Source organism: Biomphalaria glabrata, chromosome 9, assembly GCF_947242115.1.
Source record: "Biomphalaria glabrata chromosome 9, xgBioGlab47.1, whole genome shotgun sequence".
Classification (NCBI taxonomy): domain Eukaryota; kingdom Metazoa; phylum Mollusca; class Gastropoda; family Planorbidae; genus Biomphalaria; species Biomphalaria glabrata.
The window spans coordinates 16,267,212-16,550,465 of record NC_074719.1 but is presented as its reverse complement, the minus strand read 5'-3'; the positions used below and the strand labels follow the sequence as shown (position 1 = coordinate 16,550,465).

The 283,254-nt window shown below is 36.6% G+C and overlaps 9 protein-coding genes across 25 annotated transcripts; 4 read left to right on the top strand and 5 right to left on the bottom strand.

Annotated features, from left to right (window-relative positions):
* Window positions 1-9,808: 9,808 nt before the first annotated feature.
* LOC106074607 (uncharacterized) lies at window positions 9,809-22,309 on the bottom strand. Of its 2 annotated transcripts, none has more exons than XM_056042139.1 (6): window positions 22,160-22,309; window positions 21,035-21,429; window positions 12,703-12,868; window positions 11,795-11,871; window positions 10,799-10,948; window positions 9,809-10,145 (listed from the first exon to the last, which is right to left on the bottom strand). In XM_056042139.1, the coding sequence occupies exons 2-6, from the start codon at window positions 21,089-21,091 to the stop codon at window positions 10,020-10,022; spliced, it is 576 nt and encodes a 191-aa protein (XP_055898114.1). In that variant the 5' UTR covers window positions 21,092-21,429; window positions 22,160-22,309; the 3' UTR covers window positions 9,809-10,019. The 2 variants fall into 2 exon arrangements, with proteins under 2 accessions (XP_055898114.1, XP_055898115.1); XM_056042140.1 differs by having other exon boundaries at window positions 22,050-22,196.
* Window positions 22,310-59,323: 37,014 nt separating this feature from the next.
* LOC106070871 (rap guanine nucleotide exchange factor 1-like) lies at window positions 59,324-155,323 on the bottom strand. Of its 11 annotated transcripts, none has more exons than XM_056042178.1 (23): window positions 155,080-155,323; window positions 127,497-127,924; window positions 108,533-108,699; window positions 81,798-81,970; window positions 80,219-80,366; window positions 79,828-79,928; window positions 78,976-79,173; window positions 77,574-78,302; window positions 75,980-76,149; window positions 75,145-75,383; window positions 74,912-75,015; window positions 73,921-74,113; window positions 72,984-73,059; window positions 71,608-71,637; window positions 69,179-69,350; window positions 68,662-68,847; window positions 67,741-67,825; window positions 67,018-67,112; window positions 66,689-66,767; window positions 66,454-66,555; window positions 65,659-65,756; window positions 63,665-63,796; window positions 59,324-63,225 (listed from the first exon to the last, which is right to left on the bottom strand). In XM_056042178.1, the coding sequence occupies exons 2-23, from the start codon at window positions 127,549-127,551 to the stop codon at window positions 63,081-63,083; spliced, it is 3,477 nt and encodes a 1,158-aa protein (XP_055898153.1). In that variant the 5' UTR covers window positions 127,552-127,924; window positions 155,080-155,323; the 3' UTR covers window positions 59,324-63,080. The 11 variants fall into 11 exon arrangements, with proteins under 11 accessions (XP_055898153.1, XP_055898154.1, XP_055898155.1 ...); XM_056042179.1 differs by lacking the exon at window positions 155,080-155,323 and adding an exon at window positions 133,784-133,946; XM_056042180.1 differs by lacking the exon at window positions 155,080-155,323 and adding an exon at window positions 133,095-133,446.
* Window positions 155,324-161,050: 5,727 nt separating this feature from the next.
* Window positions 161,051-174,138, top strand: LOC106063510 (cap-specific mRNA (nucleoside-2'-O-)-methyltransferase 2-like). The gene is made up of 14 exons (XM_056042188.1): window positions 161,051-161,116; window positions 163,145-163,425; window positions 164,560-164,722; window positions 165,177-165,334; window positions 165,937-166,160; window positions 166,724-166,921; window positions 168,499-168,619; window positions 169,038-169,297; window positions 169,822-169,995; window positions 170,282-170,422; window positions 171,170-171,574; window positions 172,127-172,225; window positions 172,467-172,647; window positions 172,813-174,138. The coding sequence occupies exons 2-14, from the start codon at window positions 163,260-163,262 to the stop codon at window positions 172,917-172,919; spliced, it is 2,397 nt and encodes a 798-aa protein (XP_055898163.1). The 5' UTR covers window positions 161,051-161,116; window positions 163,145-163,259; the 3' UTR covers window positions 172,920-174,138.
* A 1,026-nt stretch (window positions 174,139-175,164) lies between these two features.
* Window positions 175,165-187,504, bottom strand: LOC106063506 (tetratricopeptide repeat protein 16-like). 2 transcript variants are annotated; one of them, XM_013221899.2, is made up of 14 exons: window positions 187,053-187,504; window positions 186,188-186,366; window positions 185,076-185,171; window positions 184,543-184,697; window positions 183,633-183,771; window positions 181,922-182,112; window positions 181,546-181,675; window positions 181,238-181,452; window positions 180,167-180,414; window positions 179,332-179,483; window positions 178,879-178,971; window positions 177,790-177,998; window positions 176,327-176,465; window positions 175,165-176,204 (listed from the first exon to the last, which is right to left on the bottom strand). In XM_013221899.2, exons 1-14 carry the CDS (start codon window positions 187,186-187,188, stop codon window positions 176,052-176,054), a joined length of 2,235 nt encoding a protein of 744 aa, XP_013077353.2. In that variant the 5' UTR covers window positions 187,189-187,504; the 3' UTR covers window positions 175,165-176,051. The 2 variants fall into 2 exon arrangements, with proteins under 2 accessions (XP_013077353.2, XP_055898164.1); XM_056042189.1 differs by having other exon boundaries at window positions 187,083-187,504.
* A 2,172-nt stretch (window positions 187,505-189,676) lies between these two features.
* Window positions 189,677-209,719, top strand: LOC106063508 (uncharacterized). Of its 4 annotated transcripts, none has more exons than XM_013221902.2 (3): window positions 189,677-190,026; window positions 191,599-191,652; window positions 198,305-200,877. In XM_013221902.2, exons 1-3 carry the CDS (start codon window positions 189,966-189,968, stop codon window positions 199,255-199,257), a joined length of 1,068 nt encoding a protein of 355 aa, XP_013077356.2. In that variant the 5' UTR covers window positions 189,677-189,965; the 3' UTR covers window positions 199,258-200,877. The 4 variants fall into 4 exon arrangements, with proteins under 4 accessions (XP_013077356.2, XP_055897668.1, XP_055897669.1 ...); XM_056041693.1 differs by having other exon boundaries at window positions 189,684-189,830; window positions 198,305-200,880; XM_056041694.1 differs by lacking the exon at window positions 198,305-200,877 and adding an exon at window positions 208,637-209,719 and having other exon boundaries at window positions 189,687-189,830.
* On the bottom strand, window positions 200,946-205,125 carry LOC106063507 (uncharacterized). Of its 2 annotated transcripts, none has more exons than XM_013221900.2 (2): window positions 204,851-205,125; window positions 200,946-203,091 (listed from the first exon to the last, which is right to left on the bottom strand). In XM_013221900.2, the coding sequence occupies exon 2, from the start codon at window positions 203,064-203,066 to the stop codon at window positions 201,936-201,938; it is 1,131 nt and encodes a 376-aa protein (XP_013077354.2). In that variant the 5' UTR covers window positions 203,067-203,091; window positions 204,851-205,125; the 3' UTR covers window positions 200,946-201,935. The 2 variants fall into 2 exon arrangements, with proteins under 2 accessions (XP_013077354.2, XP_013077355.2); XM_013221901.2 differs by lacking the exon at window positions 204,851-205,125 and adding an exon at window positions 204,714-204,842.
* Window positions 209,720-216,031: 6,312 nt separating the features above from the next.
* Window positions 216,032-220,181, top strand: LOC106063511 (uncharacterized). The gene is made up of 4 exons (XM_013221906.2): window positions 216,032-216,163; window positions 217,063-217,226; window positions 218,146-218,302; window positions 218,975-220,181. Exons 1-4 carry the CDS (start codon window positions 216,079-216,081, stop codon window positions 219,682-219,684), a joined length of 1,116 nt encoding a protein of 371 aa, XP_013077360.2. The 5' UTR covers window positions 216,032-216,078; the 3' UTR covers window positions 219,685-220,181.
* A 21,843-nt stretch (window positions 220,182-242,024) lies between these two features.
* Window positions 242,025-242,812, bottom strand: LOC129928188 (zinc finger CCCH domain-containing protein 13-like; the record flags this gene model as incomplete). Its single annotated transcript, XM_056041255.1, has 2 exons — window positions 242,025-242,078; window positions 242,768-242,812. Coding segments are annotated over 2 exons (99 nt in total), but the record flags the coding sequence as incomplete, so codon positions are not given.
* A 4,132-nt stretch (window positions 242,813-246,944) lies between these two features.
* Window positions 246,945-248,970, top strand: LOC129928419 (prostaglandin G/H synthase 2-like). Its single transcript, XM_056042690.1, has 4 exons — window positions 246,945-247,232; window positions 247,578-247,748; window positions 247,973-248,056; window positions 248,212-248,970. Exons 2-4 carry the CDS (start codon window positions 247,692-247,694, stop codon window positions 248,434-248,436), a joined length of 366 nt encoding a protein of 121 aa, XP_055898665.1. The 5' UTR covers window positions 246,945-247,232; window positions 247,578-247,691; the 3' UTR covers window positions 248,437-248,970.
* The last annotated feature ends 34,284 nt before the right edge of the window (window positions 248,971-283,254 follow it).

The window sequence follows — 283,254 nt, the reverse complement described above, 5'->3', positions numbered from 1 at the left end:
CAATGAATACAATTTTAAGTATATTTTTGTGTTGTGTCACTAGTATCATCAATGATATTCCCAGCATCTTTACAAACCTGAAACAACGTCGCCTGTGCTGGTATGGGCATGTTCTCTTGAGACAATCCTATCCCGAAAGTCATCTTTTATGGTCAACTCGCGAATGGCTCAAGAAAAACTTGTCCCCACCTTCGATATGTGGACCTCAAAGCAGTGGACAGTAATGCTGACTAATGGGAAGACATAGCCCTAGGCCGCACTAAGTGGAGAGATGGTGACCAAGAAAGCTATAGAAAATACCCTGCCGGACGAAGCTAAACAAAGGACGCTTGGGCCACGAGGCCTTCATCAGGGACAAAAAAAACAACAAAACAATTAACACTAAATAGTCTTAAGTGAACTTATCTGTCCTAATGTTTTTCTCTATCGAAGCTCCACAGTGTCTCTAGAGAATAGGGCTCCACAATGTCTCTAGAGAATAGGGCTCCACAGTGTCTCTAGAGAATAGGGCTCCACAGTGTCTCTAGAGAATAGGGCTCCACAATGTATCTAGAGAATAGGGCTCCACAATGTCTCTAGAGAATAGGTCTCCACAGTGTCTCTAGATTATAGGGCTCCACAGTGTCTCTAGAGAATAGGGCTCCACAGTGTCTCTGGATAATAGGGCTCCACAGTGTCTCTGGAGAATAGGGCTCCACAGTGTCTCTGGAGAATAGGGCTCTACAGTGTCTCTGGAGAATAGGGCTCCACAATGTCTCTAGAGAATAGGTCTCCACAGTGTCTCTAGATTATAGGGCTCCACTGTGTCTCTGGAGAATAGAGCTCCACAGTGTCTCTAGAGAATAGGGCTCCACAATGTCTCTAGAGAATAGGGCTCCAAATTGTCTATAGAGAATAGGGCTCCACGGTGTCTCTAGAGAATAGGGCTCCACAGTGTCTCTAGAGAATAGGGCTCCACAGTGTCTCTAGATTATAGGGCTCCACTGTGTCTCTGGAGAATAGGGCTCCACGGTGTCTCTAGAGAATAGGGCTCCACAGTGTCTCTAGAGAATAGGGCTCCACAGTGTCTCTGGATAATAGGGCTCCACGGTGTCTCTAAAGAATAGGGCTCCACAGTGTCTCTAGAGAATAGGGCTCCACAGTGTCTCTGGATAATAGGGCTCCACAGTGTCTCTGGAGAATAGGGCTCCAAAGTGTATCTAGAGAATAGGGCTCCACAATATCTCTAGAGAATAGGGCTCCACAATGTATCTAGAGAATAGGGCTCCACAGTGTCTCTGGAGAATAGGGCTCTACAGTGTCTCTGGATAATAGGGCTCCACAATGTCTCTAGAGAATAGGGCTCCACAATGTCTCTGGAGAATAGGGCTCCACAGTGTCTCTAGATAATAGGTCTCCACAGTGTCTCTAGATTATAGGGCTCCACAGTGTCTCTAGATTATAGGGCTCCACAGTGTCTCTGGAGAATAGGGCTCCACAGTGTCTCTGGAGAATAGGGCTCTACAGTGTCTCTGGAGAATAGGGCTCCACAATGTCTCTAGAGAATAGGTCTCCACAGTGTCTCTAGATTATAGGGCTCCACTGTGTCTCTGGAGAATAGAGCTCCACAGTGTCTCTAGAGAATAGGGCTCCACAATGTCTCTAGAGAATAGGGCTCCAAATTGTCTATAGAGAATAGGGCTCCACGGTGTCTCTAGAGAATAGGGCTCCACAGTGTCTCTAGAGAATAGGGCTCCACAGTGTCTCTAGATTATAGGGCTCCACTGTGTCTCTGGAGAATAGGGCTCCACGGTGTCTCTAGAGAATAGGGCTCCACAGTGTCTCTAGAGAATAGGGCTCCACAGTGTCTCTGGATAATAGGGCTCCACGGTGTCTCTAAAGAATAGGGCTCCACAGTGTCTCTAGAGAATAGGGCTCCACAGTGTCTCTGGATAATAGGGCTCCACAGTGTCTCTGGAGAATAGGGCTCCAAAGTGTATCTAGAGAATAGGGCTCCACAATATCTCTAGAGAATAGGGCTCCACAATGTATCTAGAGAATAGGGCTCCACAGTGTCTCTGGAGAATAGGGCTCTACAGTGTCTCTGGAGAATAGGGCTCCACAATGTCTCTAGAGAATAGGGCTCCACAATGTCTCTGGAGAATAGGGCTCCACAGTGTCTCTAGATAATAGGTCTCCACAGTGTCTCTAGATTATAGGGCTCCACAGTGTCTCTAGATTATAGGGCTCCACAGTGTCTCTGGAGAATAGGGCTCCAAAGTGTATCTAGAGAATAGGGCTCCACAATGTCTCTAGAGAATAGGGCTCCAAAGTGTCTCTGGAGAATAGGGCTCTACAGTGTCTCTGGAGAATAGGGCTCCACAATGTCTCTAGAGAATAGGGCTCCACAATGTCTCTAGAGAATAGGGCTCTACAGTGTCTCTGGAGAATTTGGCTCCACAGTTTCTCTAGAGAATAGGGCTCCACAGTGTTCTATTGGATGAATCCTATTCTTTTTAGGACTGAAGGAGGCTAACAACATTGAAGAACTAGAGTGGACATGCAAATGACATGCAAATAACATGGAACAAAATAATAGAGCATGTTCGATCTGCCAAAAGACTACACAGATCTACATTACAGGCCTACATTACATAGCATTAAAGAAATAGAAACGCATTATTCCAATGAACTCGTCTTATTTAAGTCAGAAGTTTAAGCCTTAAAATTATGCCCAAGCAGTGGCGTCACTAGCGTGGATGTCACACACACACGGCCTTTTGCGGCCTATGTTAGTTTTCTGTCTTAGTATTTTTATTCTGGTATCATTCTTTAGTAAATCATTAAATACAGCGATATGTTTTGAACAAGACTTCATCGGTTGCTGACATAGAGCTATTTTTGTGTTCTAATTGTCTACTTTTAATGACATCTTCTAGTTCAGCAGAAAAATTATCACTGCATTGACTTTGTTTCTTTTCTTCAACATGGAACCTGCCGTCTTAAGATTGTTCTAATGACGTTTTCTTTTTGTTTCTTTTCTTCAACATGGAGCCCGCAGTCTTAAGATTGTTCTAAGGACGTTTTCTTATTGTTTCTTTTCTTCAACATGGAGCCCGCAGTCTTAAGATTGTTCTAATGACGTTTTCTTTTTGTTTCTTTTCTTCAACATGGAGCCCGCAGTCTTAAGATTGTTCTAAGGACGTTTTCTTATTGTTTCTTTTCTTCAACATAGAGCCCGCAGTCTTAAGATTGTTCTAAGGACGTTTTCTTATTGTCTCTTTTCTTCAACATGGAGCCCGCAGTCTTAAGATTGTTCTAAGGACGTTTTCTTATTGTTTCTTTTTTTTTCTATTGAAATATTTTGCTCTTTTATTTTGACCCTCTCAATAACATTTTGCGCCTAACGTTTTTATGGAAGAGAAAATGTTTAAAGGCTTCTGCTTGGCCACAACTTTGTCAAAATTTGAAGGTAATCTTGTTTATCATTGTATTTCTAGTATATCTACTCCAAAAGTAAAGCAAAGAGAAATACAATCACATCTGAGAAGTCAATCGAGTACACGATTACATAATTTACTAAACATTTATATTTATAAACTCATTCTGTGTGCAACCTTTAACCTTTATTCGTTTTACCTCGTAGATGTGTTTTTTTTTTCAACACTGGATTCTATTTGGACATTTCTACCATTTCAATAAGAAACTCAGTGTCGTAATGGTCACAAAATGCCAAATTCTGCTTTGTTAGAAACAATGTGATATCAACCATTGACAACAAACCTGTTCAAGATGATCTATATTTGTTTCTTCTTTACGTCAATAATAGCAATGACTTGACTTCCCAGTCATTTTTTGTTATCATAAGTACGACAGCCAATGTTTTCCATTTTTCTGTTCTTCATATTTTTGGAATACCTAATGTCGGCAAAATTTAGTTATTGGATAAACATTGAAGATTGGTTGGCTTTCTGATACATATATGCATGTTTATCGTATTTTCTCCTGATATATACTGCTTTTTTATAGCTTTGATGAAACGTTTTATGAAAATAAAAAACATTGTTCATTTTCATGCAGCTGTCACATAGCTGAAAATAGAATTTAACGTTTTGCTGGGAAAAAAATATGGCCTAATGTTTTGGACATTGTGGTGGGGTTTAAACCAAAATTATGTGAAGAATACAATATATGTAAGATATATCTTAATATTAATTGTGCATAATCATTTACAGGTATCTCGCCACTGACAATTATTTTTAAAAAATTGTCTGCTATTGAAAAAGGAAATTGTTCCCACTTGGGTGTCACCCTCTTTTGACGCCACTTGGCCCAAACATAAATTTGTCACATAATTCTTCAACGAAAAATTTATAATGAGAGCATATGTCTATGATTGAGAGTCATCCATTAATGACTTCAAAGTAAGAGAGTCGTGAGTCCCGCAGAGTGCTACATAACAAGTTGACAAGTGAACGTCCTGGTGCTACATAACAAGTTCACAAGGGAACGTCCTGCTGCTACATAACAAGTTGACAAGTGAACGTCCTGCTGCTACATAACAAGTTGACAAGGGAACGTCCTAGTGCTACATAACAAGTTGACAAGGGAACGTCCTGGTGCTACATAACAAGTTAACAAGGGAACGTCCTGGTGCTACATAACAAGTTGACAAGTGAACGTCCTGGTGCTACATAACAAGTTGACAAGGGAACGACCTGGTGCGACATAACAAGTTGACAAGGGAACGTCCTGGTGCTACACAACAAGTTGACAAGGGAACAGTCTGGTGCTACATAACAAGTTGACAAGTGAACGTCCTGCTGCTACATAACAAGTTGACAAGGGAACGTCCTAGTGCTACATAACAAGTTGACAAGGGAACGTCCTGGTGCTACATAACAAGTTGACAAGGGAACGTCCTGGTGCTACATAACAAGTTGACAAGGGAACGTCCTGGTGCTACATAACAAGTTGACAAGGGAACGTCCTGGTGCTACATAACTAGTTGACAAGTGAACGTCCTGGTGCTACATAACAAGTTGACAAGGGAACGTCCTGGTGCGACATAACAAGTTGACAAGGGAACGTCCTGGTGCTACACAACAAGTTGACAAGGGAACGTCCTGGTGCTACATAACAAGTTGACAAGTGAACGTCCTGGTGCTACATAACAAGTTGACAAGGGAACGTCCTGCTGCTACATAACAAGTTGACAAGGGAACGTCCTGGTGCTACATAACAAGTTGACAAGTGAACATCCTGGTGCTACATAACAAGTTGACAAGTGAACGTCCTGGTGCTACATAACTAGTTGACAAGGGAACGTCCTGCTGCTACATAACAAGTTGACAAGGGAACGTCCTGCTGCTACATAACAAGTTGACAAGGGAACGTCCTGGTGCTACATAGCAAGTTGACAAGGGAACGTCCTGCTGCTACATAACAAGTTGACAAGGGAACGTCCTGGTGCGACATAACAAGTTGACAAGGGAACGTCCTGGTGCTACACAACAAGTTGACAAGGGAACGTTCTGGTGCTACATAACAAGTTGACAAGGGAACGTTCTGGTGCTACATAACAAGTTGACAAGGAAACGTCCTGGTGCTACATAACAAGTTGACAAGGAAACGTCCTGGTGCTACATAACAAGTTGACAAGGGAACGTCCTGGTGCTACATAACAAGTTGACAAGGGAACGTCCTGGTGCTACATAGCAAGTTGACAAGGGAACGTCCTGGTGCTACATAACAAGTTGACAAGGGAACGTCCTGGTGCTACATAACAAGTTGACAAGGGAACGTCCTGGTGCTACATAACAAGTTGACAAGGGAACGTCCTGGTGCTACATAACAAGTTGACAAGGAAACGTCCTGGTGCTACATAACAAGTTGACAAGGAAACGTCCTGGTGCTACATAACAAGTTGACAAGGAAACGTCCTGGTGCTACATAACAAGTTGACAAGGGAACGTCCTGGTGCTACATAACAAGTTGACAAGGAAACGTCCTGGTGCTACATAACAAGTTGACAAGGAAACGTCCTGGTGCTACATAACAAGTTGTTCTGATGACGTCTTTTGTTTGAACAACGTCTTGCTGGTTGCGTGGGTGATTAGGCTACAAGCGATCTGCCTCAACCAGGGGGCGGACTGGATGTCAAAATTGGCCCGGACATTTCTATACAATCAGGCCCACAAATTCTATATCATATGTAAAAAAAAAGTAGTAAAGTTCCACTTTCAGATGATGTAAAGGTCATCTGTTTCTGTTTCTATATCATATGATGGGCATCCATTTCATCATCAAAATCATTATGTTAAGTTTAATAATGTATCGATATGCATGCATTCAGTGAACTCTATAACTATATAAGAAATATAGGCCTTATGTGGCTTTTTAATAGCTAATTATGTAGGCCATAAAAGGATGAAGCCTACTTGTAGCACTGTCTTTGAATAAAGGCAATTACATTACATTATTTCAGAAAATGTTTAAATTAATATGGTATTACTTTGTAGAGTCTGTGAAAGATTTGTTTTTAAACACGACGCTCAGAGGGCCTTTTAATAAGAGAATATTATAAGATCTTTAACAATTTTATATCGGCCTATGCCATTGTGGCATCGATGCGGACATTTCGGTGGCCCATATCGCCAGTCCGCCCCTGGCCTCAACGTCTCTCATACTTCAGTTTCTACTTATGTGGCCCATATCGCCAGTCCGCCCCTGGCCTCAACGTCTCTCATACTTCAGTTTCTACTTATGTGGCCCATATTGCCAGTCCGCCCCTGGCCTCAACGTCTCTCATACTTCAGTTTCTACTTATGTGGCCCATATTGCCAGTCCGCCCCTGGCCTCAACGTCTCTCATACTTCAGTTTCTACTTATGTGGCCCATATTGCCAGTCCGCCCCTGGCCTCAACGTCTCTCATACTTCAGTTTCTACTTATGTGGCCCATATTGCCAGTCCGCCCCTGGCCTCAACGTCTCTCATACTTCAGTTTCTACTTATGTGGCCCATATTGCCAGTCCGCCCATGGCCTCAACGTCTCTCATACTTCAGTTTCTACTTATGTGGCCCATATTGCCAGTCCGCCCCTGGCCTCAACGTCTCTCATACTTCAGTTTCTACTTATGTGGCCCATATTGCCAGTCCGCCCCTGGCCTCAACGTCTCTCATACTTCAGTTTCTACTTATGTGGCCCATATTGCCAGTCCGCCCCTGGCCTCAACGTCTCTCATACTTCAGTTTCTACTTATGTGGCCCATATCGCCAGTCCGCCCCTGGCCTCAACGTCTCTCATACTTCAGTTTCTACTTATGTGGCCCATATCGCCAGTCCGCCCCTGGCCTCAACGTCTCTCATACTTCAGTTTCTACTTCTAGTTAAACTTTTTGTTTTCACTCGCGACCTTCTCTCTTTTCTAGGGTATGAAATACTGCGTCGCTGTCTCCAGGAGAATTAACATCTGAAGCGCAGAATGATTTTTCTTTTTTTGGTATCAACGTTTAGGATAAAAGAATTTTTAAAAATATGTACGATGGTACAACACAATTTTAAAAATGAGTAAAAATAAAGAATAAAAATTAAGAAAAACAATCAAATTTATTAAAATAAAAAAAAAAAAATGAAAAAAAGAAATATAAAAAAAAAATTTAACGGTAAGCAAAAATGCTAGGAAGCTCTCTCTCCCCCTCCCCTCCCCCCACCCACATGATACAAGAACGCAAACAAATAATCCAGCACGTTTTATAAATGTGCAAATAAACAAAACAAAAAAATGAAGGATCCCTGTTGCCAACTAAATTAGGCTGATACAAATTAGCCAACTTTGTGCTAGAAACGAAAGAGTTTGAAATTAGATTTTTCAATGCTAAGAAGTTCACAATTTAAGCGGATTGTGAGAATTAGCTTTAAAAAAAAACCCTGCAATATGTCAACACTTCTTTTTTACATTTTGAGAATGCTATCCGTTAGAAATGTTTATACATACGTTACACACAGTTAACTGCTTTAAGAAATAAATACAGTAAGAGAAAAAATACATTAAGAGAAAAAAAATACTTTAAACACACACACACACACAGATAAAGCCTATATTAAGCGTAGGCCTACTTGCATCAATTAGTTTGGATCAGCCATGTAATTAAATTTGAAATAGATCTAGACTAACAATAAAAAAGTAGTTATAAAAATAAAATAGAAAAGAAAAGGGGGAATAACCTGATTTTGAATTCATGGCTCAAGCCTTCTAAGGCTTCTCAAGCCAACACGGTAACCACTCTGCTAGTTAAGAGCTTATGAACACGGAAGATTGTATAGTTATCTATTGTTTCTAGAGTCTCGACCTATTTTTCAGGTTTGTGTTCACTAAGAAAAATTCGACGCCATTTAAAGGGGACTAATTCAGCTTATACCACCACTTCAGTCAATTACAATTTGCTTGTTTTTTTAAATTTATTCTTGTATTGTCAGGTAAAGGAAATAGTTGTGCGAAATTTCAGCTTGATCTGATATTGGGTGACGGAGAAATAATGTGTGCAAACTTTTTACCAGACAGACAGACAAAGTGAGTTGATATAAGCTTTATACAAAAGGAAAGCGATAAGAAGAAATGTGAGCAGGGGCGTTTGGGGGCCCTGGGGTCTTAACGCATTTTGCGTAATATTAATTTTTTAATGTAAAAAAAACACTAGTTTGGGGTTCCCTCTCAAGTGGGGGCCTGGGGGGGGATTTTCAAATTCTCCCCCCACCCTAGCTACGCCACTGAATGTGAGGGTGATGTAGCTCTACTGGAACCCCCCCCCCCCCCAAAAAAAAAAAAAAAAAAAACAAGGTTACAAAAGACAGTTTGTGTGGAAACACAAACTCAAAATCGGCCCCCGAAGTGGTCCACCCAATAAGGCTTCAATATTTTCAGAAAGAACATCCGAATGAAATTATATCAAAGACAAATGAGAGATAAGAATGGAGATAGAAGGTTAACAGATCTTGTGTAGTGCCCCAACGGTCCCGCAGATCAAAGGAGAGGTGAAAGTGAATATAAAGTTAGATGTGAACCTGGCCTAACTAGTTCCCCTTTCAGACCTTGTTGTCTATTGGGCAGATGATGTAAAGTTCATCTGTTTTTGTGGCCTACGGTTAACGAGGGTGTCATGTAGCCAGCACAACGACCAACCGCCTTTACTTTTCCTCAACTATTGTCAGGTATCCAACTATTGTCTTTAAAAAACTGATTGCATAACTGATTTTAAAAATTAGATTTTTTTGCTTTCAGAAAAAAAAAGTAGCCGTTGCATCAGAACTTTGAATGGTCTAAAATATTGTGATGTCCGATTTTCAATATCTTTTCTAGTTTACGAGCTCTAAACGGGAAGGACGGACGGACGGACAGACATTTCGCACAAAACTAATAGCGTCTTTTCCCCTTTCGGGGGCCTCTAAAAAAAGCGTAAAAAAAAAAAGTTTAATAAAATTGTGCAATTAATAGATACAAATAATGTCAAGGACGCCATATTGAAAGATAGCTGTTGCCAACTTAATAATAAAAATTACTTTGTGCAAAGCTAACAAATGCACACAAATTATTATCTTCTTTGACATCATCAAACTTGTGTAGTTTGTAAATCGGATACTTCGAAGACTGCTATGGAAATCCAATTTCCCTAGAAATGACCTGCTTGGCACTTGCATGTGGAGAGAGACCAAGACAGAGAGACAGAGACAGAGAGAAAGACAGAGAGAGAGAGACAGAGAGAGAGGTCATATTTCATTGTAAAATAATTAATTATAAATTGTCAGGAATCAATAAATGTAAACATAAAATTGGGGTAATAAATTTATTTTTTTTTGAATAATTATGGCAAATAATACACAAATATTGAACTATTAAACAATCTATATATACAAAATAAACACTAATTCTTAGGTATTCCCATGACAATCAAATAAATAAAAATATAGATAATGAGAAAAAAAAAGCGAAACAATGAAGAAAAATGATGTCTGTCTCTAGTTAGTTCGCCTTTTAGGAAATTCATTGGCACCGACCTATGCGATCAGGATCTACTTTGCATGTAAGATCTGACGGGCATTCACAGTGGTATCTGTTCTCTCCATTAGATGTCGATACGCACTGGGAATCCACACCTGTACAAAATGCCTGAACAAAGAAACGAATTATGTTTTAGCGAATTGTGAAATTAAAAATAAGCTTTCTAAGACTTTTTGTGTGTTTAATGTTGAACTTTGACTTTATTTGTACAAATAAAATACGCAGAAAAGAGATCTATATGTTTGCCTATATTCAATGTTATTGTAATCAAAAACATATGTTAAAACATTAAGATCGACTAAAAAAAGGTGACCTAATGGTTACCTAAACAAGTATTAGTCATTGGTTCATATGCATGACTAAATGCATGACGCGTAGGACGTAATCATCTTCTTTTTTGAAGTAACGTCTGTATTATATAAGATAAGATAAGAAGATAAGTACAAATCCGATGAAGACTGGGATTTTGAACTATTTTAGAACAACTCTTGAGTCCAATCAGCTCTAATTGTTTACAGATGAGCAGTACATCTCAGCTCCCCCCTTTTACATTGCAATTTCTGGAAGGGATAGGCTACCTTTTTGTTGTTGAAGGTGGTTAAATACAGTATAGGTAGGTAGGTAGGTAGGTAGTAGCTCCCAGAAAGACAATATTTGATACAATTCATTGTTTTTCAATATTTCCTAATTACGTTTTACAAGAAGAGGGGTGGGGCGGAATGTATATTTGTTGTTGGTCAGTAACTCCTGGCTACTATTACCTTGTGACTATCACAGATGTACTCAAAATATTGCATGTGGTCATCACCATGGTAACTTCTCTTGTAGAACAATGGCGTGCTGCTGTCTGGACACTTGCAAGCAATGGAGTGAAGCTGTTCTGGGTAAAAAGTGCCCTTCATCACCAAGCCCTGTGTGTGAGGGAAGAAAAGATGCATACGTGAGGCAAGAGATTTCAAATGTTTTCCAGGCTTATCTCATCTTATCTTATCTTATATAATACAGACGTTACTTCAAAAAAGAAGATGATTACGTCCTACGCGTCATGCCTATATAAGAACTATTGTATAATAAAAGCTCTCTCTCTCTCTTGCTCTCTCACTCTCTCGATCTTTCTCTCTCCCCCCCCCCCCCTCTCTCTCTCTTTCTCATTCACATGCCAAGAAGCATACATACAGATAAATCTCTCTTCAAGAAATGTATCTTGCAAAAAGAGCAAGTAAATGTTCTTTGACACCTGACACTCCAACCATTGTAGTTCGTAACGCGGCAGACCACCATTCATTAAAATATTTGTGTAAATTTGGAACTGGCCCGAAAATACGGTTTCCAATCTCTACATTTCAGAATGTAGAAAATTATAGCGCCGGGATCATGCTGGGAGAGCTGCCATCACTTTCCAAGACATTTAGCTGCAAGGATGATGTGCTCGTAATGACCGATTAGGACAATGCCTTGATATAGCACTATAGTAAGATGGAACATTGGGTAGTTGAAAAAAGAGGTGGTTTTATTTAAAAAAACGTACATAGGCCTAAATGGAAAAAAACAGCCATCTTGGAGTAGCAATAAAGTCGAATAAATAGAGAGTCGAATAAATGTCTGCTTGGACAGTTTGGATGATGAAAATTTCCTTTGTAAACATTCTTGTTACGCTAAATATTTTCTAAATCTAGATCTAATCAAAAGTCTTTGATCTTTTTACAAGTAACTTCCTATATAACAAATTAAATAAATGACAACGCATTTAGACTTACGATTGAACCTTGTTGACAAGTTGGCAAGTTGCTGTACAGTCTCTCACAAAACATGAAGTTTGCCGTCATATACGACACTGAAATACACAATAAGAACGCTTATGTTTCTCCTAGATCTTGTTTGAACTAAATATTAACAGGACTGGATTTAAACTTGCAAAGGCCCTAAGCTCTTGGGGCCCTTTAGGTGTCCGGTTTTTTAGTGCGAAATAGAATTTTCCGACAATTAACTTATACACAATAAAGAAATATATAGATGTGAATTAACAAATCTTTTAAAGTTTATAGAAATCATATATTTCTTTAACAATTCAAAAATTTTTACAGTCAACAACTGCTCTACGAACACAACACGATTGAGCGAATTGACCAGCAGATGGAATAAATCTATCATATGTTGATTTTTAATATTGTTTTTTGCGAACCTTTGTATTAACAAGGAAAACATTGAAACATATGCTGATTTACTGCTATACCCAAACATGGAAAGGTCTTCGGAAGTCAACTTTGAGGAAAAATCAGTAGCCGGCGATCATTAGGCAGCTAGCAGCAAGCAGTGCTACACCCTGGCAGAGTCTGGGATGCCGCTGATCCCAAACTGTATCGGCACTTGCCGTTCCTTTGGATACACCATCTACGTGGAGAAGGGGGAACTGCTTCTCAGAAATTCCTCTCATTTCCATCGAATAGTGTTTGTTATTATCCATACGGAGAACCACAAGCCTTTTAAATACTTTACGAAAAGGGAAGGACTTCTTCCAAAGGCAGTGAATGAGAAAATAGCCAAACTACAACCCCTTTGAACCATCAATGGTTACTCACTCCGTCCCGCATCTATTAAACAATCTTTTCATTAAATACTTGGGGATATTAATAAAAACTGCTCGAGGAGGTTGATGCCAACTTACCATCAGAGAACATCCTGACTCGAATCATGTAGTTTGGTCTTCTCCATGCCGTGTGACACTGTCTGCTCTGGCATGAGCAGGAGTCCAGAGGTGCTGACTCTGATGTGCCGTTGTAGTAAACATAGGTGAAGACCGAGCGGCATGGCTCTTTGTTAGTGTGGCATGTCTGGGGACACAAGATACACTGGACATAGAAGTACCATTGACACACGTCAAAGTCACAACAAAGTACACTGGACATGCTAGTACCATTGACACGCGTCAAAGTCAAGATAAAGTACACAGGACATATAAGTACCATTGACACGCGTCAAAGTCAAGATAAAGTACACAGGACATATAAGTACCATTGACACGCGTCAAAGTCAAGATAAAGTACACAGGACATATCAGTACCATCGACACGCGTCAAAGTCACAACAAAGTACACAGGACATATAAGTACCATTGACTCGCGTCAAAGTCAAGATAAAGTACACAGGACATATAAGTACCATTGACACGCGTCAAAGTCAAGATAAAGTACACAGGACATATCAGTACCATCGACACGCGTCAAAGTCAAGATAAAGTACACAGGACATATAAGTACCATTGACTCGCGTCAAAGTCAAGATAAAGTACACAGGACATATAAGTACCATCGACACGCGTCGAAGTCAACACAAATTTAATTTATTGATCTGTTTACCTAACATAGGAATTATTAGACAGGATACAAAGTAGTCTACTTTATACATCTCAGTATCTTTGTCATTTGGACAGAGGGCAAAATGTAGCCAGGCGGGTGGGGATTTACCCCCCCCCCCTTTTTCAGTTAAAGTGATTCACAATTGTTAACAGTGCTTGAAGACTTCTATTTGGCTCTACAAACACAAGTGTTACAAAGGCAACGCTACAAATGCAAACAAATATACAAATAAAACAAACTGGAATATACAAACAGAGCGATTCGCACATTACCACTCTTTCTCTCCAGTTCTCTTATTCTCTCTATCTAAACCTTCTCTTTCTCTCTCTCTCTCTCTCTCTCTCTCTATATATATATATATATATATATATATATATATATATATATATATAACTTGATTCCTCTCCTTCATCCTACTCAATTTCACTTTCTATCATCCACAGTTCTTACTCTCCTTATACAATGTTAACACAGAGTAAAACTAAAATAATATTAATATTAATATTAATAATAATAATAATAATAATAATATCAATAATAGAAAAATAAAGACAATATAGTAACCTTAGCTCGGAGATTAAGCGGTTATGGAAGTTGTCTAAAACAACAATAACAACAATGTTGTTATAGCAACTGAAGGATAATGACAATTGACCTAACAGATACCTCACAGAAGGCCTTTAACATCCCTGAGAAGATTCTCGTTGCAGGTCAGAGGAGGTACTGCTGCAGACCTGCCACATCACCAGAAAATTTCTCAGTAAACACTGATAAAAGGACTACAATGAATTTTGTTTCTCTCTAACGAAGCCCCCCCCCCCCCCCCACTCCTGGCATTGCCAGAGAATGAATGTTAATTCGTTTTTCACATAACAATTGTGAGCAGGTCAGGCAGGCGCGAGTGGGAGGGCCTATTCTCTTCTGCTCAACATTAAAATTTACCTAACAGTAGGCAGATGTTAGCGCTACTGGGTGGGCTCATCTGTGACACCTCAGTCTACGACCAAGGGGCTAGAGTCACCTAAGTAACCAGACATACTAAACTAAACTGTATAGAAACAAGATAACAAACTTTAGTTTAGGATAAATAAACAAAATGAAACTTTATTTACATGGAATCAAATAAAATAATAAAATATAATATATACACTAAACACTACAACTGAACTCAGCTACTAACTTAAACCCTCTGAATCTACGCTACTACAAACACCAACAAACTAACTAAACAGACCAACTATCTAACACAAACTGATCAAACCAACTAATGAACTACAGTATATACTATCCAACTAACTAAATCACTACAATAAACTAGTCTAGAGTCTAGATCTACAATATTCTACTATCACACTCATAACACTAACACTAAAACAAGAATATCTTATCCTTAGGCTCAGTACATTACTATTCACTAAGAACAGAACTGAGAAACAGACTATAAATATAACTAAGCCACTAATAAGGCAACACTACAGAAACAAAATAAAACTAGATTCCCTAGAATTAGAATAGATCTACAACAGTGACAACAGCAATTATAAGCAGCAATATTCAACAGCAGCAGTTAAAAGCAGTAGTTAAAAGCAGTAACACAGCAGTTACACAGCAGTGTAAAACAGCAGTTACACAGCAGTTACACAGCAGTAATAATAGCCTGCAATACATTAATGCAAAAGTATATTAGATCTATATTCTATTAGGACTGATGGACGCCGCCATCTTCCGTACAGCATGTTGCCAACTATTATGACAAATAGTCCAAGTAGAAAATAAAATAACTACTTTACACATAGATCTAGTAAAAAATATAAAATATTTCTACACTTACAGGCCGTCCCAGGTACAGGAATAAAAATATAATTAGATGACAGACCACAAATATCTTCAGCTGTCACACAGACAGATATGGTACTGACCACTGGTCAACTGTACACTGAACTGTTTTAAAACAGCGTGGCATCACTTTTTATACACAAAAAGCGGAAGTAGAAATAAGTTTGGCACTAGCCTATAAAAATAAAATATATAAAGATATAGCTCTGGGAGCGCAAGCTCACACAATATTATTATTTCACCACACAACCGCAACTATTAGATCAACATACCACACAACCGCAACTATTAGATCAATATGCCACACAACCGCAACTATTAGATCAACATACCACACCTAAATTTAAATGATTATATGGTATACTTATTTACACCAGGCCATTTACACAGCAATAGAGAATGTTCAAATCGAAATCCTATAATTAAAGTAACTTTTTACAAGCTTAATAAAAATAGCAAAGTTTTAAAGTAATTCTGCAGTGTATGTGTTCAGCTAATTTTTTAAACGTTGGGCCTGGAATAATGTTCGATAGCTTTTTCTTCCTGTTGTTCTATGGAACTCAAAACGCTAGCAGACCAACAGGAAATGGAAGTCATCGCCTGTTTTAGTTTTTACAAAATGTTCAATCCATGTAATTAGTTCAACTGCGTCGGCCTAATTCTAATGAGAGGTTGTTGTTACTACTTTTAATTTTTAGAAGCATCTATTTAAAGTTAGATTATTTAAAAAGGGTAGGCAATCTTCCCAAGCAAGTTTCTTTTAATAAAAGAGTATAGCCTCCCTTTTTTACATTTTTTTTTTTGCATTGCTGCTAGAATTTGTTGAACAGTTTGATTTAGAATGCTGCCGGCAATCACTATCTAGAAATGTTTACTTTAACGTGTGATAACCATTTACATTGTAAGAACTGGTGTTCTTTAATCAAAATACTATCACATATTTTAGAAATGTTTACTTTAACGTGTGATAACCATTTACATTGTAAGAACTGGTGTTCTTTAATCAAAATACTATCACATATTTTAGAAATGTTTACTTTAACGTGTGATAACCATTTACATTGTAAGAACTGGTGTTCTTTAATCAAAATACTATCACATATTTTAGAGATACTGTTATATTTACCTATGTATATTGTATTTTAAAAACAAAACAACATAATTTTCAGTGTTACTGCCTCCATAGTTAATTGGCCGGTTCCGCCTAGGACAATATAATTAAGTGTTTTTGAATTTTGAGAAATCTGAAATTCGTGTATGTCGTTTGGTGGAGCTCTTTACACGTAAAAAGTAGAAACCAAAGCATGGTGTTTTTGAAATGTTGCTGAAGGTCATCTTTAAAACAAAACAATTAGCCGTATATACTCAAGCATATCTCATATTTCCATTCCCCCATAATCAGCATGAAGTAAAGAGAGGCAGGCAACAGCAGCCTACTGTTTGGTGAAATCATTCAATTTGACTATCTCTTGGTAGACTTAGTGCATGACCTTTCCAAAGTAGATAATTCATAGCATTTAAACCTTTTATTTTGCGATATTTTGTGCATTCTAAAAATTAACCATTGGAAGAAATAAAGATACTTTAAATTAGAGACTATTTTAGATTTAGCCTTGTATTACTAAATTCAAATGTTCATAATTTTAGTATTATCCTCATTTAAAATTAATAGTTTTCTTTACCTTAGTTATCATAAATATTCTGATTCGGGTACCATCTGCGTACAGTAATGTGAATAACTTTATATATTGTCATCAGTGTTAAGGTTTATACCTTTCGATCCATTTTTTTTCCAAGTTTTTATCGAAATCGTTTTTTTTTAAAATCAATATAGCATTCATTGACTGACTCGCTTACTATCAGTGGCTGAGATTAATATAGCATACATTGACTGACTCGCTTACTATCAGTCGCTGAGATTAATATAGCATACAATGACTGACTCAATAGCTGGGATCAATTAGTCAAATAAATACACGAGAATTCAAGCCTTATACAAACTAAAGCAAAACTATAGCAACCTTATTCCATGATCGTAGACATGAGAGGGGGGTATTACCCCCTCCCCAATTAATAGTGACTGGGATCCATTAATTTAGTAAATCTCCCCTGACCGATATTTCAGTTATCAACATATCTTTTTTTTTTTTTTTTTTTGGGGGGGGGGGGAATCGCGGATGCGTGTAGCTGTGAGTAGGGACGCTAAAACTGAATTTCTTTACATAAAACCAAAATGATGGCCACTCCCATTCCTGGTGTGGCACAGAAATATTATCTCCAAATAGCCCTTACCTAAACTTAACTTTCAGTTGTTTTTTTTTTCTTTATTTTGTTGAGTTAAACCTCAATATCTGCATTCATTAATTGGGTACAAAACAGATATATTGGTATGTACCTATACATAGTGTTGTGGGTTGTTTAGTAGACCAGATTACAGATGTCTGAGATGTAGATTTAAGTCTAGATGGAGTTCGTTCAACCAACAACATATAACAACTTGTAGAATATACTTAAGAAAAAGTTATGAATCTTAATACACAACTTTATTTCAATATGAAAGGGGCACTACAAAAGAAGGTCTCGCCACTAACTAAGAGGAGTGAATCGTTAAAATCTATCCCATAATCCCTTATTTAGTTAATTCCCATAATTCTTATGTCCGTCTAAAATAGTCTAATTATAATCTCGTCAAATTCCCAGTAAAGTCTATAACAATAGATGTAGATTCTATTTTTAAAAATACCACAGAATGAGACCCAACTAATAGAATATATATTAACAAAACATGTTTTCTTTATTAGACTTCAAAGAGCTGCTCATAGAACTGATTAAACTACTGTATTTCAATGTAACGACAACTAAGAAACAATGCGAGTCCTTATAACTTACTTCTGGTAAAAAAAAAATGTTTTTAAACCTAACATTTGGAAGCCCACATGAACTAAAACCACGTGTTTCAAATCAAAATGTTTTTCTGGCCTTTAAATGAGCAAACGTGATAGCGTCACTATTTTGTACGCTTTCGTTGTCAAGAGAGACAATTGCGAGATGAGAAATTCGTGTATGTCGTTTGGTGGAGCTCTTTGGACGTGAAAAGTAGAGAACTAAGTCAAGAACATCCCAAACTTGTAAAGATTTCAGATACAGTTTTCCATTTATAAGAAATATTATAAAAGAACATTTCTTTGGCCTCAATATTACCATTGGTCATTTGAACAAATCTTATCACTTTGGACATTTGTCTATATGTATCTGTCAGGTGAGTCCATATATAAGATACCAGAAAGACTAGTTGTCTTTATGTAGCTTTAAAAAAAAAAAGTAAAGTTCTCCTTTCAGACCATGCGGTCTATAGAGCAGGTCATCTGTTTTTTTGGCCAACGGTTAACGAGTAGGGTGTCTTGTGGCCAGCACACCGACCAACCGCCTTTACATTCCCCAACTAAAGTCAGGTACCCATTAGAGTTGGGTGGAATCAGGGGCGCCCTAAAAAATCCCTAAATTCTAAACCCCAGTCTTCAACGAGATTCGAACCCAGGACCTATAGGTGCGGAAGCCAAGCGCTTAACCATTCTGCCATCGCTCCCCTTTTATGTAGCTTGCAATACAAGTATTTCCTTGTCTTGGTATGTTAAAACTTGTATAAACTCTAGGCTGATACAAAGATGGACATTGCTGCTTTTTTTGTGCATTGTTGCACTGCCAACAACTCAAGGGAATTCCCTCGAATCACTGGAGTCCCATCTTCACGAAATATCGAATTCCGTTTTGCTAGACTCTGTGAGATATCTGAGAGACATCTCTCCACGCGATTTCTCTATGTCCCTGTCAATTGTTGAATTTTACAGCTAAGTCCTGCTGCCAATGTCTTTAAATGCTTCAGACTTCTGACTAACACCATCGCACGAAACTACTGAACTTGGACTACATAGGAAAAAACATTAAAGATAATGGCCACTTACATCAAAGTAATGTTCAATTCCAAGGACATAAATATAGATCTAGTGGAAAGAACAAGGAGATAAACATAGATCTAGTGGACTGAACAAGGAGATAAACATAGATCTAGTGGAAAGAACAAGGAGATAAACACAGATCTAGTGGAAAGAACAAGGAGATAAACATAGATCTAGTGGAAAGAACAAGGAGATAAACATAGATCTAGTGGAAAGAACTGTTTCACATTTTGCAGATGATATGATGTAATGTATAACGATTTAAAATTTCTGCCAACGTTTTTCCAACCAATAAAAACAAAAAAGTTACAAATAGTTCAGAAACATGTTGGTGTAATCTAGCTACTGGTGATTTTGTAAGGAAGGGTCACAACATAAACTTGTGTCCACTTTGTCCAAAGCACTGCCCCTAGAATTGCGTCCCCTGGTGCCATTCGTTCCCCCCGGCGACGCCTTCAGTTCCTCTCTATACAATAGAAACTTGGTTTAAAACTCTTCATTCCTGGACATTCAAAAGAATATTCAGTTTGTTCCAAATTACGCGTCTACTATTCTAGACCGTATTAAGAATGAGACGTGACTTCAAAGTTGGTTCGTGGATGACTTTTCTATATCTTAATAGTTAATAAGCAAATAATGTATTTTTTTTTTCAATAACATTTTTTGAACTGCATTTGTTTCATTATTGTAATGCTGAAAGACCAATTTGGGTCTCCTTAGAAAAAGGTCGACCATTTGGCCTCTCCAAGCAGAGGCGGCCTTAAAGGGTGGCAAATGATGAAACCGCCCTAGGCCCCGCTCCTTAGGGGGCCCCGCGATAATGCTAATCTTTTGTCCCCGTCATTGGTGGCCCTGATATGACACTCGACTAGGGACGTGGCCCGATGTGACACTCGACTAGGGACGTGGCCCTGATGTGACACTCGACTAGGGACGTGGCCCTGATGTGACACTCGACTAGGGACGTGGCCCTGATGTGACACTCGACTAGGGACGTGGCCCTGATATGACACTCGACTAGGGACGAATTTTAATGGTTTCAATTAGTTTGGATCAATTAAATAATTAAGTTTGTTTGATCTAGATCAACAATAAATCTGCAATTAATAATATTTTTACCATTTGTTTTTGTTTAGCGCTATTTAATGCTTTTCGCTTTCTCATTACGCTATGATCCTATCACTAGAACCAGTTGGGAAAATGGGAAAAAAGAAAGAAAGGAATATCTGGGTGGATTTTACCATATTTGGTTTTTAAAAGCATAAAAAAAGGGGGGACGGCCTGAATTCGAACTCGTGGCTAACGTAATAAGGTGATCAAATCCATATATCCACATCTCTCATTAAGTAGCATTTTCCCCCTTATTTTGATAGCAAAGAAAATAATTAATCACTAATAATTAATTCACAAATTGGTTAATTATTTTGATTGATTCATGTCTCGTCAGGTTAAATGAATAATTGAATTAAGTTTCAACTTGATCCGAGAATGAGAAATAGGAGAAAAAAACATGTTGAAACTTTTTACAAGACAGACAGAGTTGATATAAGCTTTGTAAAAAGCACTTGCCTGAAACACATTTACCTAAACATGCCTACGACACACAGCCTACAATGAACATGGAACAATAAGAGTCATAAACTAGGATTAGGTTAAATACATCACATAACATCATTCTAAATCAACGAACTCCACAATGTGTGTAGTATTTCTCTCTCTCTCTCTCTCTCTCTCTCTCTCTCTCTCTCTCTCTCTCTCTCAGATACATTAAAACTCCCTACACTGATTCTAATTGGTTGGCTATAGAATCAGAAATGAAATAAAAAAACTAAAACACTTCCAAACTTACCGTTGATTGAACATAGTCGCTTGTTAAAACCACGAGTAGAAATATAGCCAAAATCATTTTTTTGTTCACCAGAAAGTCTTCAGTCACAATTACGTTTCGCTTGACGTCTGCTAGGACTTTGGGTTTGAAGAGTTCAGACTGGCGCTCACTTGTAGAAACAAACCACTTTAGAAATAAACGAAACCACTTCAAGATGGAGAAGATTCGCAGACACTCCTAGAAATGTGTTAATTGCTTGCTCGCGGTTGAATTGTTTTCAAATTCCGGCTTCCTCGGGTGAGTAAGAGAATTGAATAGCTGCTTCAAGTAGGCGAAGTTTATGAATGAACAACTATTAACGTTTTTGATTGGTTAGCTCGTTGAGATTACACGTTTTCCATTGGTCGCTTCTATTTCTGCAGAATAAAAAAAAATATTGAGTCTTAGAAGGGAAGTAAACATTACGTGGTCTCATGACATCAAGTTGAAATCACAGACCTATATACATTATATCATATATATAGGTCTGTGGTTTAAATGATGTCATTTACTATTTGAATCTTAACACTGCATGGTGTTACTGATCTCTTTAAAATAATATGAAATAATGTAGTTGCATCCCTTAAAGATGTCATCAAATATTAACTGACTTCCTATAACATACAAATATGAAACGACATTAAAAAGAGATTTTGGTAATTAAATAAATCATTGTCTAATTGCGTTTCTTTTTTAAACGTAAGCACGTACACACATTATGACACTGTACAAAACGTCTTAGAACGCATCAAACTAACATTTGAAGTCACTCAGAGATAATACAATAAAGGCATGAACTAGTCTCTTTAAATACACAAGAGCCACATTCAAGACAGGCCAACTAACGCAAATATTTAAATATATATATTATAAATTTTGCAAGCAAGGACGAGAAAATTTTTTCATTTTTATTTTTCATAAGTATAAGTCCATCTTTGAAAGATAGCACTGTGTATTTAATTTGACGTGTAAATTATTTGTTAATTTTTAAAGCCACATTTAAGAAATATTCCATGGTTAACTTAAAGAGAAACGTATTCTCTAAGTGAAATTTGTAGCACTTGAAGATCTCCTGCATTATATGGAGAGAATTGCTAGCTAACTCACATTTGTCCAAGATTTCATTCTTGATTGAATTTGTTTGTTTTATAAAAGGTAAGAGCGGAGAGAGACTGCGTGAGACTCGAGACCTCGATCACCTTAAATACTGCTCTCTCCTCCAAGGGCTAGACCAATGGCATGCGAACATGGAGAGAAAGTGGTGCCAGACCTCGCTACAGCTATCAACAAGTACCGGCCCGGCTACCGTAAGTCCGTGCTAGTCCGCTATAAAAAAACTCGTTGACTTTACAAGAATGTTTTATGAATGAACCTGCGACAGATTCCTCCAGCCCCCACAAGTGTGGTACTATTTTTAAATATCAACAGCAAAGACATATCTTTTTACTCAGTAAAAGGTTAAAGGTAGAGTTCCATAAATTTTCTTTTTTTTTTTTGAATAGTTTTGACTCGAATAATAAATGCAGTGGCGTTTTCCAGATACAAACTTCTGACAATGTGGCATTATTTCATTTCCCTCTCACTTTGTATAAAGAAAAGCAACACTAAACTATGACTTCCTATTACAAAATCAAAACATAATAACATTTTCAGAAAGACACATAAATAATGATATGTCTATTCTACAAACTAGGACATATACGTTCAAGTGCTCCTTCTTCCCGAGTGACATCAGAGAACAGAAAGTGTGGCCTGAATAAGAAAGAAAACTCAATGACTGAGCAGAGTTTAAATCTTTAATTAACATGCACAACTAAATGAACACATGGATACGCGTAGGACGTAATTATCTTATCTTTTTAATGAACGTCTGTAACTTATAAGACAAGGATCACGCTATTTTCTGAGTTCTCAGACTTACTTAGATTTAGGTCCTCCCGCGCCGTTCATAAAGATCTGTCATTGGCAATGTATGAAGCCTCCTCCCACCTGGAGTCCACTGTTCTGAGGTCCTCCATAAAGGTATGGTGCCAAGTTATACGAGGACGTCCCTGTTTGCGCTTTCCTCGTATTGGCCTCCATGTCATCGCAACTCTTGGTGTGCGTAGTTCATTTTGTTGTAGACCATGTCCCGTAAACCTCATGCGACGCTCTGTCACTATGTGTTCGACTCTAGCTTCTTAGTGATGATTAAACGAGCCATTTTATAATTCTTTCGTTGAGGTTATTTGGCTAAGTTATAACAATATTTAAAAAAAACTTAAAAAAAAGAAAGCTTTTATTGAGTGGAATTGCATCAGTTATTAAAAAGTCTTTAAAGAAAAAACGTTGCTCGAGTCTGAATTTATCCTGGAGTCTCAAAGTTGGAATGCCGACGTGCTGGACATGTTTGTTTTGAATCGATAGCAGTATTTCTAAGCATTAAAAATGTTTATTAATTTGTTACATTAAAAATATTTGTAGTAGTCTATAAGCTCTTAAGGGATTTAAGCAGAGAAAGTTAAAGAAAAGAAAAAGAAAATAATCTAAAAGGAGCCTTTTGTCACTGGGCTAATTCAGAAGGCAGACAACTCACACAAAGAACGCTTAGCTAAGAAACGTATTTACATTGTGCACACACGAAATATATCATGGAAAGAATACAGTAGACACTACTGGCAGCAAAAGAATTTGAAAGTATTTTGGCGGGAAAGTGTGGCATACTTTTTCGTATATATTTATGTAGTATTCTTTTTTAAACTTTTATTAAAGAAGTCTTCCTAACAAAACTCTCAAACCCCTGGTTCCGCCTCTGTAATAATTGCGTTGAAATGTTACTTGTGTTTCTGTTACATCGAAGTAGACCAAAACATAACATTTGTTACATCCCAGTAGACCAACAAATAACTTTGGAATCTCATCTTAAATGTCAACATAGTTGCCGAAAGGGCGATGTAATTTATAAATAGATCAGTTTTCTTCACTGGCGCTCAAGTGGGTAGCAGGAGAGACACTACAAGGAAGGTTGGACTGATAGCAAAGGTCTTGTCAATTCTTGAATGTTGCGATGGCGATTCATGCAGCAAGATTTTAGGCACCATGAATTGAACATAAACAGACGCAATTTTTTCCACTGATATGGTCATATTATATGTCTATCTATTTCTACCCTTCTTTCTCGCTTCTCCCCCCCCCCCTCTCTCACAAACCCGCTACTTTTATGCACCCTGCCCATCAAAATGCTCACCCACATAGACTCTTGACTTGAATTGGAACGCTCCCCCTACCCAAAAAGCACACATAATTTTGGCCCGTAAAATCTATAGGTATAAAGTATAATAGGTCGTTATACAAATTTCATGGAATGTCTAAAATAATCTAATTCCATGCTGGGATTTATGTAAGTGTTAAGGTAAGGCTGAGTTGAGGGGCGGTGGTTGAGTGGTAAAGCACTTGGGCGTTAAAAGGCGTGTTTGGTCATTGTGCTGGCCACATGACATGACATATATATATATACGACATTCAAATATTTTTAATAATATATATTTATCTAAATATATATGCAAGAGCCCTCTTTTATTGACTCACATTTCATTGATTTTCCCACTTGTTGTAGATTATTTGCTGGATGCTATAAGAAAAAAAGTGCCTAGACTAAAACAAAATAATATACAGCCTATCAAATAGTTCGAATAAGAACTAAAAAGAAAAATAGTATGATTGTGTAAACAGGACTATTTGTTAAGGCGGAGAGTGATAGCGAGAAGTGATACTCGGATTAAAGCGCCGGTCCAATTCAACGTAATAGATACTAGAATTTGCTGGTCAAAGGAATGTCTGGGGGAGTGTTTACTTTTAGACTATTACTGTTAGAAGTAATTCATTCAGTTAGGTGGTAGCACTTATATTTATATTTTGTATGACGTAGCAACGAGCTATTGATCTAAAGTTGACTAAGCTGTCCAAAGGTAGTGACGTTGGCCTCGGTCCAACAGACTTCAGTACAGGTGAAGGGGAAGGAAGTTGATTTGTAGATGTATTAGTTAAGTTTGGTTTGGATCTGCGGGGCTTCAGTCAATGTGGACCACAATTAACATCTCAATCACAACCAAACTATAAAAAAAAACAAAAAAAAAAACAAGGTTACAAAAGACAGTTTGTGTGAAAACACAAACTCAAAATCGGCCCCCGAAGTGGTCCACCCAGGCAGGCTTCAATATTTTCAGAAAGAACATCCAAATGAAATTATATCAAAGACAAATGAGAGATAAGAATGGAGAAAGAAGGTTAACAGATCTTGTATAGTGCCCCAACGGTCCCTCAGATCAAAGGATAGGTGAAAGTGAATGTAAAGTTAGATGTGAACCTGGCCTAACTAGTTCCCCTTTTAGACCTTGTGGTCTATAGGGCAGATGATGTAAAGTTCATTTGTTTTTGTGGCCTACGGTTAACGTGGGTGTCATGTAGCCAGCACAACGACCAACCGCCTTTACTTTTTCCCAACTAATGTCAGGTACCCATTAGAGCTGAGTGGACTCAGAGGCGCCCAAAGTTGAAAATCCCAGTCTTCACCAGGATTCGAACCCGGGACCCCCGGTTCGGAATCCAAGCGCTTTACGGCTCAGCCAACTATAAATAGTACTCGCATAAATAAAGTTCTTTGATGAATAAAAACGAATTTATTTATTCACAAGGGAAACAAATCTACTTATTTATATATGACTAGTATTTGTTCACACCAAATTAGATGATATATATATATGGGATTATTACATAATTATTTTATTAAGAGTGTAAATAAATTAAAAGAATTAAACATTTACATACAACACTAACTTGTACTTCAATAGCAAAACAATTGAGCGACCAAATTCAATGGGAGCGATGGCTTTGGTTTTAGAAAGTTTGGATACATTTGGCTCATAACTTGTCGTTTTTAGTTTCAAACACGACTCTAACTTTTCAATTGTTAGTTGGCTATTCTTGCAAGAGAACGCTTGCTCGCATGAATATGTCGATCCGAATATAGTTAGTACTCCCATTGCCAACCTTTTCACTGTAACAATCTTCCTTGCGTCGAATAGAAGTGCCTCATCTCGCGGCAATTCTTTGAAAGCTGTCCACTTTTGTTGTGTTACGTGCATACATTTCTGGACCTACAACTCTTCCAATTCGCTTTTCTAATCTGTAAATTATCCACTCCAGAAAGCTCCAGTATCAATTCCAAATGGCTCAATATGGATTTCGTTACTATTTGTGTTGAGTATATTTACTATGAATGCTAGAATGGTTTTGATGGTTTTGAAATGCTCAAATCTGTCAGCAAATTCATCTGTAAGTTTTAAAATAATTTTGATGAAGTAATTCCTGTCAACAGTTGCACTGGTTTTATCGCGATATTGCTTTAAAAAGTGAAAAAGAAGTCATTTATCGCTCTAATTAAGTAAAGTTCCCCTTTCAGACCTTGCGACCTTTAGGGCAGATGATGTAGAGGTCATCTCTTTCTGTGGCCCACGGTTAACGAGGGTGTCTGCTTAACGACCAACCACATTTACTTTCCCCAACTAATGTCAGGTAATTATTAAAGTTGTGTGGATTTAGAAGCGCTAAAAAATATCCAGAGATTAAAAATCCCAGTCTTCACCACGATTCTAACTCGGGATCCCGGTTCAGAATCCAAGCTCTTTACTGCTCAGCCACCGCTCTTATCTTCTACCAAAACATCTGCTGGGTTTTCATTTTCTTGTAGTTTTAGATTCATCTTATTTACTTTTCCTGATATATCCATCATAAAGTAACATTTTATCAACCATTTGTCGTTCTCTTATTCAGGGTGATTAATACCATCCTCATTTAGGATTGGATTTATTTCATTCAAGCACAAAGCTAGAAGTTTTAACACCATACCTGTAGAAAGCCATCGCACTTTATAGGGAAGAAGAAGGTCGGAAAACTTAGTCTCCATTTCGTTTACGAATTCTTTAAACTGACGATGGTAGAGTGCTATTGACCAGCACTTCTTGCTGGAGTAGGCAGTGAAACGTAAGAAATACGTGGAGACTCGCAGATTCTCTTTTATTTTTTCCTGTCATACTTCTGGCTCCATCAGTTGAAATTGAAACGAGTTTATTTTAATAGATCTTATTGTCTTCAAGGCATTTTTGCATGGCATTCGCTAAATCTTCTCCCTAGTTTGTCACGAGAGCGCTAGCAATCCTTGAGAAGACATATACCTGATAGAAAGCCAACTTGTGCCGTGTCTTTTATGTCTCAAGACGTATCTATATCATTGATAAGGCAGAAGAAAGTTGAGTTCTTCCACCTGCAAATATGTATCATTTGAAAACTTGAGGAGGGGTGTGCGGTGAAAGAGTACAAGTGGCTGAGAGATTGAACCGGTGTCTAATTTTAGTTAATTGATTAATTTTTTTTTCTATAAAACAAATAATATTTGAGTATGGAACTAAAGAGCCGCAGCTTAGTATCCAAAGAGCTCGCGAGCCGCAGGTTGCCGACCCCTGGCCTAACTGATGTCTTATAATTGATTTAATTGTTTTGAAAAGGCTTATTCTTCTCGATATACCCTATAATAAAAATTTTAGAAAATGAAATTTACAAGATTACTATTCGTTTCTAATTAGGTCTAACTTATAATGCATACTAATTAGCTTTTTCTCTTTAAAAAACTGCTTGCATAACTGATTTTAAAAATTAGATTTTTCGCTTTCAGAAAAAAAAAGTAGCCGTTGCACCAGAACTTTGAATGGTCTAAAATATTGTGATGTCGGAGTTTCAATATCTTTTCTAGTTTATGAGATCTAAACGGGACGGACGGACAGACGGACAGACGGACAGACATTTCGTACTAAACTAATAGCGTCTTTTCCCCTTTCGGGGGCCGCTAAAAAACCCAATAAACAACAACAACAACAAAAATAAATAAATAAAAAAACAAAAAGAAACTATGTAGTTGGCAACTTGGACTATGAAATCCAACTTTAGGTCCGAGAGGGACTATCATTTTATTTCTTTCATTATTTGCATGAAACATTGAAGCTCATACAACTAGGTACAGTACATCCATAGTTAAGCACCTAAATAGAAAAAAAAGATAATTGTGTATATATTTTCAATATAAAATGTAGCCATTATGTAGGCCTACAATCTAACTGCTTATACCAACTATTGAAATATGTGGCTAATGTGATAAATCTAACCTTTTCTTTTACATTATCAACAGCAAGTTTATTATAATAGAATGTTTCCCTTAATAATGAAAATTTTGCTAATTTTAACACAAGTAGACAAAAATTGCTAGTGACTGTAATACTTCGTTATAAAGGTTGATTTGAATAGAATGCGCCAAACGCCTAAAACCATTGTGTTATATTTAAACAAAAAATTGAGACCTAGCTGGACACACTTGTTCTATACAATTTCCTGTTTTTATTTTATTTGATAGTGTTCAACGTGACCACCACCGCATCAAGGACAACATCAAGATGATATAAAAATTCCTCCCAAGCATTTCAGGATGTCCATTGTATTGATTGCAGATGTTATTCAATCTTTGATGTCATTGATATTTATTGGCAACATTAGAACACAAACTTTGTCTTTACTGTACAACTACAAAATATGCCGTCTGCTGAGGAGTCGCCATTTTGAGGGTAAAAAACAAACAAGTGATTTTCCTATAAAGACAATCGAAATTGACACCCAGTTCTCCCAGGATCACTCCTGCATCAAAGGGCCACTACTTTAGTCCATTATAATGCTTTTGAAATGAATGATTTTGGGGCATTCTTTCTAAATCACCCTGTACAATTACAAGGTTATTTATAATTCCTTTCATTAAAAGCTGTGTTCTATTTTAAAACTAGGTTACTATTATATTTTTTCCCTCTGAAATGCTTGGTATTTAACCGAGGCATCATTGACTAACTAGGCGAGTAGATCCAGTTTAACCAAAGTGTGGGAGTCATTTAACTAATTAAGTAAGACAAGTTGGCCCACGCTGGAATCTTACCCCCCCCCCCATCGCTTCTCTTACTCTGGTCGCCCTTTCACTTCTCCCCCCCCCCCCCAACCCATTCATCCCATGTGTACACCAGTTGGGTACGTCGCTGGAACTTCCGGTCGAGAAAGTCACGTGCGCCTGTAGACAAGCGCGTGCTGTATCTTGAAATGAGCAGCAGAGCATGGAGGAGATACTTTGATTGGGAGCTCGTTAACATATGAGACTACTCTTTGAGCAAACGATAATGGCAGAGACACATTTGTAGAAAACTAGTGGGGGTTCGGTGCAATCTCTGATTTAGAAAGGGTGTGGTGGTGAGGGGGGGGGGTAAGGTTACCCCCCTCCCCCCAAAACAAAAATAGTCAAAAAATTGTTGACTGTGAGAGACTAAATAAAATAAATATTAAAATGTTCGCGATATCTGATTATCTGTTTGTTGGATATTTGTTCCAAAAACCATAGGCAACTTTATAATAAAAGTCAAGAATCCCAATCACAGATACGCTGCCAAACAAACGGTTTTAGGACAGAACGAGTCTATAACATTTTGTAGTATAAGTTCGCCAGGCCTAATTACCCAAATACTGATTAAAGCGGACCCTCCTGGTCAGTTGCTTTCACACATTACACGAGCTCACAATTAAATGACTTTGAAAGATGCGGATTAGCATAAACTAGCTATTAACTCTTGTTTTATTAATTTTGCAACATTTCGGAAGACCATAATGAAATGTTGAACGTAAGCACGTATGAACATTTTGTTGTAAGATTCATTTGGATTCGGATTCAGACTTACGGTGACCTTCTGACCACTGTAAAAAAAAACTCAAACGAAAACTATCACAAAGGTCCTTAGGGCTCGCAAAGACCTTCCATCATATAACAGTACCAGGAAAAAGAAGAAGAGGCAGATAGAGAAATAGATGGGAAAAGAACATTAAAGAATGGACGGGCCTGTCATTACAAGAGAATCAAATCAAAAGACAGAGAGGACTGTAGAAAGACGGTCTATAGAATCCTTGTGTCCAACAGTTTAACAGACCAAGGAATAGGTGAAGCTGAATGTAATAGATTATTCAACAGGCAACCCGTTCCATGGTCTAGAAAAGAAAGTGTACTTATTAGACTTTGTTGATTTTTTATTTTAGGCACATCGGCACAATTTAGGCCATGTCGTGCCCGATTAGACTTTGTCCTGGCATACGGAATAAGAACATTATGTGTATGTATGCTGAGTGAAAGTTGTCTTAGCATACGGAATAAGAACAGTATGTGTATATATGCTGAGTGAAAGTTGTCTTAGCATACGGAATAAGAACATTATGTGTATGTATGCTGAGTGAAAGTTGTCTTAGCATACGGAATAAGAACAGTATGTGTATGTATGCTGAGTGAAAGTTGTCTTAGCATACGGAATAAGAACATTATGTGTATGTATGCTGAGTGAAAGTTGTCTTAGCATACGGAATAAGAACATTATGTGTATGTATGCTGAGTGAAAGTTGTCTTAGCATACGGAATAAGAACATTATGTGTATGTATGCTGAGTGGAAGTTGTCTTAGCATACGGAATAAGAACAGTATGTGTATGTATGCTGAGTGAAAGTTGTCTTAGCATACGGAATAAGAACAGTATGTGTATGTATGCTGAGTGAAAGTTGTCTTAGCATACGGAATAAGAACAGTATGTGTATGTATGCTGCGTGAAAGTTGTCTTAGCATACGGAATAAGAACATTATGTGTATGTATGCTGAGTGAAAGTTGTCTTAGCATACGGAATAAGAACATTATGTGTATGTGTGCTGAGTGGAAGTTGTCTTAGCATACGGAATAAGAACAGTATGTGTATATATGCTGAGTGAAAGTTCCTCGTGAACTTTATCTGCTACAAATGTTTATTTTTCATCAGAAGTAGTACAATCTCAAACTCAGGAATAACAGTAAATTCCATGTCCCTGACTCTGTAGTAGCGAAGGCCTGACGACGTGACAACGAGCTATTGGTCTAGGTTATATGTAGATTGTGATGTCGCAGGTCAGTGTTGAGGCCTTCTATTACGAATCGTCTCGCTTGTAGTGGTCAAACTGTGAATAAAGTTAATGTTTGTCAGTGTGGAACTCTGTAGTGTTTTTTTCGGTGTGGAGCTCTCTAGTTGTTTTTTTGTCGGTGTAGAGCTCTCTAGGGTTTTATCGGTGTGGAGCTCTCTAGTGTTTTTGTCGGTGTGGAGCTCTCTAGTGTTTTATCGGTGTGGAGCTCTCTAGTGTTTTTGTCGGTGTGGAGCTCTCTAGTTGTTTTTTTGTCGGTGTAGAGCTCTCTAGGGTTTTATCGGTGTGGAGCTCTCTAGTGTTTTTGTCGGTGTGGAGCTCTCTAGTGTTTTATCGGTGTGGAGCTCTCTAGTGTTTTTGTCGGTGTGGAGCTCTCTAGTGTTTTATCGGTGTGGCGCTTTCTAGTGCTGGACTCTTACGCGTGTTCCGGTGGCGTATTAAAGTGACACAACTAAATTAAAAGCTAATTAACGACATCAGAAGGCCAAAGTTGTTTAAAACCAATCAGAACAACAGAAATATATTCATCAATTTGAGTAGGCGACACGGCCAGATTAACACATGTGCGTGTACAACTAAAATACTGTAATTGTCTTCTTATTTGAAGAAAATAATAATAATACAGCAGGGAGAGTTTCAACGGATCAATTTTGGCAATACTTTGTTATCGGTAAAACCCGAAGACAACTACTAACCAAGGTGATGGTCAACGAAGGAACGGACCCCTAATTAGATTCCGAAAAAAAAAACTAACAACATTTTTTTTCCCTTCAAGTCATTCAACAATTTATTGAAAACAAATAGACCTACAATTACTTCAACAAAGTCAAAGACAATTTGGTGGAAACTAAATTACCGCTTTAATGAATGGAACTTTGCAAGTTAGCTCCCGGATTTAATTACTTTCAATACTACGTCGGGTTAGCTTTGATAGACGGTTATGTCACATCGTCGTTCGAAGCTTATGCTTTATAAATTCGTATTAATTCAATTCGAGACCACCAAAGCAGGTAGCCGAGTGACAGGGCCTTGTTTGGGGTAGAACAGGCGGGGATACTGCCCCGGGGACTCGAAAAAATAGGGGTCTCCACTACAGATTTTTTTTTAAATGTCCAAATTTTGACGTGTCAGCAACGTAACGTAGGTTATAATTCAGGCTTTCATTTATACTTACCTCTAGCATATCAATGCAAATTACGTTTAAGATCCAATGCAATGGTGCAAATGGTTTTCTCTTTAAAAGAGAAAGTGGCAGGAAATAACAAAAATTCTTTTTGGACAGTACTAGATCCAAATGTGCCTGTCACCTTCGCTACAGTGTTACTTGCGATGCAGATACCTGAGATGCTTCGAATTACGCATAACTCTGTTAACTGCACGCGCCCGACTTATTAAGTTACTTCCCTTTCCGAAGTAATTGTCAAGATTCGTGCAGCGATTTACTTTGTTGTGTGTCTAGAAATAACTGTGTTTACCGGATAGAGCAAATATACGGCTCGCGCACCACCTGTGGCGATTTGTGTTCATCAATGCGGCCCAACAAAAGATTATTGTAGCTCGGCCAATAAATAACAAAATAATGTAACAATAGTTTTCAATTGTAATTTAAATTGTGCATCTTTGGAAATAAAATAATTTTTATCTGTGAATATTTGAAAATAAAATAATTTTCATTTGATACAGTTGTACTCATCTGAGGTGGGGACGTGTTGGATGTGACAGGGAGGCTATAACGATCCATTTGCACACCATTAGAATGGTACGGGCATTTCCGATATGACGTCATAGTTCATCCTACAAGACTACACCTGTCACGCTCTTTAGCCATTCTTTATTCTTATTGGGTGGGTTCTCGGATAAAAGTGCATTGTATGAAGGCAGATCAAATGCAGAGAGAGAGAGAGAGAGAGAGAGAGAGATCCAAGCTACACGAAGGTTACAATGACCTTAAAGGTTATGTTACTCTGTCAACATTTCCTAAACTTGTATCCCAAGTTCCTAATAGTCTCCTGTGTAAAAGATAAATTTGTTAAATTGATATATTCATTTTTAATCTAAATCCCACATTATCTGAGTGACTAAACTATAAATTTTCTAATGGTCAAAATCTCAGTCTATCAATTCAACAGTTTCAGCATAAAACCCATTCATAATTCAAAACATGTATTATGTCTGTAAAATAGTTTACATTTCATTATATTAGCATAAGAGCCCATGGCTCTCTACTTAGAGATACGGTAGTTTGTTTTAAAGACCGAAAGGTTTCCTTAAAAAAATCTGGCCACTTGGGGAGAAATTCCTTTAGTTCCCAGGATCAAGTTCCCAGGGTCAACCTGTTCTTTCCTGCTAGTAGGGAACATTTGTCCAGGGGAATAGCGCTTCCTTTCCTCCCACGCAAACACGGAGTAGAATTCATAACACGGAAGTTGCGCATCTTTAGAGTGGAGATGATAACATCTTAGCATCAGGTGACAGCATCCTTAGAGCCACTGGCTTTAGAGAGAGGTGTTGTTTTTTTCACATTGCAGGTTGTGAACAGGTATAACGGAGAGAGAGAGAGAGAGAAAGAGAGAGAGAGAGAGAGAGAGAGAGGAGGGAGAGAGAGAGAGAAGCATTAAAAAGAAAACCATATTTCATATAATCTTTTTTCTAAAAAAACTCTGTTTTTATGGGGTTCGAACTCTTTGACCATCACCTCCTCCCTCAGCCACCTGCGCTCCTTCAGACTAAAAGGAGTGTACGGAAGTGGAGATAATGCTTGAGGAAACATACAATAATTCTTTTTTTTTTATTTCCCTTTAGATTTATCTTTTATTATTGAGTTGTTAGCTAGTGCATACCAGGGGTTCTCAATCTAAGAAATTTAAACTAAAAAGCTTCTTTAACTTTATATTTAAAAAATGTTGACAATGACAAAGAATCGCTGTCCTTTCTCCTATCATTCAGTGAATTACTAATTTCTATTATTCTTGAAATGACAAATTAACACATGCCAGGGTTTTTCTCAATTTTCGTGGCTACATTTTATGTGCAGATACCGGATCGGAACTTATTTTTATCTTTTCAGGGAAACTGTGGTCTTAAAGATTCAAGGAATGAAGTTTTGTATTTGAACCAATTAGGTTCACCTTAGTTTGTTTTTCTGTCCATTTCAAAGGTAACATCCTTGCAACACCTGCACTCAATGTGTCTTTGACTCATCCCTTCGCTCAAACCATCTGGGAAATCAAAGGAAAAACAAAGAAAACCAAACAAAATGTTTAAAGTGTTTAGGGATTGCCCCAAAACACACATCGGGAATGTACACACATGTACCAGCAGCCATCTTTGTGTCATTAGGAACAAAACACAACATGGAATACATAATCTATAACTGAGATACTTATCGGTTTTTATTTCTGAAGTTACTGTAAAGTTGATATCTCCTTAAAGGTTGTTACTGCCTTGAAGATTGGAGGCTCACTAACAAGTTGACGGTTTCCTAGTTCATGGCCTCTAATGAATGGACACATCGAGGGTAAATAATGATTAGAACGGAGGGACACGTTTTGCTAATTAATAAAACAATTTGTCTCTCTCTCAGCGTGACTGCCTTGACCTTGTTCCTGGTCCTACAATGTATTCCAGATGTGTTGATCGAATGAGCCAACAGAAAACCTGCATGTAATGTAAGGTGAAAACTTCAACTAATTTGTTCATTCTGTGCGTTGGGGGAAGGGGCCCTAAAGGTTCGCCTCTGTTGGTGTTGTGTTACTCTCTAGACAAGTTGCTGTTATCCAGAATAATTACTGAACATTTTTATAAAAAGAGTAGTAAAAGTTTACTTCTAATACATAAATTATGATTTGACATTGTTTTAGTGCGTTGTCTCCAACATGATGAGTGTAAATTGCGTTCAAAATCAATTTTAAACGATCGAAAAACAACACAAAATAAAGTGAGTAGGTCAAAGTAAATAGGTCAACGTGAGTAGGTCAAAGTGAGTATCTTCTTCTTATCTTATATAATACAGACGTTTTTTTTTTAAGAAGATGGTTACGTCCTACGCGTCATGCATCTAGTAAATGACTTAAATTCTGCCAAGTCACTGGTTTTTCTGGCTATTTCAGGCAAACCACTTCATGCTCTAATAGCACTAGATCAAAATAGGTCAAGGTGAATAGGTCAATATCAGTAGGTCAAAGTCAGTAAGTCTTATCTTATCTTATCTTATATAATACAGACGTTACTTCAAAAAAGAAGATGATTACGTCCTACGCGTCATGCATTTAGTCATGCATATTAACCAATGACTTAAATTCTGCCAAGTCACTGGTTTTCCTGGCTAGCTCAGGCAACCCATTCCATGCTCTAATAGCACTAGGGAAGAAGGAGTATTTGTACAAATTTGTCCTAGCATATGGGACGAGGAATGTGCCTTTATCTTTGTGTCTTTCAGAGTATTTTATTAAATTTTGTTTTTGTATTTGAAGATTATGGTTCAGTGTTTTATGTATGATTGCTACTTTACTTTTGAGCCTTCTGTCCTGAAGGCTTTCTAAATTTAGTGATTTTACTAAAGGTGTTACTCTAGTCAAATGTGAATATTCGTTTGTTTTGAATCTCACTGCTCTATTTTGTGTCTGTTCCAGTTTCTTAATGTTTTCTTGAGTTGAGGGGTCCCAAACAGAGGATGCATATTCTATTATTGGCCTAACCAAGGTTAAATAACATTTTAGTTTTATGTTCTTATTTGATTTATAGAAATTTCTTTTAATAAATCCTAATGCTTTGTTTTATTTTTTTTGTAGTTTCATCAATATGTGGATTCCATGACAGTTTTTCATTTATTATAACACCTAGGTATTTTGCGTTTTTAGTCTGTGTTACTGGTTTGCCATGAATAAGATAAGTGGAATTAATTTGTTTTAGTTTTTTTGTTACTCTTAACAACTGACATTTTTCTGGGTGGAAAGACATGCTCCAATTTGATTCCCATTTCTGTAATTCATCTAATTCTCTTTGTAAAATATCTGTGTCTTGTGTTGTTTTTATTGTTCTATATATTATGCAATCGTCTGCAAATAATCTGACTTTTGTTCCTGAAGTAATGCAATTTGGTAAATCATTTATGTTAATTAAAAATAGTAGTGGACCCAAGACTGTTCCTTGAGGTACACCTGAGTTTACTGTTATCGGTGTTGATTTAGAGCCATTTATTATTACAGTTTGTTCTCTCCCTATCAGAAAGTCTTTAATCCACTGATGCAGTGGACCATTAATGCCGAAATATTTTAATTTTTTAAGCAAACTATGGTGGTGAACTTTGTCAAAAGCCTTAGAAAAATCTAGTAAGATAGCATCTATTTGTTCACTATTATCTAAACCTTTTGAGAAATCATCAATTAGTCCTATTAGTTGTGTTTCACATGATCTATATTTCCTAAAGCCATGTTGGTATGGTGTGAGGACATTATGTTTGTCTAAGTGGTTTATGATGTTGCTACATATTATGTGTTCTAGGATTTTACATGTGGTGCTGGTAAGTGATACTGGTCTGTAGTTTCCTGGGTCAGATTTTTCTCCTTTTTTAAATAGGGGGGTGACATTAGCTTCTTTCCAGTCCTTTGGTACTCTGCCCTGGTTAAGTGAAGCCTGAAAGAGTATTTTGAATTTATTAGTATAGTATTAGTAGAAGTGTATTAGAAAGGTCAACAAAACAGGCATTTAAGTTTCGGTCAGAAATTAACGTTCAAGAAACTCCAGAATTAATTTTTCATAGTTAAGAGCTCACCTTAATTTATTGTCTGTATTTTAAGATTCAATAGAAGGGATCATATGCAGAAAAAAATTATCTAGCGTTGTATAGATATTATCATTAAATTATGTTGGCTACTAATTTAATACCTGGGCTTGTAAGTAAAGTTTCCCTTTTAGACCTTTGCCAAGTCACTGGTTTTCCTGGCTAGCTCAGGCAACTCATTCCATGCTCTAATAGCACTAGGGAAGAAGGAGTATTTGTACAAATTTGTCCTAGCATATGGGACGAGGAATGTGCCTTTATCTTTGTGTCTTTCAGAGTATTTCATTAAATTTTGTTTTTGTATTTGAAGATTATGGTTCAGTGTTTTATGTATAATTGCTACTTTACTTTTGAGTCTTCTGTCCTGAAGGCTTTCTAAATTTAGTGATTTTACTAAAGGTACTCATTAGAATAGGGTGGACTCAGAGGAACCCTAAAAATCCCGAAAATCAAAACCCCAGCCTTCATCGAGATTCAAACCCAGGACCCCAGGTTCGGAAGTCAAGCGCTTAACCACTCAGCCACCGCGCCCCATTCAACAGAAGACATTGTTTATATTGAAAGACACACTATAGAGAGACTATAAAAGTTTTTTCTAAGTTTAATAGGCTATAACATTTATTTTCCGTAGTTTAAGAGAAACATTTTTTTTTATAGTTTAAAACCCAGCGAACGATACAAGATCAAATCTATTTCAAACTTTCCAGTTGTAGTCAACAGAAATGAACTATGACGCGTCTAGCAAGCCACATTGGACATTTTGTTTGATTTTTTGTAATCTTAACGTCAGCTCACTCCCTCACTCACTCTCTCTCTCTCTCTCTCTCTCTCTCTCTTGCTCACAAAAACTAGATATATATGAAATACTGAAGATGATTTTATAAATATTTTTCGTCATTTCCGGTAGCCAGCATGACGGGAAAAAGTCAAACACCTCAGGAAATAGAGAACGACTCGAAAATGTCTGATGTAGATCTAATCATCTAAAAATAGATTTTTTACCTTTTTGTCTGGAATGTGCACAAGATGCCGAAAAGAAAACGATATGACGTCATGTGTTCGTGAAGACGCAAGGAAAGATCATTGTGACGTCTATTAAAACCTTGTACGCAATGACTTTATTACTATTTCACGACACTCATAATTTTAGTATTTTTACTTATCTTTTAAAATACAGACATTACAGCAAAAATGAAGATGATTACATTCTAATCATGCATGTTAACCAATGATTTAAATTCTGCCAAGTCATCGCTCTAATAGCACTAGGGAAGAAATTTGTCCTAGCAAATGGAACGAGGAATGTGCCTTTATCTTTGTGTCTTTCAGAGTATTTTATTAGATTTTGTTTTTTATATTTGAAGATTATGGTTCAGTGTTTTATGTATTATTGCTACTTTACTTTTAAGTCTTCTATCCCGAAGGTTATTCTAAATTTAGTGATTTTACTAATGGTGTTACTCTAGTCAAATGTTAATATGTTGTATCTGTTCTAGTTTGACCGTGAAATGTTTACAAATATAAACATCTTCCAATGGAACTTTTGGCTATTTGGAGCATTCTCTCAGAGGGTAGTCCACCACTCGACTCAAATGTTTCTTTTAGAGATGGGGATCGAACCCAACTTTCAAAGCTCAGGTTCGGTTCGGTCAGATTTAAGTTCCGGTTCGGTTTGGTTCGATGACGAGTATAGTTCGGGTTCGGTTCGGTTTGGTAAGGACTAAAGTTCGGGTTATGGTTCGGTTCTATGCAATGAAATTAGCTTATAGAAAAATTAGGTACAAGAAAATAATGTTTATTCAGATGGTGGGCCATTTCAATTTCCAATATTCGTGTTGCGGCCAAATAACAAAAAAGATACAAAAAACATTACATAAAAAAAATTATTTTATTAGAAACCCGTGGATATAATTTTTTCCCTTTCAGACCTTACGATCTATAGGGCAGATGATGTAAAGGTCATCTATTTCTGTATCCAAGGTTAACGAGGGTATCATGTAAACATCACAACGACCAGCTGCCTTTACTTTTCCCCAACTAACGTCAGGTACCCATTAGAGCTTGGTGGACTCAGGGCGACTTTAAGATCCTGAAAAAAAAAATCTTAGTCTCCAGCAGGATTTTAACCTGGGACCCCTCGGATCGCAAGCCAATCGCATTACCACTCAGCCACCGCGCCTCCCACGTGAATATAATATTTACACTAATTCACTTATCCAAAACCAACTTCTGAAGATCCCACTGCATTGATGAGACACCCAATTGAAGCACTGAATCTAGATGCTCGTCTGCGAGATAATTACGCCACAAATGGTTTCGCACCTTTCCACCTGCTAAATGAAGAGTTGCAATTTCGTTTAGAAGGCGCGTATGTCAGCCCGATTCAACCTCTTGCCAAAGAGGTTCAGTTTGACCCGACAATTTTTAATTTAACTCTTGCCGCTATGTCATCCATCAGTACTTGTGACTGTATCAGTAGTCACTTCTGGCTGTATCAGTAGTCACTTCTGGCTGTATCAGTAGTCACTTCTGGCTGTATCAGTAGTCACTTTTGGCTGTATGAGTGGTCACTTCTGGCTGTATCAGTAGTCACTTCTGGCGGTATCAGTAGTCACTTCTGGCTGTATCCGTAGTCACTTCTGGCTGTATCAGTAGTCACTTCTGGCTGTATCAGTAGTCACTTTTGGCTGTACCAGTAGTCACTTCTGGCTGTATCAGTAGTCACTTCTGGCTGTATCAGTAGTCACTTCTGGCGGTATCAGTAGTCACTTCTGGCTGTATCAGTAGTCACTTCTGGCTGTATCAGTAGTCACTTCTGTCTGTATCAGTAGTCACTTCTGGCGGTATCAGTAGTCACTTCTGGCGGTATCAGTAGTCACTTCTGGCGGTATCAGTAGTCACTTCTGGCGGTATCAGTAGTCACTTCTGGCGGTATCGGTAGTCACTTCTGGCAATATCGGTAGTCACTTCTGGCGGTATCAGTAGTCACTTTTGGCTGTATCAGTAGTCACTTTTGGCTGTATCAGTAGTCACTTCTGGCGGTATCAGTAGTCACTTCTGGTTGTATCAGTAGTCACTTCTGGCTGTATCAGTAGTCACTTCTGGCTGTATCAGTAGTCACTTCTGGCGGTATCAGTAGTCACTTCTGGCGGTATCAGTAGTCACTTCTGGCGGTATCAGTAGTCACTTCTGGCGGTATCAGTAGTCACTTCTGGCGGTATCAGTAGTAACTTCTGGCTGTATCAGTAGTCACTTTTGGCTGTATCAGTAGTCACTTCTGGCGGTATCAGTAGTCACTTCTGGCGGTATCAGTAGTCACTTCTGGTTGTATCAGAAGTCACTTCTGCTTGTATCAGAAGTCACTTCTGGCTGTATCAGTAGTCACTTCTGGCTGTATCAGTAGTCACTTCTGGCTGTATCAGTAGTCACTTCTGGCTGTATCAGTAGTCACTTCTGGCGGTATCAGTAGTCACTTCTGGCGGTATCAGTAGTCACTTCTGGCGGTATCAGTAGTCACTTCTGGCGGTATCAGTAGTCACTTCTGGCTGTATCAGTAGTCACTTCTGGCGGTATCAGTAGTCACTACTGGCTGTATCAGTAGTCACTTCTGGCGGTATCAGTAGTCACTTCTGGCGGTATTGGTAGTCACTTCTGGCGGTATCGGTAGTCACTTCTGGCGGTATCAGTAGTCACTTTTGGCTGTATCAGTAGTCACTTTTGGCTGTATCAGTAGTCACTTCTGGCGGTATCAGTAGTAACTTCTGGCTGTATCAGTAGTCACTTTTGGTTGTATCAGTAGTCACTTCTGGTGGTATCAGTAGTCACTTCTGGCGGTATCAGTAGTCACTTCTGGCGGTATCAGTAGTCACTTCTGGCGGTATCAGTAGTCACTTCTGGCGGTATCAGTAGTCACTTCTGGCGGTATCAGTAGTCACTTCTGGCGGTATCAGTAGTCCCTTCTGGCTGTATCAGTAGTCACTTCTGGCTGTATCAGTAGTCACTTCTGGCTGTATCAGTAGTCACTTTTGGCTGTATGAGTAGTCACTTCTGGCTGTATCAGTAGTCACTTCTGGCGGTATCAGTAGTCACTTCTGGCGGTATCAGTAGTCACTTCTGGCGGTATCAGTAGTCACTTCTGGCGGTATCAGTAGTCACTTCTGGTTGTATCAGTAGTCACTTCTGGCGGTATCAGTAGTCACTTTTTGCTGTATCAGTAGTCACTTTTGGCTGTATCAGTAGTCACTTCTGGCGGTATCAGTAGTAACTTCTGGCTGTATCAGTAGTCACTTTTGGCTGTATCAGTAGTCACTTCTGGTGGTATCAGTAGTCACTTCTGGCGGTATCAGTAGTCACTTCTGGCTGTATCAGTAGTCACTTCTGGCTGTATCAGTAGTCACTTCTGGCTGTATCAGTAGTCACTTCTGGCGGTATCAGTAGTCACTTCTGGCGGTATCAGTAGTCACTTCTGGCGGTATCAGTAGTCACTTCTGGCGGTATCAGTAGTCACTTCTGGCGGTATCAGTAGTCACTTCTGGCGGTATCAGTAGTCACTTCTGGCGGTATCAGTAGTCACTTCTGGCGGTATCAGTAGTCACTTCTGGCGGTATCAGTAGTAACTTCTGGCTGTATCAGTAGTCACTTTTGGCTGTATCAGTAGTCACTTCTGGCGGTATCAGTAGTCACTTCTGGCGGTATCAGTAGTCACTTCTGGTTGTATCAGAAGTCACTTCTGCTTGTATCAGAAGTCACTTCTGGCTGTATCAGTAGTCACTTCTGGCTGTATCAGTAGTCACTTCTGGCGGTATCAGTAGTCACTTCTGGCGGTATCAGTAGTCACTTCTGGCGGTATCAGTAGTCACTTCTGGCGGTATCAGTAGTCACTTCTGGCTGTATCAGTAGTCACTTCTGGCGGTATCAGTAGTCACTACTGGCTGTATCAGTAGTCACTTCTGGCGGTATCAGTAGTCACTTCTGGCGGTATTGGTAGTCACTTCTGGCGGTATCGGTAGTCACTTCTGGCGGTATCAGTAGTCACTTTTGGCTGTATCAGTAGTCACTTTTGGCTGTATCAGTAGTCACTTCTGGCGGTATCAGTAGTAACTTCTGGTTGTATCAGTAGTCACTTTTGGTTGTATCAGTAGTCACTTCTGGTGGTATCAGTAGTCACTTCTGGCGGTATCAGTAGTCACTTCTGGCGGTATCAGTAGTCACTTCTGGCGGTATCAGTAGTCACTTCTGGCGGTATCAGTAGTCACTTCTGGCGGTATCAGTAGTCACTTCTGGCGGTATCAGTAGTCCCTTCTGGCTGTATCAGTAGTCACTTCTGGCTGTATCAGTAGTCACTTCTGGCTGTATCAGTAGTCACTTTTGGCTGTATGAGTAGTCACTTCTGGCTGTATCGGTAGTCACTTCTGGCGGTATCAGTAGTCACTTCTGGCGGTATCAGTAGTCACTTCTGGCGGTATCAGTAGTCACTTCTGGCGGTATCAGTAGTCACTTCTGGTTGTATCAGTAGTCACTTCTGGCGGTATCAGTAGTCACTTCTGGCGGTATCAGTAGTCACTTTTTGCTGTATCAGTAGTCACTTTTGGCTGTATCAGTAGTTACTTCTGGCGGTATCAGTAGTCACTTCTGGCGGTATCAGTAGTCACTTCTGGCGGTATCAGTAGTCACTTCTGGTTGTATCAGTAGTCACTTCTGGCTGTATCAGTAGTCACTTCTGGCGGTATCAGTAGTCACTTCTGGCTGTATCCGTAGTCACTTCTGGCTGTATCAGTAGTCACTTCTGGCTGTATCAGTAGTCACTTTTGGCTGTACCAGTAGTCACTTCTGGCTGTATCAGTAGTCACTTCTGGCTGTATCAGTAGTCACTTCTGGCGGTATCAGTAGTCACTTCTGGCTGTATCAGTAGTCACTTCTGGTGGTATCAGTAGTCACTACTGGCTGTATCAGTAGTCACTTCTGGCGGTATCAGTAGTCACTTCTGGCGGTATCGGTAGTCACTTCTGGCAATATCGGTAGTCACTTCTGGCGGTATCAGTAGTCACTTTTGGCTGTATCAGTAGTCACTTTTGGCTGTATCAGTAGTCACTTCTGGCGGTATCAGTAGTCACTTCTGGTTGTATCAGTAGTCACTTCTGGCTGTATCAGTAGTCACTTCTGGCTGTATCAGTAGTCACTTCTGGCGGTATCAGTAGTCACTTCTGGCGGTATCAGTAGTCACTTCTGGCGGTATCAGTAGTCACTTCTGGCGGTATCAGTAGTCACTTCTGGCGGTATCAGTAGTAACTTCTGGCTGTATCAGTAGTCACTTTTGGCTGTATCAGTAGTCACTTCTGGCGGTATCAGTAGTCACTTCTGGCGGTATCAGTAGTCACTTCTGGTTGTATCAGAAGTCACTTCTGCTTGTATCAGAAGTCACTTCTGGCTGTATCAGTAGTCACTTCTGGCTGTATCAGTAGTCACTTCTGGCGGTATCAGTAGTCACTTCTGGCGGTATCAGTAGTCACTTCTGGCGGTATCAGTAGTCACTTCTGGCGGTATCAGTAGTCACTTCTGGCTGTATCAGTAGTCACTTCTGGCGGTATCAGTAGTCACTACTGGCTGTATCAGTAGTCACTTCTGGCGGTATCAGTAGTCACTTCTGGCGGTATTGGTAGTCACTTCTGGCGGTATCGGTAGTCACTTCTGGCGGTATCAGTAGTCACTTTTGGCTGTATCAGTAGTCACTTTTGGCTGTATCAGTAGTCACTTCTGGCGGTATCAGTAGTAACTTCTGGCTGTATCAGTAGTCACTTTTGGTTGTATCAGTAGTCACTTCTGGTGGTATCAGTAGTCACTTCTGGCGGTATCAGTAGTCACTTCTGGCGGTATCAGTAGTCACTTCTGGCGGTATCAGTAGTCACTTCTGGTGGTATCAGTAGTCACTTCTGGCGGTATCAGTAGTCACTTCTGGCGGTATCAGTAGTCCCTTCTGGCTGTATCAGTAGTCACTTCTGGCTGTATCAGTAGTCACTTCTGGCTGTATCAGTAGTCACTTTTGGCTGTATGAGTAGTCACTTCTGGCTGTATCAGTAGTCACTTCTGGCGGTATCAGTAGTCACTTCTGGCGGTATCAGTAGTCACTTCTGGCGGTATCAGTAGTCACTTCTGGCGGTATCAGTAGTCACTTCTGGCGGTATCAGTAGTCACTTCTGGCGGTATCAGTAGTCACTTCTGGCGGTATCAGTAGTCACTTCTGGCGGTATCAGTAGTCACTTCTGGCTGTATCAGTAGTCACTTTTGGCTGTATCAGTAGTCACTTTTGGCTGTATCAGTAGTCACTTCTGGTGGTATCAGTAGTCACTTCTGGCGGTATCAGTAGTCACTTCTGGCTGTATCAGTAGTCACTTCTGGCTGTATCAGTAGTCACTTCTGGCTGTATCAGTAGTCACTTCTGGCGGTATCAGTAGTCACTTCTGGCGGTATCAGTAGTCACTTCTGGCGGTATCAGTAGTCACTTCTGGCGGTATCAGTAGTCACTTCTGGCGGTATCAGTAGTCACTTCTGGCGGTATCAGTAGTCACTTCTGGCGGTATCAGTAGTCCCTTCTGGCTGTATCAGTAGTCACTTCTGGCTGTATCAGTAGTCACTTCTGGCTGTATCAGTAGTCACTTTTGGCTGTATGAGTAGTCACTTTTGGCTGTATGAGTAGTCACTTCTGGCGGTATCAGTAGTCACTTCTGGCGGTATCAGTAGTCACTTCTGGCGGTATCAGTAGTCACTTCTGGCGGTATCAGTAGTCACTTCTGGTTGTATCAGTAGTCACTTCTGGCGGTATCAGTAGTCACTTCTGGCGGTATCAGTAGTCACTTTTTGCTGTATCAGTAGTCACTTTTGGCTGTATCAGTAGTTACTTCTGGCGGTATTAGTAGTCACTTCTGGCGGTATCAGTAGTCACTTCTGGCGGTATCAGTAGTCACTTCTGGTTGTATCAGTAGTCACTTCTGGCTGTATCAGTAGTCACTTCTGGTTGTATCAGTAGTCACTTCTGGCTGTATGAGTAGTCACTTCTGGTGGTATCAGTAGTCACTTCTGGCGGTATCAGTAGTCACTTCTGGCAGTATCAGTAGTCTCTTTTGGCGGTATCAGTAGTCACTTTTGGCTGTATCAGTAGTCACTTCTGGCTGTATCAGTAGTCACTTCTGGCGGTATCAGTAGTCACTTTTTGCTGTATCAGTAGTCACTTCTGGCTGTATCAGTAGTCACTTTTGGCTGTATCAGTGGTCACTTCTGGTGGTATCAGTGGTCACTTTTGGCTGTATCAGTAGTCACTTCTGGCGGTATCACTAGTCACTTCTGGCTGTATCAGTAGTCACTTCTGGCGGTATCACTAGTCACTTCTGGCTGTATCAGTAGTCACTTCTGGCGGTATCAGTAGTCACTTTTGGCTGTATCAGTAGTCACTTCTGGCTGTATCAGTAGTCACTTCTGGCTGTATCAGTAGTCACTTTTGGCTGTATCAGTAGTCACTTCTGGCTGTATCAGTAGTCACTTCTGGCTGTATCAGTAGTCACTTCTGACTGTATCAGTAGTCACTTCTGGCTGTATCAGTAGTCACTTTTGGCTGTATGAGTAGTCACTTCTGGCTGTATCAGTAGTCACTTTTGGCTGTATCAGTAGTCACTTTTGGCGGTATCAGTAGTCACTTCTGGCTGTATCAGTAGTCACTTTTGGCTGTATCAGTAGTCACTTTTGGCTGTATCAGTAGTCACTTCTGGTGGTATCAGTAGTCACTTCTGGCGGTATCAGTAGTCATTTCTGGTGGTATCAGTAGTCACTTCTGGCGGTATCAGTAGTCATTTCTGGCTGTATCAGTAGTCACTTCTGGCTGTATAAGTAGTCACTTCTGGCGGTATCAGTAGTCACTTTTGGCTGTATCAGTAGTCACTTCTGACGGTATCACTAGTCACTTCTGGCTGTATCAGTAGTCACTTCTGGCGGTATCAGTAGTCACTTTTGGCTGTATCAGTAGTCACTTTTGGCTGTATCAGTAGTCACTTTTGGCTGTATCAGTAGTCACTACTGGCTGTATCAGTAGTCACTTTTGGCTGTATCAGTAGTCACTTCTGGCTGTATCAGTAGTCACTTCTGGCTGTATCAGTAGTCACTTCTGGCTGTATCAGTAGTCACTTTTGGCTGTATGAGTAGTCACTTCTGGCTGTATCAGTAGTCACTTTTGGCTGTATCAGTAGTCACTTCTGGCGGTATCAGTAGTCACTTTTGGCGGTATCAGTAGTCACTTCTGGCGGTATCATAAGTCACTTTTGGCTGTATCAGTAGTCACTTCTGGCGGTATCAGTAGTCATTTCTGGTGGTATCAGTAGTCACTTCTGGCGGTATCAGTAGTCATTTCTGGCTGTATCAGTAGTCACTTCTGGCTGTATAAGTAGTCACTTCTGGCGGTATCAGTAGTCACTTTTGGCTGTATCAGTAGTCACTTCTGGCGGTATCAGTAGTCACTTCTGGCGTTATCAGTAGTCATTTCTGGCTGTATCAGTAGTCACTTTTGGCTGTATCAGTAGTCACTTTTGGCTGTATCAGTAGTCACTTCTGGTGGTATCAGTCACGGCGTTCCAGTACCACCTCATCGTGGTCGCCGCGTGAACACTCCGCTCTCAGGGAGTGGCCAAGGGTACTGGTTGCTTGCCGCTGATGAATGAGCAGCCGGCAAGTGTAAAAGGAATCCAAAGGGGTTATGTCCAGCCCCCCCCTGTGGGGCCCCGGGGCAACGGTTAGTAAGAGACCACGGGTTCTCCGAAAAGCGGATAGCGCTGGACACCAACTCGAGGGTTGGTCGGGTTCTCCTGGGACTCGGCTGATTCGCGGGTCTCCCATTGGGCAAAGACTGGACTGACTGGCGCGGCCTTCGCGGGCTGCGTCGGGCGGACTGGTCGGCGCCCACGAGCTAGGCTCTATCTAGCCCGTCCCCTGTGAGGTAGTAGAGGAACGCGCTTCCCAATAAGCAGTTTCGATACTGGGGATATCGAACAATCCTTACACAACCACTCCTCCAGTAGGTGAGCTCTTGCCATACGGAGGTGGTGACCAGTGGTGCGGACTTCCCGCACCCAAAGATTTCGGACCCTCTTGCAGGCCCTGCGCACACTACTTCCTAACTGGCAATAACTAAGGCCGCCAACGGTCTTCGACTTCTATACAAACATGAATAATACACGTCAAACCAGAAAACCCGGGTACGAGCAGACCCAAACAGGCTCCGTCGCGCGGGTAGCGGGCGGCAGGCCCGACAACGAAAAATCCTCTACTACTCGCCCCGTGGTTCCGATCCGGCGGAACCTGTCGAACCACGATAAATCAGCGAAGGTTCCCCTTCCCAGGACAAAGCCCTCTTCCCAGGCTACACTGCATTCGTTCTTCCCTCGGAAGAACGGTAGCCAAGGTGTGGCTAGCCAACCACACCAACCTGGTGATCATGTCCCGCACCAGGCCCAACCAACCATTACCACCCAAAAGGCCCAACCAAACACGACCAACGAAGCGAGGACCATCGGTCCTCCAAATCACCAACCATTACAACGGTCTGTCGCTACTAGTCCTAGAACCTTAGGGAGCGATAGACTTAGCCAGATAAAAGTACTTCAGCTCAATATCTGTGGCCTAGTACCTAAGATATTAGAGCTCACGAAACTCCTCCATGAGAGGGCAATAGATATCGCACTATTGCAGGAGACTCTTGTAGGCAAGAAACGAAGTAGCCACATCAGTGGCTATACGGCTTATAAATGTAAGTGCGATGAGTGCCGTGGAATAATCACATATGTAAGAAACGGCATGACAGTTTCTCAAAATCCTGGCCCTCAAAGCGGGCGTACCGACGCCATCTCGCTAGATATTTTCATAGCTGGAAGAAAACTCACGGTAATCAACTGTTATAACCCGCCTAAACATGAACTTGCCATTAACCTCGGCAATAAGAACATCTTAACTAAAACTCTATTAGCTGGGGACTTAAATGCGAAATCTCCTGCATGGGGCTATGACGCAACCGACTCCTCGGGCCAAAAAGTCCATGAAATCCTAAACACTACAAACCTATTCTGCTTGCAGAATAAACATAGCCCGCCAACTCTCCTACACACTGGCAACGGGTCTCTCTCGAGACCTGATTTAACACTAATCTCTGCTGATCTTGAGGGGAAAACCACAATAAAAGTGCTTGAGGACATCGGAAGCGACCATAAACCCATAGAAATTACTATTGCCCTCTCAGAGGCCAGGGGTGTAGCCACTAAACGGCCCAAGAAATGGAGCTACACTAAGGCTGACTGGCCAGCATACGGGGCGGCTGTCGACTCCGCCCTGTCGAGTATCGCGATGGAGGAAGGGACAGTCGACACTAAATACGGCGAAATCACTGCAGCGATTTTGGGTGCGGCTAGGAAGTATATCCCGCGGACCTATCCCGGCATAAGGCATAGACCCGCCTGGTCCCGAGAATTAGATCGAATAGTCAGGGCCAGGAAACGGGCGAGGCGCAGAGCACAAAAAAAGGGGACTCCCGAATGCCGCAGGGAGTTTAACGCATTATGCCGGAAGGCCAGCGAGGTGGCCCAACGTGTACGGGCGGACCACTGGAGGGATGCCTGTGCCGGGCTGGATCTTCGGGATACTTCCAAAGCCTGGCGTCTTCTTCGCAATCTTGAGGCCAAAGATTCGGCGCGTACAGCCACCCCATTATTGTCACCCAGTGGGGATCGAGTGGCAAAAGATCAAAAAATGGCCGACTTGCTTAATAAATATTTCGCTTCCATAAGCAAGTCCGAAAAGAAGTCTGCCACGTCTATAGCCCTCAACAAGGAGCGTAAGAGACTCGAGAGGGAGTCGAATGGGTTGGAAGACCTGGACACGTGCAATGCGCCCTTCTGCCGTGCTGAGCTGGACAGAGCGATAGCTAAGTGTAAAAACAGAAAGGCTCCGGGGCCAGACAAGGTTACTCCTGAGATGGTAAAACACCTCGGGGGTATTGCGAAAGACAAACTCCTTGAGTTTGCGAATCGCACCTGGGTAGAGTCCAGACTACCCAGGGCCTGGCGCTGTGCTACCATTGTTCCAATACTAAAAAAGGGCAAAGACGCGACTAACGTGGAGTCCTACAGACCCATATCCCTGACCTCCACTATCGGCAAGATAGTAGAACGGATGGTCAGCGAGCGACTCGTGTGGAGCTTTGAGAGTGCCGGTATCCTAGCGCCAGAGCAGGCTGGCTTTAGGGCAGGCTTGAGCCCGATCGACCAGGTCACGATTTTCATGCAGGAGGTGGCCGACGGGTTCCAGAGGTCCGAGAGCACATACGCAGTTTTTATTGACCTAAAACAGGCATATGACCGGGTGTGGAAGCAAGGCCTCTATCTTAAACTTAGAGCCATGGGCGTACGCGGGCGGACCTACAACTGGATAAAACAGTTCCTAACGGAGAGGAAAACACGAACACAGTTCCAGTACTCTCTAAGTGGGGAAAACACCCCTGTAAGAGGGTTACCCCAGGGATCCGCCCTCTCATGTATCCTTTTCATGGCCTATCTTAATGATTTGCCCAGCTCACTCCGGTGTCGCAAACTGCTATATGCTGACGATATTGTCCTCTGGTCAACCGGGAAGAAAGCTGACCAACTTCAGGCAGCATTACAAGCCGACCTCCAAACCATCTCCTCGTATTGTTCAAAATGGCAGATTCAGATAAACGTTGCCAAAACGACCTGGAGCCTGTTCAGCCTGGGAATCGACATTCTTGGGGCCCCATTCGAGCTCCAACTCGGTGGGCTGCGACTCCAACGTGAAAACACGCCAAAATATCTAGGAGTCACACTAGATAGGAAGCTCTCAATGCACTTGCACATCCAGGATGTTGAACGAAAGGCCTCGGAGAAGTTGGGGTTACTCAGAAAGCTAGCCAGTACCAAGTGGGGCGCCCGAGCTGACACGCTCCGCACACTGTATACAGGGGCTGTCAGGTCCCAAATTGAGTACAGCCTGCCCGTGCAGGTGTACGCAAGCAAGACAGCCCTCGAATCACTCGACCGTGTACAGGCCCAGGCTCTCCGATTCATTTGCGGCACCTATAGAACGAGCCCAACTTCCGCTGCAGAAATTATGTCCAACGTGGCTCCTCTCAGCCTGAGGAGAGAGCGCGCCGTGCTAACTGCCCTGGAACGCTACAAAAGGGGCGAACCAGGGCTCCCGACCCACACTTTAGTCAGTCATTGGAGAGAAAAACATAGGATTAAACGGACCTCATTTATGCACTGCGCTACAAATTTGAGTGCACAAGCTGGCCTCTCCACTGACCGGGTCCCAATTAGACGGATAAGCACGTGCCCGCCCTGGAGGAGACAGCCCATCCCTCCCATAAATTTTACTATACATGGGTTGGAGGGGGCCACAAAAAGACACACACACCCGGACGTACTTCGAAAAATGGCATTGGACACACTAAAGACCTACCCGGCCGATGCCATATACTGTTACACAGACGGGTCGGTCATGAAGGACCCCGTAAGAGCTGGGTATGGGGCCTATATCTGTTACCCAGACCTGGACCCTGAAAAGCTATCAGGCACATGCGGCCTCGCCGCATGTAGCTTTGATGCTGAATTAACGGCGATTACGAATACTCTAAAACACGTGCTCCAAAAACTGCGCGAAAAGATAACCGTTGCGACTACCGTTGTAATGGTTACCGATTCCCAGTCCTGCCTCCAAGCCATGGCTGGCTTCGGGGGAAAGTCCAAATTGGTGGAAGAGGCATTAGGCGCCGCAAATAACATCCGCCTGCTTATTGGAGCTGTCATCGTTATGCAGTGGGTGCCCTCGCACTGCGGCGTGAGGGGCAATGCCGTGGCTGATGCTCTAGCACGAGAAGGAGCGCTGGCCGTGCCCGCTTTCGAATCGCCAAGTACGTTCCAACAGGCTACGACAGTAATACGAGAGTGGGTACATGAAAAGTGGTTGAAATCCTGGGATGACTCCAACACTGCCAGGGGAGTCTGGCAGCACATGCGCCGCCCAAATCGAGAGGACCCGTGGTGGAGGCTAAAAAGGTCGGAACAAACAACAATAGCGCAGTGGCGTACGGGACACTGCCCCATAGGTGCGTACTTCGCCCGGTTCCGGCCAAACTTTGATGCCCGTTGCCGACACTGTGGGGAATCAGAAGAGACGGTGGCGCACGTCTTGCAAGAGTGTCCGCAGCTCCGCGAGCTGCGGGAGGACGTATCTAGTGGTTTACTAAATTTGTATGGAAGCTACGAGGCACTACGCCAAACAGCAGAGTTCCTTACCAGGGCACTACGGGAGACCTAGGTCTCCCTGCCTTGTCACCAATTGGAGTTCATCTCAGGTGGTATCAGTAGTCACTTCTGGCGGTATCAGTAGTCATTTCTGGTGGTATCAGTAGTCACTTCTGGCGGTATCAGTAGTCATTTCTGGCTGTATCAGTAGTCACTTCTGGCTGTATAAGTAGTCACTTTTGGCGGTATCAGTAGTCACTTTTGGCTGTATCAGTAGTCACTTCTGGCGGTATCAGTAGTCACTTCTGGTGGTATCAGTAGTCATTTCTGGTGGTATCAGTAGTCACTTCTGGCGGTATCAGTAGTCATTTCTGGCTGTATCAGTAGTCACTTCTGGCTGTATAAGTAGTCACTTCTGGCTGTATCAGTAGTCACTTCTGGCGGTATCAGTAGTCACTTCTGGCTGTATCAGTAGTCACTTCTGGCGGTATCAGTAGTCACTTTTGGCTGTATCAGTAGTCACTTCTGGCTGTATCAGTAGTCACTTTTGGCTGTATCAGTGGTCACTTCTGGTGGTGTCAGTGGTCACTTTTGGCTGTATCAATAGTCACTTCTGGCGGTATCACTAGTCACTTCTGGCTGTATCAGTAGTCACTTCTGGCGGTATCAGTAGTCACTTTTGGCTGTATCAGTAGTCACGTCTGGCTGTATCAGTAGTCACTTTTGGCTGTATCAGTAGTCACTACTGGCTGTATCAGTAGTCACTTTTGGCTGTATCAGTAGTCACTTCTGGCTGTATCAGTAGTCACTTCTGGCTGTATCAGTAGTCACTTCTGGCTGTATCAGTAGTCACTTTTGGCTGTATGAGTAGTCACTTCTGGCTGTATCAGTAGTCACTTTTGGCTGTATCAGTAGTCACTTCTGGCGGTATCAGTAGTCACTTTTGGCGGTATCAGTAGTCACTTCTGGCGGTATCAGTAGTCACTTTTGGCTGTATCAGTAGTCACTTCTGGCTGTATCAGTAGTCATTTCTGGTGGTATCAGTAGTCACTTCTGGCGGTATCAGTAGTCATTTCTGGCTGTATCAGTAGTCACTTCTGGCTGTATACGTAGTCACTTCTGGCGGTATCAGTAGTCACTTTTGGCTGTATCAGTAGTCACTTCTGGCGGTATCAGTAGTCACTTCTGGCGGTATCAGTAGTCATTTCTGGTGGTATCAGTAGTCACTTCTGGCGGTATCAGTAGTCATTTCTGGCTGTATCAGTAGTCACTTCTGGCTGTATAAGTAGTCACTTCTGGCTGTATCAGTAGTCACTTCTGGCGGTATCAGTAGTCACTTCTGGCGGTATCAGTAGTCACTTCTGGCTGTATCAGTAGTCACTTCTGGCGGTATCAGTAGTCACTTCTGGCTGTATCAGTAGTCACTTCTGGCTGTATCAGTAGTCACTTCTGGCGGTATCAGTAGTCACTTCTGGCGGTATCAGTAGTCACTTCTGGCGGTATCAGTAGTCACTTCTGGCGGTATCAGTAGTCACTCACACTAATTTATTCCAAAGGAAAGAAGCCTCCTCCTCCATGATGTCTGAAACTTCTTTGAACACAAAATCTTTGCCAGTGGTAGTCCCAATGCATGTTCTTCATAGCAGATCTCTTTTCTGTGATTTGAAAAATTGCTTTTTGTACTGCGAACAAGTAGCAAGAGTTAAACGCTATTGGATATGTCGGCGCTAATGGTAAACATTTTCAGCTCTTCAGCTCTATCTCTTAGATTTTAATTGACATTTTTAATTCGTGGCGGATTTAACGGCATTCTTATTTTCATGACACATTTATTCCAGCACTGATAGTAGTATCCCCTAAAGCCTTCCCCTCATGTCGAAAAAATATAAAGCTTCATTTCACGACTTAAAATGTGAGCAACTCTGTACCTTGCTCTTACCGCCGACTCATGTTCTTGTCCCTTCTTGGTAATAATAAATAATAATAATAACTGTCAAATCATCTCACTGAAACTAAATTTTTATTTTTTCTTACTAAAAATATTGAAAAATCTTTGAGTCAGTTCGGTCTAAGGACAGTTCGTTCGGTTCGGTTCGTACATATCAGTTTTAATGTTCGGTTTTGTTCGGTCGTAAGTTAGGTTCGGGTTAGGTTCGTTTCCCATGTCTAGTTTCTTTGTATTCAGTAAAAAGTGGAATTTCGACCATAAAAAAATTACAAAACATGTTCATTTTGTGCACCTTCTTATGTAAATGCAGTTACTAGTTGTCACAGTTAGTTTTTGTATAAAGTTTAATTGTATATTAAAAGTGTACACAAGTTGAGAATGCCACTTTCTTCTTCGGAATTTGTTCAAAGCGCGCCGCTTTCTTCTAGGTGCGATGACGTCATTTTTTTCTGTTACAATTTTGTGTAGTATTTCTTTTTACTTATCGCTGTGTCATCATTTAGTGTGACGCAAAAGGTCAACTTTTGCTTAGGTTAGATTTCGTCAAGTCGTACTTAAGAGACAAGCTGTACTTTTGGTGGTCCTGAATATTTCCCTGGATAACTTTAACCATATTGCCTTGTATCTATTCAGGGTAGGACTCTTTGGCCCGTTTAGGGTGAGTTTTAATTTATATTGTAATGATATTCTTTATGCGGATTCGTTCGCATTTATAGTTGTGGCTCAGATGTTTTGTTTTTTTTTTGTTTATTTCTATAAGGTTTCAGTGTTTGAGTTACCCATTTCAACATTGGGTTTACTTTGTTGGTATCGGGGTTAGCATTGTCAACATAGTTGCCAGCACTGATGTACAGAATTTCATGACAGTCCTTGATTGCGACTATCAAAACTGATGTTTATTGATACTTTCTACAGTATCCAATATCTTGGTTTGTTATGCGTCTTTAAATGTTATAAATGGTATAATGGTATATGGTATAAATATCCTAATATTAAATTCATATTTTATTTTAAACTCATCATCAGAGACTCTATGTGTATGTTGCGTCTGTTAGGCTGAGCCTAGAGATTAATAGAACTCTTCTCCAAAAAGTAAAAAGCATTCTTCTTCAAATAAACATACAATCATTGTATTTACAAAAATATACCTAACTAACACAAAACTAAAACATAAATCTCTACACAACGATCGAATTTTGAAAAATTACTTTTGTATAGTGCAAACCCAATTCTGCTGGATTCGAGCTCGCGCCCCCTTGACAAACAGTTTGTGTCACTCAGCCACACATTTGTACAGCAGCAACACACATACAAACACAAAATGTGCGAGAGATCATTTTTTTAAAAATCGCTAAGTCATTTATATTTTAATTGCTTTTTAATTATTTTTTTTTATTTTACAATTTTCTCTTTAGAAACATCTGTAACTATCTCGCTAGTGTTATAAAAAATATTTCTTGAAATTTCTGACACAACACGAGCGTCCCGATTTAAAACAAACAAACAACCTTATGAATGCTATGTCTTATACAATGACGTCATCCAAATAAGATTTCATTGACCGCTTCTTTCTACCTCTGTCTGGGTGCAGCTCAACCGTTCATCAGATCTGTTTAATACATCATACATATTCAAATTTAGACAATTTCCTTGTAAATGAAGATTCTCACCCTCGATTGGCAGACAACCTGACCTACATTGACTTTCCACCCCGCATGTATCAGTTTGATTCTTCGGGGAAACGTAGCCTACTATGGAAAGACTTGTGTCAGAATGACATTTGTGAGAAATGAAATTTCTAATTATACAATCAGTCAGAAAAATATATATATAAAAAAAAACAACAGCAAAAGAGCAAACGTGTGTTACGGTGTCAAGAAAAAAAAAGGCTCCCATGGGGAAGAACTCTTGAAGAAATGTACTGTTAGATTAAATCGTGTTTTACCCAAAGGGGAATGAATTACTTATCTCGTCTCATTAGTACTGATCTGAAGGGAGGTCTCATTTGATTTAAAAATTCTCTTCCTACAACATAATTTTGATGTCGCAGCTCGACCTGAGTCAAACATAAATGTTAGAATTTGTCAGGTGGGGGAGATGAAAAGATCTTCTAAGTTCTTGAGCCATAGAATTATGTGCTCAGTTGAGCTAAAAAAAATGCGCAATCATCGTCCCTTTGACCACAAATGTATCAGTGTTCTCAAGTGTTGCAAGTCAGATCAAATGAGCTGTGGTAAGGACCGACATATACAGAACGAAGGTTCTGTTGAAACAGAAGAGTCGGAACTGCAAGTTGTGCTGTCGTGAGCGAATGTTTGGCCTCGCGGTTCGCTCTTGACTCCTTGACCAATACTTACTTCCCTCCATTATAGTTTTTTTTTGGGTAGGGGTCGGCGTTATAAATGAATGATCCCTAAACCAAAAGTGCATCTCATCTGCCCCTTGACCTTTGGTGTAAGGGTGTTGTGACAGCTTGCGTAGCCAAATCCCGCCACTTTTCCCGGTCAGCAGCTGTTCTTAGCAGGATATCAAGAGTTCAGTCCATTCTTTTATGTTGTCCCGCTTTTCTTTGGACGATCCTTTTTACCCTCCACTGGACCTTGAAGAATGACTTTTGCTAGTGAGTCATGTCTTACAATGTGGCCAGTTCAGCGTTTGTCTCTTCACAGTATTGAGGAGCTTCTCCTTTTTGCCAGCCAGAGTGTTGACTTGTACAAGTACTAACTCGTTTGTTTTCTGTCCCTGGTATCTGATACCCAGCAGTTTTCTGTGGGGAGTACTCTCGACTGCTTGAAGTCTTCTTTCAGCCATAACGTTCAGTGTCCAACTTTCCGAGACCAGTAGCGAAGAATAAAGCTTTAATTTTACTTGGAAGCCCATGTTACTCTTCCAGATTTTCCGTAGTTTGCTCATGGCAGCCAATACCAAGCTTAAACGGGGCTTCATCTCTTTTATTGATCCTCTATCTCTTGTTATGTTTGACCCTAGATAGTTAAATGAGTCAACTTCTTCTAATGTTTGGCCATTCAACTGTATGCAACATCTCGTACTATTTCCACCACAAACTTGTATTTTGCTTTTTTCCAGCACTATATTCCATGCCAACTGCTCTAACTGCAACATCTGGTTTTGAAGTGAGATCTTGTACCAGGTCTATATCATCTGTAAACCTTGAGATTGGAAATATGCCGCTTATTTATGGTCTTTATAGTATAAAATTGTTCTAGAGTTTCCATCATAATATGCTCCAAATATATGTTTAAAAAGAGCTGGAGAGAGAATGTATCCTTGCCGCATTCCTATGGATGTCCAAAAACTTTCTACAATTTGGTTGCTCAGAAGTACTGAGTTATTCGCATTTTAATATAAGGCTTTGATAACATCAACAATGTTTTTATCTATGTACAACTCCCTAATCACTTGCCACAAGCCAAGTGCCATCATGCCAAACCAGGTCATAAGCTTTTTTAGAAGTCTATGAAATTGTATGCCAGTTTCTTTTAGTGTTGAAGGCATTTTTTTTATTACGAAGTCTGATGTTCAATATTTATTCAACAGTGCTTCTACCTACTCTGAAGTCTGCTCGTTCTTCGGAAAGGATCTCCTTAGCTTTTCTCTTGAGTCTGTAGAGAATTATTCTTAGCATTATATATAGCAGCTAAACCAGAACTTTCCCTGGAGCTGATATAGTGACCATGACAAGGTCTTGATGACACTGAAATATAAATAGAATGGCAAGGCTACGCACCTAGACATTAACTACAAGTGTATAGCATGTCTGTATTTCCAATGAAGGTACAGAGCTGCAAAGGGACGACGCTATTCTTGGATTGTGACAGCACCCGACGTGCGGCAAGCCATTCATCCATCAAGTCACAGGGGAGATGATCCAGATAAACTCTTATCGTAATTACACAAGATGAATAGCTCTCATTGTCTCGCCTCCGACAGCGTAATTATCTGCAGGCACGTGACAATATATGACGTGAACCCAATGCCGGGGTCATCACTGTCCTGTGTAGGCGTGACAACGTCTATTTTTTTCTCCGTATTAACATTTCCGTTTTAAGTCGTCACGCCCGACACTTCCAGTAATTTGAGTTCCCCTCCCTCCCCCCCCCCCCCCTTTATTTTTGGGAATCTATTCTCACACCCACTCAAAACACGTCTCACACTAGGCAGTGGTGTCCATGATTGGGAAGGCAGAACGGGACCAGTACATGTTTAGCCTCATTTAGGGCCTGTACAAGTTGTAAATGCATTGTCCAAAAAGACTGTTGACACAACTCACATGTCTAGCTAGCCTAATCTAAATATACATGTGAAGCTAGGGGCTGAAACTAATAAATGACACATACACACACATATTTATATATATATACATACAATATGTATGTAGCCTAACCTAGATTTAAACAAAAATAAAAATAGCAAAGCAAAACTTTATGGCAGTGCTGCTTTTTTGCACAGCCATTTTGGTGCGGGCATTTAGGCTATCAATGTTTTAGACAGATTATACATGCTCATTTTTTTTTTATTTCGGTAAAAAGAATGATACCGGTAAATAATTTTTTTTTTTTTACCAAATTTTGGATTTAGGTTTGTAGTGTAGTAAATGTTATGCCACTTATCCTAATATGTGCGGGTTTTAAAATTGTAAGACAAAATAAATAAATTAAATAATGTTACTAAAAAAAAATTCATTTGCTCACAGAGAAAATGTTTTACTTTCATTGATAGTATCTCCAGCTAAATATTGATAGAAAATGGATGAATGTCATCCTGTGCGTTATATACAACTTGCCTCTAATGTATGGGAGGGGGCAATATTGTGGCCTCAGACACATTTATATCCTAGTCTGGAACAATTCTGCAATATGTAGTCATTAAATAGAAAAACCAAAAAACTTTTTTTGGGAAAAAAAAAGAGGCAAAAAAAAAAAAGGGGGGGGGGGGGAGAGATTGAAAAAAAAGGTATACTATAAAAGAATGATAAATAAAAGTATACTATAAAAGAATGATAAATAAAAGTATACTATAAAAGAATGATAAATAAAAGTATACTATAAAAGAATGATAAATAAAAGTATACTATAAAAGAATGATAAATAAAAGTATACTATAAAAGAATGATAAATGAAAGTATACTATAAAAGAATGATAAATGAAAGTATACTATAAAAGAATGATAAATGAAAGCATACTATAAAAGAATGATAAATGAAAGTATACTATAAAAGAATGATAAATAAAAGTATACTATAAAAGAATGATAAATAAAAGTATACTATAAAAGAATGATAAATAAAAGTATACTATAAAAGAATGATAAATAAAAGTATACTATAAAAGAATGATAAATAAAAGTATACTATAAAAGAATGATAAATAAAAGTATACTATAAAAGAATGATAAATAAAAGTATACTATAAAAGAATGATAAATAAAAGTATACTATAAAAGAATGATAAATAAAAGTATACTATAAAAGAATGATAAATAAAAGTATACTATAAAAGAATGATAAATAAAAGTATACTATAAAAGAATGATAAATAAAAGTATACTATAAAAGAATGATAAATAAAAGTATACTATAAAAGAATGATAAATAAAAGTATACTATAAAAGAATGATAAATAAAAGTATACTATAAAAGAATGATAAATAAAAGTATACTATAAAAGAATGATAAATAAAAGTATACTATAAAAGAATGGTAAATAAAAGGTATACTATAAAAGAATGATAAATAAAAGTATACTATAAAAGAATGATAGATGAAAGGTATACTATAAAAGAATGATAAATAAAAGTATACTATAAAAGAATGATAAATAAAAGTATACTACAAAAGAATGATAAATAAAAGTATACTATAAAAGAATGATAAATAAAAGTATACTATAAATAATAAAGTGGAAAAAAACATTTTGTGTTTTGTTGGTTATTGTCAGAATTTCTCAAAACTGAAGATATTTTCATGTTTGTATCAAGTCAATTCCTAGTTCCAATTCATGTTTTTCTTGCTATTTTTACTCCTAGTTTTCTGTAAAAGTCACCCAGTAGTTAGTTAGTTAATTAGTGTTATGTCAAAAATGAAATAAGACATTATTATCTTGTGGGAGCTCATCAATACTAAACACTCAAAAAACACAAAGACTCACACTTTTCAATAATAAATGAAATCCTCAAAACAAAACCATGTACAAAATCATTAGAATTTTTATTGATCAGTTCAACTACAAAATGTAGCAAAAAAAAAAGTGTTGAAAATCAACTGAAAACTGTTAAATAAAAAAAGTAAAAACATTTGCATAATTAAAGTCATTCATATTATGACGTAAGATAATTAACCAAACAACAAGGGGAGACAACAAAATAAACTGAATCCAACAAGACAAGAAATGTCATTAGAATGTACATTTCTGAGGCAAAAACTTAAATTCATGAAATGTGCATCATATTGGCTCAAGTCAAACTTGCACACACCTTTCTCTCTCTCTTTTTTATTTTTTTGCCTAATAATCAGAAAGCATAAAGCTAAAACTAACCACCTGATAGTAATCCCCAATCTAGTAATATTTCTTCCCCTTGTCAGATTGAAACTCCACTCTGAGACAAGCCCTCCCAAATAAAAGATAACTAACTTAGGAGGATGGGTTCGTCATCACTAAAGTTAGAAAGATCCCATGAATCACACCACAAACATTTTCTATTCAGTTCAAGAGGCAATTGTTGGTATTATAGAAGACAAAGGAAAAATGTCCATCTCCTAACAAAACTTAGGGAAATATTGCTGAATTATCTCCCTTGTATTAACCTTACTTCTACTTACACTTATAGCCTAACTGGCTTCACAAATATGCAGTGTATCAATGAGGCCCAATAATTCAAAGCAAACGTTGTACTTGTACTATTATAAAATGGTCAACTGAACTTGAAACCAAATGTTCGCAGCTCTAGAACTCTGTCAAGTTCAAATGATGGCCACTGTCCTATTGAGGAAAAGTCTCTTTTATTTTGTTGAATTGAACTCAAGACAAAACTTGAATGAACTCTAAGCAAGATAAAAAATTTAAACCTGTGTTTGTGTGTGGACTTGAAAATGTACACTATTTACATAGGTCAGTTCTGTACTCTACAGACCTCCTAATGCCAGTAGTTGTCTCAAGGAGACAGTGTCAACTATCATCAGTTCAAGATGACTTGCTTGGTATGGAGAACACATCTAAAAGTATTGAACTGGATTTGGGGGGAAAAGAACAAAACGTTTATGTGCTACTGCCACTATTGCTCTGTAGCCAAAGTTGTTCTGTCTAAAAACTAGCCAACAGAAACACCTACACACATACAACATAGTCTATATAAATGTTTCTGATTGGTTCATATCAAAGATGTCAACAGAATGATGGCTAGTAGTGGCATTTCCAACTAAACATCAAGTAAAATTTTCTCAAAAAAAAAAAAAAAAGAGTACTACATTTTCCTCAGTCATACAGGAAATGAACTGTTTGCTAATGGGTGAGCATTACATAGGAAAGTTAACTCATGTAAAAATTGAAAATATTGACTACAGTTCTGTCCCTTGATGAAAACATCACTTCCTAAGAAGATAGAGAATCAGTAGGTGATTATTTATGTATGTCTTGGGAACAAATACAATCAAGATACAAGAGAGAGAATGATATTGTCTATAGTCACTGAAAAAGTCAACCTGAAGGGGACAATAAAATGACCACATAGAAGTAGACATCTATCTTTGAGTTGAATTTTTAAAAAATGACCAAAAAAAAAAAAGAAAAAAAAAAGAAAAAAACTTAAAAATCACACACACAAAACAAAAAGGTCAATAAAAATATTCATTCATACTGGTATACAAAAAAATAATTCATTCCATTTGTTACTGATTTATTGATGCTGTTATTAAAATACCGGTAGATGCTTTGTCATAATATAACTTATACAGCAGTAAAAACAAGGGACCAATGAGTTTACATGTACAGCAAAGATATATCCCAGGACATATGTTAGTAAGAATATATCCCAGGATAAATGTACAATGATTAATGCTACAAGGTACATTCAATGAATCAAATACAATAAATTATGTACACAAAAGTAACATGTCTTTCAATAGTTAAGTCTCAATAGTCACACTCGAGGCACACACAAACACAATAATAAATATAAATAGTTTATTACACAAATAAATTATTTTATTTTAGTGTCTGTGTTTATTTTACAAAATAACAAAAAGTAAAATTGTAGCCGGACATACACAGGGGGAAAAAAGATTCAGGAAGGAAGAACAAAAATGGAAAAATAAATTAAGACTGGAATAGATCATTCTAGAAATAATTCCAAAAACAATACAATCACCTAGTCTGTGAGTACAGACCTAGGAAACTGTGGAGATTTTGTCTGCAAGGGCACATACAAGGTATGCTGTCTTCAAAACTAAGACGTCTGTTGTTCAACATGACAGTCAATTGGGAAGAATTAAAAAATATGGTCATAAATGATGGGCACACTTTAAGGACAATAAATAAATTAAAACAGGGGGCCAACTGTGACCACAACAACAGGAAACCGAACACCAGTTAGGTAAAACTGATTTGCCAATGCAAGTAATGTCTCACTGCTCACCTGGCACTGAATACTAAAAACTCATAAAAGGCAAGGCTCATCCAATGTTATTCAATGATAATAAACATATGTATTGACAACACACACACACAAAGCATACAAATTCAATTTCCTTCTATGATACAAGAGAATAGCAGGAGTCACTATCACTGTGGTTGGTTCAAAGTCCATTATGAAGAGCTCATTATTTTAACAGAGACTCACATTGAATCTAAATGTAAAAGCAAGTAGCCAAAGTTGGCAATAAAACAAAAACTAAACTACATAAAACAGTTCAGCACTAATTACTAACACTGACAGAAGAAACATTTGTTTCTGTTTAGATAGAAGAAAGAACCAAGTAGATCCAGCATGGGAAAATGATTTGGATGAAAGCATGTAGGAGTGGTAAAAGTTAAAGTTCCTTATATGTTAGCCGTGTTGATGAACTAAACGTACAACAGTTGAAATGTAGTTCTGACTGACAGGAGTCTCTACGTACAACAGTTGAAATGTAGTTGTGACTGACAGGAGTCTCATCTTCTGATTATAACTAGGACACTCTTAATGATTTGCTCACAGTGTGGGCAGATGAATAGCTTCAGAAGAACAAGATGTTAATGTAAGAAATGGGAGATGTTAAGACTGGGATGATGTCACCTCGACTGTATTAGCATGTGGAGCAGCAACACTAAAATCATGAGTGAGAATACTTAGCTCCTGTGCTCCACAGACTTCCATTTTGTAGATGCACTCCACTCTCTAAACACAGATGAAGTCAAGTGTATATACTGTTGTCAAAGAGGGCCTTAAAAAAAACTTGATTTTCAAACAGATCAAACTCCATCTCTAGGTGTGACTTTTTAAGTTGCTAGATCTTAACACTACAAGACATGATAGGGACTAGTCTGAAATGAGGGAGTCCTCAATTCCTTTCAACTTACAGATGAACAAGGATAGTAATTGTACCATTAGCAGTAGCAGCACACATTTTGTGATTATTTACAAATCTTTAAAATCTTGTATGACATAACACATTAATGTTCTCAACAAGTGTCTGTGTCACTTCATTGCTTGAAATTCCCAAGCATAGAAACATCTTCTGCCTTAAAACCACAAGCTAAACATCCTATTACCAATGTCAGCTATTGATCAAACTGTTCCACAGAAACACTGTCTTAAAAACCACAAGGAAAATGACTTTTCTGTTACTGATGTCAGCAATGGATTAAACAGTTCCACCTGTGATGAATGAGTTACTCTGCAAACATTGAAAATTAAACATTGGCCTATTTTCTTCCCATTTTATTCATGTCTGTTTTTTTTTTTTAACTTGTCAACTGACAGAGTTCTGCTTCTTGTGACCAGGGGCCCTTGGTTTGATTTTCTGTGACATGGTCCATAAGATATCTTCATTGAGGAAGTCTTCAAAGTTGTTCAACATGTTCATGATCTTGTCATTGCGTTTAATCTGGTAGTTACTGCAGATAGAACAAACACAGAGATGAATAGATTCTTGAAAATGTTGTAGAGAGATCATCATTGGTGTATGAGGAGAAGAAAGTGGATGAAACCAACACAAGTTTATGTGAGTTTATACACAGATAAAATCTTTATAAGGATCGCAGAACATAAAATAAAATAATTTTAATAAAAAATAATACTAAATATAGAATTGTATGAATGATCTCCCATGATGTTATGAGTATCATAAATATGTAATATAAATTATCTCCCATGTAAAGTTTAATAGGAAAGTGTATCATGAATCAAAAGTAAAAAATTACTTGTCCATCTTCTGGTAGTATACATACAACAAACATTGAGTGAAAGTTAAAGGAACAAGCTTTTTTTGTTCCAATATCTAAAAGACAGTATGCTAATCAAGAAATGAACCCAGCAGCTGAGCAGAAGTATTACCTAGTCCTGAACCTCCTCATGCTGTCCAGTATATTGAACTGTTGCCAGTGTTTGGAAAAGTTGATGCTTCCATCTGGTAACTTGTCAGGGTTGCCAATGTTGACAAAAGTCAAATCTTGAAGTATGAGGCCCCTGAACAGACACATATTGGAACACTTAATATGGAGTGATATTTAACTATTAGAATAGAATAAATAGCAGCTTTAAACAGCCAGTATATTTACATTCACAGATATTCCAGCACATAGCAGGACACTTTGGCATGGTGATCATTTTGGCACATAATGTTTTAGCTACATTCTTTTACTATGCATTTAAAAAGAATGGTGCATATCAATATTTTGTATGTGTGTTTGTGTTCTTACGTATTTTTAAAAAAACAATTCCTCTATTCAGCTTGCGAATTCATCGACTCAAAAACATGGGTTGAAAAACCTGGACAAGGATCTCGAAAATGGCTCTAACAATTTTCCAAGAAATATGACAAATGTTGTACATCTTTGGGAACAGAATTACTAGCTGTCTGGCTACACTGGGAAAACTCTAGTTTCAAAGTATTAAAAAAAATGTAATTTAAATTTGGCTAGACAAAATGTTTTATTTGAACAGACTACGTCTTCATTATTTCTGGATGTATGCCCTATTCATTAAAGAGTATAATAAATTAATAGATGTTCACAGGTACATTTTGCCTACTATCTAGATCTTTAGGCCTATCATTAGAATTTTATATACACTGTCTCTGAGTTGATTTATACATACGTTTAACAAGGATTTGTTATTAAAAGTAAAATATTTGCTCTATAGTGACAGTCAACAGCATCATAAAGGAGGAATAGTCTTTTTTTTTTTTAATTTTTTTTTTTATTTTACTTGCTTAAGTAAAAACTATATCTATATATATTTGTGTGTGTGTGTGTGTGTAATATTGTTATATCACTTACTTTATAGTTCCTGTGTGTGTTTTAATATTGGCCAAAAGACAAAATGAAACAATGAAAACTTGTTGAGTTCACAAAAAAATGAGAGTAGTTCATTTATCCTTTATGGTATCTCCAACTCAAAAAATAAAAGAGAAAATTGATGACCTCACCTATAACCCTGTGTGTGTGTGTGGGTGGGTTGGGGGGGGGGGGTAGAGCTTGTCATTAGAATGGTCTCAGGTAGGAATCTGACTTTTCAAAGTTTGTATGTTTTACATGTTGCAGATGTTCCTTCCGATTTGAAAATAAATATATCCTAGCCCCAACCGCCCACAGGAATGCCATGAATGGCAGCGGGTAGGGTTTGAACCTGGGACCTTCAAGATAACTGTCACAAAGACATATTATACGACCAGGTAGCTATTTATAGTTTCCATATAAATTCTCTGGGATGACAGGTAGCAAAGCAGGATAAAAGGCTGACTAAAAAATACTTATAGAGGGGAAAACTTCTATTTTTACCCCTATTGTAGCTTTAAAAAAAATATTTTTTACAATAAAATTAATGAACATTTCTTAAGTTTTAAACCATTTGATGACAGAAATTTTGTTTTGTATTTTTTTTTTTAGAATTATGTATAATTGTGTTAAACATAGAATTATACCCCACTCTACTTTCATTTCATAATTTGTCTAACAATTTATTTCATTTTGACACTTGAAAATGCTAACTTTCTATGTGAATTTGACTTCAATCATACCTGAACACTAAGTTTAAACTTGAGACTATTAATATTTAGTTTGGGAATTTTTTTCTGAAGGTTTATTAAAAAGAACTCCTTAAGAAACACAAATGCATTATGTGGAAATGCTTTTTTGTTTCTTAAGGAGTGCTTTTTAATAAACCTTCAGAAAAAAAAAATGGTATTGATTTATATATAACTGTGGCTGTTAAAGAGAGTTATATATAAATCAATACCAGTTGTGAACAGAGTAATAGAAACAATGAAACAACTTCTGCTATTAACAATAAACCACCAGAAGAATGTTTGACTAAAAGTGTAGACTTACAGGTATGGTATACAAGGAGGCTCTGTCTCAGCCAAAGCCTGTCTGTAGGCTCTGAAGGAGGAGGAGCTGTCAATCAACTGACAAAATTCTTTTAATGCCTGGATAGTTTTTTTTATAAAGAAAGAAAATACAATTTATAACTTACAGTTAGAATAGATGTTTAACTATTATAATAGTTTAAGCTTATAAAAGAACTGGAATTTTTATTCAATAGTAATTTAGAATCCATTTGTTTATATCAATACCCTTTTTAAAATGTTTCATTCCTTTTTTCTTTCAGAATTGTAATCTTGTGAGCTAATTACAAATATTTCAAAAACAAAATAAACATCTTTTTAGAATGCTATAACTTTTCCAGGTGTTCTCGAGACTTAATTGGGACAAAAATGACACATTTTCCACCTCTAATTTCTTTTTGTAATCATGTTCTTATAATTGGCAAAAACAAACAATAATAAAATAAAACACAAAATGTTTCTTTACATTCTCTTCTCATTGCTTAGTAAATGTTATAGAACTACTACTGTTCATCTCATTTAGCACTTCCTGTTGTGACTATGAAGACAGTTTCTGGACTAACATTCTTCTCTACATAGGCACAGGTAATAGTGTCATTTGACTGGATGTTTAAGCCAACCAGTTTGTTTTTCTCTTTCATTACTTTTCTTGTAAGCAGGGATGATCAAATCCAACAAAAATAGATCCTACCTTTTATATCAGCACTACTACCTTCAATGAAATTCATATGAAAACACAGATAACAATTAGGAATGATAAATATAAAGATTTTCTTACATCAGTATTTTGCTTCTGCCACTCCAATCTGGCAACAGGGGCAGAATCTAAAGCTGATAATACAGCCAGGTAAGAGTTGAAATTGTGAAGTTTACGAAGATGCTAGAGAAAAAAGTTACATCAATATTAGTCAATATTTAGGAATAAAATTTTTATTGGCTTAAGTCTTTTTAGAAAATATAAAAATTGCCATGAAAATCTAAAACAGCCATTTGTACATATTTTATTCACTTACCCTCATAATTTTAATAAATTTCATCAAGTACTTTTCTCTTTCTTTTGGGTCGTCTTGAGACAATATTCTTGTTCGACACCTAGTGTTGAAAAATATGTTACTTAGAATGACCCTGTTCGTTTCTTAAAAAAAAAACGTTCTGTATAATTTAAGTGTACATCCAGTGAATCCAACATTCCCTTTTATTTAGCTTAATTTTAACAGTTATAGACTAACAAAACAGAAAACATCACATAATATTTGAATCAATACAAGTAAGATGTAAAGATCTACAATCAAAGTTTACAGTGAGTATCATTAAGTAGCTACAACCTAAACAAGGGACTCACCAATAGGACATTTTATTAAAATGTTCAGTAAATGTTGTTAAGTGTGGACTAAGCTCTTCTGACTGACATCTGGCCCACATCAAAACTTCTGGAATCTGGAATCAACACAAATGGAATAAATGATAAACATCTTCAAGGGACTGGATTATATGTTTGCCAGCTACCTCTGTATGTTGTGTTATTTATTGAAGTACTTGTATACTTGTATTCTTATTATCTATCAACACTTGGCAAGTCCAAGTTATTTAAAGTTAAATTTTTTCAAACTCAAATCCACAGAAAAAGAATATAAATCAAACTGTTGAAATAAAAATGAAATCACTGTGATAATCAATATAAAATGTAAAAATTTTAGTACAATTAAAAACACTCTAGCTTGAGTGTATCATCTTACCAACAATGGCACAAGATATGTGCTTCTGTCTTTCTATAACTAGTATGTTTGCTAATTCTTCAGAATGTTCAGTTTTTATCTACTTTGTTAACCTGTCTTCTGGAGCAGTTGAGTGTGACAGGATTGACATAGAGTTATTGTTAAAGGATATAGGTTTATATTGACCAATCACGTAAAAATTCAATTTCACCATGAATAACTATTTTTATGATGATGTCAATCCACACACACACACAAAAATGATGTTAACATCATCTTATTTAACTTTTGTTTTGTCCTACAACATCAAATCCAGCAGTTTCTACACGAGGTGACAACAAAAAACTTACTTCAATTTTTTGAAAGAGTTGAGCATCTAAGAGTGTCATCTGTTCAGCGATATCATGAGCCTTAAAACTGAGCAGATCAGCAGTACTGAAACAGTAGAATGATATAGAGTGGATTAGAACCATCTAGTCAAACTACTCAAAGTTATGAAAAAACAATTTTATGCTACTATTCAGACAGAGCTAACCTTTGAATTGATCCTTTAACACTCAGTTAGTTGTTGGTTATAAATACAGAGAATTCCTTTTTTTTTTTTTTTCAATAGAAGGGGAAACTTTACTTTCCATTGTTTCAGGAAATAAAGTACAAAGATAATCCAGTATTTTAAATTCTTCCATAAATTTAACAAGTATAATTAAATCCATGAAATACAATATTCAAATTATATGTAATAAATTCCTTAAGGTAAACTGACAATGAACTTAGAATCTATCCTCATTTCCTTTATAAAAGTCTTCAAAGTTTCTGAGATTTGAAGGCAAGTGCAGTTATGTAACAATTACCTGAGCCATTTTTTTTAGCCTTTCTGACATTATTGGAAAACATGTGTAAATGATGTCATACTAATTGTCAACAAAGTGCCATTAGATAATATAAACCTAGCCATGTTTAAAATGTTAAGATATACAATGGTTCAAATATTTTAACAATGTCAAAAGGCTAATGTAAGTTTGGGGACATAAACACATATGGCTGATAGTGAAGGTTAGTCTGATAGAAGGAAGGAGTAAATATCTAGCTTGGGCCTACATCTTCAGCCACTTCTGATGCATACAGAGGTCTGAGAAGTCAACACTAAACTAGACTCAGTACCAAACGTTTGAACTAGGACCAAGTCCAGACATTTCACTTGGGATCTACAGCCAGACACAGGAATTGTGAGAGAGGTACCCATAGTGACATGTAACCCAGGCATCATTTACCTGGAGGATAGTTCTATGGACTGTTGAACAGGTTGGGCAATATCTGCCGACTCTGCATTCTTCTTCTCACACTTCTCCAAAAGCTTGCGTCTGAGCAGCCTGGCCAAATTGAGGGTACCCTCACAGACCAAGTCATAGACTAGATTCATCAGCCGGTCAACTATCTCAGCATCCAGCTCATTGCCCCTGAAATACAAAACACAAGAATTTGCAGAAAAAGAAATTTTATAATAAAAATCAAAATACATAAAAAATAAATAACTAAAAAAAAATAAATTAAACTGGTGATTTTACTTTTTTTCTTTCCTACTACAAGAACAAAATGATCTTGAACTGAACAATATAGTGTTTTTTAAAAATAAACCAAGACTCAGCTTACGCAATACAAATTGAAAGAAAGGTAATAACAATGTTTGTTAGAAATAAAAATAACATAAAAAAATATCAAATTGAAACTTAACACTGTCAACGAATCCTTCTGCCATTAAGTATTCATTCTAGAAAAAATCTAACTTACCCTAACTCATCAACCACACGTATCAGCAAAGAGAAGGAATTGTGGGCCAACTTTTTCTTACTGTCTGCGGAGTGATGGAACTTGTGGAACCTGTACAGGAGCTTTTCCATTAGTGCTTTAGGGGAGATGAACATTCTATAGGTGGTCAGAAAAGCTTCTTGGTACATGAATTCTAGTGAAGAAAATAAAACAAAAAATGAAGACTATGTTGTATGTTAAGTCTAACAGTAAATCATTGTGGAAATGTGACATTTTTTCAAGTCTTGGAATGATAAATATTTGTCAGTATATATAAAAAAATCACCATTAAATATGACGAGGGATGATTTAAATAAATTTTACAAATAGAATAAATTAACCCCCCCCCCCCCTTCCCCAAAGAAAAAACATAATGAAACAGCCAAATATAAAAGAAACTAGCTCATTCTTTTAAGTTACTAGGATCAAACATCAAAACATCAATGAATAAAAACTGATCAAATACAACATGCATATATTAGTATCATGTGTTTTAGTAGGCTTAACTAAACACAAACATCTTCTATACACAAACAGGCATCTTTGAGCCAGACTTAATTCATTCAACACTTCTAAACTATTAGGCACACTATGTATAATTGCTGGGGAATATTAGAAATGGGCTCTGGGTGTGCTAACGCAGCTCCTGACTTTTGTCAGTTTACATAAAGCAAAAACAGTTAAGCATGATTAGTGGCTCATGGAGCAGTCAGTGCCGAGGTCATTTAATTCTAAATCCTATGGTAACCACATTTTAATGTATGGTTTAAACAACAACAAAAAAATGCAGCAATGTTTTTCTGCCGCAGACAGGAGATCCTCAAGCAGCAGAAAGATTTGTTTGTGCTTAGGTCCTCAACTATTTCATTGTACGGTGAGAAAATAAAGTGCCAGAGCATGAAATTGTGTCAGCTTCAACTCTCCTTGTTTTAAAACTAGATTTATTTCAAGTTCAACTTCCTTTACCTATTCACTTGATTATAAAATTACACCAGAAAAATGACCTTCAAATTTACAGAATATAATTATTTACAAATAATAAATATATAGAGACAAAGAGGAAGTCTGGGTAATTGTTGAGGTTTAGGTTAGGATAACATTAATACTGAATAGAAGGACTGTAGATCAGTTGAAGTGAAGTAATCTAGATGTGCAGCCAGGGAGTTTTGACACTTTTAAAGAAATGGAGGTGACTTCATCAACAATATCGCATTTAAAAGAATTAAAATGAAACAAAACAACAAGATGTCAATTTCACATTTTGAACTATTCTCCTGATTGGTCTACAGCAAAGCCTTATATATCATTTTTATTTTGACAAAGAGACTTGCTGGTTTTAATTAGGAACAAAAATGAAATATTCATAAACAAATTAGATATGGGTAAAAAAAAGTATTCTAATTTATTTGAGTAATCCTTCAACACTGTAAGCTCAAGAGATCTCTTTTGCTTACCTCTTTTTTTTTAATATATATTTAGTCAACTCTAGTTTTAAAAGGTTTCTTTATGTTTTGCCCACATTTGTGCATGTATAATTAGAGGGATATTTTTGGCAAGAAAAAATTGTAACTGTTTCATTGACACACTTGTATGAAGTGAATATAGTACGTCAGGTAAAATGTTTCCAGGTCAAGGAAGACTCACTAAATTAACTAATACATCTAGCGTGATGATGTTTCATACTGTCAGTGATTCAATACAATGGCTCTAAGATACTGATCATGAAACAAATACCCATCAATCAGACACAGGGACCAATCAGAGTGAATGGTGACAATCAAATTACAACTAAAAGTGTTGGTTAATTATTTGGACATTGAAAACATTGGGGGATGATGATGTACTTTCTTAGCAGGGAAAAAAATTCATAATAACCAATAAAAAAAAAAGCAACAAAACAATAAACTGAGCTATGAATATAAATTTAGTTAACCTAAGCTAATTATTATTTTTTGTTTTGTTTTACTATTGTAACTTTCAATATTGATTTTAAACTACGAGACCGGATAAAAAATTATTTCCTAGATCCAACAAACATGTACACAAAATAAAGCTGCTGTATTCAAGAATAAATAGAGTTAAAAAAATGTACATAATATAGGTCTAAGGTAGGCATGTATAATGGAGCCAACAAAATGGTCGACTGTTTGGTTAAAACAGTTCCTACAAAGTGTACAAAAGTTAAGCTTACTGTATGAATGTATGAATTAATATCACATATAACTTAACTTCTCAGTTTAAACATTAGGGGCAGAAAGTACAGCATCATCATACATAGCAACAACAACAAGAAAAGGAACACATTGAATCCAACGACAAAAAAAGGTCATGTGACACAATGATAAAACGAAAACAAAAAAGGTGAGTGGTTGAAGATCAGAAACAAAAAAGGTGGTGCCAGTAAAAATTACCTTTCTGTTCCATGAGGTCACCTTCAGAGCCTTTATTAAGTGCATCAGAAACAAAGGCAAGTGTTAGTCTGACTTCTTAACTCACTACATTGTTTTTTGTATTAGATTTAAGCTTGGTTCTTCCTACATTATACAAAACTTTTCATACAATTTTTGGAGTCTCTTTTTCTTCATTTAGAAATATTTTTGCCATGGTTTTAAACACCGAAATTAATTCAACGTAAAAAAGAAATGAAATTTCAAACTCCAGCGACAAATTTCAGATATCAATGTCCATCTCCAGCTAAGAGACATCTACTTGGTAAGACTGGGAAGCTGTGACTGTATTTATGTTTAACATAACAACTAGTTTTGGTACTTCCCATAATATTGATAGATAGAGATTAGATGAATGCCTGGGTAGTTGCTGGGGTCAGAAGATGCCACACACACACACAGTGTTTCCCCCATCTACATGCCACTGATCCAAAGGAACAGCAATGCAGTTTGGGATCAGCAGCATCCCAGGCTCTGCCAGGATGTAGCACTGTGTGCTGTAAAGCTGCTTACGGTCGCTGTCTCCTGATTTTTGCCCAGGGTTGAAGCGTTTCCCATGCAGCAGAGGTTTGAATTCAAGAGTTTTTTCTCCTTCCCATAATATAAACAACAACAAAGATTGTACAACAAAGTCAGAGAACTTGTTATAGTGATGATGATTGCATTAGGATGACACATTTATAGTACACAGTTCTCATTAGAGACAACAGCAACCTTAAGAAAGAAATATAAACAAAACCTGTCTACCGTCTTACATGAATGATGCTGAGAACATTTAGATGTGGAGATGAATTGAACAATGTCTATCATGTCTAAACAGGAATTAGAAAATGTTAGTGGACTGTGTGATGGCTTCAAGCAGACCAATGCAAAGTGACTGAGATAAACAACTGTAGGTCTTGAGCACTAAAATTCTGGGTGGTGGAGGCTCAACAAGGGCATTAACCAAGCTAACATGGACTGACAGGAGTTATTCTGAACAACAGCCATGCATTCACAAGAGGAAATTACTGTTTCGACTATTATCAATTTTTTTTTAAAAACAGAAATTTAGCATTAAAGATTATTTCTTTTGTAAATATTTGTTGGGCTCATTTAGAATTATAGTTTTCTTTCATTGAAAGACCATTCTGTCTTTAATCAAATTAACACTAATGCCACTGAAATAAGAATAATTGTATTAGCTCGACCAAAGTTAAATGCTTAATGTTGCAAAGGTGTTTTTTTTTTGTATTTTTTTTTTTACAACCAACAATTTTATGTTTCTTTAATTGTACAAGTCATTTCCAAAACCCAGCAGAGAGTAGAACAAATCAGTATACACTTTAAAATGGACTCACCTATTTTTCCAGCTTGTGTTGCATGCACAATAAGTGCATCTATAGCACCACCTCTGACCTCTGGGCCTTCCTCATCCTTAGGAAACAAATACACGTTTTTGGCTAGTATTAGAATAGCATAAAACCATATCACATTAGAGACTTTGGTAGAGAGGTTTATGAAGCAATAGGTTTTTATTTAATCCTCAAATAAACAGTTGCTAGAAATTCTGCTTTAAGACTTGATTTGACTAAAAGTAGAAAACAGCATGGCTGACAATATCTACTGAGCCTCACACACTATCCCATCTTCTTCATTTAACCACACAGTCTTTAGCTTCTCATGTTTCTCATGCTTAAAGTACAGCAACTGAAAGATGGACATCCTTTCTTTTTCATCCACATTTACAAATCTTAGTTACAACATAAATGAAAATAGAAAGGGACTATATTCATCATCTGGTTTACACATTTTTTATTCCCAAAGTTAGGAAAGTTAACAGAATAGACAAAGTTTAATTAGAGGTACACAATTATTGGTCAGCATTTGATGGCATACAATCCAGTCTTTAAGCTTCTTTTTAAAACAAATTGAGAATAGAAACTAGAGATAACACTACAATAAGAATGCTATTTTCAACAACACATGACAGAAAAAATGAAAAGAATGACACAGGGTTGACACACTGTTGCTTTGATAATCAAAGTCAATCCTATGACAAAGTTGGCAATATTTTATAATATATCTATTAGGAATATATTAACAGTAAATTTAGTGAAAGTAATTAACTGCAACTCAATTCATGCACTTTTGGTAAATCTATGATTTCTATTAAAAGATGAGTCTATCAGAATACAGAATATTTTCTAGCCAACATAATAAGAACTTACAAATAAGAAAGTTCAGTTTATATTACTAATAATGTTATCCAATCAAAACCCATTTCAATGTACACACCTTTTCTTTGAAAATAAGCTGGTCCTCGATCTCTACATCATCTAGCAGGTTGAGCTCACAGAAGTCAGAGTCAGAGTCTTTCTGGATCTCTGGCTGGGCCAGTGGAGCCTTCTCTTTCTCTTCACACTTTTGCTGAGGCTGGACCACAGGCTGAGGCAGCGACAGTCTGGGAGGGTTAGAGGCTATACTGGAACTGACAATAAAAGCTTATTAGGATGGCAGTCACATCAAATCACAAGAACATACGCACGTAAAGTAGTAAATCTTCAACCTCAAAATGACTTGTTGATACATTACTTTCTTCTACTATTAAAAACAACACTATCAGCTTACACTATCAGCTTTCACTCTGTTCAGATGAGTGGAAGGGAAAAGTTCTTGTATTTTGAATATGGCTCTAACAATTTTCCTAGAAATTTGACAATTTAAGTATAAAAAAAAATCACCAGCAAATTGTCACACAGTAACCATTATAATTTAAATTTGGCTTATATCTTAACCGAGACCAAAAGCTAAAAAAAATATCTGAATGGAAGGATGTATTGTAACAGGAAGGAGCCCTCCATGGGCTGTAGCGCCACTAGGATGGATGGATGGATTATACCTTTACCATTTTATTGACAAAATTGTTCCAAATAACGTCCAAAGAAAATGGATTTTTTAAACGCCTTATTTTATATCACATGATTTCAGTGGGAATACTTATTGCAATAATGAAGCCTTGCATCAGCTTCATAAAGTAGGAATTGATTTAAAAAATCTAACTATTTTTTTTATATGACACAAATATGATTCACTACAATAATACAGAAAACTATTTGTAGTTGAATAGCTATCAATTAGTTTTGTACCTATGTCCAGTGGACTAGTAGTTTTGCTTTTTAGTCAACACAGACGTAACAAAGGCTCATAGCATTGTACCTTTAATTATATCTATTAACATTTACATATTTGCATGATTTAAATAAAGACCTAAAAATGATATACTTACCAGTCAGAAGCGGGTGATTTTCCAAGGCCCAAAAGGTCACCATAAGAAATGTCTGACTGACTGGAACCCGTAGAAAGATGGCTGCCATGGCTTATATCTGACATCTGATGGAAAATCACAAGGTATCAGCATAAATATACTTTGCATCAATGCATATGTTTCTCTATCCAATTTAGTGACAGACAAAATTATACAATCACATAGGACTATGAGAGGCTCCAAATCTAACTTACCCTTTTTGTTTTAGCAGTTAATATAGGTATGGAAGTTAAAAGTTCAGAGGATCCTCCACTCAAAGAAGAGTCTGTGGATATATCTGACAATACAGATATTGTGTTGGAGCGTGGATAAAAAAGCTCTCTCTGGTGCTGATGCCATTGAGCTTCATAGAACTGTATAGAATGCCGGGATATAGATTCCTCCAGAGTTCTGGGCTGACTCAAGGAACCAAACATTTGGACATAGGCTTGTACTGGACATAGATCAATAAACAACAGGTTATATTTACATTGCAAACATAAATTTACCTTAGTTGAAAATCTATAATAGTAAGATATCTTTCTTTCTATACAAAATGTAATTCTTCTATCTGTAAAAAAAAAGCAAGGTGATTCACTTTAACAACAAATCACTTTGACTACATTTTAACCAGATTACAAACTGATTTGGATGCTCAAAAACATGCAACTGCTCACTTAATGGCTACTAGATAAATGTGTATAGACTTAGATAAATGTGTATAGACTTAGATAAATGTGTATAGACTTAACATTTTGGAAATGAGAATTGGGAAACTAAATAGGTTGTAGAAGAATAATGGTAAAATAGATTTTAAAGTGGGGAAGGGTATTCTTACTTAAGGCAGCAAATGCTAGAAGTCAAATCTTCACAGAGAACAGAGCATGTTGCAAGAACTGATCAAAGTAAGGAATTTAACTTGAGTAGACATGCATGTACTGGTTATAGAATCAAAAGCTTCTTACCATGTTTTTTTGTGTGTAATGAATATAAATTTGTGTGTGTGTACATGTTTGAGCGCACTAATGATAGAATAAATAGCTTTCTTACCATGTTTTTTCTTGGGTGGTAGGGGAGGTGGTTTGGGTAGGGACTCTGTGCTGGAGTGACTGGTAGAAGAGAAAGTCTCTGAGCTGGAATAGGTCTCACGAGAGCTGGCCCTCTCCTCAGTCAGGTAAGACTGCAGTGACTTCTGGCTGTTCACACTGGTAAAAGATTGACTGTGGACATTCAAGAAAGCTTATACCTTACCATAACTATGTTCATGTTTGTGATAGTCTAGGTCAGACATGTGTATATAATATATGCCATATAAGTCAACAAAACTTATATAAAGTTAAATTCAGTTGGACCTAAGAATGAGTTATAATGGATTATTTGTTTTTCACATGAATGTTCAAAAAGAAGACAATAAAACTGAGGCAAAAGAACTGCCTGGTCGAGGATGGCTGCCTGGTCGTGCGGTTTGCATGCTGGACTGTCGTTCGGATTTATCGACAGTCGAGGGTTCAAACCCTGCCCGCTCGCATTCCCCATCGTCCTGCGGGAGGTTTGGACTAGGAAGTAAACTATCTTCAACTCTGAAGGAACATCCGAAATATGTAAAACATTTTACATACGTACAAAAACTTGAATTAGCTAAAAAGACAATATAGAATGAATAAGTATATTAACTACTCAGAGTAAAATAATTTAATCTAATAGTGCATTTATTAAAAGAACAGAACATCTTTTAAACTAGAAGAGCAATGATCTGTTGCCTTATAAAGTCTTGTGCACCTTATGTGTATATACGAGTAACATTGTTCCTGCATGTAAGATGCATGTTTCTTACGTGTCAGTATCATATTCCTATTGCTCTAAATGAAATTGTCATCTATATAAATATCAGGAAAGTACATGAGTACTAGTTCTTATAATCACTAAAATGTTAGTGAGACTTTCGTTATTTAAAAAAAATAAAAATGAAATCATTACTCAGGTAGATCCTATTACTTTCATCATTGGAGTCAAGTTACAACAATGAGTTTCCTTATTAATCTTTTTAATCCTAATATTGCTTCCTGTTATATATTAGCAACATTTGTTTTGTATCTTGCTGATAGAATAGATACAATTTAAAATAGAACAATAGTTGAATTATACAAGAGAAAATTATTCTTTTTTTCATCCAGACAGTATAAAAAAAGCTTCACCAAAATTACTTTAAAATCTGTCATTTTTATTTGCTAGTTCCAAGAGACTAAGACAATAAAAATTACATACATTGTCTAGAGTTTTCAGGGCAATTTTAATTTACAAACCCTTGACTAGAGACATGATGTCCAAAAGGTACAGCTTGTGAACAGTATTGTGTATTATACACTGACTCAAATCAGGTTTTAAACCCATACCAACAAGATTGGGTGATTGGAAACCATTTGTTTGAATGTTTTGAAACATTGCTTAGGTAGATTCCATACTATCGCTTCTATAGGAGCTCATATCATAAAACAATGGTGTTAGTCAATAATGCCTACAAAAAAGATGTTTTCGATTTGCTGGACTAAGACAGTAATATCTAACAGAAAGATGGGAGATACCTTTAGAAATAGTATAACTATAAATACAAGATTATTACTTTTCATGAATGAGAGTTGCATACCTTTGATTGGAGTGACTTGAATGTGTGCTAGATGAGGAAGAGGTAGATATCCTCTCCACTTTCCTCATCACAACAGTTTTTTGCTGGGAGACGGAGGACACAGCTGCCATCCTGCTCTCTATGCTGTCTGGAACATTGTCATACTGAGAGTTAAGTCTGTGCAGGGGCAGGCCTTTCTTGGCCGGCAGTGGTGGAGGGCTGTCCTCGATGCAGTCCGTCATCTGTTTGATCTGAGAGGTCAGTTCGTTAATCTCCTCGAATGCCTTTCCTGGCTGGGCTTTTTTAGACACCATGGTGGTGCTGCTGCTGACTAATTTAGAGTCACTGACTGTCCGTGAAAATGTCTGTGTGGTGACCATGCCTTTCTCACTCTGCTGTTGCCACTGTGAGGAGAGAGATGACGAGGAGGAAGAGGATGTAGAGGAGGCAGATGTCACCAAGTCTCCAGCCGAGAGGTGGTTCATGAGAGGAAATGAGGATGTCTGTAAGGAAACTAGCCCGGCTTGAGGTAGGCCAAAGTTTAAAGGTTTGTTTCCGAAGTTGAAGGAAGACATTCCACCGGCCATTCCCAATGAATGGTCCAAAGATGCACTGCTGATGAGTGTACCATTCCCACTAGATCTAAGGGACTCTAAGACCTCTGTGCTGGAACTGGGAGACCTTTTCTTCTGGGGCAGGGGTGGAGGGATGAGTGGATCTGATCCATTCGTAAACTCTTCTGGTGAAACTCTGAATAATAGAAACATTTTATTGATCAAGGAAAACAAAAACACAGCAAATATTCTCAAGTCTAGTTATGTATCAATTAGAATATATGTAAACAAAGTTTTGAATAATTGAACTATGGCCTACATTCAGTGGCTATTTAGAGTTTGTTAATAGACTCAGAGAGAGGAGTGTTTTATACAAATATCTGGATACAGATTATGTTCATTGAGACTGCTAATTATTACCCATCTCCATGTTTCTGATCAAATAATCTTAGCCAGACTTAAGTATAACAACTATTAGAACTATTTCCTCTGTGTACACTAAACTAAACTAAGACAAACTATATTCAAGATTCAATAAAGTTGATCAGTTTTTTTTTACTGATTATAACTTTAATTTTTTTAATAAATAATTTTACTATCCCTAAAATTTTCTAGTTAACTTTTTTTTGTTTTAACCAGAGCTTAAATAAAGATTCAACAACATCAAAGCTTGAAAATGATCCTGAGACTTGCTCCTTAGCAACCATCCATTTACCTCTCAACCCCTGCCTTAGACAACCAAAAACTGCCTTCAATATTTTGAGATGTCCCAGGATGGATTCCAACAAAGATCTATGTCCAAAACTGGCAAACAATATCAAATGAAACATGAACAACTCAAGAGTAAAAAGACAAGAGTTAACACCTACCTAGTCAGTATAGAACCTGGAGGTAGTGGTGGCTTAGGCGGTGGCATGTCTGCTGAGGTGTTAGAGTCAAAAGAAAAGACAGAGCTGTTGTTGCTGTTGCGAGTCAGATTAGAAATGTTGTCGTAGCTGTTGGCACTGGTCTGAGCCAAAATTTCCTGTTCCCTGGGTGTAAGAGGAACGTCTGGTCGGTAGTTTTGCCTAACAGAAATATTCTTGTTTGGGATTAATGTCATATGAAAAAGTGTAACTGTGTTAATAATTAAAGTAAACTATGAGTTGATAGCTTTGTGCTATGACATAAAAAACTTATCAAGGAAGCAAGATTGTATAACATTTAACAAACTCCATAGATCATTGTAGACATGGACCATTTAGTTTTATTTCTAAGGAGCCAGAAATGGCTGTTGTTGACTTCAATTACCACTGCAATTAGTTTCAAGAACAAATTTGGGGGAATGGAGTTTGGTTTTAAAACTTTGGTATTTTTTGATAAAAGAGATTTACAGCAATTACATATTTGTTGTATTTTTGTTTGTAAATGCCATGAAAATAATTATAAATGAAAATGTGAATTTTGTATGGTTTATCTTTAGTTCTTGTCACCTCCCCATGGGCCTGAAGCAAGGTTAATGCCCAATGGTTTCAAGTGAACATTTGTATAGATGTGTTAGTAAACAGCAAGGAGCAGTCTCTATGCTGCCCTTGTCTTAGCCATTCTCACCATTCTACAGGAAGTTTAGTTTAAGGCTGGAATAATCTTCAATTGTGAAGGAACATCCATAACATGTAAAACAAACAACAAAAACCATAATAAGCATTTAAAAAATGGGGATAAGTTAAACTCGTACTTACCCATCAAGTGTTGGAGAGGGTAGAGGTTGGCAAGTAACTGGGGGCTGCAGGAGACTGGACTTCTTTTGGGACATTTTTTCAAGTCCAAGTTTGGTCAGTTCCTAGGAGGGAAACAGCATAACTTTGATCCATCAATAAATGATTAGAGAGGATCATAAGGTGAAACATATATTTTACACTTCTGGGCTTACCTAGATATACAAACTGTTTTTATATCACAAATTACATGAGAGTGCAGGAACTAACAACTTACACTGAACCCCAACAAGCCATGAATAATGAGGCTACAGCACTCACCTGAATGCCCTCCAACAAGGCATGAATAATGAGGCTACAGCACTCACCTGAATACCCTCCAACAAGGCATGAATAATGAGGCTACAGCACTCACCTGAATGCCCTCCAACAAGGCATCAATGATTCCCTGAGCTTGTTCTTTGTCACAGGACTTGTTGACACCCACTAGGGAGTCATCTGCCCACTGAATGAACTTGGCCAAATTTTGACAGACTTTACTTTGACTGGACACCAGGCTATTACTATATATGAGAAAGATACACGTGACAAGTCTGAGAGTATATTTTATTGATACATATAACTTATTCTAATTTAGTTGTTTTTGTTTTTTAAAGCTAGGGTGAAGTTAAGTACTAATATCCACAAGTTTGAACTATTGAGTTTTTATATTCATATCTAGACCTTGTTTTTATGTGAGTGGGACCAACCTTTTTTTTTGTACAACATTACAAACTTTAAAGAAAAAACAAATGAAATATTTATTAGTATTATACATATTATCATAGTGTTGTCACTGACACTGGCAGAAGAAAAGCAACAGAGAAAAAAATCAAGGCAACCAACAATCTCCGTCTGGAAAAAACTGCTATGTGTGCAGAAGATTTATTGTGCATAAGCTCTTAGATAAAAAAAATGTAGCTAGACAGATAGGTTGGTATACAAGTTATGGCTAACTAAATTGAATAGCAAATTGTTGCAGTCTGGAAAGCCAGGATTTGAATCATGGTTAAAATCTATGCATCCATCATGAAATTCAGTGTTCTATCTGCTCTAATGGGTAATAACAAACATTTGAAGAAAAATTGAAGTGGTTCGTGTAACTGTTGCTAAGTTAGAGTTGTAATAACAATATTCATGTCTTTAACAGCAATTTTAACTGCACAAGGACTAGGAAACTGTCACTGTTAAAACAATCAAATCATTAGACAACATGAAAACTAAATCAATGATTCTTTGGACCACACTAATATACACTGGGACACATTAGGACTTGATCCACTATGTAAAGGGCCATATGTCTTAAACATGTTCTGGATCACACTATGACTTGATCTAGCATGCACTGGGTCACACAATGACTTGACCTAGCATGCGCTGGGTCACACAATGACTTGACCTAGCATGCATTGGACCACACAATGACTTGACCTAGCATGCACTGGGCCACACAATGACTTGACCAAGCATGCACTGGGCCACACAATGACTTGACCTAGCATGCACTGGGTCACACAATGACTTGACCTAGCTTGCACTGGGCCACACAATGACTTGACCTAGCATGCACTGGGCCACACAATGACTTGACCTAGCATGCACTGGGCCACACAATGACTTGATCTAGCATGCACTGGGCCACACAAATGACTTCAATTAAAATGCACTGGGCCATATTATGAATTGATCTAACATGCAATGGAAATCACTAGGCCTTGATCTAACATACACCTGACCACCTAACATACACTTGACCACCTAACATACACATAACATACACATGACCACATAACATACACTTGACCACCTAACATACACATGACCACATAACATACACATGACCACATAACATACACTTGACCACCTAACATACACATGACCACATAACATACACAAGACCACAAAACATACACTTGACCACCTAACATACACATGACCACCTAACATGCACTCACCTTTCCTGTGCCAGAAGTGGGTAGCGCAGCAGTGTAAATATTTGCATGACTGTCTCCAGGATGACCGAGGCACTTCCAGGCAGCACCTCTGTCTTGCCCTTGCTGACCACGGCCTTGATGAAGATGAGGGTCTTGTTGACCTCGGCCATGGCCGACTTCAGCTGCTCCATGTCCTGAAACATCCAAAGGCAATCCCTTGAATTAATCGTACACTAAAATCCTGTTAGTCTAGACTCTAGAGACATAACACTGAGTCCATTGAATCCTCTGTCCAAGTAACAGTATTTATATAAGGCGGGTAGTAAGTACATAGAGTTAATTCAAATCACCTTTACTATCTCCCAGTCTTAAGTTCAATCTAAGTGTGTGAGAAAAAAATCTTAGACAATATGTTAAAAATACAAACAAATGACAGCTAACTCTATCGTGACAGAGATAGTTCACTTTCTTGTAAACTCAAGTGTCACTTCAAGTACTGTTAAGCTCCCCATTTCTACTAAGGTTTGGCCGAGACACAAATAGTGGTGGCTATGTAAAGAGCTAGAATGAGTTTCTCCACTCACGCAGTACTTTTTTTCCCCCGTTTTCGCGCCATTGCACGCTAACGAGCAGGGTGGAGAAAAGGGTAAAGGAAAAGAAGGTTAAAGGTCAGAGTTGATAGTGTAACCAGAACAAGTGCGTGGAAATGTCAAAGAAGTTACACGGTTAAAAATAATGAAATTAATCGGAGGATAATAGATATGGGAGGGGTGACGCCGGCTGAGGACGCAGATTTCTGTACACAATTAGGTTGAACATTTATACAGGGAGGCTCATCTTGACGAGGTGCAAGGGCCCAGGCTATAAGTTACCAGAACAGCTTTAAAATATTTACCTAACATTAAAGAATCTTTTATTTTTATTTCAGTACTTCAGGTTTCAATATTTCAGGTAACTTCGACAATAAGTCTCTACATTGGGCTACCGGCATATGATCTAGTCCTCATCAAATTAGAACTTGAACTAGTTCATAAATATTTGCCTGAAACCTTTTTTTTTTAACTTGAATAGTTTAAACGTGAATTATGATTATTAAGTGGTACCATTTCTATATCAGGCAACAAGTTGACAAACATAAGTGCCAAGTTGTGACTAAAAAGGAGGATGTTTCCTTATGCATAGCAGACGAACTTTCTTCTTCTTTGACCACTACAAATATTTCTGAACTCTCCGAGACCATGATTCTAAAACCACTTCATGTACCATCGTTTGGTAGTGCCGCCGCTGAGTGTTTTGAAAACTATATAGTGCGTAGAGTCACCGACACATTCAATGTCTTTGGAACATTGCCAGCAATAGACAGAAACATAAAAAGGGAAAATAGAAAAAGGAAAGAGAGAAAAAAAACGGTGGTAGAAAAGAAGGATACAAAATAACAGAGAAGAAACGCGAAGAGAGAGAGAGAGAGAGAGAAAGAGAGAGAGGTTATAGAAATCTATATTTCTTCCACCAACAGGTTCCAGTGATTCCAAGTGATGGTTTACACACTACACACACACAACACGTGTTCCCCTCCCTCCCCCAATTACAATGAAGTCTCCTCTGTGTGTGTGTGTGTACAAGAGGATGGAAAGATAAAGGTCATGCTGTTAGCACATCAAGGTAAGACGAGATTGAGGCTAAATCAGTCATTATGCAAAGGCTAGCGCTGTGATATAGAACATCAAATGTATGACAGCTTTATATGGACCACCAAATACAGTGAAGGAAACACACACAAAAAGTTGTAGTAAGCCTAATATTCAGGCTAATTGACTCCCCTGACATTAGTATTGAGCCTAGTTTGTCTGAAAGTCAACAGTATGGTTCTAAAACCTGCATACATAAACACACACGCGCACAGTAGTGCACACAGAAACAAATGTTCGCTTCAGAGTCACTCTTGTACCCGGTCGAAATGCGTGGAATGTGACCCATGCCTTTACAAAATATCATAAAACAGACACAGCCTTGTTACTGGTCAACATGCAGACAGGCCACATCATGGACACAAGGAATACCAATAAATAAATACTACAAAACGAAACTGGTTCTATACAAAGCACTAAAACAAATGATTGAATTAATATTCCTATATGTTAGCCACTGCAGTATTCTAACATCTGGTGCAATGTGGTCATTTAGTGGCAGCAACTGCATATCTTGAACATTTCATGCATTCTTAGAAAAAACAAAGAGGTAAGTATCGATTATCAATACATCGATGCCAAATACTGATCAATACAATGACAAACAAGGAAGGAATGGAAGGCCAAGGTGTTTCCCCATTAAATATAAACTAAACATTAAGAAATAAGGGGGGGGGCAACGAAATACAAATAATATATGTAACATCTCCACCACACAGGAACATATGGTATTAACAGTAGACATTCACAGCACAAAGAAGGGTACTGCAAATACTTATCAGTAAACACATCACAAAGAATGAGAAATTTGATCAAGTATTTTCTATCGGACCATGAGTCCGAAGCTTGGAATCCAGAAGGAAGCTGAGATCTGAGACGCTCTTGATCAAAGCAAGGGATACAACTGGGATTTGTGATAGGATAGTCAATACAAACGTACACTAAGAAAGAGAGAGAGTGGAAGAAAGAGAGAGGGAGAGAGAGGGAGAATGAGAGAGAGGGAAAAAGAGAGGAGAAAGAGAGAGCGAGAGAAAAATAGGAATAATGAGAGAGAAAGAAAGACATGGAGAAAGAGAGATGAGATGGAAGAACTATCATCACACAAAAACGTACACATGGAAAGGGGGAGGGGAGGCATCACACACACACACATTTAGATCTTAGCTCTCTACCTTGTTTTCCTCTGACTTGGCCTCATCACTGACTTCGACGGCCATTGTTTTCTCTTGTTTCTTGGCCAACATTTTAGCATGGCCATCTTTGAAAAACATTGTTTCACCTTGTTACCTCTGTGGCCCCCAATGTACAGAATGCAGGGCACGTTAATCCAACAGGCTAAATCCAATGTATGAAATTCACTTGTCTAAAGAATGCCCTCTATGTACATTCGAAACAGTTTCCTAGCACATAGATTTCCATTATCCTTCCCTAGCGTAAGTCATTCATTATAATTCATGGTGAAGAATGTTTCTCAAAGGACTAAGCGTACAGAAAAGTTAACATACAGAGAACAATGATCAGGAAGTATATAACTAACGCTAGTCCATAAATCTTCACTATGACCATTGTTCGATCAACTGAAACGAAAGAATATAACAGTCTATAATAATGTCCAGGTTCCCACCTCCACATATTTTGAAACCACTGTAGGTCTACCCCTTATTGACTTCAAACTACTACATGTACATCTCTAGACAGGCTTAAGACTTGACTACGTAAAGTGGAGTTTAGATTATACCCAAGAACTCAACAGATGACAGAAAGCCGTACACAAACAAGTCCAAAACTTTATTATCTACACACTTTCAATGTCTGCGAATGAACGCAGCACAGATCATGGAAGTAGACACCATTCAGTTCTAAACATACAAGCCTCCATTTATCTGAACTAAAACAATACACTGCATGAAGAACTAACGTTACTGCATTAAATGACCAAACACGAGTAAGTCCGTATAAAACAATCCATAAATGAAGTGAATAGAAAAGGAAAAAAGCCTATTTCAACTGACTTCTGACCTGTCCAATAACAACACAACACTAATAGTCTGCACGTGTTCATTCCACTAGCCCATTGCTTTCTTCTCCTGAACACACAGATCTACCTGGAGTGGTGATAGTAGAAGGAATAGGGAAAGGTGCCAAGGCGGTACATCTACCTAGTCAGTGCTATTTTTTTCCCCTTTGATACATCAAGATAAAAAAAAAATTCCAGTACAGATTCAACCAGTGCCGTGGCCGGTTGTAGTGGACCCCAAAACCTGGCCTGCTAGAGATACAATCTCATTCCCCATAGCCTTCCGAAGACTGCTCTATCTCAGCAGGAGCATCAACATACAGTCATGTGTAATCATCCTATCCTGGGCATCGGTTCAATGTTAACAATCGGACATTTTTTGACCACCTTTAACAGTGTGAAGGATTGACAAATCCCCAAATGAATCCACGAATGTTAAGTCTTCATGGTGTGAGCATATCAAATAGTTTCGTGAATCATTTGTTCCAAGTAAGGCTTCAATCATGCTCGAGCACATTCTGATAGTTTATTCTCGTGAGATTATCCTCGTAAAGTCAAGCCTCATAAGATCATTCACGTATTGTACATCAGATCATTCTCAGACAAATCTCTCAAAGAACATTTAAAATAAAGCCTGATTAGATCGATGTTCCTGTTCCTATTACTGCGAAGTTATTTTTAAATATACAGCGAACTAAACAGTTTGTTGTTAAATCTATTTTTTGTTTCACTGTACTTTTTAATTATTATTTTAGCTATAAAGCACATAGTAAGACATGATCAAACTATCTGCTCCAGTAGAGTCTGTTATAACGACCTGCATCTATACGGTAAGTCAAAAGCTAAAAACAATTTTCGAGCTTCCTTTTTTTTTTTTTAAAAAAAAAAAAGGAGTTCCTATGGTGATGACGCGATAGTCCTGGCCCAAGGTAAACTCACAACAAAAACATGAAACCAATTCAAGGAATCCACTTTTTTCTGCTTGCCAGAACTGTCTGACCTCCAGGCACACTCCAAACACGCGCTGGCGGTGTTCATGAACCTCCCACTCCACTGTTCCTTGGTTTACTAACGCCATATCATCCCCCCCCTCCCTATCTCCAGGGGTCAGTGATCTTCCCTCGCACTCATTTAAATGGATACTAAACACAGACTTCGAGTGGGGATAGATTCTTGACTGAAATAACGTCTCACCATTTCACAAGTCTCACTAATGTCACATGGTTCCTTATACAATAGCTTTTCTTGTTGGTGAACAGTATCAAGAACTACATCAAGTGTTGATCAGCTATTCATTAGAAGAGGTGTGGAGGAGAGTTCCCGTACACTTTGGGGCCACTGCAGAGTCAATAGTTTCTCGAAGTTCTTCCGTTCAGAGCACTCCATCATTTCAGTATGGAGGAAGTAGTTAAGTATTAGGCTCTAGAATTTAAAACGTATTTAAAAACAAATGGACAACTAACTAGCGGTAATAAAGAAGAAATGATACGAAGCTCAACTGCTACGCATTGAGATGTACAGATTAAAACTCAATTCTTTTTTTTTTATACAAAACTTATATCAATCACTGTGTGAAGTGTATACGTTATTTTTCCTAAACACATTATCAGATCAAGGTGAAACTTCACACAATTTTTCACTGTCATAGACAAGACATGAATCGATAAAAAAAAGTAACCAATGAGACAATTAATTACTGGTAATTCATTACTTGGTTTAATAGCTACATGGGAAACTAATAATTTAGTATTCACAGGATATGGCTAAATTAGTTGGTTTTAAATAATTGTTAACGCATTCTCCGATCAGGTTGATACTTTAAACAATTATTTAGTGTACACAACAAAGCACGAATCAATAAACAAAAATACTCAATTAGTACGGGAAATAACTTGTACATTATTGGTACATAGTTTTAAAGGACGGAGTTCTTCCCCTTTAGACGCTTTTTTTTTAAAGGATTTAAAAAAATATTTTGCTTGTTTTTATTTAGTTGGCAATAGTAAAATTCACTTGATCACCTTTGACAATGTTACGTTTATCGTAAAGCTCTCCAACAGAACGTGATCACGTGATCGCCAATCTTTGTGCTGCCCACTTGGACAGCGTGAGTCATGAGACATTCACAGTGGACACACGCGTGAGTCATACACAGGGACGTACACTCCAAGCTTCACGATCGGAAGAGAAAATCGATGAGCGAAGAGATCAAAGAAAAAAAAAAGATGCGCCCTGGCTCCGAATGCAGAGTTGGCAAAATTCAGATTGTCTGCAATGATCTACATATTTCCAACATATCATCACATGTTGATGTCAAGTATATCAACTAAGATTTAAAAACAAAAAAAAACACTGGGTATAAGTCATGGGAATGGAATAGAAAATGCTTGCTATTATAAAAAGAAGCGAGTTTTCTTTCTAGTTTTTTTTTTTACTACTGGCTCACATTGATTTCAAAGGTGGGCACTGGTCAAAAGACACAAGGCTGAAACTCAAGTTTACAAAAATATCGCTTACTTCAAGCTAAAACTGGACACATTGTAGAATGGTTGGTTAGGTAAGTTGATAGAGCGTCGCGCAAATGTCTGTGTTTAATTCCCATATACTGGGTCAATTAAAAAATAATGTCAAATAAAATGTAAACGTTTCGTTGACTACATTATTTGAAGATCAAGTAGAAATAGATTGGGGAGGGGGGGGGGTTAACTCCTAGTTTCTTATCCTGTCTACTACTTGATCCTCAAGTCCAAGATTAAACAGGCAGCACCCCCCTCCCCCTCTCCAGCAAGAAGAATATCAAGAGTAAAACCGTACATTGAGACATAGACAAAACAAGTTCTCCTCCCACGTGTCTTGTCTCCTTTCAGCCAGCAAACTGGATGCTGTCCATGTAGGTGTCACAACACAACGCCCACGCAGGCACACAAGGTTCAAGACAATGTAGGACCCTCCAGGCACAAGACAAGCAGATGGTGTCGTGTAACAGGCCGTCACTCTCCTCCACACGCAGCACTCCGAGTCTACATGACATACAGACGTCCAGAGTCACTCCAGGGCTATTTTGGTCAAGTGCGTCACGTTGCCAACTCCGAGACTGACCACGGCCTTTCAATCGATATCTCCCCCTTTTTTTCCCCCGCAGAATAGAAATAGCTGGAAGCGATCAATGAGTCGCTAGTCGCCGGATATGCTTAGGACGACTGATTGTAGAGCTTCTAATATACTAGAGCTCACTGCCTTGTACATGGGTACGTACCACAAACATTAGCAAGAGAAGTATAACCACCAACACATTATCTATAACCACCAACACATTATCTATAACCACAAACACATTATTTATAACAACCAACACATTATCTATAACCACAAACACATTATCTATAACCACCAACACATTATCTATAACCACAAACACATTATCTATAATAACCAACACATTATCTATAACCACAAACACATTATCTATAACAACCAACACATTATCTATAACCACAAACACATTATCTATAACCACAAACACATTATCTACAACCACAAACACATTATCTACAACCACAAACACATTATCTATAACCACAAACACATTATCTACAACCACAAACACATTATCTACAACCACAAACACATTATCTATAACCACAAACACATTATCTACAACCACAAACACATTATCTACAACCACAAACACACTATCTACAACCACAAACACATTATCTATAACCAGAAACACATAATCCATGCAGAGAAACATTGAAGATCACCACTGGAACTAAGGGTTGTAAATATTGTCCAGATCCAGCACATAAGAACTAATAATCCCCTCCCGTATTTTAAAATGCCAACAGCCTTATCTAGATATCTAAATATTGATTTTATTTAAACTTGGTGAAAAAAGTTGAATATACTTATACTTTGCTTTTTGCACACATCAAAACTAACGGGAAGAAAACTAAATAGTTTGAGATTTGATTTCATATCATTATACGTCTGCATTATGTGCAATAAAAAGAAAGTCTCACAGGAGTACTTGGCATTCATTTGGTTTGAATCATCCTAAAACTCCATTCAATGACTGTGACGTGATGAGCTCATAACCAGATCGCTTCACTTTTAATAACCGAGTTATGAAACCGGCTGGATGCCACAAAATACATTTAAAAAAAAAGAGGACAGCTCATTGACAAGTGTAGGTCTGGGTTGCTAGAATAGTAATAATAAAAAGTACGGACCTAAGAAAAACAAACTAAAAACTAAGTGATAGCTAGTCGTTGGTAAATATATCTTCGTAACGTCTGATTATAAATCAAACTTTTTCTAACAGTAGACAATGAATGGTAAACGAGACTTTCTTCTTGAGAATGCAAACTCAAAGTAAAAGAACAAATAATAGAAGTCGATTCCCAGCAAACACCTCCAGGTATCCCTCACATGTGGCAACTGAAGAAATGAAGATGATCTCCTCTAATTAATATAGCGTACAATTAGAAACATGAACAATTTAATCTGCGCCCAATATCCGAAGACTTGAGACTGAATGACGTAACACCAATGGTGATCAAATGCTCCTCCCCCCCAACCAGTGAGTCTACAAACACTTCATTGACACTGACTTGCTGAAAGGTGAAGAAGAAAAAAAAAGGTGTGTTGGTGGTGGGGAAAACAGACTTCTCTCCCAGTGAACACCACTGAGCGGAATCACTGACATTTAGAATGGAATCACCACTTGGTATACGGCGACCTTTCGACCCACACACATCTCCCTCCTCCCTTCACAATTACACCAAGTTTGGGGGGTCACGTGACGATTGCACCTATTCATGTATCCCTACGCCCCGATCTGAATCAGAAAATTGTTGAGAGATTCAATAACACCCTAGTGGCACACACAGATCTGACTCAGAGCCCCTAGGGTGAGTAAGTCAAATGGAGCTTTTTTATCAGAGTTTTTGAACCCAAGCACTAAACAATGCTCTTACGCCCCCCCCCACCCAGGTACAATACAGCATAAGAAAAAAAAAATTATAAAGCGCTGTTAACAAACAAAATGTAGGCTCAATGCGCTGTGATACTATTACAAACATAAACACGAGAGCTAAAATGACAAACTAATCTAAAAAAGTTGTAAACAGATAGGTCTTAATGTTCTTCTTGAATGTAGTGTAGCATGATGGTCTGCAAAGAAGTTAAGAGACAGGAAAACATTGACTTTACAATCATACAACAGTAACGTATCAAGGGCTACGATTTGATCTTAAAATTCAGGGATCGCTTTATATATCAGCAACACATGAGCAGAGAAAAAAACAAGTTATCAATTTGAATAAACTTGAATGTATTTATCTTAACTTCAACTCTTGTATAAATCAACAACAAGATATCATGCTCTATTAGTGCCTACAGTATCATTTCTACTTTTCATTTAATACGGCATTCCATAGCTATCTAGTATCGTATCGAAGTTCCATGGAACATCATTTCCTAGTTCTATGTAGTATCGTATCAAAGTTCCATGGAACATCATTTCCTAGTTCTATCTAGTATCGTTTCCTAGTTATATGTAGAATCATTTCCTAGTTATATGTAGTATCATTTCCTAGTTATATGTAGTATCATTTCCTAGTTATATGTAGTATCATTTCATAGTTATATGTAGTATCATTTCCTAGTTATATGTAGTATCATTTCATAGTTATATGTAGTATCATTTCCTAGTTATATGTAGTATCATTTCCTATTTATATGTAGTATCATTTCCTAGTTATATGTAGCATCATTTCTAAGTTTTAGGCAGCATCGTTTCCATTTTTCATATAGGATCGTATCAAAGTTCTATGGTATAGTTCTATAGAGCATCATCTCCATGTTTCATGTAGTATCGTATCAAAGTTCTATGGTATAGTTCTATAGAGCATCATCTCCATGTTTCATGTAGTATCGTATCAAAGTTCTATGGAATAGTTTTATAGAGCACCATCTCCATGTTTCATGTAGTATCGTATCAAAGTTCTATGGAATAGTTCTATAGAGCACCATCTCCATGTTTCATGTAGTATCGTATCAAAGTTCTATGGAATAGTTTTATAGAGCACCATCTCCATGTTTCATGTAGTATCGTATCAAAGTTCTATGGAATAGTTCTATAGAGCACCATCTCCATGTTTCATGTAGTATCGTATCAAAGTTCTATGGAATAGTTCTATAGAGCACCATCTCCATGTTTCATGTAGTATCGTATCAAAGTTCTATGGAATAGTTTTATAGAGCACCATCTCCATGTTTCATGTAGTATCGTATCAAAGTTCTATGGAATAGTTCTATAGAGCACCATCTCCATGTTTCATGTAGTATCGTATCAAGGTTCCATGGAATAGTTCAACGTAGTATTAGTGATATGATGTCCAGACCGAAGTAATTATTCTTAGAATGCTAATTGACCCAGCTCCATCTATCTTTTCCCACTGTTGGCCACGCCCCGAACACATGCGAGTGTTACTGTAGACAATGCCAAATAAGCCAACATAACGAGACAGCAAAGTTACTCAGAGCTGTGGCCATTCACAACCAGAAGATATTTATTCAACCCAATTGGATTTTTGTTTCTATAATAATTGTCAAGTCAATATTTAAAAAAACAACCTAAAAAAACAAAACAACATTGTACGTTGACAACTCAAAACTAAACTCTTGCTGTCAACCCAGTTTCACTCGAATACAGAAAAAAACAACACACACACACACACAACAAAGAAAATAGCTTTCTGCAATGAGAAATGTAAAGACCAACAGAACAAACAAGAAATTGTTCTTCCTTCAACACTCATTCTTTCTTGAAACATTGGACGTAGAAACGAACTAACAAGAAGAAAACCACGGACCCAAGTAGAACCTCCTAGTGTTGATATGGTAACTCACCAATAACTTTATGCTGTTGTTGGGTAGAACAACCTCCTAGATCACAGGATAGTCACCAATACATCGATGAGGACCACTAATCGTTTATCTGGTTTAGGCGGCTGGGTCAACATGACCCAGTCCAAGCATCCAGCAAAATGAACACCCAAGTATCGATCAGAGAGACCAACATTTCTCTAATGTGTGTGTGTGTTACTTCTAGTTGACTTTTATGTAATCAAGTTCCCATGATAAATGAGTTTGTTGAAATCTACAACATCCGTCAAAGACAACAGCAAGGCCTAAAAACACAGTGAGCATCAGGGGAAGTGTAAGTCAACCCCGCCCCCACAACTGAATAGAAAAAATAATGTCCGTGAAAAGTTCCATTCTGTCCACTTTGTTTCTCTCATCCATAGTTTCGTGTTGTGGGACCCCCCCCCCCCCCCCCAACTGATGGCAGCACGCCAGAGATTATCTCCGCACAGAGTTCTAGATAAGGATTAACTCTAAACAGTCCAGAAGTTCAACATACTTTGTCATCTATTGATATGGATGTGACAAACTTTGACCCCTCTGCCTCCTGTCCCCAACCATCAACCCTTGGTGTGAAGTTGACTTGCTAGAAACATTGTCATTTTAAAGAGTAAAATGAGAAACAAACATGTCAATGGGAAGTCAGATTTAAGTCTTTGAAATGTGGAGATGTGTATGTTCATTAGTGTGGTCGTCCATATAGCCCCATTCTATGTACTTGCATTTACCGAACCGTTTGTGATTGGCTCATGCCTGAATGGCCTACTATACACTTTAAAAGATTAAGAAAAGATTTAAAAACATTTTTCCTTCCACTAAATACCCTAGACACAACGCAAACTGAACTATCAGATGTTCTTCTATTCGTATAAAACAATCAGTCATGATAGCATTCTTTCTAGCTGTCAAGTTTTCCCTCATTTTATTGAAAGTCTTGATGTTTTGCCCCTTTAGCCTCTCGCTTTGATAAGATATCTTCATTAAAACCAAATGTTGGCTTCAGGAGATAAGAATGGGCGACTGGTTCACAAGAAGGCCACCGCTCCCTTGGCTCTCACTTGGCTAAGGGATCACTCTCTGCTCTCTCACAGCACAGAAACAAGGGTAACACAATGACCTCTGGTAATAGAAGCATAGTTCAAAGTGAACGCCCACATCCGACCCTTCCTTTCAAAGCAGTTACCAAACAGCAGCTATTATAACGAGCCAGTGCTCACACTCAGACAACCGCACCTTCCATCGGTGACTACAGGACCTTGAACTCTCAGCCACACGTGTAAATTACAAATACCCAGCCACCCCATTGGGGCATGACATACTTCTGTTATGTACTAGAAAACATGTCTACAATACACGTTCATGAACGGCACGTCAACTCCACGTAATGTGTGTCTTAATGTGGATGTGTGTCCTAATGTGGATGTGTGTCCTAATGTGGATGTGTGTCCTAATGTGGATGTGTACTCAGTGCATGTGTATTGATTGTTTGAACACCAGCAGTAGCACTATTGTTACTGTTATTAGAGCCCCAAACTTGACACAATCAAACATTATAGAGTAGACTCTGGCCAAACTCAAGTGCTCGTGAAGATAATCTCTTGAGCGAGATCTCGCCAATAGACGTATTAACTCCCCTACTTTTCATTCGAGCCGAAAGTCTTTATACGGGTTATCTCACAATGGTGGGTTAGGCAGAGATTGGATGCTTTAGACAGCGAAAAAAAGAAAAAGAGAGAGAGAGAGAGAGAGAGTTGTGTGTGAGAAGGAGTCAAGTGTCATCCAGCCTGTCAGGACGTAAGTATCCTCTTATCAGATTGAGACATCAACCCATGAAGAGAACGATGAACGCGGGAGAAACAAAAAAGATACCAGGTCTAAATCTTGAATGAAACTTAGTTTCGTTCACATGTAAATTAGTATTTGCTACAAATAATTCATCGAGTTTTTTGTTTCAAGTTTTTGGTAACACTAAATTATGTGTGCTCAACAGTGAGTCTGCTCCATCGCGCGGACAGCTCAGCTAACATATCATGAGGATAACAGAAAAAAAAACAGTTGGATAAAAATCAAGGCGCATATCAAAACTTAACGCCAGCAGCCATTCAACAGACTATATTCAATTCAATGCTAAATCAATCTTGTACAAAAAGACAACAGTAAATATTTTAAACAGTCTTGTTTGTAAAATGGGTCTTGAAACAGAATTGTGATTCCGTTAAAAACATGGGTGATCGAGGTAATAGATTAGCTGGAACCAGATGGTCGATTCAATGGGAGAGTAAAAAGATTGATGGTCTATACTCAGTCACAGCTGGGTCCAGGAGTCAAGAAAAAGTACATGAAAAAAAAAAAGGGGGGGGGGACCCTTTTACTGGTTGCATGCTCTGAACAACAGCACCACAAATGTATCATAGCAGGAGGGTAGAATAACTTGAATAGTGTGTACGTGTGTGAGAGAGAGAGAGAGTGTGTGTGTTTCAAAATTTATTGTAAAAAAACAAAACAAAACAACATTTATAATGTAAATACCCAGGCTAAACCAAACATAAAATAATAAGAATCATTCTCCACCTATCTTCCATTCTCACTTCTGACACCCAAACTGCTGCCCAACAGGAAAAGTTTCTTGACTACAAAAAATCTTTGTTTTATATCGTGAAACATTTGTTTTGTACATTATCGTTCTATCGTCTAAGCATCTTTGTATCTAAGGTCTTCATCTGTAACGAGTTTCACCTTTAGACGTATTAGTTCTAGAGTCCAATGACGTCTCCATCAAGTAAGTACTAGAGTGCAGTGCAGGAAGATAGATCAGAGAGAAGACGTGTCCAGCTTTACGCTCATAACATACAAAGTTAAACCACTAAGCAAGCATTTTCTGAAATCACATAATGTGCATTGTCCTTAATTTTAGAGTCACACTATCCGTTTCAAACTAAGTAGCCATGACAAACGGCGAAAGATGTTTATAAACAAATGTTATCAGCTTTGAAAGACTAGACAAACTATGATGACTAAATGGAATCATTGCACAAGTTTCTGTAAAACACAGAAGCCTATTGATCTGATCACCTATAATGACAAAGACCTTCACTTCAAAGTTGAATGACACATCCCCTACGAAGTATACAGAGTGTATAACTTAACCAACCTTCACGAACAGCAACTTAGGAATGAATGTTAATGAAACAAATCCTGTAGTACAGAAAGAACAAAACCATTAACGAATGACCACGACCTAGGTCACAGAAAACACAAAATCTCAGCAGACGTCTTTGATCCAACTGGCAGGACGGGGCAGCGAGTGGCCGAGAATTCGTCTCTCTATGACTCACTTACGCACGTCTGGCCCCCTATTATGGGCCAGTCGGCGCGAGAGCTAACAGCACCACACACGCTAAATGGCCCCCCAATAACGCGACGAGAAACTGGAACACAAATTTAGGGAGAGGCCGGGGGGGGGGGTGCTACGAGAGGGGAGTAGTAAAAGGGGGAGGGACAGAAGATACACGAGAGTTAGAAGATATAAGATTACTGTCGTCAGGGAGAAGGAGGAAAACATGCCATGGATCAAACAACAAACTGATGCATAACCAATTGATCGATTGTCTTTTATGTTTGTGTCAGTTTGTGCGGAGCCAGCTTTTAGAACTGTTGACGCAAGGGGAAATAAACAGAGCCAATAGTGCCTTGCTTTTTTTTTTAAAGAGGCAAATGTAGGAGGCCCGCATTGCAAATCACAAGCATGAGTTGAGCTTCTAAGGAAGAATAGAGATACACTGACTAAAACAGTCACTTAACGGTACATGGAGATACATGTACGGAAATACATGGGCAGCACAGAGATAGGGCCAACATGTACGGAAAAACATGGGCAGCACAGAGATAGGGCCAACATGTACAGAAATACATGGGCAGCACAGAGATAGGGCCAACATGTACGGAAATACATGGGCAGCACAGAGATAGGGCCAACATGTATAGAAATACATGGGCAGCACAAAGATAGGGCCAACATGTACAGAAATACATGGGCAGCACAGAGATAGGGCCAACATGTACGGAAATACATGGGCAGCACAGAGATAGGGCCAACATGTACGGAAATACAGGTAGTCACTTACATGGTAGCACAGTGATACATGTACAGAAATAGTCACATGGTATGGTAGCACAGTGATACATGTACAGAAATAGTCACATGGTATGGTAGCACAGTGATACATGTACAGAAATAGTCACATGGTATGGTAGCACAGTGATACATGTACAGAAATAGTCACATGGTATGGTAGCACAGTGATACACGTACAGAAATAGTCACATGGTATGGTAGCACAGTGATACATGTACAGAAATAGTCACATGGTATGGTAGCACAGTGATACATGTACAGAAATAGTCACATGGTATGGTAGCACAGTGATACATGTACAGAAATAGTCACATGGTATGGTAGCACAGTGATACATGTACAGAAATAGTCACATGGTATGGTAGCACAGTGATACATGTACAGAAATAGTCACATGGTATGGTAGCACAGTGATACATGTACAGAAATAGTCACTTACATAGTAACACAGAGATACACTGTTATGGAGTGTGCGTATGTGTGTGATATTTCTGGAAAAGTAAAGTGTATACAAATGAAAGAAAATAGACAGTAAGACACGTGACCATGAGTACCTATAAAAAGAAAGATATAAGAGACAGAGAAGAGAAGAGAAAGAAGATTGTATGTATTGCTCGGATTGACTAAAAGTAGTATGAAGGTGATTCATTGTTGATATCGATCGATTTTCCATGACTCATCATTATTACATCACTTCATTCAACATGATTTCCAGGCGCTCAATCTAAATATTAACACACGCACACACAAATATTGGTCCAACGCCAGTTCGCGAATGAAAGGGGGGGGGGGGCAATCTGCGCTCAGAAGACGGCCCTAACTTTCCAACAACCAACAAAAGTCTTTAGGCGCCTTGTTTTTTTTTTAACTAGTCTCAAATCCCTGTAATGACTTTCCCTGGAGCAACACTCTTGAGTCAAGATTGAGTTTAAAAACATCGAGTATGGGTCAAGATGGATTCCACCAACGACACAACTTAATCTAGTTAAAAAAAGAAAGATTCTCTTCTATAACGTTGCACACAAATACAAAGGTAAAGCTGTCCTACATAGACAAACAAACAATATAGTGATGAACACAAAGGTAAAGCTGTCCTACATAGACAAACAAACAATACAGTGATTAACACAAAGGTAAAGCTGTCTTACATAGACAAACAAACAATACAGTGATGAACACAAAGGTAAAGCTGTCCTACATAGACAAACAAACAATACAGTGATTAACACAAAGGTAAAGCTGTCCTACATAGTCAAACAAACAATACAGTGATGAACACAAACAAAGGTAAAGCTGTCCTACATAGACAAACAAACAATACAGTGATGAACACAAAGGTAAAGCTGTCCTACATAGACAAACAAACAATACAGTGATGAACACAAAGGTAAAGCTGTCCTACATAGTCAAACAAACAATACAGTGATGAACACAAACAAAGGTAAGGCTGTCCTACATAGACAAACAAACAATACAGTGATGAACACAAAGGTAAAGCTGTCCTACATAGACAAACAAACAATACAGTGATGAACACAAAGGTAAAGCTGTCCTACATAGTCAAACAAACAATACAGTGATGAACACAAACAAAGGTAAAGCTGTCCTACATAGACAAACAAACAATACAGTGATGAACACAAAGGTAAAGCTGTCCTACATAGACAAACAAACAATACAGTGATGAACACAAAGGTAAAGCTGTCCTACATAGTCAAACAAACAATACAGTGATGAACACAAACAAAGGTAAGGCTGTCCTACATAGACAAACAAACAATACAGTGATGAACACAAAGGTAAAGCTGTCCTACATAGACAAACAAACAATACAGTGATGAACACAAAGGTAAAGCTGTCCTACATAGTCAAACAAACAATACAGTGATGAACACAAACAAAGGTAAAGCTGTCCTACATAGACAAACAAACAATACAGTGATGAACACAAAGGTAAAGCTGTCCTACATAGACAAACAAACAATACAGTGATGAACACACAAATCCAATAGCCAACAAAGTTTTTCGGAAGATCACAAACAGCAATCGCACCTACAAACAATGAAATCCACTTTCAGTAAAACAAGCTCAAACATTCTTTGGACAAGTAAAGGAAATCCTATGTTTTAACAATGGTGTAGGACTGGAGGTTTCCTAAACTAAACGTAGTGGTTGCGTCTATTTTGAACACGATGCAGATGATGGTGGAACTTTCGGTAGGTCTGTATAGGTTTTAAAATGTAAACAAAACAGACTGACAACATAAAACCAAAAGCTTCTAAAAAATACAGTAAAGTAATTTGACCTCAAAGTTGGAATGGAAATGAACACAAAAAGTGATGCTAACTATTACCTACTGTGGAGGCGCGGTGGCTGAATGGTAAAGCGCTAGGCTTCCGAACCGAGGGGTCCCGGGTTCGAAACGGTGAAGACTGGGATTTTTAATTTCAGAATCTTTAGGGTGCCTCATGAGATCTTCGTAAATCGTGGTCCATAGAAACAGATTACCATTGCATCATCTGCGCCTAAAGATACTTATGATCTAGGGCACGCTACACTATTAAAAAGTTGCATTTCAATGTAATGTTTCCAAGAGAAGAGGTCGCGTACTTTGTATAGAGTTAGATCAAGATGTAGCGTAAATGAGAGAGAAACATTCAGATTCAGTAAGACGGTATAGAAAGACTTGGATACAAACATGCCGTTAAGAAAGATTTAGCAGCACTAGGACTTGATACACTAGGACTTGGATGCACTAGGACGTGAATGCACTAGGACTTGATGCCCTAGGACTTGGATACAAACATGCCGTTAAGAAAGATTTAGCAGCACTAGGACTTGATACACTAGGACTTGGATGCACTAGGACGTGAATACACTAGGACTTGATGCCCTAGGACTTGGATACAAACATGCCGTTAAGAAAGATTTAGCAGCACTTGGACTTGATACACTATGACTTGGATGCACTAGGACGTGAATACACTAGGACTTGATGCACTAAGACTTGGATACAAACATTCCGTTAAGAAAGATTTAGCAGCACTAGGACTTGATACACTAGGACTTGATACACTAGGACTTGATACACTAGGACGTGAATACACTAGGACTTGATACACTAGGACTTGATGCACTAGAACTTGGATGCACAAGGACGTGAATACACTAGGACTTGATACACTAGGACTTGATACACTAGGACGTGAATACACTAGGACTTGATACACTAGGACTTGATACACTAGGACGTGAATACACTAGGACGTGAATACACTAGGACTTGATACACTAGGACGTGAATACACTAGGACTTGATACACTAGGACTTGGATGCACTAGGACTTGATACACTAGGACTTGATACACTAGGACTTGATACACTAGGACTTGATACACTAGGACTTGATACACTAGGACGTGAATACACTAGGACTTGATACACTAGGACTTGATACACTAGGACGTGAATACACTAGGACTTGATACACTAGGACTTGATATACTAGGACTTGGATGCACTAGGACTTGATACACTAGGACCTGATACACTAGGACTTGATACACTAGGACTTGATATAGTAGGACTTGATACACTAGGACTTGATACACTAGGACTTGGATGCACTAGGACGTGAATACACTAGGACTTGATGCACTAGGACTTGGATACAAACATTCCGTTAAGAAAGATTTAGCAGCACTAGGACTTGATACAATAGGACTTGATATACTAGGACTTGATGCACTAGAACTTGGATGCACAAGGACGTGATTACACTAGGACTTGATACACTAGGACTTGATACACTAGGACGTGAATACACTAGGACTTGATACACTAGGACTTGATACACTAGGACGTGAATACACTAGGACTTGATACACTAGGACTTGATACACTAGGACGTGAATACACTAGGACTTGATACACTAGGACTTGATACACTAGGACTTGATACACTAGGACGTGAATACACTAGGAATTGATACACTAGGACTTGATACACTAGGACTTGATACACTAGGACTTGATACACTAGGACGTGAATACACTAGGACTTGATACACTAGGACTTGATACACTAGGACTTGATACACTAGGACTTGAATACACTAGGACTTGATACACTAGGATACACTAGAACAAGGATACACTAGAACTTGGATGCACTAGGACGTGAATGTACTAGGACTTGAATGTACTAGGACTTGGATGTACTAGGACTTGGATACAAACATTCCGTTAAGAAAGATTTAGAAGCACTAGGACTTGGATGCACTAAGTCTTGGATTCAAGAAACACTGGTGCTAAAAACGTCACACAGATGATTAGATCGTCAGGTAGTTTAAATCAGCTGCGCTTAAAATACCCCTTCAAGTTATTTTTAAACCGGCACAGTTTGAAAATACAACACGGACATTGTCAAAATGCCAAATTGGTGCTATTTTTTTCCCCCGACAAGTCGTCTGCTAAGTTTAGGCTACGTTCTGATATCTTGGGAATGTGTGCATCTAGTGAAATGTTTAAGAATACTTGTATAAAAAAAACAACATATGCATGTTTCTTCTTCCTAGCGTCACTTTCAGGCGTGCAAAAAGTGACATGACTAAGTTAACCTTTTTTTTTTAATGATTTCTGACTAGAATTTAAGATTGCCAATCATTTCAAGATATTTCCATGACATGTTGTCTCAATGATACAATGTGTAATGGAAGCTGATTTTGGGGTAATATTGTAGGCTTAGGTTTTGTGCTAATGTTATTAAAATGATAGCATGCTAGAAAAAAGACAAATCAGAAGTACCCAAGCTAACGAATGCCATAGATGACCTCGAGGATAAGACCAGCTCTTTGAATGTCCTATAGACAGACATGTATTCAAAAAGGTAAATCTTTTACGTGGCTGTCAAGGCGCGACAAACATCTTTTTCGGGCTATAAACTTCCCCAGACGCAAGAAATTGAGTCAAGGAGTAAGATCAGAACTCAAATGTTCTTAAAAGTACTCACCCAAGAACAGTATTGAGATTTTTTTTTAAAGCAAGTAGAAAGGTAAGTAAATGAGGTAGTTTCGTATTCCCCCCGAGTCACGTGGTTGTGTGTATACAACGCGCACCGTGCTTAGTTTTAGTTAGTTTGTAGTGGGAATCTGAAGCGTTTTAAGTCAATATTTAGTGGTTTCAATTTACTCATTAGCGCTAAACTATAATTTGTTAATAACAGGAGAATCTAGAGATACATATTTTTAATAGTTTCAACTAAAACAAATAGTTAAACCTTTGATAGAAGGTAGCAAGGTACCGAAGCGTTGGCCTATAATCTGCCATACTGAGATCAAGATTTCTTGATCTACAATGAATGACTACACTTACAGTTCTTAGCATTCGGGTAACCAGTCCTAGAAAAAAAAGTAACACTTTCATTCCCCCCCTCTTTCCTCTCTGCCCAAATGTAAACAAGCTTGAACTTGAGTAGAACACTAAAAGTTGGACAGCAGACCAGTGTGTATTGGTCAGATAGCTCTAGGGCTAGTGTGTAGTCGATATGTCGACTAGTTGTTATAAAAGATAAAAAGACTGCCATGTGTTTTCCTTGTGCGTAATAGGCTTCAGTTGTTTAGCGAACAAATAACACATCTGATAGTCAAGGATAAATCGAGATCTACTCTTACAGTTACACAGGCCAAATGTGTCTTACCCCGCCCTTTCATTGTTAAATTTGGTTTCTATATATAAGTAATAAAATGGATCTAGATCTATTTCGTCGACGCATTTTTGAAACTTTAATGTAACATTTTGTGAATTTCTTAAAAATGATAGAACTTTTAACAACATAATAATACATCATGTATCCAAAACAAAAAATAATTCTAAATGTAATCGATGTGCATAATGTATTTCAAATAAGCGGAATATGAAATACATAACGTTAAAAATAGCTGAAGTTTATGAAAATAACAATGTTTCAACTAATATGCATATTATCCCATATATAGGCCTATAAATAAATAAATATATATATGTGTGTGTGTTTTGTGTAGTTTATACCAAGCTTTTTTTTTAATCTCACAAGAACGTTTGTAAAAACATATTCTTCTGTATGTGAATGTAGATCTATGGTCAGCAAAGTGTTGACGCTTGTCATGACTATAAAGGAAATATCATTGATAATTTAAACCTATCCTTAAACAGTTCTTGGCCCTTTATGACAACATTCGTATAATTATTTGAACATTCAGGGAGTATGTTGATGTACTCTGTATATTTTAAAATGTTTGTAAATGTAAAATTTCGTAAAAATAGAGGAGCAACAGCAATGGAAATATAGGAAGACAAGGCCATTCTTCTCTTTGTTGTCCAACAATCACGTGACTTTGGTTAAAGTAGGTCAGAAATAAGGAATTACCTCATTGCCGACTAGACCTAGTCCGTCATCTACTAGACTGACTAAGTAAAGGTCTAACCTGTTACATAATATGAAACTGGCCATGAAAAAATAGTTGGCGCTCACATTCTTGTTCTGATTTGTTCTTCCAGAAAAAATATATTTTAAAAAATACCAACTAATATTACGGAATTACGAGCGCAACTGAAATTTGATCGAATTATATTATAAATATAAATGGTCACATCCCGTGGTGTCTATAAACTACTTTAGTAACAAAGAAGTCACAGACTGAAGCAGAACATGGTGTCGTTGGTTCAACTCAATACGTTTTATGAGAAGGTAGATGTGGTTCTATTCCACGACTAGCTTCTACAGGCATTGTGGGACAAGGATGAACAAACTGTTTCATTGATTAGTGTCACGATTCAGTGCAGAATGGACTCCGGTGTCTGGTTTACTAATAGAAGGGACCAAAGATCACGGACTACGTGGAAGTCTATGTTACCAAAGTACCAACTTGCCTGGAGAGCACACACACACACACACTGCAGTCCCAACACACGTGTTCAGCAGCACGTCTTGACAGGACAGTAGACTTTCACACCTTCAACTTCCCAAACAAATCTCTCCTGACGATGGGGGGTTGGGGGGGGGGGGGGCAGAACGAGAGGTTGAGGTGGTAAAAAAGTGGTCCAGGCGATGTCTGAGCACACTCAGCTTGTAGTGGTGGCTAGACACGCAACACATGTCGGCTACCTGGCTGCGCTCACCGTGGACATTAGAGAGGCGGGAAGAGACGGGGGAAGTCATAGAGAGTAAAAAAGAAAGGCGCGTGAGATCCCTCCTCCTCACCCCTGCTGCCACATGATCCCCCCCCCCATTACTTATCCACGTGCCAGAGTATCAGGTTTCTATTGGCCAACCCCATCTTCAGTCTTTGTGTTTCTTTCATTCTTGTCCAAATCTACACACACACACACACACACTTTGGCAATCCATAACAAAGAATCTCAAACTAGGTTCAAAACAAACTATAAAAACACCCAACCGAGATTTCTAGTTGTGCAACAAATGTATGTGCTGGGACGAGCGGGTGTCTAATGTGTTGGTGGCGTGAACGCAAATGTCAGCACTGGACACAAAATACATCAGAAATCCCGTTAGCACATAAGTCATGTGAGTTACTGTCAAGCAGTCTTTCCACTACTGCTACTAGCATGCAAAGATGCTCTTAGGGTAGAAAGCTGAGGAGAGGGGAACAAACAACAACTAGCATAACGTCTAGAAGTGAGGAGCTTCAAGCGTTTTGATGCTGTGGATTGGGTTTAAACATTACTTTCAAAGAGACCAATGACTCAACATTTACCTCTAATTTTCAAATACATTCCTTTCATGAAAACATGGGCATATTAAAACATGAAACAATCAACGTACTTCCCAATAGCGAACGGTTCTTCCTTATCTTATCAATTACAGACGTTCCCTTGTTTGAACAGAAGATAATTACGTCCTACGCGTATCCATGTGTTCATCTAGTCATGTATTTCAGAAGTGACTCTGCTAACTAATTGGTTGTCCTGTCTGAATTTAGGAAATTTAGGCACCGGATATTTAGGCACCGCGTATTTACGGATATTTAGGCACCGGATATTTAGGCACCCGGAAATTTAGGCACCCGGATATTTAGGCACCCGGAAATTTAGGCACCCGGATAATTAGGCACCCGGAAATTTAGGCACCGGATAATTAGGCACTTTTTGACAAGGCGGAAAATTAGGCACCGGATAATTAGGCACTCTTTAATTAGCGACCTTAATTTTGAAAGTAGTTTTAAAATGTTAACGTATATGTTATCCTTAGGCTATGGGCTATCGGTGACGTTATCAAAAAAATAGCAACCATAACGATTCTCACTAAAGAAAAGCTGACAAAATGGGGAAAATGATAATCATGAGAATGTGTGGAAACAAATGACTCCTGAGTCATTATATAATATAGACATCACAGCATTCAGGGGAGGGGAGGTAGAGATGATTCTCCGCTCATTGCTTCCGTCAATCACCAACCCCTAAGGTTGACTGGTGAGCTTTTTTAAATTGATGATTATGCAAATTGTGTAAATATTTAGTTACTAATGTAAATACTTAGGATTAAAAAGTATTATAAAATATTTTTATTATGTCGGGGAGTGTTGGTGATAAATATAATCGCAATAGCCCTCTGCTTGTGGAAAAAGGAGGGGTCGTACTCTTAAAATGGGATGGGCGGGGCGGGGGGCGCACACACTCTCACTTAAATGAGAGGATTTCTCGCAGGTAGATGTAAACTTAGTCGTAAAAGTTACGTAGTGAATCTGAAGGCTACACACTGGACTAAAGGGTATGGAAACACAAAGGTGTTCAAATGGAAGTCTGGGGATTATATTTTAGAGGCCTTCCAAAAACTTTGGTAGACACATTTCTGTTAAAACCATCATAATAATAAGAACAGTAATAAAAATAATAATATATATAAGGGAAATGATAATAGTTAAATTTCATTGGCAGTTTTGAAAGGGAAACGAGTGTTGTTGTTTTTTTTGTTTTTTTAATGTGTGTGTGTTTGTTTAATAATGAGTGTATGAAACCTTTTTTGTCGTTTTTTTTTTTCATTCTGAAGAAAAAAATAATTGTATAAGGTAGGCCTACTGAACCCAAAAGGAATCGAGGAATCATACCTTCTCGAAAATTGTAGTAAATATATTTGGTTTATGATAGAGAAGGCGGGGTTAAATTGGAACATCAACAATCTTCCATGAGCAGAATAAATATTAATAAGAGACCAATATTCCAAAAAAAAAAAAGATATTTACATTTTTAACTCATCTGTCTTCTCCATAAACTTTTTTTTTTAATTTTCAAAGCATTATATTTTATCGTAATTTCTAGCCGTTTTGCGATTTCCATTGCTATTTATATAAATATTATATTACATAAATCTACATATTAATTCAATAAAAGTTAATGACCACATTTGAAGGACGTAACACACCTATACACTCCCACAATAGATCTTCCTAAAGGGGTTACCCATTAACAATATAAAAGAAGGAGTGTTGATAATAGATATTAATGCTATTATAAAATATGTATACTACTTTAGTTTATCAACATATTTAATTCCTATAAGTAACGCGCGCAAATCCACCCTGCTCATTTTATTCCCACTATAAGAAGACAATTTTCTCCAGACTTCCATTTTAGCAGTTATGTTCAATGCTGTACCCTGCCCTGTACTCCAGTGTGTAGCCTTGAGACTCATTGCGTCATTTTCACGACCTAGTTCAACATCTACCCGCGACAAATCCTCTCCCTTTAGTGGGAGTGCGTAGAGGGGGAAGGGCTAAGGTCAGGAAGCAATAAGAAGAGAATCAACTCTACCTCCCCTTCCCTGAATCCTGTGAGGTCTATATTTTATAATGACTATTAATCCGGAGTCATTTTTTCCACACATTCTCACGATTGTCATTTTTTCCTCGTTTTGTCAGTTTTTCTTTTATATCATGAAAATTCAGTTAGAATCGTTATAGTTGCTATTTTTTTTGATAACGTCACCAATAGCCCATAGCCTAAGGATAACATATACGTTAACATTTTAAAACTACTTTCAAAATTAAGGTCGCTAATTAAAGAGTGCCTAATTATCCGGTGCCTAATTTTCCGCCTTGTCAAAAAGTGCCTAATTATCCGGTGCCTAAATTTCCGGGTGCCTAATTATCCGGGTGCCTAAATTTCCGGGTGCCTAAATATCCGGGTGCCTAAATTTCCGGGTGCCTAAATATCCGGTGCCTAAATATCCGGTGCCTAATTATCCGGTGCCTAAATTTCCAGATACCGTCCTGTCTGATTCGGGCAACCCGATTTACGCTCTAATGGCATTAGGGTAGAAGGAACACTTTGTACGACTTTGTCCTAGCATATGAAATAAGAAAAGTGTCTTTCAAGACATTTTCTTAGGTTGTGTATTTGTATTAAGAAGTTAGGGTTCAGTGTTTTGCGTATTTGTTGGTACCGAACTTATAAATCTTCTATCTTGAAACGTCCCTAAATTTAGTGAGTTTACTAATGGTGTTAATTCTAGACCAATGTGACTATTCCTTTGTTATAAATCTTCTATCTTGAAGCGTCCCTAAATTTAGTGAGTTTACTAATGGTGTTAACTCTAGACCAATGTGACTATTCCTTTGTTATACATCTCTGATTCGAGAAACAAAATATCAGACTTGGTGTACGTTTGATAAATATATCAACAAGAATGTACTAGAGAGAGTACAATGCCAAACGAAGTGGAAGATAGTCTTTGTGCTTCGCGTGATACCGTCTAGTCTATCTACAGCTGGACACGACCTTGCAAACTTAAAAGTTTGTGTAAGCTCCCAAACCAAATGTTCATGTCATTCTAACGTGTGGAGCACGAAACAATACTGCCACATTTGTGATACAGAATAATTCATTCCATGTCCCCAGCGACCGACAAGTTACACGCAGGCCACAGGATCTGATCTACGCAACGAGCACAATGGCATGACATCCCCTTTTGCACTGGACAGACATCTGATATAACACATAGTTGCCTGATACATTAGCCAGAGACCCAGAGTTAGGGTTTTGCATCGATTCATTGAAAAGACTGACATCCAGCATTGACTCATCCTGCCCCAATCGCACGTGAGTAGAATGGCGTTAATTACAGTATTCAAATACGTGTATAATACATAAATTGATGTGTAGCACTGATCTCCATAGCTGCACTTAAAGAAGATCTATTGAAATAAAACAACAACAACAAAAAAACAACTAATAAAATAGTTCTTAGTACCGGTGTTAGCACTCATTCAAAGTCTACAAATGTGAAAATCTTACACGTAGCTGACCTACGCTAAGAATATATGTTCAAAGAGATGACTAATTATCATGTAGAAAAACAAATGACAAGGGGTTTGGCTCAATAAGTAGAACTTAGAAGTCTATCAAATACATAGCAAGATATTGGAGAAACAGTTCTTAGAACGCTCTTTTTTTTTATGAGATGGACCAAAACTCAAATTATTTCACCTTTATTGCTAATTAAGGAAATACTAAACCAAGGACACACGCGATGAATACAAACTGAAAGAGAAAGTGACCTCCCGTGACTTAATGATTATTTTCTAGTCAGGTCTACGCTGTTATCTTTCACTGCCGTCTTGTAGAGTGAGTTAATTCAGCACATAGTCATCTACTATTTAAAGGAACGTCCTTACACATTTTTTTTAAAACTTCCTGAGCGCTACCGGTAATGGAAATAAAAGTAAAGGAGGTGACAAGGTCAACCACTAGATGTCTTTAATTGTAGTATGAGCATTTTGTGGCTATTGTGAACTACTATTTTTTTTAAATGGAGTTTACTTATGAGAAGAGTTCAGTCTCATTCTTATCCTAGTGGACAAGCTTACACAAATCACATGTTATAAAACCATGCCACTATGCAATGAACTACGTAGGTATTGGTAAGTGGATCAGTTAGCGAGTGATAGGAGAGTGTCTGTGGCCAAAGGAGTACCAAGAAAGATAACTTACGTCTTCTCCACCTTGTGAGTCTGGTATGATTATGTCCCCTTTCTTCCTTCCTTTCCCTTCTGGTATCATCTGCTGTACTCCTGTGGATGGCCGCCGCCGGATTCGATTTCTGAGATCCTCGCGGAACGACTGGGCCTTTTTCAGCATCTTAGATCCAGAGGTTTTTTCTGTGGAGAGTATACAGATATTGAACCGATCAGAAAACATAGGAAAGTTTTCATTCACTTGTATATATAGAAGGCTGAGCTGAGCAGCGCTATTAAGATTTGAGTTTTGAAATTCAATTATTTTGTGGGGTTTTTTTTTCGTTCTTTTGATCAGCTCAACGCAACATTTTGTTTGACTGAAGGATCTTCAAGGGTAGCTTTTTGCTCTTGTGGTTTGGGCAATGCACCGTCGTGACATCGCTATGGGAGATACAACCCAACCCACCGTCCTCCCACCATCACCATACATAATGATAAGGCTATAACGTAACAGGTGTTTGTTTTTTTAAGTTTATAGTAACTTACTCTGTCTGGTAAAAAGTTTGTTTGTACACGTGATTTCTCCGACACCCAATCTCGGATCAAGCTGAAATTTCGCAAAATTATTTTTTTACCTGACAACACAAGAATCAATTTAAAAAAAAAGTAACCAATTAGTTAATTTATTTTGTTAGGTATCTCGAGCAAGGGAAAGGAATTGTACTTGACAGAAGTGGTGGTATAAGCTGAATTATTCCCCTTTATATGTCGCTGCTGCAAATTGAAACAATATATAACTATACAATTTTCTCTAGTCATAAGTACCTCACTTACAGAGTGGTTAGCACGTCGGTCCAAGGAGGCGTGAGCCGCGAGTTCGAATTTAGGTCGTCACCCACCCCCCTTTTTTTTGTAAAAGCTTATAAAAAAGTTACAGTAAAATCCACCCAAATCACCCTTCTTCCCCCCCCCCCCCCATATATATGTATATGATACTGTTAATGTAACAGCATGTATGTGCTAATCAGTTGAGTTAAAAAAAAGTTCCGGCATGTTTGTTTAGTATTTGTAAAAAACGAAATAAATTTAACACAAAAACAACGATCTAAAAAAAAAAACAACAACAACCTATGGCTATAAGTTCTACACTTGAAACTTAGATGATATCATAGTCATGCAAAAAAAAAAAACAAAAAAAAAACTTATTTATTAAACTCGTCAAGGAGCAAAACTTTTCCTGAAACACGACACGCGGAAAAGTGAAGATGGAAGAGATACAAGGAACTAAAAAATATATACTACATTTCAAGGTCAAGCGATACCAACTATTGCACTACAAAACAGACACAAACACTCGTCCAGATGCATGACCAAATGAAAGTAAAAGAGCTATTTTCTTGATAAAAGTAATTAAACTTTTTTTTTTTCTTGTATCTGAATATTAGTTTTTAGTTGGTTGATTTTCAAAGCTTTTAGGGTGAAAAATAAAACTACTAAAATTTTTTATTTTTATTTTTTCTATTCATTAAAACAAGTAATACAGTTGTTCTTTAAAAAGCAACGCCTACTTTATGTTCCAATAATATAATAAGCTAAACATTCAGATTTCATTTGTCACTGGACAAATAAAGAGAGAAAAAAACGGCCAGCGTGGGGATAGAACCCACGACACTCGCGTTGGTAGCGATCCATCTTTCACGCTTATAGCATGATCAGTGCGCTACGGTCCAATCTCTTTGGTGGACCTGTGGGGGGAGGGGTGATTCGAGCTCGAACCCTCTTGCTAGATGGCCAAGTCGTAACCAAGAGCTTTTGGCCTCTCAGCCATCCAATTTGCAAAGTTTTTAAAGTGGTCGCATGAGCTTCGCTGGGCATGACCTTAGAAAATGGGAATAAGGCTCCCCGAAGAGGCCGAAAAATGGAAAACGGCCGAAGCTGTACCGGGGACCCCAAATGAGATGCAGCTGAGATCATCGCAAGCGACAGAATTCGATGGAGACAACTTGCCGCCCAATGCACTGAATGGTCTAATTGAGTGATGTTCCGCCAACTCCTTCCCTAGAAGAGTAAAAGCTCTTGTTTTTGTTTCTTAATATTTTTTTAAGTCAAGTAAACAAGTTCTATACATTAATATAATAGTTACAAATTAATCTAATACATTTCAATAGAGCCCATGCGTTATTATTCTTAAAGCAGGAGAAGTTTGTGAGAATCTTGAGAATTCTGACAGACAGACATGTAGAACAGCAAAAAGACAAAAGAGTTATGTATTTTTTTCAATTAAAGACCGTAACCTGATCATGACAACCTTACATAACTGAATGTTGAAATGACCTAAGATGTACTTTTTGTTTCCATTATGATAATATGTAATGTATATGTGTGTGTAATGTATATTTGTGACCAATCTTGCGCAATCCTATTCTCCGGTGTCTACATGTGGGCGGACAAGACAGGTAGGATGGTAACAATAGACCTAGTGTGGGAATGAACGTCAAATAATAAACTCGTGTCTCAGCATCTATGTCCCTACGCTTTGACAACATGGCAGCAACAAAAGTATCTGTTTGTGTGAGCGCGCGCGTGTGTGTAGCAGGAGAAAGAGACGCTCATCTACTTAGTAACTTGATAGTTTAGCATTTTGTAAAGTCTTCTCAAGGTCGACGTCCTAACCCGAGTCGGAACATGTTGTTTTTTTTAGTACCGGGTATTTTGTTAAGTCTAGAAGACGGCTATATCGGAAGTACTTTTTTTTTTAAATTATATTGAGTCTACATAAGGTCTACCACTTAATTGCTTAATTTAGCTTCTTGTAGCTAAAAAGTGACAATCGTGATTGCTATGTAACATTTATTCACATAAACACCATATTCTTTGACTCCAAAAGGCACGAGCATTTTCCTATTATTTCAACCATTAGTCTCCATTAAAGGGGATCCAGACCCTCCCATCTGCAGGGGGATTCTACAAGCTCAATCATGACCTTTGGATTAATAGTAGCAAGACATTCCGCACGGCCATGTCTCTTTGGCCGGGGTTGTACACACCTAGTGGACATGCATTTGCATGAATGCATGGACGGCTGCCTGGTCTTGTGGTATGCAAGTTGGACTGTCGCCTAAATGGCCCCTGGTTGGCGAATCCTGCCCGCCGCCTAGCGTGAGATTGTAGTGATCTTCAATTCTAAAGGAATATCCGAAACATCTAAAACAATTAAAAACATTCAGGCCTCAGACTCAAACAGAACATAACATTCAAAGATTAAAAAGCAACAAGTTCTAGAGTTAGAAAAGCAGGTCAAATGAGTAAGACCCGATTTCCATATAATTCGCAGAGTATTATGCGCGGTGCACGTTAGCACTGAATCAAAGAGATGTGTAGGTCAAGTGTCCTATTATATGTTGTTTTTTTTTTCGTAAAATGTTCATTCCAGAATTGGCTGTAAAGTCCGGCCAGTGCCACTATTTCATTCATCAGTTCTTAGCTGAAACTCCAGAGTTGGAAACCTACACGTGAACTTTCTGATTCGAGTGACAACAAGCAGCTTAACATAATGCAAACACAAACTAGTGCCATTCCATACCATTCTCCTGTAGATCTACATGTGTGTAAGCGTCACATGCCCAAAGGACATAATAATAAAACTAACCCTATCTAAACGTATCTTTGCTTCATGACGAACATTTCAAATACCACTAGTAAACCTTAGCTCTCTTGACTATCAAGGACACATTCTATCTATTTCAAAAACTTAAAAGTCTCTCTGTGTCGCTAAACTTTGTGTTAACCTACCTACGGGATGATTTAGTCAGAACTTATATATATCCATCAAGTGCTTTCTATCTTCATTTCACAGCCGTTAAGACATTATCTCTCAAACATTAAGACATTATCCAAGAAATAGCACTCGGGCAGGCGAACACACACTATCGCGCACTGTTTTGAGCACACTTAGATGAGTGTGCTGAGAAAGACAGAAAGTAAGAGAAGGAAATGTGTACAGGGAGTGAGTGAGAAAGTGTTTTGGTGGGGATCCAATACTGAAGTATGGGGAGGAAACTCGGGGTACTATAGACATCTCTGCCAATTGTCAGGCCGTCTACTCATATTGATGGGCAGAATGGGGGATACGTGAGAAGAGGGGGGGGGAGAGAAACGTCACCCAGGCCTCGTACTGTTTTCTCTTTTCCTGGATCGGGGGAGGGAGGGTATCTGTCTTTTTCCCCCCCAGACATTTACTGGCAGATGAGATTAGCGAGAAGTAACACCACAAGGTGTTAAGGAAAAAGTTCGAGTAGTCCCCCCCTCACAGCTCTTTTGTTCTACAGCCCACTCTTCCCCCCCCCCACCCCCGCTCTAGAATGATACACACATAACACTAAAAACAACAGATTTTCATGTATGATCTAAAGATTTATTGATCCCATCAATTTGAGAGCGAAATAATTGATTTCGATCACTCTCATTTTGTTTACCTTGATTCGTTCACCCACACCTACACACACCTTCTCTTCATGTGTTCTGTAAGCAGCAGGCTCTGGCACACCTGTCGTCTTAACAAACAGATCCAATGAATGGAATAGAACTGTTCTTGTTGCCTTCCCAATTGGTAGACTTATTTTTACCCAACACTCGCCCTCTACACAATGTTAATGACCTTGGCCAAGCGACTATTCCAAATTGTCCTTAAAATCCATTTTCTGTCATCCACCAAAGCCTAGTATTCCATCATATTATAATCCCAGTCAAACCCATCAAAGTTTGCCTATTTATAACCCCAAATATTATAATCCCAGTCAAACCCATCAAAGTTTGCCTATTTATAACCCCAAATATTATAATCTCAGTCAAACCCATCAAAGTTTGCCTATTTATAACCCCAAATATTATAATCTCAGTCAAACCCATCAACGTTTGCCTATTTATATCCCCCACAGCTTGCCTATTTAATCTATTTTATTCCTATTGACTCAAAGTGCATTTTAAACAAAAGGATTCGATACGCTTTACGTGAATTGACCTAAGCACTTCGCTTCTATCCCAATTACTCTCCACCCCAGTGCTCCTCCAGAGACCAATCGTCATAAAAGGCCTGAGCACTGACTTGCAACGTCGCAATCTGTGGGCCGAAGGCATGTACGACGTGGCAATGAGCTATTGTTCCTACAGCCCACGGGTTATGACGTCGCATGTCAGTGGTTAGGCCATCTATGACGAATGGTCTCGGCTCCTCCTTGCTCAAAAAACACCACCATGCATATGTAATGACTAGTAGTACACAAAGACGCCATATACATAAAAAGGAATTTAAACGTGGACTGCTCTAGTAAGTATCAGAAAACTGTTTCTACCACAATGCAAATATAAGGCATCAGTCTTTAAAATCATATCTCCACCTCTACCACCACAAAACACTTTGCATGCAAATAATGATATTAGGATATTAAGAAACAACATCGGACACTTGGAATGTAAATATTAGGAGACTGTGAACTAGCATCAGACAATTGAAAGTTGGGTGCGAAGAGCATACTGCCGTTACGTGTTGATCTGAAGGTAATACAAGTTACTAGGATTCCTGGAGCAAGGAATGTGACATCACCAAGTTGTCTGACTTGAACCCCCAAACCGTGGAATGTGGGCTACCGGAGAAGTGTAACTGATGCCCTTAAAGAAGTGGATACCGGAAAGGTGACTTCAGTAGCTTGATCACAGCTCGAAAAAAGTAAAACATCCAAGTCACGATCTATGTTTTTCTGAGAGGATTATAACATGTAGTACATTCACAACCAGAAGCAGGATGGGTTTTAATTGGTAGAAACAGAAAGGGGGAAAACTTGAAGTGCAATCAAACTTTTGCTAGAAAATCTATAAATATCTATATGTTACTTTGTAATGTAGGTTTACTTGTCAAGCTGACTGGATTCATTATTGTAATGATTTCCAACTGAAGTACAAAGATTGTTTCAATGCTCTTTACAATCTAAAAAGGTGTCCAATCAGGTGTACTCTTACATCAAGTGCAATAGATTATTCACCATGAAAAAAAAATGATAGCCTGCAAATGAATCTCCGTGTTGATAGGTTACATTTCAGGTAGTACTAGATCTATCGGGGTAACCTTAAAAAAAAACAACAAAAAACATTGCCATGTAAAACCTAAAATATGTGTACCTCTCATCGTGAAATTGCTGATATCAAAAATGTATGTTGACATGAGAACTAGAACAATCTGTGGGCGAAATGTATGCTGACATCATAATTAGAACAATCTGTAGGTGAAATTCAGGTTGACATTTGAACTAGAACAATCTTTAGGCGAAATGTATTAGAACTATCTGTAGGCAAAATATCTGTTGACGTCAGAATAAGAGCAGTCAGCAGATAAAGCGCAGAAGTTTGTTGCTGGAGCATTAAGTAGATTTACTTGAAACGGACATCTGATGAACTAACAGCCAACAGAAGATGAACAGCCAACAGAAGATGAACAGCCAACAGAAGATGAAATATCCAAAATAGGCTCCATATATCAGAAACTAACCTACGAGGTCATTGTTGATGATATTCGGTAAAGGCGGACGAGACTAGCCACCAGTGTTAAATGTCGCCCCAGTCACAATGCACACAAACAGAAAGACTATTGTACACACGACCATCAACTATGTTGTAGTCCCTTGCAAGCATGGTCCGCTACACACAAACAGAAAGACTATTGTACACACGACCATCAACTATGTTGTAGTCCCTTGCAAGCATGGTCCGCTACACACAAACAGAAAGACTATTGTACACACGACCATCAACTATGGCCTATGTTGTAGTCCCTTGCAAGCATGGTCCGCTACACACAAACAGAAAGACTATTGTACACACGACCATCAACTATGGCCTATGTTGTAGTCCCTTGCAAGCATGGTCCGCTACACACAAACAGAAAGACTATTGTACACACGACCATCAACTATGGCCTATGTTGTAGTCCCTTGCAAGCATGGTCCGCTACACACAAACAGAAAGACTATTGTACACACGACCATCAACTATGGCCTATGTTGTAGTCCCTTGCAAGCATGGTCCGCTACACACAAACAGAAAGACTATTGTACACACGACCATCAACTATGGCCTATGTTGTAGTCCCTTGCAAGCATGGTCCGCTACACACAAGGAGAAAGACTATTGTACACACGACCATCAACTATGGCCTATGTTGTAGTCCCTTGCAAGCATGGTCCGCTACACACAAACAGAAAGACTATTGTACACACGACCATCAACTATGGCCTATGTTGTAGTCCCTTGCAAGCATGGTCCGCTACACACAAACAGAAAGACTATTGTACACACGACCATCAACTATGGCCTATGTTGTAGTCCCTTGCAAGCATGGTCCGCTACACACAAACAGAAAGACTATTGTACACACGACCATCAACTATGGCCTATGTTGTAGTCCCTTGCAAGCATGGTCCGCTACACACAAGGAGAAAAACATTTTTTAAAAAAGGGGAATTCCCACAATTTGATGAAACGACCTGTACTGAAGCGTAGAGCGGTATTCTAGTGACTGGTCTACATTCTACTATCTCTTCAACGCTACATGTACACATGGCACAGATATTTGTTTTCATCTAAGCGACAAACACGCAGCTATGTCAAACATGCACGTGTACATTTATCTACACGAAAACTAAACCTTTAACCTTTGGTCCACTACAAGCAAGCATGAATACACATACCGACTTAACTGTGTCAGGAAGGTAGGTGGGGGAGGGAGGGGTTCAAAAGACTTACTCGTTAAAAGGTCGAAACCGTTCAGGCTTTCTGAAGTGTCACTTGCTATCAAAACTCACACAGTTCTGGTGAAACAAAGGAGGTTCGTCAGTCTACAAATGTATATGGTGTTGTTTTAGCCGCTTTGCAGCAGCACCAGAGTTTCCTCTCCGGGGCGCATTCCTGGGCCTTGGATAAAGGGGTCATGGGTGGCCCATGCGTCATGATCCCTCTCTCGACCTTGCTGATGTGATCCAAAGGAACGCATCGCATTACATTTGGCACCAACTCAGTTGCAGAAGCTGCCGGAGGGAATTTCATAGCTGATACTCCCAACGCCTAAGGGGCTTCACTCCTGATTTCTCCTCGAGGTTGTCTCCTGAAGCCTCAGTACCGCAAGGCAGCGGGGGTTTGAAGTCAGAGTACCCCTCTCCTAGATGAACTGCCTTACTAGGCTGACGAGCTCCATCTGCCCGAAGCTCCCGGTTTTGTGGCGCCAGGTATCCGCCTTCACCCCTTCACCTGTTAGTAAGAGCAGTTTCGCCGGGCTTAATATCTAAGCCACACGAGCAGGCCAGGTGCTGGACTTAGTTGTCAGAGGCTATTTGAGACGCATGCCATTAGGAGTGACATCTACAAATGTGTGACTACATGTATTCCACAAGCAGACATGAGGACTGGTGGCGAATAGTAAAGAGATTGTCAAACTAATGGTCAAGAATTGTTCAGGTAGGATTGGCGAAGTTCGGATGCAGGTACTCGAATCTTTCAAAGAATTTTATTAAAATGCGCAGTGTCTGTAAGATGGTTGCTGCTATGTTAGTAGTTGATGCATTATCTAGTGAATGGTTGCTGTAAATGTCTGTATGTTGGCGGTGGTGCTGGCCACACGACACCCTCGTTAACTGTTCGCCCGACAGACATTCAAGTGTAGGATTGAACTGACTAAATACATGGAGACTATTATAGAGATGTGAGCAGACAAGTCAATTCAACGTTTCTATTTTTATCGATATCTATTCAAGTGACCGTGAGGTTCTCACTCACTGACTGCAAGCTGATTAAGACATCCAATAGTTCAACTTAAAACGACAAATTTGAGCTCAACAACCAACTCTGCATACATAGACAATGTATCCGTGATGCCAAGGAGGAACTTCTGCTGTAATCAGCTGATAACGTTGCTACTAGGCTCACAATCTGGACTCCATATTTGTTCGCTATCACATTATAAGCTGTAACGAAATGGACTAGAGTCTGCTTTCAAGAAACAATGAAAGCCGAGACTTAAAGCTAGTCCAACCTACACTTCGCCACAGATTAAAGCTGTAAACAAAACTAATCTACCTGAAATAGGAGCAGCGTTAGGACAAAACTAATCGTTCGTACTTCTATCTTGACTGACAACAGAAACTGTAGAACAACAAGAAAACCCAAGATCAAGTGTTTCCACTTAGTCCACTGGTAACATGCCAGTACTTCCAAGATCAATACACATGAAGTAAGATTTTGACATGTGTATTCTCACCTCCCTCCCCCAGGCATATATATAGGCTAGCATCATTCAATTGTATCCTGTGTGGCCAGAGATGGGGACGAAGAACTGGCCATCTATTAGTGAAAAAGAAAGAAATGACCTATCTGTAGGACTGAAATGTAAACTCGAGCACGAAGGAATAAAATGGACTTTATAGATGTTTTCTGTGATTGCATTCATGACTGATGATGTCACTACCTGACGGATGGTATGCTACAAGACAGAAGTGTTTACAACAGGACTTAAAACTGCTTTAGTCTTCAGACAACTAACAACATAACTACATCGTGTTACGGTAGACATACTGTTGACGCGTTTTCACAAGAATTATTTGCTAATCAACAAACAAATTTTGGACTCTACAGAAAGCTAGGGTATACTGCAAGCTATGTTTTAATAAGTATCAGAGTCTAATCCACATGTGTTGTCCATATCAAGACATAGCTGTTTATATTTATCAACCAGGTCTCATTTGGTCACTATTTGTGTGGACCAACGTACCAGAGCGGCTCTATTACACAAATACATTAGTCGCAGACTTCTTTAGAGCCGTTCCATTCGTTTAAGAGGAAGTAAGAAACAGGGGCTACGGATACACGCAAGTAAATCAGGTTAGTGAAGACATACTCCAAAATACAGGTAAACACAGGTACCGTAAGACTTCTAGGGAAAAAAAACACAACATTACAGGTAAACACAGGTACTGTAAGACTCCAAGGTAAATAAAGTTCACGTGTGTGCACCAGCCGAAGCTGTGCTGTTGACGTCAAATCTGACAATCGCAAGATAACAGTTCGAACAACAATGCTCATACTTCGAGTAGTCCAACCATCACTTTCATAATCAGGTCACGTACTTTACAAGGCTCGGAATGCTTTCGTTTTTCTAAAAGCGGACTATACTTGAGATGGATTATTACGTCTCTATATACTAGACATTTTCTATGGAATTCTTTCACATTTTCAATGGACTCCTTTCACATTTTCTATGAGATCCTTTCCTTGATATCTCACGAAGTCAGAAACTTATAAGAGAAATGTATTACCAAACATTCTAATAAGTAATAGAAACACTGGTAAGCCATGCAATGAAAACTTGCTCCTTATGAACAACTGTAATGGACAAGACGACCCAAGTGTTTGCTGTTTTTTTCATGGATGTGTTGGGTGATTGGGGGGTGGTCTCTGGACATTTTACTACAATGCAGGCTACATTGATGTCAAATTGAAATATATAATTTTCCACTAAATAGAATGACACCAAGTCTGCACGTGCGTGCGTGTGTGATAACGGAAAACAAGTGGCTACCACATACTTTGGCCAGCTTGATGAACCACTGACAGAAGAGGGAGACAAAGAAGTCCGAAGTGGCCCAAGCATCAAAGAGCCGAGCACTGGAGTTAATGCTAAGGTTCAACTCCTCGGACTCGGCTTTCACTTGACCTCTCCCTTCGCTCACTTCAAAGCGAAACAATAACTCCAGATAGGTACATCGTCTCCAAAGTAAGCCTCACTTCTCGGTGCCTCCGACCCCCCCCCCCCCAATTCTTTTTCCCAAATCTCTCCCACATCCGCAAGAAGAATGTGAGCCTGGAACACTGGCAGTATTGGGTTTAAGAACATGAAGGTAAGGTCACCTGCCTGAAGGGGGAAAACCCCACACACAACACAAGGTAGCTGCGAGAAGCCAGGGGAGGCTGCTTCTCTAGACCAAAGTTTCCACTATATAAAAACAAAACAGGATGGTTCTCAAACTAAAATATTTAATTTTTCTGTAATTAAATATATTCAACACACAATAATGTGTATAATAAGTATTTTCTTTGAATACCGGTACAGGTTTGAAAGCTAGGTAGAGATGTTATATATCGTAAGAATGTCTCAACTACATATTAATGTTTATTTCGCAGCAGTATCAATTATGTAACTGTGGTTTTATGGGAAAAGAATAATAGCTGTTATTAGTGTTTTAGTAATGTCAAGGTCGTGTTTGTAATCCTTATTTAACTTTAACTGTGCCTTAATGTTGAATTTTCTTTTATAAAAAAATAAATTCTTTGAAACATCCCACATGCTGCTCCTCTCAATAACTTTTTTGGTTTCATTTCACGTGTGAATACTATCTTACAATTTCATTATGAAACCAGCATAAAACAATGGATCCGAGCACGCTTCTAGAAGCCGAGCATGTCCTGACATCACACTATTCAAATGGGATGTGCGCCATGAACATTGCTTGGCTACCTATTAAGTTGTGTTTGCTGAGAGCCTACAGGGCAGCACGGAAGCCTTCTCCCAAATCCCCTCTCCCCCAAAAGTGATTGTATTGAGGGAGCAGCTCACATTGGCTACATTTCTAGATTTAGTAGCCATGCAAATGACCACCTGATGACATGTAGTTCAAGTCTAGCACTAAGGTATATGTTCTAAATGCTGTCCGATATATTTACCTGTTATAGTCACTATTCGGCAAGTCCCGTTACAGTAGTGGTATCCAAAGCAAGACTCACACACCCGGATAAACCAAGGCAAGGGGAGAAAAGTCATCGACACGGTGGTCAAGGCCGGATAATCTTCCATGCGATGCCGCTCCATGGTTTAGTTCACTTGTATTATCTTCCAGAAGTTTTATAATCCAACATTTAAGATTGAAAGTTGAAACAACCAAACAAACTAGGAACAACTTTGACGGCGTCTTTTCTAGAGCTACACCATCCGAACAAATAGAATGACACAAGTAATAAAACAAAAAGAATGTATTCAAAGATTGAACATCAACACCTAGATTAGCTAGAAACTCTCAAAACACCATTAGAGTTTGAACGTTAAATACAAGAGAAGCAATTTAATCTATTCATTACATGTCCATTCTTTTCAAAATCTCATTAATGGAGATCAAACATTACAAAGGCTTAGTTCACGTCTAGTCGCGCGTAATATAACTCAGTTCATTTGAGAAACGTCATTCCGTTGGAGCGCTGAATTCTACAACAATAACTATGTTCTTCTTGAAACCTTGATATTATAAACCGTAGAAACGATCTATTTGACCATGCCTATACCAAAGACAACATGCTGGTCTAACATAGTGATCGCCACAGTAATGTTTCATCCCAAATAAGACTTCGGCGAGCAAGTCCGATGGCGAGACGTAGATCTATGTCTCTCTCAACACAACTCATCTACTGGCCTCTTACTATTGCTATATCTCGGCAGAGTTTCATGTTTTACAAGTCAAAAAATAGCACAACATAAAACTTGATCCAATGGTTGATGACAACGGCACAACAAGGAATCAATAGCACTGTCGTCATCGTATGGAGTTCATCACAAGTGTCGTTAGAAGTCCGGCAACGTCCGGTGTAGAAACCTTTCATTCTATACAAATGGGGAGCTCACTTAGGTGAGCCTCTCTAATGGCTCTTATTCAATAGGTAGACTATGTCTGTGGTTTATTTGGGGACAATGTCATGTGCACATTACATCCAACTACTAGCTATTGGGTTCACAATAGCAAGAATCTATTTCTAATTTTTAAGAAAACTATATATAAATCGTCTTTCTTTTTTAGAATCCTTATTTTAAAGTGTGAAAAAACATCGTGAATTAAAAAAATATGTCCATATTTATTACTTGTAGAGAACGATGTCCTCATGAACGAAAAACAGAAGGGGAAAAAAGCGAATTTAAGTATCATCTGTTTAAGACACTACTAACAATGCAATACACTCAGACAAATGACAAATGTCATGCCACCAAACTGACGGACATAACAAATCGGACAATTTGAGTTCTCTACGTAAAGAAACAGCACAACAATGACTAGTCAAGAATAAAAGATGCACATGTTAAAGTTCAAAGCATTTAGTTATTCCCTTGAGTTGTGAGAAGTCTGATTGGAAAAAATAACTTTTCACTAGACCTTAAACCAAGTCCAATGCTGCTGTCAACTAGAAACAAATATCCACATCTGACATACATTCTGGCTTGTAAGTCAATTTATCCCTTGGCAGTACAAATAACCAGGGGAGATCATTATCATTTTTTTAAATTTGTCCGTCTCATCTTCAGAAAGAGTCTAGAAAAGGGTGAACGGAAGGGACCGGGGCGGGGAGGGGGAGGGGAATACAACACTGAAAATGCTGTACGGGTGGCTCAGCCTGGTGTCCACGTGAGGGCACCACGTGACCGTCCTGCCTAGTTAATTGAAGGTCGTGTCACACATAGATCAATTTTGTCAAAGCTAGACTAGTGCTCATTTATCAAATGAAGGATCATATGACGCACGTCAAGGAATAGATCTTAGCAGCAAGCCCAAGGCCAGAATATATTAATAGTCTATTTTCTAAATAGGTATGCAAGGAAACGATAGAAATAGAGAATTATTTGGCAAAGGTTTTGTTTTTGAGTTACTAGATTTCTCTGTTGCGTATTTAACGACTAATTTCAAAGCGCGACAGACCAAGTCCGACAGATTCGGTGGCAGAATAACTTGAAAACTTCAATGAAAACAAAAAGAAAAAAAAAGACTATGATGTCTTCTCGTAAATTTTGATCCGACTGGTGACCTATAGTTTAAGATGTTCAAGGTCAAGACTTTTTAGCTTAGGCAAAAGAGGATGCCGCCCAGGGCCTCCAATTGGTGAAAGAATTTAGATAGTAGAGTGCTATGTTCACTAGTCTCTATTTACTAAGTAAATTTCAGTTATTTGTCGATTTAGAAATAGACGGGCAGATTTGTAAAAAAATTGCGTAATTTTATTTTTTTCCACCGTTTCTTTATATATATATATATCATTTAGGGCCACCAACTTTTCTTTGCCTAGGGCCTCCAATAATCTAAGGCCGGCCCTGATACAATCCACACAAAAAAGCAGACGATGCATAATGAGTACACACTTTTGATAGCCAACTACCAAATTGAATACATGTGCCAAAACGTGGGGATAGATGTTTTGACCACATTCAAGTGTATTCGGTACGTTTGAAACTCGCGACGTAACAAACTACCCGAGCTACTCAAGAACACAACACTTCTAATCGACCAGAAGACAGTAACAATTGCACCAATTCACTAGATTTAGAAATCTAGGTTTACAAATGTGGGTTTCAGCATTGATCTTGTTTCCTATAATACAAATGTTAATAAGCATATACTAAAGCCAATTAAAGAAGCCAATATATTAAACTGGCGGCTTGGTAACGTGATCTGGTCAAGACCTTTAGCTTCCTTGATAATGTTCACAGCAGGTCATCACGTGATCAGTCTGTCCTGTTCTTCAACTTGATCTAAGATTAAACATAAAACCACAAGTTCATAAAATCTAACGTCAACACACAACAAGGTTCATTTGTCTTGTACGTATAGAGCCCAAAAGCAGTTCGCACAAAATATTTCTTTTTAAAATCACAATTGTATTTTACAAGTCATATTTTAGTCCATTGCGCTATCATCTCGATGCATTAAACTCTCATTTCACAAGACATGAACTCCTACAGATTGTGCAAAGAGAGAGAAGTACTGCAAAAAAAATAAAATAAATAAAACTGTAAGCTAAGACCCAATAAAAAACAAAAATTCCCGCTACATGGGCGAGACTTGTCGTCCCTCCCACCCCACCCACCTGATGACACCACCGAATGACAAGAAGGTGAAGACAGCGCGTGCTCTCAGTGGCCAACTCCACGTGCATCATTGGGACGTCTTCAACGTGAGTTCAAACGAGTTGCTTGCTCAAGACCAAAGATGAGCACAAGTGAACCACGCATGCGCACACACCGGGATATTGTTTTTCCCGGGCCACGCTAACAAACGAGCTGTCGAATGACAACCACATTATTTATTTTTACCCACGTTTTTCAATGTCAAGCTGTTATGTACAAAAGTTCAGTGTTAAACTTTACACTTTTACGGCCACGGCAAACAAATAACAGTACAATCTTACATCTAAATTATTTTAAAACGACTGATCAGTATATTAAAGTGAACTCGAGTAGTGAAGAAGATTCTAGAGAACGTTTGTGAAAGAGTGGGTGGACAATATCAATTACATGTTAGATAGCTACAGACTATTGACGTTAACAAGGCATTGGTCAGAAATTATCTACAACAAGGCAGCTGTATAATTCACACATTTTTAGAGGCCCACGTGAAGGAAAAAAAAAAAAAAGCAATCCGTTTTTTTTTTTAGTTGTCTGTCACGTTTATTTCTCAGAAACTAGAAAAGTTATTGCATACAGAGTTCACCATTTTGTTTTAGCTAGCTAAGTTTTATGGGCAACGGCTTCTTTTTGCTCTTCAGAAAGCGAACCTTTTAATTTATTTTTTTTATATCAGCTATGCAGACTATTTGTTTTTTCAAACAAAGGCACTAATTTTGTGACAATATTAAAAAGACTAAAAATATTATAACATGTCGTAAAAAAGAATGGTCACACAGAAACAGTATTACGTATTGTTTGTGTTTATTGACCAGGAATTAAAAAAATAGATCTTTACTAGCCTCTTCACAATCTAATCACATGTTTTGGCAGATTACGGCTCCTAAACCAATGCCTGGTTCTCCCTACCATGCCACGGCGAAGCCGGAGGCCGAGTCAAACGAGAGAGCCCTTTGTTTTCTCATAATGTGCAGCCAATGACTGTTGGAATGCCGCCATCACTAATTGCGTGGCAGGTAGGACAAGGGTAAAGGCCCCTTTCGTTCTTCATTACCACGTCATAATGCACTAAGTACTTCGGAAGTCCAGTGGAGGTTATGGTTCCTTTTGCCTGTTTGTCTACCAATTTCCTCTTATTTACGTTTATACGTGAGTGCTACGATGAGAGAGGGAAACGATTAACATATCTGATGCAATCTATTTGTCCATCTTTGTAGGATCTCGAGCACTGGGTGTGAGTTCTCGCAATCAATCATGCTTTCAATGTATATTTTGAGTGGAAGAAGGTAGAAATAAGGTAATTGATACTTTCTAGCTCATAGTTTCTACTATTAATGTCTTTATTTCCCCCTACTTCACTACCAAAAACGGGGAACAAATAGGGGCCGCCTATGAGTTTTTGCGAAAACTCAAACTCTCTTTGAAAACATTTTTTTCTCTCTAACAATAATGGAAACTACTGTAGCGTATGTCTGTGTCAGTGAGACGAGGGCGGGATGCATAATAAGCCAACGTATGGCGATCTCTTGCTACGACGAAAACGTGGGGATAAAAAGGGAGGGGGGAGCCTGGACGTTTAGAAACCGTCGACATTTCCGTTATTGCTTACTCCACCCACACAATGTCCAGGCACGATGCTGTCTCCTAGGAAGAGAAATATGTTGATCAATTTTCATCCGTTACTTTGTTCTCTCTCTCTCTCTCTTTTTTTTAAAAAGCAGCCATTATGAACTAACGTCGTTTGTGTGTGTGTGTGTGTCACTTCTAAGCGTGTGACCTTCACAAAACACAATGCATATTGTGGGGGGGGGGGGGGGAGGAAGTAATAACATTTCCAAAGCTGTTGTCATGTAGATATCAAAGAAATGCATGCACACACAAATAACATTAATAAATATAAAATATTCAAGAATATTCTTGCAATAGGTCAGCTATTTTATTTTTAAGATTATTTTATAGGGCAAATAGAAATCCATGAAAAGATCTCAATGACTGGAATGAAAACAAAAAAGACCAGCCCTATTATTGGCTAACAAACAAACATGCACATTTGTAAATTATAGCTTGTGATGTAATCTATTTATAATATATCCTATTTAAAAAGTAAATCATAACATTCTGTAACGCTTTGTATAAGTGTTACGCCAGATTCTATAAGTAAATTGAATAGGTCTGAGCAGGTAGTGCTATTACAGCATGGAATGGGTTGCCTGAGCTAGCCAGGAAAACCAGTGACTTGGCAGAATTTAGGTCATTGGTTAATATGCAGGACGTAATCATCTTCTTTTTGGAAGTAACGTCTGTATTATATAAGAAGATAGTGATGGGTGAATGACGTGCTGCCAACATTAGGTAGTATCCGCTTGCTTTTCTACGGGAGCTAACTGAGAAAATTATGCGCAGTTCTTTCATTTCAAAGTGATCTATCTTGTCAGTGTTAATATTGCTTTGATATAAACATTTTATTGACGTACTGTAGAAAAAAAAGGTTACAACAGAAACAAAATAAAATTAAGAAATAAATAAGTTTAAAAAAAATACACATGCTGTGAATCTTGCATCAAGAAATGTAGTGTGTAGATGTCATTCCGTTGTGGATAAGATTTCTAAAGTAAACAATAAGTGTACAGTTACAGTGAACGAGTTGTCAGCACTACTCACAAGACCGTGCCAATGTAGGCGCATGTGTTCAACCATATAGACGTTATCAAAGACAATCGAACATGTTAACACTTAACACTTGTCAATAATAATGGTAATTATGATGGTGATTTTTTTTTCAATTGTATATTTGAATTGTTAATTGTCAGAAAAAAAGAGTTGAGATTAGTTATATTTCTAAACAAACATTCTATTGTAATTATATATTATAACCGTTATTATAAAGAAAACATGCCCAAATGATTCAGATCTTCTGTGTCTATTGAGATCATTGTACAGTTACATGGAATGAACTATTTGTAAAGGCACATCATAACAGTATGTCCACTTTGAGTCCTAACAATCTATGTGAAGACAACTCTGATTGAAAGAGAAAGACATGAAAAGACAAATGACATCATCCGATGACGATCCAGTCAAAGACATTTCTGAGCCCGTGAAACGAAGGATTGAATGGGGCACCCAAGCTGAGCGATCCTAGAGCAAAGAGCGGCCACCAAACGTTCAACCAAAGAAATTCATTAGAACCAAGTACATGTGTTTATCCATCAAGCCAGACCTACAAGTGATGTCCATCATGGGAGACCTACATGTGATGTCCATCATGTCAGACCTACATGTGATGTCCATCATGCCACACCTACATGTGATCATGCCAGATCTACTTGTGATGTCCATCTGTGAGATGGTCTTTGACGAAAACACACACGCAATTAATAATATTGATCACATACAAAAACAAAGTATGGATGGGTGAGTGGTAGAGTTGATTGGTGAAGGTGTTACTAGAAAAGCAAAAACAACAAAGCGTACATTGAGTGAAGGGAGGCACAGCTCCATTACTGCCGTATATCTCAATTTTGCAACGTTTATCTTCCTTTTTAATTTTTTTTTATATAAAACAAAATTAATAACCACTAATTGATAAATATTTTTTTAGCTGATTCAAGTGTTGTCCTCGACAATGAAATCCTTGTGCAAACTTCCACTTGCTCAGAGAATGGGGTGTGGGAGAAAAACACGTGCAAAAGAATCCACACAGACTGACAGAGTTAAATAATATTTGCTTTGTAAAAGCTTTATTGTATTGGAACACCCCATCCCAAAAATAAAATAATGCAAATAGAATAACACCAAAAATGTATTAACTATTTTTAAAATTAAAACATCGGTTTTTAAAAAGTGAAAAAAAGAAAAGATAAAGCACATATAGAATAAAATAAAGATAGCAATCAGAAAATTTGCGTAACAGAGTATGCATCCAAGAAGCTTTCCAAAGCACATTTATAGCTGTCTTTGCTTGCTTCGTCTTAAAGTGAAAGTAAAACCTTTCCATGCAATAGATGTAAAAAAAGGTTATGTTTACCTGCAGGATGGTCTTCCAAGATAAGCGTGACACCTGTGGTTTCCGATACCTCCATGTCTGTCAGCTGGGCTCAGTCTAGGCTGACTTTGATGAGCATAGAATCCTACCAATGTTTGACCATCTTCTGAGACATTGAAGCCAGTCTCCTCAAGATTTATATATAATCCAGTGCACCCGAGAAAAAATGGGGTCAACTCTTTCACAAGGGCTGAGTCGTGTATTACTTTTTTTTTTAAACCAGACTGTGTGCTCACCATGCGACCCCGTTAGGTCAGCGTGACAACGGGTCTTTCGTGCTTTCTCCAACAGACGAACAAGCACGTGATATACAGGGGTTTGTGAGCTGCTGGTTTATCCAGAAGTCAACAGCAGTAAGACATGAACGTCCACACATTGATACAATCTCAATATCATCAATTGGGGCCTAACTAGTTATTTAAAAAAAAAAAAGACAGCAAAGTAAGAACACAATTAATTCTATCCAATTAGGCAACTATGGTTCATGGTAAAAATAACACAAATACTTCAAAACAGCACATCTGAGTTTTTCTATAAATACACATGGAAACATTGCGCCGAGGCATTACTCTCTGAATAGGTCAATAATTTACTCCTGCGTAGGCTTAAAATGATACAACAACATGTCCCAGTCTGGGGTTTCCCCTACTAGTTCCGCCAAGCGGATGACAATTATCTCCGAGAAATGAATATCATCTATTTCAGCGGCTCCCAGAAGTTCAGACAGAAAGGCCAGGATTCCTTAACTGGCAATGGAAATCCTACTGAGGAAATAAAGCTATGAGGTGAAGTAGCGTCCACATAAAGAAATAACTGGCAGTAGATTCCCGCGATAGTCTCAGAGAGAAAACTAATAGTACCGAAAGAATCAGAACTGAAATGCTTACCACGAAAACAATTGAAACAAGTGTTCTAGCTAGACCACTTTGCGAAGGATGTCTAATATATTAATAGTGGATGTCTTTTATATGGATAGAACTGTTAATCTAGTCATACAAATAGATTCTAGTCTATGCAAAGACAGATCATAATATATATAAATATATAGGTCTATGCCAACTTAAAATAAGAAGTATTGGTTTAAACCGAGATTTTAATGATGCGAGTAAAACAATAAATGTTATTCAGTGTTTATATGAAGGCAAGAAGGCATAGAACACACGACGACTGGTCTATCGCGAGAACCGCTGGTTTATATGAAGGCAAGAAGGCCTAGAACACACGACGACTGGTCTATCGTGAGAACCGTTGGTCTCTACGGAAACCAAAACTGCTACGCCTATAATTAACTTACTGCTATCCTACTATTACAAGCAGCAGCCTATTCTCTCGACACAGAGCAGAACATATTAGCCAAAGAGAAGTCCTAACCAGCAACTAAATTACCAGCACAACCCCCTAACAACCTGACACCGTGTTACTCACGTTACAGGGCGAGTCAACTCTGGGGGATGTTTACAAATATATTATACCACTGCCGAATGACTCCCCCCCCCCTTTCCCAGAAAGTTTCAAAGGAAAGAGGGACGAAAAAAAAAACTTGTGAGGAGGAGGGGAATTGATGGCGTTAAACTACAAAGTTGAAACCATATAATCAAATTTCAAGAAATACTATGAATAAGTCCAAGACGTCTATAAATAGCATTTTATTTTTAGTAGCTCGTGTTCCGCTATTCAACCATTCCCAACGTTCTTTGAAATGACATCACAACATTGCTCACCAACTGGACCTCTTAGAATCTCTTAGAATGACGAATCTAAAGGAAATGGTTCGCTATGAAAACCAAGCGATTCGCTCGGACAAGGAAATATCTTCTGAAGGCTTCGTGAAAGTCAAATGATAGTTAAGAATTGTGAAAAACTCGCGAATTTAAATAACTTTTTAAACAGAAGTGTTCATAAGTAACTGCGTGGAAAGAAACCGGACAACTAAGAGAGAAAGAGGATGTGGAAGAGACGGAGACAAAAGAGAGAGGAGGCAGTGACAGAAGTTAAAGAGACAAAGACAGAGAGAAAGAGGATGTGGAAGAGACGGAGACAAAAGAGAGAGGAGGCAGTGACAGAAGTTAAAGAGACAAAGACAGAGAGAAAGAGGATGTGGAAGAGACAGAGACAGAAAGAGAGAGGAGGCAGTGACAGAAGTTAAAGAGACAAAGACAGAGAGAAAGAGGATGTGGAAGAGACAGAGACAGAAAGAGAGAGAAGGCAGTGACAGAAGAGACAAAGACAGAGAGAAAGAATACAAAGAGAACCATCAAGGTTAAAACTACTTCTATATATGACCGTATGGACACTATCAACTTTGACGGTAACTACTTGAATACTAAATTGAAACTGTAGTTTGTTGAGTCTAGTGTTATGGATCAAGTACCAAACAGAATGACGGCAACTTAATTGTTTACACGACCAAACAACAACAACTCAACGTAAACAATACACAGGAAGCGGAGAATGTGAAGCAGACAAGAAGTCAACCTTGACCTTCACTAAAGGTTTTAGTTAGAAAGAAGTTAGGGTTTGTAGTAGTTGCAGATCAAAGTTGGATTCTCCACATGTTTGTTAAGCGGATATATACAACATCTCTATTCTGAATTGAAACAATTAAAAAGTATTGCTGCAGACAAAAGAGAAGAACTACATGCCAAATCTAACCAGAAAGATTTAGAAATCCATTTTTTTTTTAAAGACAATTCCTCCTTTAGACATCTTATAGAGCAACATTATTCGGCCGGTGGGCCATTTTAAATTTCAACTATCGTGTCGCGGGCCACAAAAAAGGTAAACCATTTTTATTTTGTATTTTCGTAAATATTCTCATCAATCCTCCACTCTAGATGTAATCTAATAATATCACCTGAAACCATGAATGCCGCCTTAGTTATTTGTGTGTTTGTCTCATAAAGCTGCTTAATGTTATGCTCTTTAAAAAGAGACAATCTTTCTTTATAAGACAAATATGTTGGCTTTTTATCGGTACCGATCCCTTTACCTTAACGTAGGGAAAGTTTTTTTTTTTTCAATTTTTTTTTTATTGTAGAGGGGATTTTTTCCACTTTGTGCCGACGTTTAGGAGCGCGGATAGAGCCACTTCGCAAGCCGGTTGTGGCCGGAGGGCCGTATTTTGGGCAACACTGTTGTAGAGAGATCATTTTGCTCTTAATAACAATTGAACAGAGTGAGTAGAAATAAACAAGTTTTGAAATAAAAAGGAAAACTTCCATTTCTTTTATCCAATGAGCAAACAAACACAAAAATCATGTCAATTGACCTACTAGAGACTGTACACCATTAGCATTAGGTCACAGTAATCGAAAGATAAGTACTGGATAACAGGACAAAGAATGCAGTATTGATCTCACGTGTGATATGATAGTGCAAGGACGAGTTGAGAGATAACCTGTATCAGATGTCACCGACTAGCCCTTGGTTGGACCTCTGACCCTCTCGAAGGAAGAAACGACAACGTCGGAGCACTGCTGCAAGAGAGGAGATCTTAGCACAACGATTGAACAGAAGGAGGTAGCGAGATGAAGTCAGCCTCCTATCAGAATGTGTTGATGCCATTGCACTGTACTATGGACAATGTCGCTTGTACAGATTGTATTTTTATGTAGTTTGTTTTTCATTTGCTTTTGCTAACCTGTAAATGGTGCGGCTGATAGAATGCCACTAGAACAACATAAACGTTATCAGATAGGGGAACTTCCACATCCATATACAATTCAAGTTTAATAGCCAACTGTCACTTAGGTGTAAACATGGTGCAAACTCTAGTTTTCAAAAAATATCTTTTAATGAAGCTAATACAAAAAAAAAAAAAAAAAACAAATATAGGCCTACATATCGTGAACATTCAATAGGGAATAAACAATGGTAAGGTCCTGGGTGATGTTCAAAAGTTATGTTTGTTCAACTCACTGTTTTAGATCTACTGATCTGAACATGTATGTCCATGAGACGATTGTGTGGATTTGTAAACGATTCTACTTCGACTCCAATGTTACATGTTCTCGAGGCAGTCGGTCAGAAGTAGTTGAGCTGTTCCACAACTGTACAAATACTCGACAAAAGGAGAAAGCACGTGCTCGGAGTAAAATTCCATCACAATTAGTCCTACAAGACAAACACAGTAGAATGTCCTACTACCTACCTATACTAGGAAGTTACCTTCGACAAAGTTAAAATATAGGTTAAAACAATAAACACACACACACACACACACACAGAGGCACTACATCTCAGATTAGAGGAACCAATCTTACAGAAGTTGGCGGTAGTGAGTTGTTCAATAATCTTGACTAACATACTCTTTTTGCCAAAACAACACAGAAAGAAAGAGGAGGTGGAATAGACAGAGACAGGCAAAATGGAGGTAGAAGAGATACAGACAAAGAGGAGGTAGAAGAGACAGAGACAAAGAGGAGATGGAAGAGACAGATACAGACAAAGAGGAGGTGGAAGAGATAGAGACAAATAGGAGGTGGAAGAGACAGAGAGGAAATGGAAGAGACAGAAAGAAAGAGGTGGAAGAGACGGAGAAAGAGGATATGGAGGAGACGGAAACAGAAAGAAAGAAGAGGCGGTGACAGAAAGGATATTCAAACAAATTAAGACAAATACAGAGAACAAGAAAACGGATAATTAAGAGAAAGAGGAGGTTAAAGATAGTGAGAAAGAGGAGGCTGAAACAAAGAGGATGAAAAGTCAGCGAGAAAGATTTACAAGCAGTACCTAGCATGCATTTCTAGAAAAGGAGAAAAACACACACACAAACAAATTAATTCCCTCCTCCCACTCTCTTTACGGCCTTCCCCCCTTTCTTCCAGCTATTCTTCTTTCTCATTGGTTCACATAAGCCGAGCAATCTAGGTCGGTGTCTTGATTTGAAATCAACTCTCAATGTGAGCGACTGAAGACACCCGATGCTGCCTGTTGAACCAAGACTGCAGGCTGCCAACATGTCATTCTTTGACTTGCTTGCTGCACGGAACGCTCCAACAGTGTACTTTTGTCTCCAGTCACACTTCCAACTAACTAGCAACTTGACATAACCTAGACACTTTCTGACAATGGCCAGTGTTAGGGATGACACGTTTTAGTCATGTCTAAAGAAGGATGACAACGGCAGTGTGGCAAAAACGTTGTGATGTCGCCACCATTTCCAACTTTATAATTCGGCGATATTCTTACGTGAATGAAGAAAACAATCTCAAGTTGTGTACGTGAATGAAGAAAACAATCTCAAGTTGTGTACGTGAATGAAGAAAACAATCTCAAGTTGTGTACGTGAATGAAGAAAACAATCTCAAGTTTTGTTGTCAAAAGTCTCAAGCTGAAGATGTTGAGTATACTGGCTCTCTATATTATGCTCTCACATAACGTTAAGGTTTGTCCTAACAAAGTCATCCAACAATGTCTCTAAGACACTGAATTCAACGAATTCGTTCAACAAACACAAAATAACGTAAACTGACTTCGTTGACTTTGGTGTTCTTAACCTAACCCCTGACTGTACCCTAGCAAGACATCGGCTGCTACAAGATCAGATTGACAGGCTACTCCATTTTGAATACAACTCACCTTAGGCTCAGAAGCATGTCCCGTCTAGCCAGAGATTCACTTAGAACAGAGTAAGCCTGTTTATCTTATGATCAAAGTGGTTCAACAACTCCCAGAATTGAAAGTACAAGTCAGACCAAAAGTAATCAAGAGATCCACAGTACAAGTGAAACTAAAGTAAACAAGAGATCCGCGTTGTTAAGTTTGTTTTTTACAAAAAAAGGAAACAACTAATTGGCGCGATTACGAAATGCCAAAAGTAGCCAACAAAAGGAATGTTGCATCTCACTCCAACAGAATGTAACTAGAGAAGCTTTAAGATAAGTAGACAACTGAAGGAGACATCGCTTAAACTAAAGACAACGGCACACGGAGACGTCCAGGTTTTCTGAAGAAAAGGACGTAAGATACAAGAGGAGGAGGGGGGGGGAGTACATGGAAAACCTTCTTCAGTGGAGGATGTGGACATTATTACATGGAACCGAGACTAAGCCATTAACTAGTCAGTATTTTCTTTGAAAATATATTAGTCAAGTATTGAGAGAAGAAAAAATAAAGATGAGGAATGGGACGAGGGTATTGACCAATATTGCAAAAAATAAAAAAAAATCTCAAAAAAAAAAAAAGCTGTAATAAATATAAGAAGAAAGAAGTATCCAGTGATACAGAAGGAAGAGAAGAGAACATTACAGTGAGGGCTATAAACAAACCAATATATCTTCATATGTGAAGAAAACATTCCATAATATCCATATCCGTGAAACAGTACATGGAATTAGTACAAATGTTAAATCTCGTAATAAAACAAAATCAAGCGTTTTGTGTTGATGAGATGTTACTTTTTAAAAGTTGAACATCGTAATAGATAAAAAAACAATCAATCCATCAAAATCCATTTTAAAAAATTCAGGAACTGAAATGTTAAGCTTGCCTTACAGGGTCCGTCCCCGTTGGTGTGATTGACGGTTAATGTAAACATACTTTTAACAGGGAAATGTTGGGATGATGTCAAGATGAGTAACATACTCTTGAAGCATCCCGGAAATATAATCACAAAAGTACGTTCACGCTGATTGCTATTGATCTGTATCACGGAACGATAGAATGGCATCGATCCCGCTACATTCCCCACGAGGCTGGTCTAATAGCCATAGCACTGGAACTAGATCTAGATTCTTGTGTGCGTCTACATGTGGAGGAAGGGGTTGCGCAAAGTTATAGCAGGAATTAGCTCTCGGAGACGCCCCACGAGGGTCAGTTCTCCCGCTGTTAAAGGACATAGCTTTACACTAATGTGCTATCCCCGCGGAGCAGACCTTACATTCACCTAGAGGACACAGCTTTACACCAATGTGCTATCCCCGCGGAGCAGATATTACATTCACATAGAGGACATAGCTTTACACCAATGTGCTATCCCCGCGGAGCAGATCTTACATTCACCTACAGGACATAGCTTTACACCAATGTGCTATCTATCCCCGAGGAGCAGATCTTACATTTACCTAGAGGACATAGCTTTACACCAATGTGCTATCCCCGCGGAGATTCACTATGGCTGAGATGACCACTCAAGGAAATACGGAGTAACATTGTAATACATCGTTAAGCTACGTCGCTGAAGCAAGAAACTATTAGTCCAAAGTTAGCTGTAAATAATCAATCCGAGTTAGCACTACGGGCAGAGGCAGAGCCATTGCTGCTGATGTGATTAAAACAACTTTGGTGCCAGACAATAAATATTAAAGGATGTAACACATAATGTATCTTTGATGGAAGCCTTTAGTAGCAAGAGATAAATCGGTTAGTTCAACTGATAAGTTAACAATCAATACTAACCGACACCTGTTATAATAACTTTTCTGTGTGTGTGTGTGGGTGATACCATCCTTACTAGAGCCGGAGCTTTGCTGAGAAGTAAATAATAATAGAGAACAAAACATTGACAGACATATGGTTACAAAGTTTGTAAGATCAGATGAAAAGTAGGAATTGATACACTCTACACCTCCTCACAGCCCAAGTGTGAATTTGAAAGAAAGAGACAGTCGTTTTTTTTTTCGACAGTGAAGAACGATAACTCAAAATCTGCCCGCCCTTGGGTGAGACAATTATCGCCCTTGCCAAATCGATCCGCCACATCGGAAGGCGAGTCCCGTTATCTAATCGCATTACGACTATCGGCGGGACAATGTCTAAAGTGGTCAAGCAGCACGCGATCCCCTCCGCAATATCGGCTTTATTCGACCCAAGTGGAAAGAGAAAAAAAAAAGGGGGGGGGGGGGAGAGGCAGCAGATGGAAGAGCAGAAGTCAGGATAAACGTGAGCCACTGTACGAGTAACTAGGTTACAGTGGGTCCGGACCAGAGATAAGCAATGTACTGAGTTCTTCGTGTAGCTTGACGTTGGTAGGTCAGTACAGCCCACTCACACACAGTGGACTTCATATCCACTCACACACAGTGGACTTCATATCCACTCACACACAGTGGACTTCATATCCACTCACACACAGTGGACTTCATATCCACTCACACACAGTGGACTTCATATCCACTCACACACAGTGGACTTCATATCCACTCACACACAGTGGACTTCATATCCACTCACACACAGTGGACTTCATATCCACTCACACACATTGCTTTGAATTACACATCCCAAATCCATAAATAGCAACCTTTCTTGGAGTCACCGGTGGGAAAATACGGAAGTATTGATAAGCGAATAAATCATACAATAATTTGTGGGCACTTTTCATTACTGTATAATCAAATGTCTAAGTTCTTTCGAGCGGAGCTCAGAGTAATGCGTATTATTTAACTGACAACAGTGATCCATCAATATGGCGCCGATGACAGAGTTTATTGTGTCTATTTATTTACAAATCTCTACCAAATTTCCTCTTTTAAGATTCTTACGTTATTCTTGTTTAAATTCCATTCACTATACAGGTGTCTCTTCTTTGTCTCTCTTACTGCGTTATCAATAGAAACATGAACCAATTAGTTCATCAATTCGCCATAATTAATTGGTTTTATATAGCAATGTACTAAGCCAAGAGGAGATAAGCCTTGTGTTGACAATTAGGTCGTTAGCTAAAACAATTTAACTTTGGACTTTAAAAAAAAAAACAACTTGAAAAGTCGTCGTGGCTAGCACGTCAGTCTCCCATCGTGGAGGCACGAGACCTCCAGTTTCAATTCAGACCAGAGCAACTTTTTTTTTTATTGCTTTGGAAAGGGCAGTACAGAAACTTTCACCCCCCCCCCCCCCCCCAAGTGATTGGGCCATAGCGCAATGAGCATGCTATTGAAACTTGCCTTGAAGAAAATAAATTAATAAAAATATTTCCAATCTTACTCATCTATTATTGTTAATCTAGATCAAGAGATTCTCAAAGTGGTCTATATAGACCCTCACGTGTCTACGACGACTTCCAGGGGATCTACGAAAGTGAAAAAAAATAATTATGACATTAAAATGGGGGTCTACGGTAGTGGATCTCAATTAAGTAGGTCGTGACTTTAATTTAATTTCGACTTTCTATTAATGGAATTATCACAAAGACAAATACAAATGATTTGTGCCTTAGGTAATCCTTTTATTCGAAATACAAAAAAATGGTATTATTAATGTTAATAACCTATTTAAAAGGCACCTACTGGTAACTAATATTAAACGCGGAATGTACAAATAAAGAAACCGGGAAACAGGGCAAGGGGGTCTACAAGACAAAAAAAGTTTAGAACCACTGATCTAGAATGTATTAAGAATTAATTACATGATTGTTTCAAAATAATTGATGCCCCCTCACTCAATATAAGAAATAGCTCTCCTATTACTCTGCCCGCCCCCCCCCCCTCCCCCCCTCAAAAAAAAGATCAAATGTATCAGAAACGGGGGAAACCAAATCCTAAAAAAAAAAATTCTTATAAAAATCCCAGTCTGACAGAGTTACAATAACAACACCAAGCACAGATGTGCGGGCCAACATAAACAAGGAACTAATTTACTTCTAAGTGGGGAGAAACATTAATTGTCTGCACAAAGTCAACTTGGATATATACATTTATTATAAGTCGGCTTTAATGTCACAAGTCTGTGTGTTTGAGTTCCCTGCACGATTTTCTTCCTGCGTGAATTCAAACAAATAAAATGTAATAAAAGAGAACAAAAACAATCAGATTGTATCCGTAAACAAAAAAAAAAAACATTTAAAAAATACTTTTTTAAAAATGCTTATATTAAGTGTAATTGTATCAATTACACTGGATCAATCATGTAATTATACTTGGAAATTACTTAGACAAAATAAATCTGTGCGATTAGAAATATTTTTATCAATTGTTTTTATTAAATTTTAGTTTTCTCATTGCGCTATGATTCTATCACTTGTCTGGAGTAGTCGGGAAAGGGGGAGGGAAGAAGCGGTATCTTGGGGAATGTTTACATGATCGTTTTGTTTTTAAATGCATAAAAAAATGTTTACTAAGGATTCATGAGTCCTCAAGGGGACTAATTCAGCTCAAACCACCACATACGTGAAGTATGATTTCTTTCCCTTGTTCAAGATACAAAGAAAATAATAAATTACAAATAGTTAATTAACTAATTAGTTACTTTTTTTTTCTATTGATTCTCGTGTTGTCAGGTTAAAAAAAAAAAAAATCATAATAATTGTGCAAAATTTCAGCTTAATCCGAGATTGGGTGTGGGAAAAATAATGTGTACAAAACTTCTAGTATTACTAGTCTTTTCATCAATCTACTCTTCAAAGAGCTCAAAGACCAACGCAAACACTCGTAAAATAGGGAAATGAAAAGTATTGGGGCTCTGAAAGACTGAGACAGTTCGAGCATTGAAACGCAAGGAAAGCTGAAATTAAAATCCAACGCTCTAGTTGAAAAAAAAAAGGCTAAGAAAATATTTTTAAAAAATATCTTTCGGAGGAGGTCTGTAGTCAAGACAAGCGGATATCTCAAAAACAACGAATTCTAAATAGGATATCTCAAGTCTGATATAGGATAGGATCAAATATAAAACATTTTTCATGAATAAAGGAAATTACAAATTATACAATAAAAAATCCCAAACACAAGAGGCTGAAAACAAAAAAAGTCTCTCAGAAATAGCTATGTGCTCTAAGTATCGTGGCGAGAAGCTGTTTATTGATACGCTAACCACTCACAAGCCAACAGAGTCCTCCAACATCTCACTTACTTACAATTGTCTACGACACGTGAACCGCGAAATAATACTGGCATGTGTCATTGTGTATACTTTGTCTATGGAAGCCAGACCTAGTTTAGTTGACATAATACAAACTTAATGAATTCATCTACACAGAGGTATATTAATGACATAAAATCGATATATTTCTCTCAGACCTTAATGTAGCATCATCTCAGAGTTAAAAAAAAAGGCTGATCTCTGCCGGAAAGGACCTCATCCCCCCCCCCCCTTTTTTTTTCAGCGCCTCGATAACACTCCCTCCCTTCCCAGGAGACAGCACGGAATAAAAACAAAATGGACACTCATCATAAGTATCTCTGACAGGAGAAGAGCCAAAAGAAATCGCCCTAGTCTACGTGTGATACAGAAAAAACAACAATGAATATGGGCATACTTAAACTGAACAGGTCTCTAAGAAGTAGTCGAAATGAAAATCTAAAACGAATGTACCTAAAACAGACTTTGTCTATGTCAAGTGCACACCTAATGGGGGAGTGGGGGAAGTTCAATATACAATTTGGACTACAGTGAATACAGACTTTGCTTTACGAGGAGCACTAGTGTCATGTTTTGTTAATTTACCCCCTAAAAGTTGTTTATTTCATTTATAAATTATATTTTATTGTACTAGTTTAACACTGTTCTAAATGATTGTGGAAAATCCAAAGTCTAACAAAAAATTCTAACAAAATGCTCTAACTTAAGTCCGACAGAATGAAATATTTACAAAAAAAATAAAAAAAAAATGAATCACACTTGGCTGCGATCGTCTATCTGAGGAACTTAGAAAACAAATCTCATCAAGCATTGCTGAAAATGATGACAACATTAAATCTGGTTTGATTTTCTATTTCTGACGCTTTAATCTCCGTGAAGCCGTGGCAGACAAACCCACTGCTCACCAGCGCTGATAAGTCTAGCCAAACTGTTCGGTTGGCAAATGGACGTCTACACAAGTAAACAATAATCTTAATACTGCAGTACACAGAACGTTTGTAGAACTATTTCTACTAAATGCAAACATGAAAGAAAACTATTATACTGAGTGGTCTCTCCACCAAATAACAGTGACACACAGATACTACAGACTCAAATGTAATAGACTTATAAAGGCCACAGATGCATGTGTAGATTACCTTTCCATTAGCTAATGTTTCCAGGACAAACTAAACTAGGATGTCTCTTTAGAGTTGAGCTAACGATCACGGGTCAAACGTGGCAGAGGTCACCGCTCAATGTCTCCGCTCGATGTCACTGAATGGTCTACATGATTTTGATCATGTCCACATACTTCAGCCTGTGTCAAAAGACGCGTAATATTTCCTTGCACGTGTTCTATAGTAGCCTAAGGGTTTACTTGGGGAAAAGAAATGGTACACTTAACCAGAGCATCCAGATGAAATATTGCGATATAAACAAAGCATGGCTTAGAGAGAATATTCCAAATATGCGACTGTTCCAAATAACCTAATTTGATATTTTCAAATTAAAAGTTCATTCTTGCACAGAGAGATCAACGAGGACATCTGAAAAAAACTCCCAATAAATTAATAATTCAATAAAGCAGTATAAGATATAAAGAGGTTTGACTGTATGTTTTAATTCCGTGATCACGTGCTGTCTCTAGTGAAGGTTACTGAAGGAAGTGTTGCCGAGAGACTTCACATGTGTTACATGACAAGTGAAAGCACAAGTACTAAGAAATGTTATCAAAATAAATAAATCCATTGAAAGCGATAGTGATAGAAACTCTTATGCATCAGCCTGTACACACAAGGGACCGATTTTGGAACCAATTTGTCATGGTAGTTAGTGTCACGGCCATGGACCACGTTCATTATCGGCAGACACAATGTCTGATATCCCCCCCCCCGCTCCCACATCGCTGACTCCCAACATTGAGAGCTAGTGTCACTCACAAAATCGGCCAAGCATGTTAGCCTATGCAGCCCTTTTACTCTCACAGAATTTCTCACCAGTGTGTGAATAGTTAAAGTACGAAGCTCATTATACTCCGCACTCTCTAATTAACAATTGATGAGAACGCTCTTTAGTTATGTATGATACAGATATAACTTTAAAAAACTAATTTTGGTACTGGGAATATTTCAAATGAAAGCGACATCGTGTTAAACAAAGCAACAAAAAAAAAACGAAATCTATTAATTTAAAAAATAATGAGAAAATTAATTTGAAACAAAAAAAAAGATAAAACATTGCTGGAAAGAACTTTAAAAGTGAATCCCCTTGGGCAAAAGATGCTGAGAAGGACACAAGTAACCATGGAAACAGCGTTGGAAAAGACTAGGACTAATACGTATATGCTGGACAGCACATTAACACAAGAGATATTCCTCGTGGTGTTGACTATCAGCACTAGATTTGGTCAAGGTTGTACCAAGTCTCCAGTAAAATTATTTCAATTAAAGCTGCACATCAAAGCAGTACTATACAGGAAAGATCACTAAATAAAGGCATCCTGTTGTGGGCAAACCAAATGTGCTAGATCAAGCTGAATAAATAGACTTGCAGATAAACACACATTCCATTTTATAAGGAACCAAGAAAAATATCAACAAAATAGTCGCAGACGGTACATGAACATAACGCTGAGAATGTCCATTCATTGTGTTTTGTTTATATTTAAATAGGCATCAAAACGGAACACATGTGATAAAACATTAAAAGTTTATCATATAATATTTACCATGGGTGTTAAAATATGTAGGTTCAAGATGGTTGATCCTTGTGATGGATACGTCAGACCATCACAAGCTGTTGACTTTGTATGGCCTCGAAAACTCAAACGTCCTGAATTGAAAGTTACTCACTTCATTGGAATAGATCATTGAGATTTGAACACGAGAAATGTCTACCCAGAAAACACCGGAAATAAGAGACAGTGTTTTAGATTCAATGAATCACTGGACAATTCTAGTAACTACGGCTGCCTTAGCTATTTTCTGATTAGACTGAAGAACATAACAACATGTCGCATAAATCTTCAACTTTGCAAAGTGACGATAAAAGTACTTCATTGTAGAGTATAGATATAAAATGAACAAGCACTACTCAATGCATCATAAAACAAGTGCATCAACATTAATAGTATACATTACTCGGACACCTAAATGAAGCATTTCTCTAGAGCATTACAAACCTGGTCTAATACAGAACACATCTTCACCCTTCAAATGACATCACAGAACATACTTCGAATTTTTCTTTTTCGTTTTTTACATTATGCGATAAAACACAATGACGAGACTCTGTTTCCGGCGATGTATTTACTAAACAGGCATTACGCCTATTTTAAGCTACTGCTCTAGAAATAATAGAAGCTAATGTCAGGTCGGAAAAAGAAACAAACAAATCAATAAATCAGACAGGGTGACTGAAATCAATCAGCGGGAAAAGTTGAGCCTGTGACGTCAGACACTCCAAGCCAAGAGAATGAATCAGCAACGGTGACATTTGGAGGGGTGGGTCCAAGAAATCAATAGCTGGTGGAGCGTATGTTCTAAACGCCTGGTCAGCGGACCATAGCATCAGAGACATTAACGAACAATGTAATATTAAAGAATATACATCTGACCACTGCTCCATCATAGCTGGAAACTTTTAACAATTTTTACTTTTTAAAAATATTAAACATCCCTTGGCATGTAATCTAATATATAAAGTAGAACGTAAGGACTATGTATTTTTAGAACGTAAGGACTACGTATTTTTTATGTCCTTTAAAGAAGTTAAAACCGTTTGAACAATCTTAATGAAACTTGACATAAACATTCCTTCAATAAAAGCGGTGATCTTAAGATATGTAAAGTTGTCCTACAACAAGAGAGTTTACTGAATATAGGTCAACTGGTGATCTTGACATAGATTTCTTTTCTTATAGAACAAAACGATAAACAGCACGAAAATAAAGCCTAAGACAGAGAAGAATGGAGAAAGACGGTCGACGAGTCTTGCATGGTGCCCCAATAGACTTAGGGATAGGTAAAGGTAAAGTAGTAACATATAAAGAAAGTAACAGAGGCTATAGAAGTATATCCTAATCAGGCATATGTAGCAATACAGACATGGATAAACGTGAAAAAAACGAACACATTTGCCCCCAAAATGCAAACAAAGTTCTCTAATAACTTTTTTGACAGACAATGAAATAAAGAAAGAATTCTGAGGATATCAGAAAGGCATGATGTCTTCAAAGCAGACCAAGGACGTCACAGTATGTGCTCTGCCTCAAAATAGTGTTTGGATTATGGATAAATAAGAATAGGAATTAAAGACCATTCCACAATAGTTACACATAAGTAGTGTATGTGTGTGTCTGTAAGTAGATACCCAATGACTACATCACATTCTCACAGAGACTCTAGAGTCTCTCCAGACCAGTGGTATCAATGAAAGCAATGAGACACGAAGGAAGAAGCTTAAAGCTACTGATAACCTTTCTACCAATAAGTAGATAGATAACTATGTAAATGTAGATAATGTATTTCAACACCAGGTTTAATTAATGAACTGATAAAATAAATACATAATATGTGTACCCACCTAAAAAGACAGAGAACCACTATTAAGGTTATAACCACATATATATATATATCAATAATATGTATTTTTATCAATAATATGTTTTTTTTTTGTTTAGATTACCTGACTATTCGAGTCAAATACATATTCAGCTAATTATCACATTTTTTAGGAACAATATCTAGATCTATGTAAGTTGAAGTACTACATAAAACGCATTGATACATTTTCGCACTCATAACTTTTCGATTCATTTTAAATCATACAAAGTTATGTTGAGGAAAGGTAGCAATCGTGACTATGTGTTACAGTAAATCCATTGATAAACCTAAGAAAAACAAAAAGCCTGCATTTTGTTTGTAGTTAACATGCCGATTGCTCGGCCGAGTAAGATCTTAATAAAAAATTAAATAAATAAACCACTTAGATCTATAGCAACATGTAGATACAAACTTTTTTGTTGTACTCAATGTTAGATAAAATAGAGTTTTTAAAGCCATCTTTTAAGAGCACGGAAGGCAGGCTTAAAAACTACAATGCTTTTCAAATTAAAAAACAAAAAGTCAAAATAAAATTTGGGACCTACGCTAGGGCCGAGTAATACTTCTATTACGTTTAAACCTCAGATAGAAGGTAATGGGAAGTTGAGCTATTGCAACAGTCAATGCTATTACCTTAACACAGTGGTTCCCAAACGTTTTTTTCTAACGGAACACTTCCCACATTCTGAGTATTTAGTGGAACACTTTCCTTGTTATTTTTAGAGAGATGAATTCCCGTGGTGGCCTACTAGTTCATTATTCCAGTAGTTCGTGAAACACCTAGTCAGGCCTCGCGGAACACAAGGGTTGGCATAAATCTGTATGTATATAATAAACAGCTCTAGTTTGAAATCAATCAATATTGTAAGGTGTGTCTCCCTTTTTATATAAAACCAAATTAATGAAATATCATTACTAATTGGTTAATTTTTATTTATTTTTTCATGTGTTGTCTTCGACTATGATTAATTGTGCACAAGTTTCCCTTGATCCGAGAATGGGAGTGGAAGAAAAAAAAAACAACAACCTGTAAATGAATCCAACCAGACAGAGTAAGTTGATATAAGCTTTGTAAAAATACGTGACTTTACTGGAATAGCCTATGTGTGACTAAATAAATGTATGTTCTTAAAAAAAAATTGAAGCTAACATTTGCTTTATATACAAGTACATTGAAGTTATGGTATTGATCCTACTAACAGCAGCGCATGAATACATGAAAACATTAGCACGCACAGTAGACGCAATAAACAATTCGCTTTTAAGAAGTGACCGGTCAATCGCTATTACATCCATAGGTGTTGAAGAAAAAAGGAGGCCACTACTGTAGACAGTTTACGTCATCAGTTCATAGCGTCACATACATGTGAGTCGTCGTTTAGCTCTGGGCACCTTACGTGTCATTTGAAATGCCGAAATACAAGACTCTGTTCAAGCTCCAGCATAGTCAACCCAGCAAGAATGTCCGTGTTAAGACCAGCACAACACAACTGCTGCTGAATAAGCAGTACAAATGACATCCAGTGTCGAGAGACATCGCTACGCACCACATCCAATGTGAAGTAGAAAACAGAGGAAAGAAGGAGAAACAAATAGATCTCAATGCAATGCCAAGTCAGGCACCGACGCTCAACACACAGCACTAGAAAAGAGTGTCTAAACTGGGCAGGCTAATGTCACAATCAACGTCTGCCAATGTCTCTCTTTCCCCATTCCTGGTCAGAGTCGGAAATGAAAACAAAAACAACTTTAAGACAACAGGATCCCAGCCCTGCTCTCTCTTTCTTCCCTAAAGCACCAACACTCAGACATAGTAAACACAAGGGCCGTCCCAAGCGGCTCAGTTCAAAACCAGCTCATCGTGGAATTAAATGATAACATAATTTGTAAACAAACACAGCAAGTTAGTATCCCCCCCCCCCCAACCGTTACCAACAACACTACCGTACATCACCCCCACCCCTTTTCCTAATACACCACAGCTCCCTTTTCAATATGCCAGACTTAAGCATCCGCGGTGCGGGCGCCCCAATAAGAATGAGTCACCAGCAGGAAAAAAAAAAAGAAGGCAGTGAGACAGGAGGGGGAGTGGAGGCAAAATATCGGGGCGGCAGTGGGTGAAAAGGGAGGGATGGGGGATAGCAAAAGGAGCAGGGTGATGATGGTGGTCCTTTTATGAGTCGTTGCTGCTTGCATTGATTAGTGGATCAATATTTGGGTGAGTGGACGGAACTGACTGGGGTACCGGGAGGAAGGGAGGGAAATCTCCACTTTTAGACGACAGAGCGTCCCGTACAGCCAACATAAACACAACAAGACATGCACCATCTCAAGTATCTGTCTCTCGACGTACCACAGAGTACAACAGCGCTATTGCACTATGACCTTTGCAAGTCAGCATAACGCTGTGACTCTTGGTGTACTGTACAATGAGAGATGGACATGTATCAACAATTGTTCTTTCGTGTTGGCTTTCAGTCTCCTTTCAGACCTTGCAATCTAACTGGACTGATGGTGTAAAGGCCACCAGTTTCTGTCAACCACGGTTAACGAGGGTGTCATGTGGCAAGAACAACGAACCGCCGCCTTTACTTTTTTTCACAACAATGTCATGTACCTATCTATTAGAGTTAGGTGGACTCAGGGCCGTGGTCTATCACTCGGTCACCAGGCCACCGTTGTCTGGAATAAATATACCATTCACTTCGCGTTTAATATCTGAAGAGCTTTTTAAACTGAATCCATTCTGATAATGTTAACAATGGATTGTAGCTTTCAAAAGTACGGGAAGATTTGCAGCAGAAGTTTCTGTGTAATAGTGAAAGAACAGCACATGATATCTTTAAAACAGCCGAGGGGGGTGCTGCCGAGAGGGGTGCTGCCGAGAGGCTCCACCAAGGTAAATCCGGATGTAGAAGTGAAGAAACTAATTCTAATAAAAGCGTACTGTCTTCTAGCACTTTAAAATCGATTGAAGATTTTCATAAGATGGGGATTAATCCATAAATAGAAAACTTAACAGTGCAACCGGTGTACAGAATACAGATGTAGGCCTACTGTTAAGTAAACATTTTAAAATCATATTATAATTTATGTGCACTTTATTAGAATTGTAGAATAAGATCAAAATGTAACCAAGAAGCAGATTGTAGTGAATAACCTTTAGTATGAATATTTCCCAACTGTGTTGAATGCTTTTTGATTGGTTAAGGATATAGGGCAGAATTTTCAGAATATTATCTTTAATACAAATTGTACGCGAACAAATTCAGGGTTCGATAGTTTCATCTATGTGTACATACACACGACCACGTGATGCTACATAGACACGGTTTGCCAGTGCATGAGCTAGTATATGTGAGGAGATAACTTAAAAAAAAAAATGGGGGGAGGGGAATATGCAATCATCTACAATTTATTTTAACTTTCGTAAATCTGCATAACAGACAGTCTGAGACATACCCCAAGCCCCAACCATTCCAAGTGAAGACACTACCGACGCCTGGAGCCGAAGCTATTAAGTTGTGTCTTCTAGACACATTGGATCAAGACAACCATCTTGGACAGAGGGACAACAAAAGGAAGGACGCCCCCCCCCAACCCCCCGTTTTTTTTTTAAAACCTCGATCTTCAGTTTCTATAGACGAATGAAGGATCGAGTATCTGCCGTCTTGTCCTACACGTATTCGTGTGGAAGCGAATGCTTGGTGAAGTAATTCCTTTTTTTTTTGTCCCTCTTCGCGACTTTCAATTTAAAAAAAAAAAACAAAAAAAAACCGTCCTAATCCTTTTTTAAACCCTCTCTCCTCCAATGCCTCTCTGTGCCGTCCTCCCGCTAAGGCAGAACACAACAAATCGATAATTGCGCAACCAGAAGACAGTGAAAATGGAAACTAGAAACTACAAATGGGCAAGGGTCAGCAAGAGAGAGGAAACGAATGCACATAGTTCAATACAACTGAAGGCCCAATAGTTGTATTGGAGTAAGAAAACAAAATGTAACAAGAAATGGACATGATTCCATTTCAACCATTTCAAGCCTGTTTTACAAGTTCTCAATGAAGAGAAAAAGAGACTGGTGAAAAAATGGCGGCCCCCGAATAGAAAAAAAAGCAAAAAAAAAACTTAAACTAGTGATAAGTATTTTAAAAAATGACATCTTCACTGTAAAATTATCCTTAACATAACCGAGCCTTGAATACAAAATAGTTGACGAAATGACTTACGAGTCTGCAAATCAGACACTTCTAAACGTTGTGATCACAATGAAAGGTTTCCTTAGAAATAGGCGTGTGCCTTTAGATAAGGGTGATAGCAATGTTCTGACCATGACGTGATCTAGATTTGTAACCCATACAAACGACATCTCAAGAAGCCCCAACTATTTAGCAATAAATTATTCAATAGATTGAAAGGTTAATGAAGTTTGGATCGCCGCCCTATCCCTGTTCTACTTTTCAAAAGACCAGATGACGTAAGAGAGATCTGCCACCATCACTATCTCTTTCTACACTGCCTACGCATAGTAGTGTAATCTTACTATCACCAACTCTAGGTAGCTAAGTCGTCTAGATTAAAGCGTTGCTGTTCTAGTTGTTGTATCAGCAACATGCCCATCCCACGTTTTACAAACGTGTATCATACATGTAACTCGTGGAGAAGTGAAAGTCAACTTCTTGGAGAGAGAGAAAAAAAAAAAAAAAGCTGGTAAAACAGTGCAAGTGAAATAGGTGTACTTTTGAGCATCCGCAAAAGGTAAACAAAAGGTAAACCAACTCGAAAGCTTTGATGGAGACCTAGCATGTATTCACCTTGACCACGCAAAGATGCCACGCAATGCCATATTCATTCCCCACTCCTGTGTTCATCGTTTCTGTATTGAAACTTGTGGCTCTTATTATATAACAATGGGCCTCATTTACAATCCCATCGTAAGAACTATAGGACACATTTTCCATAGGTAATCACTTTTAAAAATGATTGTGGTAAGACATGAAAGAACTGGAGGTTTAGATCTATGAAAGAAAACGTCCTTTGAACATGCATTATGCATGTGGATATTTCTTTATTAGCCAAACTATCTTTGAAGTAAGCACTAAAGGGTCTTGGCGAAAAAGAAATTTGATGTTGTTCTGGATGCATGAGGTACTCGTTAGCCATTGCCGACATGAATATATCAACTTAGAATGACCCCCCGCCACTAACCCTTTAGGTTGATTGTTATTTTAATACACGTGACGATCACATACATCGGCTGCAAACATTGGTAGCGAGTTTGATGGACTAAGAGATGCCTTATGTACCGAATTAAAAGCCCCATAACGCCATTGGGGTTGGAACAAGAACACATGAAAGTCATTGATTGATTTCTGTGAACGTAAGCAAGTAGATACGTAACGGATTGTACCTAGAAGCCGAAGTGTAGAACCCTAAGTACTTCTACAAGCAATCATCCAGTCGGCATGTTCCCTTACATCACACACACGCCACCCGTCTGAGTTTTGAAAAGACGATTAGCCAAACATTGGAGGAGTCATGCTGAGCGTACAGAGTAGCGGTAGGGTTCAAGGTCGACACGACCTACCAATCAGACTTTCGAGGCGGTTAGACATGTTATTGTTGGTGTATGTGTGTGCTACCGAGCAGACAAACAATTTATTTAGGTTAGGAAGCCCTGGACCTAAACAATAAACATAACAAAGGAAGACCCCCCCCTTTTCCACCCATCTCACATATATCAGCTGCTTTACAGATCTGAATATGGCACAGTCTAGCATATTTTATCGACGTTTCTTGGCTCGCATGCAAATAGAAGAAATCCCATGAGAGGACACTGTCTAATACTTGGAAAGGGGGGGGATAAATACTTTCAGAATGTAAGACAACGATTTAATAAAGTTAAATAAGTTAGATAAAGTGTTGGATAGAGCACACCATTTCGGAGTCAGAACTGGCCCAGCTCTTAGGGTGTGTGTGTGTGGGGGGGGGGGCGAGAGAGAGAGAGAGAGAGACTGTGTCCAAACTTTGTAGAATTGCACGAGAGAGAAGGGGTGGAAACGAGAGAGAAGGGGGGGGCGAGAGAGAGAGAGAGAGAGAGAGACTGTGTCCAAACTTTGTAGAATTCCACGAGAGAGAAGGGGTGGAAACGAGAGAGAAAGGGGGGGGGGGCGAGAGAGAGAGAGAGAGAGAGAGACTGTGTCCAAACTTTGTAGAATTCCACGAGAGAGAAGGGGTGGAAACGAGAGAGAAGGGGGGGGCGAGAGAGAGAGAGAGAGAGAGAGACTGTGTCCAAACTTTGTAGAATTCCACGAGAGAGAAGGGGTGGAAACGAGAGAGAAAGGGGGGGGCGAGAGAGAGAGAGAGAGAGAGACTGTGTCCAAACTTTGTAGAATTCCACGAGAGAGAAGGGGTGGAAACGAGAGAGAAGGGGGGGGCGAGAGAGAGAGAGAGAGAGAGAGACTGTGTCCAAACTTTGTAGAATTCCACGAGAGAGAAGGGGTGGAAACGAGAGAGAAGGGGAGGGGGGCGAGAGAGAGAGAGAGAGAGAGAGAGAGAGACTGTGTCCAAACTTTGTAGAATTCCACGAGAGAGAAGGGGTGGAAACGAGAGAGAAGGGGGGGGGCGAGAGAGAGAGAGAGAGAGAGAGAATGGAGGATAGTCAGAGAGGTATCAAGACAAAAGTACAATTTAGACTGTTTAAAATCAATCGATTACGTTGACATTTTCCAATAACTTTCACTCAGCTAAATTTTCAATGGCATTATTGGACCAAACTGTATTGGGCCAGACTGTATTGGACCAAACTGCAATGCACAAGTTGCAACTTCTTGTGTCCGAACAGTCCCTTCAGCTAAACTGTTCAAATTAATGCAATAGGGCAGTTTTCTCAACAAGTTAAGTCATTAAACAACATTAATGGTGGACATTTAGTGTTGATGAACTGGACATTAGCTTAATAGGTGTGCTTATCAACTGGATAGTACATTAATTATTATGTTTCTAAACGAAGGTTTGTGGGAGGGGGCTCAGATCTGTACGTGATTTGAGATACGTTTGGAGTGGGTACCAGGCCTCAGCTGCTAGTCGTCCTTTTTTTTTTAAATTAGACCATACAATATAGTCCTATTTCTAACGACTTTATTTAGTTGCTTTAAAATGCGTGAAAAGTTATTCTAAAGTAAATACTTTATTCTAAACAACTAGGTCATTAGAAAAGAAAGATTGGGGGGGGGGGGGGGAAACAGAGACCAGTTGTACATTGGCAAAGCTAAGTGATGGGGAGAAAGACTTCATGTGTGAGTGGGAATGAAATAGATGAGTTGTTGTTACCAGATAAAACTTAAACATTTAACTTTCAGGAGTAGGCAGCAATCCCATCCCCCTTTTGTTTTGTTTTTTACATTTTTTATGGCCATTCCTTCTTCTACAAAGTTATTCTAGTAACTTTTTTTGTTCTAAATCATTCTATATTCTAACTTCATTTTGATCATATTATTAGTAGTAGTAATATTACTATTTTCTTTTTATTCATTGCTAAGCATTTGTTCCTAGTTATACAACGGTGAGTGCGTTAGCTCTTGGTGTAGAACTTTAGCTATGCAAGTGTCAGCTATTTTAAGTAAATAAAAGGTATGTTTTTCATTATTTTTTTTAATTCAATAAACTCATTGTTGATTTCAAAAGTATTGAAAACGAAATGATAAATCTGTGAAGTGTGGCTTTCTGGGAAAGGATAAATATGTTTTAAACAGAATTCCTGAAGAGAAAAGAAAAAGGCCTAGTTTCGTTACGATAAAATACAAAAGCAGAAACAAAACGATCTAGACGAAGAGGCTTTTGGCTGCTTTCTAAATACTAAAATCTAGGTGACTTAAGTTTTTTTTTTTGTTTTTTTTTTCTTTTACATATATATATACAAAATTAATTAGATACCCCTTTCATAAAATAATCTGTACACAAGTCACCTTCTACGAGTTAAGTTTAAGTAAAGAAAAACCTACACATGTATCATGATGAGAATAAATACTAAAAGTCTGCTTTCATTTCACAAGATACTTAGTGTCAGTTCAGGCCTGCACCACGACTAGCTAGATGTAGACAGAAACCACAGACTCTACTGAGGCACATACAACGTGATTTTAAAACAACCCTTTGATGAGATGTGCACGAAGCCACTGGTAGTAACCAAACAAAGCAGAACACTAGCTCACGGTCTTGTTAGGCTTGAGATCAAAGTCAACTTCTAATTACGCTTAAAACCAACTGTACAAGTTACTTCAATTGAATTAGGATTGGATAGGAATGCTGGGACAGGGACAGGATGGTGATTTAACATTCAATGTTTCCAGCCAATTGTTAGTTTTGATTAGTTTGTTTCTTGAAGAAAGATTAAATCAATAGATGCATTAAAAAACACAATGACAATGAAATATGGTGACACACAGAAGAAAGAAGATGTATACACTTTGAGGCCCTGACCTACTACAGCCCAGCATGTGGTACTCTATACATTTATATATATGCAGACTTTCATTTATTTATATTTTTGTAATTTTCTGTATCTAAACCAAAAAAAAAAATTCAATCTATATTGTTTTAAATTACGAGACATTACAATAATTAATAATTTATGTTGTGAAATACTTAAGAGTAATTAACCAACAAGATCAAAGATAAATAATATTGAAGGTAACAAGGAATTACTAAAAAAGAGAAACTAGTCAGCCGAATGCTTACAATTCTAAGCTTAAGTAAGCTATTATAAAATCCTGTTGGTTTCCATTAGTTTTTTTTTAAATCTTACATAAAAAAAAACAAAAGCAAAAGCAAAAACAAACGAACAATATATTTAGTTGTTTATAAAAAGAAATCTATAAGTTCTCCATTTGATTATGTGTTAGTACAATTACTTATGACTTAAAAGGGAGAAAAACAAAAATTGACTTGAGATCCATTGGTACTGAAACTGGTTAAACACACTATCCTCAAATATAGTTAAAGCCTTTAATAGCCTGGCATAGTATTGTTTTATTGTCAAAGAAAACTTTTCTTGACTAGAAAAAAAAAACTTAATATATAAATACATTCTTTATGCTCATCAATTTTTGTGCTGAAATGAATCTAGACAATTAGAAACTGTGATCCTGAAGAATTAGCATCCTAGAGAATAAGGCAGTGGGTTGTGCATAAGTTAGGTTTTCAAATTAAATCTAGGCTCCATTCTAAATTAATAAACAAACAGATGTGATCTAAAAAAAAAAGTTAAAGGAAAAAAACATGGACACTTTAAACGAGTGTAGACAACTAAACTAAAAAAAAAGGTTTTGAAAATAGATTCTTGATATAAAAAAAAATAAAAATGGCTCATATGCAATCTCTTATTATGAAAAACTTAATATTATAATAGAGACACACCTACTCGACAGGTAATATTTTCATATAAATATACTCTGCTGAACATAAATGCTGACTGAGTAATATCCCACAAATCTCTGTGAAAGTTTTGTCTTATGTTCATTTAGTACACATATATAGAAATCTGAAAGCTTGCCACAGGTTGGGAGCATATAGTTATCTAAATCTAAATAAGAATCAGTAAGCATTTTTTATTGAATCAAATTTAGCTTCCCCCCCCACACACACATTTTTTATAACAAATTTTCTATGTAGTTTGTGAGTTGCATTACATTATATTACATACATAATGAATGAATAGATGAGCGAGTTTGGTTGTCTGCTCAAGATTACGGTTTCGATCATCCCTCTTGTTTTCATCCCCTTTTGTCCACAGAGGACTTAGTCTACTACTTATAAATCATAATTTTAAAAATTGAAGAAATATCTAAACCATATAAAAAATTACACATGGCGACAACTTGTTTGTGGCAAAGTTTTCATTTCTAAGCATGAAAAAATTAATATTTTAACTTGTATAGTTCTTTATATAAAGCTGGCTCCATGTAGAGACTTTACAGACAAAAAAAATCTACCCAGTAGAAATCTATTATATTAGTGGATCTAATTTAATTTTAAACCAGAAGAGTACAATGTCAGCTAACATTGTCACACAGAATTCATTTTAATGTCTAAATGTAAAGAGATAATATTAATAAACTTTGCCTATCCTCTACTCAAAACTCTACTGTCTAGCAGATCTAAAATTATCCTCCATCCCAATGGTGCTACAGCCCATGGAAAGCTCAGACCTACCTCAGTACATCCCTCCATCTCTCCTGAACCTTTCATCCCCATGCCTGAACCCTAGGCTGTTATAGATTTACCTCCACATTATCAAAAGTTTAGATAAAGACTATAGATATAGATTGGGGGCATGGTGGCTGAGTGGTAAAGCACTTGGCTTCCGCACCGAGAGGTCTCTGGTTCAAATCTCAGTGAACACTGGCATTTTGAATTTTCATGATTTTTAGGTCGCCCTGAGTTCACCCAACTCTGATAGGTATCTGACATTAATTGGGGAAAGTAAAAGCCGTTGGTGGTTATGCTGGCCATATAACACCCTCGTTAACCATCGACCAAAGAAACAGAGATGACATGTTATTTACATTCATCTTCCCTGTAGATCGCAAGGTCTGAAAGGGGTACTTTTTTTTTAAGACTTTGGATTGAAATGATCTACTAGTGACTCACCTCGATTCTCTAGCCGAAGTAAGACATCTATAAAGTTGCCGTTCATATGCCCCTTTAGACCGCTCATTCTAAGTTTAGGGAGCATTTTTAATTACTTCAATAACTTGACATTTAATAAGAGACTTGGGGCTTGGAGGTTTTTAGTAGAGAATTTTCCTGCATTCTGAGATTCTGCATTCTCCTGTCCTGTAATCTCTGTACACTACAATGCCACCTAGGCTTTGAAGAAGAGCGCAGGTCACATAAGTCATAAGAGTGAAATTACTACAATACAAATGAATGGTATTTGTTGATTTTCGGATACTGAAAAGTGGGATCTAATGTGACTAATGTCTTTGCAAGCTTCACTAAATCTGGATCTATTCCTACACTACTGCCTCCACCGGTCCTAGACAGAATCTAGATTTAGCTAGGTCTATTTAATCTAGAGTTAGAGTTGTCTAGACTATGTAGATTCTAGACACTAGACTAGTAGCTAGTTAGTTAGTTAGATAGATCAAGAATTTACTAATATCTAGATCTCAACTCTAGTTGACTAGATCTAGAAACTAGATCTATATTAATAGAATTTCTAGAGTTAAAAAAAAAAGTAAAGTTCCCCACTCAGACCTTGTGGTCTCTACTTTTCCCTAACTTAAACTATTACTAATGTCAGGTACCCATTAGAGCTGGGTGGACTCAGAAGCCTGAGAAGCACTCAAAGATCCCAAAATTAAAAATCCCAGTCTTCACCAGAATTTGAACTTGAGACCCCAAGTACCGAAGCCAAGCTAAGCGCTTTACCGCTCAGCCACCTCACCTCCATCTAGAATCTAGACTAGAGTTAGAGAGAGTCTATCTATAATAAATCTAGATTTTGTAGAGTCTAGATTCTATAATAGTATCTAATTCTAGGACATAGGAGTATAGGTATACTGTAATAGATAGTATAGTAAGTATAGTAATAAGTCCCAAGTATATTTATACAATGATATATCTATATTGATTATCTATCTATAACTAAGTCAATAACTATAACATATTATTGTAAGATCTACTTCTATGTCTATAATTGGTATAGAATCTAGTCAGTCACTCAAAGTATATTTATATAATATTATAATAGATCTAGAATCTATATAATAATAATAGACTATTCACTGAGTATTATTATTATTAGTACAGTAGATCCCTAGATTCTAGAATCTACATTGAATGTGACCTGTAACACTCTACTATTCTTCTTCTGAACTCAGTTTGATTAGTTTAAGTTTAAGACTAGATCTACTTAGGCTCTCTTACTCTTAGCCGTCTTAGCCTAGTTACTAGATCTAGATCTAATAAGATTTAAGATCTAGATCTAGATGTAGATATCTAGAATTCTAGATGATCTAAGATGATCTTCTATTAGATCTTGAGTCTTCAGTCTAGTCTAGACCTCATACTTCCACATTCCACAGCACAGGGATAAAATAGTCTGTGACTGCACTGTCTTAATCATTCATATGAGTCTTAAGAAAAAGGGTTAATAACACTTAATTTAAAAAAAAAATGCTTACCAAATTTGTCACTTTTTATTGACATTTTCTTTGATTTTCTCCAATATAGCTTTTTATTACTTTTAATACTAGACTCTAACTTTAGAGGATTCAAAACATAGAATCTAGATTTATGATTACTCCGATCAAGCTTTTCATTACTCCATGAATATGCCAGGCTAATCTAGACTAGAGGGTAGAGGTCTAGACTCTCTCTAGGTACCGTATAAAGGTACTATGCACGGTACAAGAGGCCATTTTCATTAAGAAAATCTACTGCAAAAAAAAAAATACAATAAAATAAAAAGTTGTCTACCTTTCTGTTCATACAATAAACGAAACTAGTCTAACAGGAACACATTTGTTTGTTTGGGATTATTGTTGATCTATTCTAGATCTAGATAGAATGTCTAGATGTTAGATCCTACGATCTAGAATGTAGATATTTATTATTAAATTAATAAGCTGAAAATTATGTAACAAATAGATTAGACAGAACAGATCTAGAATATGGATTTACATAGGCCACGTCAAGATCTAGCTATTGCTGTATAATAGTAATATGGCCCGGGCATTAGTTTTGTTATTATAATTGTAGGCTACTGATTTCAGTGATTTACTGTTTTGAATTTAGATCTAAAAGAAATATGCTAACATGGCTACATGGAGAATGTTACCTTCACATTTTGTTGATTTTGCCTCGAAATCAAAAGTAGAGTGTGAAAATTGGTTTACTCGATTTGTTTGTTTTTTTTTAAATTGAGATACAGATACAATTAGGTATCTTTTGTATTTTTTTTAGGGCCCTCCGGTAGTGGTAGGGACATTAAACATACACTATATACGGTCTCCGCCATGATCAAAGGAACATATATGCCAATTTAAGTTTTGGTCTAACAGTTTTGATTTCTATGAGGGACATAGGCCTACATACGTATACGCCTTACTTTCTGCTTTATATATAGGCTATTAGATAATGTTTTCTCCTAATCGGTGTTAAAAATTCACCCGACCCATTTTCCTAACTCGTGAAAAATAGAAGATCTATGTATAAAAATACATGTAAAAAAAAAAGATCCAGTCAGTGGCGTCACTGGATATATACCGTATACCCTAGCATGCCTAAGCACTTCTGCTGTAGTAATCTAGATCTCATTATATTTTGTTTTGTTGGTACAAGCAGGGCCGCCGCTACCTATTCGCAGGCGGTCGAATGTAAGGGGTGGCCAAATTATTATTCCAATTTAAGGTTCCTTCTTTTTTTTATAACTTTTTGTTTTAATAATTTAAAAAATACTTATATAATTTAATTAAATTCTAAAGATTTCATTATCCTGTGAAAGCTTTTGGGGATGGTGGGGGGGGGGGAGGGCGATATTTGTACCATAAGCGAAAGTATTAAGAATTAAGTTATTTTTGAAACGATAAAAAAATGTTAAAAAGCGGCGCGTGAGCAAGGGATCCCACTGGTTTTTCCATAGGCGCCGACTCTTTTCTGGCCTTGAATTTTCGCTTCTAATATTTGTTTCGAGTGTAATAGCCGCCCTGTAAATAGATCTAGTCAGTGTTTTTTGTTGTTGTTGTTGTTGTTTGTTTGTTTTTGTAAAAAAAAATAGGTGCCGGTTCTCAGTGATGCATTGCCTAACTTTTAACTACAATTAAATTAATAATAAACTTTGAAATAGGCCTACAAGAAAAGTAATACTTTTCCCCCTCATTGAAAAAGGTGCCGGTACGCCGTACCGGTGCGTACTGTCAACAAAAAAAAAAAAAGCACTGGATCTAGTAATTAAAAATCAAGTTTAAAACACTTTTATTTGAAATGGCTGTTAGTCTAGAGTAGAATATTTTTTTGCCGCTTATAGATTCTAGATGTAGATCTACATAAAGTTCATTTGCATTCTAGTTTAAAATACATTTTTAATTATCTTCTTTTCGTATCAGTGAGGCCTAAAAACGGAATCTCTATCTCATGTTAAATCTGTGAATATTGAAATAACGGTTATATAGAGTTGTGTTCCAATAAGAAGTTATTTAAACGTTTATTTATCAAAAAAAAGTAAAGTTCCTCTGTCAGACCTTGTGATCTATATGCCAGATGATGTAAAGTTCATCTATTTCAGTGGTCCACGGTTTTTACCAGGGTGTCATGTGGCCAGCACAATGAGCAACCGCCTTTACCCCAACTAATATCAGGTCCCCATTAGAGCTGGGTGGGCTCGGAGGCGCCCCAGGTCCCGGAAATAAAAATCCCAGCCTTCACCAGGATTCGAACCCGGGACCTCGGTACAGAAGCCAAACGTTTACCGCCACCGCACCGCGCCTCCTAAAAGTTTATTTATTAAAAATATAAAACGCCTACATTGGTTCAGTTGTACTAGCTGTTCGGAGCGACAAGCCAACGACCAACCAACAAGGGAAGTGGGGGGCATAAAATGTTTTATTTTCAGTGTACTTTAACTGAATATTAATAAAATTACACGTTTAAAGTTTTTTAAATATCTTAATTTGGAGACGTCGTTTTATCTTCTAATAAGACCTTGTCAAATTTAGACCGTTTTTTTTTTTGCGAGGGGCGTACGCAACAATATGGGTCGAAACGTTTTGTAGAAAACACTTTCAAACGTCTCCGGTAATGTGATTCTTCTGGATTTTTTCTTCAGAATGGTAGACTTTCTTCCGACTATTACACTTCATTATAGACTTTCATAGTGACGACTTTTGTGTGAAAAAAACGTCCGCGACAGAGACGTCTTACTTAACACGAAGAATAATTTTAAAAAGATCACGCCCATATATATATATAGACGTCCGTGCGCAATATTTAGACCTACCTAAAATGTCCCTCGCATAATACTATTGGTCAGGGCTGCCTCTTTATTATCAGACTTAATATGACTCGTTTTTTTTTTTTAGGATGAATAGTGCGTTTTGAAAGAAAATACATTCGCCTTTTTAAAATTCTCTCTTCTTACGAAGAGAAAAAGGGAGCTGTAGACGCCAGGAAAAGAAGAAATGAAGATCTGTAAAAACTTCAACCATTTTCCGACTATCTGATATGATAGATAAAATTTTCCTGAGTATTTTTTCGAGCGATGCTAAATAAAATGCACGAAGGTATATATGCCCTACTCAACTTTTTCAAAGCTGCCCTACTCAACTTTTTCAAAGCTAACTCAGTTTCGTTGTGTGTGTGTGGGTGGGTGTGTGTGCATTTTTAAAGAAAAAAAAAGCATTTCTTTCATTTTTATAGTAACATATATCTAGATCTAGATTTAACTTTAAATATTAAGCAAGCAAAAGAAACAAATAGGCATATTCTGTTGCGTAGGGAATCGTTCAAGTTAAATTTTCTTTGCTTTTACTGTGATTGTCGAAACAGATTAGTGAGGGTTCATAGCGAAGACTATTACAGTTATGCTATGACTAAATATTAAAATGCAACAATGTCTTTCAGTGATTAATGCATAGTAGGGTCTATTTGGTTCATAGTTCTGAGAAGAAAAAAAAAAGGCGTCAAACAATAGCAAACTCATTTCGATTATTTTTTTTTTTGGGGGGGGGGGGAATTTGAAGAGACTGCTATAAGCCTAAGCATAGTGAAGATTGTACTTTTCTTTCTCTTTTCCAAATACATTATTTAAAGACTAATACCCAACTGTCAAAGGACATTAAAAAAAAAATTGCATACATTTATCTTTGGAAGTCATGAAATGTATTGTCGAATAGACAATTTGAATTTCCCAAAAGACAACTGGTTGGTGTTTTAGCAGCTTTGTAAACAGCATTAAAACCGACTGCGGCTAAATACAAATACGCTTTTGGTTGTGTTACTCCCAAAAACTGAGTAAGTGTTATTGTGAACCATGTTGGTTGTTCAGTGCTTGCTCACAGGAAATGCATGAAAAGAACGGTTCAAAGAATGGTCGCATACTTCAAGTAGGCTTATGAAAAATCTCCTTCAACCACAAATAAAATGAAATAAGAATTGTAGGCCTATTCTCCATCTCCATTTGTAATTAAAATTACAAATATCATCAAGAAGTCATATGAGGGGATGATTTGCACAATAGTGCATAGCAGACAACTGACAAACGCATTTGAATTCCAAACAGGAGTGAGACAATGCTGTTTACTCTTTCCCTTCTTGTTTCTACTAGCCATAGACTGGGTGTCGAAGACAGCAACAGACCAGAAGCGGAACGGTATACAGTGGACACTGTGGAAACAGCTAGACGACCTTGACTTTGCAGATGACTTGGCTCTTCTTTCTCCCACACAACAGCAGATACAGGAAAAGATAAGCGTCGTTGCGGACAATTCAGCTAGAATGGGTCTTACCGTAAACAGAGGGAAGAGCAAGATGCTCAATATAAAGGTATCCAACAATATACCCATTACAGTCTAAGGGGAGGTGCTGGAAGAGGTGGAAAGCTTCACCTATCTTGGCAGTATCCTAAACCACCATGGAGGAACAGATGCAGATGTCAGAACCCGCATTGGTAAAGCTCGAGCAGCCTTCTATCAGCTGAAGAACACCTGGGGATCTAGGGAAATAAGCACCACCTCCAAGATCAGGCTCTTTAACATCATTGTTAAGCCAATAATCATTTGTGGAGCAGAGACCTGGAGAAACACAATTACCACCATGAAAAAAATCCAGGTATTCATTAATGATCAATACCTGCCTGAGGAAGATTCTTATGATCCGCTGGCCAGACAAGATCTCGAATGAGGAACTGTGGCAAAGAAAAAAGCAGCAGCCTATTCAAGAATATTCTTCAGAGACGATGGAGATGGATAGGTCACACCCTTTGCAAGTCTGCATCCAACATAACAAGTCAAGCCCTAAACTGGAACCCCCAAGGAAAGAGGAGGAGAGGACGGCCCAGGAATACATGGCGCCGCGATTTGAAAGCAGATGCCAAGCACGTGGGAAAAGTAGAAAAGACTTGCCCATAACAGAGATGCCTGGAGGAAAGTGGTTGGTGGCACCCAGAAGGCAGAAATGAGAGATGAAGAATTGTATTGTAAACACAATCATAAACATAAAATAGGCGCTGAAAATCAGAAATCGTCACAAAACTCACGTATTTGGTGTCGTAACTAAATAAAACATAACGACTCTATTACTTACAAAAAAGGGTACATTACTTGCATTAGAATGTCTTTTAACTCAATAAAACATGAAGAACCTGGAACAAACACAAAATAGAGCAGTGAGATTCATAACAAACAAATACTCACATTTGACTAGAGTAACACCCTTGTAAAATCACTAAATTTAGAAAGCCCTTCAGGAGAGAAGACTCAAAAATAAAGTAGCAATTATACATTAAACTCTGAACCATAATCTTCAAATACAAAAACAAAATCGAATAAAATACTCAGAAAGACTCAAGATAAAGGCACATTCCTCGTTCCATATGCAAGGAAAAATTTGTACAAATGCTCCTTCTTCCCTAGTGCTATTAGAGCATGGAATAGGTTGCAAGAACCATCCATGAAAACCAGTAACTTTGCAGAATTTAAGTCATTGGTTAACATGCACGACTAGATGCAGGACGTAATCATCTTCTTTTTTTTTTTTTGAAGTAACGTCTGTATTATATAAGATAACATAAGGTATAATAAATTTGTCTTATGGAGGAGGTGAGGGGCACCACGGACACCTTGCTAAGCTGAACACTGATGTTAGCTTGCTTATTTCCTTTCGTATGGATGCAATGCCATCGGGTCTAGATATGTTTTATTAGGTTTTATGTGAAATAATAGTATAGTTTTTGCATCCGTTTTTTAATTGTTGGTCTAGATCTATTTTTAGGGATTTTTCCCGCAGAATGCCCAAATTAGCTAAAAGGAAAACAATTTTATAACAATTAAAAATAAAGATCATTATGCCCGCCAGACATTAGTGACATTATGGGCACTCTTAAAACAATTCTATTAATTATATAGGTCAGGGCGGGGAAAAAAAAGCAATATAAATACTTTTACTTTTATACTGCTCATAACTGCTGTATAACTCATACAAAACATATTCCACAATTTTTCCCTGGTAAATTGTAGCAATAATAGATCTAGATCTAGTCAAGAGTAATTAGATCTATATACTATATAGATCTAGATATATCTATAATTATCTAGATCTAGACTTTAAAAGAGATCTTTAGACAATACTGGGGTCTATATAGAATCTACTAAAATACTGTTTTTTAAAGTCTAGATCTACTTCTACTACTTGACTTTTGTTCAGTCTGTCAAGTCTGTCTACACTAGTCAGTCTAGTCTATTAAAGTTTTAAGTATTATTATTATTATTATAGTCTATAGATCTAGTTAGTATAGTCTGTATTAGAATTAGATTATCTAGTTATTACTATTTTAGTATTTATTTATAATTTACTGTTACTAATTTATTATTACTAGATCTAGACTAGATTGTCACTAGATCTAAGTCAGTATTACTAATAAATAAAGATCTAGAATCTATCTATCAGTATCATAGATTCTATGTCAATGTCTATTATAATCTTAGATCTATAGTCTATATTGAATATATTCTTGATTGACTTGATCTTGATCTAGAGTAAGAGTAGATCTAGCTGATTCTAGCTGATTTCTAGCTCTGCCTCTACTCATCATCTCATCTCAAATATTGAACATTGTGATGATGCCTATCTCATCATCTGCCTTGTAGTTTGTGTTGCCTGTCTGACTTCGACAGAATTACTCTGGAGATGTATGGGTTTCTTGTGCAGGTGTATTTCAATGTGACTAACCAACAGGACAGACATCACTCACGATTAACAAGTATAGAAATGAAGTCCAAACCTTTGAACAATTCATGAAATAGATTTAATCCAGCAAAAAAGGCCACAGTCGATGTCTCTGCTGATAAGATACGTCCTACCCTTATGAAATCCTATCACCAACTGATTTTTTTGTCTCCAAGTAGCCTCTAACCCAACTAAGTCCTAGCGTCACTAGTCGCGTTCAACATCCATCTATTTTGGTGCGTCTCTACATAAACTAAAAATACTAAGTGTCTAACAACATACAGTGTACACAATAGCTAGATTCTAGATCTAACTAGAATCTAAGGGGACTAAGCCTAAGAGTAGATTTGACTTCATTATCTAAAATAATCTCATTTTAGATAATAAACTAGAAAAAGTCCTGGAAATCTCCGTAAATTATTAAAATCTTTTGAAAACTCATACAAATCTCCTGAAAGATATAGATCTAGACAAAAATTGTCATTTTGGGGTGTCATTCATTATGCAAAACGCCATTCCTATGCCCGATAAAAAAAAAGTATTATGCAATTCCTGTAATTGTGGAATTTGATGAAAGAAGCTTCTTGCACCTCAAACTAATGAAGAATTACTTGAGGTCAACAATTCTCGAAGATAGATTGAAACATTTGGTAATTCTTGCTATTGAGCATGATCTATGTAGGAAGAATTTTTATGATATACTGTATGATCACTACATGCAAGGCTCGTAAAGTAATTTTGTACGTAGTAAAGAATGAATAAAATGCAAAGACAAATTTATTTTCTAATACAAACTCTTAATTTTCACTTTTTATCTGCATCCCTACCCAAACTTGACCTGCGAAATTCGTTTTGCATAGGGCCCCACAATGGTTGAGTCTGGCCATGCTATTTAGTGACGGGTGAATACAGAGTAGATTACTTGTAATCCCTCCCCCTCTTTTTTTTTTTTCGCTGCAAAAGTTACTTGGGGTAACTCTATTCAGACTTGTAGAAATAGAAGAGTGATCTTTCCATGACTTCTTGGTCACAATGATTAAGTCTGGCCCAGCTATTTAGTGAGGGGTGAATACTACTTGTTCTCCCCCCCCCCCCCCCTTTTTTTTTTTTGCTGCTTAAGTTGCGTTGGGTAACTGTAGTCTGACTTGAAGAAATAAAAGAATGATCTTTCCATTACTTCTTGGTGTCCAGACTGTTGAGCCATGAAGAGAATTATATTTATAGATTTTATGCTTTCTGGAGTATATTTGATAAATCTACAATTATTTTATACAGTAATTATATTTAGCGAAATTTTTCTTTCTACAGAACTAGAGACCAGCTTTGAACATCACATAATATTAAATGCAATTGTTTTCACTCAAAAATATTACGAGCAAATGAAGATTGATATTTCATCACGGCTCAACCAAACAAATTTTCAATGGCCAAGAGAAACTGGAGAGATAGCGATTCATCAAAATGTTCCCAGACACTAGACCATCTATCTCATTCTTATGACTTGAAAGATGTAGAAAGTCTTTTTGACAAGTCATTTGGCTTTGATTCATTGGCATTTCATGATGATTTAATAGAAACATGGGTTGGAGGTGACCAGTCTTATATAATTCTAACATTAGTTCCTTTTTTGGTTTACAAAATTGTATTTCAAAGATTAAGCTTTGTACAAGCTTTGAATGTAATTAAAAGTAGATATAAGGTGTAAATAATATCTTTTTAATAATGATTTATTTTTACTAATTTAAAACTTGGCCATAAGTTGTGGTGAGAATGATGTCACCCACACAGTCGTTGCATCTAGAGGAACGGTAAATACTTGATACACTTTGGGATCAGTAAAGTAGTGTTGCAGGTTCTGTCATGTAGTAGGCCTACTGTGTACTGCTAATGACCCAAGGGTCACCAGCTCCTAATTTTTCCTTAGGGTTGACTCCCAAAGCCTTTCCTATGTTTGCGCATAGCCTTAAGGCAGTACAAGTTTGGGTTCAGAGTTTTCCTTCTAGATGGTTAGCTAGCCCCCCTCCCCCGAAGCTTACTGGTTAAGGTGCCAGTTGTTCACCTTTGCCCCTTTGTCATCTGTTTCTGTGGCCTACGGTTAACAAGGGTGTCATGTGGCCATCACAACGACTAACTGCCTTTACTTTTCCCTAACTAATGTCAGGTACCCATTAGAGCTGGGTGGACTCAGAGGCGCCCGAAGATCCTGAAATTAAAAATCCCAGTCTTTACCAGGATTCAAACCCCGGTCCCTGGTTCGGAAGCCAAGCGCTTTACCGCTCAGCCACCGCAGCATATTGCTCAACATTTATCCGGGTTGTTCTTTAAGTTACTAAAAACATTTTAATCAAGTTTAAAATATATTTGATACCCTAACCCTTATTACATTGTACTTGTTATTTCATTTTAATAATTCCATACTTGCATTGTTACAAATACTATGTTTATAACATTTTTGTGGGCATTAAATGCTATATTTTTGAGAATCAAAAAAGAGTTTATGAATCTTAACTATAAACAGTATTGGAATTTTCGGAACTATTCAGTAATCTATTATTAGAATCTAACCATGAAAAGAAAAAAATACATTTATGCTGTAAAATGCTGATAGCCTTGATTGTGCAACCAGTGTGCATGGCAAATTTAACACCTGTATGCAGTGAAAGGCAAATATTATTTTTTAATTATTAATGTGCTTTTTTTTTTGTTTTTGATAATCACAACAGAAGATCCAGTGCTAACAGAAAAGACAGTTCAGGATTCTGAACTCTTGACCCTCAAAGACACTTTAAATGAAATAAAAGATAAATTAAGTAGTAAAGATATAGAAGAATGGCATAACCATACAACCAGGTGTAACCTTGCGGCTGCCATTATTCCATATGTCAAGTAAGTAAATGCCTTATGTATACAATAATCTTTCAAATTGATGACTTAGGCTGAAATGAGTATTTGTTTGTTAGAAGATAGAATTAATATTGTGATGAAAAGTTATTCTATTCAGAATTGAACATATTTTTGAGTCTACCCTGGTCTCTAAGATGACTTACATCAGGGATTTTTTTAACAGTGGCTGTTCATTATGTTACTGAGATAAGCCCTGATTTACTTCTGCTAAGATTTGACTACCACAAAAACATCTCTATTTGTGCTTGATATAATTTAAGCATATGAAAAGGCAGGAGGAGAAGACAATGTATGTAAAGTAGCACTTACCATTTTTTTTTACTTTCTTTAAGTGGCTAGTTGGCTTTTCTAGGTTTAAAAATTATTTTTTGTCTATTGAAAAATGCAAATGCTGGTCTGAAATGACTGGATTATATAATAGTTTATTATCTTTCAGAGATGCTGGTGTTGAGCTGTGTACTCAAGCTTGGGTTAAGTTCTATGAGTTACTAAATAGTTTCAGTCTTGTGCCACAAAATAAATTCCTCTCTGTACACCTGTGTGAAGCACCTGGTGCCTTCGTAACATGTCTGAATTATCACCTGCAAAATACCAGTAAGTATTTTTATTAATTTGTTGCTCTCTAAACCTTAAGACATCTTGTCACTATTTGGTATATAGCTCTTACAGTGCTGCTCTACCTCAACCCTTCTCAAGCCTGTATTCTACATCAAAAGACAAGCCCTCACTTGGATCCCCAAAGGAAAGAGTGGATAGTCTGTGATTTGGGTGCAGATGCCAAGCAGATGGGCTAGATGTGGCACAGTTGGAGAGACTCAGCTAGACCTGAGACACTTGGAGGAAGCTGCTTGCTGGCCTATTCCCCAGATGGGACCACAGGCAGAGATAATATCTAAGAATGAATCATTGCAATAGTTTGTAATGATTTCAATTTCATACAAGGCCTTTAAAAATTCAAACTTTGTGTTTTTTGTTTTCAGAATGGTTTTTGTTAAATTTAACCAATGTTTACATAGTATTTTAATTTTAAGAATTTTTAGGGGCTTTAACATCAACAGCTTTAATTAATAGTACTTAAATGCATATGATCTCTGGTAAATGCTTATAAAGGGATCTTACTAAATGTACCAATAGTTGTGTGCAAAATGTTATTTTTGTTAGAATGCTAATCTCATGTCACCAATATTTATGTACAGAATTTCGCCATATGTGGGACTGGAGAGCTACAACATTAAACCCTTATTATGAAGGGAATTCATTGGATGCAACCATCCCGGATGATCGCCTCATTCGTCATACTTATTCACAATGGTATTTTGGTAGAGATGGTTCAGGGGACATAACCTGTCGAGGCTACTTAGAAGATTTGCATAGCTACATGAGCAAAGTAAAACAAGATCAAGAAATGGACATTTTTTTGGTATAAAAAAGACAAAAAAATTATTTAAATTAGATAGATAGGATCATATCATATTGAGAAAGCTAAACGCATGCTATTGCGCTAAACAAAAACAGTTGGTAAAAATAGTTTTAATTACATAGAATTATTATTGTTAGTCTAGATCTATTACAAATTTAATTACATGACTGATCCAAAGTAATTGATACAACTACTCTTAATATAAGCTATGTCTTATTTTTAAAGTATTTTTTATACTAAAAACATTAAGTTCTAAATAACATCTTTTAAACACAAGGAGTGATTTTTTTCTCTCAGCCAGTATTTTTCATCACTATTTTTGTCAATTATTTGATATCTGCATTTCATTAGACATAGAACTAAAACTATATTATTAGCTGAAACATCTTTTAATCTGATTTTAACAATTGTAAAATAGTCAGGGTCTGGCTATATGTCATTACTAGCTTTTTTTTTAAATTAACTTAATTATTGAACATTTTGTTTGATACACTTTGGTTCATTTCTGTTGTTGTCTTTTATTATCATTTCAAATAATTGTGCTAGGCTTTTGTTAACAACAGGTCACAGCAGATGGAAGCAGAGATTGTCAGATTAACCCAGCAGAGCAGGAAGCCTTAGTATCCAGACTGCATTACTGTGAGCTGATTGCTGCTTGCCTTCTGTTGGCTAAAGGTGGAAACTTTGTGCTCAAAGTGTTTACTCTGTTTGAACCAGCCTCTGTTGCATTAATGTTCTTATTGAATCTTCTATTTAAGGAGGTAAATAAATGTTACTATGTTATTAATATTATAATACCTTTTTAAAACCATGTTAAATTTGAAAATTGATTGTTATTACAATAGCATCTACTGTAATAATAAAAAAACATATTTGTAAAAAATATAATTTATATGATTGTAATATTTGCTTAGTACTTTTCTGCGCTTAGTGTTTAAAAAAAAAACAACTAAAAAATCAAGTGACTAGCTCAAAAGTTTATCCATACTTGACCTTTGGTTAGGTCATGTTAGTTGTAAAAAAAAGTAAAGTTCCCTTTTCAGACCTTGTGGTCTATAGGGCAGGTGATGTAAAGGTCACCTGATTCTGTGGCCTACGGTTAACGAGGGTGTCATGTGGCCAGCACAACGACCAACCGCCTTTACATTTCCCCAACTAATGTCAGGTACCCATTAGAGCTGGGTGGATTCAGAGGCACCCAAAGATCCCGAAATTAAAAATCCCAGTCTTCACCAGGATTTGAACCCGGGTCCCCAGTTCAGAAGCCAAGTGCTTTACCGCTCAGCCACCGCGCCTCCCTGTTAGTTGTGAGACAGTTTGAAACATTTGAAGTGTCATTACAAATAACTAGATAAAGGTAGTTTCAGAGGAATAAGTAATATAGTCTAAATTGTAAAATAATTAAAAAAAAACAACACTTGGGCAACATTTAAACATTTTTGTTTTTCTCATAAATCAACTTAGAGGGCTTCTATAGTTTCATGGGTATTAATTTGGCGTATATTTTTTCTAGGGTAGGGATGGACTAATTTGTTTCTACACAGTTCTGCACTTCTTAAAAATATACCTAGGTTCCATATACACATATATATATATATATTTACAACAAATGCTGACAAGTACAAGTGGTGCTAGCTCTAATTATGCATTGTCACTTTATTTAATATTTGCAACATCTCACATTTAAACATTACATTTTATAATTGGACTGACCACTTCCTCAGTAACATGTATAATATTCAGTAAGCATTACATTCATTTGATTGATTTAACCCTTAAAGTGCTGAGCTGTTTTAAAATAAGTGCGTACAAAATGGAATTGCAATAAATAAACTACCACACGCGTTTTAAGGGTTAATGGATGAAACAGTGAATGGATAACTCTGTATTGTCAGGAATGCCAAGTTTTTTTTATCATGCTATGACAAAGCAATTTGAATAACTGAGTTCATTACACCACATGATCCAAAATTTGCTCACTTCTGTTCTAGGACATTTGACAACAGCCTTTATTACTGTAACAGTTGTATAATATAATTGCTATATTGTTTAAATGTTAGACAAAAACTGGTCTATAATATAATGTTTGTGTTGTGTTAATGTTTATTCGTACATATATTTGTCTGTATAGTTAATTTTATGCACATAATGTTTAATACAATCAGTTAAAATTCCTGTGTAGACTTTCATGACATAGATTTGAAAAAGGAGAGGAGGGGTTCAAAAAGTGACCATTTTAGTAGAAACAAATAAGATCAGTTCAATGTGAAATTTTTGTATTCAAATGTATTATTCTAAAGGTTGACTTTTTAATAACATAACTTATTGTATTTACTAGGTTCATGCTAAAAAGCCAGCGACTAGCAAGAGTGGCAACTCTGAAGTCTATCTAGTTTGTTTGAACTTCAGGAATAATGTCAAGATAGAAACATTGTGGAAGCTTCTGGAAGTTATTGTGTGTATGTAAATAGAATATTCAAAGATTTATTTTAGTATTGTATTTGGTGACATTTTAAACCATATGTTTTAAGATAAACATTAGAATATTTAAAAAAAAGGTATATAGTTCAATAGTACAATCATGTCTCCCCTTTTTTTTTTTTTTTCAAGCATGTGCTAGATGTGAGTTAATTTTTTTCTTCTTTTTTTGAAATTCGTCTAATAGCTGTCTGTTTTGATTCCTTCCACCTTCAGAGAGGAATGTTTATTATTTCCTAGCCCAAACCTTTTTCTGGACTGCAGGGGACAGTGTCAATCACATGACCAGGCAGCCATTCTGTTGCTCTTAAATAAACAATTGTTATTGAGAGATTGCGTATTTTATAGAATTTAAAATACATTCACCAAAAGTTGGATTATGTATATTGTCTTTTTTAGATAATGAAAAGCCTGGGACCTTACAGTTCAAACATGATATCCCATCAGCGTTTCTTCAGCAGCATCTGAAGTGTTGTCAGTTATTCTCTGAGTGGCAGGCTGACACCATCGAGTTCAATATTTCACTGTATGAGAACTTCAGCCAGAAAGCTGAGAGGGAACTTGAGTCCAAACAAAAGCTTGCCTTGGATCTCTTCTTGAAGAAAACTCGTTTTCAGGCCAGGCATAGAACAAAAAGACTATCTGAATATAAAAGAGATGTAAGAATGTCATAATGTCATGTAATCTGTTATTGTAGTGTCATAATGTCATAATGTCATGTCATCTGTTATTGTAGTGTCATAATGTCATGTCATCTGTTATTGTAGTGTCCTAATGTCTTTTTGTGTCTGTGTTAACTAAATAAGAAGATATTCATCAAGGAAACTTTCTGCTTAGTCTTAGTCTTTTACCAACTATAGAATAAAAAATGAAATATATACATATATATATATATATATACATATATGTTGTTGCCTCATGGTAGCAACTCCTGTAACAATTGTAAATTGTTTGTCCACTCTCATGGCAGGTTTATATGTTGACGCAAATAAAAAATCTGGAAGACCACCAGATACTAAAATATAAGATAATTAAATTTTTAAACAATAACATAGTTGCTAGAGATAACGATGAGTCTTAAAAAAAAAGACTATTAAAAAACTTGCTTGACACCATTAAATCATTGCATCTATTTCTGGCTTTATTAACTAACCTTTATATACTTTTTCATTTTTTACTTTAGAAATCAAGCTTTTACATTCCACAAAACAATCAGTTACAGCCACTGTCAAAGTGGCCACAGAAACATTTGAAAGGGACATTTTATTTGCGCCAGAACCTGAGTTCTATGTCCTGGGAGGAGAGAATCGAACACTTAGAACACCATGATCTAATGTGTCCAGATAAAATATTACGAGTAAGTTGACTTTTGAGGGCATACTTCACATGAGTTTCCTGCCTGATGTAACATGTGATTTCAATCCTGCACATCCAAATCTTACACTATACTGTGGATTAGATTAGTGGATCTGGAGTTAATTAACACAATAACATTGAAAATATTCAGAGATCCTTGTTGAGAAAAATGATATAGAAAGTTTTAAGAAATTTTAAGAGACTAATTTGTGCAAATCTAGAATAATGAATGTTGCATTGTGTTAGTAGATCCCTAAGTAATTGTTTGTATTGATCCCATTGATTAGAATCAAGAGGTTTTCAAAGATGAAGAATTCGACGAATGGAGTGATGTTGAGAAAGGGAGACCATTCTCATTCATCTTAAACTCCAGACTTTGTGATACAGCTCTTATGAGTGACATGACAATGCTGGTGACAAACTCAGATGTAAGTTTGAAGTAGTCTAATATAAGTTCATACAAAGTATTAGAGAAGAACTTCTGTCAATAGAAGTTCATACAAAGTATTAAGAGAAGAACTTCTGTCATTAATAAAGCTCATACAAGTATTAAAGAAGAACTTCTATCAATATAGGTTCATACAAAGTATTAGAGAACTTCTGTCAATATAAGTTCATACAAAAGTATTAGAGAAGAACTTCTGTCAATATAAGTTCATACAAAAGTATTAGAGAAGAACTGTCAATATAAGTTCATACAAAGTATTAGAGAAGAACTGTCAATATAAGTTCATACAAAAGTATTAGAGAAGAACTGTCATGAATAAAGTTCTACATATTTGTGAAACTATTTAATACTGATGACTATTTGAGCAGGCAGAGTTGTTTATCTTGATATGTCATTTGTCTAACAATAGTTTCCCTTTCAGACCTTACAATCTATTGGGAAGATGGCCCACGGTTAATGAGGGTGTCATGTGGCCAGCTACTTTCCCCAACAAATGACAAAACAGGGAAAATGTGACTTGTTTCCGTGAAGTCTTATGTTATGTAATGATATAAACATATGAACAATATGTGAGCCTGGAAATAATTATTCTTGATTATGTAATAAAAACAGTTGAATACCAGCTTAATTGGAGTTACTGTTCTGTAATTCTCTCAAATTAATTTCTGAAATGAGTTGGGAATGTAAAGTACAAGATTAAAACATTTTTTTTCTCTTCAACTTTCAGTTAAGCAATATGAAAAAGCTGGGCTATCAAGAACATGTGAATGAGGTTGGACAATTGCTTTCTGAAATTATTTCCCCTTTTGGAAACAGCGATAGGAGTTCATCTTTTCAGTCCAAAAAAGGTGAAGTGTGTCCAACTGTAGTTTTCTGGGATGTGGACCAAGGCACTGAGTCAACTTTCCCTATTTATCAGTCATTCATGAACAAAGTGGACAGTGGTCATTTCAATGTCCAGCATGTCATTGATGATAAAGATTTAGCTGCTACTTTAAGGTCAGCCAGATATATAATTGTCAATGTGACTCGAGCTCCTGGTAAAGTTGATGCTAAAAATCCATTTCAGTCAGACTATGAGGAGTTAATGATTCGGAAGAATGTCATATTTGCAGTGACTCAAGTGTTAAAGGTATCAGCATATTGTTCAGTATTTGTTATTGTTTAATCAATCAAGATTCATGAAATCAAGATTCATTTAAAAGCTGTAGATATTTGCACATTCAACTATTTGTTTCCATTCATTTTTTTATTACCTCTAGTTTTTAAATGCAAGCAGTTTTACTTTTAATTTTGAACATTCTTTAAAAAAAAAAAAAAAAAAAAAAAAAGCTTTGTTTTTAAATAACCTATTTTAAAAATGAATTTTTTTTTCCCTTTCTAACAAAAAACCCCCCAAACGTTTAGAATGATTTTTTTTATAAGAATAGTATAAATAACCATTCAGCCTACAGCTAGTCTTCTACCACAGAGCCATCATCAAGTGTTTTTCCACTTAGCTACAATATCTTATGCAAGATTTTTGAGATGCAAAATTTTTAAAAATTTTACAATAGTCCATAATGTACCAGATTGATAGAACATGTTATATGACACCAAATTATATTTCGTTTATTATGTTTATGTCTATATTGTCATATTAAAATAGATTTTGAGTTAAAATGCGCATTTATTAAATCAACAGCACTTGAAGCACGGCAGTCAGCTGATCTTGTTGACAGCATTATCACTGACAAGAATGACAGCAGGTCTAGTGTATTCTTTGGCCAGATCTTTTGAATCAGTAAGATTTGTAGAATAGCATTTGTAAATACGTTAGTACTTCATTGCATTACATTGTAATGATTTATTTCCCATGGTTTACTTTATTTATATAGTATTTTTTATTTTATTTTTATGTGCATTAAAATTAAGAATCAAATAAAATTTAAATATTTAAAAAAATTCTAAATAAAAATTCAAACTTTGATCTGTTTAAAAAGTGCATGTTTTTCAGTGGCACTAATTGTCGATATCTTCTTCAGACGTCAGTGAAGTGTCATCCAAATCTATGGCTACATCAAATGTTCGTTTTTACAAAGTTTCAACACCTATGTCCTGCTCTTGGGCAACACTTGAGAGATCTTTCTGATCAACTTTGTAGTGAGACCTCAACAACTTCAGAGTGTTTGCTGGAAGTAGTCAGTTTTGCCTTTATTTTAAATGGTCAGTTTTCAAACCTTTAGATTACATTCTAATAATCAAAAAATTATTTTCTTTTTAAATGTCATTTTAACAAATTCTAACAAGTTTCATAGAAATAACTAGATCTAAGTTCTAATGTTTTTACTCTATTAATATATATATATATTGGTATATTTTCCTTTCCAGATCGTAAATATGTCCAGTTTTTGACATCCTACAACAATTACATGGTTGCTGGTTTCATTAACTTGATGCTAGATTACTACAAAAAAATGAATCAAAAAGTGCAATGAAATACCATCTGCCCATTTTTACATCAATATTTGTATTTCTTTAATCCTCCTGTAAAGGCTTACTATAGAGATTTATACCACAGGTGTCCTAGCCTATGATATTTAAAGATGGGAGAGGTCAGTTTTCTGTTATTAATTATTTTTCTGTGCTATTGTTCAAAATGAGTACAAGAATTTCTGATACTTGCATTCAATTTTGGTTATCTTAGGGAAGTGTTCTTTGGTTCATTTGTTTTTCTGCAAATTGATTATTACTTAAATGCCAAAATAATTTTTCTAAGCTAAGGAACTTTTTCTGTTTAGATATTGATTAGGAAGTGTAAAAGGTATGTCCTATTGCTCCTACATTTCTACATGTCAACAGATTTGAGCTCTGGATAATTACGTTTTCTGTTTGGAAAAAATACATATCACTTGATACCTTTTTTTTTTATAATTTTATAATAGATATTGTCTTTGAGCTCAAGGTTTAGGAAAGATTTCTGGCTCTTTCTAAGCTTAACCCCCCCCCCCCCCCCCCCCCAGATATGACCAAATTTTCCCCTAATTAATACAGATGAAAAGCCACTATCTGCTACAGCATTTCAAGACATCTGTCATCACTTTGAGCTAAGCTGTGATAAGAGTCTGAAAAATTTCTGACATGCCCTTTGTGAAATACATCCACTCTGTGTATCAGAAAGTAGTAGATACCATATGTTCTCTTTCATGCAAGGTGAAGTAATCTGTTGTCTAAGCTTTTCTTAACCTTGCTTGCATTTTCCTTTTTTTTCATCAAACAAATTTGCTTTGTAACTTATCATCTTACACATTATTTACAAGCCTGACCCAATGCAGCTTACATTGATAATTACACAGTTCATGTTCAATTAAAATTATTTTTGTTATGTATAATATTAAGTAAGCTTATAATAAATGTCAGGGGAGGTGGGAGTTTTTTGCGTCCATAATCCAAGTACCTTGACCTTGTTACTATCTTGAGCTAAATAGAGCGTCTCTTGATAAATAAAAAAAAATGTTAGCCATATTAAATGTCATTTTCACATTTTTGAATTTCAGCCTTCTATTTAAAAATTTTATAAAATGAATAATTGTATTTATTAAGTTTAGAAATATGAAATATTTATTGTATTGTTTTTGAAATATGTTCTGCTAATATATTGACTGGAAAATGTTTTTTTTTATGAATAAAAAAAAATTACTACACTTTGTTGCAAAATATTTGATTTGTTGTCATTTTTTAGGATTTCTATCATCTGTATATGGTTATGCTTGCCCTGGATGTGGCAAAATATGTAGGTCATAGCTGGACTGCATATCGACAGAAAATATTGTATTCCTCATTAATCTTCTGACTCGAAGACAAGCCTTATTTTTTATTATCAGGTGTATGTATACATGAACTATTCTTTAGTCACATTTTGGTATTTAACAATTATTTATTATAATAACATTTTTGCTTGAAAAAATTTAAATTGTTATCCATACATGTGGTTTTTTAAGCAGTAGAAGTTTTTAACGTCCACAGCTAAAATTTGGGGGCATTGTGGTTGAGTGGTAACGCGTTTGGCTTCCAAACCCAGGGGTCTCAGGTTCAATTCCTGGAAAAGCCTTGGGATTTTGAGGATGCCAGAATCCACCCAACTCTAATGTGTACCTGACATTAGTTGCAGAAAGGTAAAGGTGGTTAGTCGTTGTGCTGGCCACAGAAACATCTGCCCTATAGATTTGCAAGGTCTTATAGGGTACTTAACTTTTACAGCTGAGATTTACTTTTAGATAGCTCATTGAAAACAGCCAAATGCCTAAAAAATGTACCAATAGAAATCATCAATAGTCAATTGCTTAGATTAGTACCCAGCTATCATGTCTTGCTTAGATAAGTACCCAACTATCATGTCTTGCTTAGATAAGTACCCAACTATCATGTCTTGATTAGATAAGTAACCAACTATCAAAGACCAATGTAAAAAAAAAAATTGTAGCAGGGGATGCTTGTGATCACCAGAATTTTGACATTATGGGACACGATCCCCCCAAAAAGGTGAATTTTTTTCAGGGCCTAAATCTCCAGAGCACAGATGTTATTAAGTCAATACTTGCTATTTGAAATGAGGTATTACATTTAATATCACAATTCTGTGATAAAAGAAAGATGAAAGGGTTCATAAAAATAAATAACAGACGTTACTTCAATACACTTCTTTAAAAACAGTAATGTAAAGGCAGAACTTAAATGCATGAGTATTTTTCTTTGCTTATATAATATAATAGTTTATTTCCATCACATAACTCAAAACCTAATGAGCAATGTTAGTAATTACAGTATCACAAAACAGGTAGACGCTGTTAATGTTAACTTGAAAATATAAATTGACAAAAAGATATGTACATCAATATCTCATCTCATACATCAATGGTAAAAGTAATTCAAAGATATTCACAAAGCAGCTTTTAATAGTGATTCAAACAAATATACTAGATCTATATGTGTCTGCACGTGTGTAGTGTTAAAGTTTCACTCGTTTTTGTTTGCCATTGTCTGTTTCAATATCTTAAAATCTCTTATACTGTCTTGGCCATTTATTAGCTTCATATCTACAGTGAGAAACTATTTCCTTGTTAACAATAAAGAAAAAAAACATTTCTACCCAAATACACAATACTGATATTTCACACATTTTTTAATTCAAATATTCTAGGGTACATTTCTACACAATTTTGTTCAAATAATAATAATAAAAAAATGTATGTATCCTGAAATATATTCATATGTTTTCAGCATCTCTATAATACAAGCTTTTATTTACCTATCCACATGTCCCCCACCCAACCCCATCATGAGACATTTGGAACAAGGGGGTGGAGGCTAATGACTCATTTATCAAATCCTTTTATAAAATGGCAATGTCTTGATTCCGAAGATTAAGGATGAGTGCAGTGTTTCACATGACCATGCAAACCCAGTTGCAACTAAGTGTAACTGTAAAATTGTAAAACTTTTGTTTAACAGTTAAAAATTTTTAGTTTTGTAAGAAAATAATCATATTTGTAGGATGTTTATTAGTAAATCATCATGCACGCACATTCAGAAACCTTTCTCTCAAATCAACTGTACATTCTATCAATAGGTCAAAGTCCACCAACACCTAAAGAAAAAGTTCTCCAGTTTGTACTTTTGGATTTTTTTTTCAATGGCTGTGGTGGAGGTAATGCTTGTAATCTTGCCCCAGTGTAACGAAGAGTTCTTCTGTTCAACAGAGCATCCTTTACTTTCGATTCCACCTAATCAAATACAAGCAAAACTACATTAAAACTTGAGCAAAGGTCCATAATTAAACTATATTTTAAAAAAATGTACTGTTTTAAACAATAGTTTTGTTTGTCTGCTTTGAAACATGAACAACCTTTTTCTTTTCTCTGACTTGCTGAAGATAAAATTCTCTTTCTTCCATACACATCACAAACTTCATAGTTTGTTTGGTAACATCAGATTTTCTGACTGTCTCATTGTCAACTTCTACACTGCCATCTTCTATGGAAGGACTAAAAAAAAAAATATATAACTATCAAAGAAAATGTCATCATTTAATTTTCCATGAAGAACTAAAAACTGTATGAGATATTAAAAAAATGAAGTGATCCAAGAATTAATAAAGTGTATTTATATAGCCTGAACAATAACAAATACAATTTATTCTACTACATGGTAGAATTTAATCATTGGAACTTAAATCTCAGTCACCAAAAATGTTCGTTTGCAAAATGTTTTACATGTTTCGGATGTTCCTTCTGAGTTGAAGATAGTTTACTTCTTAGTCCAAACCTCCCGCAGGACAATGGGAATGGGAGCGGGCAGGGTTTGAACCCAGGACCATAGATAAATCCAAACGACAGTCCAGCGCGCAAACTGCACGACCAGGAAGCCATCTATCAGGCCCTAGATTTATTATAGTTGTGCTTTAACAACTACACCATTAGATTCTAAAAACCAATAAAACATAACTTTCTTTAAATCAAGTAAATCAAGGATCTTAATGAAGTTTACATAAAGGTAGAAAACACAGCCCTTAATTCACAGATTTCTTAAAACATTTAGAATGTTTGCCTTTAGTGAGGAATCGTTTCAAAGTATTAATTAAAATTTAATCCATTTATTGCTAGGTGGTGTTGTCGATTCCAGGGTCACTGGTTCGAGCCTTGGTCAGCGATCCCTTATTCCAATGACTGTTATTTGACACAATAACAGTCATATTGTGAGAGGGGGGATGTCAGGGGCAGGTATGGCGAGAGTGATTGTGTTATGTCTTTGTACTATTTAAGTATGAAAGAGTTATATCCCTTTGTTTGCATCTTTTAATTGGTCTATGCAATCAAGTGTCTCCTTGGCTGTAGTTGGTTTTCTTAGGATGATGTCCTTCAATGGTAGTTTCCCGTTGGTTGATAGAGTGAATTGGTAGTTCGTTAGTGTATTATGTTCCTGGACTGGTGTTTGTTTATTAATATTTACTTGAGCAATATTGGATATTAAAATATTATATTCTTGGAGATTTGGAGTTGGAGTTGATGTGTAGGCTATCTAGTGGTAACTGTTCTTATTTGAGTAATTAAACAAGTATTGTTAAGTGTTATTGAGGATTCATACCCCCTAACGAGCCAAGTCAAGAAACACACCAACCAAGTCCAGCCAAGCTTAAGTGAACCCTGACACCTTATTTTAGTCGCATTTAATTCACTACTTTCTCTCATTTAAAAACTTGGTCCCTGGTCATATGTTTAATATCTAAAAAAAACAAGTAGGTCTTTTAAAAATTTGGTAAAGACAATCAAACTACAAATGTACTGTTTCTCATATATCAGTATACCATACCTCTTGGGTCTTAGATTGGTAATAGCTGTAGAACTTGTTGAGATAATATTAGCACTAAGTTTGGACAAAGCCATTTGGGCATCTGGACTGGACCTGACATCCCCAACTGATTTGCCAGGAAAAAGACGAGTCATGATAGAGATGATCTCATCATTTGTTGGATCTAACAGTAGACCAAGAAGTATGTCTTCCTTAGCACCACTAACATCCTGGAGAATAGCATAAAAAAAAACTTTGTACAATCACACATTTAGAATTCTTTCATGAGGAAGAGTAAGAAAAATGACTGTCTATTCACACAAAGATTGTAGTTAGCACAATTTATTTTATTTTGAGTTAGGTGTTGTTGTTTTTTTTGTTAGTTATATTGTGTGTCCATATTAGCTTAATTTACAAACCAGTTTTGCATATTTTCATGCATATAACCTGTGGGTTTTACAGGCTTTTACAAACGAATGGCAGCTGTGCAGGGTATACAAGGGTGCAGGGCTTACACAATTTATTTTACTCATAAACGTAGCATTATAATGGAAACTATGGACATACCTATAGTTCACGTTGTGTTTGTGAAATATGCAGTGGAAAGCTTTGGAAACATCTCATTATAAACAAATAGTACTGATGCGGCAGAGAATCTTTAATATATCAGTAATCATGACAAGTTACAGAGAGTCATGGTTTACACATGTGGGGTTGCGGGTTGCATGATTTTGTTTTTACTTCTTTTGTCATTTGTGCAGGGTATATGCATGAGAATATGGTTCAAAACTAAATGATGACAGAGAAATATTTCTGAAAGAGCTCAAAAATGTTTGATAGGAAAATCTTTGAGCCTGATGTGAGACCTAACAAAATTATTCTTGTCCATGTGTATACTTATAGCACTATAGTTTAAAATATAATAATCTTTCTATTTTCTTTGGTAGTCCATAATTTCTTAAAAGTCTTATAAATAAAACACTATAAAATAGTTCATTATATTAAATTCAGGCTAATTCTAAGCAAAAAAAGAAACATTACTATATATATAAATATTAAAATTTCTGCTTTGCTATTGATTGGCTCTTTAGAACTATTAACATTACTCACCTCCATTAAAAGCCGAACTCTTGCTCTTGAGATGTAAAACTGACCAATTTTTGGATTATATTCAATAGCAGACGTAAACTTTTCCTCTGCTTCCTAATAGACGTGAAATTATAATTATTTTAGCATTAATACAGGTTACTGGTGCACCGTATAAAAAAAGCAACATTTAAGATGACTGTTTGCTTATACATTTAAGGAGCATATGAGTTAACTGTTTATTTATATGTATGGCCAATGAAATGCATTCTTTGCACTAATACAGTCACTGTTTAGTAAAAAAAAAAAAAGATTTTGACTTAAGATTGAGTGTATATGTTTGGTACTTATATACTTTCATTAACCTCAAAGCGATTTGAAATACTTAATTTTACTAACATTTACAAAGACAACCTAATCTACAAGTCAAGGTACAAAGTACAAACAGGAAAAAAAACAAAACAGTGTCTTTATTACTGAGTATTTTTTCTCTTCACTCAAGTTCTCTCCCATCTCACAATGTATAGCAGCAATTCTAGATTTGATGGCAGCATTCTGAGGATCAATTTCCAATGCCAAATAATAGTCTTCCAATGCAAAGGTTATGTCCCCTTGTTTGTAAAAGCAATCTGAAAGATCAATTTGAAAAATATTTATAGCAAAAACATAACAGATTTGTTATATATTATTAATGCTTTTATATTTAAAAAAAAGCATACATATGACTGCAAAAAAAGATAACAATATGTGTATATAAATAAAACAATAAAATTCTTATATTAAGATATTTCTTCTTAGTATACTTAATTTTCAAATACTGACTATTTTTTAATAAATAGATATCCCTAATGTTTATTTCGCATGACTGGTTTTAAACTGAATATTTTTTTGTCAAATGTTCAATATTTCCTATCCTATAAGGAATAGGTGAGTTTCTGTTTCAGACCTTGAGATCTATAAGGCAGATAATGTATGTAAAGGTCATCTGTTTCTGTGGCCCATGGTTAACAAGGGTGTCATATGGTCAGCAAAATGACCAACCGCCTTTATTTTCCCCAACTAATGTCAGGTAACTATTAGAGCTGGGTGGACTCAGAAGTGCCTGAAGATCCCAAAATAAAAAAATCCAAGTCTTCACCAGGATTTGAATCTAAAACCCTGGTTCAGAAACCAAGTGCTTTACCATTCAGCCACCACACCTCATCGTATAATAAAGAAAATGATATTTTAGTCTTTAAAAACAATCATTTTTACAACTGTTTTATTTTCTTTTCACAAAAAAAAGGTCTTGAAATTAGGAAGAAAAGCTAACCTCCTCTATTAACGTAAAGAGATTTTTCCTTTTTCTCTCCTTTAAGAGCTTTATTTAACAACACAAGCGCCTCATCATAGAAGCCTTTATGAAAACATTCAACAGCAAAATCATTGTAAGTGACCAGCAACTGTCTTTGTGCATTTCTATAAACTGGGTCCGCTTCATTGTGGTCACATTTCTCTATTGCCAGAAGGAAGTCATCAATGGCAGAATTGAAATCACTCAGTTTTCTGTAAAGAGCTCCTCTGAAAGTAGATCAAAAATATTTAGAATTAACTAAGTAGATTGCATAGCTTTTGTATCAAAAGAAAATATTCTTTGAAACAATCTTTTATTAACAACTAATTTTATAATTAAAAAAAATCAATAGCAAAAATATATTAAAATACATTTTTGAAATTCATTTATGTTTTAAAAGCTTAAGCATTTTCGGAAACAAAACAAGTTATTCACAGAAAATTTGTTTGATGACAAATCTTTCATGACTATTCGTTCACCTGACATATTGTTCACTTGACTATTCATTCCCCAACCATATTGTTCACTCGACTATTCATTGCCCTAACATATTGTTCACTGACAATTTGTTCACCAGACATATAGTTCACCAACTGGTTCACAGACAAGTTGTTTACCTACAACTGGTTCACTAAAAATGGCTCACATGATAAATGACTTCCTGACAATTTGTTCACAGACAAATTGTTCACTGGATAGTAATATGTTGTTAATATTGTCATAGCATGTTTAATTCATCACATCAACATTAAAAGTACATTCAGGAGATTGATGCATTATAACTTTTGTTGCTATTATTTCCAAAATTTTTTATCACTAGAGCAACATAAGATTGGGCCTATTCTGAGTTTCTTTGTTAATTTTTGTATGTGATAAAAATTAGACTTTTAAGAAATCTACTTGCGATCTTACAACAAGCTAGCTGAACAATTCAAATGAACCCAATGAACAAATTGTCTGTGAATGATTTGAACAAAGTTTCAAGGATTTTTAATTTGAATTGAAATAAAAACCCAGAAATTCTAAAGAATGTTTTTTATGATAACTTACCTAAGCACATGGAAATCAGCAACTGATGGGTTGGTAGATATAGCTATCATCATTTTCTGCAGAGCTTCTCTGTGTCTGCCAGAAATGTCCAGCTCCATGGCTTGAATTTTATTAGCATTGGCAACTTTGATTAAATTGTCCATCATTACTTTGCCCTCTGTGTGCTCAGGATCAAGATCTAAAGCAGCTTTGACATCATAATAGCATTGGATGGTCTAAGAATAATACAACTTTTTGCTAATCTGCAGTATTTGGAAACATGTATTGTTCTACATTTTAAATAAAATGTAAAATGAATTACAACTTACATTTCTGAACAAATCATGAAGTCGTGCTCTAAGAATGAATAAATCGGGATTCTTGCGATCAATTTCAAGTCTTTTATTGACTAGTGCCATGCATTCTCCATTTCTCTGCAGGGCTGCTAAGCAGGTAATGCTGGGTTGATAAAAGAAATAATATGAAAAGACAACAACAAAATATTTGAAAGGAAGACTACATATTTTTAAAACAGAATGTAATTTAAGTATTAATAATGTAACAAAGTCAAAATTCTTATCAAATTGAACAAAATATAATTAATTTCTGTAAATATATTAAAAGAAGAAATGATATTGAAGAATAAAAAAAATTGCAGGTAAAACCTAAATTTAACAATGAAGTTAAAAAGATTTAAATTTTTACCTTCTAATGCTGTAACCAAGGCTGCTAGGCACCATGTTTGATGCTTTAGTAAATAACTCCAATGCCTCTGTGTACAGGCTCCGATCAAACAGAATTTGCCCTTGAAAGTAATACAGGAATGCGAGTCTGAAATAATAGTCTTGATTTTGTTGATCTAGCAAACAAGCTTTCTTGTAGTTGAGTATAGCTGACTGTGGAGATTGACAAGTTAGATATGAGTACTCTGTGTAACTCTAAAAACATACTTTGTTTTATTTAACATAAGCAGGTGAAGAACAATTTTTTAAAATGTACCGGTATTTAGAGTGGAAAGTGAGAGGGTTGTTTTAGAGGAAAACAGACTTCTTAAAAAAAGGTGTTACTAGAGATTAGTCAATACATCTTATATAGCTTGTCAATATTAATATATAATTTTTCTTACATCACAGATGGGCACATTTTTTTTAGGAGCAGGCCAAAAACTTAAAGAACACATTTTGGCCGGCCATTATAAAATAAAATATTTCAGAAATTTTATATCAAATCTATAATAATTTAGCTAATGCTATGTATGAATTTAAACTACAAGTGATTTGATAACAGCTCATCATAATTTGGTTTATATTTGCAGGTAGTTATTCTTAAGAGTGAACGGAGGTCTCTTCATGAATCTATTTCTGAAACAGAGTTATGTAAGCTGCTCATAAATATATGAAGATGGAAACATTGCACAAATATATGAGAATAAGTAATTACGTTTGGAAAACTGAAGTTCAGCAAGCTCCTTGTGTAAATCTAATTTTGGAATATTTAGAAAAAAACATTGAGATGATTATTAGATTGGATGTCAGTTAAATGAAATTACAAGTCTGGTTTGATTACCTTTACACAGTAAAAGTCATTCTGAAAATATGTAAATCCTTTTCAATAACAACAGTCTTAAAATCTTTTAAATTCGCCATAAAAGGCTGGAATCAATTTCATATTTAAATGATTTAAATGTAATGGCAATGTCTTTGATCTCAAAGATTAAAAATGTGTACAGTGTTTCACATGACTTCGAAAACCCAGTTGCGACCTACATATTTTTCCACATCTGATGTAGACAAAGTAATTGTCCGCCAGGGGTCTATTTACATTTTTTTTCATTTTCTGTGTCTATCTTCAACAAAGGCTTTTATTTGGGACTCAAATGTGTGTCCCAAAGTCTTTGTAAGAGCTCTTCAATTGTCTCTTTCACAGGCCATCTGCTGCCAGTGTTATAATATATATTGAGAGTAATTTGAGTATTAATCTTGAGACCAAAAGAGTGGATAGAATTAGACAGGAAATACAACATGTTTAGAGACGCCAGAAGGGAAGAAGGATAGAGGCACTTAGAGAGAAGACTCGACAACCATTTTCCCCTGTAAATAAATGCTTTAAATGTTTGCTAAGTGTTATTCAGTTATTTGAAGAGCGTATGGAAAGCTGAGCAGCTGTGTGAACTCGCATGAGCTACAATAGTTTTGATTGGAGCATAACACCAGCTACTATCCTCTATTCCAGTGAGGGCAAAAAGACACCTGAGTTGATCTCCCAAGCTGTATAAGTGTCTAACCCAGCGCAATTAGTGCTTCTTTAAGTCCACACCAGCCTCCAGCAGAACATTATTATCCGTAATTTAGTAATGCCAGCGAATACATTTTTCATAACATTGCATCTAACAGCCATACAATGAAATGGGACTTACCTGCAAGTCACATAGCTGAATAAAAGCTTCCCCTCTTGCTGAGTAGAATGTAGCTTCATGAGGTAATAGGTTGATGGCTTTGTTGAGGAATGTCACTACATTGTCTGGGTTATTCTTCTTTTCTAATGCTCTATGATAGCTGAAAAATAAAATAAACTCCCATGTGCTATAAATGTTTAAGAAGAAAAAGTAAAGCAAACATATTAAAATTTTTTTATCAACTTTAACAGTTATATAACTAGCTAAATAGAGATCTTTATTATAAATATAATTATATATATAAATATAAAAGAATCACCATGTTTAATGTGACAATTGTGTTTTTATCAAAATAGATAAATAACCTATAATTTAATATTGTAATATTTTGTCTGATAAAAAACATACAATAATAATAGCTATTTAATTTTTTTTTTTTGTTTTCTTTGGCCAAAAGTAATAAGAAGCATGTTTTTGAACCAATAATCAATGAAAGCATTTCAATTATCATGATTTACAAATGAATGAAATCTATATTATAGACAATCAATTACTATTCAATATGCACATAACTAGCCAATGTAGTTATTTTAATATCATAGCACAAGCCTCTAAATATCCTCTACACCTATCTCTGAGATGATGCTTTGAATAATTACTGACCTAAGCAAATGAAGAAGTTTGCATGTTAATAAAAAAAAAAAACACTAAATGTACAGAATTCTAGTTAAAATGATTAATTTTTGGAATACTCTAATTTAAAAAAATGAAACGAGAACATTATTCCAATCCAAAATGTATATGTAGTATTACATTTTACTTTTGTCTGTAATGAAATTTAGATATAAAATATGTTTAAAAGCCCTTGCAAGGCAATTATATTCCTTTGTATGCTATTAAGTCTTTTCCTTATTATATTATTAATACTTACTGCTGCCAAGCTGCATCTGCAATGATGTTGTTTAGCTTTTCTTTCTGATTCAACTTGCCCCCAAGTGAACTGCTAGAATATGTCTGACCACTTTGACTTCTTAAGATGGCAGCTTGTAAACAGTCTTCATCAACAGCAGTTGTAAAAACTGTTTCCTTATTTATCAGAACAAAGAGGGAACAATAGATGACTCTATCTCAAAGAACAAATCCAAGTTTCTATTTATTAGTAGGAAAGCTAAAAACCAAATATCCTCTTGTAGTCTGTCCATTCTATAATAAAATATTTATAATGTATTAATTTTAATATTTCTTAATAGTATTTTCGTTCTTGAATTGCTAAGTAACATTTTTAGTTCTTTCACTAAAATTAAATAAATTCAATTATCTAATACTACAAATAAAACAAAATTCTAAGATTAGGGTTATTTTAATTGTATAGTCATGTTTGATGGGTTTATATCCTCGAACCCTAAATCTTCTAGAATCTTGCCTATAATGATTCTTATTTAATACTTAAAATGAAATATTTACATGAGTTTCAATAGTTTGATTTGTACTCAATAGCTCATTGTTATCTTTAATCAAATCTTTGTCAGCAACAGCCTCATGTACTTCTTCATGTTCATCCTATAACATGTCAAAAGAAACCTATATATAATAGAGTATTGATATAGAAAAAAACATTTTTTACAATCATATTTCCCCCCCCCCTCCCAAGTTAACTAGTACTAATGAACTTTCCCTGCCTGGTACTTTTTGGTCCTTGCTCCTTCACTTATCAGTGTTAACAGTTCCATCAGTTTTAGTGCTTCAGCCACACATGAGGACAGGAGTTAGACTGGTTATTTTGGGCTATATAAGATGAATATTATGCTATTGAAAGCATAATGTAATAAATTGCCTATAAACACTACCTCTTCTCACAATAGTTACCTTATATAAATTTAATAGATGGGATTGGTAGATCAGTAAAAATTTTTAATCATAGGTTAGAAATAAAATACTAGTCTTATATAATTAATAGGAGAATAGATAATTGTTAAACTAATAATTCAGGTGGTTATCTGCCAAAATTGAGAAAAGACTATATGAGGCTCAACAAAAATGGCTAAGACCTAGCATCATATGAGATTTGCAGGATATGTCATCCAATAGAATGAATTATGCATACCAAGAGTTGCGATGACATGGAGGTCAATACAAGAAAAGGGCAAACAGGGACATTCTCGTATAACTTGGCACCACACTTTCATTGAGGAACTCATAGCAGAGGACACGAGGTGGGAAGAGGTATCAGACATTGCCAGTGACAGATCTTATGGAGGGAGCTTGCTGCCCAATGCGCCGAAAGGCATGTGAGGTTCTAAGTCTAAGTAAGCTTAGCATTATAAATAATGGCGTAAATGAAGAATATATATTTGTAAAAAAAATATTTTTAAATACACTAAATGAGGAAAATATAAATTAAATTTTTTAACAATTTAAAGAATATGAGCTTAATGCACTTCAAACTTTTATTAAAACATCTGTTTTTTTAAAGCATTGATTACTAACTAAATCTACCAGTATGATTAATATAGCATTTTGAAATGTAGCAAAAGTAAGAGTAATATAACAACAAAGGATAACAATATTTAATATACTATGCTGTTGGTATTCTTGTGGTCCCATGCTAAGTCTTCTTCAGCAATTGCAACTAAACTTAATAAATCTTTTTTTGATGGTTGTTTACGATTAAATGTGTGCTCAAGAACTGGATAGAACTGGTGGACATTTACATCTCCAGGGTCTGCATGAAAGACTTGATTTGATGGGTCAGTTTCTGTAAATAAAACAGCTGGCTTAGGTAATGAGAGACTTAGTACAGTTATAATTTCTTATTGTTAGAACATAAACTTGACAAATTTACAAATACAATTGTTGAAAATATCTAATAAAAGAAATTTAAGCATAAACAATAAAAACATAATTAGCCTTAACACAAATATTGAGATTAAATGTAATTAAATTGTTTCTAGTCCAAACTATCCTGAAAATCATTTTAAAAAGATAAATAGAGAATTTAGTATGTCATAATGTATCAATTTAGAACTTTAATAAAATATAAAAATATTGTGCAATTTTGTGTAAACATTGCAAAATAAATAAAAAGGGCTTACTATGGTGTAATTTCCTTATGCTTGTAATTCACCCTATACACAAACAAGTGAAGTGGAATTTAATTATAACCATAGGGATGGGCTTAGGCAGAACTGACTGCATGATTGCCCCGTAATTTTCATTTAGCATATCAGTATAAGTCATGGCTCTTGTCACAGGCTTTTAAAGTAAATTAAAGATGTAGCACTTTAAGGGTTAACATATTTAGTGTATCATACATTAGAGTTGCTTCCTATGAATGTTGAACAAAATATGTCGACATAAACTATAATGATATATATATATATATATATAAAGCTAAAATACCTTCTTGTAATTGTTTATGCTTACAGTCTTACAGTGACTTACCAACATTAAATGGTGATGTAAGAGACTCACTGTCACCAAAAAAACTGTCTGGTTCTGGTGTTTCAATTATACTGAGAGTGTCAAGAGCACTAGTTGGAAGCAATGATCCAAGCGAAATTTTCTTTTTCTTATCCATGCTAAACCTAAGCTAAGAGATACTTTGAAGTTTGGCTTTCATTTATTTAATTAAAGTATTTAAACTTTAAAAGTTAAAGTTAAACTTAAAGCTGATTTTGTTGTCATTTAGGGTTTTATTGTAGATTTGCACAGATCAAGAAATATTTTTTAAAGACTAGTAAAATAATTATTTTAAATTAACTTATTTAAATTAATTGTAAACAGTTTGAAAGTCTTGTTCTTGATGTTTAATTATATGATCATGGAAACAGAATACTATATCTCCACTAGTAAGCTTTGTGACGGCCATATTGTTTTTATCTCCATGGATAAAAGTCTATCGGGATTAACGAAACAAAATTTATTGCTAGTTAGTACCACTCCCAGACCTATATATTTCTATGTCATGTCAGATTTTTTTAGTTATGGTTAGATTTGTTAAACAGCTATATATAGGTTTGTGAGCTATGTCTATGGTTGGAATTTAGTATGGTTCCATAGTTGGAACAAAAAGTTTGGTTTTCCAAATTCAAATGATGTTTTCGTTTCGGTGTTTTCTTAAACACATGAACACGAACTAAATTTGGCAGATGAATCAGAACGATATGATCACAAAAGAAGTTGGTAAAACTGTGAAAGAGAGAATCATCTGTCTCGAACCATTCATCCAGACAGGTTGAAGTGTGGAGCTTTGGTTGCGCTAACCGTCATCATTCCTCCAACTACATATCATTATATCATCTCCATATCAGTGATTTTACAAATGGTGTTAGGTTACTCTAATTAATGTGACTATTTCTTCTAACCTGCGATACATGTGGACGGGTCGAATGTCTCTCGAGAATAGGGCTCTACAATCACACGAGAAAGTGTTCAACAAGATGAACGCCAGGCCAATGCAATAATTGGTGCGCGTAGGCCTACTTTAAACACAATTTAATAAAATACTCAGAAAGACACAGATAAAGGCACATTCCTAGTTCCATATGCTAGGACAAATTTGTACTCATGCTCCTTCTTCCCTAGCGCTATTAGAGCATGGATTGGGTTGCCTGAGCAAGCCAGGAAAACCAGTGACTTGGCAGAATTTAGGTCATTGGTTAATATGCATGACGAGTAGGACGTATATATCATCTTCTTTTTTGAAGTAACGTCTGTATTATATAAGATGAGATAAACAAGAAATTTGGAGGTTCTGCTGTAAAAACTACCTATTGTTAAGGATGTTGAGGTAGTTTGAATTGTCCAAAATGTTTCATTTGATAAAATATTTTCTTCTGCGTTCATTATTTTTTTTTAAACAGCTAACAGAACTACCCAATGATTAAAGGTCCTATATATTTTCTTTTTTTTTTTAAATTGTCAATGCAAATACAATAAATAAAAAAAATCCTTCGCGCACCCCTTGTCAGAACGTTGTGCATCCCTTCAAGGGCTTTCTTCAGTTTGAGAAACCCTAATGGATGTCAACATCTCTCCCCCCCCCCACCCCCCATTTACGAGACCACTGTTTTTCATCGAATCCTTCGAAAAAACGATTCATTCTTAAAAGTTTATATTCGAACTTAAGTAACTAACTAGGCCTTCAAATGGGACGACAATATTAACTGAGTGTAAGCTTGTGGACGTACTAGAACATGACACGCACACAGTTGTAACTCACACAGACCTGTGTTCTACGTAGACAGCGTTAACTACATGTGTTATCCAACTTTTGTTGTTTTTTTTTACTTCCTTATTGTTTGAACAGCACGTCATCAAAGGTTCTCAAGAATTTTGTTTCACTGGGACAATCTTGTGAGTTCTATAGATCTAATTGAAGTTGGTCATGTGACTGTAAATACTTGTGAGGCAAAATCTTTATTGAAAAATTTGAGGAATTTGTTTTATTTTTTACATTACAGACGTTCTATTAAAAAAAACCCACACATATATGTGTGCTAATATAGTCTGGATGAATGTTAATTATAGTCTTAAACTCTACTAGCGCCTCTGAGTCCACTCAGCTTTAATGGGTACCTGACATTAGTTGGGAAAAAGTAAAGGCGGTTGATCGTTGTGCTGGCCACATAACACCCTCGTTAACCGTAGGCCACATAAACAGATGAACTTGACATCATCTGCCCTCTAGACCACAATGTTTAAAAGGGAAACTTTACTTTTACTACTGACTTATTAATACGACTTTCCTTTGAAGAGGCGGACATTCGAGTGTAATGAGTGGGTACCCGGCCCGCGCTTAGGCGGACCCCGCAATGAAGAGAATCTTTTGTCCTACAAATATTCGTGGCTCTGATATGACACTCGCCCAGGGCCCTTGCGCTCAGCTAAAACCGCCTCTGTCCCAGTCTACAAGATTTTCTATCAAGAGATAATATGTTAAAATGCAAGTAACCATCATCCAACTCAAGGAAAGTGACCATCATGCATAATGTATATTGTTATATGCACGTCCACTGGTTACTACAGTGTTGGATGGCCATACAGGGGTTTCCCTTTTTTGTTATCACAGATTGATGCCTTCCATGTCAGTACATAGTAACCACTTCAACAATAATAAATACACGCAAACGTTTGGACTGGGTTTTCCATGGATGTTAATTGAATGCTGGGCTGATGAAATGTTTGTTGTTTTCATTGAGTCAAGACATTCAACAACGGGTAGCTATTGACTTTGTAGAACTCTATTTGATGTTTCGAACTTGTGCTGTGTTAGTAGTTTTTTGAAAGCAACATTAACACACGCTTTGATACCTATGTCTAGCTATTTGGTGGTTCCTTTTCGGAAACATTACCATGGATAATCCGATTGTGTCCAGGGGTCATTGTGATGACGATAAAGAGATAGCGGAAGCGAGTAAGTTAACAAAGACTTTATTTTGGTGTAAAAACGTCTTCTTATCTTATATAATACAGAGGTTTCTTCCAAAAAAAAAAAAAAAGATGATGATTACGCCCTACGCGTCATGCATCTATTCATGCATGTTAACCAATGACTTAAACTCTGCAAGTCACTGGTTTTCATGGCTGGCTCAGGCAGCCCATTCCATCCTGTAATAGCAATAGGGAAGAAGGAGCATTAGTATACATTTGTCCTAGCATATAGAACTAGGAATGTGCCTTTATCTTTGTGTCTTTCTGAGTATTTTATTAGATTTTGTTTTTATATTTGAAGAGTATGGTTCAGTGTTTTATGTATAATTGCTACTTTACTTTTGAGTCTTCGTCCTGAAGGCTTTCTAAATTTAGTGATTTTACTAAAGGTGTTACTCTAGTCAAATATGAATATTCATTTGTTATGAATCTCACTGCTCTATTTTGTGTCTGTTCTAGTTTCTTAATGTTTTCTTGAGTTGAGGGGTCCCAAACAGAGGATACATATTCTATTATTGGCCTAACCAAGGTTAAATAACATTTTAGTTTTATATTCTTATTTGATTTATAGAAATTTCTGTTAAGGTAATAAACCATTTAAGTAAATGTGTCCTTTACCCTCTGACAGCACTTAGGCCTACTTTAATCCTCTAATTTACTCAGTTACAATGAAAAAAAGGACATCCAAATTTCGATACGGAATGAGACAGTCCCAGGAGAAAAAAAGATTTTTCCTTCATAGCCCAAACTCCAGACCGGACAGCAGGAGATGGCAGGGTTCGAACAATGGACCATCGTTTCAACAGCCCAAAGCGCTAGCCAAATTTGAATTAAATGCAAACGAAAGGGTACCAATGTTACAGTTAAATTAGTTCTATTTACTTCACTAACTCAGTATTCTTGCCTCTAATGCTTTCACAATGCTTTTCCTCGGAAATTCTTATTTCTTATAACAATGGATATCTGTCTGTTTCTTTGAAACTAAATAAGAGAATACATGACTAAATTTTGTCTATTGCAGTTGTTGGGCTTCATAATGATTTACCTATATTGGTGAAAGCTAGCATCTAATGATTACAGACAATTAACATTTTTCAATTGCTCTTTTTCATGCTCTTTGTATAAAATAGACTCAATAGAGTGTTCCATCGTTGACGAGTTGTTGTTTTTTATACAAAATAGTTTTTAAAACCGGAACTCATCATTTGACTCCTGGTCTCGACCTCGTAACTCACTCGAGTGATAATTGGATGTTGGCCAATGGCTAAGGGGTTGTCGAAATTGGCCCTGGCCATACTGTTACTGAAGGTGGCCAATAAGCGGCTGCTCCACAGGCCCATGGAATGTTGGCCCACCGGGCATTTGCCCGAAAGCCAGTCGCATCTGGTATATAGTCACACACACTATGTAGTGTGGCTAATGTTTTCCTCTTGATCCACTCATGTTAGACTTTTTTTTGGTTTAGGAATTAAAAATAGTTTAAAAGATATTGAATAATATTCCGCTCTTATTATTATTAAGAAATGTTAATTCCCTTTATTTTCCTCACGTTTAGATTGTCACACTCAGACACGTTCACTTCACAGTGATAGCTGCAGTCATCTGTATGGTAGGTTTTGGTTTTGTTTCTGTTCATTTACTTGATTATAATTAAGTTACTTTATCATTCCGACCATGCCAAGAGGCGTCGTGAAGGGACGTAGCAAATGGTCTATAGCAAGATGTAGCAAGAAAGGAGTTCCAAACGAAGCGTTATTTTACAAAGCTTATATCAACTCGCTCTGACTGTCTGGTAGAAAGGTTGTAAACGTTATTTCTCCCACACCCATTCTCGGATCAAGTTAAAACTTTGCTCAATTATTCATTGGCATAGACAACACATGAATCAATAGAAAAATGAATCAATTAGTCAATTAATTACTGGTAATTAACTATTTTGTTTGATATCGAATATGGGAAATAACTTCTACATTATTGAGAGAAATATTCGTATGTGTGGAGTTCTTTCCTTTAGATAAGCTTTTTTTTTTTTAAATCTGTTCGTTTTTTCTTGTTATGTCGCTTTCAATCTCTCTTTATCTTTCCTCTTGACTTGTATCTTGAGTACTAAAATGGTGTATGCTCTCTGCCTGATAGACATTCTTTCTAGGTGGCCAATCTAGTTAACGTTTTGTTTTTTCTTTGACCATACAAACATTATAGCAGCTAAAAGAGTCATGTATATACTAGTGAACTTTTACTAGAGCAGCTAACATTACATAGAGTAATGAATATATTTAGAAACTTTTGAATGGTGTATGCTCTGAGCCTGCTGAGGGCTGACTGACTAATAGACATTCTCTCTGGCCAAGCTAGTTAACGCTTTGTTTTTTCTTGGAATATTTTCTTTTTGCAATAACAATCCTCCTCCTAGGTTATCGTTCCTAACCTGTTGACCGCTGTTATTTTTTAAAGCCTTTCATTTCACATGAGATTGTTGTAGGTCTGTCTCTGACAGGGCTTTGAGGGTGTTGCACTAAAAGTGAATTTCACAAGCTTTTAATTTTGTACCTTGAGTTTGATTTTTTTTTTAAATTTACTCTAAGATATCCAGTATCTTATTTATATAAAATTTATCACATTTGCCAGATGAGTGTTGGTACTGGTAAATAAGATTGATGCTCCTTTGTCAAGGCGACATTCCTATCTATCCAGTTCCTATCCATGAAATTGAAGGATTCTGTGCCTCACGTACAAAAACCGCATTTCAAACGTGGACATTCTAAACAAGTTTACAATGACGATTGGGCCCGGGGGCTGACTGGGAGCTAAAATCGGCCCGGGCATTTCTATACAATCCAGCCCACAAATTGTATATCATAAGCCTATGAAAAACATCCAATTCTAGGTCTATCTGCCCTCAAAATCATTATGTTAAGTTTGATAATGTATCGATAGTGAACACTATATCCTTATAAGAAATATAGGTCTTATGTTGCTTTTTAATCACCAAGTATATAGGCACTGAAAAGGATGGAGCCTGCTAATAGCACTGTCTACGGGTGTAGGCTATTACAATATTTCTGAAAATGTGTTAGATTAAATTAGTATTACACTGTATAGTCTGGAAAAGATAAAAAAAAAAAACGACGCTCAGAGGGCCTATTTTATAAGAGAATATTATAAAACCTCTAACAATTTAAAACGTTCTATATGAGACCATTGAGGTGGCCCTACCGGCCAATTTGGGTACCAGCCCGAATGCCCATATAGCCAGTCTACCCCAGCACTGGGCGGAGCCCCGCCGCCAAGCACTATTTCTGGTATTGAAAGCCAACAAATGCATATTCTGAGGTATCTACAGTGTATTTTCCTGGTATTAAAAAGTTTTATTTCAAAAACCGAATGTGCTATTCTTACTGACTTAGACCCTCCCGCGCCGTTCGGCGCATTTGCCGTCAAGCTGTTTCCACAAAAATCTGTCACTGGTAATGTCTGAAGCCTCATCCCACCTGCTCTGAGGACCTCTATGAATCTGTGGCTCTAAGTTGTACTAGGATGTCATCGCAACTCTTATTATGCGTAATTCAATTTGTCGGAAAATATGTCCCGCAAACCTCATGCGACGCTCTGTCACAATCTTACTAAGGGGTCGACTCCCAGTTCGGCATAGGATTTCCTTGATTTAGACCCGATCTCTATAACTGACTCCTAAAATCTGTCTTAACCATCTTTGTTAAGCCACATTTAGTGTTTTTCAACTACTTTACTGTGCTTTATTAATGGAGCCCCGCTGAGGTATTGTTTTACCTTCAAACCCCGCTGAAGGGAGGTTTAAACTCAAAACTGAGTCAAACCCATTTAGCTACGCTCATAAAATTTTGAGTGCGTAATTTGCTTTTTTACATTGAAGAGGCATTTTTTTAGCTTCAAACCCTACTGAAGATGAGGGAGTGGGTGTTAAACTCAAAACCTCTTTGGCTACGCTCATAGAATTTCGAGTGTGTAATTTGCTTTTTTTTATATAGTAGAGGGTTTTTCGTAAATTTTGGAGGAGGTTTTTAAAATCAAAATCATCCTTAAATGTGCTCTTAGAATTTGGGGATTATCGTTTGCATTTTTAGCGGCCCCCGTAAGGGGAAAAAGCCGCTATTAGGTTTGTGCAAAATGTCCGTCTGTCCGTCTGTCCGTCTGTCCGTCTGTCCGTCTGTCCGTCTGTCCGTCTGTCCGTCTGTCCGTCTGTCACACTCAGATCTCGAAAACTAGAAGAGATATGAAAAATATTATTTCATCATTAAATCCGGCTTGAAAAGTTTAGGTGCAACGGCTACTTTTGGTTTTCTAAAAGCAAACCGTTTAATTTATAAAATTAATTATGCAAGCGATTTTTTCATAAAAATACACCAATTCTAAAACAATTACGTAAATGTAAGGGAGGCAATGTTACAATATGCTAACAAAGATGAATAATTTTTGTGTATTTTCAGTATCACTAAGTCAAATATATTTTTAAAATGTACAGGAAATGTTTACAACAAATACAAATAATAGTTAAAGACGTTTTTTCTGGTCAACTAGCTGCTAAAATTAAAAGAAAACATTTCTGTTTGTTTATAAAGGCTAATAATGCACTTTGTATGTAAATATCACGCACATTTTTTTAAATGGACTTTTTATGCAGCGATTTTCGTGCAGTAGCGTAACGTCGCAACATGATCAGGTGCTAAACCAATTCCTTAAACTTTTTTTAAAAATCAGATTTTATTTATTTTTTGTTTAGTGCCCCCATCCGAATAAAAGAAGCTTATTTTTGTGCGTTTTGTCTGTTGGTCGGTCTGTCCGTCACGATTAGATTTAAAAAACTAGAACTCTAAAAGCTATTGAAAATCTGATTTACCCTTTAATGTTCCTCCCATAACATCTCAATAGTTTTAAGTATCTAAAATTGATTGTTCCGGATTTTTTTGTGCAAAACTAATCAACGCCAACAAATGTTTGTTTGCTCTTCTAACTTATATTACATTCAATTTCCATGCTTAAACGTTGCAAAAACACATTATCAATAATATGTTGTTCCGTTTTTTATGTAAATAGCATATTAATGCTAAATCATAATCTCTATACTGACTTATATTTCATTAAGTGTAAAAATGTTCCGGATATTGTTTTATAAAACATGAATTATGCCTAATGATTGTTTGAAATCGCATAAGGCTTTTAAAAAAAAGTAATTTACTAGAATTGATTACTGAAAATTACTTTTTAGACATTTAATTTTCTTGTAAAACATAACATAGAAGTTTTGTAATCGATAAAGAAAGTTCCGGATTTTGTTTCTTACAAATCGTCGCCAGAAATTTCCGAATTTATTTAAAAATCTACTAACGCCAAATAATTGTTTGAACTCCCTCTTCTAATTAATAAACAAATAATCTTCTCATTTACGAAATAATGTTTTTACGGATTTTTATGAAAAATATTTTAACTCACTACTCTCTTACAGTACATTTAACTTTCTACCTAAAACATTAAAAAATCTAATTATCGTTAATATTATGTTCCGATTTTTAAGGAAAACAGAATCCAAACATCAAAGTAAGGTATGAAAATCTCTCCACGTGGCTGTAGTACATCTAATTTTTATACGAGACCATCCAAAAAATTTAATTAACGGTATTACATTTATCTGAAATTCTCTTTTTCTTTTACTATTTATACAAACATCCAGAACAATCTATTATATAAACTTTTCAATTGTGTTCATACCTAAAAATTATTGCGATGTTTTGAAACGTAAAATAAAGGTTAATCAATTTTTAATAACTTTTAGTTGTTTTTTTTATATCAAGATAACGGACAGACCGACTGACAGACAAAACGCAAAAACAATGTGGCTTTGATCCTTTTTAAATAATATCTATTAGAACTCAGTGCACCAATGTCTATGAACCCTCGTTAAATATCTCGTGTAAATAAAGACATTTTTTTTATGGTACCGGTACTAGCCTATTGTGAGGTAATGGAATTTTTTTTCTTTGACGTCATATGAATGGACTCTTTAAATGTAATGTTAAAAGAACGCACTCGGTGCACCAATGTCTATTAACCCTCGAAAAAATTGCTTGTATTAATGAAAACATATTTTAGTCTAACTAAGCCGTGTGACGTAGTGTTTTTTTTTTCCTTTGACGTCACATGGAATGAATTCTTTAAATGAAATGCTAAAAGAACGCACTCGGTGCACCAATGTCTATGAACACTCGAGAAATGGCTCGTGTTGATAAAGGTGATTTTTAGTCTAGCTAGGCCTTGTGACGTAGTGTTTTTTTTTCCTTTGACGTCATATGGAATGAATTCTTTAAATGAAATGCTAAAAGAACGCACTCGGTGCACCAATGTCTATGAACACTCGATAAAAGGCTCTTAATGATGAAGGCGATTTTTATTCTAGCTAGGCCGTGTGACGTAGTGTTTTTTTTTCCTTTGACGTCATATGGAATGAATTCTTTAAATGAAATGAAAAAAGAACTCGGTATAGTAATGTTTATTAAGCCTCGTTATGTGACTCGCGTTTAAAAAAGGAATGATATCTTGATTTAGATCTAATCTAGATTTTTTAAACTAGATCTAGATTTTTATTACAGTATATCTAGATCTGGATTTATATTCTAATTAAAATTATTTTAGAGTCTAGATCTAGAATTTCTAGATCTAGTTTAGACTAAAATAGACTAGATTAAGATGTAGAATTTCAATTTCTAAACTTAAAGTGTAAAAAAAAATTTTCATTTCCAAACGTTTTGATCAATATTGTAATGTTTTAATATACTAAAACTAATCTACTATTTTTTTATTAAATTTAAATTTAAATTTACGGCAAATGAATCTTTGAAACATTATTACTTTTGACCATCGGATGGCTGCCTGGTCGAGCGGTTTGCGCGCTGGACTGTCGTTCAGATTTATGGATGGCCAAGGGTTCAAACCCTGCCCGCTCCCATCCCCCGTCGTCCTGCGGGAGGTTTGGACTAGGAAGTAATTATCTTCAACTCTGAAGGAACATCCGAAACGTGTAAAACATTTTACATCAAAATTAAATCACCTCTTGAATATTATTTGCGAATATGCAGATCCGACAGGGATCCGACTTCGACGGGGGCCGCCTCTGAGTTTGTGTAACACAAACTCTCTTTGTAATCTTGTTTTGTTTTGTTTTATAGAAGAGGGGGATTTAACTGCTAAAAACCCCTGGTAGTTTTAAACTCAAAACCCCCTAATAGGGGGTTTTACACTCAAAATCCCTAGTAGGGGGTTTTAAACTCAAAACCCTCTTGGCTGTGCTGGGGCAAGTGATGGTTTAGTATTAAAATCTCACATAAAATAAACAAAATCAAAGCAAAAAATCAGTCACTAAATTCCGATCCCCCTCCCCCCCCCCCCCAGCGGGTGGGGATTTCATTTCGGGGGGGGGGATTTGAACCCCAACCCCCCTGGCTACGCCCATGAGATTTGGGCCCCATGATGACTTCATTACTTAAAAAAAAATGCTAAACAGGACTGTACGGACACATAACGAGATCCTTAGGGCTCCCAAACACTTTCCATACGGAACAGATACAGAGAAAATAAGAGACAGAGAAAAAAAAAGAGACAAACAGAAGAAAAGAAGAGGCAGACAGAGGAAAAAAAAAAGAGGCAGACAGAGGAAAAAAAAGAGGCAGACAGAGGAAAAAAAAAGAGGCAGACAGAGGAAAAAAAAGAGGCAGACAGAGGAAAAAAAGAGGCAGACATATAAAAGATGAAAGGGCAACAATCATGGATGTAAAAAGCCTAATCATATTTTTGAAGTTATGACCACTTGTGAACTTATTTGTTGTTTATGTTTATATATGCGACTCATCCATTGCCTTCTACTTTCATCTTTAACGAAACAGATGATATATTCATATCTGATCTCTGTTGACTATTTCTTGCTAGATATTGGTAATAATAATAATTTTATTTATAAAGCGCTGTTAACAAACAAAATGTAGGCTCAAGGCGCTGTAATAACATTACAAACATAAACCCGAGAGCTAAAATGACAGTTAATCTAAAGAAGTTTTAAACAGATAGGTCTTAATGTTGGTATAAATAATTAAATTATTTTAAACAAATAATATTGAAATTTATATATATATATATATATATATATATTTAAAGATGTAATTATCAATCATATTATTATTATTATTATTATTAATATTATTATTATTGTTTATACTATTATTATTACATTCCAGGTGCTCATGAAACGCAGGTCTTAGAAAATGGAGAAGTTGATTTAAAAACTTATTTGAATAATTGTAAGAAGAATCCTGGTCATACTAACTTTATATCCTTAGACCAGTTTAATATTACACATCTACCCGAAGGATTCAATGACGAAGATTTATATCGCTTCACTAGAGCTCTAGCAGACCTCACTGTGAGGGTGTCGGTTCAAATGATCAGCCCGCTTCGTCCACAGTTTTTGCCTGGCACCAGCGTCCCGTACCCATTTTGTAATCAGGGAGGCGTGACCTCATTGAGGACCGGAACGGGCGTGATGTCTTCTGTGGAAAAGTACTCTAGTGGACTCAGGTCAGATAGGTGCTGGCACTGGAAGAACGCGACTCACTGTTGGTGCAAGGACTGCCAGCGCTCAAGCTCACCCAGCAATGTTTGGTGGGAGATTGTGGTCGAGACGGCCGCGCATGTCGTTTACAATGACACCGAGGCGAGCCACACGTCACTCAGGTTGTTTTATGACACAGACAAGAGCCTGGTGGTCACGCTCGACACTGTCACCGCCCTCTTTGTCAATGTTGAGAGAGACACGTGTGCCCTGAACTGCGCCACTTGCAACAAAGACCTGGGCGACCAACTTGAAAAAGTCAAGAAGACATTTTTCAACCTCCTTAGTGACGTTTATATAAAATACCGTAAATCTAGGGACGAGAATAAACTGGCCATTATAGTGTCACACCCGCACGGGTGCCCTAAACAGGTCAGTATAGGTCATTGGCTGAAAAAACACTTGGACAATAACAAAGAATACTTGAAATTTACCTACACAGCATCTACATGCCCAGGAAGCAGTGGCGCTATTGTTTATTGTGTTGGCTACGGATCGTGGTGGAGGTACCATCTTATCCACAGCGGGACCAAAGGCAGAGAAGAGAATTACAGTGGAATGAGTTCAGTCTCTATTTAACTCTTTATATCCGTCATTATTTTCCACGTCCTGACAAAATTGTTCTTTTTTTTTCATATTTGTACATTCTACTCTGTTATTTGTACATTCTACTCTGTTATTTGTACATTCTACTCTGTTATTTGTACATTCTACTCTTTGTACATTCTACTCTGTTATTTGTACATTCTACTCTGTTATAATCAAACTTTGTTTGTCACCAGAAAACATTACTTTTGGTGTATAATTGTAGGAGAATGCATGCTCTTTATCTTTAAAATAAATTTAAGTTTATAAAATGAAAAAAATGATTGAATTTCATGGGGTCAATTCAAGATGGCATCGTTAATTAGGAGAGAAAGAGTTAAGTCATGAGGCGTGATGTTTTCTATAACTAATCACTTTGCTCCTGCACAGGAGCTTATGGTGCGCACCAGTGCATTATTCAACACCGGATATGGACGGAAGGTGTACATGAGAAAAAAGAGAGTTGCTTCCTGTTCAAGTGAAAGGAGAAACCACTTCTTAGGCAAGAACACGAAAGGACAGGTCAGCAAGATGAAAAACAGTGGAGGTGCTCTGTTGGGGTCAGGAAGTTCAAAGTTGTTACAGAAAGAGTAACAAGGGACGTTTCTGCTGAGTCGTTTGGGGAGGTAACCTTCATAGAGGCAAGCGGTAGATAGAGAGTGACACAGACAGTAGCCATGTGGTAATGGCAATGGCGATAGAGGCGTCAACTGTCAACTGTAGGAAAGGGAATATAGAGATTCTTATTATGATCTGAGCATATGTGATCACCTCACAGTCTCTAACTATATTTCTAAACATTTCTATGTTGTAATTTAAGTCTTAATATTCAAGACTAAACTCAAAAATCTTAATTACAATAAAAATTAATTTTGATTTAAGAAATCCCAAAAAGAGACTAGACTATATCTCTAGATGTTTACTGTAAGTAGAAGTAAAATTCTCCTTTCAGAATTTGAGATTTATGAAGCAGATGATTTGAAGGTCATCTGTGTCTGTGACTCACGGTTAATGAGGGTGTTATGTGGCCAGCACATAGACCAACCGTCTTTTCTTTCCCCAGCTAATGTCAGGTAGCCATTAGAGCTGGGTGGACTCAGAGTCGCCCAAAAAATCCCATTCATCACAAGAAATTCGAACCCGGGACTCCGGTTCAGATGCCAAGCGCTTTACCGCTTTACCGCTCAGCCACAGCGTCTTCAAGGTTTACTGAATTTTCTTATTATTTCTTTGTCTCTAAATTTTGCTTTCTTGATACCTTTGTTTTGGTCAGTTTAAAGTTGTTTCATTTTTCAAAAAGTTTTAGAGAAAAAAAAGGGGAAACAACAAAGCCTATTCTTTGGTCGACAGATTTAGTTGCCTATCTTTAATAAATGTTGTCGCCATGTTTATGTTGTTAATAATGCTTACTGTTTTGTTTTTTTTAAACCTTCTTTGCTTCATTGTCAAATTGATAATATTGAACTTAAAGTGAATAAAGTAGTTTTGAAAAAAAAAGTGAATCTTTTGAAAACGCAATAGACATTCTTACTAGTTGTTATCAAAGAATTAAAAATGGATGAATGTGAACAGAAGGAGCAGACCCCGAAGTCTTGATGTACGTAATGTCGGTAACATCCAGTACTGCAAAACGCACACAAACACACCTAAACACACACACATAAGAATAAACAACAACAAAATAAAGCAAAATCACATTGTATTAAACACTCTTAGTTAATATTGAAGCTTCTAGAAACACTAGTCAAACTAAATAATTAATTACCAAAAATAAATTGACACTTTTTTAAAATAGAGTAAATAAGTGTTTCAAAATAACTAAATAAATAAGTGTTTCAAAATAACTAAATAAATAAGTGTTCAAAGTTTCAAATGGTTCCGAGAATGGGAGTGGGGAAATTACAAGTGCAATTATCAAGGCGACCAAACCCTAAATATTTAGCCTTATCTGTGAATACCAACGGATTAATGTCCCTTGTTTCAATTAAACAAAATAATTATTAATAATTAATTGACTAATTGGTTAATTTTTCTAAAGATTCATGTCTTTCTCTATGCCAATGAAAACAAAAATCTGCTGAAGATACAAATATGAAAATTCGATTAAGAAGTACATGGCAGATAGCTGCTGTACTAAAAGTCTTTAGATCCATTCATTACTCTCACAGGATACATTGTTACAAACCTGATGGGCAGAGAAGAAAACAGCAACGTTAGGCCTACATGTTCTTAATGAATTCAATATACTTTTGGGAAACTACATTTTGTTGAAATGTTAGCTTGAAATCAAGTTAGTATTCATGTCAGTTTATGCATCACCATTACTGTATGAACACGACTGTCCAAACTATGTAAACCTCAAGAGATCAAAACTAATTTATCGACAACTGTCTCTGAGTGAAAAGAATTCTTATTGTATTTCTTAGAAACAGGAGTTTTATCCGAACAAAAGGCTGGGAAGGTTTTGAAAATCTATTTTGGGATCTTTTAAATTTCGCATTTATTTAACAATAATAGGTATGACCAGTGCTTTCTTACTGTAAAAAAAAAAAATAAGTGCCTGTACTTAGTGATGGATTGCGAACTCACACACCATAATGAATTATTAATAAAAGTTAAAATACAAGAAAAGTGCGTACCGTCACAAAAAAAAAAGCACTGGGTATCATTATTTAACTGGAAATTTCTTTTTGAGTAGTGTCCATCAACTCGCCTGCAGAACAGAACACTTTGCCCAGTTCTGACCATTTTGAGTTCGTTTGCATCAATATACCTGCTGCTTTGAATATGGTTGACATAACTGAGGCGATTTTATACCAAAGTTTTGTCCAATCCACGGATGGATTTTTCAGTTTTTGAATTGCTTGTTTTAGACTTTCAAGTTCTTTTTTCATTCTCTGGCTGTCGATGTTTTCTATTCTATCCCGGATAAGAAACAGTTTACTCTTGAGGTTGTCCATGAATCCAAGGGACTCAGTTTGACCATCGACACGCATTATTAGTTCATTCACGTGACGTTTTAGTTTCGTTAGCTCAACTCTCTCAGAATGTCTGCTATTCAAAATTTCATCAATATCGCATATAAGCAAGCTTAACAACTCTTGAATGCAGCTTCTTAGCTCTGGTTTTCGGCTTTCTTGTATAAACTTTTCTCTCTGGGCCGCACAACTATTGAAATATTCATTGGTGTAACGCCCTTTAATTTTTTGAAGTAGATCGATGAATTCTTTAACTGCGGCTTCTCGCTGACTTGCATAGACTGGTCCTTTGTTATAGAAAAGCACGACTTTATACTGACATTCTTCAAACAGTTGAGCTATTCCTACCGGGTGCTTAAGTTCCAAACACCATTCCTTAAACGAAATTGGCTTTTCATCTTCGGATCTGTCCAGATCAAAATTATCTCCGTGTGTGATAACTACCACACAATAGTCTCGGACAAAACACTCTCCAAAAAATGTTTTCAAGATGCGAATAGTTTCCGGCTCTTCTGTAGAGAAGATGTTATTGTAGTCGAGTACCAGCACAAGTGCGTCAAATCCATCGGGGCACAGGCTCATTCCGCAACAGACGTTGAGAATGGTGTCCTCATTTCTCGTGCCACTGGTGTCCATAAGGCCCGGTGTGTCCACCACTTTAAGCCTGACCCCCATGATGTCACTCACCTCCAGCAATGGCAGCGTGGTGCAGGAAGTTTTGTCACAGCTTACCTGGAAAGCTTTGCGATTCAGCAATGTGTTTCCAGTGGAGCTTTTCCCGTTGCAAGTTTTACCCAGTAAAACAATGTTCAATGTTTCTTTCATCCCCACAGATTTGAACTAAGGGAACCTAAGTCAAATAAAGTTAATACAAGAACAATGTTACAAGCTGTGCCAACAACTTACTTATGTAATTATATGTAATAAGTAAATATAATTATATCTGCGTACCTCTTTAATCAGTCTAGCTTTGGTATACCTTAAATTAAGTGTATTTGGTATTTAGTACTCTAGTTATCATGGGAAAGGCTTAGGGAGCCAACCCTGAGGAAAAATCAGGAGCTGGCGACCCTAAGGCAGTTTGCAGCACCTAGTGCTACACCCTGGCAGAACCTGCGACGCCGCTGACCCCAAACTGTAAGGGAGTGCCGATACTTTGTACATTGGGTCATTATATTAACTTCAATTAAATAAATAAATAAATAAATATATATATATATATATATATATATATATATATATATATATATATATATGTGTGTGTGTGTGTGTGTGTGATTTACCGATAACAATCCACATTACAATGTACTCAACTTGCGAAGCATTAGTAAAAAAAAAAGTTCTTAATAAATTCCATTCAACGTTTAACGCATTTCTTCAGTGTGACATGACGCGTTCTCTGGACGGACTGTACTTGAACAAACTCTAATAGAAACATCTAACGCTGCATGAAACAGAGACGGTTTCAATGTATTTTCTATAATCCTGCGTTGTCCTTTACACGAACTCATTAGGGGCATCATCCCCACTTTCCTCTTATGCGCTCAAGAGTTTCTCTGCAATTCGAGTTAAAATATTCCAGAGTCGTAATCCTTGTTTTGATGGAGCTTTGAAACGCTTTTTCTGATGGATAAAAATGTTTCGTAATTTTTTAGACCTGGTAAAGTTCCACATTTCTTTTTTACTCGCGCCCACGGTTTTTTGGTCCGATTAAACGGAGTATTGGCCCGAATATGTGAGTAACATTAAAAATAAAGTTCCACTTTCTGACATTGTTATCTATAGAGCAGATGTTAGGTTATCTGTTTCTTTGGCCCACGGTTAACGAGGGTGTCATGTGGCCAGCATAATGACCAACCGCCGTTACTTTTGTCAGGTACCCATAAGAGCTTTGTGGACTCAGAGGCGCCCTAAAGATCTCGAAATTAAAATTTCTAGTCTTTACCAGGATTAAAACCTGTAACCCTTCGGTTTAGAAGCCATGCGCTTTAACGCGTAGCCACAGCGCCTCCAATAAAATAACATTACACACAAATAATATGATTTGTTCTGTTTCTAAAACATTCGGTCCTAATAAGCGGATGATTCTCATAATTGCCAATAATATAAACAGTAGGATATGGTATATATTAAATGTGGTCTGAATGTTCTCACAACAGGTTTTACAAGATTTACATTAATTTTTATTAATACATGAGTTAACCTCGTTTTGAAAGCGAGTCATGAATAGAGTTAATAACACAATGGTGAATAATGTTATCACACATTTAGAGCCTAAATTAACAGACTTTTTTAAAACTCAATCAAAGTAGAATTGAAATAGAAACTATGTCTAAATATAGAAAATCAAAGCACCAATGTCAATGTTGTATTTTTTTAAAAAGTTTTTTAAAAGAAATCTCAAACTCAGGTACAATGTGAAATTCAGTAAATAAATTTATATGTACAGGCCAACACCACTAAGAGGCTCACCTGAGTTATCAAAAACATATTAGTGTTGTTGCTTTTTCATTGTGCGACGTCATTGTTCCGCTACTGATCGGTGTCACTTAAAAGTTCTAATAACGTTAAAAACATTCGTCAATAAGGTTACCAAGTGCATATCTCACCTTATCTTATAATCTACAGACGTTCATTCAAAGAAGAAGACATTTACTTGTTCAACGCTGTTGTTCCTTTTGGTGAGCTCATTATTATTACGTATTGGCATATACACAACAATTTTGCTTCTTTGTAGAGTATCAGTCCCAAGAGAGAGGAAGCTTGTACAAATATAACCTCTCCCTGTTATGGTCCTTATTAGCACTGTATACCTAACTAATCATGCTGTAGGATACTAGGCATAGGCCTCAGCTTTAAGCCTCAACGCTTTAAGAGGATCTTCTGTGGTTATTTCAAAGACTATTTTATTTATAGTATTGGGAAATGGATACGGACAAACCGAACTTTATTCTAATTATAGAAACGTTGAATTACCGAAATGAAAACTGCATTGATCAATAAGACTTGTTTTCACTACTTACGTTACAGACTGGATTACATGTATATTCATTCAATATAGCAAATTTAATGTGAGTAAACTATTGTAGAAACTATGTTTCAGTAACTAAGCTGCTTGTGATATTTCTTTTCATCTACCTATCTACCTATTTATGTATGTATCTATCTACCTATCTATCTATCTATCTATCTACCTACCTATCTATCTATCTATCTATCTATCTATCTATCTATCTATCTATCTATCTATCTATCTATCTATCTATCTATCTATCTATCTCCTCTCTCCCTCTCTCTAATACATATATATAATTTCCTTCACAAAAATAACAATCTGAACTAATAACCTCGTGACAGAAGTACTTGAACAATAATCCAGGATGAATTGACATTAAATCATCTTATAACTCCTCAATCGAAAAATAAAATCTCGTCTCTTCCTCTCAACACGTGAGTTAGTTATTCCCTCATCCATTGCGAGAGTGTAGATTGTAGAGGAGAGGAATTTATATATAGAATTGTGCACTTTAGTTAGTGAAGCACAGATGCTTAAAATGAGAATACAGAACATAAATAACAATAGCTCTTTAGGGTTTTGAAGAAGAGACATCGTAAACTGACTGCTAGTGTAGTGTAGACGACTAAGTAGCTAAGTCGATCGTCCCTCTACAATGATTTTGTTCAGTAGCCTATATATCTAGCACAGTGGTTCCCAACTTTATTTGTCTCGTAGACCCTTTGCCATGTTTTCTGGTTTTCCGTAGACCCCCTGCTTAAGTTATATTGAATTTGTGAAAATTCATCAATTTCAAAGTACACATTTTGTTGAAAATAATATCTAATATAATATCTAATATTTTCACATGAGGAGTGAAAAAGTAATTTAAAACTACATTTTAAGTTGAATCTATTTTTTTAAATTTATTTTAAAAATTAAAAGTTAAAGCCATTATATAACATTTAATACGTCTAGTATACAATAACTAAACACATTGAAAACTTTTTGTTTTTAAAGGTTTGCAAGCTCACCACCCGTTGCTACGGATATTATGTTTCATATAGGGATTCTTTGTTTTATGTAGTAGTTCTTCAAAACATTAAATATTAATGTACCTTAAATATCATAGTAAAAGTTTTCTCCAACAGCAGTTTTTTTGTGGATTTCTTGAGCCATAATAATTTGATTAAAATATACATCATTACTAGACAAGATTGAATCAGCCAGCTGTATTGAGAAATATGTTATTTGCAGAAATATGTCGTTTTCAAAGACTTACATAAGAAGAAAGAAATATATTATTATATTCCAACGGAGCTCAAATCCATTGCCCTAACAACCAATGGGTCAGAGTTTGCATGGATGGTTCTCAGAAAGCCACCACAAACGGACGAGCTGGAGTATTCATTGAATGGCCCAATGGAGAAAAACTAATTTAAAAATTAAGTTCATTGTAACTTATGAGCTCTATGACAACCACTGAGAAGAAATAGGAGCACTGGATCTAACAGCTACCATGCTAGCGAATCAGCCAAGTTCACCAAACAGTTACATTTTTTTGTGACCAATATAAAAACAGTCCTTAAAAGCTTGAGAAACTCTGATGCCTAAATAATACAACTCATAATACCTGGACTGGCGTTCAATAGTCACCTTGCTTGCTCGCATCTCCCGTCGGGAGGTTTGGGCTAGGATGTAATTATCCACATAAACTGAAGGAACATCCAAAAGATTTTGCACAAAACATATTGTGTGACCTTGTAAAGCTCAACAACAACAGCAAGAACACTGTTCTCCAATGTTTAACTAGAAGGAAATGGAAGGCTGACACACTTTCCTGATGTAAGAAAACCAATACACACTTTAACACCGCACTCTGTCCGGAAGAAATGAAGAAACTAATAGTGAGCTTTTATAAACTATCCCGATAGTACCACTTCTAATTTTTCACAGAACCGTACACTTCATAATAAGAAAACATAAGTTTCGGAAGCTCAAATTTGGGACCATTGAAATTTGCCCTTTTGGAATGTCACCAGAGAGTGCCTACCATGTCTTCAAAATTGCATTCTTCATCAAGAGGACAAAAAAAAAAAAGACACCGGCCACAAAACCCAAACATGACATTCTTTTAATGATATAAGTTTGTGTAAGAGTTTTTACAATTTCTTCAACAGCTGGTAAAATCAATAATTTGCCTATCATGTCAGGTTTTCAGAACTTTACTAAAAGTAAAGAGCTTTGGTAAAGCGTTCACTAATCATCATCTTCTCAATGTCAGGTCAAAGAGAGATTTTGTGGGTGTATTCTGAACTTTATCTTTGAGTGTTTGAAAGTTTTGCAAACCTTTATCTTTTTATCAGAGTGGCATCATCTCAAATGATCCTCCAGCTTAATTAGTTTCATAGCATTATAAAAAATGGCACATTAACACTCGCTTGACAAGGAAATAATGAAGCTCAATTTCAAATACTTAACGCTGTACAGTCTACATTTCTTTTGGTTAAAGTAATAACTAGACAAAACTACACTATTTAAATATAGTTATTAAATTAAATCAAATTTTTTAAATTCAATCAGCAGGATAAAAAAATTAAGGATTTTCTAAGGTACAAATCATAAATGTGTGTATGTAAAGTCAAAATTAAAGTCACGACATGCTGAATTGAGATTCTCAATCGAATACCCCCGTGCACATCTCATACACCCGCAGTTCCCTTTTTAATGTTCGTAGACCCTTTGGAAGTCTTCGTAGACCCCTGGGGGTCTATATAGACCACTTTGGGAAGCACTGATCTAGCATATCTACTTGTTTGTCCTGGGTGTGTTGAAATAAAATACGTCCGTAGGTATAAAGTTTTGAAAGTCAGTGGTTGTATATTAATGCCAAGTAAATCACCAAGTAAATATACTGAAACGATGAACACTTCCAACAAAAACATTAAAATGGCCAGTAAGAAACTAGCAAAATATAAACAAAGCTTTTTTTTTAAAGATGTAAGCAAACTGCGATACACCCAGTCACGTGACTCATAGAGCTCCATAACAACAAAAAACCACAAGTTTCATGTTTCATTATAAAAGAATCTACTGTACAAAGTATATAGCTGAATCTCTTCCACTGTACAAAGTATATAGCTGAATCTCTTCTACTGTACAAAGTATATAGCTGAATCTCTTCTACTGTACAAAGTATATAGCTGAATCTCTAACTCTCTAATAGAAACCTCGTGGTACACTACTTTCAATTTTTATTAGATTTTTAATTTTGTTTTATCAATCACTTTATTCATTCAATATTCTCAATATGTAGATAATGTAGACCTGGTAGCATCTTGTTGTGTCTGTTTTGTTTCCAATAGCGTTACATACATTTCATTCAACATTTTCTTTTCAGAAGATGACATCACTTGGTTCCAACGGTATCAATTTACTTCTAGTTGGTAGATCTCGCAGTGGGATAAGCAGCACATGGAACAGCTTGCTGGGCAGAGATAATCATTGCACAATGTCAGAAAAAGAGATGAGAATTGGCTGCAAAGAAACCAATGGCAACACTTACAATTTCGTAGACATGCCCGGCTTCCAAATGTGTGCCGAAGACAATGCTGGGAACATACACATTCTAGATGAAGCCTTAAAATTGTGCCCAGGAGAGTTTCACGCTATCCTGATTATCATGTCTTTCAATGGGCGATTCACAGACGAGGATGTTAGGTTTCTGAAGATGTTGAAAGCCAGACTCGGAGACAAGTTCGTCAGAGATCGGTGTGTAGCCGTATTTACCCACGGGGATAATTTCGATACGGAAATGTCCGAAGAAGTAGAACCCGTTTCTTTTATTGACTGGTGCATGCGCCAAACTGGCCCGGAACAGCTCGTAAAACTGTTTCAGAAATGCCAGAATAGAATTGTCTTGTTTTATAACAAGGGGAAAAACTATCAGGAGAAGCGACAGAAGAGTGTAAGGGAGCTATTGGATTTGGTATTCAAAAATGTTTTAACGGGCGAGAAACTTCTGGAACTAAAACGGCAAGAAATAGTCAGACGAATTCTTACAATAGGGATAAAACTCTCGGGTACTTCCTGTGCTCCGAGCCTGACCGGCCATGACTTTAATGATATTTTATTAGAAGTGAAGCAGATATTACTTGACATTGACAGCTCGGGTCAAGGTCATAGTGAGCTGTTTGATTTAAGACAGATGGTCATGACAGTCAATAACGATATAAATTACCTGGCCACGTTAAACTATAGTGATCGACTGACTACCAAGAACAGAATTTGTGACACTATTTTCATGGTTGCCGATCCCAAAGCGTATGCGCGGAGAACAATATTTTCTTAATTGTAGTGAATGTTTCTACCAAATGTACTAGTTTTTCAAAAATCGTGTCAGGAAAGCTTCTTTATGGATGTTTGGCCTTACTGTTGAAATAGTCACTAACTAAATAGAAGCACAATAAAGAAAACCTAAATATTTGATATATGGACCTTGACTTTGAAATACAAAATAAAACTTAAAGATTCGTGTCTTACAGGGAAAAGTAAAGGCGGTTGGTCGTTGTACTGGGCACCGAGGGCCACATCACAGAAATAGATGACCTTTACATCATAGGCTCTATAGATCGCAAGGTCTGAAAAGGGAACTTTCCTTTCCTTTTAAATTTTTATATATGATATATATACAATGCTTGGGGAAAAATTATTACTTCTTTTCTTGTATTTTAACTTTTATTAGTAGTTAAAAGTTAGGCAATTAATCACTGAGTACCGGCATCTATTTCTTTACAAAAAAAGCAATATATATATATATATATATATATATATATATATATATATATATATATATATATATATATATATATTATATAAATATATATATATATATATATATATTTATATATATATATATATATATAAATTAATTAGTTTGAATATTTCACACACACTGCAGATCTAGTTGCATTAGTTCTTTATGTACTACGTAGTAACATGAATAATATATTTAAATCTTGTTTATAAAATTGTTTTTATCTATTTGCAAATGGTTTGCATGTTTTGATCAGAAATATAATACAACTGGTTACTTTCAAAAGACCCGCCTAGATGGTAAATCTGATTTTAGTTTTGCTTTTAACGTTGAGTAATCGAGATCTCTAAAAGACTCTATTTATCCACCAAGAAGTTAGTTTTTATTTTCATTATTTCTTTGACATAGTTTTTTTTTATTATTATGTGAAAATTGTCTCCATTTCATTTTAATTAATGCGATTATCTTTTTGTAATGTTTCCTTCTATATTTAACTTTTTCATTCCCTTTAAAAATGCGAATTCCATAACATTTCTATTAGCACACAAAAATAGACAGTTTCCTAGAACTGTGTTAGCCTCTGTGTGTTTGTTTGTGCCTTCACAAGTATTTCAAGAAACTACTTTTTTTTTTAGAATTATTGCAATTTTCGGAGTCTTACTAAAATTTGTAAAAGTTTGACAAAACAAAACAAAACAATTATAATACATAGAATTACAAACCTGATATAAAGTAATCTATAGGACACATGATGTAATGGTCATCTGTTTCTGTGGCTCACGATTAACGAGGGTGTCATATGATCAGCACAATAACGAAGCGTCTTTTACTTTTTCCAACTATCAGATACATCTTAAAGCTGACAGGAAACTTGCACAAATATGCATTGGCATAGACATGACATACATGAATACAAAATAAAATTAACCAATTAGTCACTTAATTACTGGTAATTAATTATTTTGTTTCAGATCAACAAGGGAAATTAATCGTTCAGTATTCACATGTACGGCAAAATATGTATTATTTTATCAAATAAGAACAATAACGTCTACATTATAAAGATATATAGTAGTAAGTGCAGAGCTCTTTCCCTTGGATAAGCTTTGTTTTTTTAAAGATTTTGTTTATTTTTTCCATGAAATAAGACAAAAACAAAACAACAAGTTGAGCCTACTATCTGAACTTCTAGTCCTTAACAAACTAACAAGTTAGGACTACTCTCTGAACTATTAGTCCTAAACAAAGTTAATAAACAAACAATTTAGGTCTTCTCTCTGAACTATTAGTCCTAAACAAAGTTAACAAACAAACAATTTAGGTCTACTCTCTGAACTATTAGTCCTAAACAAAGTTAACAAACAAACAATTTAGGTCTACTCTCTGAACTATTAGTCCTAAACAAAGTTAACAAACAAACAATTTAGGTCTCTGAAGTTTCTGAACACCAAGTACGTCAGTCTGTGAAATGTTAGCAGTCGCTGGTATTTGTGACATGTTAAAGCCCATTACCCCTTCTCAAGTGTTGCTCCATCATTGTGAAAGGAATGGGCCCACGTTAGGGTCATGTAGTTCCAGACCAGGAGTTCCGAAGGAATACAGTAAGTTCCCCCAGCATTCTTCTTGGGATTTCCGGCATTTGAGTTATCAGACAATATCACAAAGCTGACCATACATGTACATGGCACTAAAAATGCCATTGATAGGTTCAACTGCGAAAGCTGTTTTAGAAAGTGCATGCTGTTATAAGCAAATTATTGTAATCTGAAAAAAAAAAGTTTTAAAAAAATTGCCTTCGTTATAAAAATTTTCTAAACTGCAAAGACAGCTGGGACATGAAATAGCACCAAGCAGTTAGCGTAACCATCAGTCAGAAAACATTCATTTTGGTTATGGTCAGGAGTCTTGTATAGACTTCGCTGCAGCAAACAAGTAGAACAGACGAGATGAGTACCGGCCACAGCACTCATACTTGAAGAGCATACAGACTACTAACAAGGTAACTACAGAGAATCACACCAATCTTTGACAATGCCACCAGGCCGGAGTTACATTGTTTAAGTCAAACTATCTCACCTTTCCTGAGTGGCGAGGAAAGCCAGTCAGTGACTCAACCTCTATTGTCTTTATGGTTTATGCCAAATGCCCTTTAAACCCTGAATAAAATGGAGACTCCAAAAGATAAGCTTTAGCACTCATGTCTGCTTATATCATTTTACTGTCTGTTACTCCTGGCCATATACAAACTCTATGAGTCTCCAGCCTACAGGCCGTACACTATTGGGTCATAATAATGAGTGCTGAGTCATATTAATATAAGTACCAGAGTTCTCGCATATTTGCTTGTTTCTAAAATGAACGATAAAAAAAGCGAAATACAACAGATAAAACAACAACTGAGTTCATAAATATTTAACTTTGCTGACCTATGTGGAATTTTTTTTTTTGCTTTAACTTAAATGAATCAAAATTTTTTTTTAGCAACTGTGGAGGTAGCTACAATAGTTTATTTTATTTATTAAAAAGGTTGGGTGTCTGATTTGTGTCGAAATGTCCAGTATATTTCCAGTCCTTCCAGTTTTATGTATTACAGACGAACAGTATAAGTTGGCGAGAACCAACAATTGAACACAGTTTTCAACACCTGTAAATACTTTATAAAAAACTCCAAAAATACAGTAAAGTTTTATAAAAAAGTCAACCAAATGTCTTTTATTAGTTTTATTTTGCATAGACCTATGTTACAATAGAGAATTCTCTTTTCATTTATATATACGTGTTTTTTTTTTAACAATACTCATACAAAATATAAAAGGCATAAAAGATGTAGTTCCAGTTTTGTATTACCTGCTATACAGATATCAAGCAAATTTCACGTGGCCTACTGTATAGATATTAATCAAGATTCACGTGGTCTATTGTACAGATATTAATCAAGATTCACGTGGTCTATTGTACAGATATCAATCAAGATTCACGTGACCTACGTACAGATATCAATCAAGATTCACGTGGTCAACTGTACTGATATCAATCAAGATTCACGTGACCTACGTACAGATATAAATCAAGATTCACGCGGTCTGCTGTACAGATATCAACCAAGATTCACGTGGTCAACTGTACTGATATCAATCAAGATTCACGTGACCTACGTACAGATATCAATCAAGATTCACGCGGTCTACTGTACAGATATCAACCAAGATTCACGTGGTCAACTGTACTGATAGAGTTTCGTGTCAACCACTGTACAGATGTAGCTGATCCAGACGCGCTTTGTCTTCTAGAGATGAAACACACAATTCTGCGTTGGTTGGCTAGATCAGGGGTGGGCAACATTTTGTATCGAGGGCCGCATTAAAAAAAAGTTTGGGCATGGCGGGCCGCATATATATATCTTAGAAAGATAAGCTTGCTGTGTAGAATGTCTTTTAATTCATATATGCACTGTATTACGATTTTTAAAAAATTGCTATTGTCTTTTTATATCACAATATCCCCACAAATATACAGTTGTACTTAATATGCAGTATTTTACTTCTTACACTCGAGCATAATGTTTCTTAACTGTGAAACTATCTTACTAGTTGTTACCTCTGTGTGTGACTGATGTCAAATTACAGTCAGTCAACATTGTCCAGTGATTATACTTGTTTAGTTTCCACAAAAAAATGCTTGCTCACTGAATAACACATTTATGTTCCGGAAGTTGAATGTCGGGACGAGCGAAGCCTGCCCTTGTGGAGCATCACCAGAGAATGTTGACCATGTCCTTCAATGGTGCATACTAAATCAAGGGACCCGAACAAGACTCTCCAAAGACTATTAGGAGAACTGCCTGATCTGGAAACCACTACGCGGTTCATCTCAGATATAGGATTACTGATTTGAACCATTCAACATGTAAAATGAGAACGAAGAAGAAGAACTGATGTATGTGTACCCAAATAGTGTGAGCAGAAGTTTTTTTAAGTGTGGAAATACAGCTTCTGGCACCCATAAAGCTCCCGTGGTAGTGCTGACTGGAACTTCTCTTTGCTTTGAGTTATGTCCTCTGGAGCTGAATCGGCTTCTCTTAATAAGTGTTGCACTTTTAATCATTTCACTAAAGATAGTTTCACCTTTCACCTTTTTTTTTGGTTGCTTGTAGAAATGGGAAAACCTTGTTTGAAAAGATTTAACATGCGTTTACATTTCATATGTAAACAATCAATTGCAATTCATAAATCAAAGCTGCCCTTGGTTAACTCACCTAGCTCATGTAAATTTCATTACTTTTAAATACTAGTACGTATTAATATTCAAATTATATGCAGCTTTGTGCAAACTTTCCTGTTTCAAGTTTATGGTTCTCAGTCAAAGATCAAGCTCCATAAGTTGTTACACTTGCTATCTTGTTTCAAGTTTACCCAACACTCAGACATTGTGTCTTAAATTGAATGTATTGAAATTGATGTATAGCCAATAAGCATATTCTTCGTTTACTAAAAACTAATAAGACAGTTCAATAATTTATATAGATATTTTTTTTTTAATATTTACATTTTTTTATCTATATACTGTGGGCACACCTGATTTTTGTAGGTGTCGGCGGGCCGCATAAAACACCTCGGCGGGCCGCATGTGGCCCGCGGGTCGTAATTTGCCCACCCCTGGGCTAGATTATGAATCGTGATTAAAATATTTATATCAGAATCTTATATCAGAGGCTCATACGTAATTCATCTCTATATATTTGGAATCTTTATATCTTAATAACAACAATATATTAATAGGAAAAAAATTCTCGAGAATGTAGATGCTACAGAAGCGGCATTAGAAACACGAGGAATCTGAGCCAAACATTCGGACAGGGAACAGCAGTGACACTCGGGGTCCCACAATCTTGACCTGCTGCTAAACGATTTTGAGACATTGACATCCTTTTTTGAGACCTAATAGTCATCACAGTACAGAGACCGACGCCCTGTCGTAAAAGTTTGGTCTTAGTTGAAGTGCTGGCGGTGTGGAGTCACTGGTGGATTTCACGTTAAACATACACACAAACTGGGTGTTTCTATTTGATAAGATTAATTATAGTTTCAGTCTGAATAGTCTGATTTGACAGCAAACATTCTTGAATATCTCGTGCAATACTTGTTTAACATTCAAAGCATTCTGTTTGGGAGACAGTAAACAAATGTTTAGTCACGAGAAGACTACAATTATTGATCAGCCAATAGTTATGCAGTATCATATAATGCACGCTATAAATAACATACCTGATGCTTTATACGATTATATTTTGTGCATTAATAATACAGCGGGAAATGAATTATTTAGTACTCATATCTAGAAGAGCGTCTTTGAACAGAAGCTGCTAATTTGTGGACATATTCTCTTAAAAACCCATTTCAGTTAAACGAATGGGAAACCTATGCTTAAAAATGATTAACTCCTAGCAATCAGTTTTAAACATATACTTATGTAAACATATATACTTAAAGGACTATCGATATCGGTAATTACAAACTTCAGAATAGAGACTTGGAGTATTCAAAATGGTTAGTTATGAGTTTACTATTTCCAAGTTATTGGTTGTAAAAGCATCCAGTAGGAAAATTGGATGTATGCTAGTTTTATTTAAAATTATTATTTTTTATTCATAAGACCACGGATTAGAAAAACAAAAATAAAATTATTTTATATAAAGCATCTGGTTTTAATTACCTTTCGAATGACAATAATTGGAAGACATTTGACAGAACGCATGCAAACCTAGTGTATCCGTTTAACTCATAATTAATAATATGTTATTAGTGTAAAGTGTGAGTAATACATGTTACTTTTTTCAAGTATTCGAAATCAAATTGTACTTGTCAAAATTTATAAACACAAAGTACTTATAATCACAATAGCCTATATAAATATAATATCTATACATTATACATTTCCTTCTTAATGTATATCGGAGGTTTCATCGGCTCGGAATGTTAATGTTCTTTTAACAACAACAAGAAAATGTGACGTAGACAAATGATGAGATGAGCGCAAGCTTTGAACAGCCAATCTGTGACGTCATGGGTGATCTGTTTAACAGTGTGTCAGCAACAATGACGTCCTTGCCAGGTAATTCATAAAACTGTCAGTCATAACTTAGTAACCAAATTAAAGTATGTCGCTTCTTTTTATAGCGGATTTGATGAAGTAATTAGTCATAGAGGTGTCAGACGTATCAAATAGAAAGAGGCTTAGCAAAATCTTCTCAATAACTTGACGGGATTACCCTAAGGCCAGCTAATCTAAAAAGGAAAAGAAGTTTCCTCCCTTTCAAACCTTCTGGGTCACGGGGCTTGTGAGTTATGACCCTTAGCTGCGAAGGACAAGCGATCTTGATAATAACTTGGTCTCAAGTCTTATGAATGTTCTCTAAAATTATGAATTATCCGAACCATGTATTAATTTTAAACAGCCATTATTTGTACTGTACTGACAAAAATCGTTAAATTAAATTTCGTTTCTCTTTTTTGATAATCTCTATTCATTGTTTTTTTTTTTCTTTCCCCTAAATATACCTTTTCTTTTCTAATAAAAATCTATTTACAAAGTGTCCATATTTTTTTTTTGTCGTCAACTTTGTCCTCGCTAAAATATTGATATTTTTGTATCAGGTAAGATAAGTTTATGTATGATGTTAACAGTTATTATCAAAATACTTGAAACTCTACGAACTATGTGGCATATTATGAGAATCAATAAATTTTGTTCCTTTAAAATTAGATTAAACCCTTTGAACTCATCCATTTGATCCATTAACTGAAGCAAACAATTGGATTCTGATTGTCATAGTGATAGATGGCAACAAGTAACAATACAATCCTTTACTAGCGCGTGTAAATGTTATCTAAATATTGATCTAGAGCTGCATATTCAACATGAACAAGTTAATGTATAGAATTTAATCAAATGTGAATGCTTCTTAAAAAGTCAATAAATCTAGGAGTGAGGTTTCATTCTGCTGATTTCAGCTGAACAGATTGGTCAGCTGGAAGACACGATGGTTGAGCCTAAGTTGGTCAGTGATGAACTAAGACAAATCTTGGAAGTGGTGTTCTACGTGGTGTGCAATGGCGTGATTGGCTCCTTGGGCTGCCTGGCCAACATCGTCAACATCCTTGTCTTTATGAAGCAAGTAAGTCACGTCCTGGGTGCATTGTTGTGTGCCAGCTTTTAGGAATGAACTATATTTAGACGACATTTTGACTGGCATGACAGAGAGGGCGAGTTGGAGAATAGACTGGCTTGTTATTGAAAGAAATTCTAGTCAAGACAAAAAGACAGAGAGAAATGGAGAGTGAGTTGACAGATCATGTGTGGTGCCCCAAAAGTCAACAGATTATGTTATAGGTGATGGTGAAGGTAACCTCAAGACTGAGACAAACTGTAATGATTTAAAAAAAAAAGAACTTTCCTTGTTTGTCTTCACACAAAGTGGACTCAAATTGTCGAGTTCGAAGATCAGTAAGGAATGCAGTATTTCCCGTGGCTTCGCAGCCCCAACTGTGACCTACATATTTTGTCACAACCAAGGCAAGCCTAACCATTGTCCGCAGGTGGTCGATTTAGATTTTCTTTTCGCAGTCTGCGTCTGTCCTCGGCAGCGGATTTACTTTTGGTCTCAAATTTGTATCTATGCTGTCCATACCGGCGTTCGCAAGGACATCTCAGTTTGTAGTGCTGTCCTGCCACCGTATGTCCATGATGGAGCGCAAGCACCTTTGGTGAAAGCGTTCAAGAAGTCTTAGTTGTTTTCTGTATAGTGTCCATGTCTCAGATCCATATAAAAGGGTTGACAGAACCACCGCCTTGTAGACTTTTACATAACATTACAAAAAATACACAACTTTTACATAACATTACAAGACACACACAACTTTTACATAACATTACAAGACATACACAACTTTTACATAACATTACAAGACATACACAACTTTTACATAACATTGCAAGACATACACACAATAAGAAAATATAGACAAACATCACCTTTATTTTGAAAGAATAGACTAAGAAAATTATTAATGTCACTTTTTTTCTATCACTGACAGGGTTTCAAAGATTCGGTGACACTAAGTCTTCTGGCTTTAGCTCTAGTAGACCTCCTCGCCCTATTAGCTTTAGTCTGGGAGAGCATCTGCATGAATCCTTGGTTCTTTGACTCCCAGAGCTCCTTCTCTGTGTCAGATGTTCACTTCCTTACATCAGGTCAGTGAAGTTAAAAAAAAAAAAAAAAGCTTTTTAAAATCAAGGGCCTTAACAAGTTATTAGAGAATTGGAGAAGAATGACGGTCGACAAATCTTGCGTTGTGCCCCAACGGTCCAACAGACTAAGGGATAGGTGAAGGTGAATGTAAATATATATGTGTGTGTGTGGATGTCTTATTAACATTTGCTTTCTTCGCATTTAGATTCCTGCTTTTATATAAAGCTAAACTTATTTTTATGAAAGTATATTATCCTAAATAGAAGTTTTTTTTATTTTATTTGGTTTTCATGTTATATTCTCAATGTAACTTTACCTTGTGTTAGGAGCATCTGTGAACATTTCGGGCAGCTTGACCAACAAACCAGCTTATTCGTTCAAATCCGAAGAGGATTAAATTCCTCTCTCTCTCTCTTACAGTCCCTCGATTAATTATTAATAAAGAAAAGAATATTTCTTCTTGTATGTTAGCGTGCACGCACCACACAATATATTTATTTAAGAGTCTAAATGTCAAAGAGAAAATCTTTAAATAACTGCTTTCTGATTAACCGGTTATATTATTATTATTATTATTTATATCATATTAATATAACTATTAATTTCTAACAGCTCTATACGTCAAGTTTAAAGTTTTCGATAAATCGCATATTGTTTTTCTGTTTATTTTAAAGCTGTTCCCCACGGTATCTTTGTGCGGATGGCCTGGTGGATCACGACGTTCGTCACATTCGAGCGATGCCTCTGCATTGTCCTCCCTCTCAAGGTCAAACAGATCATCACCCCTCAACGTACTGTCGCCATCAACATCGCCCTCTGTCTCGCCATTCTCCTCGGCATGTCGCCATTCTTCATCGCCTACCGCTTCTATCAAAGACCCGTGCCTGGGGAGAACAGAACCCAGCTGGCTCTCTACCTCGTGGAGAACGGCATGTACATCCAGAACATCGCCGGCCAGTTCAACGTGGCCTCCCAGTTCGGCGCCTTCTTTATCGACCTCTTTTGCACCCTTCTTATCGTCCATCAGCTAAACAGCAAGTCCAAGTGGAGATTTAAGAGCGCTAACGCCAACAAGGTCAAGGACGTCCTGGATAAGCGAGATAAGAAAGTTATTAAAATGATCACGTTAATCTCCATCATTTTCTTATCCTGCCTAGTCCCAAGCTTCATCAGCTTCCTCGTGGGGACCATTTATCAGGAATACTCTTTCACGGGAAAACAGTTTAATTTATATGTTGTTACTTGGTCCGCCATTTTGACGCTAGAGGCTATAAATAGCACAGTCAATATATTCGTTTACTATACAATGAGCTCCAAATATAAGCTCATATTTACGGAAATGTTTTGTTCCTGGAAACGTGAAACAAATTGTTTTGTTGGTTAACTCTGTAGTTGTAACATGGAACGTTGACATGATGAATGTTCATACATCAGCAGCAGGTCCTACAGAGTTATAGTGTAAGCACTGTAGTAGTCTTGCTTAGAAGAAATATACAGACTTGGTTAGCGAATTAACAAAGCATTGCCACTTTAAATCTGCATTTGAGATGTTGTTGTTTTTTAATCAAGACTTCAGGGCTTTAACTTACATTTACAAGAATACTGTCAATCAAACCGAGAACCTAACCAAAAAAAAAAAAACACACACAACCAGAAATTGTATACATTCTTCATCATATTAGTGCACGCACGTCTTATTTCATTTATCATCCAAGCGCATGGACAGTTCATCTTATTTTATCCAAGATAGCACTGTCAAAGGCAGTCCATCTTATTTCATCACGTGTGTATCGGCAGTCTATCTTATTTGAGCCTATCAGCCCACGGTCAATCGTCTTATTTTATTATGTAAGTACAGGGGAATTATTTCTTGTTTTATCAAGTTTAAAAATACCACTCACGCTCACTAGGTTTTAATTGTATAAGATCCATTACCTGTTTAAAAGTAAGTTCAAAGTTTACATTTTTCATCAACTTTCTAGAGTCTTCAATCTATAGAGATCCCTGAATCAAAACTAATAGCTAACACAGTTCGCTTGCTGATTTTTGTTTTTATAATACCTCTATTCAACTCATACCTTCATGGAGCCTGCAACCTTCTGGCTGGTAAAAACCTGGCCACGGATCTCGAAAACGGTTCTAACGATTTTATAAAAATTTGAAAGTTGCTGTATATAATTTGGAAAAGAATTACTAGCTCGTTGGTTACACTGGGAAAACTCTAGTTTGACCGCTATAATTTTTCAAAGTAAAAAAAAAAGAAAAAACTTTAAATTTAAAGTGTCAATTTCATAAAAAATATGAGTAGCCAAAAGTAATTTAAGGATACTGAAACATGATTAAACCAATATTGATGGTCGACCTCGATGTGGCCAATAAGTTGAGAATTTGTTTTCATGATTATACACGTAACCTGAAATTTTAAAGAAAATCGTTTGAGACGTTTTCGAAATAAATAAATAATTAGATATATACATACATACATACAAGAATTGCTCGGTTTAGATTATAGGATATTGAACACTGACACTTGATTTGCCTTTCTAATTGATTTCGTTCAGTGTTTACGTTCAACAGTTTTATACATCCGTGACTTTGAACTCAATAGGTTATCACATTTAGGTAGAAGAAAGTATTATCAATATTTATAATAGAAGTTTATTTCACTGAACTATCCGTTCAGTCGGTCTGTAAATTTGGTAATACACATTATTGAGCAGCAGCTGGATCTGAACGCACGATATCCAAGACTCATGTTTTTTCCCCCTAACAGACCCCTTTTGCCACAAATAACGTAACGGAAATTTCAATAGTGTACAACACCTACGAGCTTGTTCTTTAATGAAGTTTAAATACATAGATGTGGGATGTATTGTTACGTTTTAAAATATGTAACTAACATATTCTATAAGGAAAAAGTGAAAAGAGGCGAGGCAGCAGAGTAAACGATGGAAGGAAAGCATTAAGGAATGGACGGGCGACGTTAATCCTGCAGAAATACAGGGATGAAAAGAGATGGTCTGCAACAGATTATGGGTAATGCCCCAACGGTTGAAGAAAGATGAAGGTGTTGATTGTAAAAGGACGTCATGTGTTTATTAAGTAGTAATAAAAAATTTAAAAAAAAAGTATCTCTGTGCGATCTACAGGGCAGATGATGTAAAGGCCATCTGTTTGTATGGCCGATGGTTAAAGAAGAGGTTATGTTGCCAGCACAACGACCAACCGTCCAACTTTCCCCAACTAATGTCAGGTACCTATTAGAGCTGAGTGGACTCAGGAGCGCCATTTAACGAAATTCAAAATCCCGAGGGATGCCGAGATTCGAGACCGGAACCCCCCGGTCACCATGCCCATGATGCCAGTGTTGGCCAGTGAAGCAGTACATCATGTAAAGAAACTGGCTCAAGATAAAAAAAACTAGAAGGAAATTCAACAGACAATAAATTCTTCGGATTTTCACTTAAGACAAAGCATTCGCCATTAAACCAGATGCCCGAGGACCAAAGACTTTGCGTATTGTCACGTGTTTTAGGCTGAAGCTAAAATATAGTTACAATAAAAAGTACGATCATAAGAAAAACTAATTTGATTGCAGATATCACTATGATTAAAGAAAGACATTGATCAAGTTCCTCTTTCAGAGCTTGTGATCTACACGGCAGAGGATGTTCATCTATTTCTGTGGCCGTTGGTGAATACGAGAGTCCCACGTGGCCAGCTCAACGACCAAATGTCTTTGCTTAACCCCACTGGTATCAGGTACCCTAGAGAGTTGGCTGGACTCAGGGGCACCTTTTATCAAAATTAATAATCCCAGGCTTCACCGAGATTTAAAAGTCAAGCTTCTTTGTCGCTCAATCAGCATGTCCTTTAAATTGTTGAGAGAGAGAGAGAACAGTGAGAGAGCGATGAGAAAGAAGAGAGAGAGAGAGAAATGAGAAAAAGAGAAAATAGAAAAATGAGAGAAAAAAGAGAGAGAAACAAGGACGACCTGAATTCAAACTAGTCGGCTTAAGCCTCCCAGCATCCTCAAGCCAATGCATTAACCACCATACCGGCGAAGCGCTTATGAAAATAGAAGGTTAGCTTCAAACTTTATACCATCACATCAGTCAAATACAATTCTTTCCTCTGTACAAGATACCAAACAAAATTAATTACTAATAGATCTAGATAATAAACTAATTGGCTTTTTAAAAAAATTGATTCTTGTTTTGTAGGGTAAAAGAAATAATTGTGCACAATTCCTTCTTGATCCGAGATTGAGTGTTGGAGAAATAACTTTTTACCAAACAGACAGAGAGAGCAAGTGGCCACTAAACACTGTCTACATGCCCTTATATAAATTTCGTAAGGGGAATCACTCCTATAATCAAAATTACTTATAAAATAGTTATCTCCCCATTATGCCACAGAGTTCATATAAGCTTTTTAAAAAGAGGAGAGAAGAGAAATAGAAAAGAGAAAGAAAAAAGAGAGAGAAAGAGAGAAAAGAGAGAAAAAAAGATACAAAAGTGAGACAAGAGAGTAAAGAGAAGAGAAGAGAGCGAAGAGAAGAGTGAGAAATAGAGAGAGAAAAAAAAGAGCACAGAGAAGAGAGAGAGAAGAGATATAGAAAAAAGAGAGAAGAGTTAGAATTTATAGAGAAAAAGAGAATAGAGAGAGAAAAGTGAAAAAGGATTACTGAAAAGAAAAAGAGAGAAAAGAGAGATTAGAAAGAGTATAGAGAGAAGAGAAAGAGAGTAGAGAGAGAGAGAAGAGAGAGTTGAGAGGAAGAGAAGAAGAGAGAGAAAGGAGAGAAAGAAGATAAAAAAGAGACAGAAGAGAGAGGAGTTAGAGGAAGGAGAGAAAGATAAAAGAGAAGTATGTACGCATTGTTGGTCAGGTAATATCAATATTTTTTATTTATTGCTGAACAACACCAATTGGGCCCCACGATGAACTGCTGACCACTGTCAAATAACGCAAACTAAAACATTATGACCATATCACAAGGTCCACGTCTGGGTACCAGGAAAAAGACAATGAGGTAGGTAGAGAAAGCAATGGGAAGACATCATTCAAGAATTATCGATCGGATCTTGTATGTCACGCATGTCATAACATGCTTGACCCTAACTCTCTTTCATAAAGTCAATCAATGCGTTTGTTTCTTAATGTGAAACAGTGCATAGTATTCTAATGAATAACTTCCTTTCCGTCTTTATCCTTGTTTCACGTTCACTGCTTCGGGTGAAAACAGTCGTGAAAAGAGACGATAGGGAAGCAATAAAAGAACCTCCGTTAGGGGCCTAAGGACCGAGTCTATTGCGCTGTCAGAGATGGTGTATCATCTACACACCGTTCCTCAATGGACTTTTTGTTATGTTTGACATCTGCATGGGAGGATGTGATACGGAGAAGGAGTATAGGGGGCAGTATGTCCGGTGTGCTCGGCCATTGGCATCGCTTCTAATCGGAGCGTCCTCGGATACAAGCCGTCGGTAATAGGGATGTAATAATTTACATCTGCTGGGATCTTTCCCAGACAGAAGTTTGTTCAGACTGGCAGATAGAGGCAAGCTTCCGTAGGCCTAGAGTTCAAAGAGTCTTAGACTCAACTCTTAGGACAAGCTTCTATAGGCCTAGAGTTCCAAGAGTCTTAGACTCAACTCTTAGGACAAGCTTCCATAGGCCTAGAGTTCCAAGAGTCTTAGACTCAACTCTTAGGACAAGCTTCCATAGGCCTAGAGTTCCAAGTGTCTTAGACTCAACTCTTAGGACAAGCTTCCATAGGCCTAGAGTTCCAAGAGTCTTAGACTCAACTCTTAGGACAAGAAGAAGACGAACGCCCCATGATCGACATACGTCCCATTTTCGCTCCCGAAATATCAGGAAACCTTCTCATTACCAATTATTAACATTGATCAAATATTTGAAATTAAGAAACGTCTTTCATCTTTTCAATTGGACCGACATGAAAGCATTTCGACTTAAATATTTTAATGTAGACTTTGAATGTCTCTGCCATCGTGATTCCAACCGCTGGGCCAAGGAGGGAGTCAGGAGCGAAAGTGTGCGTGTTTTCATGTAAGCTGTGAGGCCTTTCTAGTAAAGATGGCGCATTTTTCTCCAAGTACAATGATTTAAATAATTGTAGTATATTTTTTACTATGACACTTGAGCTGACTTTTCCCCTCCATATTGTGATTATGTTCTTCCCCCACCCCTTGTTACACTGTTTCTAACCAATTATAATTTGCCACAGCTATTTTAGCTTTCCTGGGGAAACCGCTACACATTTCAATCCATTTTTGACACGTCTGCTGTGCTCAGTCAAGTGTAAATGCCAAATACACTAACATTTCCCTCTCCCTCTCTCTAAAATATTTCTCAGTGATTAGCTACTAATTTTTATCTTTTTTTTTTTAACCTTTCCTAAAACTATATCATTCTTAATGACAATTTGCACCCACTAAATCACAGTTACATCAGACAGATCTGGACTAGCTTCTACTGGTCGGTTCCTCATAATTACAACTAAAAGAAAAAAAAAAGTAAAAACTCCTTTATTCCGCTCCTATGATGTTTCAAGGTCACTTCTCGTCACTATGAAGTACGTAGAAGTCTAATTCATACTAAGTTTCATGTGTATGTGTGTTGCATTTGTGTATGTTGTGTTTGCTTCTATTTTATTGTTATAGAAGTAATGCTGAGGTGGACTCTTGACTTGAACTGAATTTTATTGGTTTAGACCAGTAAAATTATCTTATATTTTTAGTTGTTTGTATCTTCTGTTGTTTTTTTTTTAGACTTGAAAAAGAGAAGAATGGTCGACAATAATAAAAAAAGATGCTTAAAATACCTGCTATACATTAAATGAAACAAGAATGAAGCTTTTTCGAGCTTTAAACGGCATATGGCGTTGTGCTTTTCACTGAGTAGTTGGTAAACTATGTCAGGTGGGTTTAGTCGCTTAAGTAGGGTATGATATGATGGTTCCGTATCCCCAGCCTGAACAGAGTAACACAAGAACTTAAAGGTAATGGCATGTAAAATACGAACATCGAATAACAGTTATTCAACTGAACAGTTAGTGAATAACAACAGTTGTCAACATGAACAATATTTAATAATAATTAATTATAAGTTATCAACATATTTACATATACATCACTATCATTGAAGTCATCATTGAATTAATAATTAGTCTAATATCACGCCAATAAGTTTCCATAACACACCTTCACGCTCACACTCCATCTCGGCGCCCAACGTAACCTCAACTCCCTACACCTCAACAACAAGAGTTACTGCAAAACACCAAGGGCGGAAAGGCGACACACTTTCCCATAGCCCAAAGCCTAACACCCTGAAACGAAAAGAAAACCTAGATCTAGCGATGCCGCTACAAGAAAGAACTTTTCAATAGCGACACCCGTACCGAAAGATCAGCTTACTTAATAAGACTATGTACTTATGTACTTACGTACCCTTACAAGGGGGAAACAAACAACCAGCTACCTAGCTCACAAAAGAAGCTCTCTCTCTCTCTTGCGGGAACTAAGGATGACGTAAACACACACACACAATATTCTAGGCAACAAAACACACTTAAAAGAAACTACTTCCTATACGCTAAAACACCAATATTAAATGCAAAGAAAACTTCACGCGCGCACGACAAACTAGAGTTGCCCAATTCAGCAAGTGACAGTTTATGTATATTGGTACAGGACTATGGCTCTTGTGTCACTATGCATGCATGAAATATTCAAAATTATGAAGTTATTAAGACTTTTATCGTGGGAGCGGGGGGGGGGGGTAGAATAAATATTCTGTTTGTCTCGGTATAAAATAGTGAAAAATTCTTTTTGTTATACATTTTCAAACACATTTTTAAGAGAAAAACATTAGTAGCTTTCGTACATTACATTTGTTATTTGAGTAATTATTTTTATATCTGCTCCTAAAACCTTTTTTTTTTATGTGAGTTATAACAAGTCCATTAATTAATGTGACTTATCATTTACTACATGTAAATGTGTGTTTGTGTTTCACATCATTTTCTTTAATAAACATTTTGGCTTGTGTATGTGTGCTAATTAAGAGGCATACTATATATACAATATTAGGGTAGAGTGAAATAAACATTGTTATAAAAGCTACGTGCTTAATAAATTATCGTCAAATGATATCTCGCTCCGAAAACGTCTCCGTCGCCAAGACGTTCAGTATTGCAAAAGCAAGTGTATCTTATCATAATCTTATGACAATGGAATTTGCTTGAGTTGGGTTTTTAACTCATAATCCTGTACTGTGTTAAAGAGTGTATGATTGAAAAAAAAAAAAGAACACACACACACACAAATAACACATACACACAAACTTGCTAATAAAGTCAAAACACGAAACATTGTTGTTTTGGTCAAGTCACAGTAGAAATTTCATTTACACGATTTCATACACACCAAAAGAAAGTGTTTGAAAATGTACACGGGGATGGGGTGGTGTGGTGTGGTCACTATACTTGGCTTTTATTTTAAGGTTCAATCTAGAGGGACGGGTGGATGTATTGAAAGATTTTTTTTCTTAAATTGGGTCATCCCGTGAACAACAATTCACAATAGGCAAAAATAAATAAATAAAAGTAGACACTTGTGCTCCAACCTTGGCCATCATTCAACATGCAAGCACCGAATGAGCTTCCCAGGTAAACTAATTTTGTTCTCAACAAAGTTTTTATAATTATGTATCCATTTATCAAAATGTCGTTAGATTATAAATATGAAAACATATGTTTTAAGATGTTTCTGACCTTGGAATCTAAATCTCAGATGATGTGAGGGTCATTTGTTTATATTGGCCGACAGTTAACGCCTGTTGTCATATGCAATTTTGATATCTTCATATATTTATGAGCAACCAAAAGATTGACGATGAATACCACAGTTTGCTCTTAAGAAAAACTTCTTCCAAAATTGAAACAAAAAATGATTTAACAGTTCATTATCAAAACACTCGCAGTTTGAATCCTTGCATAGCATTACCGTAATTTTTACAGCCTTAGATTTAATACAAAATTTTCTGTACATTGTTTTTGTTTTAAATTATGGCCCGTGAAAATGTTTAAAAGTTTTTGAAACAGCCTCTCCTAAAAAAAGTTTAACCATCAGTGGGCTAGAGTAAAGAGATGTAATATCTTATTACCTAAAGTCAAGGCATTTTAAGTAATTTCTCTTACAGAAGCAAATAAGGTTGAGTAATTTATATTCTGCGTGAGTCCATCATGTCAGAAGATCATATTCATTGTGTGTCTAAAGTACTAAAAGAATGCCATGTGTGTGTTCATTTACTGTTATCTCGTTGAATAAATCCAAGAAATTGGTAATGCTTGTGGTATTTTTTAAAAATAATAATGTGCTTCATACTTTAAAAAAATGTAGTTCATCGTATAAGGCATATGACGTTTACCTTTGGTTAATTCATTTTTTTCTCCGTACAGTGGTGTTGATCCAGTTCCAACTGTCCTTGACGGAATAAACGGTAAGAACCATAAATGATTATTATTAAAGCATAAAGCTCACTTTTGTTTTTACTTTGTTTGATCTTAACAATTGGGATTTTTGTTTTGTTTACGCTGTTTTCTAACTTTGGAAAACATTCCAGGAGAATATAAACTCGGCGGTTTATCTTTTGAAATTATTTGCAACCTTATCTGCGAATATTTTTTTGCAAATTTTGTTTGCAATCTTAATATTAAAGTACTAGTCCTGTGCACAAAAGTAGCTAGATCTATATAAATACTTGCAAGACATGATTCAATAAAGGAAAAGGAAATAAGTAGTGATGGGAACTAAACTAAATTTAAAACGTTAAACTAAAACTAAGTTTCAACTAAAATAAAGAAGTTAAGAAGTTAAAGAAGTTAAACTTAAAGTTTACCATGAATTTTTCATTATAGTTTAACTAAACTAAAGAAAATTAATTTAAACTGTACAAACTTTTTCATAACTTTTTTCGGAGGGTTGGGGGTTAATCTAGACCTAGCTATATAATCATCTAACTGTGCGCCTACAATTCGATCTAATGCTTTTAACATTATAGAATTATTTATCTATTATAAAATCAGTAATAATGAAGATGTTTCTTAATCTTAAAAAAACTTTAATAAAGCACAATAAAATTTGAAAAAAAAAAGATGTCTTAGTAAATATGTGTGTTTGTATTTTTGCCTTATATTAAAACCTTTACAAAATAATGGTACTTTGAAACAAATATTTAATTATCTTATTACTTAACGGAAAATCTTACTTATACAGATAAAGTTTAAAATCTCATTAAAAAACAGATTTAGAATTTAGTTCTTGTCATTATGGACTGCACACTACAGTACTGTTACGTATTTCTGAATCTTCTGGCTAAATGTACTTGTAGGCACACAAATAAAAACACTGCAAAGAACTTGACGACTCAACTTTCAGCTTCATATAACTTTAATGACTATTAACTCTAACAATTCGTCACTGTAACATGTAGCGCAGAAGACTGTACAATATCTGTCAGTTTACAGTTAGCTATACTTTGTTGCAATTCATCTCTTCACTTCGTTACTATTCATCTCTTCACTTCGTTGCAATTCATCTCTTCACTTCGTTGCAATTCATCTCTACTCAACTTGCATCGAGCCGTATTCCACAGAACAGACCAACGACACACTTTCCAGTGTCGCTCCAGGTCTCCCTAAGCTGAACCAAGTCGTATTCAAGTCTACCGAATCAGAGCCGTACACGTTTTACATTGACTGTATCGACTGTAACGGCTCAAGTTCACTGTAGTTCGCTGTATAGACTTTAACGACAGTAGTCCAATCCAGTTAACTCTACCCTAGTTAACTTGCATCGAGTCGTACACATCTCTCTTCTACTGTCTCGCACAGTAGACAACAGTACCGACGTCTTCCTACGACTCCATACGACTGACTTTCACATTAACTCTCTGGCTTATATAGAGTCCCTAATCGCTCCTCCAAAGTTGCACAATCTAGTATCTTCTGGAACAACACGTGAGGAAACGTCACATCCTGTCTTTGTTTATACATGTAGATTCCAGAGAACATTCGCTGCAGTGTCATCTTGCTGGGGTCACAAGTTGTGACCTCTATCTGTCACTGGACATTGCTAGTACCTTCTGGAATAACACGTAAGGACACGTCACATCCTGTCTCTGTTTATACATGTACATTCCAGAGAACACTCGCTCCTGTGTTATCTCGTCGGGGTCACACGTTAACCTCTTCCTGTCACTGGTCATTTGTAACAGTATAATAGGCCTACATGTGTTCGTCTATCTGACCAGGTTGCTAAAATCAGTCGGACACAGTCTATTTATTTTTTAGAAGGGAGGTTAAGTAACTATTTTAGTGTAAAAATAGAGCTAAGTACATGCTTGACTAACCACGCATGCCAGTGTGTTATTTTCTTGCCTGACCCCTCAACAATGAGCACTATAACACTATTGCATAGCGCGCAATAAAAAAACACCACCACAGGGTACAGTCTTGTAGTATCATCGACTACACACGTACAGTACACTAGGCCTACATGTGTATGGATGTCTACCTGACCAGGTTGTTAAAATCAGTCAGACACAGTGCACACTCTATTTACTTTTTGGTCAGGGAGGGTGCAATGTGGATTAAGATGTTATTTTTTGTTTCTATAGCTGGTTATCCTAATGCTTTTAGATCTATATAGGCTTAACTGTCAATTTAGACCTAGATCTCAATAATTAAGTCTAGAGACTATAGAATATATTATACGTTTCGGGTTCATCTAAGGCAGGGATTCTCAACCTATGGATCGCGACCCCTTTGGGGGTCGATTGACCATTTGCCAGGGGTAGCCTAAGACCATCGAAAATATGGATTGTTATTGTCTACCCTACAATTCTGTATTTGTGTATGGGGGGGGGGTCGCGGCAGAGTGGGGGATTGTAAAAAGGGGTCGCCGAGCTTAAAAGGTTGAGAACCGCTGATCTAAGGTCTAAGCTATATAAAAGCTCATAGCGCTCCCCCAGACCCCCTTGCTAGCAATGGCTGTGAGTCAACAATTTATCCACTAACTACAGGAAGAACAATACACGGGCACTATAAACGTGTTCCGAAAGAATGAAGGGTCAGAATGTAATAAAGATTATGTACATACAAACACATACATACATACAAATATTTTTTTCGCGGGGGGGGGGGAGAAAAAAATCCCCCCCCCCCTAAACCCCCCCCGAAAAAAAATCCTGGCTACGCCCATGGTAACATTACGGTATTGTCTAATGTAAGAATGTAGCCTACGTCAGTAATTCTTAATTCACAGATATAAGGAACGAATTTGTTACAAAAATGCTTTTGAAACACAAAGGTTAATTTTATTAAATAATGAAATCAATGGACTTGTATTTTCATGTGTCAAAGTAAAAAAACTATCTGCCCAAAGTGTAGTTCTTAAAATTAGATCTAGGTCCTTTCGATCTTTTCTCATGTAAACATGGTAAACATGGCCTAGTTTTAATGCGTTCATAGAGTTGGTCAACTTTTTTTTTGAGGGTCTTAAGTTTGTTTTAGGGGCTACTATACATACGTCACGGTTCAAGTTAGTACCCATGGAACATTTCTCATTTCTGACAAGTTTTATCAAGATTGGTCAAACGGTTTTGATTTCTCTTCGGAACATACATACGTCTTACTTTCTACTTTATAGTATATATATATATATATATATATATATATATATATATATATATATATATATAAATCTGTGTGTGTATTTCTTTAAAAACGCAGATGACACAACTGATCATGATGCCAGTTGGGAGGATGCACTTGCGTTTGTAGCAAGCGAAAACAAAGGTAAGAACCAAAGACTTAACAATTTGACAAATCTTTCTAAAAGGGAAAGCAACGAGCTAAAAGGGACGCGGCTGCCTTCGTTTTATCTTTTAACGGTTAAGAACAAAATAATTTTTATTATATTTGGAGCTCCTGTTTACAAATTATCAAAGTAAATAGGACATGATTAGAATGCTTTAGAAATACAAATATGTTTCTAAAAAAGGGTGTCGTTAATCTTCTAAGTTTAACATTTTAGAATGTATGCCTGTTTTTGCGCCTGGAACACAAACTCGTAAAAAAAAAAGTTAAAATTAAATACACCTCTATCTTATCTTATCTTATATAATAATAAGATACTTCAAAAAAGAAGATGATTACGTTCTACGCGTCATGCTTTCAGTCATGCATATTAACCAATGACACTAGTAATTGAACATCAAAAATAAGAGTACTCTCGTCTCGTAATTATTATTTTGCAATTTTTAGATGCATAATCTAGAAAGATCTAGGTAATCAATCTATTTAAATGTACATAAGACGATTTAAATGTACATGAATTATTTCCATCTAGGATTTTTTAAACATTATCTCAATGGAAACAAACATGAAATGGCTTTATTTCATATATTTGCGTGAATATCCGAGAAATGATTTTGCATTATTTCTAAACTTTGAAAACTAAAGATCATTACTTTTCTAAGACTAAATAGATTGATTTGGGCGACTCCCCTTAGAGCCTGAAAAAAGAGTTTACGTACATAAAAATCTATATATAGATACGACTGTGATTTGATCAGTCGCGGATAAGAATTTATTTCCTGTCTCCAGTCTAGATATAATATATGTCTATGATTTAACTATTAAATTATTTTCTGTTACACAAGCCACTAATTTAAAGAACGTGTTTTTGTTTTAAAATCGTAAGAATGCATTTAGTTATGTATTCATGGCAAATATATTGTACAGAAAGATTAAATAGCAATAATAAAAATATTTGTATACATGTCCCTCATATACCGTGTGATGCCTCATTCTTTAATTTGGCATGTTTTTACATAGCTTATGTCAATTCACTGTGTGTCTGGTTTGTCCACGTTATTTCTCCGACATCCAAAGTCGGATCAAGCTGAAAGTTTTTCACAATTATCTCTTACAACACAAAGTATCAATAAAAAAAGTAATCAATTACTTAAAAATTGGCAATAAATTTTTTAGTTGGATGTCTCGAATAATGGAGACAAATTAATCTTCACTAAAATGGTGGTATAAGTTGAATTATTCTCCTTTCTATGTTGCGCTCTATACCTATACAAAACAATATAAAACTATACAATCTTCTTTAGAAGGGAGGTTACTGCGTCGGCCCGAGGAGGTGTGATACACGAGAACGAAGTCTGGCCGTCCCTTTCTTTTTTTTTTTTAATTGTTAAAAAATTGCTTTTAAAAACCAATTACAGTAAAAAACATCTCCCTTTCTTTTTTTCCCTATTTTCCTAACTGGTCCAGATAAGTGATAGATCATAATTCTAAACTCACAGATTCTGTTTCTGTCTAGATCAATTACAAATTTAATTACATGAATGATACAAATTAATCGATACAATTACTTTTCGTATAAGCTTTTGTTTTTAGCGGCCCCCAAAAGGAAAAAAACTTCTATTAGTTTTGTGTGGTCTGTCTGTCCGTCTCGTTTAGATCTCGTAAACTAGAAAAGATAGTGAAATACCAACATTTTTTGAAAATCAACCATGCAAGCAGGTTTCATAAAATTACACCATTTTTACAACTATTCATTATTAATAGTAAGAAACACGGGAGGCTATTTAGTGAATGAGACTGACACTTACCATATTTTAACACGTTTATGCAAACGGTTCTAGATGTTTTTTGTCAATTTTTTTTTTTTTTATAAATGGTGGTATTAGTAACTTAAATAATTTGTCATACTTGCAACTAAATTTTTAAAAACGTATACTTATTTAAAAAGAGAAACCATATAAATGGAATATAATTTAAAACAACAATTGATAAGTAGTGTCTATATTATACACATCATCAAATTCATACATTATGTAGAAAGTAGCCTACTCTCAAAGGCAAAAGTTTAATTTGTTAAGGCTTCGATTTAAAGAGTCCCCCCTTTACAAAACAATTAGACATATTAGATAATCATTCAATAAGCCAGGTTCACATTTAACTTCACCTTCACCTATCAGTACCTGTCAGTTGGACCATTGGGGCACCACACAAAATCTGTCTACTGTCTTTCTCCATTTATCTCTGTACTTTGCCTTTTATAAAATTTCATTCACTGTCTTCCCATCGCTTTCTCTTATCTTCCTCTTCTTCCTGGTTCTGTTCCCCGAAGAAGGGTCTTGACGAGCCCTGAGGACCTTGTGATGTGGCCATAGAGTTTGAGTTTACGTTTTTTGACACTGGTTAGCAGGTCATCGTGGGGTCCAATTGCTGTATTAATCTTGTTTCTAATCACTTCGTTCGTGATGCGTTCTTTGTGACACCTAGGAACTAACTCTATCTTAATAACTATCAGTCCATCGAATACAGATGAATATTAAAAATGTAATTACAATAACATTAATAAATCTCCGTATCCTGTGGTTTCAAGTCTTTAGTCGAACTAACAATGGAACAGTAATTTTCTTCTTTTTGTATCGATGGAGATAGGGTTATAGTTGTTGTTTGTAGTTTATAGTTTCTGATATTCTTTCTGAAAATATTGCCTTTTTATCCACCTGAGCTGACCACTTCGGGGCCGATTTTAAATTTGTATTTCCACACAAACTTTCTTTGTGACCTTGTTTTTTTTTTTAAAAGTTTTTTTAGCGGCCCCCGAAATGGGAATAGACGCTATTAGTTTTGTGTGGTCTGTCTGTCTGTCCGTCTTCACCTATGTTTACTACAACGCACATCAGATTCAGTGCCTCTGGATTCCTGCTCATGCCAGGGCAGACCGTGTCACACAGCATGAAGAACAAACTACATGATCCGAGTCAGGATGTTCTCTGATGGTAAGTTGGCATTAACCTCGAGCAGTTTTTACCAAATCACTCTTGCTTTATTTGTGTGTGTTGGCAACGAAAAAAAAATCAAAGAGCGCCTTTTTTTTAGCGGTCCCCCAAAGGGGAATAGACACTTTTAGTTTTGTGTCGTCAGTCTGTCTCTTTTTCCGTCCCGTTTAGATCTCATGAACTATAAAAAATATTGAAAATTCGACATCATAATATTTTAGACCATTCAAAGTTTTGGAGCAACGGCTACTTTTTTCTTTTCTGAAATTGACAAATTTAATTTTTAAAATCAACTATGCAAGCAGTTTTTTTTCCCTAAAAATACACCATTTTTTACATCTATTCACTATTAATAGTAACAAACACAGAAGGCTTTTTAGTAAGGAAGATGAATATTTACCATATTTTAAACACAATTATGCAAACAGTTTTAAATTTTCTGTAAAAAAAATAATAATTTACAATTACATTGCTAAGTTAAGTAAGTTCAGTCATACTAACTTCTACTTATATGTACTTTTATTTTTAAAGAGAAAAAATCTATTTAGCATTCATATTAGTGGAAAATAATTTAAAACAACAATTAGTAGGTAGGTTTCATATAATCGCGTGAACTGCAGCGCGACGCCACGGCCATACAATACGTAACTAAAGGATTTATTATTTTTTGAATATTTATTTTTACGAAAATGTGTTGTTTTTTTCCCCCGTGTAGCTTTGAATACGAGATTGACCCTTTACAAAACAATTGGATCAATTAGATAAACATTATAAGACATCAGTTAGTTAAGGTGGGAAGCGTGGTCGAGAGGCCAAGTGCGCTTGAACTTGGCTTGGCTTGGCTACCTAAAAGGGGGCTCGAAGTTCGACACCCGACTCGGGCCGTGACCTCCGTCTGCAAATAATCTGACTTTTGTTTCTGAAGTAATGCAATTTGGTAAATCATTTATGTAAATTAAAAATAGTAGTGGACCCAAGACTGTTCCTTGAGGTACACCTGAGTTTACTGTTATCGGTGTTATTTTAGAGCCATTTATTATTACAGTTTGTTCTCTCCCTATCAGAAAATCTTTAATCCACTGATGCAGTGGACCATTAATGCCGAAATATTTTAATTTTTTAAGCAAACTATGGTGGTGAACTTTGTCAAAAGCCTTGGAAAAATCTAGTAAGATAGCATCTATTTGCTCACTGTTATCTAAACCTTTTGAAAAATCATCAATTAGTCCTATTAGTTGTGTTTCACATGATCTATATTTCCTAAAGCCATGTTGGTATGGGGTGAGGACATTATGTTTGTCTAGTGGTTTATGATGTTGCTACATATTATGTGTTCTAGGATTTTACATGTGATGCTGGTAAGTGATTCTGGTCTGTAGTTTCCTGGGTCAGATTTTTCTCCTTTTTTAAATAGGGGGGTGACATTAGCTTCTTACCAGTCCTTTGGTACTCTGCCCTGGTTAAGCGTAAAGGATGACTTTCGTTATGCGATTGTCCTCCATTCGGCGAACATGTCCAAGCCAGCGCAAGCGGCGTTGTCTGAGGGCTGTAAAGATGCTGGGAATACCTGTTCGCGCAAGGATCTCAGTACTGCACACTTTTTCTTTCCATGTGATTTTCAAGATCCCACGGAGACAGCGCAAATGGAATGAGTTTAGTTTTCTCTCTTTCTTGGCGTAGGTGGTCCATGATTCACTGCCATACAGTAGTGTACTCATAACGCATGCCTTGTAGGCTTCCATTTTGGTCCCTGTAGTGAGCTTCTGGCTTTTCCAAACTCTTGACCTGAGTCTAGCGAAGGTCCAGGCAGCCTTCCCTATGCGTTTTCTTATCTTCTCTTCTAGAGACAGGTCATCTTGAATTGTACATCCCAGATAGCAAAATTCATTTACGGCATCCAGCTTGTTATCGTCTATGAGGATGGAGGGTGGTGCTGTAGCAGGTGGTCCCATAACATTTATTTTTTTCGTGCTAATAGTTAAGCCATATTCTTTACAGAGAAGCGGGACATTAGTGACTGAAGCATAATACGCTTATGGTAACAGGAGATTGCATTTCTGCAGCTCAGCATGCAAGAAAAGGCTTCAATATCTGCACATCTCGCCTAATTTTTCTTAAACAATAAATCCACGAAGGGAATAATTCTGAATCTCAGAACGCAGAAAAACCCTTGTCTTTGTGGTAGAGATCCTGCTGGATGAAGTGGTTGTTAGAAGATATTTTGTGCAGAAATAACAATTTATTAACAAAAGGAGTCTAATATGTATATAATATATTCTAATTATTGATACTTTAACCCAATTTATATTATGTCGTTTCCCTCTCTGGTATGTTGGCAATTCAATGGGGTAGGATCGTAAGGAGGCATCTGCCCCCCCCCCCAAACCAAGCACGTGGTTAAGATTTTCAGAGAATGAATTCACAGATGTATATTCAAGATGGGTAGCGTTATAAAGCGGGCCGGGCCAATCAGATGCCACAGATCATATTATTGGGGAATACGTCATCTTCACACTATCTTGATTTTGATTGGCCGAAATAACTCTACGATCTAGGCCACAGTAGAAAACAAGGAATCCTTCTCACACACCCTCGCCCCTTTGTTTTCTATGTCTGGCTAAAGTAACAGTATATTTACTGTTTTATCTTTTTATATTGTGATGCGACACAGCAGTACTGACTGCTGTATACTCTTTATTTACGAAAACAAAAGATTTTAAATAGTTGTTTCCTGCTATGTGTGTTTTTTTTAATCAAGGTAAACTGTTAAACAATGATAGCCGCTTAGAATGTACAGATCATAGGATGCCGTCTTTACCGAAACTGAACGGTATTTCGAAACCCAAAATGTCATATTAAGACATATAGATGCCTGAAAATAATGAGTAACATGTTCTAGTTTATGAGAACTGGTATGTTTATCGAACCTAACGGTGACAAAGGAATCTCCTATCGCGGACCCCCTCAAGAGCGGGGCCTGGTGCATTTGCCCCACTTGCCACACCATAAGGCTGCTACAGACAGCAGTATTTCTTTCTATGTGCGAATAATTGAACATATGTGCCATAAAATAAAGCAGGCAAAACTTCTGATGTTTGTTGCGCTACTCGGTGGAGTGTATCATTTGTATTTGTCAAACTTTGAAGAAAAATTAGATTTCGTATGCATTTTGAACCTTTAATAAAGTGCATACATGTTCTTTTTTAAGTTTTAACGAAATCTTGAAAAAGATTAAAAATTTTCATTTTACAAAATCATTCTGTTTTTAATTTTGGTTACCAAAAAAGTAAACATTAGTTTCGACTAGGTCTAAACTTCTGCCTTAAATAACCTAAATTGGATTTGTAGAACCTGTTGCAATCTACTATATATTTTTGTAAAATACCCCTCACTTATTGATCAAAAGATCTGCACGCTATTTCGTACATAGTTTCCTTTTACCTCCTAGACCAGCAGTTCTCAACCTTTTTAGCTCGGCGACCCCTTTTACAAACCCCGACCCCACCCACCCACCCACACGCACAGCAATAGAAGTCTAGACAAAAATAATCCATAATGTCAATGGTCTTAGGCGACCCCTGGCAAAACGTCAACCCCAAGGGGGTCGCGACTCACAGGTTGATAACCCCTGTCCTAGACGCTCACTAAGAACCGGTTTTGACAGGTTCATTGGCCGTTAAAAATAGCTTTAAAAAATGAAAAAAATTCCTACAATGTCTACTTCGCATTTTGATAAAATTATTTGTTTTATTACAATGGCTCATGTTTCTTTCTTTAAGATACTCAAGCTGCGGCCTGTGTCACAAGTAGACAAATAATTGGTAAGATCCAAAGTGTTTTATTGCGTAGATAAAATGAGTAGTAGCCTACTAAAAGAACAGCAAACCTGAGAGATTTCTGGTCCATGGGCGTAACCAGGATTTTTTTTTCGTTGGGGGGGGGTGGTTTGGGGGGATTTTTTCTCCCCCCCCCCCCCCCCCCCCGCGAAAAATTGTATGTGTGTGTGTGTGTGTACATAATCTTTATTACATTCTGACCCTTTATTCTTTCGGAAGACGTTTATTGTGCCCTAGAATAGGTTCTTCCTGGAGACTACCCGACATTGCGAGCAAGGGGGTCTGGGGTAGCGCTAGCAGATCCCCCAGCGCGGGGCCGTCAAGCACTATTTCTGTTGAATGCCAACAAAATGCATATTCTGAGGTATCTACAGTGCATTTTCCTGCTATTAAAAAGTTTTTATTTCTAAAAGCATTTAAATGCTTAGAAAAGATATATTGGGTTTATTTAGGATTCGAATCTCACTGATCTAATTTGTTTCTGTTTCAGTTACTTAATGTTTTCTTTAGTTTAGGAGTCCCAAACAGAAGATGCATATTATATTATTGGTTTATCATGAGTAGGTGTCCTTTATTGGGTAGCCAAGAATTATGCAGCTCAGCTACACAATCCCTCATGACTTTTTTTTAGTATGAGTAATATGCATAAAATGCCTAGTTAAAGGTGAAAGTGTTTCCCCCGACGTAAAAATGACTTTAGCGCATAAAGTAAAACACTGCTTATTAAATGTTGTTTTAATAGTTTATTTCACTTTTATACAATCTTTTTTAAAACGAAAGTACCTTTTAAGCACTTAATTCTAAAGCAGAGGTGGGCAACCTTTTTCTATCGCGGGCCGAATAAAAAAAAATGACAATGGATATATATATATATATATATATATATATATATATATCATCTTAAATATTCATTGCAAATAGCCAGATGTGACATAAGCCGCCTTTGTAACCTTGTTTTTTTTAATAATTATAATTCAGAGGATACAACTTTACACATGGCTTGCAATATAAATTGCTTTGTAACGGTACGAAAAATAGTGGCAGAGGAGAATCCTAATGTTAGCGCTAAAAACAAGTACGGAGAGACGCCTCTGCACATATGCGCAAGAAAAGGTGCTCTAGAAGTTGCTAAGGTAGCTTTTTCTCATTTTCCATTGTTTTTTTTTAAATATAAGAATAAAATCACTTGTTATTTCCCTTGCTTTCTTCTTCTTTTTATTATTGCTCTTTAACATTTATACACAAATGGACTAAGTAATTTTTTCACTTTTTTAAAAAAAGCTTCTTCTAAGATATAGAGATTGTGATGTAGATGCACAAGATGTAATGGGGCAGACGCCTTTAATGCTAAGTTGCCGAAAAAAAAACGCCCAAATGACTGAAGTTTTATTGAAAGCGAAAGCGAAACACGACCTAACTGATAGCAAAGGTATGAACTTGATAAACATGACTCTTAAGCAAAATAACTTGTATTTGCATATCAGTAATTAAACCAATATATGAATAGCATACACTTATAAAGATAACCACAAAAATTGCATGCAATTTCTATCTTTTTCACTCTGTCATATTTGTATGTCTCTCTATAATTCTCTTTCTCTTACTATCTCTTTTTCAAATTCTGTTGATCTCTTTTTCTTTTTCTCTTGCGATCTCTCTCGATTGCTCTCTTTTCTCTCTCGATCGCTCTCTTTCTCTCGCGATCGTTCTTTTTCTCTCTCGATCGCTCTCTTTCTCTCTCAATCGCTCTCTTTCACTCTCGATCGCTCTCTTTCTCTATCGATCGCTCTCTTTCTCTCTTGATCTCTCTCTCTCTCTTGATCTCTCTCTTTCTCTCTTGATCTCTTTTTATTTGATCGCTCTCTTTCTCTATCGATCGCTCTCTTTCTCTATCGATCTCTCTTTCTCTCTTGATCTCTCTCTCTCTTGATCTCTCTCTTTCTCTCTCGATCTCTTTTTATTTGATCGCTCTCTCTCTCGATCGCTCTCCTTGTCTCTCGATCACTCTCCTTCTCTCTCGATCGCTCTATTTCTCTCTCGATCTCTTTTTATTTGATCGCTCTCTCTCTTGATCGCTCTCCTTGTCTCTCGATCACTCTTCTTCTCTCTCGATCGCTCTCCTTCTCTCTCGATCGCTCTCCTTCTCTCTCGATCGCTCTCCTTCTCTCTCGATCGCTCTCCTTTGTCTCTCGATCGCTCTCTTTCTCTCTCGATCGCTCCGTTTCTCTATCGAATGCTCTCTTTCTCTCTCGATCTCTCCGTTTCTCTCTATTGCTCTCTTTCTCTCTCGATCGCTCTCCTTCTATCTCGATCGCTCCGTTTCTCTATCGAATGCTCTCTTTCTCTCTCGATCTCTCCGTTTCTCTCTCGATTGCTCTCTTTCTCTCTTGATCGCTCTTTTTCTCTCTCGAACGCTCTTTTTCTCTCTCGATCGCTCTCCTTCTCTCTCGATTGCTCTCTTTCTCTCTCGATTGCTCTCTTTCTCTCTCGATTGCTCTCTTTCTCTCTTGATCGCTCTTTTTCTCTCTCGAGCGCTCTTTTTCGCTCTCGATCGCTCCTTTTCTCTATCGATTGCTCTCGTTCTTTCTCGATCGCTCTCGTTCTTTCTCTATCACTCTCTTTCTTTCTCGATCGCTCTCCTCCTCTATCGATCGCTCTCCTTCTCTCTCGATCGCTCTCCTTCTCTCTCGATCGCTTTCTTTCTCTCTCGATCGCTCCGTTTCTCTATCGATTGCTCTCGTTCTTTCTCGATCGCTCTCGTTCTTTCTCTATCGCTCTCTTTCTTTCTCGATCGCTCTCCTCCTCTATCGATCGCTCTCCTTCTCTCTCGATCGCTCTCCTTCTCTCTCGATCGCTTTCTTTCTCTCTCGATCGCTTCGTTTCTCTCTATTGCTCTCTTTCTCTCTCGATCGCTCTCCTTCTCTCTCGATCTCTCCGTTTCTCTCTATTGCTCTCTTTCTCTCTCGATCGCTCTCCTTCTATCTCGATCGCTCCGTTTCTTTATCGATTGCTCTCTTTCTCTCTCAATCGCTCTCCTTCTCTCTCGATCGCTTTCCTTCTCTCTCGATCGCTTTCCTTCTCTCTCGATCGCTTTCCTTCTCTCTCGATCGCTTTCCTTCTCTCTCGATCGCTTTCCTTCTCTCTCGATCGCTTTCCTTCTCTCTCGATCGCTTTCCTTCTCTCTCGATCGCTTTCCTTCTCTCTCGATAGCTCTCTTTCTCTCTCTCTTTCTCTCTAGATCGCTCTTTTTTTCTCTCGATCGCTCTCTTTCTCTCTCGATCGCTCTCTTTCTCTCTCGATCGCTCTCTTTCTCTCTCGATCGCTCTCTTTCTCTCTCGATCGCTCTCTTTCTCTCTCGATCGCTCTCTTTCTCTCTCGATCGCTCTCTTTCTCTCTCGATCGCTCTCTTTCTCTCTCGATAGCTCCGTTTCTCTATCGATTGCTTTCTTTCTCTCTCGATCGCTCTCTTTCTCGATCGCTCTCTTTCTCTCTCGATCGCTCTCTTTCTCTCTCGATCGCTCTCTTTCTCTCTCGATCGCTCTCTTTCTCTCTCGATAGCTCCGTTTCTCTATCGATTGCTTTCTTTCTCTCTCGATCGCTCTCTTTCTCGATCGCTCTCTTTCTCTCTCGATCGCTCCGTTTCTCTATCGATCGCTCTCCTTCTCTCTCGATTGCTCTCTTTCTCTCTCGATCGCTCCATTTCTCTATCGATTGCTCTTTCTCTCTTGCGCTCTTTTCTCATTCAATCGCTCTCCTTCTCTCTCGATCGCTCCGTTTCTCTATCGATTGCTCTCTTTCTCTCTGGATCTCTTTTTATTTGATCGCTCTCTTTCTCTCTTGATAGCTCTCTTTCTCTCTCGATCGCTCTCTTTCTCTCTTTATCGCTCTCTTTCTCTTTCGATCGCTCTCTTTCTCTCTTCGCTCTCTTTCTCGATCGCTCTCCTTCTCTCTCGATCGCTCTCCTTGTCTCTCGATCGCTCTCCTTCTCTCTCGATCGCTCTCTTTCTCTCTCGATCGCTCTCATTCTCTCTCGATCGCTCTCCTTCTCTCTCGATCGCTCTCTTTCTCTCTTGATCGCTCTCCTTCTCTCTCGATCGCTCCGTTTCTCTATCGATTGTTCTCCTTATCTCTCGATCGCTCCGTTTCTCTATCGATTGCTCTCTTTCTCTCTCTTGATCTCTTTCTCTCTCTCTCTCTCTCTCTCAATGTCTTTCTCTTTTTTCTACTTTTGATCTCTCTTCTCTTTTGATCTCTTTTTACATACTTTGCCGATCTGTCTCTCTTTTGCTCTCGATCACTACTAATCTTTCTCTCACTTTTGATTTTTTAGTCTCTCGATCTCTTTCACTCTCTTTTTTAATTCTCGATCTTTTTCTCTAGATGTTTTTTTTTCTCTATCTCTCCATCTCTCTCGATCTCCCGCTTTCTCGACTTCTATGATCTCTCTTGATCATTCTCATTCTCTATTGATCTCTCTCTTTCTCTATTGATCTCTCTCTTTCTCTATTGATCTCTCTCTCTCTTGCTTTCTCGGCCTCTATCTTGCTCTGTCGGCATCTTTGTTTCTCCCTCCCTCGATATCTCTTTCTCGATCGCTCTCTTTTTATTTGATCGCTCTCTTTCTCTCTCGATCGCTTTTTTATTCGATCGCTCTCTTTTTATTTGATCGCTCTCTTTCTCTCTCGATCGCTCTCTTTCTCTCTCGATCGCTCTCTTTCTCTCTCGATCGCTCTCTTTCTCTCTCGATCGCTCTCTTTCTCTCTCGATCACTCTCTTTCTCTCTCGATCGCTCTCTTTCTCTCTCGATAGCTCCGTTTCTCTATCGATCGCTCTCTTTCTCTCTCGATAGCTCCGTTTCTCTATCGATTGCTTTCTTTCTCTCTCGATCGCTCTCTTTCTCGATCGCTCTCTTTCTCTCTCGATCGCTCTCGTTCTCTCTCGATCGCTCTCGTTCTCTCTCGATCGCTCTCGTTCTCTCTCGATCGCTCTCCTTCTCTCTCGATCGATCTCCTTCTCTCTCGATCGCTCTCCTTCTCTCTCGATGGCTCTCCTTCTCTCTTGATCGCTCTCCTTCTCTCTTGATCGCTCTCCTTCTCTATCGATCGCTCTCTTTCTCTCTCGATCGCTCCGTTTCTCTATCGATTGCTCTCCTTCTCTCTGGATTGCTCTGTTTCTCTATCGATTGCTCTCTTTCTCTCTCGATTTCTTTTTATTTGATCGCTCTCTTTCTCTCTCGATCGCTCCGTTTCTCTATCGATCGCTCTCCTTCTCTCTCGATTGCTCTCTTTTTCTCTCGATCGCTCTGTTTCTCTATCGATTGCTCTCTTTCTCTCTCGATCGCTCCGTTTCTCTATTGATTGCTCTCTTTCTCTCTCGATCGCTCCGTTTCTCTATTGATTGCTCTCTTTCTCTCTCGATCGCTCCATTTCTCTATCGATTGCTCTTTCTCTCTTGCGCTCTTTTCTCATTCGATCGCTCTCCTTCTCTCTCGATCGCTCCGTTTCTCTATCGATTGCTCTCTTTCTCTCTCGATTTCTTTTTATTTGATCGCTCTTTCTCTCTCGATCGCTCCGTTTCTCTATCGATCGCTCTCCTTCTCTCTCGATTGCTCTCTTTCTCTCTCGATCGCTCCATTTCTCTATCGATTGCTCTTTCTCTCTTGCGCTCTTTTCTCATTCAATCGCTCTCCTTCTCTCTCGATCGCTCCATTTCTCTATCGATTGCTCTTTCTCTCTTGCGCTCTTTTCTCATTCGATCGCTCTCCTTCTCTCTCGATCGCTCCGTTTCTCTATCGATTGCTCTCTTTCTCTCTCGATTTCTTTTTATTTGATTGCTCTTTCTCTCTCGATCGCTCCGTTTCTCTATCGATCGCTCTCCTTCTCTCTCGATTGCTCTCTTTCTCTCTCGATCGCTCCATTTCTCTATCGATTGCTCTTTCTCTCTTGCGCTCTTTTCTCATTCAATCGCTCTCCTTCTCTCTCGATCGCTCCGTTTCTCTATCGATTGCTCTCTTTCTCTCTGGATCTCTTTTTATTTGATCGCTCTCTTTCTCTCTTGATAGCTCTCTTTCTCTCTCGATCGCTCTCTTTCTCTCTTTATCGCTCTCTTTCTCTTTCGATCGCTCTCTTTCTCTCTTCGCTCTCTTTCTCGATCGCTCTCCTTCTCTCTCGATCGCTCTCCTTGTCTCTCGATCGCTCTCCTTCTCTCTCGATCGCTCTCTTTCTCTCTCGATCGCTCTCATTCTCTCTCGATCGCTCTCCTTCTCTCTCGATCGCTCTCTTTCTCTCTTGATCGCTCTCCTTCTCTCTCGATCGCTCCGTTTCTCTATCGATTGTTCTCCTTATCTCTCGATCGCTCCGTTTCTCTATCGATTGCTCTCTTTCTCTCTCTTGATCTCTTTCTCTCTCTCTCTCTCTCTCTCTCTCAATGTCTTTCTCTTTTTTCTACTTTTGATCTCTCTTCTCTTTTGATCTCTTTTTACATACTTTGCCGATCTGTCTCTCTTTTGCTCTCGATCACTACTAATCTTTCTCTCACTTTTGATTTTTTAGTCTCTCGATCTCTTTCACTCTCTTTTTTAATTCTCGATCTTTTTCTCTAGATGTTTTTTTTTCTCTATCTCTCCATCTCTCTCGATCTCCCGCTTTCTCGACTTCTATGATCTCTCTTGATCATTCTCATTCTCTATTGATCTCTCTCTTTCTCTATTGATCTCTCTCTTTCTCTATTGATCTCTCTCTCTCTTGCTTTCTCGGCCTCTATCTTGCTCTGTCGGCATCTTTGTTTCTCCCTCCCTCGATATCTCTTTCTCGATCGCTCTCTTTTTATTTGATCGCTCTCTTTCTCTCTCGATCGCTTTTTTATTCGATCGCTCTCTTTTTATTTGATCGCTCTCTTTCTCTCTCGATCGCTCTCTTTTTCTCTCGATCGCTCTCTTTCTCGATCGCTCTCCTTTTCTCTTCTCTCTTTTTTCTCTCTCTATTTTTTTCTCTCTCTCTATGATCTCTTTCTAACTTAATCTCTTTCTCTTTTTCTCTCTCTTGTTCCCTATTTAACCTTCTTTCATTTTCTCTCTCGCTTTCTCGGTCTCTTATTTTTCTCGATTTTTTTCTCTATAGATCTCTTGATCTTTCTTGACATTTTTCTATCTTTTAATGTACTCAATCTCTTTTGATCTCTCTCTATCTCTCTCTTAATTTTATTTATAAGGTTATGCTGTCTTTTTCTGCCAGGATACAAGGCCATACACATCGCTGCATGCGTAGGTGCATCCAATTGCATTGATTTGCTCATTATGGCTGGCTCCTCTGTCAATGTGACAACTTTCTCGGTTAGGTTATAAGACATCTTTATACTAGATAGACAAAATATTTGCAGATATTTAATACTATAGTTTTTCTTTCAATTTGTGAGTACGTTTAAATACTGTGAATTATAAATAACAATTTAATAAGTTTTTTTTATATTTATTCCAGAATGAGACCCCGATATTTCTTGCCTCAAAGAACAACCACGTGTTGGTAGTAAAAAAACTCATAAAATATAATCCGGACATCAGCATACCTTCTCTTGACATGCTTTCGCCACAAGCTGTGGCTGAAATGAGAAGCCATGAAAAGGTAGTAGATCTACTAAAGGATTACCAAAGAGGTATTTTTAACTTGTTTAAAATTTGGTATATGTCTTTCTTTATTTTATAATTAGGACTTGTATAACATCAATAGATTGGTACCAAGTTAGGAAATTTTTACAGCGTATTGAGCTATCGTGATGCTGTGATACATCCCAGAATGAGGACGATAAGATTTCGTTTCATATTTCTTTAATAATAGGTCTTGAAGCATTTGGTTTTTGCATCTAGAGATATTTTAACCGTTTCCCAGCTCAACCCAACTGCAATGGAGAAACATGTGCTGAACGTAGAAAAAAATTATCTTCCCCAAATTATATTTACCTAATCCAAACCTTTGCGGACTTCAACTAAACCCATACACGAGAATAGATAGAACTTTCTTAATGTAAATCCTTTTCACTGATTTGAAGTACAGGAGTCAAACCTGTTGAAAAATTCAGAAGCTGATTGCCCTTGAAATAGCTTGTAACACACACAGTATTTTCTGTTCTTTTTGGATACACTGGATGTTTTGGAGAAGGGGAACTGTTGTGTGCACGACATCGTTCCAACCATAGCTTATGTTCAGGCTTGACGATATGAGCCATAGTCGTTCTACTAGTGAAGGAGACCAATATGTTATTTATTTTTCGAAAATACATTTTCTTGTAAGAAATAAAATAAAAATTTTATTGTTTCAGAAGAATTGCCACCAGCTAAAAGGAAGAAAAACTCGTAAAGTGCTATGTGCCAGTTGAGGATTAACTTGAACGCTTTGGTGATTAACTTGAACGCTTTGGTGATTAACTTGAACGCTAAGACATTCAAGGTTGTTTGATGTAAATAATTTTTAGAGCATTTTTTGGGGCAAAAATGGTACTTTTCTAATTTTAATTAGTGTGACAAGCCGGGTTAAAGGTGGCCGAATTAGCGTGATTTAGGGGGTGTGTTGTAATTTCAGAACCCACACTTGAACAATTATCTACAGGCACAGCGTTAAAATGAAGGCAAAAAATACTATATTTAGATGTAAAATTATTTACAGGCTTATTATACAGAGGAAGCAATAGCTTTTGGGTCCAAACTTGCACAAACGTACTTTCAGGCGCAGAGCTAAAAAGGCAGGCAACTAATGCGATAAATAGCATTATTTACAGGTTTATTATACAAAGAAAAAGATAAAGGTGCAAAGCTTTACAGTGGGCTGGGATGAGATCTAGTATATTTATATTAGTCATAATTAGACATTAAGAGCTAAGTGGCCCAAGTGTCATTAGGCTTTTTTTTTCTTAGCTTTCTCAAAGTCCGGTGCTGCCGTAAGGAGACTGGTGTGGCTGGTGCTGACGCTGTCTGCTGGTGGAGTTGATCCAGGCCTTGGGCAATCCAACTGTTTTTAGGGGAAGGGATCAGCTGCGTCTACTGTCAGTGAAGCCAGTGATAGGTTTTGGCAAGCGTTGTTGTTTGGACGCTAGTGAGGTATGAGCAGAGCTGTGGTATCGAAAGTTTTCCCAGAGAGAGACATTGCGTAAGAGCGTGAATTGGGAGATCAGGAACTCAAGAGTTTGATCCACTGGACAGTTCTGTGAGGTAAACTTTAGACATTAGGCTGTAGAATAAAGTCTTTTTCAAGACATTAGGCTGTATAATAAAGTCTTATTCGTGAAGCAAACTTAGGCAAATCTTCCTCTGTTATGTGCTAATAACTTGAAAATTTCCAATATATTTATTTAAGTTAAGATCAGTGATTACAGGATAGACTTTATTATATCTCTGGTTTGATTTGAACCCCCATAATGCTCTTTGAAGCAGAGTTTGATGATGGCTGCTTTGCTGAAGGGACATGACTATGTACTCTTATTATTCCATACTGTAGCTTACACAAAGTTCAATTGACAATGCCTATACAATTACATTTTCTTATTACAACTCTAGGTCCTAAAGTGCTCCCAGATTTAGCCAAACAGTTTTTTTACCAGAACCAAATTTCGTCCAGACCCAAAGGGCAGCAGTGTCCTCGTGGCTTTCTTTGCCCAACATTTCACTCACATGTTCTTCAAAACAGACGTTAAGAAAGGTCCAAAATTTACATGGAGTGGACATGGGGTACATTGTCTTCTTTTTAATATATAGTTATATGTTTTTGTTTTTAAAAATAAAATCACGTTTAATTATAGGGTTGACATTTTTTTTTTTTTTTTTTAAGTTTCTTTATAAAACAAGTTTGAAGTTTTATATATATATATATTTATAATCAACATGTACGAGGATCTTATTTTGAAATTTTGTTTCTGCAATACAATGACCATTATTTCTCTTCATTCACAAAGGTTGATGTCACATCAATATATGGCCGCAATGTACAGGAGGAAAATCTTCTAAGAAGTTTTGACAGTGGAAAACTTAAAATGCAGGTGAGAGTTTGTTTCCAAAACTATTTGAGCCTTAATTTTTTCTTGTTTATTTAATTGCAAATTTTAAAAAGCAGCAATGAATTTAAGCATATACTTACATTATATTTATTATATATTATATTTCTTAAGTTCATATTTGTACATTATATTCATAGACTATAAATGGCGAGGAATACCCCATGTTTACCAAAGATGTGCCAATAACGATGGGCTACCCACCAAATCACCCAGACACTCTTAAATTTGCTATGGGACATCCATTCTATGGGCTGATGCCAGGCCTCTTTCTGTATAAGACTATTTGGATGAGAGAGCATAACAGATATCATGAAACAGGGATGATGAGAGACTTTTTCAGACAGGGAAACTTATTATTTTAGGTGAGTTGGCTACAGGTCAAGAAACAAAGGTCCAAAATATTATTTGGGATTTGGATTTCTTTTAAATTGTCATATTTTCCTAGGAAGGAGTTCATCCCATTCTATATGTGGTATTTATGTCACAGCAGCCAAAGATTTATGGGTTATGTTGAGTTATGTTTTCTATAAATACATTTTTTCTTGACCGCAATCTTGTAGAATAAATTCCACCTAATGTATGGTCAGTATACTGCTCTCATGATAGCCAATTTATAATTTTAAAGCTTGCTTGTTGGTTGGTTATGCTGCAGTGATGACAATGGTCTTTTCTGTAAATATTAGAATATTGATTTTTGAGGTGCATTTTGTTGCACACGATTTTGACTTGAGATTACTTTTTACTTTTTTTTTTTTAGAAATTTTTAACAAACTAGAACAGTCTTTAATGGCATTCTAGCATTATATTGCTAAGAACTGGTTGTGAGACATTTTTTAAACTTATTTCTTCATTAGAAACAAGTCTCTTTGATATTTATAAAAGGGGATTCATCTTTATTCAAGTATTTTTAAAGTTTTTAGAGCATTACTTTCAATCATATAGGTTTTATTGTTACATTTAAAATTTGTTTACATTTTTTATCTTTTACCAGTCTTTGTTTTTTTAAGTCTTGTTTTAGTTTATTTGGAAAAAAGGTTTGTTAGCACGAGTTGTGTAGTCGGTAACATATCCACATGAACATAATTATTGATTCAATAGCAAACTTTTTCAAATCTTCAATGACACTTTCAACAATGTCAGTATTGCATTATTTAAACCATGTGACTAATTTTAATGTACTTAATACATTTTAATGATAAAATGTCAAATTTCTGCAATGTGTTCAGGCCACATGTAAAGTGGTCAAAATATTTTGAATTCCAAATATATATTTGTATTTTTTTCTTTTTGTTATCCAATGGTAATATTTTAATAAAATAATTTTATGAACTTGTCTTGTGCATTTAACAAAGCCTTGCCACTTTATTCACCTCAATAATTTGAAAGTAATATTTGGACTAGTTGAAATTGTTTTATGAAGAATCTCATTAATTTTAGTGATTTATGAATTTAATTTAAAATGTCACAATTTTGCATGCAAACTTCAAATTCTTAATTTGTGTTTGTATGGTTGGTTACAAATGTTTAGCAGGTCACACATGTTGAAGAAGCCTAGTCCTAGAATTTTAATGGTATTATTTGTGGCTTGGGGATTTACAATAATATAATAAGAATGTAATGCACACAGATGTTCTATGTGGAAAAAGTGAAGAATTTTGCCAGTCTTTAATACCTTGTATAATGCATTTCATTCTTTGAAGCCCATACATTTTTATATTTTTAGTGGCAGTAAATTTAAACAACTTCTACTAATTAACATTGTATGAACATAATATTGGTATGCAAGTGTCAGTGTTTGTATCTAGGAGATATAAATGTGAAAAACGGTCTGTCAAATGATGTTTGGGTAAATGTTTGTAAATGTTTTTAACTATTTTTTACTTTTCTTAAATGTTTTTTAACAAATTTGTGTAAATATTACATAATGTGAGCCAAATGTGTAATGGAAGATTGTATATTTAGTGTCAAGTTCAATAAAATGTCTTTTGTTGTTGTGTGTATTTCATGTGAATGTTTCTGAAACTTAAAAAAAATAAAATCTGTTGACCATTGACACATGTTTTTAATTTAAAGTTGTTTGTCTAGAGAAGAGATTTAGGGTTTTTTTTTTCCCTTTTGTATTTCTCCATTAATTTACTAAATTCAAAAAGCTTAAAACCTATTTAGTTGCACTGATCTTGTTTAGAAAGTTCAGCTCATTAATTAAAGGGAAGATCATTCTCCACACCCATATTTCAAAACTAAAACTGTTACACTAAACAGAGCACTTTCAGTCACGGCTATCTCAAATATTTTTATTGGCTCACCAATGGTTCTTTTAATTTTATTCAGTGTATTTTCCCAACTAATGTTAGGTACCCATTAGAGCTGGGTGGACACACAGGCACCCAAAGGTCCCAAAATTAAAAAAATCCTCACTCTTCACCAGGATTTGAACCCCGGTCTCCAGTTTGGAAGCCAAGAGCTTTACCGCTTAGCCACCTTGCCTCCTCTGAAAGCTAACAAAGTACATTTTCTGGTCTTGATAGTTGTCAATGTTTGAATAAAACAGCATAATATAATACCGTTCCGTCAAAAAGTCAGAGGAAACATGTTCTTAAGATGTTAAGTGTATTTCTAATTTTAATAAGCATTCATTGATTCATGACGCAAAGCGCACTGGGTGGCACCGTCCCTAGTGACGCCCCTAAGTAAGCCTATATTAGTTTTGTCTTTCTGTAAAACAACTGTCACGTTTACAATTTTAAAAGTATGAAAAGACACAGAAACTCTGATTTCTACTTTTAATAAACTAGTAACTAAATGTAAATGAACTATAAACGGAAATCTCTTGTTTTTTTTGTGTTTTTTTTTTTCAATTACAAAACAATGCCAAAAGATTATCTGAAATCGCTATTCTGAAACATGACATTTAGTTTTCATGTCAAAAAATTTAATCATCTCTTTATCGATAATAGGTTATTAGTTTATTAAATTAAAAGCAATGCCTAATTAATATGTGAAATTTTATTACTTTGGACAATCAAAACAAAATTTTATCTTGAATATTCATTGCAAATAGACAGATCTGACATGGACCGCCTTTGTAACCTTGTTTTTTTTTTATAAGTATAATTCAGGACAGTGGCGTCACCCGGTGCGGTAAGTCACACCCCCCCCCCAAAAAAAAAAATTCCCGTTATTTTCCCGTTAAGCCATAAAACATTTATTTAATAATTATCAACATTAATTAATTGTTAAATAACTAAGAGTGTCGATTCTATATTAGAATCTCATTGTTTTTATGGTATTTTCATCTATTTATTGTTCAATTTTGCAACAAAGCGGCCTTAAGTAAATTACAATGTTGTTGTTTTTCTAGATTTCAAACTTCAATAAAAGTTAAATTATCTTAAATACTTCTAAACATTAATGTATTTAAACAATGTTACAAAGACAGTTTGTGTGGAAACACTAACTCAAAATCGGCTCCCGAATTGGTCCACCCAGGTAGGTAAAAAGGCAGGTATCAATACTTTCAGAAAGAACATCAGAATTATTAAATTCTATTAAAGACAAATGACAGAAGAATGGAGAAAGAAGGTTGACAGATCCTGTGTGGTGCCCCAGCGATTCAGGAGACCAAAGGATAGGTGAAAATGGATGTGAAGTTACATACGAACCTGGCCTAACTGATGTATTATAATGAATATCCAATCTATTAAATTGTTTTGTAAAGAGTCACCCATTTCCGTAAAGAAAAAAAAAGTCTTTTTTTTTTAGCTTTTGACTTCAGTTGTCGAGCTGTTTACATTCTAGGAATCCTTAAGCTTTTGCCTCTTTTCTTTGCCTCTTTTTTTGGGCATTGCCTCTTTTTGGGGGGTTGGGGGGCTATTGGCCTCTTTTTGGGCTTTTTTTTTTTTTTAAACAAAAACATGCATATTTTATTAGTAAGCGTACAAATTAAATAGTTACATTTTAAAGTACAATGATTGCAAACTTAGCAATGTAAATAGTTACATTTAGGTTGTCATAATATTTTAACGTTTTAAATTGCTTTGTATATGGCGTTATTTTTTTTTCAATAGCATATAATGAATATTTTTGAAATTTAAGGTTCTTACAATATATGTGGTGAGAATGTCAACAATTGGTAATTAAATAGAAACAATCAAAAAGTGAAAGTAGAAACTTAAATGATATTACAACATTTTAAACATCGTAGTCACATTTTTTTCCCACTTTGTCTATATTGCTTATGGTTGTTTCCCTTGTGCTTTGCTACGTTACCCCAGTTTTTTATATTAACTTCTATTAAACGTGCATACACATCTATATGTGTACACACTTATGCGAACATAGCATTTGAACATTTATATTGTTTCTTTTGTTGTCTCCCTTATATGACAATTTTTGATTTCCTCCCTTGAGATTCGGAAAACTACTTCCTCATCATAAAGTTGGAAATCCTGTCTGTTAAAGTCCTTTAGTTCAGTGTTCTATGAGTAGGGTTCAGCACTACAGATCATGTGATAATATGAAAACCTCCTTATTAATTGTTGTTTTAAATTATGCCCAAGTTATATGCAAACTATATAGATTTTATTTCTCTTAAAAGAAGTAAACATTATTTTTTTGGGTAAACGTAGTAGTCAGTAGGACAGAGCTCACACAACGTAGCAATACAAATGTGAAAATAAAGTTTTAACAAAAGACTAAAACTATTTGCATAAATGTGTTGAAAATATGGTAAATGATTATCTCCCCTACAGAGGAACCGCCTGTGTTTGTTACTATTAATATTGAATAGTTGTAAAAGTGGTGTATTTTTGTGAAAAAACTGCACGCATAAGTGATTTAAAAAATTAGATTTTTTGCTTTTAGAAAAGAAAAAAAAAGTAGCCTTTGCATCCGAACTTTGAATGGGCTAAAATATTGTGATATCGGATTTTCCCTATCTTTTCTAGTTTACGAGATCAAAACGAGACGGAGGGACAGGCGGACAGACGTTTCACACAAAACTAATAGCGTCTTTTCCTATTTCGGGAGCCGCTAAAAATAATTTTTTCACATGACGCCATATATACGCAGATGGTAAGAAATAGTTAAAGGCTTTGTTAAAAGATTCAGAGACATTCTTTAAGGTCTTACAGGCATTTGAATTTAGACCTTTTAATTTTTAGTTTCTTCAAGAAATAATTTGCTGCCTGTTTAAATGTCGTCTTTTGGAAAATCATCAAATACGCTATTAATTTTGAAACTTAAATGTACAATACTTTACTTCGTCAGTTGTTGAAATTAAGGACTTCTTGGTTAATCTGCTACATCTATCATTGCTTCTAGTATGAGAAGAAGCTTTGTACTAAAAACTGATTAATGCACATAGAGGCTCGGAGGCTGAGTGATAAAGCGCTTGGTTTCCGAACCGGGGTGCCGGGTTCGAATCCTGGTGAAAGATGGGATTTTTTATTTCAGGATCTTTAGTCGCTTCTTAGTCCACTCAGCTCAGTTGGGGAAAAGTAATAGCGGTTGGTCATTGTGCTGGCTACATGACACCCTGCTCTTTATCCATTGGCCATAGAAACAGTTGATCTTAACTTCATCTGCCCCATAGATTGCAAGGTCTGAAAGGGAAACTTACTAAATAGTGTTAGATAGCTAGTTTAGTTAGTTGGGTGGCGCACTTTAATGTACTGACAGTGAACGGATATTTTAGAATGACGACATAGACTTTGGGGCTAGAGGTTAAGATTGACTTTTAGGAATCAGTTACCGCTAGACTCTTGAGGGGATAACATCGTTCTATAGTGACAGCCTAGACTGTGGCCTATTCTGTAATAAACGTTTGTTTGAAGTTCATCTTGAGTCATCTTGAGTCAATTTGGTCATTGAGTCTGTGTTCCTGTTAGTAACTTATCTATATTTGTGATGTGTGCATGTTTTTCCAAGAACGGCTGCCTGGCCGTGCGGTTTGCGCGCTGGACTGTCGTTCGGATTTATCGACGGTCGAGGGTTCAAACCCTGCCCGCTCCCATCCCCCGTCGTCCTGCGGGAGGTTTGGACTAGGAAGTAAACTATCTTCAACTCTGAAGGAACATCCGAAACATGTAAAACATTTTACAAACAAACTCGCGATTGAAATACATCAAACAAGGTACGCACGCACTTAGTCTAAATAATCATCTTTAGAAATACTTCAGCTACATCTGACTACACATGCATTCGTTACAATAGTGAGTCCGGCATCATGCAATTGCGCTCCTGACATTCTCTTTTAGTTTTTTTTTTTAATTGAAGCACAAGTGTTGTTGTTTTTTTAAAGAGGAACAAGTTCCCTTTATTTGTTGGTCTTTTTTTCCAATCCAGAGGAATATTCTTCATACGTCTTTGAATATTCCAATATTTGACTTTATTTCAACAACCTATTAAATTAAAGTAACGAATTTCCATTTCATTTCAATAGAATTGCATGAAAAAAGTTGAAACAATAGCATTTTTTTTTTGTGCTATTAAATGACTAATTCATTCCAGTTAATAAGTCTCTTATAGAACCTTTATTTCGACAACTCGCATATACTTTTCCTTTTGTTCTTGATAATTTTCTTCGTAGATCATGTGAAATAAGCATATGTCAAGAACATTCCCTTAAATATTGACGTCTATATCATTCGACTGACTCATCGCAACATTTCCTTTATCTTGGCTAAATTTTTTTTTACAATCAACTTCTGAAATTGCATCATCGTCTTTAGAAAACTCAATTGTCGCTTAATTCCTTTTCAATTCTGCGGAATGGCGGACTTTAGATGAATGGCACGTGATATTTGAAGAATGTCGTCATTTGATAAACAGTGATTATTGGTTGGCATCCTTGTATTAGGAAGCTAGTTAGTAGCTACTACTTCACTAAAAATATCACGCAGCTGGTATACAGCTGAAAGTAAGCTTTCACGTTTGTTATATAAAATATGATGTAATGCTTTAGTCATTTTAATGGAATTTTATAAAATATTAAAATAATGTAGACGAAATTTAAAAAAAAATGTGCTTAGATATCTTTATTAATTCTGAATAACATGTACCAACATTTAGCCATTGACACATACTTTTTAAAATTTTTAGTTATTGCAAATTGCATTTTTTCACTTGGGTGTCACCCCCCTAACGGGAGTCAACCGGTGCGGACCGCACCCCCCTAGTGACGCCACTGATTCAGGAGACCCACCGATACACGTGGCTTGTCAGATGAAGTCCCTTTTGACAGTAAAAAAAAAAACTTGTAGAAGAAGAAAATGCAAAGTAAAGGGCTAAAAACAAATATGGCTAAACGCCACTTAACATTTGCGTAAAGAAAGATGCGCTCGAAATCGCAAAGTTAGCTTTTTTCTCATTTTCCATTGTTTTTATATAAGAATAAAATCACTTGCTATCTCCCTTGCTTTCTTTCTTTCTTCTTCTTTTTACTATTGTTCTTTAACATAATATACACAAAAACAGTAAGATATTTTTCACTTAAAAATATTTTTTTTTTGAGATTCAGAGAAACAGACATAAATGCTGAGGGGTCGCTAGGACAAACAGTACTCATGATCTACTGCTGAAGAAAGAACGCAGAAATGGTTGAGGCGGTGTTAAAAGTCAATTAAATTAAACCAATATATGAATAGCCTACACCAGTGATGCTCAACCTTATTCGGCCGACGGGCCATTTTAATTTCCGACACACGTGTCGCGGGCCACGTCAACAAAAAGGTTTTTTAAAAAAGGATGTAGATCAAGACAATAAACAATTTTTATTACAAACCGTGAACCTAGTACATACATTAATTCATGAGAAGTTTATTTTAAACCAACTTTTAAAATCCCAATATAGAAGACGAGCACTGAATCTAGAATTCTAGTTGTTAGTCAATGAGCTGGATTACATAACATGGATTTCAAAAGATTCATCACTGAAAATTTTTGTCCTTACAAGCAGGTGCTGTTAACACTTGTTTTCGGAGAAAGTTTTCTTTTAGGAACACAGATTAAAAAATCAATTGTCTGCATGTCTTAAATTTTGTCAAGCAGGGATGTCTAGCTTTGTAAGTCAATCAGTTCCACTTTCAGCTCTGTCTGGGCACTTGACATATTGGCCGCAGATGGACTTTCGAAACCACAAACATTCAATCTAAACACGATCATCATCACATGGTTCAGACTGAAGTCCTTGCAACTAGCTTTTGTGCATGCATGCTTCTCATAATTACTAACTTTTCTGATTTTAAAAGCTGTTGTTTGTACTGAGAATAATTACCAAGATCATGAGCGGCATCAGATATGTCGATACGGCAATAGAAAACATTTCGAAATCTGGTTTGTCAGTTAGTTTTCAATGAAGATATTTACCCATATCTTTCACTCACCTTTTAATAGTTATGGGAAAGGATGGTGGCTTCAACAGAAATTCTTCTTTTAAGGACTGATTTCTCCCATCAATGCTAGCAAGCGCTTTTCTATGTATTCATTGTCTGAAAATGGCTTTATGTCTCTACTTACAATATGAACAGCCGACTCATTTTCTAGATTCTTTTTGGTAAATATTTTCATCAATCCTGAACTCAAGGTGTAATACTACAATCGCGTCTCAATGCCGCCTTATCTATTTCTATTTTTGGTGTAGTGAAGCTGTTTATTGCTATATTCTTTCAAAACAGACACTCTTTTTTTTACGTAGGGAAGGATTTTTTCAAACCTTTTTTTGTAACGAGGGGATTTTCTATACTTTGTGCCGACGTGTCGGCGGGCCGGATGGATTCATGTCGCGGGCCGGATGTGGCCCGCAGGTCGTATTTTGGGCATCACTTGCCTACACTTATAAAGAAAACCACAAAAATTGCATGCACGGATTACTTCTGTCTATCTCTCGTAAAGGAGAGAAAACAGCTTAATTAAAACGTAAAAAATTAGTTCACTATTAAAAATAAGATTTAACTATTAGACCCCAAAGACGAAAGTAAAGAGACAGAAAATGATCGATCTCTTTCTCTCTATATATCTTTCTCTCTTTCTCACTCTGTCATATTTGTATGTCTCTCTCTAATTCTCTTTCTCTTACTATCTCTTTTTCAAACTCTTTTGATCTCTTTTTGTCTCTTTCTATCTTTCTCGATCTCACTCTATCTCTCTCGATCTCTATCTTTCTCGATCTCTCTCTTTCTCTCTCCATTTCTCCCTTTCTCTCTAGATCGCTCTCTTTCTCTCTAGATCGCTCTCTTTAACTTTTTCTCTCTTTGTCTCTTTATCTCTTTCGATCTCCCTCTCTCTCCATCTCTCTAGATCGCTCTCTTTCGTTCTCTTTCTCTCTAGATCGCTCTCTTACCCTCTAGATCGCTCTCTTTTCTCTCTAGATCGCTCTCTTTCTCTTTTTCTCTCTTTGTCCCTTTATCTCTTTCCATCACCCTATTACTCTCAATCTACCCATTTTCTCTCTCGATTTCTATTTCTCTCTCGATTTCTATTTCTCTCTCGATTTCTCTTTCTCTCTTGATCTCCCTCTTTCTCTCTCGATCTCCCTCTTTCTCTCTCGATCTCCCTCTTTCTCTCTCGATCTCCCTCTATCTCTCTCGATCTCCCTCTTTCTCTCTCGATCGCTCTCTTTCTTTTTCGATTGCTCACTTTCTCTCTCGATCTCTCTCTCTTTCTCTCTCGATCTCTCTCTCTGTCTCTATCGATCTCTCTCTATTATTCTCGATCACCCTTTTCGCTCTCGATTTCTCTTTCTCTCTCGATCTCTTTTTTCTTTTTTTTTATTGATCTCTTTAGCTTTTGATCGCTCTCAATCTCTCTCTCGATCTGTCTTAACCTATCTCGCTGTCTTTTTTTAAATCTCTCTCTCTCGATCACTCTGTTTCTCTTTCTGTATCTGATTTCTAGGTCTCTTTCTCTCTCATCACGTTTTTTCTCTCTCTGATCTCTTTTAGTCTCTTGATCTTTTTCGCTCTCTCTCTTGCTATTTCTCTCTCTCATTGTTTTCTCTCTTTTACTACTTTTGATCTATTTTAACATAGTTTGCTAATCTCTCTCTCTTTCTTTCGCTCTCGATTTGTCTCCACTCCCGATCTTTCTTTCACTCTCTTTTTTCACTCTCGATCTCGCTTTCTACCATAGACTATAGCCTATATATAAATTGACTGCCAACACTAAGGTAACTAAGCGTAAGTCCCGTTCACAGAGGCGTCCTTGGTTGCATGACAAATTGACTTCCGGTAGATTTTTTTACAATATAAAGAAACTATTCCCGAAGATTTTTACCACCATTTTTACAGCAAATTATGAATGAAAACTTAATTTTCATAGAATATATTACAGGGTTAAATGTGCGCAAACCAATTTCTGACTTAGATCTATAACTGTAAAGCTTTATAGCTGATTTTCTTTGCCATTATAGACTAATTAGCCAAGCCTCTATTTCGTGTATTTTCTTATTTACGACATTGATTAAATTGTAGTGCAAGTTGGGATTATTTTTTTTTAATCACATTTGACAATTTACACTAATATCGTAAGGTGAATGAACGTATGACAAAATAAGTATTATTTATTTTTTTTGTGAGCTAAAAGGTGGTCGACGTAACAAAGATGACCCATGCAGATAGTTTCAAGACCAGCTTAGGCGCCAATTTGCCTTAGCTGACATAGAAGACAGCACCTACTTCAATAGAAAGTGATTTTTTTCATCACATTAGACAATTATTTTTTTTACAATGTATATTCTAAATGTGAGTTAAATAAGAGATTTACTGAAAGAGTCAATACATTTTTTGAGAGTGTCATTTATTATCTTTGTTTTTAATGGGGGATATAAGTTAAGTCTGAGAGTGAGTCGGTCTAAATAAAATAACAATAGTGAGTCAATAAGCCATCACTCTTTACCAACTTTTGTTTAGATCTATAGTAATGGAAAATCAACTATAAAAAATTAAATCAATGATGTATTTATGACTAACTGAAAAATCTGAATAAAAATTTCGGCCTTCACGTTATTAGTTTTTTTTTTTTTAACTAACTAGAATCCCAAATAACATCAAAAAAGATCTGATTTATATCAAATATTTCTTCGCCTAATAAAATTCTAGAATCAATAGAAAGTGATTGTACACGTAAACATGTAGACTTTCACATAAATGCATGTAGTGACCTATGGCTATAAACTTTATCGTCAAGTACGACCGTACACACTACTATTTATTTTATTAATAAACTAGTTAAAACACAATTCATGTAAATGCTTTATTTGAAGTTGGTAGAATCAGAAGGAAAAATCTGGCTAAATCAGAATGTTTTTATAAAAATCTGGCTATCCCTATAGTGCTGTTAACAAAATTATGACTAATAATATTTTGAACGTCAAAACCGTCAAGTTGCTAGATTCATCATCTGTGTATGTCTGATAAACCCGGATGGTAATCATGAATGTGAGCGTCAAAAATTATTTATCGCGACATTCCTTGTTGTCTCTTCCTGGCCAAAAACAAATCCAGATTTGTTTATCAAAAATAATTTTGGTATCATTAAGTGCTGCCAACTAGAAATGAGAAACACCCATTAATGTACAGATGTATTATGTTAGACAAAATAATTTAGACCACAATAAAATAGTTATTTTTTTTTTAAAGGTTTATTGCAATCAATTTTTTGTGTGAGTGCTAAATAGATGTTACTTTTCATTGTCACTGAATTATGAATTATTAAAATCTCTGAGTAAATACTTTTTTTTTTGTGAAGAAACCTACGTCTGTATTTTGTAAGACAAGATCTGGATTGAGAGGGTGGAGGTGGGGGGGGGGGGAGGTATCCAGGGAAAATGTTTTCAGTAATGCTTTAGTTTTTAGTTGCTCAGTAAGCACAACAACTCTGATTGAGTCCGATGTTGAGAACCTCGGGCCTCTTTATATGTAGCTATCACAAGCCCAAGCGTTTTATGTCTCTCACGCTTGCCATATAGCGATTTCAATTTATTTATTTCTCTTGCTGTATTTTATTGGTGGTGTATTTTGAAAGTAAACGATGTTAAAAAGGGTAATTAATTTATGTTAAAAAAAAAGCTTATTATTATACAGTGAGTAGCATACGCCGATATTTTTCAGAGCTGCCTTAGGTCACTGCAACCTATGCGACCGCAATGAGCCACGCACTGTCATAGAACCCACTCTAATCCTAGGTGTAAATTATTAAAACGAAACCATTTTTTAACTTATAACAGATTTTCCGTGGTCTTCTGGTTTACAAGAAGCTCCTGGAAGGTGACTTCTCACAAATCATGGAAAAAAGATACTTGCGTGTGTAGGCCTACTGTAATAGTCCTGCCTTGTATTTGTTGATGGCTGTCAGACTTCAACACTCTGGAGGCAATGGGCAGAGGCGGCCTTAGCAGTGCGCGGGGCCCTTGGCGAGTGTCATATGCGGGGCCCTAAGCCGTAAGTGTAGGCTATATATATCCATACCACATCACATCACACTAATGTCTCGTCCGCCTCTAATGCTGTAGGTCTTATTTTAGCTATAAAACATAATACCTTACGTATGTACTGTACTATTGGCCGTTTGACTACATTACATAATGTACTTTATGAAAGATTTTGCCTTAAAGTTTAATCAATGTAACTAATGATTAAGACATTTGTTCATGAACAATCAACAAACTACATAATAATATTTCTGCTAAACACTCTGAATGTTAAGATTATGGCCGCCGCAAGAAGAGCGCAAAAGGTCGATTGTTGATGCGAATAATGTATGCTTGGACTCCTTGGTGCTTTCCCTTCAAGTTTACTCCATTGAATTTGTATCCTTGGACACGACAATCGGCGATGTCCTGACCAACGTTCAACAGCGCAGCAAGAAGCGCCATGACAAACCCTTTCCTGTTAAGTTGTCAACACTAGGATACGTCCAAAAAACTCAATATAAGGGACATCAGCTCTTTGTGGCTAACATCAGGTTTGTAGTCAAGAATGACTGGGAAAATATTTTGCAAGTTTGATTTTATCAATAATGTTCCCTTTTACTTCTGATGCCATAATGTTCATATGCTCGTTTTGAATCCTATGCCCGTTGTAATGGCCGTGAGCCTCGGCGTTCTTAATTCTTCGAAGATGCACTTGCATGGTTGGTTCGACTTCGGCTATCACCGTTGTTCGTTTGTTTATCTGTTCTCCCATGATATGCGGTGTTGTTTTCTTAAAGGTACTGTACAATCGCTAGAATTTTTGTTAAGACTGCGCGCTACAGCAGTTTTACTTCTAATTTTTCTTGCATCACGTTATTCGTTGTGCCACCATTTGACATTCTCAGAGCTAAATCCAACCACAAAGTCACACACTTAACGGGATGTACAGAAACCTCGTGCTGCTGAAGTTTATATTATGTTAAGAGCGTACATAGTATTTGGTATTATAAAGATGCCTGGAAAGATTTCCAAAGATATTGAGTATATATGAGAACTGTTCTGGTTTTCGAAGCTGACAGTGTCAATGGAATCTCCAATCGCGGTGCCTGGGGAGGTTGTCCCACTTGCCACCCCCTAAGGCCGCTACTGGGCATAGGCGTAGCCAGGGGTTTGGGGTTCAATAATGTTCCCTTTTTCTTCTGATTACATCAGGTCCATAAGCTGTTTCGAAACTGTCATATCTTTGACATATGTTGATAAGGCGAATGTTTATTTGTATAGCATTAGGGCCTCTTCTGGCCTTGTTAGAATATTTTTTGTGCAAACATTAAATTACCTTATCCTGATCAATTTTGTTGTTGCATAGTGCCACTATGTTCACTAAGTAATTTGACCACAACACATAAATTTAGAAGCAAGCATCGTCTCAACAGACAAAACGTTTAATAATCATAATAAAATAGTGCATAAAAACTTGGCAACTCCAGCCATGGAAATACATCACTTAGAACCCATTTATATTACATCTCGCATCTCTTACACAATACATACATACATCTCCTTACTCTCAGGAGTCCAAAAGGTAACTGAAGTTTTCACCCCGTGGTCAGTTACAGACCAATACTTTGTTCGTAAATAAGGCAGGAGATAGTCAAATGACTATTAAATCACTTCATGTCACATTGAATCCCAAACGAGTATGTGACAGAAACCTATGCCAGATGTTATGTTCTGGTGTCTGGGCTGTAAATTGTTTGATAGTTAATATCGAGCCTTTCCTGTTTCTTGCAATTTCTGCGCAAGAGAGTTGTCATGTTTTTTACACCTTCAAATCAATTAACTTCTGATACGAAGCAACTTAGCATGTAGTGATTTCACTGAAATAAAGTTTATAAGGATAAGCTATATAATTTTAATAAACTTGAATAAGCTAATCTGTAGTTCATGTCCGACCATGCACGCTTTATTATGGGCTTGCAATTAAAAATTCTGTAGCACGTATTCGTGACGATTTTTTTTTCATTTGCACATAATTATATTTAGTAAAGGCCTAGAATATGATAAAATATTATTTTCTTTTTGTCTTGGAGGAAAAATTCTAGTCAGCTGTCAATTTGAGAAGATCTTTGAATTGGATGGCTGCCTGGCCGTGCGGTTTGAGCGCTGGATTGTCGTTCAGATTTATCAATGGTCCACGGTTCAAACCCTTCACGCTCCCATCCCCCGTCGTCCTGCGGGAAGTTTGGACTAGGAAGTAATTATCTTCAACTCTGAAGGAACATCCGAAACATGTAAAACATTTTACGAACAAACAAAACAACATGTTTGGTGCATTTTAAAATTGTTAGGCCTACTATAAGTGAAACCAGACAAACTGCTTTATGTGTAATCAGTGCCTGCTTCTCGTGTGCTTCTGATGTGTGTTTTAATTGTAATCAATTATTCATCTGTTCTTGAACCAGTTTCCGTGTTGTACGTTGCAGTCTGTCCATCTTAGCATAAGTGGCCGCTCAAAAGCACACCAGCAGTCACATTAATGACATAATCAAAAACCAAACTGACCATGGTTAGGAACACTTCAGGGATGGCATCTTGAGGAAGGCGAGACTATTGGCAGACAAACTAGGTAATGAATTAGTGCTGCCGATAATTTGTAGTCGACAGACACACCAAGCAAAAAAACATTTGTTTGGATTTTGGGATTATTAAAGAACACTGCTTTACAGTCCGTATCTGGATTCGTTAGTTTCTTCGTTAACGTCTCTCTTTTCAAGCAATACTAATGCTCAGTTCAACCTGTTTTGTTTACATCCTAAAATGATGCAAGAGCATGAAACAAGTATTTATCTACTTATCTTATATCATACAGACATTACTTCAAAAAATAAGATCATTACGTCCAACGCGCCATGTATTTACAGTGAAATTAATATCGTACAGGTGGGGGAGGGGGGCGAGGGGACACCAGTTCTTTTCTTTAATATGCTCGGGGGAAAAAAATTGAAGCTACGACTTTGAGCCATAGGTGGCAACGTGCATCCCCCTTCAAAAAATCCTGCGGGCGCACATGAACACCCGAAATATCTTGTCTATGAAATATACAATGAAATATGTCTTGATGTGAAATGAAATCTACATGTTCTTAGCAGCTTGTTGCCCAGATACTTAACTAGTATTAAAGACGAGCACATCAATTTCAACACATAAAACTAGTCAATTACTTCATACAGACTTTTATAATTGCTTCTCACGTGACTTCTACTGTGACCTAATCACTTTTCTTTACATCGCTACTTTTCTAAAAACTTCTAACAACTCTCAGGTCGACCGACTACTAGCCTACTTAGTTACTAGACTTGGATTTCCTTCTACATTTTATTTTTACACGGCTACTACAGCTTGACTTTCTTCTTAAATGGCTTATAGCCTTGCCGATTCTTTTATCCGTGGTTCAATAGAAGCGGGCCACAATGTCATCCTTTCACGCTCTATATTGGCCAAAATCACCTAAATATTAGAAACTGCCACATGATTACTATTTTACCAGTGACTCAAATACAACAGAATAAAACATAATATTCATCTTATATTTAGATCTAGGCTATATAGACTTAACAAAAAAAAAAGCGAATCAACACACAAAAAAAAAACAAGTTGAGCATATATTTGTGTTATTGCAACTTTATTAATATAATTGTTAGAAAAAGGAAAGAGTTTATACAGTTAATTATATAATTTATGCCAACAAACAAGCGTGCAGCACCGGTTTAAGAAAGTGTAACAAAAAGAAAATCTCAGAATACTAAGTTGGCAACACCTCTGTGACATCATTGTAAACAAAATGGCAGCGTGCTGAGCAACCTTGATGTCGCTAATGCTTTTTGTTCATGTCATATAAATATAAAAGCTCTCTTTTTTACAAGTAAATCTTTTAAAAACACACTAATCGGTATTAGTATACGACACTAGAAACGCTAAATTAGGTTTCTGTTATATTTTCAGAATATGCAGAAAAAAATGCAGATTACAAATATGTAATTTGATTTCCTCGGAGATAAATAGTTTTTAAAATATATATTTTTAAGTTTTATTTCTTATTACCATATATTGTCATTAGAAATACGCCATTTTGGTTTTAAGGCTTAGTACTAGACTATCTCCCTTGAATTACTTGCTAACTTTTTTCTGTTGCTGCTTTGTCTTTCTTTCTAGCAGCTATTAAATCTAATATTAAAATTCATTTAAAATGCAAACAATCTTTTGTACTTTGAAAAATATTTAAAAATCGAAATTAAAATCATGTAGTTAAAGTAATAACAACAGACAAAAAAATTAATAGAAAAATAAAAAAATAACTCTAAGCCTAACAAAATATCTTTTATTGGCAAAATAAAAGTAATTAAATAAATAGATACCGGTGCCCTGACTTTAAATACATGAAAATAATAGACATTAAATGTTATTTAAGATATTAAAAGCATGCAAGAAAAAAATCAAATAGCCAAATAGATCTAATCTGAATAGATTGTAAGATGAAATATTAATCAACACTTAAAAATTTAGGCTAAAGCATCATACTCCAAGCAGTGGATTTGGCAAAAAACAGTTACATGTGGCCTCTTGTGGTACAACCACATTAAAGTGATTACCATTTGTATGCAATAGTGTTATGTTGCAGCATATATGGTTGTCTGTGTGTGTTTGCATCATGAAATAAAGGTTTTAATAATAGCCATGAGTATTTTGTTTTGTTGTGGTTTGGTGAGAATGTATAGATGTCTCTTTGCAGTAGTGTAGCAGCTGCAAGCATTTCTGCAGTTGTGGCCCATGTTGTATCTTTTTTCATCAGCTCCATATGCTGCTGTTAAAAAAAAATATGATAGCTATAAGTACAAGTTCTTTATCCTTCTCTTATTATGTACGGTAACTTATAATCATATTGAATGAAAAACAATGCACAATATAAGAACAAGCAATATCTACAACAAGGTAGAGAAAGTAATGATAGGACTGAAGAGTGGAAGGGAACTCCTTTTATAACAGATTCGGGAAATGTTACAATGGCATCACAGTTAGTAACCTTGTGATGGCTCAAAATAGAGATAGGGCGATGAAAACCAAAGGCTTTATCAAATCTCTTTAATGAGATGAAAGAGCTTCAAGATAAAAATACTATGTCACTACTTCTGTGGACCAAATAGGGTAGGGGCACTAGAATCTATGACAATCAGAGTGTATTTGTCATACGTAACTACTTCTTGATGTAACTACTTATAGACTGCCGGCCAACACGATATGATCCAACCACGATATGATCCAACCACGGGAGTTTTTGTCGTACATAACTATCTGTACAAGCTGGCCGACATTATAGGATACAACCAAGAGAGTTTTGATCGTGACATGGTTTATGTTGCGTCACGTTTCAGTCTTAGTCTCATCCGACTAGACCTCAGTTGAACTGCATGTCGGTGAAACGAACCGACAAAGAAAGCGAAGAAGGATACATTTTGACCAAGTAAAACACCGTACCTTGCCCTTCTCCCTTTATGAGCATACCAGAGATCCTAGCAGTAGATGACCTAATATGACCACGGCGCCGGCGAAGCTCCGAGCAGGGGAAGGTGATGTTACATCACACCTAGTTCTGCCGTAAAGACAAAGATCGCGTGTGACGGCCGGCGCAGCGAGGGTTTAAAGGTACGTAAGAATAAACGGAGACAATCGCCACCTGTACGGTACGGCGGGAGAGAAAAACTTGCATTGGACTCCATAACGGAATGTAATACATGGGCGCTAGTGGATCCATGTGAAGAGAAGGGTTGGTAGGTGGAGTCGCTAACCCCCCCCCCCCCCCCACAACTACACATCTTAAACAAATTTAGTGTAATAGGTGAGTTTTTTTTTTTTTAATGAACTCCGAAAGTAAAGATGCATAAATTATCTAAATAGTAGTGTATATGCTTCTTATCTGTTTCTTTATACATTGGCTTTTGTTCCCTACTCTAGGCAAAGTAAATTTCAGATTGTGAAACATGATAGTTTAACAGGTGCTACGTAACGTTTAACAAAGACGTTCGTGATCTAGTTACACTCGACCTATCCTCCCTCCAAGAGAGGTGGAGCCAGAGGTAGTGGTAAGAGCTATAAACACAGACATTAGTCCTATCTGATCATAAAACACACGCCAAACAATCTCTGGTAGACAGTAGACTCCACTCAGAAGACCTCACGGCGAAAGAGAAAGGGACACTGATCTGTGTCAGATTCATAAAATTCTTTCTCTTCGTGGTGTGATTTTACGAAAATAGAGAGCGCTCAAAATTCGTTAGAAATGTATAGATCTAATTAAATGTAGTCTTAATCATCAACAGATAAACATAAAAGTATTATTTCTTATAGTAATAAGTTTCCCGTACTAGATCTATATCATTTATTGTCATTGCTCTAAAAAGATCACTAAGTCATAATGCATAATTTTGTTCAAAAAATAATAATAATTAAACATAACATGTATATCTAGATGCGTGTTTCATTTAATTTAATTCATGCATATTTGTTTTTTATTTTATCATTATTTCGCTTTGCTTGGTGAGTTAATATATTAATTATAGATCTAATTGTTAACATATATTTTTTAATTAATAATTTCATAAGTAGAAAAAAAGAAGAAACAACAAGTTCATCAATTTATTAATAACATTTTATTTAGACCTTCATTTCAGTAAATACACTTAAAAAATCATAAGTTGACAGCATAAGAACAAAAACTCCCTTTTAAAAAAGTTATTGAAAGTTCAATATAGGTAAGGGAGATAAATATGCTTAACAAACAACATGGTGGTCGGCAAAGGTATCTGCGTATCTAAACTATTACCCAATCTGTAATCTACTTATATTTATTAATTGTATTTTTTTTTTTTAATTTGAATTTTCGGTGAATCAATAATTTTTGACGCTCATCTTCATGATTACCAGGAAGGCTAATCTAAATCTGACTTGTTAACTTCGTGTGAACTGTCTTAAGTCTTACTCTTAGTGCCCTTAGCTTCTTCATTTGTGAATCATGAATGGAAGTGCTCGGCTCACAGATCATTCTTTTAAGATATACTTTATCTTTACTAACGACTCTAATCTATAGATTCTATATAAATATCTAGTGGTATGATCATGTTTTAGCTGGCGGCCGCCATATTAAAATGATGATAGCAACAGCTCCCAGGCAACCAATTGTTGCCAGATGGATTTTGTTGGTGAAAATAAATAAAATGAGTTATAGTGTGCTGCCAACTATTACATAATTAAAATCTGAATACATTTAGATAAGAGGGAATGTAGACCTATTTATTTAAACAGGAAATAGATGTACATTTTACTAGTGAATCTATATTATTTCTCAATATTTTATTTTGTATGTGTTGGTGTAGATTGAGTTTGTTAAGGATACATGTTTTTGTGTTCTATTGAATCTGAAAAAAAAAAAAAAATATATAAAAAATCGGTATTTTTTTTTTGTTTTTCACATAGATGTTCTTTTTTTTTAAATTTGATAATGCTTTATTTCATTATGTGTGTGTATGTACATATGTGTGTGTATATGTGTATGTGTGTGCGTACGTACTTGCGCGTGTATTTTATATGAAATTATTGAGAGTTAAAAAATACTTAGCTTATCAAGTATCTTATTAATGGTAAAAACAATTAATGAGACATATTAATTCCACCATCCCCTCCTTTCTCATTCTAGGCAGGGGACTAGACTAAGGTAGATTTATCAGTACCATCATTTTAGTACATTTTAGTTTAGAAAACGATGTTAAGGCGGTAGAGGAGACGCACGCTGACACAGTACCGCTAAAGCTTAAAATCCGTCAATGTGCACATTACTTAGCTAGTCTTTGGTTTGAGTTGGACATTAGAGTTGCATTAAAGAATAATCCATTTGGTTTATTGGCTTGACCACATAACAGACGTTGTTACGGATAAACAGTATCCATGCCACAGCAACAATTGCGTGGGAGGGTCAACACAAACGTTACAAAGACACCCTTAAGAGTTCTCTCAAGGAGTGTGAGGGAAACGCTATAGCTCTGGGTCCTTTCTTATTGACTGAGGCCGTGAGTGTCGTGTTTCATGATATAACGCAAGGAGCTTGGTAATCAACAAAGAACGTAGATCTAAGATTTAAAAAAAAGGAAGGTGAGAAATGAAGCAGGCATATCTGCAGCAACCCATGCCATCTATGTGGTCGGCTTTTTAAAAGAAAAAATGGACTCCAAAGCCATCTTCAAATTCATAGAAAATGGGAAATAATCTCATCTTCAGCTACGAAGGAGGAGCTAGCTAATCTGCTCATTAATTGATTAGCTACCGATTACGTTAATGTGCAAAAATCGACATTTTCCCTCTAGATATAGGCCTAATGTTCATATTAACTGTTTAGGTACCGTTAAGGTTAGGGTTAGGATAGAGTTTGGTTTATCTAGGTATGCAAGCTCCTGCAAATAACTACAAAATAATAATTTAATTTATTAAGCGCTGTTAACAAAGCACTATAAACCTTTGCAGAGCTGATTATTTTGTGTGTCAAAAGAGTTGAGTCAAAGATAATTACAACATAACGTAATACCCGGACAAGTGGATCCTGGTAGTTGGTGATAAATACGAAATTAGTCGTATTCTAATTCTGTTCTAAAGTTGTTGCTCGGCGGTCTGGAAGTTCAAAAGTAAACAGCCCCACTTTCACTGCGCCAAATACCTATATTGTTCATATCTCACAACCATCAAAGACATACCTCACTTACTAGACGTCCCATATTTGGAGTTATAATCTATGATGATCTACTATAGACTTAAGACTAAGACTATACATCTAGATCTATTCCTATAATGTACACTGATTATAAAGGTTTAATGTTTCTGATGAGCAGTACTACTGACGACAGCCTTTGCCAATTATCCTACTCATGTAGGCTCTATTGATCACTACGCATATCTTGCCTAGATTATTAGATAAAATATTAACAACTGTACTAGTTTGGACTAGACATTCTAATTGGTTCTATTTTCTTTTTTTGATTATTCTCACAATTCTAGTAGGCTGAGTAGTTACCAAATTGTGCTGTCATTCAGTGTAGATCTAGATCTTAACTTTTAACTACCAAAGAAGTACACAAAGGATGTTGAGTGGTACCCAAAGGGCTCTAATTGCTACCATTCAATGTATGGATTCAAGTATTTACCCAGATACTGCCACAATATGTTCATTGTTTTCAAAAGAGTTTGCACCCAGTGCCAGATGCTGTATAAATACATTTAACAGTAAGTATTTCATTAATTCATAATTTATTTTTTAACGGTATGCAAGTCTATTTTAATTGTAAGAATCCATGTGCTATCTTATTTGAAGTTAATTTTCTAGGTGAATATTTACACAATATTTTATGTTGTAAATAAAACATCATATTCCCTTCAGTCTGTGCAGGGTATTTTTAAAGTGACAATTGGTTCATGCAGGCTAATACCACTCTTTTGTTATCTGTGTTTTCCTTCAAATTATACTTTCTTGCATAAGAATTAAATATATAGTGCAACAATTGTCAATTAGAAGTACAGATTAACCGGTTATTTTGGTGGAAAAGGATTCCTATAAACATGCCCATTACTGCCCGGTATCAGTTTTAATTATGGTTATCCCCCTTTGCCCTAATTGCAGCCCAAAATATGACTCATATAGATTTTAGTTCTATTCTAATTCAAATATTTTGAGGTTAGAAAAAATTGACCTAGACTTATAATATAAGAATATTTAGAATCTAGACTATTCTAGACTATCTTTTATTAGATCTAGATCTAAGTTTACTAAGTCTTAGTATATGACTCATATAGATTTTAGTTCTATTCTAATTCAAATATTTTGAGGTTAGAAAAAATTGACCTAGACTTATAATATAAGATATACTAAGACTTTGAAAACTTAATAGATCTAATAAAAGATAGTCTAGAATAGTCTAGATTCTAAATCTAGAATAGATTTTATAGATGTTAGTTGTTATTAGAAAATTTAGTAGATATAGTCATAGAATAATATTTAATATATTGTAATAATATTGTTAATACAGACTAATCTTTAATTTTTTCATACTATAGGAGATATAGATCTAGGTCATTTAGATTAAATATTATGAGTATAATTAGTATAAGTATTATATTAATATACCAAAGTCCTAAGTTACTAAATTAGTTTACAGTTACGTGACTAGATAGGCATATAGACTAGATCTAATATTCTGCCCTAAAAGGTAGTAGATTTAGATATAAGATCTAGTAAGTCCTTAACTAAATCTAATTCTATGCTGCAGATGCATTTCATGGTAGATTCTAGATCTAGAATCTATTCTAAATAGTAAATTTAGTCATAACGCATTCATGTCGTCTAGATTTAATAGATCTAAAGTCTAGATATAGTCTAATATATATTATATGTTAATAATATTATATCGTACTAGATCTAGTAGCCTATTAGATATTATAATAAAACTAGTCTAGAGAGATCTAGCCAGATCTAGAATCTAGATATATCTATATATTCTTAGCATTCTAGATTATCTAGATATCTATTCTAAGTTTAGACCTAATCTACTATCTAGATTAGATTTGTTAGTAGTGTTAGAGTACTTAGAGATTCGTCCTCTGATGACGATCTGTACTTGTGATAGGCTTAAGACTTTAACTTAAAAGTTACGACCATTCCAATTGAATTTCCATGGCTGCTGCCAGTGCTGCCATGAGTTGAAGAACATATAATATCTTATCTTATATAATACAGACGTTACTTCAAAAAAGAAGATGATTACGTCCTACGCGTCATGCATTTAGTCATGCATTATAGCCAATGACTTAAATTCTGCCAAGTCACTGGTTTTCCTGGCTAGCTCAGGCAACCCATTCCATGCTCTAATAGCACTAGGGAAGAAGGAGTATTTGTACAAATTTGTCCTAGCATATGGGATGAGGAATGTGCCTTTATCTTTGTGTCTTTCAGAGTATTTTATTAAATTTTGTTTTTGTATTTGAAGATTATGGTTCAGTGTTTTATGTATGATTGCTACTTTACTTTTGAGCCTTCTGTCCTAAAGGCTTTCTAAATTTAGTGATTTTACTAAAGGTGTTACTCTAGTCAAATGTGAATATTCGTTTGTTATGAATCTCACTGCTCTATTTTATGTCAGTTCCAGTTTCTTAATGTTTTCTTGAGTTGAGGGGTCCCAAACGGAGGATGCATATCCTATTATTGGCCTAACCAAGGTTAAATAACATTTTAGTTTTATGTGCTTATTTGATTTATAGAAATTTCTTTTAATAAATCCTAATGCTTGTTTGATTTTTTTTTAGTTTCATCAATATGTGGATTCCATGATAGTTTTTCATTTATTATAACACCTAGGTATTTTGCGTTTTTAGTCTGTGTTACTGGTTTGCCATGAATAAGATAAGTGGAATTAATTTGTTTTAGTTTTTTTGTTACTTTTAACAACATTTTTCTGGGTGGAAAGACATGCTCCAATTTGATTCCCATTTCTGTAATTCATCTAATTCTCTTTGTAAAATATCTGTGTCTTGTGTTGTTTTTATTGTTCTATATATTATGCAATCATCTGCAAATAATCTGACTTTTGTTCCTGAAGTTACGCAATTTGGTAAATCATTTATGTAAATTAAAAACAGTAGTGGACCCAAGACTGTTCCTTGAGGTACACCTGAGTTTACTGTTATCGGTGTTGATTTAGAGCCATTTATTATTAGTTTGTTCTCTCCCTATCAGAAAATCTTTAATCCACTGATGCTGTGGACCATTAATGCCGAAATATTTTAATTTTTTAAGCAAACTATGGTGGTGAACTTTGTCAAAAGCCTTAGAAAAATTTCGTAAGATAGCATCTATTTGTTCACTATTATCTGAACCTTTTGAAAAGTCATCAATTAGTCCTATATGTTGTGTTTCACATGATCTATATTTCCTAAAGCCATGTTGGTATGGTGTGAGGACATTATGTTTGTCTAAGTGGTTTATGATGTTGCTACATATTATGTGTTCTAGGATTTTACATGTGATGCTGGTAAGTGATACTGGTCTGTAGTTTCCTGGGTCAGATTTTTCTCCTTTTTTTAAATAGGGGGGTGACATTAGCTTCTTTCCAGTCCTTTGGTACTCTGCCCTGGTTAAGTGAAGCCTGAAAGAGTATTTTGAACACTGGGGCTAGCTCATTGCTTAGTTCTTTGAGTAATCTAGCTGGAATACCATCAGGTCCAGACGCTTTATTTGGTTTGGTGTTGGCTAATAGTTTTTGAATTCCATTTTCTTGTACTACTATATCTTCTATGTTGTCTACTTGGTTCAAATTCAGTAATATATCTTTGTCTCCTGGGGCTGCGAATGCTGATGCAAAGTATTTGTTTAGGATGTTTGCTTTAGTTTCATTATCATTATGTATTATGTTATGTTCATCTTTTAATGGTGCTATGCCTGTTGTTTCCATTTTCTTAGACTTAATGTATGACCATAGGTTTTTGTTGTTATCTTTAGATATTACATTGTTTATGTATTCACTCTGCAGCTGTCTGCTTACTTTTTGGGTTAAGTGTTTAATTTTTATATACTTTTTGTAAACTCTTTTTGCATTAGTTTCTTTAAATTTTCTATATAGGTTTTCCTTCTGTTTACAAAGCTTCTTTAGTCTATTATTAAACCAGCATTTATTTATTTAGTTGGTATATGATTTTCTATAATGCTTTTAAGATGGTTTTTACTGAAATTCCAGAGGTCATCGACTGGTTGGTTAATGTCTTTTTCTATTAAGAATGTTTGTTGAAAGTTTAATGCAGCATGATGTAGTTGTGTTAGGTTACATTTATTCCAGAGTGAGATTTTTCTTTTGGGTTTTGTATTGGCTACTGCTTTTATCTGACTGTGTATTTTTATGATCTCATGGTCTGATAGACCAGGGATAATATCATAATCAACTACTAATCCAGGTCTGTTGGTTAAGAAGAGATCTAATGTGTTGTTTAATCTAGTTGGCTTTTTAATAATTTGATCTAAACTTAGGTTGTATAAAGTTTCTATGAAAAGAAATATACCAAGAAATACAGCTCATATAATAGATCTATTATATTAATGAAAGTCTAGATTGACTAGATCTCGATCTATAGCTCTATAACTTGTAGTATAACAAATAACTTAACAGATTTAGATCTAGATCTAGCTAGCTCTAATTTGATCCATGTGTGTACGTTCTAGAGTGAAGACTGAATAATCCAGTTTGTGCCGAATATCGCAAGCTTAAAAGAAATAAATGCTTCTTTTTCATTGGTCGAAAAAAATGTTAACATGTATAAAACTTTTTTTTTTAATCTAAATCTAGAAAAAAAAATGAATATGTTCTCCTTTAACTATAGATTCTATGTGTGATTAAATATTACTAAATATAGATATATTTTTTTAGTGTGCACACTAAAAAATCAGACACACACACACATACACTATTTGATTACGAAAAGTCTGCATTGGGCCCATACGGGTAAAACTTTACTATTTCAGTTAGGGATTTCCCCAATAGAACCCTAATTAATTTTTTTTTAAATCTTAATATTACTTACAAAAAGGATTCAAAGCAAAATTTAGCTTTAAGACAATTAATACTAAACTTTAAAACATCATAATATTGTTTTTTATTTTATAATAAAGATTTCATCATGGTCGTTCTAGCGTGATAGGGGAAATCTCACACCGGCACGAAAGCGGAAAAACATTAGCCGCCCAATAACTAAAATCCCACACCGATCCGTTAACGTTTTTATAGGGGTGAGTGTAAGTAGGGCAATCTACCCAATGAAACCTTATTACCCCACACCGCGCCAGAATTGTTTTGATAGGGCTTTGTTTATAGGATATGTCAGATGAGTTGAGAAAATGCTTAAAGAAAGTCTTTACATAATTCTTTGAACTAAGACACTATACATTTTTAGAGATTTTAAAAATCTAATAAGAATTGTATTATTGCTCATATTAAAGGCAATTGATCTTTTCTTTTCCGCAGATGTATATTTCAAGAAGAAATTATTCTTTCTTATCCCTAAGAGTTTATCAATAGGATGGATGCCACAAAACTCACTTGCTATGCCAGAAACTCTTCCTATGAAACTTCCAGTAAGTAAAAAAAAAGTCAAGTTTCCCTTTCAGACCTTGTGGTCTATAGGGCAGATGATGTAAAGATCATCTGTTTCGGTGGCCTACGCTTAACCAGGGTGTCATGTGGCCAGCACAACGATTAACCACCTTTACTTTAATGTCATGTACCCATTAGAGCTGGGTGGACTCAGACTCAAATTAAATATCCCAGTCTTCACCAGGATTCGAACCCCGGATCAGAAGCCAAGCGCTTTACTGCTAAGCCACAGCGCCTCCTTCCAGTAAGAAGGGCAGCTTAAAATTTAATACTTTAATCATAGTGCAAAAAGAATAAAAGCAGTCTTCAAATTCTCCCTTTAAATTTGTTCATATTTTAATGTATGCAGTAAAAAAAATATTTCAAAAACTCAGTACAATATTCAATGACTCTTTTTATCTGGGTTACCTCAGCATGCTTGTGCAGAAAATTTCCTGAAGTTATTTTTAAATCTGTTCCCTTGACTTTCAAGTGCATTTAATGATTCATTAAATTTTCATAATATTACTGAATAAAATGTCAAAGATTAAATATTGTTATTATTATACTATTCCTTTTTTTTTTGTAGTACGTTTGAATCTATTTTTGTTTCATAATATGTTTCCATAGCATTTTTTATGTAAAACTTCTAATATACTTTACTATACTCCTAACTGTTTTGTTAGATGTTTTCAGAATTGATTTTATCTAAAAAGGACTTGAACATATGGAAGTTTGGTACTATATGACACTAAGATTGAATTGGTGACTTGTTATGAATTTAATGTATGTTGTTTCTATTCCATCAACAGTACTAAAATTTGTCCAATGCCTGTGATCCTCTGAGTTGAAGGAGAATGTGCTCCATAATACCTACCAGTACCTTGCTGATAGCTGGAAGTTCATGAATATTATGTTGTCCTTGGTTTGATGATTTTGAAAAATACCATTTCTGAAGATTTGAGCATTATTTCTATAATTTAAAAATATCGTCAGGAAATATTGTGTTTATAATATTAAGAAATTGAAGATAATATTTGTTCTTAATAATATTAATATTTTGGCATAGTTATTTGAAAATAATCTTAAACATATTTTGTTCATTGTATAATATACATTTAATAAATAGTTGTCCAACTTTGAAAAATTGTATACTCAATTATTAAACATTTTGTTTTTTTTTTACTGTAAATGTAACTTGAATCAAGTTAACTAGCACACTAAAAAGATTTAAAAAACAATACTGTCTGCTTTAACTAACATGAGACTTTGAGCTTATTGACTTATTAAAATATTAGCTGTAGTATCTCAAAATTCATGACCAGCTGAGAAAAAAAAGAAGAAATTCCAACTAGTTTAGACATGTTATAAATATATAAATTTGCTAATAACAATGTAAGACTACTTTATGTTACAACAATGGACAGCATCTTTAAAGCTGATTTCAATGCTATCACAAGAAATAATTTTTACTCTACAGTTAGGCCTGCTTTACTGTTTATCTTTTAAATTTGAATAAATTTTATTCCAAGGATTAAATATAGCATGTACTTTAGTTGATTTTTTACCTATTATTTCACAATGACAAGTAATTTAAAGTAAAACCTTTATGTTTTTAAAAAATACAACACACAATGTTATTGGAGCAGTTAAAAAAAAATCTCACTTGTAGTAGATCCCCTTCAATTTGAAAGTTAGTGACAATCAAATCAGGTTTTTGATACATGCATTATACAAATTGTTTTAAATAAAATTTCTCTTGGGTGACTTGAGTAGAAAGTAATAGAAATATGCTCACACTAAGCAGAAATGGTTTTTTACTAGTGAAAATTGTCTGTCCAAATAAGCTATTGAAACTACTGTCAGCTTCACATGATAGGAACTGTAAAGTTTTACAGTTCATCCTTAGACTTATAGGTATTATCTATCAAGAGCAGGATAAAACAAGGTTGTCTTTAGGCTTTTAACACTATTCGGAATTGTTTCGTCTGTACTCTCATAGCGCCTTTAAAAACCTGGAAGATGTAGGCCTATATATCCACAGTAGATCGGATGGAAGTCTTCTTAAACTGGCTTGACCAAAAGGAGAAGACATATCCTGATTAGGGAACTGATGTTTGACGACGATGCAGCTCTCACTACCGTCCGCAATAATGATTACAAAGGCTAGTCAATACTTCGACTGCTACAGGTCAATAATTCAGTCTTACAATAACTCTCACCAAGACAGAAAATAGGGCATAAGAAGTCAACATCATCAAACTCCATTTGAATGAGGGCTTGAGAGGCTCAAATCCTCTCTTGCAAAAGCCCTGCTGTATTGCGTATTGCATACATGTCACCATACAGGTCGAGAATTTTGGTTTCTCTGACCAGTTGAGACGGAGATCAGCCAGTCTGTGGCAGTCAAACAGAATATGGAGGAACGGGGGCACTGTGAATCGAAATTTGGCCATAGCCGTGAGAAATAGGAGCCAACAGGACAGTGGCCTGTCCTGCACTGTTATAATAGCTTGTCATAAAACCTCACAGAATATACTGAAATATGTGATTCATCCTTTTTCTATTTTATCATTCAAAAACCGCATGCAATCAAGATGCTGTCTTCTATGTCAGCTAAGGCCAAATTGGCGCCTAAGCTGGTCTTAAAAGAATCTCCATGGGTCATCTTTGTTACGTCGACCACTTTTTAGCTAACAACAACAACAACAAAAAGACATTTTGGCATACATTCATTCACCATACGAGATATGTGTAAATTGTCTATGTAATTAAAAAAAAATCCAAACTGGCATCACAATTCGATTAATGTCGTAAACAAGAAAATACACGAAATACAGGCTTTGCTAATTACTATGTTGGCTAAGAAAATCAGTTATAAAGCTTTACAGTTATATATCTAAGTCACAAATTGGTTTGTGCACACTTACATCTGTAACATCTTCTATGACAATTAAGTTTCCATTCATGATTTGCTGTAAAAGTGGTGGTAAAAATCTTCGGGAATGGTTTCTTTATATAGTAAAAAAAATCTACCGGAAGTCAATTTGTCATGCAACTAAGGACGCCTCGGTGAACGGGACTAATTTATTGAAAAATATAGGCTTAGTGCTTAGTGTTGGCAGTCCATGTAATATATAGTCTATGCTTTCTACCTAGATGTGTCTTTACCTCGATCTCTCCTTCTCTCTCGATCTCTATGATCTCTCTTTCTCTCTTTCTATTGCTCTCGCGGCCTCTATCTTGCTCTGTCGGTATCTTTCTTTCTGCCTCCCTCGATACCGTATCTCTTTCTCACTCGCTCGCTCTCTTTCCCGATCTCTCTTGTTTTTGATCTCTCTCTTAATCTCTTTTTCTCTATATATCTCTCATGATCTTTTTTTCTTACTGATTTCTTTCCCTCTCTGATCTCTTGTTCTCTTTCTCTCTATATATCCTTTCTCTTATGCTCTTTTTTCTCTCGATCTATTTCTCTGATTTCTTTTTTTTTCTGTCTCTATTTCTCTCTCTCTCTCTCTCTCTGAGATTTCTTTTTTCTCGCTCTGGTCTTTTTCTCTCTATCTTGTTCTCTTTCTCTTTCTTGTTCTCTTTTTAACACTCTTCCTTTTTGATATCGATCTTTCTCTCGATCACTTTCTCTTTCTATATATATTTATATATATCGCTTTCTCGGTCATTTTATTCTCGATTTTTTTCTCTCCTAATGTCTTTCTCTCTATTCCGTATCTCTTGATCTTTTTCGCGATTTAACTCTACTTGGTGTTTGTGTATATAACTCTCGTACACATATAACACAGAACACCAGAATGATAATTGAAACAAGTAGCGTAGAACTTTATTAATGTAGAATCATAGAAACGTAAAATCATCCACAATAGGGTTTGTTGCTGAAAATAAATATTATATATGTGTCAGACGCGAATAGCCCAATTTTCAGTAAAAGAAATTATAAAAGTCATTTCTCTATAGAAGAAGTTACGAAGGCTATATAAAATACAACCACAGACCTATATATACTACAATATATATAAAGTTTTTGATTGCTAGTTACGATTTATTTAGGTAGGTGCTGTTTTACTATTACATACCAAGTATTAGAGTTTAGAAAAATCCAGGTTTGTTTCTTGTGCAACGCTATTAGCTAACACCGCATATAATCTCTCCATTAGTATATTTAGATCTATAATCTAATTCTAATCTAGATCTATATATAAAAATAGAATAGATCTAGTAATAGTATATAGATTCTATCTTGAGACTAGATTGCCGAGTCTAGCCTATGCTATGCCTATAGTCAGTTTTTATTAGAAAAAAGTCTAGATATTAATAAAGACTAAAGTTTTTTAATTATTAGATTATTAGATATAGACATAAGACATAGATCTAATAACACTGTAATACGTTTACTATACTCTATGTGAGCTGGCGATCCTAGATCTAATTTTTTATCTATTTCTATCTTTATTTTAATGTGTAATTTATATAGACCTGGGCTATGATGTTTGTAATTTAGTGTCTTTTTAGTTTATATAGTTCAGTGCTGAGTATTTTGTAGTTTCCGCTATTTATACCTTTCTGCTAGTTTTAGTCTTTTTCTGTTATTTGTGTTTTACTCGTAGAGGAAAAGTAGTTTTTAAAATAGTTTACTAGCCTTAGAGCTGTGGATGTTCTTTCCTATTTTTTGTCCCTGGTTAGTTCTGCTTATTTTTGTCTTTGGCATTAGTGTTGGATTGGTTGTTATTTTTTAATTTCAGTTTATGTGCAGGTCTGTTATGATAATTCCCTGCCAAAGAATTAATCAATAGAAATATATCAAGGGCTCGTGGTGTGCGATAATTTATCCGAGATAAATTATTGATAGCTAAAGAGCTAAATACATAAGGTAAGAAGTATTAATAAATTATAGTCCAGATAAAGGGGATGACTCTGGACAATCTGCCAAAAAGTCAACATATAAATTATGAAGATTTATGCAACTACTTACATTATCCATGAAAAGAAATACACAAATGTGTACACAAATAATGCAGAAAATAAATGCACAAATATATACACATTACTAAGTAAAATGGTTCTCAAGCACTTTACAAAGTTACATACCACCAATCCAAAGTGAAATAAGGGAATGAAATTAGTCTAGAGCTCAAGCAAGAGATAGATGCGCTCCCTATCCGCTCTGCAGCGTGAATGACTCAGACAGTGAAAAGTAAGTCCGCATATAGATGGAGAGAGGGAGGGGCAAAAGCGGTGGGGCGATGAGCGCAAAGGTGGTGTAGACTATTTGACAAAGAATTTTCCGCTAGGCCTAGACGAAAGTTTCCGGGGGATAGGTGCGAATTGAAAGACCTGGAAATCGTGGCCAGAGAATGTGAGGAAGAACTGTGGCCAAGGCATTGAGTTGCGTGGGCTCTTTGAAGTGACCAGCCTTTTCCGAAGAGGGTGAGGGGGTCAACAGGCGGAAGCGTTACCTGGTGAGGGGGATGGGGGGTCCAGTCCACCTTCGCGTACGTTGGTCCAGATGTCCGCCAAGATAGGAAAGGAGAGTGTACTCTTGTCAAGAGTCTCGTGTGGCACGTGTCAGATTAGGAAGGTAAAATGTGCCTGGGAGGGGGGGTTGGATTGGAGGGGTGATGGTAATGTTTTTTAGCGCTCGATAGGCTAAGTTTAAGAAAATTTGATAATCTATACGTTAAATAAATTAATTAAATGCTTGGCCCTGAGTGATACCTTGAGTGAGCTAAAACGGGTCGTTACAATATCAATACTTTTTTAAAGTTAATAAATAGTTTCGAGCACCGAATCTGAAGGCAATTTTTCTCTCTTTTTTTATATACTTTTAGTTTAGACTAGTGGAAACATACTATTAATTAAAAATAGCAAGAGTAAAGTGCAAAGTTTGATCATACCCGATTTGTAGAGGAGCTCGATCGAATCCATTTTTATTACTTAAACTTTATTTGAATGTTAACAAAAGTACTACTACATTGTTACTGCGCATGCACCTTTTTTTTCTTCACTTCCGACACATCATTTCCTTTTCCTTGTAAAGTTAAGTTCATGGTGTGGTCAAACTCAAGAAGTGTTGAATTTTTTATTTACCTCCCGGTAGTGAAGGAGATGGATCTTGGGCTTATGGCTCTTTTCAGCTTTGGCATACAGACACATAAGAAAACACGTGAGCTATTTAAAATATATGTTGCCTTGAGTCTTCGAGCGTATTTCAGTACATAAGTGAGTGTACAACGTTTAAAGAAAAAATCAAAGATCTACAAAATGTCTACGTGAAGACTAAAAGCGAATTTTTTGTACGGCACATAACTCTGTGCTGTTACTTTAGCACTGAAAGACGTCAACCTCCCGATCTCAAGGTGGGAGCTAGTCTTGAAACAGGCCCTATACTCGATTAGATTATTACTATCTACTGCAACAAACGAAACTCCACACGAGAGAGTTTTTCGGTTCAACCGGAAATCCTCCTTCTGAATATATATCCCCACTTGGCTATCTAGCCCATGTCGAGTGTTGCTGAGAAGAGTGAACCGATCTTCAAAGTATGGTCCTCTCACGGAAGAAGTTGAATTACTGATGTGTAACCCCCAATATGCCGTGGTACGGTTGCCCAGCGGTAAAGAGGAGACGGTCTCTCTAAGACACTTGGCTCCCTCCCCATCAACAAGTGACCCTTTGTTCTTCGCTCAGGGTGAGGATAATGAGTGTCCTCCAGAAGCTCAAAACACAGAAGTAACAGTCAACACCCCTACGTGATACAAGAAAGGAAATAACCCCTGGAAGGCTCTGAGGACCTCCGAGCTCTTCCTTTTCAAAATACACAGAACCATCATGCCCCACTGGACGCTCAGGAACTCACTCTTGACTTGCAAATCGTAGAACAGAGTAGTCAACCCCGTTACAACTTAAGAGAGAGAAGAACCAGACCAAACTATAGGGTCTAGAGTTGTTTATCTATTGCACTACTTATACTGACTACATAAACTGGCACTGTTTATCTCGTGCTACTGATACTAGTGTTTACTTGTTTACTTACGTATTCACATGTTTACTTACTACACTATTTGTTATTGCTACAAACAGAAACTAATAATTGTTTATCAATCATAGTACTGATAATTGTTTAATGTTTACTTATATCACTATTCGCTATTGTTTACAAGAGAAACTAATATTTGTTGACACTATTTATTGATCTATGGTATTACAGGTACTTGTATTTTTATTTATTTATGCTACGGTCTACTATATTACTATACTTGCTATTTTAATTCTATTTGAGTTGAATGTGGTGAAATAGTTAATACTAGTCGACCGGCGGCGTAGCATACGCCGCTATTTTGCAGGGCCGGCGTTAGGCCACTGCAACCTATGCGACCGCAATGGGCCCCACACTTTCATAGGACTCGCAGTTTCATAGCACCCTCTCTAATTCAAGGTGTATAAATTATTAAATTAAACCATTTTGTAACTTAAAACAGATTTCCCGCGCCCTCCTGTCCATTTACCAGGAGCTCCAGGAAATCTGCCGAAATCGCAAAATATACGAAAAAGTCCTTAAAATATACGGAAATATATATACACAAAAATTGTCAGTTTGGGGTGTCATTCAATATGGAAAACGCCAATCCCACGCGCGGAATCATGCATAAGCCGTAATTGTGTAATCTGGTGAAAGAAGCTTCTCGCGCCTCAAACTAATGAAGAATTACTTGAGGTCAACAATTCTGAAAGATAGATTGAAACATTTGGTAATTTTTGCTATTGAGCGTGATCTATGTAGGAAACAGAATTATTATGATATAGGGCCTACTGTATGACTTTGCTACACGCAAGGCTCGTAAAGTAATTCTGTACGTAGTAAAGAATGAATAAAATGCTTAGACGAATTTATTTTCTAATACAAACTCTTAAAATTCACTTATCCGCTTTCCTACCCAAACTTGGCCCCTCGAAATCCGTTTCTCATAGGGTTCCACAATGGTTAAGTCCGGCCCTGTATATATATATATATATATATATATATATATAGTAGATTACTTAGATTAGTTCCTAGTCCAAACCTACCGCAGAACAAAGGGGGATGGGAGCGGGCAGATTTGATAAATTTAAACGACATTCAAGCACGCTTACAGCGCTCCCCCAGATCCCCTAGCGGTCAAGAGAAAGGCCTCAACATAGCTGTTTTTTTTTTCGAATATCTTTTTTTTTGGCGGCGATCTTCAAAGCCTTAATCTAAATATATGTGGGGTATCTTTTCAATCAATCTTCATTCATAGATTCGCGCATTGGTACAAAAATTGCATCTAAGATTTCGATTGAAAAAGTGTCAATGGATCATTATAAAATAGATTTTCCCACTTATTAACTAACTCATTAAATAGAATACTGATTCAAATGGTGTTTTAAAAAAAGAATTTTTATACAAACTTCGTTTCAATGGACCTCATTCACTAATTGTAAATAAACACATTTAGCCAATGAAAACAATGAAAAATACGAATCACGTGACAGCCTTTATGGGTTACATAATTTGTATCGAAGATATATAGAAT

Coding starts and splice junctions, on each gene's coding strand:
- LOC129928419 (XM_056042690.1), top strand. CDS start 247,692: ATGTTCTTCAAAACAGACGTTAAGAAAGGTCCAAAATTTACATGGAGT. Junction 247,749..247,972: donor TTACATGGAGTGGACATGGG/GTACATTGTCTT, acceptor TCATTCACAAAG/GTTGATGTCACATCAATATA. Junction 248,057..248,211: donor GTGGAAAACTTAAAATGCAG/GTGAGAGTTTGT, acceptor TTATATTCATAG/ACTATAAATGGCGAGGAATA.
- LOC106074607 (XM_056042139.1), bottom strand. CDS start 21,091: ATGATTTTGGCTATATTTCTACTCGTGGTTTTAACAAGCGACTATGTT. Junction 12,869..21,034: donor GCGACTATGTTCAATCAACG/GTAAGTTTGGAA, acceptor TTGTGTCCCCAG/ACATGCCACACTAACAAAGA. Junction 10,949..11,794: donor CTTGTCAACAAGGTTCAATC/GTAAGTCTAAAT, acceptor CCTCACACACAG/GGCTTGGTGATGAAGGGCAC.
- LOC106063510 (XM_056042188.1), top strand. CDS start 163,260: ATGGCCAAGAGAAACTGGAGAGATAGCGATTCATCAAAATGTTCCCAG. Junction 166,161..166,723: donor AAGAAATGGACATTTTTTTG/GTATAAAAAAGA, acceptor TGTTAACAACAG/GTCACAGCAGATGGAAGCAG. Junction 169,298..169,821: donor TATCTGAATATAAAAGAGAT/GTAAGAATGTCA, acceptor TTTTTACTTTAG/AAATCAAGCTTTTACATTCC.
- LOC106063506 (XM_013221899.2), bottom strand. CDS start 187,188: ATGGATAAGAAAAAGAAAATTTCGCTTGGATCATTGCTTCCAACTAGT. Junction 181,676..181,921: donor CTTGGTTACAGCATTAGAAG/GTAAAAATTTAA, acceptor TTATCAACCCAG/CATTACCTGCTTAGCAGCCC. Junction 176,466..177,789: donor ACCAATCTAAGACCCAAGAG/GTATGGTATACT, acceptor TTTTTTTTTTAG/TCCTTCCATAGAAGATGGCA.
- LOC106070871 (XM_056042178.1), bottom strand. CDS start 127,551: ATGGAGGTATCGGAAACCACAGGTGTCACGCTTATCTTGGAAGACCAT. Junction 75,016..75,144: donor TAACTGCTAAAACAAAAAGG/GTAAGTTAGATT, acceptor ATTTTCCATCAG/ATGTCAGATATAAGCCATGG. Junction 66,768..67,017: donor TTTAATAAAATGTCCTATTG/GTGAGTCCCTTG, acceptor TTTCAACACTAG/GTGTCGAACAAGAATATTGT.
- LOC106063508 (XM_056041693.1), top strand. CDS start 189,686: ATGCCTTCCATGTCAGTACATAGTAACCACTTCAACAATAATAAATAC. Junction 189,831..191,598: donor GTCAAGACATTCAACAACGG/GTAGCTATTGAC, acceptor CCTCACGTTTAG/ATTGTCACACTCAGACACGT. Junction 191,653..198,304: donor TAGCTGCAGTCATCTGTATG/GTAGGTTTTGGT, acceptor ATTACATTCCAG/GTGCTCATGAAACGCAGGTC.
- LOC106063507 (XM_013221900.2), bottom strand. CDS start 203,066: ATGAAAGAAACATTGAACATTGTTTTACTGGGTAAAACTTGCAACGGG.
- LOC106063511 (XM_013221906.2), top strand. CDS start 216,079: ATGAGCGCAAGCTTTGAACAGCCAATCTGTGACGTCATGGGTGATCTG. Junction 216,164..217,062: donor AACAATGACGTCCTTGCCAG/GTAATTCATAAA, acceptor TGCTGATTTCAG/CTGAACAGATTGGTCAGCTG. Junction 218,303..218,974: donor TGTTCACTTCCTTACATCAG/GTCAGTGAAGTT, acceptor TTTATTTTAAAG/CTGTTCCCCACGGTATCTTT.